Source organism: Microplitis demolitor, chromosome 8 (assembly GCF_026212275.2).
Source record: "Microplitis demolitor isolate Queensland-Clemson2020A chromosome 8, iyMicDemo2.1a, whole genome shotgun sequence".
Taxonomy (NCBI): Eukaryota; Metazoa; Arthropoda; class Insecta; order Hymenoptera; family Braconidae; genus Microplitis; species Microplitis demolitor.
Genome location: NC_068552.1, coordinates 12,372,340 through 12,613,509, shown reverse-complemented (window position 1 = coordinate 12,613,509; position 241,170 = coordinate 12,372,340). Strand labels below are relative to the sequence as shown.

The following is a 241,170-nucleotide window of genomic DNA, read 5'->3' as shown; positions in this document are numbered from 1 at the left end:
TATTTTTTAGTTTCGTATTCAGCTAACAAAATCTATGGAAAATAATGATATTAATAAAAATCAACAAAAAAAAACATTTTTGTAATGCATTGTAATTATAAGATGAAAGATAATGACGTTAAAAAATAACATAGTTTGATAGGAATATTAATGTATAAATATAAATATAATAAGAATATATATTAGGTAAAATAAATAATATGACAGTTGTATAATAGTTGAATGATAAATAGTTTTAAAGAGAATAATCCAAAAAACAAGAAAACTAATAACTAGAGCCAAGGCCATAGCAGCTAACAAAATAAATTTGACTTTGAAGTTATTCACTGACGCTCGAGGGTAATAACGGATTACACATAGCTTAACTGCACGAAGCCTCGGAATAAGTGAATTAAGGTATCTAAACCCGTGGAAAAAACGTTAAGCAACCACGGACAACGGATTTGTGGTGAGATAAAAGGTATAAAAGCTCGAGGGTGACTTGTCAGTAGATAAGGTGAGGGGCTGGGCACACGGTGAGACCGATAACATGTCGAACGACAGTATTCACTGGGAAGCAAGAATCCTTCCCGCAGGACCACCACGATTGCTGGGATGGAATATACCAGCTGAAGAATTAGTTCACATACCAGAACATTGGCTGGTCTATCCGGAGCCAAACCCCTCCCTTCATTATTTATTAGCATTATTATACATCTTATTTACTTTCGTTGCACTTTTGGGCAATGGACTTGTCTTGTGGATATTTTGTGCGTAAGTATTTTTTTTTAATTCTTTTTTACAATACTGTTTATTCAAAATATTGAGTTATTAAATTGTGACAAATGAAAAGTGAATATAATCCGAGTATCAGTGAAATAAAAATAGTTTTATAAACAATAATATATATATATTTTTTAAAACAGAGCTAAAGCGCTGCGGACGCCGTCAAATATGTTTGTAGTAAATTTGGCTCTCTGTGATTTCATGATGATGTTAAAGACGCCGATATTTATCTATAATTCTTTTAACACTGGATACGCACTTGGACATCTTGCTTGTCAGATATTTGCATTCATTGGAGCTCTCAGTGGGATTGGTGCTGCTATCACTAATGCAGCTATAGCATATGACAGATATCGGTAATTACTATCAACTAATGTGTCTATACAATTTTCATTTACTTTTATAAATAATTAGCAATACTCGCCCGCATTGCTATAACTTTTTTTACGGTGGTTAATGGTTTAAAGTTAAAACTTATTTTTAAAAAAAGGTACTCGTGTTTCAAGAAATGTTTTGACATTCTCTATTATATAATATCAACTTAAAATTTCATAGAAAATCTATTGATGAATAAAGAAACAAATTTTATTTCCCCCAGATCTTTAGTTTGTCGGAAAATATAAAAAAAATCCAGATTTTGTTTAAAAATCAGTTTTCTAACCCACTTTTTTTTTAAGTTCGTCTCAATTTGTCTTATCATTTTTTAATATAAATTTTTCTATAATACTTATAGAAAATGATTTTTTTTTATTAATTTAAAAAATAATTACGATAAACATCATACATTATCAAAAAATATGCATATTCAGGTTTAATAGAAACAAATACAGTCGAGTCGCGTTATAAGTCCGCTTAGTGTCTTTCTCATATTAACGCGAGTCTGGTTAAAAGAAAAAGATACAAGCCGGACTTATAACGCGATTCGAGTGTATTACGATTTATGTAAATAGCGCGAAAACTGATTGAAAATTTGAATTATAGTCGACTACCCGTCATCAGCCTCGTCCCTCGATCAGCAGTTATTGAGTCGTACTAAACAACCGGTTATAACCCTCCGTTAAAATTATCAAAATAATAAGCCAAGCATAGAAAAAAATATTTTAGTACTATAAGCACTAGAAAAATCAAGATAACGGCGTGTGACAAAACGTAAATATGACGTTTAAAATCAAATAATATAAAACAGGCTTATAACGAGCAGTCGAGGACAAAACTAAACGCACGGTAGTGTGAAGACTAAAATGCGAAGAAAAGTTTCCCTACGTCTCATAGCCCGGGCTTATGACGAATAGTCGATTGTATTTGATAATATAAAAGAAATATGTTACTGAAGAAATACTGATGATAAAATATATACTAAAACCATCTTGAAAGCTCACTTATTACTATAATTAGATTTTATAAAATATATATTTATTTAAAATCAGAACAATTGCAAGACCCTTGGACGGGAAATTATCAAGAGGCCAAGCAATGTTATTTATTGCATTAATTTGGATGTACGTATTACCTTGGGGACTGATGCCACTGATGGAAGTGTGGGGAAGATTTGTACCTGAAGGATTTTTAACGAGTTGTACATTTGACTATTTAACAGATACAAATGAAACTCGTATCTTTGTTGGATTTATATTTACATTTTCTTACGCAATACCAATGTCTCTAATAATTTATCACTACAGTCAGATAGTCAGTCATGTAGTAAATCACGAGAAGGCATTACGTGAACAAGCAAAAAAGATGAATGTAGAAAGTCTTCGTAGCAATGCTAATTCAAATGCCGAATCTGCTGAAATTCGTATCGCTAAAGTAACTATAACTTTTTAGTATTATTGATATTTTTATTTAATTGAGAATTAAAAATAATATATGTAATATTTTAGGCTGCCATAACAATTTGCTTCCTTTTCGTTGCTTCATGGACACCTTACGGAGTAATGTCACTAATTGGAGCATTTGGCAACAAATCATTATTGACTCCCGGCGTAACAATGATTCCAGCATGTACATGCAAATTTGTTGCTTGTTTGGATCCTTACGTGTACGCAATAAGTCATCCGAGATACAGAATGGAGCTACAAAAACGTTTACCGTGGCTCGAAATAAAAGAATCAACACCGGATACAACTAGCACCAACACCGAGGCCGTGAATGCACCGGCAGCAAGTTAAATATATACTATTTATATTAATTATAAATATATCCTGTTTATTATATTAATTGACAAATATATGCAGTTTTATATACAACTTAACTGCAGCTTTATTATCAACAGTTAATTATCATTGTTATACTATTCAATATTTCGCAACTGGAATAAAAAAAATATATCCTCGCAATTAAAAAGTGTATTTACAATTTTATTTAACTATTTCAATCATTATAAATCATAATTTTAATTTATCCAATGTGTCAACAGTATGAGACGTTTCTATTTGTGGTTTTGGTGATAATTTTTTTTGAATTTGTACTCGAGTTTCTTTTGGTTTAGCTTCAGAATTTATACAAGCACGTACATTAACCAATTGTTTATCTATTGCTTTTATTTTTTCGACATTTTTCTTCAACTGGTTCCGTTGATTCTGTAAACAAATAAATATTTATAAATAAATAATTATCTGAGCAGTCATACTTATATATAATAATTATTTATTTAATTTACAAAATTTATGTCTTATCCGAAAATATTTTAATTAATATTGAAATATATAAAAAATCTTAAGGAGGTTCAAGCGTTACTAAGAGACTCATAAAAGCAACCAAGCTTTTTTATTTTTTCAACTAACAAAAAAATGATTCAAATTATTTTTTTTTAATTATAAAAATTATTTGTAGTTTATTTGCACACATTTATGAATGTTTAATAAATTAAAACCTTTAAAATACTTCCGTAGTCAAAATTTTAAATAAGATATGGCGACAATGCTCTTTGATAGATGTGTGTGAACGTACATAAACGCTAAAGCCAGGTGTGTAGCAAAAATTCAAATAAATAATTTCCCTTTATTTAAGAATGGAACAAAAGATTTATCTCTAAAATTGTCTTATTATATTTTATGTTTACTTAAAAATTGGAGTTTCTACAGAGGAGACCAAAAAAAAAATTTTTTTATTTCTTATGTTTTTAAAATTGGCGCCACATAACAGCTGTCTCTGGCAACGTAACCAAGGCGTCTATCCTCTATGTCGCCTCAACTTATTAACCACTAAAATAATTATTTCAACTTAATTTTTCTCATTGTTTTTATTGATGACAATAAATTTTAAATATATAATTTAACTCTACACTTATTTAACTTTCTTATATCAGGTTTTGAGAGCTCATAGTTGGAAAGTTGACAGTGAAAAAAATTCATACTGCTAGGGGCACAGTGTTTCTGTCATAAGAGTCTATGTATAAGGATTTAAAAAGCACGGTTTTTAATCATTTTTTCTCAATAACTATACGGTAAATCCTCAAACAATTTTAGTGGTAGATGTATGATACATTTGTTTTAAAAAATGTAAAATTTCAAATCTTAAAGTTGGGATTTTCGATAACGATTAGAAACTCGTGAACCTCCTTAACAAAATTTAAACTGATAAATTTAAAAAATAAAAAAAAATAATAATTGAATATACTAAATATATACTTACTTTTGTTCCAATATTTTTTTTTAATTGACCTTTAGCCTTAAGAGAACGTTTTGAATCAACCTTGAAGACATTTTTGGTCTTTGATATTTTTTTGTTCTTCCCCATTATTTTCTGCAAATATTTCAACACAATCATTAGAATCCTGATCAAGTTTTATTTTTTTTTTCACTGGCTCCACAGATTTTAAAATTTCTTCAGTCAAATAAAATGATACCCTCATCATTTCTTTGTTTGGCGCAACGTTTCTTACATGATGAATATTTTTTAACGACTCAGACGTCAATTTAGTGCCCAAAGTTTCTTCAACCAAAGTCTGAGCGATAGGTTTTGGGTCAGTATTTTTACTTACTTTAACAAAACAATACAAATGAACAAGCGGAAATTTATTAGAAATTAATTTTATTTCATCATCATTCATCCAATTACGAAAAATATCACAAAATTCAATAGCAATAGCCGGTAAATTCATGGCAATATGTTCACAACCATCTTTATTATCTTTCCGTCTTTCTAATAAATGTTTTTTGACTTCATCACGTAGAAAATCGCGGCCGTCTTTATTGAAAGAAATTAAATTTTTAGCTTTATTGGCAGTTGCATTATACTGTAACCACTTGTAAGATTCAGGATTTAAATCATTAGCCAATACTTGGATACCTCTACGAGCTGCTGGTACTGAAAATGGACCAACACCAGCAAATACATCATAAAGTACATCATTTTTATTCATAAATTTTAATAAATTAGTATGCTCTGTACATAATCTTGAGTTCCAATATACTTTAGCAAAGTCAAATGTAAATTTACAATTATTTTCTTTAACTGTCGTAACTGTATCATCATCACCAGCAAGTATTTCCATTTCAAAATAACGAAACTTAGTTTCAATATTATTTAATTTATTGACAACTGTTTTAGTTTGTGGTATCGTGTCTAAATAAATCTGTCCAATAATACTTTTAAATGGTAATTGATCATTACGTAAATTTAAATGAAGTATATGACCAACTTTAGTATAAGAAGTTGGTACTTCAATATCTGCTGGCAATATAACACGTAATAATTCATCCGCATTCCAATTATTATAATTCAATGCTATTTCTGTCTTATCAAATTGTATTTTACCAATTTTATTTAAAATATGACGATCTGATTCTTCAATATCGTCGTATTTTTCTACTTTACATGGATCTAAATATATTATCAAATTATCATTGTCTTGATTGAATGATTTGAATTTTTTTAATTTAAGAAAATACTTCTTCGCTATATTCATTATAGTATTGTAATTATTTGTTGATATATTTAATTTTAAACATGGTATTTCAACAGTTTTATCAAATGATTTACGATTTAAAGTTGTCATACCACGAACAGAGTCAGGTGGAGCCAGTAAATCCATTTTTTTATATTTATTTATTATTTTAATGTAATTTTTATAATTCAATAACGGATTTAAATAGTAACTTAATCTTTGAGCCATAAAATTATTCAGACACTGTTAATTCATTTATTTTTATTAATTTGTAAATGATCCAGTTGTCAAATCATTTGCATCTGGAAAAAAAAGTTTTAAATTTTTTAAAATAAATTTTATAATAATCCTGAAGTTAGCAGACAATTAAAAATTTTCGGTTTTTTTTAAACGATAAATTATAAGAAAAAAAAAATATTTAAAAAAATTGCACCTGTAGTTTTTTAAATATCCTACCTGTGCATATTTATATTTATTATTTTTTTTTAATTGATTTGTTGAAAAAAAATCCGAAGATTGTTAATTGTCTGCTAACTTCAGAGGCATATTTTATAATCTGAATAATAAATAAATAAACTGACAATGTCTGAATTTTAATTAACAATTATTATTTAAAAAAAAAAAAAGAATAGTTACCACATGGACAATTGTTGTAATTAACCTCAAAATAAATTTAATTATTTAGCAAATAATTAATTTTTAAATAATTTATCAAATATAAATTTAAAAATCTTTTATATTATTACTTGAGTGCAAAGTACTTACAGTAGAATTTTTTTATAATAATTGAAAAATTGTGTTTTTGAAAACTTGATAATACACATGGGTTTTAAAAAGTCGGTATTAAAGAAACTTTTTATTTATTTTATCAGAAGCGCCAGTTAGAAGTAAAATAATTTAAATTTCGCGCAACAGATCGCGCTTTTTTGACTTTTTGAGACCAATCAGAATAAAGATATTTTAAAAACAAACGGTCATATTTACAGTTTCACAGAAAAGTTTAGCCCTTTCAAACCTGATTTTTTGTTTTTTGGAATTTTCATGAACCGATTTTTTTCCTGTTATAGTAGGTACTACTGAGTATGGAAATATTGAAAAAGCTTTTACGAAGTTTATAATGTTCGCAAACAGAAACAACCGTTTTTAGTTACGTAAATTTTTATTTTGCTATATTTATTTAACAAAACTTTAATGTCCTCAATTGTGCACGGTAGGTTTGAAAGGGTTAGCATAATATCAGCAGCATCAACAAGCTCAGACAAGTAAAAGCAAAAGCAAACAACGCAACACATTAGACAATACAAATATACTACGCCATACCAGTGAACAGAATAAATATATTTTTAATTTTATTAAATTACATTATTATTAAAATTGATTTATTTTATAATAAGTAATAAAAATGAGTGCTGCTGCATCAAAGTCTCGAACTGCACCCGTCGAGGAAGCCGAGGACATCGATGATGAAACTTCTCAAGCTAAGCTCATTTCATGCTTGGAGGTAAAATTCATTTTAATCTATTTTACTTTTTATCTCGTCAATATTTTCCTCATGTCGTGAAAATTGAATCATAGCTGTGATTTAAATAGTTCTGTAAATCAATCTAATTCATTGTTGATTTATTTCTAAGTGATTAATGTTGACGGCAGTGAAAGCACCGAACTACTGACAATTTTGTCAATTTTAAATAAATACGTTTAATATTAATAGAAACTAATTTTAAAAATACACAGCAAGGATTTTTCAAAATCTTTGCTCATGTATTTTTTTTTAATAATATGAAATTTGTTTATAAAAAAAAAAAAAAGAACTGACAAATGTCTGCTATTTTTAATATCAGTAATCATGTGTATATATATTTTTTATATTTAAAATAATCGGTTGATGATTAATCAGATGGAAAAATTATCAGGATAAAGGAAAAATATTTTTGAAATTTTTATGAATGAAATTGTAGGTAATAATTAATAATTTTTAAATTTAGGGCAATGGAATCACTGCTGGTGACATTGCTAAGCTGAAGGAAGCTGGTTATTATACAATTGAAGAAATAGCATTTACACCAAAGAAGAATTTACTAACAATAAAAGGTATCAGTGAAGCTAAAGCTGATAAAATTCTTCAAGAAGCATCAAAACTTATGGTAATGGGATTCAAAAGCGCCACCGAAATTCATCAGATCCGATCAAATATTATCTACATCTCAACTGGATCATCAGAGCTCGACAGATTGCTAGGAGGTGGCATAGAAACTGGATCAATAACTGAAATTTTTGGTGAATTTCGTACCGGTAAAACTCAATTGGCTCATACACTGGCAGTTAATTGTCAATTGCCCGTAGATATGGGTGGTGCTGAAGGTAAATGTTTGTACATCGATACTGAGGGAACCTTTAGAACATCTCGATTAATAGCAGTGGCCGAAAAATTTAAAATAGCGCCAGAAAATGTCCTCGACAATGTGGCTTGTGCTAGAGCTTACAATACTGATCATCAGACTCAACTTTTAGTGATGGCTAGTGCTATGATGACTGAATCAAGATACGCTTTACTTATTGTCGACAGTGCAACAGCATTATATCGTACAGACTATTCAGGTCGTGGTGAATTGTCTGCTCGGCAAATGCACTTGGCACGATTCCTCAGAATGTTACTGAGAATTGCTGATGTTCATGGTGTGGCTGTTGTTATTACCAATCAAGTGGTAGCTCAAGTTGACGGAGCAGCAAGTATGTTTGGTGGTGATCAAAAGAAACCTATTGGAGGTAATATTATTGCTCACGCCAGTACAACTCGACTTTATTTGAGAAAAGGTCGTGGAGAAACGAGAATATGTAAAATTTATGATTCACCTTGTCTTCCTGAAGCTGAAGCCATGTTTGCTATCAATGCTGATGGTATTGGAGACGTCAAAGAATAATAACATTATTTTATAACTTCATTATTTTGTTTAAATTATATTTTTGTTCAAGTGCCTTTTTTGTATTTATAATTCATTTTTATTATAGTAATAATTCAATATTTTAATTGATAAGACCAATCAATTTATCATAAATTATTGAAGTTATTATGATTCTGGATCTCATACAAATTTTACGTTATAATCTTCCGAAAATCCAGCAAAAGAGTCATCCTATGGAGGATACGTTTTGATAACTTTTAAAACAAAATCTCCAGAGCTGGTATTGAAGACTGACTTCTCTAAAGTATCAACTAGCATTCACTTTAAAACAATAATAATAGTGCTAATAATTTAATCTGTGTCTCATTCATTTGGAAAGACAATGATGCAATCTTTAAAAGTTAATTAACAAAAGCAATGTTCAGCAGAATAATTGGCAACAACCTTTTTATATTTATATTTTGTTTTCATATTTTCATTTACAATAAATTACTTATACATCATAGAAATTATTGACGGTATTTTGAAGTTAAATACAAATAATTAATTAAATTATTATAATAAGAGGCACTTGGTTAATAGTTATTTCTACTATTAATTATATATTTTTTAGATCATTCTTAATTATTACACAGAACAAACAATTTAGATGTTACAAAAATTTAATATTTATAATATAAATGTAAGAACTAAATATCAATATTATATTTACATATTTTTATAGAATAATTGTTATAAAAATAAATCTCAAATGTAATTTTTGTAATATAAGTTTTCACCTCAATGTTTTATTTATTATTTTTTTTTTTTTTTTATTTTATAAAAACTTAAACATGGTGACCACAAACCGGGAGTATCGGGAATTATCAGGGAATTTAATGCAACCAGGAAATGTCAGGGAATTTCGAAAAGTATCTGGGAATTCGATTTCGACAGTTCAAAATTTCAAAATTTTTTAATAGTACACTAGTCACAACAATTAAGAGATATTAAAAAAATTATAAATTTTTAACAGGATGTAACTCGAAGGGAAACGGTCGTACAACATAAACAAAAAAGGCAAATTGTAGCTTCAAGTGTCTAGTTTTTAGATCTGATCTTTAAATTTTTTATTATGAACGGTTCTGGAGTAATCCTAGAAAAACTATTGAAAAAAAAATTTTCAAAATCTTTGGTTGTCTTACAAACAGTCTATGGGCTTAAATAAATTTTTTTCGATAGTTATGATTAATTTTTTATTACTCTGGAACCATGCATAATAAAAAATTTTTACAACTAGACTAGAAAACTTAACATCTGGAGCTACAATTTGTCTTTTATGTTCTTGTACGACTATTCTCTTTGAGTTACAACCTGTTAAAAATTAAAAATTTTATTAATATCTCTTAATTTTTGTGACTAGTGTATTTTGAATTTATTTTCGTCATAAAATTTCTTATTAAATATTTTTAACATGGAATAATCAAAATTAGGGCATATCAATTTATTTTATTGACTATTTTTTGGTTTCTTGCATAAGCTAATCATCAGATTCAATTATTAACAATGAAAATACAATCAAAACTTTGAATATATTAACCATACAAATAAAATTTCTGAATCAGGGAAAAATGCGAAAAAGTTAACTGGAAAATCGGATAATATCAGGGAATTTTGATATCATTTCTTTGTGACCACCTTGTTAAATCATTTTTATATAATTTTACTTTTTTTTCATTTTAAAGCTCTCGGAAGCTTTCTTTTTTTCAAAATAATGTCCTACTATGTGTGTAAATGTTTCATAGTTTTTAAATTATCTCTATTAATTGACGCCAACTTTTTGAAAACTTCTTGTGTCAACTTAGTGATAAGTTCCAAGCAAAGTTGAAGGCAAATTGTATCCAACAGTTACAAAGTTTGAAGTAGTCGTCTTTTTGATATGATATCGAAGTTAGCCGACGTCTAATTATTTTGGGATTTTTTTCAAAACGATAAATTAGAAAAAAAATATTTTAAAAAATTGCACCTATAGTTTTTCAAATTTTCTACATGTGCATTTTTTTTTCTTCTTTGTTAAAAAAAAAAAATCCGATAATTGTTAAGTGACTGCTAACTTCATGATCATAAGCTAATGGCATCGCACCTAATTGACACCAATCTTTTTCTGATGAAAAATTCTTGTCATCAGAGTAGTTACATGGATTCAAATAAATTATTTAATTATAATTTGATGTTTTAATAATATCAACAACTGATAATTATAAATAATGATATTTTATTTAAAAATGGTGGGTAACGATTAATTTCTGGATTAAAAATTGGAAAAGTAAAAAACTAAAAAAAGTACTCGTCTAGATTTCCAAAAATTGTATAAGCATAAAAATCAAAAAGTAACAAGGTTTGTAAAAATTTTTAAATAAAAAATAAGTAATCTTGAAGTTTAATTTCGAATTATAACTCGAGTATTTATTTTTTGATCTGTTTAAAAAAAAACTCGTCTGGAAAATTAAAAAATCTACACGAGAATTTTTTTTAAATTTGAAACATTTTTTTTTTACTAAAGTTATAAGATTTTTTATTTTTAAAATGGCGGATGTCGGCTAACTTCAGGATCATAAACAATCTATGACATTTTGTTTTTTTTTATTTTACTGACAATTAATGACATCTAGTGAATATATTTGAAAACTACCCAAGGATGTCAGTTAGTCACAATGGCTGAAAGAAATTTTGGGATTTTCTATAACCTAAATTGAGTGTGCTGTCACTCAATCGCCAGTAAGTGAGTTTCCACTTTATTTTTATTCATTACTATACATAAATTTATTTACGACAATGTCAAATGTTCCAGTATAGTTGCAGCTGGGTATCATCAAGAATCAGTGAGGTAAATTAAAAAAAAAAATTTTTTTTTTCATTTTTTTTCCTTGTTAAATAAAACCAAATAGCAACAAAGGAATAATATAACCAGTTGTTTAAAAGTTATCAACAATACATTTAAACTATTCTTATTCTGAAGAAGAAATATTATATTAAATAAATATTATTTGTACAAAAATTATAAAACTGAATGGATGAGAGTAATTACGATTCTCCAGACGAATATACCAGCCTGATGGATGCCCATGTAGCTGAGACACGAACCGACACTTCAGGTTTGGTCGTCGAAAAAAGAAAGCGACGATTGAAAGCACCCGCCAATAATGAAGTAAGTTTTTCATTTAATTATTATTTCAAAAACGTAAAAAAAAAAAAAAATTATCAATTACCTTTATTGTTAAAAATATTTTTAATCAGGATGGAAATTTACCAGAAGTACGTATAGAAAATCCAAGTTCATCCGGATTTTTCGGTGGATCAAGATCTGCTCCACCTCTTGGTCCAGGTGATGATCCAGATAGTTATCAGCAAGAAGAATTAGAAGAAGGCTTAAAGTACGGAGCAACCCATGTCATTAAACTATTTGTTCCCGTATCACTCTGTATGCTGGTAGTTGTGGCAACAATAAGCTCCATAACATTTTATACAATGAAAGGAGAGTATTTAATTTATACACCATTTCATGACGATGGAGCAGATACAAGCACCAAAGTTTGGCAAGCAGTTGCCAATTCAATGATTTTATTGTTTGTCATTGTTTGTATGACTGTACTTTTAATAGTTTTATACAAGTACAAATTTTATAAATTCATTCATGCGTGGCTGATAATGAGCTCACTGATGTTACTATTTATTTTTACTGCATTATATTGTGAAGAAGTATTAAAAGCTTACAACATTCCAATGGATTTAATTACATTGGCAATTATTTTATGGAATTTTGGATTCGTTGGAATGATTTGTATCCATTGGCAAGGTCCACTGGCTCTTCAGCAAGCATATTTAATATTTATTGCTGCTCTGATGGCTTTAGTTTTTATTAAATACTTACCCGAGTGGACGGCATGGTTTGTATTAGCAGTTATTAGCATCTGGGGTAAGTGTTATTATTTTTATACTATTTTGTTATTAATTAATTTATACTTAATACTATTTAATTACTAATTTTTAGATTTAATTGCCGTTTTGACGCCCAATGGTCCACTGCGAGTTCTAGTAGAAATGGCTCAAGAACGTAATGAGCCCATTTTTCCAGCTCTTATTTATTCTTCAACAATAATGTACAGCTTTACTTTAAGTTATGTTGGTTATATTGGTGCAGCAACAATGGCTAATGATGAATCTGCAGCTGGAGAAGGTGTAAGATCTCCAGCAAGAGCTCAGACACAAAATAGTACTGTAGCAGCAAGTGGAGATGAAGCTGGATTCACCAGAGATTGGGTTGATCATCATGGTAAAAATTTTTTCATATTTACTATAATACTTATAGATTAGGGTGTGCCATTTTGGGACAACTTTTTTTTTCAACGCACTAACAGCTTCTAAACTTGCAGGAAGGTAAAATAAGATGCCTGTTAAAATTAGAGCCCTTAATATTAATATTAACAGGTATCGCATCACGATTTTCTATTTTTCATTTAAATAACATGGGAAAAAATAAATTTTATACCTTGGCGATGGCTCATTGTACCGATAAGTTCAGGATATAATTTTGTAGGAAATTAAACGCTTTACAAAAAAAGTCTCTTATCATTTTTTGATAAATCCATTTGTTCAAAAGTTATTGGAGCTTGAACTCAAATCTATAGTAAATTCTGAGATCTTTTTACTTTTGCGGCAAAAATATCAAACTTATCACAAAATGTCATGAGATCTTTATTGTCGACAATTATATTATCTACAAATTATCTCTAATAAAGTTTTTTCGAATTTCGTATAACTTCCTAGTTATATCCATTTGAATGTCAAACTCTTGAAATTCATGAGAACACTATTTTTTTTAAGAGCTAATATAATGACATTAAAATGTAAATAACTATGAAGTTATGCAAAATTTGAAAAAACTTTATTAGAGATAATTTTTAGGTAATAATATTGTCTACAATAAAAATCTCATGTCATTTTCCGATAAGTCTGATAGTTTTGCCGGAAAAGTAAAAAGATCTCAAAATTTACTATAAATTTGAGTTCAAGCTCCAATAACTTTTGAACAGACGAATTTATCAAAAAATGATAAGAGACTTTTTTTGTAGAGCGTTTAATTTCCTACAAAATTATATCATGAACTTATCGGTACAATGAGCCATTGCCAAGGTATAAAATTTATTTTTTCCCATGTTATTTAAATGGGAAATAAAAAATCGCAACGAGACACCTGTTAATATTAATATTCAGGTCTCTGATTTAGCAAGCGTCTTATTTTACCTTCCTGCAAGTATAGAAGCTGTTAATGCATTGAAAAAAAAGTTGCCCTAAAATGGCACACCCTATTTTAGATATAAATATTAATATTGTATATTAATTTAATAGAAGAACGTAGTACAAGAAGAGCTGAAGAAATACGTCATACTGGAGAATTAAGTGGTCAAGTTAATTCACAAGCTCAACAACAACAATATCAACGATCTGTTTCTGATGAAGAACGCGGCGTTAAATTAGGTCTTGGTGATTTTATATTTTACAGTGTTTTAGTCGGTAAAGCATCAAGTTACGGTGATTGGAATACAACATTAGCTTGTTTTGTTGCTATTTTAATAGGACTTTGTCTTACACTTCTATTACTCGCAATATTTCAAAAAGCTTTACCAGCACTTCCTATATCAATAACTTTTGGTTTAATATTTTATTTTGCTACACGTGTTATTGTCGCTCCATTTGCTGACAGTTTAGCAAGTGAACAAGTATTTATTTAGCTTTAATTTTTATATATACTTAAAGTATATATAGAAGAGACTCATTAATTCCAAGACTTATATAATTTATTAATTGATTAAGTAATTGATTAATTAATTATATATACATATAAATACTTTTATTTAAAGTTTCTTTTTAATTAATATCTATTAATTAATTAACATCAATTTAATTAAATTGCTCTAATAAATTATCGAACAAGGTGAATAATTTTTATAACATTAACATATTAATTTATTTAAATGATTAATGTCATTGATTTCGTTTATATACATATTATAGTATTGTAAAATTGTAAAAAAAAGAAGCAATTTAATGAACTTATTCTCGATACAGTGATATATGAAATTTGAAGTAAACATATATTTAAATTTACTTTTTTTCTTTTTTGTTATTTATGTACAATACACATTAGCGCCTTTATAACACTGGGAATTATAGATATCAATACATTGAGATTCCTACAAGTCCATTGCACAGCCATGGGAATGATTATAATAATGCACTTGGTAAAGTTAGACATTTTCACTATTGGAATATAATTAGATTTTTTTTCTTCTACTAATGCTCGCTTTTACTCATGAGAAGACAATGATGTAGGCAAGATACAAAATTAATAACCTTTTTAAATATAACTTTTTTTTTTTTCTTTAATATTAAAAGTAAATATTGCATTTTTTTAAACATAGATATTTGTATAATCTAGTAAACTTTGAATTTTGTGTTTTATTAATTCAACATTAAAATTTGTTATTGGAGCATTAGATAACAATTCATTTAGTTAAAAAAAAAGGGTTGTCTGATTTTTTTCAATGATTTTTTATCGAAAAATTTTAATTAATTAATTATTTATAATTAGCAAGAGCAAGATTAACAGCGGTAATTATTCTTTTATTATTTAATTATAATTAAGGAAAAGTATAATTTAATCTTATACACATTGAAATTTTATTTTTTATTATATAGATTTATTTAATGTTGACTTATTATTAGAAAAATTAAATTTTCTATCGGGATAACGATTTATTTATTACCGCATAAAAAGCTGTCAATCGACCCAAAAAATATCACTATTAATAAATGTTTTTATATATATTTGTATACATAGATCAGGTCAGTGATTATTATTAAATATTTATTTTTTATTATTTCAATTATTGGTTCATTTTGAGGAAAAATTAACAACTATCATTTATTTTAATTAATTCTTAATTAATAGTTTCAATACTGATAATTCGATCAAGTGATAATACATAAAAGACTGATATATATTATTAATATATAATGAGGCCATTGTTGCGTGTTTACGCCATTAAAAATCAAAAGATTGTGCTCACCGCGTAATACATGAATAAACTTGTTATATAAATAAAAAATTATCTAATTCAATTTGTCGTTAAATATTTATATAACAAGTCGCGATATTAACGTAAATTATTACGATATTTTTCATTCATACTAAAATATAACAATAAATAACGGGATTTTAAAATTGACAACTACTTATTAAATTCATCAGACATTAAAATAAATAAAATAATAAATAATATGAGCCAATACTGTGACCCAAATAATATTTCTTAGCTAGCATCTATCTTACTATTTTCAAATGGTTCACGACGAAAAAATGAACTAAATTCGATTAATGATTGCTTATCAATATTACTAAGATTGCCATGAAATTTGTAAAGAGCTTGACAGCTTGGTAATTCCGAGCAAACTTGAATAAGTCGTCGTAAGTATTCTTCAAGTCGTTTTCTACGTTGACGCGCAATTATTTCATACTTGAACATTTGTCTAGGTGGAAAGTGTATCGCAGATACCTAACAAATTAAATATCATTCATTATTTATTAATTTAAAACAGTATATATATATATATTAGGGTGTTTAAAAAAAATACAAATCTTTTTTTTTTTTCAAAAATACGTTCAAAAGTTTCACGTAGATATAAAAATACGCCTGTGAAAATTAGAGATCTTAATACTAACACTAAGAGGTTACGCATCGCACTTTTCTATTTTCCGTAATAATAACATGGAAAATTTTTTTTGTTAGTCTTCTGATTTTTATTACTAACTAATGATGCGTCGTAGGAAGAATCTGCAGATTTATTTTTGTTGCTAATTAAATGTTCTACAAAAAAGTCTCTTATCATTTTTTAATAAATCCATTTGTTCAAAAGTTATTTGAGCTTGAAGTTAAATTTATATTAAATTTTTAGATCTTTTTACTTTTCCGGCGAAGCTATCAGACTTATCACAAAATATCATGGAACCTTTTTTGAAGACAATTTTATTCCCTTTAAATTATTTTCCATAAAGTTTGTTCGGATTCCGCATTGTTTTCTAGTTATTTTCGTTTTAATGTCAAACTCAACATCGATTAAAACACTATTTTTTTTAAAATCTTGACATTAAAATGAAAATAACTAGAAAACAATGCGGAATTTGAAAAAACTTTATTAGAAATAATTTGTAGGGAATAAAATTGTTTATAAAAATGGTTCCATGACATTTTTTGATAAGTCTGATAGTCTCGCCGGAAAAGTAAAAAAATCTCAAAATTTAATATAAATTCGACTTCAAGCTCAAATAACTTTTGAACAAATGGATTTGACAAAAATTGATAAGAGACTTTTTGTAGAGCATTCGATTCCCTACAAAAATAAGTCTGAAAATTTTTTCTACGATGCATCGTTAGTTAGTTATAAAAATCAGAAGACGCAAAAAAAAATTATTCCATGTTATTCTTATGGAAAATAGAAAAGTATGATGCGTAATCTCTTAGTGTTAATATTAAAATCTCAAATTTTCACAAGCGGATTTTTATATCTAAATGAAACTTTCGAACCTATTTTTGAGAAAAAAAAAATTGTATTATTTTGAAACACCCTAATATATATGTTTATAAATGATAACAATTAAATTTGTACAACATACCTTGCCTTTATATTTTTGACGCATGTAGACACATAGTTCGCGAAATCGTCGAAAACGACGTAAAAGAGTCCAATTATCATCTCGTACGACAACTCGTACTTCGTACTCGTAATAACTGGACGATCCAGCACCTCGAATTACATATGATGGCACACTAACTATCATATTTATTATACTGTCTGCTGTACTATCGCTAGGTATTAAGGAAGGCAACGATCTGGTAATAGAAAGCGCGTAAGGACTTCCTAAACAATCTCCACGATTCAAACTCTGAAATAATTGAAAGTTATTATTATTCATCGAATAATTTTAATTTTATGTTAGAAAAATTTCCCGTTTTGGTAATTTTTTATTTTAAATCAAAAATTAAATATTTAAAAGTCATTAATTTTAAAATGACCCCCATTCATCTTCAATATATGTCCTTATAAGTACATAAATAAATTTCATCTTTTAACTTCTTCTGGGTTAATACTAATCTACTTTACTTGCTCTGATATTATGAGATTTAATTTTATAAAATTATTATACTCACTCTTAGATAAACAGAAGAATATCCGCGAGTTGTGGGCACCCCCGGAGTAATTGATCGACTGGGTGGTTCATCGACACGGTCACTCATTGTATCTCTATCAGACTCTTGTTGATTACTTCCTGATGGAAGATTCCAATTACTATCATCTTCAGACTCGGTTTCAACGTAATCAATCGGTGGTTTCATCATTGATATCTGAGATACTCCTTTTCCCAATTTAAACTGCTTCTCCCGTTTCAACAGCCATACTTCTAATTCAATTTGTTGTCTTTGAAGATCTTGTAGAATTAGTATCTGTCGGTTAACTTCATCTTTTGCGGGGCTACTTGTTTCGAGGCACTTCATTACTACCATTCTCTGTTGGTTTACCATTTCATTCAGTCTTTTCATCTCTTTATTCTCTTGGATTCTCTTATCTATATTAGCTACTTCTTGAGATTCTATATTATCATCTGTCATAAATTTATCATTATCTTCATTTAAATTTGAAATTATATGTTTTTCTAAAATTTTATCGTCTATTTTTTTTTCTATAACTACTTCTTCGTCTTTATCTTCCTTTTCTTCTTTACATTCTCTGCTATTCGGCGTAACTTCAGTACTATTAACCGAATAATTTAAACTAATACTAGATAATAAACTATTTTTAACTTCAGTCTTTTCAGCTGTTTGGTTATTCAATTCATCATTATTTTCTTTTTCTTTATTAATATTTTCGTCTACAATTTTATTCGATTTAATATCTATCATTTCCGCAATATTAATATCAGGAAAAAATGATCTTAACTCTGGAGAATCAGCTGCTGCGGTATGAAATGTCTCACTTGTATCTGTAGAACTAGCCAAATCTGATGGTAATAAACAAAGAGCTGAAGCTATTCTCAATTTACGATTACAAGCGTCTTGAAATGATTTTAAATCATGACTTGAATAAATATCACTGCTACTACTTGACCTTCCTGAAGAAGAAGCTGGTAATGATCGTTTTAAATTTAACGTTAAACTTTGTTTGCGTTTCAAAATTTCTTGAAGTTGATCTTGAGTTCTTTTAGCAAGTTGTAACTTTTTTTCTGTTATTTCTTGACCTTCATACTATAATTATAAGTTATAAATTTATTTTTAAAATAATAATAAATCAATTAATTATTTATTTATATATTGTTTTTTTACCTCCAAACAAAGCATTTGTTTTTGTTTTTCTGTCATTTCCGATAATTCTTCTTCCATTTTGTCAACTCTTGACTGATGTTCACTTAAAGATTTAACTTTACTTTGCAGTTCAGACTCTAGAGCAGCTAGTTCTTTTTTCTGTAAATGTAAAAAAAAAAAAAAAAAAAAACAAATGAGCACAATCAGATAGTTAAGGTCATTCTTAGGCAGTGCCCCCCTCCCCACTTTTTAAACATTTTCATTGACTTTGAATTGTCATAAGCCGAGATATAGATTAAAAAAAAAAAATTACTTACAGTTAATATCAATGAGGAGTTAAACAAAATTTTTTAAATAAATTCTAGTAAAATCTTCATGTCAATTTTATAATTTGAATTTTCAAATTTTTTAGGGTAAAATTTATTCGACAAATTTCGTTTACCTCCTAATTGATAACAACTGTGAGTTATTTTTTTTCACCTTCGGGCGGAAAGCGTCAACTTTCGTCCCGCTGTGCAAAACGAAGTTGCCGCTTTCCGCCTCCGTCGAGGAGAAAAATAGTATACACACCTCGGGAAGTAAATAAGAAAGCCTCAGATCACATGTAATTGTTGGCTGAGACGTAGCCCTAGATGTGTAATATACTATTTTCTCATGATAACAGCATCGAAACTTTAAATTTCAGTGTCTCTACAGCCAGTTGCAACAAGCTAATTTCAAGCCTATGCTGCCAACAACTACTAGCGAATTCGTAATTCACAAATACCTTCATACACCAGGCAGAAACATGCGCGTTTCTTCCCTTGGGAAGAACACACCGGTTTCTGCCCGGTGTTAGTTATATTTAATGTTAATTTGGAGCCTTATTAATCTCATTTGTTTATTTATCGCTTCAGTTTACTCATTTCATTTTTTAAGTGACAGTTTTAATTAAAACAAAGAAAATTAATAAAGAATGAGTGAAAATAATATTTTTGTCATATTTACTATTTAATTAGTGACAGTAAATCACAAATTTCTCATTCTCTAACTGTTTTCCGCATCATCGACTTTAAATTAATTTGTTTCTTACTGGCTGCTGACACTGAAACTTGAAGTTCCGATGCAGGTAATCATGAAAAATATAGTGTGTAACTCAGGATAAAACTTGATTTCAGACTGCGGGTAATGTCAGAAATCTTCATCCTAGTCTTAAATCGTCTTGTTTCATCCCTTGTCACACAATATATTTTTAAATTCTATATCTCGGCAAAAATACTACTATGTTGTTCTTTTTTCAATTGAGGTTTTAATTTTTTTTTAATTAATTAAATTAATTTGAATACGGTTATGATAGTTGAAAGTCATTGCATATTTTTAAAAAGTGAGGATACTATCTGAGGAATACCCTTAATTATTAAAAATATACATTTATATACAAATATTTACATGATGATTAACAAGTTCTTTCATAGCATCCAATGAATTTTGATCGTTCAAACTAGACCATGACTCAGGGTAACTATCTTCACTAATTGCATCGTCAGTCTGAAAAATGAAATATATATTACACATTTTCATGAGATTTTTATAAAAATATTAAACAATTAAAAAAAAATAATTATGAACATGGGTAATTTCTTTTTCTTTTTAAGACTGAAGTCGAAGAATTTTGTCGATCTGATATTAATGATGAATAATCAGAGAAATATCAGAGTCTGTGTCTTACCTTATTAAAAAAATGTTGTCGTTTCTGCAAATGATCGTGATTGTTCATGAATTCTTCAAATTGTCGTAGTTTGGTCTGTAGATTGGTACGTAGCGAGGTGACTTCCCTACACAAATTTTCTACCTAGCCACACATACATACCGTAGCGTTAACAAAATATAACGAATAAAATAATAAATAACAACGCTTGTACGACAGTTTTAAACTCAATAAACAAAAATAAATAATAGTTTATCAAAGCTCTTCTGTCACAACAAATAATTTATTTATATAATATTAAATAACTTAAATAATAATAATAATAATTATAACGATAAATAACTTGTTAAACTTTAAATAAATTTAAAAGTGATAAGAAGAAATACATGCAAACTACTGGGATCAGATCGAATTAGAATATCTTACCTGCTTTTACATTGCGAATTGTGTACTTATTTTTTCCAACTGAGATGCAGGTTCAAAAAAAAAAAAAAATATACGACTACTTATACCCCGAACATTTAGGCAAAGACTGGGTTTGTTAATGTGAAACTTTAAAATTTAATATTAATAATAATTAATAAATAAAGAAATTAATCAATTAATTAATTAATTAAAAGAAAAAAATTAAGTTTACAGGGAACGCGTTTATGCATAACACATAAAACATACGAAAAAAAAGTGTGTGCATTTTGTATAATACTTCAAGGCCAATATTTGTAAGAAAAATTTATTAATCAACAATTAGAGTAATATATATAACAATAATGTTTTTTTTTTTTTTTTTTAACTTATTATTTCTCTCTCTTCTCGCATAACAAACCCATTATTATTTTAATATCCTTTTTTAAATTTTTTAATATCAATCAACATGTAACTTGGATTTATATTTACACAATATATGTTGCATTGTTCTCTGTACAAATTTATCTACAATATAAAATAGAACATACCGCGTCTCATTTTTCCGGCAATATTCTCGTAAATTAATACTAGCACGTTATTTTATACACAATTGATGAGTATTTTTTTTTTGTAAATATCAGGCACAGCAAAAAAATTATTTCATAAAACAAATTTACAAACATTATAACGAGTGATCAAAAAAACTAAATGCATTATTAATATTATTTTTAATTGACCCTGGTAGCATTATTAAACGGTTAATTCTATAATTAATTTATTAAAAAATATATATTTTGGATTATAATTATAATTTTAATTCCCAAGTCCAGCTAAAGGAATAATAAAAATAAAATTTACAATTTCGATATCTCGTAGGTCGTAAGTAAGTGTCTGATAGATCCACAGTGATGGAATAAATTTTAATAAACTTTGATGTATATCCGCGCCGTCACATGTCCAAGGGACATACATGCGAGTAAATGATAATATTGCCGGATAAACATATGAGAACACCGAGTACAACAAGGACCAAGTATAATTGATACTTATTTGGTATTACAACTAAATCCGGAGACGGCGAATCCAAGTCACTTACTTGTGTCATCTCGTCGCGACGTTCTTGCTCCAAGGCTCGTCGTCTAGTACGTAAATCACGTTGTCGTGATTCTAAAGCAGCTATTGCATCAGCCCATTCTTTCCATTGTGCGCCCCATTCTCTCTCAAGTTCCTTTTGTGCGCCCTCAAGAGCTTCACGTCTTGCTGCCCATCTTTCTTCACGCTCCTCTTGTTCTTTCTATTTACAAAAACAAAAAAAAAATAATTACAGTAAACAATACCCTACTGTATTATGCTCATTTAAAATAATTAATTAAATAATAAATTTAATTACCTTAAAATCTTCTTTTTCTTTAATTAAAGCAGCTTTTTGTTGTTCTAATTCTTCAAATGCGCGTAAATCTTCATTTGAATTCAATAAATTATCACTGGAGGAAGATACATTAAGATCAGACACACTCCAACTGAGCAAAGATAAACGTGATAAATTAACAACTGTTGACTGAAGATTTCCATTTCCCGTTCCACCTTCTTTTCTAAGTTTCGCAGCCTCCGCTGGATCATTATAACGAAACATATTATTTCTACCAAGTAAAATAATACAACCCTGTGATAATCTCGTTGGTTTATCAACTTGAGTCATATTGATCCAGCAGTGAGAAGAAAGTGGATGAAGAGTTGCTACACCTGCATCGAGTTCCACGATACAATGTTCAGGTTCAACGTCTGCACCTGTCAGAACGATGTCCTGTAGTGTACTTGCTTCTTCAGTTCCTACTAATGTTTTTCCTTCTTTTAAATGATACAATGTAACTCCTGTACTCAATAAATCATCGTCTATACCAACTAAATGTGGCATTTCGGAATCTAAAACTACACCAACTCCACTTTTTCTTAATCCTAATGCCCGTTGTTCATGAAGTATCATTTGAGTTTCTCGCCACTTTTCGGTCCATTCTTCTGTAAGGACCTTTTCTTGTTCTTGTTTTTCATGAATTTGAGCTAGAAGTACTTTTTGTTGTGGCGGTCTTTCTATACTCTATTAAATTAACAAAAAAAAATCAAATTCATAAATAAATATGTTATGTAATTAATAATAATTATAAATACTTACCACATCTTTCCCAATCATTGATTTCAATTTCATAATCTCATCTCTGAGTTCTCTAATTAGTTTAACATTTGGATCTTCATTAATAGTCGGTTTATTTATAATATTTTTAGCTCTATTAGCATATCTAAGTGTACTTAATGTCTCGCCATAATTACAATCAGCTGGACTTATAGCGGCAATCATTATCGTTTTAGAATTACCGCCAAGTGAATCTTTGAGTAACCAAGTGAGTACACTATCACGATATGGAATGAAAACATTTTTTCTCGAGCTATTTGAGTCCGTAAAAGAACTTATATCGGCTAATGCTGATATCACAGAGCCGAGAGTTACTAGTGATTTATTTATGTGCGCACCTTCTTTTAATCTCTGGCCTGTTGCTCCTGTAGCATTTGCTCGTTCACTAAAAAACAATTACATTTAATAATATTGAATATATCTAAAAATATAAAAGTTTACACCATAACTTTTTACCTTCCAGCTAAATCTACAAGATGAACTTTTGATACAGTTTCAGATGGCATATTACCTTCTGAAAATCCAGCTTGTACAAAAGTTATAGTAAATATCGCGTGACTTCTGCTGCTTACATCATTCATATTTGTGCTAGCAGTAGTTCTGTGCGTGTTTCCTCTCACCATACATTCCTAGAAATAAACATAATATGTGTAATCAACCTAAGATCATAGCTTATTATTTTATAGACCTTGTCTTTAAATTATCCAGCAACAATAATTTGACTAAACGAAAAAAAAAAAAAAAATGAAAAAATTTATTGTTACAATGAATTTAAAATCACCTGAATATCAGAGTAATCGTAAACAAGATGACTCGAGAGATTTTGTACATAAGGGCCTCTCTTTGGATGTTCTCTAACTTTAAGAGAGTGAGATGGAGTTTGATCAGGCCGTAATAAATCTCTTACTCTTTCATTATGAATTTCTAAAAACGATACTTCAGTTCTATACGAAGCTCCAGTGTCTTTTCCAGCTGCCATTCTTGCAAATAATGTTTTACATATTCTCGGTATTAGGCCTTGTGACTCCTATTAAATAATATAAAATTATCATTTATATTATATATTTTTTTTGTTTTGCATATTCTTGGGCGTGAAAATAAACAAAGTAATTATAAGAATTAAAAAAAGAAAACATTTACCGGTGAACCCATCATCGTGAAGGTTTTGCCGGAGCCTGTTTGACCGTAGGCGAAGACACAGGCGTTGTAACCCGCAAAGGCACTTTCTATGACGTCTGTACCGAGATCGTAGAATACCTGAAACGGAAAGGGTAATAGTTTATAGAATCCTTAAACGGTATGATCGTCTTGTGACGTGTCATGATTATAATGCTGAACTTGGATTATGTATATATGCGGAAGCATGCCTTATTGCGCATATGCTTTACTCTTTTTAATGTTGAGAAACCGTAAGACACATTGCTCGTGCCTTTAAATTATTTTAACAATAATACATTCCAATCAATCATCACTACCACAATATCATCATTGATCAATATCATTTGCCAATGCTACATTTAAATTATAATACTTTACTAATTTACATTCAACATCTATAGATATTTAATTGTTGAGTAGTATATTTTAAGTATAATAAATTATATACCTCTTCTTGAGACGCGTAGTTTTCATCAGTAGGCTCATAAGACCAGTAAGAATGATCAAATGTAAAGTCTTTATATCTTTCTTTTTCATTATCTCTACAGCTTCCAGGGCTCTGTAAATATAATAACATAAATAATATAAAATATATTTGTAATTTAGTACAATATCAACCATTAATAGTAATTCTATTGAATTGAATATATTTATCTGATGACTAATGATAATAAGTAATGTGGTAATCGAATAAAACTAGTTTTTCCTTAACACTCTTGAAACTTTCTCCGCAGCAACAGCTGATTGAGTGCAAAATAAATTATTTTTTTTTAAACTCCATAACGGACAATACTGTAATTTATAAATTATTTAAAAATAAATAAATACTTTTTTTACTCTTCTACTCTTTTACACCTTAATTACTTATAATAACAAGTTATATATTAATTAACTCAACATTTTTCAATGTTTTGATATTATAAACTACAGGTTTTATATTACCGTTATTGATACTTCTTGAGGTCAATAATGCTCAGTATGTTACTTAGAGATAAATACATTTAACAAAAAGGCAATGCTTTATTTTGTTTTTATTTAAAGAGAAAGATAATAATAATGTATTTACAATTAAACTATTTAACCGGATAATGAAGAAAGTTAATCGTTTATGATTGATGGTCATTATTTTACGATAGATTTAAATCAATTCAAATTTTAAAAAAGTAGCCTTGATTTAAAACAGGTATAATATAAATATAGGCAAACTGCCACCTGCTGAATCTATTGATACATTATTGGATGACAAGTATATATATATATATATAGCCATTTATATACATATGTATGTTTATTATAAGTTAAATATAATATTTATACTTAAAACTTTGATTCTATTCAGTTATATTAGAGCAGCATTACCTTGTTATTATATATCCGTGTCCTTTTGCCATCCATCTGAACGATCAGTTTCGCATTCATGGCCAGTTCCCTACAATAAAAACATCTTGTTATGCATAAATCAACTAGCAATGTAGTAATAACAGATTTAATTTATACTTTGACCACGCGTTCTTTTTCTCTCTCATACCTCTGTCTCATTTTTACAAATATCTAATTTTATTTTAGTTTAAATTTAAATTTTACTATTAATTAAAAATAAACCTTGAACGTACTATTAATTTAAAATAACTTTATAAATCTGTTAATCGTAATTACAAAAATAGAAGGGATATTATTTAATCATTCATTCGTTAATCTATATATAAGTCAAAATTATTATTCAAATTTAAATTGTATGACAACAAAGGAAGTTAGTGAAAATTTTTGAATATAACTTTAAATGCTTTATTATTCAGCATTTAATTGTGTGTCAACAAAAAAAAATAAATATAATTTACTAAATAAATAGTCTGTAAAATATTTATTTAATAAAAAAAAAAAAAAATGGAGTCAATTATTACAAAGGATTTATGATAGAGAAATTTCTTACGGATTTATTAAAAGGGGTTAAGAGGACAAAAATAAATAAAAACAAAAGTGTAACAGCACAGAGTACGGATGATGACAGGTGGGAGTCCAGGAATGAGAGAATGAATTTTAAGTATACTCCGGGCTTGTAAAAAAAAACCAAAAAAAAAATTAAATGCATTAATTTGAATTAAAATGAAACCAATATGTTAACTATTTGTTATAAAATATATTAATTTAAATAATTTAAAATAATGATAAATAAAATATACCTTTTATTAAAGGGCCGGACCCTTACAGCCACCTTCACCGAAGCCATGGCTGACAATAATATGATGGCATGGACGTCTTATTGCACTGACAAACGTAGCCTGAGGCGAGCGTGTATGGTGATTTATTATTAATTATTCTTCTCCTCTCGGTTTGTTTTTTTAGTTACGCTTTGTAACTATGTGGTTTAACGTCACTACATAGTATACACACAGACATTTTTAGTACGGTTGTTAAAAAATTAATCTGATCACACTCAACCATTATCATCGTCCTCGTTTCTAGTATGTGCTCGTTATAAAACGACCAAGTAATATTCATCAGATCAGAGTATATTAAAAAAAATACAGACTACTCTGAATTGGACACTTGGTATAGACTGACTGACAAATGCAGCCACACTACCAGCTGCAAATGTATATTTTACAATACCTATACACAATGATACAATATGAAAACAGTCAAGAGTGGAGAGTAGAGTAGAGACAGAAAATCTGAGACAGATTAATACCAGCAGTAGGGTGACTTGGATGAGAGACAGAGAAAGGAGGAAGGAGAAAGGAAGGAGGTAAAATATAAAAAATGAAAGAAAAATCAGTGGCGCATGCGTTCATTTTTGCCGGTATTGTCGGATTTGATTTTAAACCGATGATTTAATTTTTGGCGGGAAAATAAAATTATTAATAAGTATAATGAAAGTTAATGAACTTTTTTTTTAGAGCAATCTTACTGATAATGATCATTGCATGACCTTGTAGGGTAAATTTAAAGAAGGTGAAAGCTTTAAATCCATAACGATTGAGATAAGAAAGTTGGATTATGTTCATGGTTTTGTAAGATAACATACGTCGGAAGTTTCAATTTTCTCTAGTATTTTAAATATCTTTAAATCTTTATCTTCGAATTTTAAACTTTGACGTATGCTGATAAAGGGAAAAAAAAAATTTATTATAGAACGGAAGTTTATGTGTTGATATAAATAAACAGAAATGTTTATATTTACTTATAGCAAAAAATTCTTGATGGCGATAAGAATTCAAAGAGATAAAGAATAAAACAGGTTCTCTTCTTGACAATTGCTGGAAGGGATTTCAATGAAAAATACACCTACGTTGAGGTAATCTATACTTTTATTATTTTGTCACAGATATGCTTATGTATCATACATTTACATATATATGTATAAGTTACTTATTGTTGTATACACTTAACTGCGGTGTTACTGCTTGTGTTGTAAAACCGCAAGCATTCACTCTTATGTTATTTCTATCGACTATTTTTATAGCCTCGATCAATTTTAAATTGTTACGTTTAAAATAAAAATAAATATGCATAAGTAATAAGAATATACGCTGAATTATAATAAAAAAAGAGATTTAAATAAAGAAAGAATAAGTATAAAACGTAAAATAATATAACAACTGTTGTTTATTTATATTATGAAGCTACGAAGTGTAACGGATTTGTTACAAGGGTCAAAAAACTTTTTGTCTTTAAAATTAGACTTGCTTTACTCTTAATCATAATATTAAAAACAAAACAAGTTTTTAAAGTTTACTTGAAATTAAACATCATGTTTGAAAATCAATGCTTATTAAGATAAGTTAAATTTAATTAAACGGATTTTTTATAATCAATATCTCTAATCACAAGACTATAAACGCGAAACCTTGAAGAAAGTATTAGCGGAAAAAATTCGTTATGATTCATAAACAATCACTGCTTGACGTAATCATGCCTGCAATATCTACATTTAATTCTACACATATACGTATATACTTTTATTTATATTAATGTCTATATACAAACATGACATCTGAAAGAGACAAGACATTTAGTTACATCCAATTTATATTCTACTCACAAAGTTACATTTCCTTAACTTCCGAATAAGTAACAAGTTTTACCAAAGAACTCATCTTTCACCGTATACTACTACTCTTTTTATATACTTCTTGTATTTGTATTAAAATAATATATATATTTACGTAGTTAACTCTCAGTATAGCTTTATAAATTGTTATACATTCACCAAGAAATTTAAGAAATTTATATTATTCCAAGAATGCTGCATGTCATAGTAAAGTGTCAGTGTAGGATCTGACACATCAATACATCATGCAATCAAAACGTCATGTTGTCTATGACTAGTCATATCTACTAATTTAAATGTTTTTTAATTGACATTTAATTAACTATACGTCATTGTGAAAAAATTCATTTTAAGATAAATATTAAGTCACTATTTAATTTTTTTTTAATTTTCAAATAAAAAAATTTGTAGCTGCCTTACATGAGTTTGTGTTACTTGCGATAATTTTTTTTTTTAATATATATTATATATATTATTAGGCCTCGGGTAATCCCATATCCGGCCACTTAGTCAAATTCAATTTTCAAATCACTAAAATTCCAAAATTCGCGATAAACTTTTTGTCTAGATGATAGTGCCACCTGTATTCGATAATAGTTTTTTAATAAAAAAACATTCTCTGTCGGTAAAAGCAAAAACCATGTGAGGAAACTGGTGGTGGTGGTGGGCAAATAATAACAACAATGGTGGGGTGATTGTTCCGGTAATAGAAGCAGTGGAAGTTGGTGGTGCAGAGGTAGGGGAGAAGTAGCAGCAGCAGTAGTCGTATACAGGACACAAAACGCCTTGAGCGTCAGTCGCAGTCAGTCGGGTGGCAACTGTCAAGCATGTGGGTTGTCTTTAATTCTTTTCGCTGTTTATACGCGATATTTACTACCCTTTAATATTTAAACACCCACTGTTATTTCTTATTTATTTATTTTTTTTTAAATTAAATTATATTCATTAACAGTAATTGATTATTGAATAATAATAATAATAATTATAATAATAACAATAAAAATTATTTATATTTATTTATTATTGTAATAATTTTTGGTGTAAAACATGTGAATTGTGTGATTGATCTGATCTAAAGGAGTTTATTGTCAGTCAAGTGCGATCGCTAAAACTTACCCCAAGTGCCAAACGGGGGTTGGGATATATACATGCTCCGAAACGTTGATCACTAACGCGCCATGGTTGCCAAGCATTTTACACAGGGTAAGTTCATTATTTAACATCCTCACTTTGATAAGATATATATTTAAATTACAAATAATTTATATTTTAATTAAACATCATTTATCTGCAGAAAAAAAATTCTTTTAATCAACTTTATTCTATACATTTATTCATTGTATAAATAATGAAATGTATTGTTAATAAAATTTTTGTTTTTCCGATAATGATAAATAATTATGAAAAAAACAAATGGGATGTCAAGTTTTTTTTTATATATACATTACTATCAGTAGAAATTTATGTATTATATTTCTTGATAGTTTGATCCCATCGGGGTGGAGTTTCAGCAACATTTTAAACGTGATTACATACATATATGTAGTATGTATGTATATATATACCATAGGATAAGAACGTTAAGTGTTCATATACATGGTAAAGGGTTATTTGCGCAGCAATATACTCATGGTAAATCCCAATATTATTTGATTACTTACAAACACAGCAATGTGTATAAAGTTTATTAACTATAGTAAACAATAATGAACTTCAGGAAGTCAGTTTCATTAATGAAGGCATATACATACTCGATTTTATAATTAATTGTAAATAAATTAGTCTGGTAATTTTTTTTTATAGACTAGACTTTGTATCTATTAGTGGAGGATGTCTGTCTATATATAAAGATATATATTTCTGATGAATCCTAACGTGCCTCTAATGGCGTTGACCTTTTAGAAGAGCAGACAAGAGGAGCAGAGTGCGAGTAGTGAGCGTGCCCAGACTTTGGCAAGTCGAAGGACGTTTTTTCGAGGATCCTCTCGAGTTAAAATAAGAAAGGGAGAGACAACTCAACTGTTCGCAGTTTTTTTTCTTTTATTTTTTACCTGCATTACGGTTCAATAATCTATTCTAGCTGTACGCAAGAAATAATTAATCTGCAACACTAGACGAAAGGATCCTTCATATTATTTTATTATTTATTGCTATGTCATGAAAAAGTGTTGATACCATTTTTAGGAGTCTTAGCCGTAATGAACTAGGATTTTTTTTTTTTTTTTTCATAAACGTGACATGCATGCTGAAATATTTATTGTACCATAATATATATATTTTTTTATTTTTACATATACATTTATCAATCTTACGCGAATTAATCTCAACTGTAATATATCAAAGTGTTTTAGTTTTTGATAAGCGCAAGATTATTTTCAGTTCAAACTTTTTTTTATCAAGTGGTTTATTATGATAAAAAGTCCCTATATATTTTCACACAGCTTATTTTTTATCGTTTTTCAAAATACACATGTGTGCAGTTTAATATAGTACGGTACATACTACTAATACTGCTACGAGTGTATTAAGTTGAATTTCATGCTTGACCTGTTATAATTTTTTGACAAAAAAGGGCGTTGATAAAAAAAATGTGTCAATGGGTCTCATATTTTTTTTTCGCCTTTGATCTATAAAAGAGTCCACAGTTATATTTAAAAAAAGATTTTTGTTTTAAACGACATTCAATAACCTTGAGTTTTGCTTCAACTAAGGGTGTATAACGATAGTATAGTTTATATTTATAAATACATATACAATATATATGTTCATGTTATCGTTTTCGATTAATTTTACGGTGATAATGTGGTCTTTCTACTTCACACTTTTTTCCTGCTCTTCTCTTTCTCCACCACATGTAAACCGAGTGAAGCACAAAGACCACAACAGAAAAACGTTTGACAGGAAGTTATTAAGTCGGAATTTCAAGTTCCTTAAATGTCGACAATATTTGCAGTGACAAGACTATTAATCATATAATAATAATAACAAAAACATCAACATCAAGTAACCTTGACTTAAATGACTTTTATATCACAAAGAAAAGTATCTTTTGTCGTTTAAAACTAATGACAGTGTTATCATGCACTTGAAAATATTTTTTAATATTACTACAAATATTTATAATCATTCAAAAATATATAAAATAAATGTGAGAAGGTATTTGACCTCGATTTTATATAATATTAAAGATGCGCGAGATCTGAGTCATCATTCAGCATCCTGGGCTTCCCTGGAATGTACTTTTCAGTTTCTATATGTGATATGAGTCACCAGATACATACACAGAGAATGAATTTGAACCGAGTATAGTGTCCGATATCAGGTCCTCCCTACTAACGAATATATACAACACCTTACACAAGAGCACTTTCATCAATATGATATATTCCTTCAAAGAATTTTATTTTTATATATCCTGATACAAATAATCTTTTAATGTTTCAATGACTCAGTGTAAATTTTTTAAAAATTTTTTATGTATGATTCAAAATTGAACTTTCACTAAATTTTTCCGTTAATTATTATTGTTTCCTGTAATTAGATAAAAAATTATTCACATTACATTATAACAATTTAGATAACGTTAATCATTACTGATATTATTAATAGCTTAAAGATTATTATTAGCTAAGTATAGAGAGCACGTGGCTACTGTGTATAAGTGTGAAATTTATCGTTACATTAGATTCTTGTCTATTCTAGTCATTACATTCACGTACGTGTATCTTTACTTTCATAAAAAGAAGAATTAAAAAAAAAAAAAAATGAAAAATAGGGGGTGAGGCCACACGTCGTGTGGTTTGCCCTGAAGGGTTGCGGGAACTCATTGCAGCAACTTTTATTCTGACATACGGGCGATTGTGTTGCATTTTCTATTCTTTTCAAGACACTAGAATATGTACATCATATACTACTTGATACTATTCTCGTATAGACAGTAGCTAGTACAGCTTCCAGCTTATCACAGCATCTCAAACACTCTCATATGTCATATAAATGCCACTAATGCTGCGAATTATTAAACATAAACTGCATTGCGGCGGATTTAATACGCTCTCAAGGTTCATCAAATAAACTCGGTTTTATTCATTTCCCATATAATCAACTTACGTTAGAATTTAACTGATAATTATATTTTTGATCTTGATAAATTTTTAAACAAAAATATAATTATAATAGTAATAAAATAGTAATTTTTGATTTTTTTATAAAAATGAATCAATTTTAGGGATGCATTAATATAAAATCATATATATCTAGTTTGCTTTATTCGTTATGTTTGTATTTTTACGGTGGCCTATGCTACTAGAAAAGTTTGACAGATGGTCATCCAATGAGCTGTATAAGTTTGAGATAGATTTTCTTTTTTAAATTCTGTATACCTGCGTTCCCTTTTTGGTTACGACACCTGAACATGCTAGGTCAGAGCTAGAACGCTAGAAATTTTACCCAAATCTCCATATAATACAATAAAGTATTATATATGTATGTTAAGCGTATAGAATAATAACGATTTGATAGAACATGCTTAGGCTCTTTTCAAGAAAACAAGTGTACGCTAGACTCACTAAAAATCATGATTTAAAAAAAAATATTTACTTCTTTGTAAGATATAATATTTTGGAAAGGAAATGATACAAAAAGGTTTAACATGTGTCATCTGTATATACTATCAGCTATTTTTATCTCCGTATTTTTATTCACTTCCCTAAGCCTTCAACGAAAATGTATACCACTATACATATGTATATATTTTTTCAAAGAAAATATATAAAAATTTTTAGTTTTGTTTAATGGCAACAGGAATGAAAATAATAAAATAAAAATTAATTGTCATAGACATACGATATTTGGTGATTAATTATGAAGTGATATAAAGAAAATTTTTAATTAGAGATTTTTACACTTGAATAAGCTTCGTAATTTATTTGCGATATTAATCTGTCGCTCCAAGCAATTGCTTTGTCAATTTTCCAATTCTCAAACCACATCTGTCGGTCCTTTACTTTAAAATCTTTTGTCCCCGTCGTTCCTTCTTCAATTTCTAATTCTTTTTTTTTCTTCACTCGCTTTTTCTTTTATATTCTACCAGACTGAATTTATCAATAACAAATAGTAGTCTCGAATATATTATTTGATGTTAAAAATGCGGGTGTATACATTATATAAATAATTTCAAATAAAAAAATAAAAATAAAATAAAAATCCGAATTTTTAAGGACGAATAAAAATAAGTAACGTACGTGAATAAAAAGTAGTAAGTCCCCAAGTTTTATGCAAAGTTTGCAGTGTCATGAAGTCATGATGGTAAAGAATTTCATTCTTTGAATAACGTAACCGTGAGAAACGGATAAGCTATAAAAAATTATTCGTGGGAAGTTCGTTAGTATTCGTATGTAATCCAGTTCGTGATCATGAAAGTAAGAGCAACAAAAAAAAGTAATTTGAATAAAGTACTCAAAAGCACAAATAAAAAACAAAATTTCATTATTGTTATTATTGTATATACTCCCTTGAATCCCGTTATAATTGTTTGGCTTTAAAATATACTTTATAACAGTACCAAGTGGTAGATAATTAGGATAAGAGTCTTACCCGAAAATAAATCGCGAAAAATTTTAAGGAAACCCCGTACGTCCTTGAAATTGAAGCAGCTGTCAAGCGAACGCAGGTGCATATTGAGACTTTTTAGTCGCACCTGCTTACTACAAAATCTTTTATTATATTTTTTTATTTCGTCAACAATAATTGCCGTATCCTCATCACAATGACACTTTGTCTGATGATCAGCAATACATATTTTTTAACCAACATATATATATATATATATATATATATATATCAGCATCGTTTTAATTTTTATTATTATTACAGGCTCTAGCCCAGAGGTAGGAGTACCGGACATGACAGTAATCAGCGACATTGATGAAAGTGGTATCAACCGAAACCTCCAAGTTCGGTATAAAAGAGACCAAATTTATGTATCCTTTGATAATTATACCATTTCATTTTATTTATTCATCAATCAATTACTCTGTTTTTTGGTTTATTTATCTTTGCAGCTGTATGTATTTACTTACCAGAAAAATTGCGCCGTAAAAAAAAAAGAAATTAAAAAAAAAAAAACATAAGAAAATCGGTAACTGAACTTACCCAGAAGTATATCTTTTTTTTTTTTTTTAATTTTTTTTTTTTTTTTTTTTTTGTGCAGAATAATTAAATAAACAAACAAAGCAAAATAGTAAAAACAAGTAGATAATGGTAGGAATAGAATGGTAACTATACCACCGACCACGAAACGGTATGAATTATATACAGTATAGGGGTGGGGCACCATCTCTCCCGGGGTTGGCGTGGGTTACCATGGCGACAATCCCCGTAGTCAGCTGGTTGAACTACCCTGGAGGTTAGCTCATTCATCTTGAGATCGAAAACATTGCGAACTAGGCTGGTTGCTCAAGTAAAAGTGACTGACTGAAAAGATACGACTTAGATAATAACAGTAATAAAGCTTTAAAGATTTCACTCTTCGTCGTCTTTCTATCGAGGATTATTGAATTTACGGTAATAATATGACGAAAATTGAATCCTCAGCATAAGATTTAGGCAAGTCTTTGAATCATGAAGAATGAAGAACATCATATTATGACATATATATGTGTCAAGGAAAAGGTTCAGTGATAGGGACAATTTAGTTTGCTTGCCTCATCAACTTCCTGGTCGCGATTACTTCATTTAGCACAATCAACGATAGCAATTGAAGCCTTTGAAGATTCTTTTCTATTGTTTCAATTAATTGATTTTTATTTTTACAGTTTTAATGACTTAAACTTTTATCTACATGTTCTTAAGAACATTTATTCTATAATTATCTAATTAAGTTATTGGATTACATCTGTTGATTTAAATAGTTAATTAGCTTCATTAATTTAGAAAATTGATTGTAAACTACTGAGAGTGGAAATTCTTAATTTTAATATTCTACGTTTAAGAAGAAAAAAAAAAGAAGTGAAAACATTTTCCGAGTAGAGATTTTAAAACACAAGTGTCTACATGAGTGACTTCAATAAATGCTGTCTTATGTAAAGTAGAATCTTTAAAAAACGAAGTCAAGTCCCTTCAAAATGAAGAGCATAAACTAAAAAATAGCATTAAACCCCTAACAACTTTTGAATAAAAAAAAAAAAAATTCAAAATGTTTTAAAAAAAAATAGAACATTCGCTTGCGTTTACTAGTATTTATTAAATATAAAATTTACAGTCCTGCTAAAAATTTTTTTTTTGTTTGTACCGAGATTATGTAATCTACAACGAGGTTTACACTATACGACCATGAGAAACTTCCGCCGTACATATTAGAGTCATTTATTATTTTAAACGATTTTACTTTCATTATTGAAGTATAGTTTTTATTTTAACTTGTTCTTTGTGTCTGTGTAGAATAATTCAATATCATATTTAAAACATATTTATCGTGAGAATGGAATAAAAGAGTAGACGATAAAGGATATTACAAGAATCTACGATAGCTAAACTGATTATTGCCAATATTCAATTATCCTCGTTATTCTCTTCTATTTCTCGCGGAAATTTCGAGATAACTGGATGGTTTAATATCTCCGGCAATGACATTATATCGCAATGTAATCTAATTCGACATCCAAACCAGCACAGATTATTTTTTAGCACACCAAAAATCAAGAGCAAAATTAAAATAAAACTAGAGTGTATAGATTAGAAGCAGATGAGGTTGGATGTCAACTAAAGCGAGCTAAATAGTAAGTGGGACAAGCTGTAGAGCGTTGAGGTGGACAATCCGGGACACTTTAAACCTCGTCGTCGCAAATGAGGGGTGGACTCTCATGCTCTCATTGAGCCCTCTTGCAGTTGAGTGAACGAGCAGGACAGAGATGGATATAAGAGACTAAGTCATGAGGCAAAAGCGCTCTTATCCAGCTTCAATTAGCTTCGTCGAAGAATCATGAGGCTCGAGAGTAACCTTTTAGCTACAATCCAAGTAGGAAAGAGGGTCGACATACTCCCGGAAGATTTCACAATAACTGTTTGAGAATCATATTCTCTCTGTTTGCGTGTTTGCAAAACTGTCTATGTGCGGAAATTAGACCATCCCTAGAGTATACATAAGAGTGTGCAAAAGAAACTTACATAAAAGATGGTAGTAAGTAAAATAGGTCAATACCAAGTATGTGGGTATCTGATGAAAATTGAAACTCTCCAAACGGCGTCTAAGAGTAAACAAAACTATCAGTTTGTTGTCCTAAGTGATTTTATGGCTGGGTTGATTTATCGATTAACGATTGATTGGATATTTAGAGACGCATATGTACGATAACAATTTTTTTTTTTTTCTGTTAGATCAAGTATGAAATCTCAAAGACTTGACATTAAATAAAGAAGACTTTTTAACACAAAGATATATATGAATGATATGAAAAGATGGATTAAGTATCAAATAATATTTTGGGCGGCGAATGGCCCGCCAGCATTTGGCAAACCCTCTTTTTTTTAGTATATATGTATATTCACGAAACAAACGACAGTTCCCCCGACAATCAATCCGCAGCGATGACGGTTATGGGTATATTACCCCCTTGGTACAATACACCAGTGACTCATCGTCCGGGCTGGGGTTGGCCCAGGGTGGTGAGTGAGTGACGTCACGCGTAACGAAACGACTACAAGACTATGATGACGACGACTACATACATATATATGCGTATATACATCCACATAAATAGTAAAACGTGGTATATTATTATGCAAGGGATAGAGAGTAAATGCGCAATTCTTACTAACAGGGTGTCCTGATACAAAACTTCCCCTATTGCGAGTAATGAAGAGAAAAAAATATTTCGTTTTGTCGTTTACAGCACAGTTTTTTATACTTGATTAAAGATATAGTATGAGTAGCATATGGAAATTTTTACTATTCAAAAATCTTTATATAAAACCATTTGAAAAAAACATATATATATTCTTTTTTTTTTTATCGTCAATATATTTTATTGTATTTAAATGATATGCTATTAGATATAGATTGATGATGTAAGTGATTTTAATATTTTATTGGTAATTGATTGATTCCTTGACTCAAATTTATCAATATACAGACATACACGGGTTCTATTCTTGTCGCAGTGAATCCATATAAAGAAGTCGACTATTATACGATGGTAAGAAATTTTATTTATTTTTTTTAAATTTATTGTTTTCTACGTCAGTTATTATTAATAGATATTATATGTTGATTATTATTTATTTTATGTTGCAATGTTACTTAAATAAATTTATTATAAATATCCGAGAATGATTGATGTCGGTACTAAAAGTTTGATAAAGTTAAGAAGGGAACCGGTTATATGACCGCCTGCAACGAACGGAAGTACCTACGTAGAATAGATAATTATTAACACACAGGGCGCGTGGCACACGTCGTGTTTTCTTTATTATATGAAGAGTTTAACACATGACTGGGCAACAAATGACTTATAGATTCTATTGGATATCTATGCCATACTTGTCTATTGATTGCATCGACTTTATCATTGCAACAATGACTACAACTACTTGAAAAATTATAAATATACCAGTTTACTGACTTTCTATTTCGTCATATTTGAAACATTATTATTGTTATTATTATTAATGAATTTATTGCACCTTCGTAACAAAGAATTTCAATGAACTGTAATAAATTATATACTTAAAATTTTTTAAATTAAAGAAAAATGAGAAAGTTATGAAATTCTATCAGTGATTGGATCGATAAATAGGTACAATAGGAAATAAAAGAATGAACGTGGAAACTATATAAAAGAGAAAAGATGAAAAGAGGAAAAAGAAAAAGAGCATCAAGCAAGTAGTAGCAGTTGTATGTTATATATATATATATATATATATATATATATATATATATATATATATATATATATATATATATATATATACAGGACGCTTTTATCGTGAAACTGCGTTTGCCATAAAAACAGGAAACAGGAAATGACGATGAGCTTTCGAGACGATACAGCAGTATAGCTTAGTGATCGCTTTGACGAAGCTTTCTAGGTCGAAAAATCTAAAGTTTTCAAATATGAATGCCTGGTACTTTTTCTTCTGTATATTATACGTGTGATGCAGAAAGATAAAGTCATTTTTTTTATGCAAGTAGTATTCATACTCATGGGAAAAAGTATCAGTATTAAGTTTTATAATACATCCTAGAAGATTTCAGTATTTTATATCCGCTCGGCAAGTGGGTCTTTTCCAACGAGAATCAAAGAAATATTAACCTGCACGGGAAAACTCTTGGATTTATTTTGAATGTTATTTCTATTCAGTCATTTTTTATTTTACCTTAACTTTTCTTATAATATACATATATTTATATATGCATTTATATTCATCTTTTTTCATATATTGCATTCATAAAATCAAAGATTACTCTGTTCAGACTTTACATTTTATCTTCACCTTGAATATTTACAATTTTATAAGAAATTCATCGACTTTCTGGTTACTAGTTGTATTGATTGAACTTTAAAAGATTCTAAAATTACAACAACAGATTATTTTAAGCTGTTAATTGATTTCTATAAATACTGATCCATTTAAATCTTAAAAACAACTTCTGTTTTTAATCTCATGTCACGTGCTATGCATCCGTCAAGACTATCGGCGTGTTTCCGCTGTATATTGCGTGCTCACATAACGTAATCATGAGAGCGAATGAACGAGCAAGGGCGAGGCAACGACATTCGAGGGTTGCAACAAACGTGCACTTTTGCTTTGAACCTTGGTAAGAATAAAAATTATTTAAAATGAGAAAATGAAAGAGAGAAGGTGTATAACAACATCTCGATGTAAACAGAGATGTTGACGAACTCTGTTTCTTGACACACAAATAATCTAAATGTTTTTCGTCTAAAAGTGAGAAGAAGAAAAAAAGAAGAGATGTTACATTAAGAGAAGAAGTGTTACTCCAAGATTTCACCCTCAGGGTCGTTTTAAAAGAGGATCAAAGGACGCCGTAAAGAATCTTAACTTCAAACAAACCGTGTCAGAGAGATAATGAATATCTGCACTGTTTATTTATTTAATATTGTATTTTTTTTTTCAACACTAAAGGGAATGAAAAATTAAAAGTTAGCCTCGCCTTTAATAAAATAACATTATAAAGTGATTGTAATATGTGTTCGAAGGAAATAAAAATAAATGAACTGTGAGATTTTATCAAGTTAAGTAATCATAAATTAATTTATTTTAGACGACTCATATAGAACAAGATGCGTCATAGAGATGCGAAGAGGTCAAGAGTCATGGTATCATCGAAGAAAAAGGGCAGTACGCAGAGCGGTGCACGCCCCTGCGTATTGATCCAGTCGAAGCACACATTAGATTCGGAGTCCCAACGTAGAAGCCAGCTCATTCGAACTGAAGCTTTCGCTTCATCCTTTATTTTCATTTAGCAGGAAGCTATTTTTCATATATACATATATACAAAAATACATAAGTGAATACATATATGTATGCATGTATATATGTATTCACATATGAATTTTTTTAAGCTTGTGGTTTCAATTAGTTAAATCCCAAGAGATATCCTCTGGCTAGATCGACGGAATCTCCACCACATCCTGACGTACATACTTCCTTTTTTATCACGATGAAACTGATGTAGAGGATGATATTAGTGATTTTGCGCACTTGTGGAACTTGCCACACCTTTATATTTTCGCCTCGACCCAGACCTTCATCAAGCTTCCAAGAATACATCAGCAGCTTCCCCTGGGACACTAACCCAAATGTGTTTATTCATATATAAAGACTTTTTTCTACTCTCATTTCGTACCAAATTTAAAAGTTTATACTAAACCAAAGAAGTAATTATGACAGTCTCCAAGAAGAACTCTTATCATCCAACGTTATCTCATCTATCCCTCTTTTTTATTTTTTAAGAGATCGCAAAATCTGGCATACAACTAACGACACTGTTGTGTAATCATACGTTTATAATCTTTTCATCCCCGACTATATGTTCTGCGAGGTAAATACTCTTCTGGATGTAGAGAGAATCTCTTATACATAGATGAATGACGAATAACAACGAGAATGACCTAGTAAAGAAGTGAGGCATTCTTGACTTCCCTAAGCCTTTCACAAGTACCACCACTCGCTTTTTCATGCGCTTAGACGACAATCTGTGGTGTTGCAAATCAGTCATTGGCCGCTTCAATCTCCCTATATGCGTTTTATAATGTAGTAAAGTACAAGTAAATCTACTCAACCATCATCTTGTGCTTTAATCACGATGATACTTGGTTGGGAGCACTGACGTGAATGAGGACGAGCCTCAGCTATTATCAGTATCATCGTAATTTTATATCAATTCTCTTTTATTTTTTCCCTCATTCCACTGCAATGATACTGCGATGTAACAATAACGGATGTTAAGATATTTTCATTGTCTCATTTTTTATCATAGAGAAATACACAGTTTATTAATCGCTGTGATAAATTTATTGAGGCTAACAGCTAAAGTGTCAGGAGTCAGGAGACACTTTATAGTTTAGTTCAATTTAGAACAACTGAATTGAGAACGCAAGTAAATGAAGAGAATCAGTGAGCAATTAAAAAAAAAAAAATACTTAAGCTTTATATGAGGGAAATGAAAATATCTCGGTCATGTTAAAACTGGAGAGTGTTGCCACGCCGACTGTGGTTGTCGTTGATGACGCAAAGGGTCGTTAATCTAAAGGTCACACCCTCAAGTTTTCAAAAGAAAAAAACTAGACTACGAATAAAAATGACTGGTGTAAGCTGCCACTAGTCTGTAATCGATGTAAAAAATTTTAAGAGTAAAGATATTATATATTCTGTTAGTTTAATTCAATCAACAAAAACAAAAATTGTCTGACGTTAAAACGGGTTACACTACTTTATATTTGACACTAAACCTATGAAAGTTATAGGGTTACACATTACTCTTGTATATATTAATGTATATGTATATGTATATATATCCTTTGGGAAATGATAGGTTTCCGGTGAAAATGGTTTATACCACGCAAGATATTGAATGACTACGATTAATCGGGTTAGTAAGGTCTCAAACGAGACCTTGATAAGGGGAAGGGTACTCAGTACTTGACACTTCCTTTTATATGAGCAACCGAGATAGGGAGAGCAAAGAAGGGTTGTTGTTCATTTACTCTTTGACATTTCAAAACCTCTTTTTTACAATTAAAATTATTTAATTTTTTATTACCACTTAAATGTAAAATTTTCAATTAACTATTGTAATTTAAATTTCTAGGATTATGTGAATCGTTATCATGGTCAAAAAATGGGTGCTTTGGAGCCGCATGTATTTGCACTTGCTGAGGCGGCTTATCGTTCACTAGAAGACAACGAGTGCAATCAATCGTGTGTAATATCGGGTGAAAGTGGAGCTGGAAAGACTGAAACAACAAAATTTATTTTACAATATTTATGTTCTGTAACAAGTAATGTTGATACTTGGGTTGAACAACAAATTCTTGAAGCAAATACTATTTTAGAAGCATTTGGTAATGCTAAAACAGTAAGAAATGACAACAGTTCAAGATTTGGTAAATTTATGCAAGTATGTTTTGATAATAAATGGATGATTAAAGGATGTATTATTCAAGACTATTTACTTGAACAGTCACGTATTACATTTCAAAGTCCTGGTGAACGCAACTATCACGTGTTTTATCAGTTAGTTGAGGGTGGAACACGAGACAAAGAATTTGCTGAACAATACAAGCTTGTACCAGCAAGCTGTTACAAATATTTAAATCAGTCTGGCTGTATTAAGATAGACGGTATATCGGATGGTAAAAAATTAGACGCATTAAGACTAGCATTTAATGTTCTTCAAGTACCAGGTGAAATGTGTGAAGGTATTTACAGGGTACTATCGGCAATACTGTGGCTGGGTAATTTGAACTTTGAAGATGTTGATGGAGAAAGATGTGAATTAACAACAGAGGATCTTGAAATTGTTGGCAAGGTGGCGCCATTATTAGGCCTACAAATAGAAGATCTTACTCGAGTTGTTTTAGTGAGACAGATCAATGTGCGAGGTAACATCACTGAGATACCACTTAAAGTACAAGAAGCACGAGAAAACAGACATGCAATGGCTAAAGCTCTTTACTCAAGAACTTTTGCTTGGTTAATAAATCACATTAACAATTGCACAAATCCAGGACAAGATAGTTCAAGATTTTTGGGTGTTCTTGATATTTTTGGATTTGAAAATTTTGCTGTTAATAGTTTTGAACAACTTTGTATTAATTATACCAATGAGAAACTTCATAAATTTTTTAATCACTATGTCTTCGCTATTGAACAAGAACTTTATCGTCAAGAAGAAATTCAATATTCTCATATTACGTTTACAGATAATACTTTGTGTTTAGAATTAATTGAAAAACCACCACGATGTGTACTTAAATTATTAACAGAACAATGTCATATGCCAAAAGGTTCTGATTTAGCTTACTTAACAAATTTACACGCTGAGTTTGATACTCACCCGTGTTATGTTAAAGGCGATGATCGTCGTAAATGGGAAACAGAATTTGGTGTTAAACATTACGCTGGTTGTGTTACTTATACAGTTGAAGGTTTCGTTGATAAAAATCGAGATGTACAGCAGGATGTATTTTTTGATTTTATGTCACGCAGTACAAACGAATTCGTGCAGGAAATAACAGTGTACCAAGACTTGTTGGGCTGTACGGTTGCTCGAGCGGCCGGATATTCAGCTACAATGTCACGTGGTACAACTAAAGGAAAACCAACACTTTGTGATTCTTTTCGACATCAATTACAAGCTCTTGTTGACGTATTACAAGCTACAACCCCTTGGTATGCCAGGTGTATTAAACCAAATATGAACAAAAGTGCAAATCATTATGATGAAAAATTGGTACTTGATCAGTTAAAGTATTTGGGTATGCTGGATATTATTAGAATACGTAAAGAAGGTTTTCCTGTACACATGCCTTTTCATGATTTTGTTGCGAGATATCGGTGTCTTGTGAAAGGACGTACAATGTTGCCAAGAGATGACAAAGAAGCCACAAGGTGTTTGATAAAGGCTCAAGGAATACCCGAGACTGAATGGCAACTTGGTAGAACTAAAGTTTTTTTGAGAAATTATGTGCACGAACCACTAGAAGATACTCGTAATAAAATGGTGACATGGAATGCTATTGTTATACAAAAAATTTGGCGAGGTTACACTGTACGAAAAGGTAAATAATATTTTTATTGTTATACTTTTATTAATTCTAGAGTTTTATTGTTATTATTATTTTTTTTTTTTTTTTTTACTACAATAGAGTATCGACGTGTAAGAGAAGCAGCACTGAAAGTCCAACATGCTTATCGTGGATGGAAACTCCGGATAATGTTTATAAGAAAGCGAAGAGCAGCAATTGTAATTCAATCTCATTTACGAGGAGTATTTGCACGAGAAGTAGCAACAGCTTTACGTGAAATGCGACGAGTAGACGAAGAAATGAGAAAACGGGAACGAATGGAAGAAGAGCGAAGACTGATGGAGGATAAGAAAGCTCTTGAGGACAGTCAAAGGTATTGAATTTTTTTATTTTTATCTATAAAATATTCTTTTGTAAATTTAAAATTATCAGATAAACGTAAAGTTAAGTTAGGTAGAAAAAGACTTAACGGTCGTTTCATTTGGGCTTTATAGCGCACAGTACAATGGTATTGCTGGGATGGAAGCTGGGTAAGTCCGCGAAAAAAAAAAAATTGAAAATTAAAGCTTCTGTATTGTATTTATTTAATGACAGATAATAATAAAATATAAATATATTTATAATTGACATTGAATGTTTATCACAATGAAGCTTTTTGTTTTTTTTGTTATACGTATTCGAGCATGATTTAATGCGTGCTTTTATTTTCTGGCAATAATAATTATTTAAAATAAAAGTTAATCTAAAAAAAAAAATGTATATATATATTGATTAATTTTTTATTAATTTATTTTTACAGAAAAGCACAAGAAGAAATAGCTGCATTGTCTCAAATGGCTGAGCAATTAAACTCAAAGATGGCAACGACAGAATTACAGTCCGTTGATCTAGATAATCTTTTTTCATTTTTATCTGATGTTCAGTCGACTAAGAGTAATCAAATAATCGAAGAAATTGGCGAGAGAATGGACGAATTAGTTGAGGATTTAGATGCTGAACTAGAAAGTGTGATACAAATGGAGATGGAAATGATCGCTAAATCAGAGTCAAAGATGTCTAATTTAAATTCACCAGATGACAAACATAATGGAACACCTAGTGCAGGAAAACTAGGACATCCAAGCTTACCAGAACCAACAGAACCACCTCCTCCACCACCACTTCCACATACGACTAACGGTGACTCGTCATCAGAAACTGGAGAACCAATTTACGAATCAGTGTTACCGAGAGATGAAAATGAATCAACTAGTCCTATTATTATAAACGGTAATGCTAATCCTCTAGTTAATGGTGATAGTTGTGGATCACCCCCACCGGTTCCAGCGAGCAAAATTATAAAGGAACCATCAATTGGTAGTCCACCGTCTCGACCGGAATCTAGAAATTCAAGTAATCATCCACATCAAAATCATCACCATCACCAGTTGACACCACAACAGAGTCACGATCAATTATCACAAGTGACGCAAGTCCCGCCAATTTCGCAAACTCAACAACCCGTTGAACGTGAGCAGCGCCGGAAATTCCGAGTTGAAAGAAAACTAATGGAGCTTGAAGAAAAAAAAGAACCAGTAGAAACTGAAGTAACGTATCATGATATTGTTGAGTTTGCTCAGAATTACTTCAATAGTCATGAACGTTCACCAGAAGGTACAATTATGGCGACTTTGACTAGAAAATCAAGGGGTAAAAGCATTGAATTTGTACCCAAATATGAAATGGTGACTTACTACAAAGGATCCAGTATTCCTAATTCTCATATCCACATGTATGATCCTGACAATGTCAATCTCGCATGCTCAATCTTTCGAGACCTCTGCAAATATCTTCGAGGTGAAATGAAATTAGAACAAGAGATTACGACTATTCAAACAATAATTGGCCATGGTATAGAACGAGAAGAACTTCGTGATGAAATATTAGTTCAATGCATGCGTCAAGCCACAAATAATCCCAACGCAGAGTGGTCTGAACGTGTATGGCTGTTGCTCTGTTTAGCTATAGTTGCATTTCAACCAAGTAAACTTTTGTACAAATATTTTGTTTCCTTTTTAAAGAAAAATCTTGCACTCGAAGGTAAACTCAGACAATATGTCCAATGGTGCGTAGACAATTGCAAGAATACAAAGGTCTCTTGTCGGCAGTATCCGCCATCAACAGTTGAAATTGCAGCAATGAGACGACTTGGTACAATTGTTTGTAGATTTTTCTTTCTTGATGGTAGAACTAAAGCTATCGATGTTCATCCCACAGACACTGCAGCTGATGCAGCAGCAAAACTTGCCGAAAAGCTGGGTCTTAGATCTCTCGAGGGTTGGGCAATTTACCAAAGCCGGCCAGATGGCGAGGAACACGTTCGTGCTCATGATTATCTTTATGACGTGATTGCAGCTTGGGAAATGAAACAATGTAAGCTCAACACATCTCAATCTTCATTCTCGACACTTAGAAGAGGCAGTAATCAAACTCTCGGTAGTGGTGACAATCGTTTTGTCTTTAAACGTCGATTGTTCCGTAATACTCGAGAATTATCTCAAGATCCAGTTGAAGTAAATATGTTATATGCTCAAGCAGTTTATAACGTCGTTAAATGTGACGATTTTCCAGTTTCTGAAAAAGTCGCACTTCAACTTGCTGGTCTTCAAGCTCAAGTTGCTCTCGGAGATCCTAAAGACAACGATCGTCTTGATTATTACAGTGAGGTAGACAGTTTCTTACCTTACCGTATCAGTCGTGCTCGTGGTGATGATGTCTGGGTACCAATTATTGCCCAAGCTCACAAACAATATGGTGCAGGTCGTTCTGAACTTACTGCTAAAGTTTTATATCTCTCATGTGTAATGCAGTATCCTCTTTATGGTACTACCATGTACAATGTTACTTACAGAGGATACTGGTCCTATGGTAATCAATTAATTCTTGGCATAAATTGTGATGGTCTTATGTTAATAAAACCCGAAGATAAATTTGTCCTTGCGGAATATCGTTATCAAGATGTCGAAAGTATTATGCTTGATCCAAGTGATTCTTTTATAACTTTATCATTACTAAGACACAATCCAGACAGTTCTCACAAATGTTTTGTCTTTGAAACACCACAAAAAAATGAAATTGGTAGTTTAATTGTAAGCTACTGTCCTGCACTTGCAGGATGGATTACTGAAAATGAAGCGCCAGCCAAAAAAGTTAAAGGTATGACAAATGAAGATCGAATAAGACTTTACCATAACTTAGTTAATTGTCGTCGAACTCTAGTCGATTCAGATATATTGAGAAAGCCTCAAGATACTGGTGGTGGTTTTATTCGTAATACATTACGTCGTTTATCAAAACACCGAATTGAAAAATTACGTCAAGAGCATGGAAGTAATACAGATCATGGTGAAACATATAAAGGATTTCCTCACGTTTATTGGGCATTTAGTAGACAAACAATACCACAGAGCTTAACTAAATTACCAGACTCTGAAGAACAAATATCTTTGAATGTCTTCCAATTGATTTTAACTTACGCCGGACTTGGACAAAACGGTGATACCGTTCGTAGTGTTGAAGATGAACATGTTAACCTTATTCAAACAGTTATGGAACGTTGTATGAGAAAAGAAAGTCTTTTAGGTGAAATGTATCTTCAATTAATAAAACAAACAACAGATCATCCAGATCCAAATAGTCGCGTTAATTTAAGACATTGGGCTCTATTGTCTCTTGCTTGTTCAGTTATTTTACCACCGCAAAAAATAATACGAAAATATTTAATCGCTCATTTAAAACGATGTGCAAGTGATTACGTAACTGAGGAAGGTAAATATGCAAGATTTGCTGAAAAATGTTTGTACAAAACTCAAGGAACTAGAAGAAGACAGTGGCCACCGAGTCGTGAAGAAATAATGTGTACTATTAATCGAAGACCAATTTATGCTCGTTTTCACTTTATGGATGGCCAATATCATGCTGTTGAATTTCATCCATCAGCTACTGCCCGTGATGTCATGGAAATAATTAAAGCTAAAATAGGACTTCATGAATCTGCTTTAGGATATGCTATTTATGAAGTTCTTGGAGTAACAGAACGAGCTCTAGTTCCTGAAGAAAAATTGGCTGATGTCATGTCAAAATGGGAGCGATATAGAACAGCAAGTGCTAATCAACAAGGACAACAAGTACCAAGGAAACATGGACATCATTTGTTCCTTTTCAAAAAACATTTGTTCCTTGATCAGTACATGAATCTCGATGATCCTGTAGAAAAAGAATTACTATACCATCAAGTTTTACATGATCTTCGTGCTGACAGATATCCAATTACTGAAATGGAAGCTGTAAGCTTATTTATTATAAGTTATTAATTATTAAATTAATATAATTTAATAATAAATTATTATTTTTTAATGTTACAGATAATGTTTACTGCCTTACAAGCACAAGTAGAACTGGGTGACTGTCAGGATATTCCAAATCATCCGGATTTACGTACCATAGCTAATCACTGCCTACCATCACGAATAGTGCCGAATGTTTCTATGGAAGCAGTCATACAACATCATCAATCATTACGTGGTATGACACCATTTGAAGCTAAAAAATCGTTCTTAAATCTTATACAATCTTGGCCACTTCATAAAGCAACAGTATTTGATGTAATGCAATCATTCACGTCAAATTGGCCTAGAGTTTTGTGGTTGGCCGTTGATCAACAAGGTCTTCATTTATTGGAGCATCGATCTAGGAATGCTTTGTGTACTTACGAGTACAACAGCATTTTAAGTTACAGTCCAGCACTTAATTGTCTTATGATTATTACCGGAACAGATAAGAAACAAAGTAAAGTAATTTTAACTACGTCACAGGTAATAATAATAATTCTTTGTTTTTTTTCTATTGAATTACTAGACTATAAGATTAATATTATGACAATTATTATTATTATAGGCTTTCCAAATTGCTAATTTAATACGTGAGTACATGGAAGTATTACAAATACCTCCAGAAGTTCCAAAGAGAGAATCAACAATGAATCAGCAAATAAATCAGCATCAGCCACCGGTGATGAATGTGACAGCATCAAGTGGGCGTAAATCTCGACCAGCCTCGATGTTGCACAGAGGTGCTCCAATAATTCATTCTCAAGCTAGTTAAATATAAGGTTACTAGTATCTGTGTGCTCTTGTCCAACTGAAAAATTCATAAGATATAAAAAAAAAAAATTAGTTTTTAGTTTGGACAATTGACAATTTTACCAACGAGGCCTATTTAATAACGGTGACTGTAGGGCGATTTAATTTAGATACTTTTTTCTTCCAATATTTATTATAAGTATAGCGTATTATTAAATTTATATAATATATAAATTAACGTTCATAAAAAAATGGTTAGCCGCGCGTTCAGGCCAACGGTACTGCGTTACATCGCACAAATATTATTATTAAAAAACTGCCATACAATTTTACTATCTTATAAAAAAAGGAAACAACATGGAACCAAAGCAAACTTTTTTTTTTATATGTACAATTATTATTATTATGATTATTTAAGTAATTTATAGGATACTGAGTGCTCTTTGTCAAGTAATTATTTTTACCAACATTAATTATACGTTGCTTTATATATAATTATAATAAATATATTAATTGTTGACTGTGACTTTTGTCTTGTCCAATTAAACGTTTTAATTAATCTACGTCATTGTACCATATCAATAAACTTTAGTATAAACAAATGAAAAATATTGAGCAAGTATTAAATTTCGACTTTAACAATTGAATCATAACAATATTAATTGCAAACAGAATTAATCCAGTCATCCTAAATAAAAATAAAAACTGAATAAATAAATAAATAAGAAGTAAATAATATTTGTAGTGGTATTGTCTAGAACGCTAGATTAATTATTATGTACAGCTTTTATTATGTCGCCTCTTTATAAGCGACTTGCGGTGTTATTATTCACGATTGTGTAGCTTCAAAATGAATATATTTATTCAAATCGTTGCAATTATAATAGAGAATTATAATGTGCGAGTTGTGAAAAAATATTTATTATTATTATTATTATTATTTTAGGACGGTCGCGGATTATTATAAATGCCTGTCAATTAATTAATTTATTTAAAATAAGTTGCTACGAGTAGCCCACAAAAATAACTTTATTAAATAATTAATTATTTTGATTTTAAATATTTGAATGACTATCAAATGAATTTATTATGACTTGATTTATAATAATAATAATAATAATAATAAGAAAAAAAAATATCTTTAAAAACTTTAAGTGATTATTAAAAAAAAGGACCATGGTTTCTTAAAAAATTTAAACAATTAATTGAAAATAAATTACAAATTTTTTTTACTGCTTTAAATGAATTTAGCGCTGAAAAATGATAAAGATAAAAATAAACAATTAGATAGATCTTGCAATTTGTTATTTATTTATTTAGTGCAAGACAATCTTTGGGCATACGTTAAATTTGATAAAATGAAACGACTGTAATTTTATTTTTATTAAAGTCGTTTAGGTTGTGAGAGATGAGCGTTGACTTGTCATCTGCCGTGTATACCTTAAGCCAGGTTGTGGAATGCCTCGCGATTACGTCCAGAGTATAATTATAAATTAATTAATTAAAGACTAAATTTATAAATTTATAATTTTAAGTTTACGTCCAAAGAGAGTATGTACATAAAGTTAAATTTTAGTTTTTTTAATATGTATCCATAGATGCACAATTACTATTATTTCAAGTAATTATTTTATCTGAACTGTCACTTTAATTAAATTAGTTTTCATATTTTAAATTAATTTTGTATTTTTTTTTTTAATTTGACTTGAAAAAAAAAAAATAATAAAATGTTTGGTCGATTCGACGAGTGCAGAGACAGACTGTGATCAGCATTTGAGTGTTATATTTAGTCTTCATTAGAGACAATAGACACAATTGATAAGTGAGATATATGTTTATGATATGAATGAATTGTATGAATTTAATTAATATAATTAAGATTATATTATATATATAATTAATAATTAAACATTTAAATATTTATTAAATAAATAAGAAAGTGCGTATAAATTTAATCTATAAATTGTTTGCGATTAGTTATTAGCTAGCTTATTGGTTGGCGATGTTATTAATTATATATATTAAAAAAATACTAAATTAAATAATCTGTATATATATGTATACATTTATTATTAAAACATACATTAAATATATAAATATATATGCTCGAGAATATGAGTTTAAATAATTTACTAAAGATTAAATAAAATAATAATTATTATTAATAAACACGCTCATAATGTATATCGTACACATTATGCATTTACAATTATATAAATATTTAAATAAATATTAACTAGTATTTTTATTTGATTTCATTATTTTACAATTTTTTTATTTTATATAGACTTCATTTAACGATTTATTACTAATACTCACAGACCTATCGACTGCCGTAATGCAGAAATGTATCAACAAGTATTTGTGTTGTTATAATTATAAAAAAATACTTGGCTTTTCATTACGGACATTCTCGGACACTGCCCCCAACTTTTTGAAAATATTCAATGACCTTGAACCGTCAACAGTATTAAAATTTTATTAATTAATTTCAAGAAAATTAAAGCATTAATTGAAAAAAAAACGCAGTTACAATTTCGCCGAGATATAGATTTTTTAAAAAATTACTCACAGTTGTTATCAATTGAGAGTTAAACGAAATTTGGTAAATAAATTTTAGCCTAAAATATTTGGCATTCCAAATTATAATATTGACATGACAATTTAACTGAAATTTATTTTCCAAATTGTTTAAATCCTAATTAATATCAAATGTAAATAAATTTTTTGAAAATCTATGTCTTGCCGGAATTGTAACTGCATTACCTTTTTTTCCATTAATTCTTTGAGTTTTTTTGATTAACTACCCTGATTCAGAAAAATTTATTTAAAATGATTTGAAACAATTCGAGATGATTTAAAAAAATTTGAATCGACTAATAATGCTAAGTGTATATCTATAAATTTATAGATATATACTAACATATGGATCAATTTATTTTCCTTAATCAGAGTATCAAGTTTTAATACGGCCATTAAAATTTAAAGTAATTTAAAGAATATTTCAAAAAAGTAGGGGGGGGGGGTGTCTGAAAATGGCCTTAATAAATCGACAATTTTTTTTTTTAATTATTAGTTTCAGGTTAGATTTATTTCTAATAAATTTTATTAATCTAAATTAATAATAAATAATTATATTAATATAAAAAATATATATATCTTTAATTAATTAAATTTATGAAATCAGTAAAAAATATCACCAGGTAAGTCTAGTTTTCTGAGAAATTTATTACTCGAGAATTTATTATTTTAAAAACCAAAATAAATTCTTGGGCGGGTAAATATTTATACTTTCTAATATTTCTTTGTCTGCTTAGTGTATTATGACAATTTATATGATAAATAATAACTGTAGGTATCAATTTTTCTACTATAGACCTTTTTCTTTTACTTTCAAAAACTATTAAATTCTTTCTATAGGATTTAAATTCAAAATAAATTAAATTCATAATATTGAAAGTAGCAGACATTAAAATTTTTTTTTTATTTTCAAACAAATAAGTTAAAATTTATCTTTGCTTATAATAAAATATTTCCTGCAAGATCTTTAATTCTAATAATAGTAATTATTTTTTAATGTCACGTTGAATAATTTTACGTCATATATTTTAATTTTAAAATACAGTAATAATTTCATATGAGGGTAAATGTAGTAGACATACGACAATTTTTTAATTACATATAAAAAAATTAAATAATTAAAATACTAAAATTTTAAAAAATGCATGTACTGAATTTTGAATTGTCGAAACATGTATTTTTTTATTTTTATTTTATAAACACTTTAATTTATCATTTAAAAATTTTTTAAATTGTCAGATGTCCGCTAAATTTACTATCGTTAACTTTATTTAGACAAAAGTAGTCAATTATTGTTTCTCACATTTTATTATTAAATTATTATAAACATTTTTAAATGTTGGTATTATTTTTTTTTTAATTTTTGTTGTTTTAAATATCGCGCCTTATTGATCATAATTAAAATGTCAATAATGAAAATTTCCATATTATCTACTGTACAGTAAAATTTTATTTCTCTCTAAATTAGAAAAAAAAGAAAAAAAAAGAAATTTATCCCACCAAGCTAAAAATTACATTGGATACATGCAGGTATATATATAACACATTTACGAATGTCCCCACTCTACAATTTATTCTTACAAGCATACCACTCATGGACTATTAAAAATGGGTAAAAAATAAGTATGTTGCGTGATTGAAAGTAGCGTATGCAAGTGAATTTTAGTTTTTAAATGACTACGTATAACGGAGTTATAATAAAGTATTTATTGGAATATATTTCTGTCAATTATTCATTAAATAGGCCTGGTTGAAAAAATTATATATATATATATATATTTATATATCATTAAAGATATTTTCAACCCGAACAAAATAAATAACAAAAAACCTTATATAGTATTTACGATATGATTATAAGTGGATACGTGTCACGACGAAGACGAAGACGATAATAAATAATTAAAGCATCATCATGGCACCTACTAAACGAAGACCTCTTCACAATTCTACGGGAACTGGATCACCTGGAGGTAGTTTTAGATCACGTGGAATGAATTTTCGTCCGAGCGCTGGAATCCAGGAAGACCGAGGTGGCACGAGACCAACTCCGCCACCAACCTCTGTAGGTCTTGTATTAATTAGTATGGTAATTCATCTATGTAAAAAATCATTGCTCTTTGATCCAAGACTTAAAATTGTTATCTACTGCGGGGCTATCTTTATTGTATCACTTATAGCGGACTTTGTAACAATGCCCAAAAGTTATTTTTCAAGATCTGACAATGTATTTAATCGTTACTTTGTAAAATGGGGCTGGGGATGGCTTCTGACAGTGACAGTACCATGGGTTGCATTGACAGCACATACTATAGGCTGTGGCAGACGTCCTGTTCTTATAAAACATTTAGCTAGACTTGCTTTAGCTACACTAGCCTGGTTACTGTGGACCAAACTCTTTCATTTTATTGAAACAAATCATGGAAGATGTTTAAATACTAAAGATTTACAATTACAAACTAAAACAAAATGCCTACAGGCTGGTAAATTTTGGAGTGGTTTTGATATTTCTGGTCATACATTTATACTAATATACTCGAGCTTAATTTTAGCTGAAGAAGCTGCTTCATTTCTTGGATGGGAAAGTATAAAAGATCATATTATGAAAGAAGAATACAGCCGTACTACCAATGAAGTTAGTAGTGGAATGCTACGAAATTTATCTGATACCGATATGGACTTTCTTAAAAGAGCACATAATATATTTACGCCATATTTACGAGGATTATTTATTGTAATGACTCTTCAACAACTGCTATGGGATATTATGCTTGTATCTACAATTCTTTACTATCATATAATGATTGAAAAATTTATTGGCGGTATTATTGCTATTTTAACTTGGTATGTAACTTATCGATGGTGGTTCAAGTTACCAAAAGGTGGTTTGATGGCACCTGGTGAAGGTGTCTTCAAATATTATGAGCCTAAAGTACATCAGAGTATACCTACGTCTAGACTAAGACGTACTACACTCAATGGAAACACTCCTACATTTATGGGAATGCCTATTCGTAAACCACAACAACAGCAGCCCCAGCAACAACAACAATCACAACCACAACAACAACAAGTTAATAGTGAATCTTGTACGACGAGACAGGAGTCTGAAACTATTACTATTCGATAATATAAGTAAATTTTTAATGATAATTGAGTACGTTTGTACAGTACGTTATAAATGTGATATTCATATTTATAAATAAATTCAATATGATTCAGAAATTAGCAGACAATTAGTAATTTTGGGATTTTTTTTCAACAAATTAATTACAAAAAATCAAAAACTAAAAATACGCACATGTAGAAAATTTAAAAAACTGCAGGTGAAATTTTTTCAACAATTTTTTTTTTTATAATTTATTGAAAAAAAAAAATCAAAAAATTATTAGACGTCGGCTAACTCCAGTATCATAAATTAACTAACTATTTTAAATAATTAAAATTTTAAACTCTTTAATACTATTGTATAAAAAAATAAATTACTATCGAACAAATCAAAATGAATTGCACGATTGTTTAATGACTTGATAAAATTAAATTTAATTTAAATGTTTATTATTTTTTTTTTGATACCGAACGTCCGTTTTTTATTACGTACTGTCTCAATTATCTTGTTTGGGTTTTATTAAAAAAAAACGAAATATATACGTATTTATTAATCATTTTTATATTATTGAATTTAATAAAAATGAGGTAGTTTATGATTTTTACAAAAGTAAAATAGTAAACAATTTAAAATTACTAATTAATAATTAATTTTGATATTTAAATTATACATCTTAAATAATTATTTAGCTCATTTAGTTATCAACGGATTGTTTATTAAATGTTAACATAAATGTTTTTTTTATTAATATTACTAATTTATTCACGCTGCACCTTACCTAAACACCAGAAAGTGTTGGTTTTTTGTTATTTATAAATATATATCTTACAATTAACTCAATATAAAAATGGATGAATGTTTAAATAATGATTGTAATGTTATGTGATTTTGTGATAATGAATGTTTTTGCAATCGTAAAATGAGTACAAATAAAAATGTAGCATTAATTTAAAATGTTTATGGGATTATAGTAATATATAATAATGAATTTGTACGAAAATTATGGGATAAATAAAAATTTAAACACGAATAATATTAAACTTTAATACTATGTAAATTTGTGGCCATTAAATGTCATACTGCAAAAGTATTTTGTATTATTAACTATATACTTAAAATGTTTAGTACTCAACATATATTTTCATTTAATTATGAACCATAAATGCTAAGATAAAAAAAAATACCATTAATTTACAATTATTATTTTACGAGTCATGTGATTTTCATAATAGCAAAGTCATCAAAAAAAAAAATATATTTTATTGACTTTTTGTTTGGCTCAAGTAGTTTGAAAGTAACCTTTGAACTCGGCTCATTGTGACTGACTGTCTGTTTGCATGTAAAATTGTTCACCGAACCATTCTCTATGTGGTTCCAAATAACTAAAAAATATTCAAGTAATAAAATAATTATTAATTTATATTTTTATAAATAAGTATAAGAGAAACAATAATAATAATAATAATAATAATAATAATAATAATAATAATAATAATAATAATAATAATAATAATAATAATAAAATACCTTAAAAACATATCAATATATTTTAATAGCACTTTTAATTTTTTTTCAGGCATGTCTGTATTTTGTAACAAATCTGGAAGTTTAACTGAAATATTAAAAAAAAAATAATAATTTTTAATGAGTACATTGATATATATTACGTTACAATGATTCAAAAAAATTGACTGTTTTTCTTTTTTATTTTTTCAAAAATTATACGGAAAATATTGTTTGAGATAACAAAAAAAAATACTGTCAGTTTGAGCCTTTAATATTAAAATTAAGAACTGCCTAATCGCAATTTTCGATTTCCCATTTAAATAACATGGGAAAAATTTTTTTTTAAGGTTTGGAATTTTATCACTCACCAAGAAATCAGTATATCGGAAAAAGCAATGAATATTTTTGTTAGAAATTGAACGCTCTACAAAAAAGGTCTGTTATCATTTTCAAATAAATTTAATTTTTCAAAAATTATTTGGGTCGAAGTTGGATTCATAGAAATTTTAATATTATTTTACTTTTTAGGCCAAACTATCAGACTTATCTTGAAACGTTATAGGTCTTTTTTTGTAGACCATTTCGTTTGCTATAAATTATCTCTTGCGAAGTTTCCGAAATTCTTGAAAGTTCTTTAGTTATTAGCATTTAAAAGTAAGTAAACACAATCGACCAGAATACAATTTCTTAGAACGAATTACTATTTAAATGCCAATAACTAAAGGGCTTTCAAAAATTTCGGAATTTCGATAATAGATAATTTTGTAGGGAATGAAATGGTCTACAAAAAAGGTTCTATAACATTTCAAGATAAATCTGATAGTTTCGCTGAAAAAGTCAAATAACACAAAAATTTACTATGAATCCAACTTTGACTTCAAATAATTTTTGAAAAATTAAATTGATCGAAAAATGATAAGACCTTTTTTGTAGGGCGTTAAATTTTATACAAAAATATCTATTGCTTTTTCTGATACACTGATTCTCTGGTGAGTGATAAAATTCCAAATTAAAAAAAAAAAATTTTCCAATGTTATTTATATGAGAAATCGAAAATTGCGATAAGGCGGTTGTTAATATTAATATTAAGAGCTCAAACTTTAACAGTGTTTTTTTTTCGTCACCTCGAACAATATTTTCCTTATAATTTTTGAAAAAAAAAAAAAAAAAAAAAGCCGATTTTTTTGAATCAGTCTAATATTACATGTATTTAAATAAATTTTATAAAAGACAAATAATAAATGAAATTTACCAAACAAACGAGCAAGATGAATAGCTCCAAAGTACGTCGAAGGACTCGGTGTCCCATCATTTTTAGTAGATTCTGGTATGAGTCTCCACTTATTGGCTTCATCAAGCAACGCAACAATCTGTGCTGGAGGTATTAGTGGATACCTTGAAGTAGCCCCTCGCGGACTAGAGCACCTGGAACTAGTGCTAGCGATACTGGAGACATTTCCAGCCTCTTGTTTGACTTCATCAAACGACCTGAGTTGTCTGGAATCATCAACAGAGCTAACACGGGAGGACCTCAATTTTCTTTTGACTGACGAGACAGGTTTGGTTGGCTGCTCAACTTCAGCATCTAGCTCTCTAAAGGGAGGTAAATGTGCATACTCAGAATCTTCAAGCTCCTCTTTGACAGTAACTTCTGGTGGTCTAACAATTGTTAACAATTATTAAATCAAGTTTGAAGTTAATATTATCATGCATTACAGAGAAAAATAAATTTTTTTTTGTTCTTATGTTGTTTTATTAATAAAAAATAAAAACTTACTCAATTATTTCTTCTTTTATATCTATTGGATGTTCACCAAGTAAAAATGATGATTTAAATGCATTGTACTGTTCTCTTTCTGTTCTATAAAGTAATAAATCTGGCAATGTAAAATCAAAATATATTCTCAAACCATCAGCAACTTCTCGGCAAATATTTATTTCATTAACAGTCTTTTCAATAGTATTACTAGATCTATTATTTCTTTGAGGTTTTTCAGGAATGTTTGTGAGCTGTGTTGTTGTAAAATGCTGAACCCAAGATTCAAGAATGCTACAAACAGTTGGCTGTGCTGGTAAAACAGCTAATTTATTTTTATGATTTATCAATTCATAATCTTGCTCCAAAATTCTTCTTAAAGTGCTACCTATGTCAAGATCAATACCAGGTTTCATACTGCCACTAGACTGATGGCTTCCTCCACCACCACTATCCTCGTCTTCACTAGACTCTTCTCCAAAATTAGAACTGGTCTCAGAGTCTTCCTCCGTGATAACTTCCTGGTAAAAAAAATTTAAAAAAAGTTAAAATAAAATATTTAAACAAATGTATTTATTATGACTATGATTATTGGATATCGTTGATGGTACTTCGGTATCATAATCGTCTTGTTGGCCTGAGCTACCATCTTCAGAGGTAGTGCCAGAAGTGGCACGACTTCCACCGCTTCTAGCACGTCGACGGGACTCGATGCCAGTACCGGACAGTCGATCAGCCAGCCTGTGAGTACGATTTTTTCGTTCTCGACGATATAAATATGCTCCTCTGTTTTTAGAAGCCATTTATTAAATTATTGTTTAACTATTTGTTATTTATTCACAATAAAATATATATTATTTGTAGGTTAACCACTTAAAAAATAATACGTACAGTTGTAACTGTGCTTTCTGAGCGAGATCCCGTTGCAACTGTCTGTTTTCCTCTGTATCTTTTAGAACGTATTCCTCTGTTACACACCGATCCCAAGATGAATTCCATCCCTAATTATAAATTATGTTACCATTAGACACCTTATCTTGTTTATAAACAACAACAATACCAATGACAACTACACAAATCTCAACTCCGGTATAATCTTATGGAGTAAATTTAAATTAAACATACCTGGAAGTGAATTAAATATTCAACTGCTTTTCGGCCACGTTGATCTTTATTTACAATTACATCTAAAACCTACAATTAATTCAATTTACGTTAATTAAAATCGTAAATCATAACAAAAACGCTTTGACGTTATTTAAGTTTAAGGTTACACTTGTGGCGCGAAATTATACGCCGGATATTTATAAAATTTTTTAAATTCATTGTATTATAAATTTATATCATTTTTAATAATTTACCTTAGAGTCATAAAGAACTTTGGCTTTTGTTGGGTCAGGTTCATAGCAAAGAACTTTTTCACCATCACAGAATTTGAATTTTGGACCCCGCGTTGAAACCATTTTCTCATCTATGTCATCTGGCAAAATTCACAGCAACATAATCTTACTGTGTTATACACTACACTTTTTTGTTATTATTATTATTGTTTGCTAAAAAAATGGCTCACGATAAGTCGGAAATTACCGATTGTATCCGACATTTGAATTTATTTTACTTTTTTATTTAAATCAACAATATTACGTGTTTTTTTTTTTTTGTTTCTATTAGTGACTATCAAATAATTAGTGATGACAGTGATATGGACAAGTCATGTGACCGGAAAAATCGTCATAAATGAATTTCAAAATAGTTATTGATAATAAAATTTTAAAGATAAAACAATATAGTTGAGATTAATAAATTAATAGTAATGTGAAGAAAGTGAAAGATGAAAATGATGAAAAAAAATCAAATTAAATGTGTACCAAGTTCATGTTAATTATAATTTATAAGAACGCATACAAAAAAATTAAAGAGACTCATATTCAATTGATTTTAATTTTAAAAAAATTTTAATCATGATACTAATAATAACAATTTGAATAATGGTGAAACGATTACTGTTAATAACTCTTTTCTAATGAATGGATTTAAATAATCATTTAAATTATTTTGCTCAGAAAAATAAAAATCAGGATATCCCATCTAGAATAACTGAAAAATTTGAGCATTAAGTGACTAGAAAATAAATACACTGAGAAAAAAAATAGTATATTTCCAAGTAAAATTTCTTAATTTAAGTATTAGTTTACTTAAATAGTGCCAAGAAAATATTTTCTTAATTTTAGTAAAAATGCATCGTCTGTAGAAATTTATTAATAGATTTAAACAATTGTTATAAAGATAAGAAATATTATACTTCGATGTAGTAAATTTTTTCTTGTTTTTAGTGTTATGAGTCCAGTAAGCATGTTTACTTGAATTTAATTTTTTTTTCTCAGTGCATATTCACATTACTTTACATATTGACTTTAATCCAGATAAAAAATCCAATTTACTCTGATTGAGTTTAATCAGAATGAATTCACAGGATTTAAATCGGAGAATAATACCATGAATAAAATAAATTGTGAATTTCCGATAGAATCTCGTAAAATTTGAATCGGATTTATAACCAGAAATTGTTATTCGAGAAATACATATTTAAATCTAAATTACAACAATATTATCATGCATTTAAGTATTCAAATATTACTCTATTATAATAATGAAAAAATTTTAATTTAATTGTTATCAATGTTAAATTTTATTCAGTATAATATTTATCTGTAATAAAAAAAGTTTTGCTTTAATAAACGATAAACACATCTATAAATAAAAAATCTAATTTTTTAGAGGATTCTTTATGTAACAGTTTGATAAATAATATTATTACTGCTTATATTATACTAAGTATATATGACAATATATATTTATATGTATATCTTATTTCACAATATTTTAGGGAGAAAAAATGTAAAAATATATTGTATTGAAAAGTAATAAAAAAACAGCATATATATTATTTGTATGTACACATGCGTACAAATATCAATCATGATTTCAGGGGTAATGTACATATATATGTATAAAAAATAATCAATATAAGTCTTGATGATAGTCTACTGCTCTGGCGCACGAGCCAAGACGTATAGTATGAAAAGATAAAGTTTGGAGCAAGGAAAGAAAATTAAATGGATTCTCAAGATGTAAAAATTAAATTTTTCTAAAGTTATGAGGTTTTTGTGAAATTAAATTTACCTGTCTACTGCCCTCAAGTATGACCAAGTGTTGTCAGAGTCGTACAAGCTTTATACAGGATATAAATAAAGTGACAAACGGTTGATTTATTTGATGTCAAAATAGTGTGTGTTTAATGTATGGTAAGAAGAAAGAGACAAGTAGTACTACACCTACATAGCAAATGAATGTATGCGATCGTTGTCACTGGGTCACTGGGTAATATTTTGTGAATTATTATTTATAATATAAATAAAAGAAGAACAATGTTTGAGGGGGCAGTGGCAGCATTTTTAAATCGTCTCCTAGGCAGATATGTCGAGGATCTCGATACTGAACAATTTAATGTGGGAATATTCTCAGGTGAAACGTACCTGACGGATCTCAAGCTGAAACCAGAGGCCTTGGTATGATTATCAATAATTATATAAATTAATATGATAATTAATTAATTTAATTATTTTTTTGATTAATTAATTTATTAATGACACGGTTAAAAAATTTTTTTTTACAGTATCAGCTTGGATTGCCGATTAGAATAGAGATTGGTATAATTGGAAAAGTATCTTTAAAAATACCATGGGCAGGTCTTTTTTCCCAGCCAATTATTTTATGTATAGAGGTAATTACTTTTTACTTTAATAATAACGAGCAAACTACAGTCACTACGTGATTCTCGAGTATCACTACCAAATTTATTAAATATAATTCAACTGTTTATTAAAATCTCTACTCTAAAATCAACTCTAGAATTCTTTGTTTATTTCTATTATTATTGAAATTTCATGAGGCTAATCTCATTACTAACTCATAAACTTATTGATTTCGATGACTGTATAATCATAGGATTCTTGAAAAAAATCTGAATACGGTCAAATTTTTTTTTATTAATCGCCTAATATATTTTTTTTTTCACTGATACCAAATAAATTTTTTGAATTTTTATTATCACAGAAGACATGGCATAGATTAAACTTTTTTTATTTTTTGTTAATTATATATATTCAGTCATATTCAGAGACAAAGTAATTAAATTATTAATTTATTTAACGTAAATAAATACGATGGTTTTTTCCCGCGTAATTTAAATGTAATTTGAATGTTATAGATAAATTGATTTATCTCGAAATTTGGCAATAAAAATAAATTCAAACCATGAAAAAGCACAAATTCAAGTCAACACCTTTTTAACGATACTAAATTTAATAACGTTAACTTATTCTATCATATAGATATGGCCGGAACAAAATTTCCCTTGTTCTCTTATTAATATAGATTATAACTACTTACTTAATATATTAATTTTAGGATATTTATATTGTTACTGTACCGTCAATGTCTGGGACTTACGACCCAGAAATACAAAAGAAATTGATGAGAGCCTCGAAAAGAAAAGTTTTAGAAGATTTGGAAGGTGATGGATTACTTCGTTCAGGTCAGTTAATAACTTAATATAAACTTTTCTCATTACTAAATTTCAGTTAATTAGAACAGACTTTTAGTTTCTAAATACAATATGTTACAATTATAACTTAGAACAAATTAAATGAAACATTTTGAATTCATTTCAGGATTACCCTCAGGCCTTTTTGATAATCTGATGGCATCAGTTGTAAAAAATTTTCAAATTACAGTGAACAACGTTCATGTAAGATATGAAGAAAAATTTTCAAATGGCTTTAGAATTGCTTGTGGATTATGCGTACAAAGTTTTTCTATGGCAACAACTAACAAGTAAGTTATGTTTTTTTTTTAAATAAATCATCCTTGTGTTGTAAATAGAACAGTAATAATAAATTGTAACAATGTATTGATTTTTTTTTTATAGTAAATGGAAACCTGGCGTTACTCCAGTTACATCTACATCAGTATACCAATTAATTCGTGTTGAATCTCTAAGTATATATTTAAATCCTAATGGAAATCCTTCATTGCCGTCTTATCCAAAAATCTGGGATTTTACAAATCTTTTGGCATGGAAAGCAGTTATGCATCGTTCCCTAAGAACTTTTGCAATAAATAGTGAAGAGTTTCAGTTTCGTAAGTTTAATATTTTTTATTTTTATTTAAATACATTACAGTCGAACCTCGTTATAAGACTACGCATTATAAGACTCTTTCCCTCAATTTGTTAAAACTCGCTCGGAACGCTTCCCCCACCAACAACTCAATTAAAATTTCGCGACAAAACCTCGCTATAAGACTAACGAACAGTGCGACTAAAATCAAGATAAAATGTGCAAACATAAAGATTGTAGATTAAATAATTTATCTTCATAAAGAATACTTAAAATTTCGTGGTTTCACACAATTAATTGAGAGAAAAAAACGACGAAATTCTGTTCATTTACAGTTATATATAAAATGGATTCACTGTATAATAGAGCAGAGTTTAACCGAATACACAAATAAAACGGCGATAGTCTTATAGCGAGGCTTGGGTGCAAACATTGTTAAGTACAATAGTGGGGAAATCTGCAATTCTAAGAACTTTTTCTCCTACAGCCCCAAACTAGTCTTATAACAAGGTCCAACTGTATTTTATTTTATTAAAAATTAATGCTTATAATTATTTTTAGTTATTAAACCTTTTACAACTAAAATCAAAGTAATTATGAATCAAAGTAACGCAGGACAAGCTGCTAGAATGTTAGTTGATATTGTCCTTCAAGATATTGCTATGCAAATATATAACAAACAATTTGCTGCATTTTGTTTACTGTGGGAATCACTTCAGCAGGGATCTGTAGAAAGGTATAATTAATTATTCATTTAAAGTAATTCTTTTAAGTAAAGTCAATAAATATAAATTTGAATATTTTATATTTTAGAACAAAATTAATTCAAAAATATCATCCAGTATCTAAAATATCCGAAGACTCAAAAGCTTGGTGGAAATATGCGTGCACAGCAATTCTTGAACAAAATATTAGGCCTTATACTTGGAAATATATAAAAACACATCGTAAAAATTATAAAATATATAAGGAAACATTTATACAGAGTCTATTGAAACCAAATGATACTGAATTAAAATTAGATCTACAAAAATATGAAGATTGTTTAACTATTTTAAATATTATTATTGCTAGAGAACATGCTAAAATAGAATTAAAAGAAAAGTATCCAGATTGTGTAATCGTTGAGTCGGGATCTTGTATAAAACTTGCTGTTAATTGTGAAAAAATTCAAGAAATTTGTGGAATACCAACTAGTCCAAAGCCAAATAATACAAATAATCATGATAATGAAACTAAATTTAAATTAGAACCATTGCCTAAGTACATAGAAAAAAAATATAATTTATCATTAAATAATTGGTCACTAAGTTTATTTAGTGATAATCGTGAAATTCTTGTAGCGACAATAACACAATTTTTAACAAGCATTGAAACACAACCAGAACGTTCAGCTTATAAAATATCTGCTCGTGCAGAAAGTTTTGTAATCGAAGGAGCGTCATCAGAAAACGATTTAATTCCTCTTGTTACAGCAGACAATATTTTAACAGGAAATGCAGCTGTTAATTTTTTGGCTATTGATTTTGAAAAAAATCCACCAAACTCCGATTTTAATTATGATATAAATGTTAGATTAGAATCATTTGAAGTAACTTATCATAAGTATGCAATTTTGGAAATATTTTATTTCTTTAAACGTAATAAATCTCACGTTCAGCATTTGGCGTGTAGTTTACAACGTGGATATAAGAGAAGCAAAAATAAATTTATTACGCTTATTAATTCAATAATTAATCGAAGATCAAGAATAAATTTAAAATTAGATATTAAAGGTCCGTACTTCGTTTTTCCGGATAATGGATCAATACAAGAAGGAGAACATATTCTTATAATTGACTTAGGTAGAATGACACTTAAAACAGAATTACAAGCTGTTGAAGTACAATTAGAAGATGCAACGCTAATGGAATTAGAAGAATTACTGTACGATCGTATTCATATAGTTTTAACAGATAGCCAAATGTTGATATGTCATACAGGTGATGATTGGCGCGAGTCACGTAGTTGGAAAGACTCTGAAAATCACGTAATACCTAAAATACAATCAAATGTTACCGTGTCTTTTAGTATTAAACCTGACTATCGTTTACTACCAAAATTAAAGCTCAACGTATCGATTTCTACATTAAAAATAAATTTATCAAAGCACAAATTACTTTGTTTTAATGAGTTTTTAAATCAACTATCAATACCAAATCTTAATGATATTGAAGAATTTCGTAAGAGTTTATTAAAAATTCAAGAAGAAACAAGTGAATTTATATCACTATCTTCTGAACAATTAATACGTGTAAGAACAATTGTGGCTCTTTCATCTTTTATTTTAGGTCGCGATATTTCAAATTATCCTGGTAATAATTTACCACCGACAATAATGACCGAATCTGAACGAAGTATTGTATCTTCTTCAGAGTTTAGTGAAGAAGATCTTGAACAATGGATTAAATCAGTTAATTATTCCGGATTTGATGACAATACGTCACCACACAATCACGTTAATTTATTACTAAGAATAGTTATCGGTGAATTATGTATTCATGCTTGTTGTACAAGCAATGGTAGAGAAAAAGCTTACTTAATTTTACGTCTCTGTACACTTTATTTGGAATCGGCTATTATGGAATATGGACCAGTGTTTCAATTGGGAGTCGGTACGATTGTTCTTGCTGACAAAACAAATGCCGGAATTACAGGGTCTTATCTCGAGCTTATATCAACCGACGGATCTTATGATATTATCGGTGTGTCTTATCGTAAAGTCCGTGCAAATTGTCCGGATTTTAAATCACATTTTAAGAGCATTGAACAATCATTAGTCTTCAATATACGTAATCTTAATGTTGTTTTCCATCGACAAGCTTTTATTAAAATAAAAGATTACTGTGAAGATTTAAAGACAATACCGTATCCCGGCCAAATACCAAATATCATTGAAATAATAAAATATATATTTAATTTCTTTAAGAAAAATGAAGACGATCCACCGGTACCACCTGGTGCAATTAAGTTAAGTTATTCAGCGAGACTTCATACATTTGTACTTCGACTTTGTACTAAAGATATGGATCTTATGGAAATACGAGTGTCGGGATTAGAAAGTGATTGTATTTATAATGCTAATGAAAGAATGATATTGACTGCATATCTTCGTGGTCTTGCTATTGAAGATCTCAGTGAAATTACTCTTTATCCTAAAATCCTTACGACTGAAGATGATAAAGTTTTCGACCTTAAATACGTAAGACATGCACCAAAACTTTATTCAGCATCTGAAATAAGCACAAGCGTCGATGATGTTAAAGCTGATGGAAGTTTTAAACTTTCATTTGGTAAAATAAATTGTATATTACTGTCTGATATATTTCGAGATTGTCGACATTTTATAGAACCTTTTATACATCTTATTAAACTATTTATGCCAGCTCAGGCATCGAAACTTTTTGTTTACTGGAGTGTACAAGAGTTGAGAAAAAGTGCTACCAAGTTACGGATTTTTATTGATTTTCAAGCTCCAACATTTTTATTTCCTCAAACCAGAGATATACCAAATCTCATGGTCTTGGATCTGGGTGTTTTAAATATTGAAAATTTTTTTAAAAAAAATGAAAAAATCCGAGTTACTGAAGAAAGCTCTCGTGATAATCATTCGTCTATTCTTGATAATATTTTAATCAAATTTTCATCTATAACTTTGTCGCGAGCTATTATGACACTCGCGGGTGTTTTAAAAATTCAAGTAAGTTTATTTAATTATAAATTTATTTACAAATAAAAGTTTTAAATAAATTAATATAATTAAATTTTTTTAAGGAACCAATTGTTGAGCCTGTTCAAATTCGTTTAGATGTAAAAAGAAATATTGAGTGTCGTAATAAAAATGGACTTCAAGTATACGGTCTTTGTGAGATAATTGGATCAGTTGATTTATTGATGATTAATTTAAGTCAGAAAGATCTTGCGTCAATTTTAAATATTTGGGAAGACAATGTATCAACAATAATAGCAATTCATCGAAATGATATAATAAATAACGAGTCATTTAATGAAAAAGTTAAAAATAAAGTTAATTTCGAAAATGAAGCGACAGTAAAAAAACTCGAGGTCTTTTTTGTACAAGATGAACATCCAATTTGTGAAGTTAACATGAAAATAACATTTGATGGATTACAATTTAATTTATTTACAGACTCAGACGAGGTGCTTTCTTATTTGTATATTTACTAAGTTTTTTTTTCTCACTATTTAAGTTTTATTTTATACTTTATTTATTTTTATTAGGATTTATTACAATTTATGTTAAACCATGATTTTACATCATACCATAGAGGCATTACAGTAATGTAAGATTTATTATTTTTTTTTCACTCAATAGCGTTTTTATACATTTTCATTTATTCCTTTGCAATTATTTTTATTTAGTACCAGTATTTATTGATAAATAAAATTATAAAATTTTATAATTTATTTATTTTGTAATTCCTTATTACAGGTATTGAGTTCACCAGTTCATGATCTTAACGATGGTTTAGGAAAACTTAATCTCGGTGAAATAATTATGACTTTTGAATTATACAGTAACAAAAGTATCAGTATGAAAGTTTCTTTGAGAACTTGTATTTTAGAAGACACAAGAAAAGAAGATGCTGTAATTCGCAAGTAAGAACAAATTTATATGCAGACTAATTAAATATATTAAAAATTTGGTTATAAATATTTTAGAATAATTCAGTCACCAGCAAAATCAGCAGGATTAAATTTTGAATCTTGCATATCGGTATCTGAACCACCGGTATTTGATTTCACATTTACTCAGGCTCCAGCGGGAGATCAATGTATAGACATGCTTATTGAAGAAACTCGATTTAATTTATCAATTCCATTTTTACTACAACTGACTCGTTATTTTGTTGATTCTCTGCCTACTGAACCAATTGATACAGGCGTTGTCAATGAAGCTTATGAAGGACACGCTGAAAATTCTGGTGATAAGAAAAAAGTATTACGCCGATTATCAACTCAAAACATTACAGATTTATCTGAACAACCAGGTATAAAATTTATTATAAATGAATTGATTGATTAAAAAGTAAATAAATAAAATAATAATTATTGAAAGGTACATCGGTGTCGATACGAGTACGTAAGCCAGAAATCTTGTTGTTTGGAGATTTAAAAGCAAGTAATGCTCATGCGATCCTGGTCCAAGCAGAATTAATAATTGAGTGTAGTCGTCACGCAGGAATATCATCAATAGTCTGTACATTATCGAACGTCTGTGCCAAAAGTAAAAGCCAGGAACAATACCGTCGTCAAGCGCCTCAGTGGGTTTTACATCCCTGTGACATTGAAATCAGCGCCAAAGAGAAGTCACCAGATGATAGGGCACAAATAAGTCTTGATATGAGCCCAGTCAATGTTCATCTGTCTGCTGGAGTTATCTGCACATTCAGCCAAGTGAGCATCATCGTTTGTCTGTGTCTCAGCTTTATCGTCGTTTAGAAACAAAAATTAATGTTTATTGTAACAGTGAACGGCACATTGTGTTGTGGTATTAATGCTTAATAAATAGATGATAATAATAATAATTATAATACTAAATAAATCATTTTGATGTAAATAAAAAAAAAATAATAATAATAATAAAATAAACAAATTATTTTATGTTCAGATATTGAATGATGCCGCTGGGATTTTTAAAATCCTCGATGCCAAATTTGATAACAAAAGTGGAAGCATGGAATCCAATTCACACATCGATCTTTGGTCACCGAAGAAAATTTTTTCGGTACCTTGTAAACGTAGCCGTGAACGTAAGTTACTTATTAACAATCTTATAATCAATCACTGCAGAGTTATATCTGGGAACTTACAGATTCGCTGGTAAATTCAACAGCTTTTGTTAATGAACACTCGACACAAGTGAGAATTTTTAATTTAAAACCTGTTGCTATTCATTTTGTATTTGAAATGGAAGAAACTATTGAACGTATTCCAATGATAAAAGCTGAAGTTGAAATTGGTGTTACTATTAATTCAATTGATGATAGATTTCAACTTGAATCTAATTTTAAAATTCATGCATTTTGTTACAATCATAATCGAGGTAATTGGGAACCTTTTATTGAACTATGTACACAAGATGACGTTGCTTATAATCCATGGGAATTGACAATACGAGTAAGTTATTCATTTTTTATAGGATCAAAAAATTTTTTAATTAAATTTTTTTTTTAATTTTTTGCAGGCTTATCAAGCAGAAGCACACGAGCTCAGTTCTTGTTGCCGTCACTCTTGGAATCAAATTAAAAAATCTACTCCAAAAAGACGAAGAACAGAAAATTATAACAGTGATGATGATCAAAGTAATGAAGATATGATTTTTATACGACCGAATTCTAATCTCGCATCAAAAATAAGCTGTAATAATTTTATTTATTTATTAAATTTTTTTATAAAAAATAATCTGAAAAACGGTTGACCCTGTGGGCAAACCCCAAAATTTCCCGCTGTTTTGAAAATGTTATTATCGATAAACTTTTAAGCTCTCCGAGCTCAATAAACGGCTGGACCGAAAATATATACATTTTGATTAAAAAAAGTAATTTTTGTCCGACGATCTCTTCGGAACAAATCAACCGATTTGCACATGCGTTGCGGCAATCGAAAGAGCTTGTTGAGAATTCGATTTGATCAAACTTAAAAACAAATTGGTCGAGCTATTTACGAGTTATGCAACAAAAACAAAAAAAAATTTTTTTTTATTTTTATTTATATTGTATAACTTGTAAATTATTTGATCGATCGTCTCCAAAATCTATTCAGTGCTAAGTCGTAGTGAGCCTTTTTGACTGACGCCAAGTACGTTCAAATCAGTTGATTCATTCTAAAGAAATCATCGGACAAAAAAAGTTTGCACACACGGACGGACGGACGTTTATTCGAGAATAGTCAGAATATCTTCCTAGGATCTCAAAACGTCGAGATCTGATGACAACTCAATTTTCAAAAATTAGATTAAAACCAATAACTTGCTTTTTTTTTAAATTTTCATTTTTCATTGCGGGAAGGTAAAAAATTAATTAAATTTTAGTGCCGGAATATACATTTGAACATGACGAAGATTCAGATTCGAATGAAGAAGAAGGCTCTGAAAAATTAGCAAGGAGTTTTAGTCATTTATTTACAAAAGATCAAAGTGACGAAGATGATGACAGTGATTCTGATCATTCAAGTAAATGTGAAGACGAAGGTCTTGAATTAACGCCTGAGCATGTGGCTGAAATAAGTATAATTCCATTTAAATATATAACATAATTATTATTATTATTGTAGACTAATTAAAAAATTTTAAATTCAAGATGATTGTCCGCATGACCATACGTCAATCGAGAGCGACTATTTGGCAAATTATATTATTATCAATGCAGAAGAACGACTTAATTTTACAGTAACTAAAAATACTATAGATATTTTTGATATTATTCTGGAAACATTTTCAAAAACCTCCACGGAAATTCCAATTGTTCCTACTAATGCTGGAAAATTAAATTTGCTTAATAAAATTGGGCATACAAGTAGAGTAGAGTTACGCGCTGAAGAAAAAGTAATTTTATTTTTAAATTTATTTTTTTTTATTATATAAATAAACAAATAATTAGTTATAATGATAAATATTATAATTTATAGGGAAATACAAATAATATAAGTCGATTGATAGCATTTAAAGAATATAAAACTAAAGATGACTCCCCTGTTAGTGCTCCTAGTAGTCCTGAGAGTGATAACAATATTTTTGGTGAACATTATATGGAATACGGGTTTATGGACCAAGAAGATAAAATTTATGATAATTCTCTTAATAATTTAGTTATTTTTCCCGATCAATCTCCAGTTAATATTTATAATAGTATGACTGAAGAAAGTTTAGGAATTTATATTGACGGTACGTTTTAAATAATAAAAATAATAATATATTTATGCAAATAAATTATAAAATTATTTATTTAGATTTCGAAGACTCAATAATATACTGTCCTAAATGGCAAGGATATAAATTAGTACCATTACGACCTGTTAAACACGATGTTCGATATCATTTAGTCGTTGAAGTAATGACAAATCATCATTTGCATCGAACAATAACCGTCCGATCACCACTTGAAATTCGTAATGAAACATCTTATGCAATGGGACTTTATTATAAAAAACAATTGGCCGAACAATTACAACTTGAACATATTGGTGAGACTTTAAATCCATTTGATGACAGTATGAGAATAGCTGTCATTGAGCCTCATGATATTTATAATGTCCCAATGTATATTACTTATCATTTTCCTATTCATATTATGCCAGTACATTTTGAGTAAGTTTTTAATTTAATTTTATAATTTATTATTAAATAAAAATAAATAAATAGTAGTAGATAATAATTATTTAATTTATAATTAATAGAAAATATCAAGTAAGTGAACGTGGAATATGTTGGAAAGATTTATGTGAACATTTAAATACTCCACGTGATATTTATTGTCTATCAAAAGACGGAAATTCAAATTTAATATTTGGAGTTAAAGTAATTTGTACCGAGCATCCTAAATTCGAGAGAATAAACTGTCAAGTGCCGCAGTATCTCATTAGCATTGTTCCACCGCTTCTATTTGACAATAAACTACCATTTGTAATTGATATTGATGTTCCGTCAATAAATTATCAAGTTAGAATAGAACCCGGAGAACGGATAAATGTCTATTCAATAAAATGTGATAATGATACTACAGTTAATTTTAAAATTAAAAATTATCTTGGCGCTCAATGGGCTGGAACTTTTAAATTAAATTCTGAATTAGAAAGAAAATTAGTAAAAATGTTTGCCGATGGTGATACAGATGCTGTTTGGAGACCATTTGTGCTGTGTGTTGAACTAAATAAAGTAAGCAGTTGGACAGTCGTTATTTATGCAGAGTATTGGATTATTAATAAAACAGGATTGCCTTTAAAAATTCAGGTAATTTAATCAAATTTAAAAAATTAAGTCAAGTCCCGATCTGATTTAATTTTTGACACGATTATTATCAGATTAAATCTAATATTAATTATGACTGATAATAAAAAAAATTATTATTGTAAAAAAATCAAGTTGAATTGGGACTTGGTTTAATTTTTCAATTGAGTAATACTGTTGTTTGTTTACCAAATAAAATAAAATAATTTACAGGAAACTTTGTCAAATATAGTAGAAATTCCTGGTGAAGATTTAATAGTTTTTTCACAGAAAAAAAATCGGCGTAAACTTGTAATGTTGAAAGTCCATCAGTCAGATTGGTCAATGTCATTTGGCCTTGATGCAATAAGTTCAATGTCCCTGATAGTATGCAAAGATGTAGAACGTAAACGAAAATATAGAATACTAGCAGAGATTGCTGATTCAACTTTATCACCGAGTTTCACTAAAATAGTAACTTTTCTTCCTTATTTTTATGTGAAAAATAATACTAAGCGAGCTCTAAGATTTATGGAAGAAAATGAAGATGCTGATTTGTGGAATGATTTACCATCAGGACAAGGTACTGCTTTTTGGCCTTACACTGAATCCATGAGAATGAGAGTTAAGTGGAAGAATAGCCAACTGGTCTCTCAACATTTTGATTTTACAAATATTGGAAAAATTGTTTTGAGAATGGAAAATGGATCAGCGTTATGCGTTCAAGTTAAAGGAGGAAATAATTCACCATTTCGTATAACGTTTGAAAAATATGAGAGTGGAGATGCACCAGTACGAGTCGATAATCTTTGCGATGATTTGTTCCTTAAATTAAATCAAGTTAATTTAGGCCAAGTAGCTTTACTTAGTCCTTTTCAAAGTGTCCTTTATACTTGGGACGACCCTACGGAAATAAGAGAACTCGTATGGAATGTTTATAATAGTAAAACTAAAAGTTATACGGCGCAATTTTATACTGATGGTTACGGACAAGAAACAGTGACATTCAGAACATTAAAACGATCACCAGTTATTCCTCACTCAAATTCTGTGACTAAAAAGTATCCACATGACCCTAAATTTGCTCATTCTGTTAATTCAACATCTATTTGTAGTAGTAGTGATGATGATTCTGACAGTGAAGCTGAGGCGAATGCACCAACAGTAGAAAAAGTTCAAAAAAATAAAACGATTGTTTATTGGATAAGTTACGCTGAAAAAAAACAACGAGTTTTGATGTTTACGCAGGACGAAAATACATTTATCAAAGCTAAAACTCTTGTAGACCCTGAGTGTAGTAAAAATGAAATATTTTTAGCTTTTACAGGAATTGGTTTAAGTATTATATCAGATTCCCAAATACCTAATATAAATGGACGTGAATTAGCTTACATTAGTATAACTGATTCAGCTGCTCACTGGGAAATAGATATTGGAAAACGTTGGAAAGCATTGACACTAGAACTTAACGCCTGGATGGAAGATAAATATAAAAATACATCAAATAATATACAATTTGATAATTACATAAACGTAAATTTTTCTAAAATGCACATGACTAAACCGTTCTTTGGTAAACTCCGTCGTACATATTCACCTGGTATTTGGATTCATATCAGAAAATCAAATACATTAACTTACGTGCAGGGAAATATTCATAGAATTCAAATTGATAATCAACTACATGATGCAATTTTTCCAATTATTTTACGACCTGGATCGAAAAAATGTTTCAGTAATAATTCAGGAGTACCGATATTGAAACACTGCATTGAATTTTTCTTTTTGAAACAAACCAAAACCACTCACGATGTATACAAAAAAATAAATATTATTATACGTGAATTTCATATTAATTTACAGGAAGAATTTTTTATTCGTTTGATAAAAGATTTGTTTATTAAAAAAAAAGATGACACGAAACACTCACTTGCATCGAGACTCAAAACAGACTTATCTAATGTCTATGTTCCTTTACCTTGCCTACCAGATAAACAAGATCGTAATCGTTGTAATATCATTGAACTTGTTTACATTGCACCGATAAAATTACACGTTAAATTTTTGGCATCGGCTGAAGCGAGAACTGTCAGTCAAGATCCAACAGATTATTGTAATATTGTAAGAATGATTTTTGCTTACGCAAGTAAAGGAACATTTTTAAAGCAAGCTGAGTTTAGGCTACCTCACTATGAACGTATTGACACAATAATGGACAATGAAGAATGGCTATTAGACGCATGGAAAAATTATAAATCGGAATTGAGACATCAGTTTAATGTATTGATATTATCAATGACAGTATTGGGTAATCCCTACAGCTATAATTTTAAATGTCCCGGAGATAGTTTTTATGATACTGATACTGTAGTTATGCAGGGCGATGAAACTGCTGAAAAACTCAGCTATAATGTCGCGTGCCTTTTAGGATATTCTTGCATGGACGGCCTAATTCCTCCAATTATCAATATTCATTTTTTAGAAACAGAATTATCTCGTAATAAGGTGAGTTATTTTATAAAAGTTAACTCAGATTTTATTTTAATACAATTTAAGATATTGTCAAAAAACCAGCATCGAAATTTAAAGTTTCGGTTCCGTCACTCGTAATCCGAAGACATTGAACCCGCGACTTTTGATCCGACATTTTGAAATCCGTAACAAAAAAATCCGCACGATATATTCGCTGTTATAATATTCACGATAATAATCTTATAAATATAATATTAACAAAGATACTTTGATGTACGATAATATTATTATTTATTGAACTGTTATTACAATATAGAAATGCAGACTATGTGTGTTGTAATTATAAAATATATAAACCGATATACTTTTAATAGCAGTGTATTATTTTCAAAGAAAATTAGACCAATACTTTTTGGAAAATTCTCGTCAATAATGAAAAAACTTTAAAAAAAAAATGCAATAGTATTTTGTCATAGGGATATTTTGTCTGGGTATATTTGGGCGGGAGATTTTAAGTTGTTGGATTTCATGTCACGGATTTTACGTCGCGGATCTATTGTCCACGGATTACAATTCGTGACACCAAAGTTTCAGTGTCTCTACAGCCAGTCTAAACAAGTTAATTTCAAGCCAATGCTGCAAACAGCTGCTAGCGAATTCGTAATTCACAAATACCTTCATATAGCAGGTAGAGAAACATGCGTGTTTCTTCCCTTGGGAAGAAACACAATTGTTTCTGCCCGGTTTCAGTTATATTTAATGTTCATTTGCAGCCTTATTAATTTTATTTGTTTACTTGTCACTACAGTTTACTCAATTCATTTTTTAAGTGACAGTTTTAATTAAAACAAAGAAAATTAATAAAGAATGAGTGAAAATAATATTTTTGTCATATTTACTATTCAATTAGTGACAGTAAATCACAAATTTCTCATTCTCTAACAGTTTTCCGCATCATCGGCTTGAAATTAACTTGTTTCTTACTGGTTGCTGACGCTGGAACTTGAAGTTCCGATACAGGTAATCATGAAAAATAAGGTGTGTGACTCAAGATGAAACACAACTTCAAACTGCGGGTGATGTCAGCCAACTTCACTCCAGTCTGAAATCGTCTTGTTTCATCCCTTGTCATATAATAAACTATTTTATAGGGTAAAATATCGCGATTTGAAAGTACAGACACTCCATTATCTGCATTGACATTGGATCGATCATATTCAATTGGAGTTGAACTAGAAATGTCCGGGTTGATAGTAAAGCCAACTGATAGTAAAATCTTTAATTTAAAAATCCGATTTTTTCATTTTTATTATCAACATTAATTAAAATGTAATAATTATATATATTTTAGATACTCATCAAGAAGAATTAAAATATTCTTTAAAAGCACTCAGTAAAGGAATTATTGGAATTGCTAAATTAGAAGATGGTAAATCTTCATTGAGAATCGAACCAGGTTTAATATTAGATACGATTAAAAGAGCTCAAGAAATGGGATATAATTTTGTATCGCGAATACGTTTTCCTCGTTATATTAATCCATATTCAGTAAGTTTTAATTATTACTTAAATTTATTGATTATTAAAATATTAAGGGTGATATTATTCATTCTATTTCAGGCGGTAGAATTATATTCGACTTATAAAGCTCGAGGGATGTATCTTTTGAATACAATAATAAAGAGTGAATATGCGAATGCTGAAATTTATTGGGCTCATGCTGCGCTTTCTAATGACGGAAAACACATTGCTCTTGTATCTTTACAGTAAATATTTATTTCCTCTATTATTATCAAATAATATATATATATATATATGTATATAATTAAAAATATTAATTTTATTTAAGGAAAATTTATCTTGTGGAAAAACGATGTAGCATATGGGCATCCTGGCATGTTGCATGGTCAGTTGAAACAAAAGAATTGATTGAACCACCTGTCGTTGATGGTAATAAACTTGTTCTTCATGTGAATAAAGTATCACAGGTAATTTATGACAAAATAAAATAATAATAATAATAATTTATAATATACTAGATAATAATAATATTTTAGAATAAAATTCTATCACAGTCAACTGCAGACTGGTATTTGGAGAGTAAAGATACCATGACACTGAATTGGCTCAGTCAAAAAATAAATACTGCCATGATATTAAATATGATAAATTCAAGATACAGATCAGCATGATAAATTAAATAATTTGTTGTCATTATAAAAAATATTTTTAAATGTTGTGTATATGTGAAATATTTATTCTATAATATTTAATATAAAATTCTGTAAATCGTGTTGTATAAAACACAAAAAAAAAGTGACAGAAAATTTTATAAACATTAATGATTTAAATGATAAAAAAAATCCAGTGATTAATAATAATAATTTGAATAACAATAACTTCTGGATAAAGTACATCTAGTTTATTTCATAATTTATTTACAAAAAGTCTTAGTAAATTACACTTACAGGCATCTCCACTCGAACTAAAGTAAATAATTTAAGAGCTACACGTATCAAGATGTCTATATAGTAGGATACTTTGGGGGGGCTGGGGAGTAAGCCAAGGTTCAGGGAAAGTATGTGTTGTGTTATTATTTACTTTTTCACTGATCGTTATTTATGGGCGAATATTGCCATATTATTTTGTTGTTAACTACTCGCAGTATTTTTTGTTTTTTTAATAAAAAATAAATCACATGTCCCCAATGATAAATTAATTAATATTCATCTCAACATTTAAATAATAATGAAGAGGCGGAGGGGGTCAGGTAAATAATTCAATGATTAGAAAAATTAAAATATGAATGTAACGACAAAAAAAGTAATTAATAATTGTTATTAAATGAGGCAAAAAATTAATGACATTGAATCAAAACATGAATAATAATAGTAATATATTGTGTGACTTTAAAAAAAAATAAAAATAAAACACTAATCTACGTACTTGATTGCTGGCCAAACTTTCTAATAAGATAGAGATCGTCAGATGTGTATTTGTGTATATAATATATATGTATATATATTTAAGTATGTGTTTATATACTTTACGTAATTATATACATATATGTAATAAATGTACATCTATATGTATACAATCATGACAATTAAATATGCAAATAAAAGCTAGCACTTGGCCCATTTTATATGTTTTTATCATTTTTCAATATTTTTATCTCTCTATCATATTTATATGTTCACAATTATTTAATTGTGTATCAAAGATTTAGTTTCTACAGCCCGCAAAGTCTTTCACTTTTTTTTGTCGTATAATTCACAAAAAAAAAAAAAATAAAAATAAAATAAAATGTAAGAAAATTTATAAATGATAGTTTTAGTCAATTATTTAAACAATTACGACAAAAAAAATATAACATGATTCTCTTTGTTATCATTATAGATTTCTACATACATATTTCACACATTCATACATTATTTAGTATTTTTTATTTATTTTACCTTTATTTATCTTCGCAAAAAAAATTTCTACTATTTTTTATTTATTTATATTTATTATTATTTAAATTCATTCAATAATAAAAATGTATCATTACATTCTCCCTATTTCATACATAAACAAATACATTCATTCACTTTCTCGTTTCCTCTTTAAATCTGTGTCTTAAATATAATCATTATGAGTCCTATTTTACAGAAGAAGAATAATAATAATTATTACCATAATAATAATAATAATAATAATAATAATAATAATAATAATAATAATAATAATAAACCAAAGACAAACGGAATTATACAATTAATTAATTAACAACAGTATTGAAAGAGAAAACGACAGGAACAGAAACAGAAAAAAATTAAAAGAAATATAATCAAAGTAAAAACAAAAAGTCACGACTAAACATTTTGCTTACAACTTCCCTGAATTACTTGAATAGTTTTTTTTTCTGTTAATTTTTATCATAAGTTGACAAAGCTGATTTTTTAAAAATTATGTCTTGTTTTTCTTGTTTTCATGTTTTTATTTATTTTTTTTTATTTTTCATTTTTTTCTTTATTTTTTTTTTTTTTTTTTTTTTTTTTTTTATTTTTATTTTTTTTACAAATACCATTTTATTCCCCATACCCCAATAGTTATACACCGATTTCCATTCGTCGCGTTAATTTATTTTCTCTTGCTCTCTTTTATTTTTCACTCTCGCTCTTTTATCTACGAATCAATTAAGCACGCGAGAATAGACATACACAGATGCGAGTTCCTTCTAAATAACCCATCTATTTTATTCCTTTTCCTTAATATTTTTTCTTTATTTTTATTTTTTTTTCTTCACCTTTACCTCCTCCTTCTCTTCATCATTAATATGCGTAACGCGTAAATTTAATTATTTGTGACTCTCAACACACAAACGCGTAACAATATGAATATTATTATTATTATTATTATTATTACCCATATGTGTTAACGACATATCACCCATTCGGATTTATTTTTCTAATATTTTATTTATGAAATCAGCATTTATCGAATCGTATTTGCTTTTTTTTTGTCCATAGTTATATATAAGCACAACACGCCGATCTTACACGCTTTCTATTATTTTTAATATCTCGTTTACATTTTTTTTTTTATAATTATTATTATATTTTTTTATTAAATCTCTACTATTACGCACTCTTGCTCTTGTTTACAATGTCAATGCTAACTTCTTTCTGCGATATTTCCTTTTTTTTTTTCTTGTTTTCGCTAAAGGTGAGACTTTTAGTAGATTCTTTGAGTGTGCCCACGTTTTTTATTTCTTCAGCTGCTGTATATTGCAGATGCAACAAAAAAAAATTTAATAAGATTCAATGGAAGTGTACGTTATCTACAAAATATCTTAATTACTTGCTAATTACAGCACAAAAACATGCAAATATAAAAATTTGCATTATATCATTGTAATATTTATAATAAATCGTCAGCTGACGTATATTGTATTTATTATTATTGTTATTATTATTATTATTATTATTATTATTATTATTATTTATTTTTTTTTTCGTCTTCTAGTCATTTAATCATCTTCTTTTTTTTTATTTATCTTTCTCATTCGCGTATCTCGTAATCCTTAGTCGTCATTATTAATCAGCATTATTTAATGTCGCACCATTTGTTGACAGTGGCGATTTATTGTTGGTAATATTTCTTACTTATTTGTGTAGGGTCTTTTTTTTTTTTTTTTTTTTCCACTTTTTTATAATTTTTTTCTTTTAATCATTTTCATCATTAATATATTATTATAATTATTATACTTATAATTATTATGCATACGCTGTTTTATACTTTTAAAGTCTCTTCATCAACTATGAAATATCTTACACTATCGATATTATTTAAATTTCACAATTGGAAGGTATATAAATGATGAACATGACACCAATTTTTATACCTAATATGCTAACACCAATAATTAGCATTTTATTTTTTATAATTATTGTTATAATTATAATTTTATTTACTTTTTTTTTATTAATGATTCATTATTAATTAATTTATTTATTTATTTAATATGTTCTTTAAACATTAGTTACTTTATTTTTTTTTTAATATCTCGATATAAAACTACAACTGCACTGTCAGACACAGATAAATTGTAGGAATTTTATTTAAAAATTATTATTTCATTACACAATTAGTTTTCACTTTAATTATTTTACCTTCAAGATATATATTATTAATAATTAATAAAAAGATTAATGTCTCTTTAATGATGAAGGTTCATCGATAATAGGGGCACGATATTCACTCACTTAATTAATTTACTTGACAGTTAATTGTCTTTCTTATAACATTACACGCGAATACACATTTATATGTCTTTTGTCCATAATAATAACCCGTTTAAAATGTAAACGCGTGTATTTAAAACAATCAATAAATATTTAATTAAAGTTTAATTAAATTTTAATTATATAAGTTACGTACCCCTGGAGCATTGGAACAACACACGCGCAACAATAGCAGCCACCTGCTGATCAAGTATTTGACTCATAACAAGTGCTAGAAGACGCGATTCATGTTGTAGTAATAATGTTCTATTATCTGGATGCCTCGCGAGGTTCAATAATGTACCAGCTGCACGTCTTAGCATATCAAGACTTGTACCCATTGATTCAGGATTATCTCTTAGAGCAGCTAATCCGTGTTGATTAGCAACTCCTAGAGCACTAGATTCAGCTTGTTCAATAAACGCGACGAGAAGTGCAACGCAAGGTGTTTGAAGAGCAATAGTTCGTGCTACTCCACTGTCAGCTGCCGATAAAAAGTGTAATAAATTAACACCAAATTCACGTAACACTTGTTCTTCACTTCGACAAAGCAACCTCGTTAGCACTGAACAGAGTCTTTGAAGTCTGGAGTAAGGTGGTGTAGCAACAACAAGATCGACATTACTCTCGGTGACACAAAGTTTACATAATGCCTCAAGGGCTAATCTTTGTGGTGACAGCGAGCTCGTAAAATTTACCGTTGGGAATGGATCTTGTCCATGTGCTGCAGGACATACAGCCCAATGAAGAAGTCCATCCAATACAGGTCGAGATATTTCTTCAGGATGTTGACTTAAATCTGTTTGACCAGCAATATTTGCTGCCATCACAAGAACATTTTCTCGTATGTGATAAAGAAAATCCCACCACCATTCATTCTCGCCTTGAAGACTACTACAAGAGTCTGCAAAATCAGCATCTTCTTCACGATCATAATTTCTAGTTTTTTGCGTTCTCACTGGATGTTCATGATGCAGCAAAAGAAGCTTACCAAGTATGCTGAGAAAAGTTACATTTTTAGCAAATTCAATTTCATTTCCAGGAATAAAAGTCAAATTACGGAGTATTGTTGAGAGACAAACACAACGTCGTGCAAGACTGTCTTGACTCTCGGTAACAAGATAAAGACTCGCTTCGTCTCTTGAATAACTTTCATCTTCATAATCACTTATCCGTTTTCGTTTGAGAGTACCAGCTGGATCTCGAACATTTAATCTTGGTCCCTCTTTATTTTCCTCTTCTTCTGCAGTAGTAGTAGTAGTAGTAGTTGTTGTTGTTGTTGCTGCTGTTACAGTACTGGAAGTTGTAGTTGTTGTTGTCGCAGTAGTAGTAGTAGTTGTTGTTGTTGTTGTAGTAATAGCAGGTGTTGTTTGTATTGTTGTTATCCTACTTGCATCATCCTCATTTTCTTGTTCTGGTTCTTCTACTTTTATTTCACGTTTTTCTGAGTCAAACGTACTCGCAGAATCACTGAGGCCATTGGGAGTAGGAAAAGACGAGTCTTCATCTGATTTTGAAAATACAATATGTTCACTCATGTTATTGTTTGGCTTACTCTCAGGATCACAATCTCTTTTGGTACCATCATTCTTTTTTTCAAAAAGTTCTCTTGTCAGATCATTCATCTCCACTGGTTCCTTTTTTATCCTCGAAAGAACATCACTTAACGTTTTCGTTTTTTTCTTTTTTTCCGTTTGGTGTTTACGTTCACCATTTTCCCTTAACTTATCAGTAGTTTCAACAGGTTTATTGTGGCATTCTAAAATTTCCGGTAACGCATCTAATTTACTTTCCTCTTTAATCTCCGTATGTTCAACTTCTTTTTGTAAAAGTGGTGGTTTTTCATCTCTTAAATGCCTTGCAAATGGTGCCATACCTATTTCAGATTGAAAACACGTTATAATATATTTTGTATCATTTGGATCAACTTGCCAGGGTTCACCCTCTGGTTCAACGTCTGTATGATCCCACGGTCGACGAGTATCTAATACAAATATATCATCATCACGAGGCACCATTTTAACTGGTCGACCACGTCGAGATAGGAAGGTATAATTAGAGGTAGTAAGTAACTTTGTACGATCTTCAGCATCAATTGGACGTGATACTGCACCAAGATCAACCTCAGGACTATCAGCATTTTTATCAAAACCACAACGATCTTCTTCAGTTGTTGATGAATCAAACATATCAGAAAGAGAACGTGAAAAATGCTCCAGTAATACATCCAATAATCCAGGAAGATTCGTCAAACCAAAGTAACTCACCTAAAGTAAATAACAAAATAAAAAAAAATTAATTTATTAATATAAATTATAAATATAATATTGTTGCAGGTTTGAGATTCGTGAAACTCAAAATTAACTAGAGCAACGCGAAGCAATACACTGCTGTACTTTTCCTCTGATTTCAACATAGCCATACAAATATCAAAGCTAAGTAATAGAAAAACGCCAGAGGATAAATAATGGATTGAGAAACTAGAATAAAATAAATAAATAAAAAAAAATGACTTACTGAGCTATCGTCAAATAGAAGTATATTGAGTACATCGAGAGCCCAACAGCTCTCGGCAAGCAGTCCAGACCGCAATGCCATCATAATTCGCCAAGCTTCAACGGGTGCGACATCAGCACGCGTGAGTTTACGTCTCTTGTACAATAATGGTGTAACAGCTTCCACGCTGTCAGGTGGGAATGTCATTTCTCTTTTAGGTGTCGGCTGTTGGTTAATCATTGGATTCATACTTAATTGACTCTGAAGTTTGAAATAAATCAATTTTATTTATATTTAAGTTCAAATTATAGTTATTAATAAACAAATAAAAGTATATATATTTAAATAAAAAGGAAAAAAATAAATAAAAAAATAACACGAACCAGTAACGTAGCCCTCACCTGATGCGAGCCAGGTGATGGGTAAAGAGAAGAGGGTTGATGTGAATAACGATTGTCCCATGGTGGTGGAGCATGAGGAATAGCATTTATACTTGGCTGAGAAGATGGTCTAGCTGGTTGTTGACTAGCCCATTGTGGAGTATTGTTGGTTATATTACCAACAACAACTGGACTGACCGTATTTGCTGAAACGGTTGGAGGTTGCGTAGGTGGTGGTTGTGGCTGTTGTGGTGATTGCGGGGGAGGTTGTTGATTTGGATAAGGTACCCTGTTGTTCGTACTGCCGGGATTATACTGATTAGTTGCGCCTGGCCATCCTGTGAAAAAAAACAATAATAATAATAATCATAAAATTTAATTACTAATTAGTTTTTGTACAAAATAAAAAAGTTAAAATTAATAGATTATTTTAAATAAATTTACCCGGATAAGGAGGCCGCGGCTGGTTATATTGAGGATACTGCTGATCTTTGGCAAAGTCGGGATGACGTCTAGGTTGCGTTGGACCCGGAGGTGGTGGTGGCATATTTTTGTTCGTTGCTCCGCCAGCGGGGTACATTTGGCTTCCAGCAGGTGCTCCATATCCACCCTAATAATAATTTATAGTTAAATTAAATCAATGTATGTTTTATTTAAATTGGCATTTAACGGTAATTATAATTACCTGCTCCTGTCTATAATAATCCTGTGGACACGAGTAAGTTGGATTGACAGGTGACTGAGAAGGTGAAGAGGTCTGACTTGTGGATGGTGGTTGTGGGGCATTAACACCATGACTTGGTGTTGAGGCGGGGTAACTGCTACTTCTGCCAACAGGAGTTGATCCAGCTGGATAACCCGTTGGTTGTTGTCCTCCACTATATCTATTATACATGTCTTGACCCCCAGCACTATTAGGTGGAATGTTACCGCCGGGGTAGCCCCTACAATTGAATCCAATTAGTTGGTATGACACATCTCACAATAACTTGACGAGTATTGGTAAACACTAAGACATGAGATAATACTATACCTGTCAGCATCCGGCACGTACGGAGGATAATGCGAGCGCGGTGTGTATGGTTGATTAAACTCCCCCTGTTGACCCATCGAAGGAGCTTGTGGTCGTATATATTGGTCTTGAGGATAATTCTGATACGATCCCGCACTCTGATAATTTCCCTGTTGCATCCCTAAGTTGGATAATAATTAAAAATATTTTAAGTCAATAAATATTTTTAATTTAATAAATAAATAAAAAATATAAACCTTGATGAGGTGAAGGCGCGCTGCTTTGGCTTGGTGGCCTGGGTGGCGGAGGTGTGTACTCAGATGGTGGACCACCTTGATTGCCACCCTGATAATTGCCTTGATAATTACCGTAGCCATCCATTGATGCACTACTCGATCCAGCTGCAGGGAAAGAGTCTTGGGAATTAGACGAGCCTGCGAGAAAAAGTAATGATGATTATGCGAATGACGATTGTGTAAATGATTAATGATACGGGTGAATTTAAAAATTTTAATAATTTACCTGGTGATGGTACAGATGCCGTGCTTTTAGCACCTTTTTTCTTTGAACCTGCTTCAACTTGATTGATAATTGGCTGTGGATCTACTCCACCACGATCAAAGTGACATTCAAAATGAAGTAGATGTTTCGTGTAGTGTTTACGCAACGTGTAAGCTGCACTACTGCTTGCACCAATTCCAAGTAAACCTGCTATATCCTTCCACGTTTTGTTTTTCGTAACCTATGAAAAATTTATTTAAATTTTTTCATAAGTAAAACATACTTTTTAAATTAATTACACAAAATCTCCAATCAAGACAATTAAAAATTGCAATCTCTAATTCATACGGATTATAATCAAAATTACATACGACTCATCGATTCATCAAATTTTTTTTCCGCATATATATATGTGTGTATATATATATTTTTTTAAACATCCTTTTCCCAATTAAAACGATGAGCCAACTTTTATTCTATGGAATATTCACGATTGTCAATACTTTAATTTTACCAATACATTTAGTGTGTAAAATGTTTAAAAATATTAATTTAAATTGTTGATTTTAAATTTATATTAAAGAATCAACAAATGATTGCTCCATAGAGTAAATACGGCATTATATTCTCCATGCAACATAGCTGAAGAAAATAAATGCTAGATATTATCTTAATAGATTACCGTAACCGTATTTGATATTATAATTTTCTATATCTCCTTTTCATTAATAGAATAATTCCATTTAGCACCCAGGGTTTGAGGTGTCACGGTGTTTCCAAACACCTTGAGCGACTACTTCAAGAAAAACATGTTAAGCAATTTGTTTTTTCTTAACTTGTCTTGATATCAAATTTAATTTTTATCTTTGATACTTTTGTATTTCTTTAAAATATGATCAACGTTAGATCCATTATTTTTTTTTTTTTTTTTTTTTTTTTTTTTTTTTCTAGCAATTCAAAAAATAAAAATTTAACAAAATGTGAAAACTAGTGATTATCATGCACAACAAACGTGCGACAAAAAATAAAAAAAACAAGCACGTTACCAAGACATCTATGCTAGTGACTCGCGTCAACAGAGATACCTTGGATAGTACATCGAGCAATAGAAAAAACAAAACAATCAAAAAAAAAAAAAAAAAAAAAAAAAAATAATAAATAAATAAATAAATAAAAAAACCACAACAATTTACAAAAAAAAAAATTATAAAAAACAAACACAAACATAAAACACAGATTAGAAAAACAAAAACATTAAGACACCGAGGGCTAGATGGAACTACACTGCACCTTGCATACCTCCACGAAGCCCCCCCTTTCCTTCACGTAGAGGTAAAGACGAAATAGATCGAGGGGGTTCTTGGAGATGGTAGGACAGCTTGTTATCGGTGTTCTTCTCTCTTCCATGAATGCCACTAGTTTATCTAACCAGTTTCTTCGCTCTATCGAATCATCCATTTCATATAGCTTCGCCAAACTGTCGGGTTTCTGCAATAGACAAACTAAGGTTATTATCTAATTCACAATAAATTAAAAAATTTTCCGTCAATTAATTTTTACTACAAATATAATCATTTACGATGAGATAGTAACCAATGAATAAATTAAAAAAAAAGGTGTCAGACAAAAATAATAAAATGTATAAATTAATAACTCATTGACCGTGTTTTTTTTTGAGGAAAAAAAAAAATATATGTTGACAGGATACGTGAGACAGGAAATGCAAGAAATAATAGTGAGACAAGTAAAACCACGTCATGCATATGATCCAAAGCAACATGTCATCGATTATGCGAGGTAAAACTCACATATATTGTCGTCAACTACTTATCGTATGCCAGTTGATTGTAATGTGAAACGAGTTTAATGTTAAAATAGAATTAAAAATAAAAGTACTGTCGTTGGTTGAATTTTTTTTGTTATAATTGTTGAATGAATGCTTGAGTTTTTTTTTTTTTTCTTCCAAACAATATTGTTTTAGTATTGTGTTAATAATTGATTGTTCTGTCACAGTTAGTAAATTATGCTTTACTTAAGCTTAAATTAAAAATACTATAGCAACACTCATGTCTATTCATATTTTATATTGATGTAAATAATAATAAAAAATAACCTTAGATCTGTACGGGTCTTGAGGCACATGGCTGTTAAACACCTGTAAAACACGAGAACGTTGAATCAACAGCTTCAATCATTTTGACATAGTTGACAAATTATTTTAGCTGATTGTTTAATTATTATTATTACTATTTAATTATCGTGAAAAATATAAACACATGCAAGAAATAATGTACTGAAAAAAAAAAAAAAAAAAAAAATTCGCGTGAAATAAAATGTAAAAACATACGGGACTGGCGGGTGTGCGAGGCCAGCTGGGACTGTTAATATCCGGGTACTCTTCATGGACAGAATTGATGCTGGCGGCTCCGGGCGATGGCACGGTGCTTTGCGGTGTTGTTGGATGACTGTGGTAGGCATTAAAAATTTCCTTACGGGTCTTTGGCGTAAACGCTGGATCCTCACCGGATGCTAAAGGCACTGATATATTAGTGTATATTCATTTAAATAAATAAAAACATGTATGCCATATATTACATATACCTTAAAATTTAACAATAAAATTTAAAAATTTTTTAATATATAAAAAAATAATAGTTGTTGACACTTTACCTGCTGAAGCGTTTGAGAGCGTAGATTGCTGAGAGCCCTCATCGATTGATGTGCCATCCGGGCCGGTCGTAATGACTGATGTAACGGTACCACTCGATGTTGATGTCACGTTGATTGCTGTGGTACCTGATGCTGTAGTAGTTATCCCACTATCATTTGAAGTTTCAGCCGCGAGATCGGCCGAACTCTGACTGGTGGGCGTGGGCGCTGGCGCCGGATGTGAATTAGGAGTCGTACTTGGTGGTGGCATTGGACTACCCTCGTGGTTAAGTGGTGGTGTAGCTGCGGGTGGGTGTGGATGACCCATAGGTCCGCTTGGTGGTCCAGGTGGTGGTGGTGGCGGTGGTGGTGGACCCGGTTGATTCCCAATATGATTTGGTGAAGGTGGTGGTGGACCCATTGAACTTGTCGGTGGACCCATATTGCCAATACTACCACCCATTCCTGGTGCATTTGGAGGTACTAAACCTCCACCACTTGCTGATCCATAACCTTGAGGAGGTCCTGGACTTGGTGGCATGCCCGGTGGTACGCTATTAAATCCCATTTTATGCTAGAAAATAAGTTTTATTATTGTTAATTTATTTTTAAAAATATATATGATTTATCGTATATCAAGTAAAAATTTAAAAATAGTTATAATAAATTTACCGGATAAGATGGATATTGCACCATGTTGTTCGGTCTGGCCGGTTGATACTGATTATTAGGAGGTGGCTGTGAATTCGTTGGTGGTGGATAATTCTGAGGAAATTGCATATGAGGCCGTGGAGGAGGATAACCTCCAGGGCCTTGTGATGGATAACCACCAGGTTGACCAGCACCACCTCCACCAGCAGCGTATCCCATACCACTGCCCATTGGTCCCATGCCACCTAATCCAGTAGGTCCAGGACCTGTTGGTACACCAGGACCACTACTGTTTAATTTATAACCATGCATGTGCGGCGACGGCCCTAAAGGCTGTTGATAACCTCCTACAAACAAAAACAAAAAAATCCATAAGTAACGAAACAAAAAAATAATTAAAATAACTTGATTATAAATTATATTTTTCTTATTAGTTATTTCTAATAACTATAAAGACATTACCTTGAGTAGCCATTGGAGAGTGACTCATTCGTGCTGGGCCGCTACCATCTGACTGGCTGCTCGAGGGACGAGGAGGCATCTGAACGTTTTGTTGGCCTACAAATATTTAACATTACAGTCAATGTTCGATTATGTCATTAGTGACAATTATCATTAGAATGACATTTTTTTAAATATCATAATTATTATTTATTAGTTACGTACCAACGGCGGGGGACATTGACCGAGAACCCGTGGATCCTGTAGGTGAAGGGGTAGGCCTCATCCCCTGGGAATTTGGAGTTCCTGGGCCGGCGGGTCCATTCGAACTGTCATTACTATTTTGACCAGAGAGTTCCTATAATAAATAAAATAAAAATTTTTTTTTTTCTGTTTTTTTTTAACGATTACTAATACTTTGTTGTAATAGTAATTTAAAAAAATTTATTGTCCTACTTAAAATGATATATAATTATGAAGTATTTAATTTAAAACAGAGTAAAATATAAAACTCATGTACAAAAATAAAAGTAGCAAGTGTGTGTCTCGTGACTAATATGAAAATTTTTAAGTAAACGCAATTCTACACACGTTATCTCTCACATACATCAGCTCATAAGAGCCCACATCGTCAGGTTAGGTTACGACAATCGCATTATGACCGACTCAGAGCGGCAAATAAACGATCCAATTGGAGCATACGTAAAAACACATAATCAAACACTTTAATTATTTTTTTTTTATATTAAAGTTATAATTATTATATATGAAAATATTAAAATAAATAAAAATGTATTTAAAAAATCTATAATAATTTATAAAATAAACTGTTAGATTTTATAAAGGCTCTTCGTAGAACTACAAAATGGCAACGACGTGTTGTCCTGTGCCAGAGGTACAGTCACAACCGTTGGCGCTCACTTCTATCGTCCCGATTCCATTTCAATTGCACTTTCTTTCTCTCAATTTATATTTTTATTATTTTTATTTTTCTCACTCTATTCGTCTCGATAACCCCGTTGAAAATTACCTCATCGATAATCGGCGCAATGTGTCTCCTTTCTGCGGCACTAACTCATGTCGTCGTCGCTTCAATATGTAATCTTCTTTCCTTCACTATCCTCTCTCTCTTCCTCTCGCGCTCCCTCAATTCTAGCATGGCGTATACACACACTTCTCTACTACTATCGTCTCTCACTCTCTAACACACACCTATGTTCTTTGTGTTACTCTGGCTTATACATTAACTTTTTTACTCTCTCATTTACTGCTCACACTCTGCTCTATCTCTACATATACATAATCATATACAAATATATACACACACAACTTCTTGACATACTCACTCACTAACTCATACATACTCTCTCTTTTTACTTCTCTAGGCCTAACTCAATTGACTCTACGACGACGGCGACGACGACGACTACAACGACGACGACGTGGGGACACGAAAGCACTAGTTCATAACGACGATCTATATAAGCTATAGAACCAACCACATCTTGACAATTATTTTAAAAAACTATATCATAAAAATATATATACGTAAGAAAACTAAGTCATATATAAATAAGAAGACAAGTAATCGTGTGCAGGCGACACTGACACAGGCCAATAATGCGCATCCTTCGTTACCTCGCCTCGTGAACGCGTGTCCTCGAATGACGCGATTCTATATATCTTGTGGAAAAACTTCTAGGTACAAAACAGAGACAGAGACAGATATAAAAAAAAATAAAATAAAATAAAAAGAGAAAGAGTAATAGAGAATGGGAGGAATATAAAAGGCACAGCCCACCGGTCGCGCACACGCGAAAACAAAAGTTTACCTTTATATCACTGCGTGTAACTCATATTTTTAAAATTTTTTTCTTTTCCTTTAAAAAATATTTTCACAAAGTTTTATTCTTGATTCACGTCGCTACGTCGACCACAACCGAGCCACGGGTGTGTTCTTCCTTGACATTCCGCTATCGTCGCAGTCACCGCCCGTTCTCTCATACAACACACACTTGTCTATATATCACTTTATTACAGTATTCACTCTTTAGTTCTTACTGCTGCTGCTGGTGCTGGTGCTGACTGGTGTAACACGCTCACTTCACTATGGAGCACACAATCACACAATTGAGATGAAGAATTATCCTCAGCTATTATAATATTGCTGCTGCTAAAACATTTATATATATATATACATATATATATCACAGAAATACTACACTAAAGTAACAGCGGCGGCACCACCACCAGGGAGCAGCCACGCATGGTAGTGCATCGATAGTTCGATATCCCAAGTGTACAGCGAACAAACATAATTATATTAAGATACACTGAACCAACGGTAATTCACTTTCTGTAAAATATAAATAAAAATGCTCACTTGTCTGTTTGGTTACGTGATTTTATTACCCTGTGAGATCAAGGATCGTTTGGAAAAATTTATGATGCGCAAACGTTTTTTCCTTGCTTCCTCTAGCTTTACGATTCACTCGTCTTTTTTTATATCTCACTTTTATTCATTACATCTCGCTCTATCAATTGCTATTTTCATTACAACTATCTTTCTCTTACTTATAACGAAAATGCTGCGATGGTGAGTTACAAAATTCACGGTGATCGCAGGAGGGCGTTTGTGTGCTTGTGGCGCGACAAGCGGTCGTGTAGCCTCGTTCGGCCCCGTATATTTACGTAATATCGCGGCCATATTTAAAAAACCCGCGAAAATTTGAAAAGTTGAAATTATGAAAATTTTACTTTAGTTATTAGACAAAATAAATTTTATAGTTTAAACTAAATTTTAAATAAAGTTTAAAATTAATTTTTAAATAATATTAGAGTGTGGCAAAAATACTATAAGCTGGTACAACAAAATCGAAATTAGCCAATTTTTCTATTGTCGAGTATAAAATTTATTATGGCATTAATTAAATAAATACGTCAAGATTTATATGGGTGTTTTAAGCTTGTACTCAATAAAATAAAAAGAAAATGAATCAATTAAAAGTTAACGTAGCGAAATATTTTAATTAAATAATTAATAATTATGTTAAAGTCTTGATATAAATAAAAAGTATTGCAATATTGGATAACTGAGAACGATTAATAGTTTATTTTTATTTTAAACTTTCAAGTGGATTATGGAATGTGTTATGAAAGTATGGATTTTTTTAGAGGTCAGGAAAAACTGAATGTTAAAAAATTAAAATAATAAAGATTTAAAAAAAAAAAGTTTAACATGACAAGGGTTCATTCTATAGAACTCGTGCTCCAAAAAATCGATATGAAAATCATTGTTGAAACGCGCGCGCTGGCAAGATTAAAGTGAGATAGAATGACAAGGCGGATAGGATAGAAAACGTGGTACTGAGTGCGCTTGAATAATGCCGCTCTACAGGCAAGCGATTTAAAGAGTAGGGACTGAGCGAGAGAAAAAAAGACGAAGCGAGTAAGAGTTAAAGATTGAGAGAGAGAGCACTCTCCCTCGAGCAACGAAATCCGACTCCCCTTCATCCTCTACAATTTTCAGTTAGTGCGAAGCACGCACTCATGTTTTGCCGGTCTCTCATTTCATCTCTCTCACTGGTTAAACCGCCATGTCTGTTATTCCCCTGCCGGCATATCCCTTCTCCATTATACCCTCTCCTAACCGGCTTTGCCGTCGATTCGCTCATGTGCAGCGAGAAGAACGGAGGGAAGGCGCTAATATCTGGGGCTCCAGCGGCCGCGCAGCTCGCGCCCTAATCGAACTATACAAGTCCCTTACATATATATACAGACGGAGGGGAGTATATATATATATATATATATATATATATACTCCCCTCCGTCTGTTTAAACGGCATGGTTGGTATCCCACCATCATCCCTAGACCAACCACTGCGTTGCCACAATCAGCCAAGTCCTCGTCGACGTCGTCGTCGTCATCACCACCTCCATAGCACTAAAACCACCTCCATTTCATCCCGTACCAATGTATATTATACCTCTTCTCATATTTACTCTCTCTCTCTCTCTCTTTCGTGCTCTCTCGGGATCTGTGTATGTACTATCCTCCACTGCAGACTTCTCACACTGACAATCGTTGTGCCGAGAGCTCTCGACGACCGCTCCCACCGATGCAGCGCCATTCGCTCTCTCGTCTAAAAATCACAATTTCTTCCTTGACTTCTTGCTGTTACTCTTCATCTTCATTTTCTTCTTTTTATTATTCTTCTTATTCTCGCTCATCATCATCATCATCATCTTCGTTTTCCTTGCCAGCATCTCATAAGCCTTACTATTCGCTCTAATGCTCTTTTTTATCTCCATCCATTCGTTTCACTCTTTTCTCTTTGCACATCATCGTCGTCCACGCGCGAAACAACGTGCCTCTGAACGGACGTTGGAATTGAGAGGATCAGACAGTGACGTGAAGCATGAAGAAGGTTTTTGCCAGAGAATATTTTTAAGATCTTGAACTATTTCAAGTACTTCAATGTTTTTTTGTTTTTTTTTTATTTTATTTTATTTTATTTATTTATTTATTTTTCTCAACATATTAATTGAATATTCTTTTTCTATAAATATCTATACATATGTATATACATTTATATGTGTATATACATATATTTTTTTTTCTTTACCTATTATCGAGAAAATACAAAATAAAAATAACTACACAACAAATAAATGACTTACCCCAGAATCAATTCCTTGAGTATTTGGAGTTGTTGATCGTTGTATATTGTGATAATTCTTGAATATAAAATATATGAACAGTTAATTTAATTTATTAATAAATATTTATTTTAACTATAATGGCATGATCAATCTGTTAATTATTACCTGCTGCTGTCCAGCCGGTTGTGGCTGCGGTGAGGCAGAAGGTGGTGGTGCAGGTGACTGCGAAAGTGTTCTTTGTGGTGATTGACTCGAAGAGTTTGCCTGATTAGGCGGTGGAGGTGGTGCATTAGGCGGTCCTGCTTGATTCCATCCACCACGTTGCTCTGGATACAGAGTTGGAGGGTGACCTGCTTGCGCGGCATACGAGTTTATCTGCAAGTCATTCAAGAATTTTATAACAAGAAAAAACAAAAATTAAATACAGTTGTTTTGCTTTCTACAAAACAAATTAAAGTCATTAGACTTTTTAAAAGTACAATTGCACCACTGGCAACGGGTGTTATTACAAAAACTTTTAAGGTATCAGTTAAGTTGGATTTAAATCCACATTAACTCACTTGATGGTGTCCATAAGGTGAATGAGATCGTGCTGGTGATGGATAACGTGCCGTATACGGTTGATATGGCATTGGAGTTGGTGAACTGGGACCACCAGGTCCTGGATGTAACCTCGGAGATCCCTACAGGTAGTATTAATGAATATTAATATTGTATGTATAAAATATGAAATAAATAAACAAATGAATAATAATAATAAATAAAAAATGATTTAAAACATGTGTTCACATAAATAAATTTAATAACACATTGTTTTTCATTAGTTATCATCAACAACAAAATGATGATGAATAAAAATAATTATGTTTACTGTTTGAGAAGGTCTCTGTCCAGGCTGTGGATACACAGGTGGCACAACTGGTGGTCTCTGCATTGGCCAGGGTTGTTGATAAGATTCTGGTCCAATCCCTGGGTAATTAGCATGAAACCTGTGCACTGTTGTTGCTTGAAGCAGTTGATTTAGTGTAGGAGTAGGCCCAGTGGCCTGTGATATACTTTGCCCAGAAAGAAATCTTGGTTGGCCAGGAAAACCACCAGGACCAGGTCCAATGTGAGCAAGCCGTGGCTCTATTTTAGAAGTCGAGTAATGATCCTCCATATCCGAATGGTGCGACCGTTCGCTCTCATTGAGCGGTGGTTTTGAATGATAATCCAATTGTTTTCCAGGATACTCGTTAGATGGTTTACCTGGATAATCTGTAGGTTTAACAGCATACTCATCAGAATAATCTCGCGGCACGTTGGGCCCAATGTAGGGATGACCCGGGTGCCCGGGATGACCAGGTGCCTCGTGGGGTTCTGGTTTACCACTTGATTCCTGGGGATTTTGTATTACCTCCCGGGGTGACTTTACTTCACCAGTGGTATGTCCACTAATGTCCTCACGATATTGACTCATCTCGAAACCTGAGTCGCCGTCCCCGCGATTCACATACTTGAGCAGCTGGGCCGCGCCCCGGGTTACCTTATCGGCCGGCTCCTGATCCAGCTGTTGTTTTGCACTAACACTTGAACTATTACCACTAAGTTGTGCTCTTTTCTGGGTGCATTTCACAGTATCGTTCAACTTTACATCGTTTTGTTGGCTCTCCGCTTGCGTCGCAGCCATGTTCTCCCATCACGGAGCCATCATCGTCTCTCGTAAGCTAGCCAATAGCGGGTCCTCGTGCCCCGCGTACGATTTACGTTTCTTATTATCGAAATTCTGATTGGTTGTCGATTGAGGTACTTTATAAACACTAACAACCGCATTATCCGTATTAAATTTATCGAAAATGGGCCGAAATTAATACGGCCCAAAATGCTTCATTAGTTATTATCGTTTATCCAAAAAACTCACTTACGAACGTCAAAAGTAGCGTCGCACGGTGTACGCCATCTTGTGGTTGGAATACTCCTTCAACTGTTTAAATCCTCTATGATGCGAAACCCTGTTATTCAATTTTACAAAGCGTCGTGCGCGTCTCATCAGAATTTACTTATACTGACATCTATTTTATAATATTTTTAATTTTTCGCCCGTTATTTATTCTTCTCTATTAAAATTTTTTTTTCAGTGATCTGATCATAACAAACAATCCCAACACATGTCACTTCAATTTAAATTGTTAAACAAATGTTTTTCTTCATTGTTTATTGTTATATATTTTCTTATATTTATGCTTAAAAATGCCTACAAGACATGATAAAATTCGACAAGTTTTGCGTGATTTTACGTTCGACACAGAACTACATAAAAAAATATCTGAGAAAGTAATTCCAGCTGATGATTCTCATAACAAATCTAAAGATGATTTAAATAATCATTTAAAAAGTTTGGCAATTAATACAGAGAGTGTTCAGCATGAAGCTCTCAATAAAATGATGGCCCTTTCTTTCTTTGCTGTAAGATTTAAATAATTAATTTTTTTTGTTTGTTGTATGACAGTTACAGTTGTAAATTTTTTTAGGCTGGCGAAGAGGCGAAGGGAATAAATCATTTAGTACAAGCTCATGCTGTCATTCATAGGCAACAAATAAATTTTAGACATATTAAATCTAAAATACGAGATCAAGTTTTCGCGTCATCAATAAATTATGGTATAAATCCAGATTACATTGAGTTTGATGTTGATTGTATTGATGGGCTTAATTCACTGAAAGCCAAACTGTCAGAACTTCCTAAAGGTAATTTTTATTTATTTTGCTGTTAACTTGAATAAATTATTTGTTCAAATATAATTTAACTTGTAGAATGGTACATGATACAAGTAACTGTTCAATATGAACCACCAAAAGCGTGTCAACCACCAGTAACTACGCATCCAATGCACGTAGTAATTTTACCTACTGGTGAAAATTCCTTCGAACCTTTTTGTATAACTATACCAAAACCTCCTACGAATATGTTCGATATCTGTAAAGAAATTACAGATTTATTACTTAAAAATAAAACTGATTTAAGAGGCAAATATACGAATCATAATATATATTGGAAAATGAGAGCTAAACAAAATAACACCATGGAGGTATGATTTTTGTTTATTTTTAACTATTTTTTTTGTATATAATAAAAATGTATGTTATATTTATTATTTTTTAGAGTGCAGTTAAAGAAATGGAAAATAATTGGCTACGAGAATGGAGAATATTATTTATAGCAGATCCACTGGTACCTTCAGATTTAATTAAAAGCCTGCATGATATGATTGATAAACTAATAGCTGATGATTCTACTCAGTACGTTATTAATTAATATATGAATATATTTTTATAATTAAATTTATTTTCAATATTTAAAAAAATTATTTTTTAGTGAACAAGTGTCTCCAAAAGTTGAATGGTTGTTGAAAAAAATTACCACATGCTCTTACTGTTTAACAAAGACAGAAATAATAAGAGCAGTTAATTATATACTTGCAGATAATAAAAAACTTGCTAAAAATATTATTTTATCAATCCATGGAAGGCAAAAAGAAATTAATCAACTTCAAAATGAAAAAAGAAAGACATTAGTTCTAGTTATCGATGAACATATGGATTACCTACCCTTTGAAGCAATGAGTCTGTTAAAAAAACAACCCGTTACTCGATTTTCATGTGTTCATTTAGCTTATGCAATGTTTAAAGAACATGAAGATACGATAGAAGAAGGCTGTAAAGTTATTGATTATCGTAAAGAACTGTGTACTTTTATTGTTAATCCGGAAAATAATTTACCAAGGATGGAAGCGCGTTTAAAACTATTTTTAAAATATTGGCTGTCAGATTGGAAAGGAATTTACAATAAAAGACCTGATCAAGGTGAATTTTCCGCAGCATTAACAGATCACAATATCCTTATGTATAATGGTCACGGCAACGGTGTTCAATTTTTTTCTGGAGAAGAAATAGAACGTTCACGAGTCAACTCAACAGTCCTTTTGTTTGGGTGCTCTAGTGTAAAACTTGTGCCTGTTGGAGGACGTTTTCCACCTTATGGGGTGTCAAATCAATATTTAACAGCTTCTAGCCCATGTATTGTAGGAATGCTTTGGGAAGTTACAGATGGAGATACTGATAAAATGACTGCTAGTTTCATAAGTAATTGGATACCTTCTACAGCACCAAGACCTTGGTCTCATGTTGATACTGAACGATGGATTAATGGTGAACTCAGTAAGCGCTTAAATAAAAATTAATTAAAACATATACATATACATAATTATAACAATCTAATTTACATATTTATAATTTATTAAATAATTTCTTTTATAGAGTTTAAAGGTGTCGTACAAACATGTGAGTTTAAACAACTGCAAGAGCCAGAATTGTTGCGAGCGTTTGCTGAAGCAAAAGAAGTTTGCTCGCAATATATGACTTCAGCAGCAGCTGTTGTCAGAGGATTGCCCATTAAACTTAAGTATTAGATAAAAATACGAAAAAAAATAATGTCCTTTTTTTACATAAAAGTAATTTGATTTATCGTAAAAATGGTATAAACTTCAGTCAAATGATTTTTGTATAAAACAATTAATCATCTTGCACAAAGGCTTGATTGTCTTTTGTAAATAATTTTTAAACCTTAAGAATTCACAAGCAATATATTGTCACATGATAATTTGTGGTTCAGGAACAGATGTGGCAATACTTTTATGTGGAAGTACTTGGCCACCATTAATATATAACTCGTCTTTGACAATAACATCCTCACCAAGTACTGTAATTCCTTCCATTCGTACCCATCGTCCGACAACACTTCTCCATCCGACGATACATCTAGTCGAACAAAGATAAAGTTAATTTTTTGAAATTATATAATTTAGGATAATAATTATATTTTATGTTTATTACTAAGCAATAAAGCTTTTTAAATCGATAAAAAACTTACCCATCAAGCCAAGCATGCTCTTTCACAGTTGAAGATTTTAAAAGAGTTGAACGTTTAATACAACAACCATCAGCTAAAGTAACACCAGGCCCAATTGTAACATTGGGACCTATTCTACAATCTTTACCAATCTTTGCTGTTGGGTCTACAAGGACGTTGCCGACTACGCCTTCGCCTGTGTAAAGTTTTTCTGGCGATTTTTCTCTCAGTGATGCAAGATACAAGCACATGCCTAAAAAAAAAAAATTGATTAGATGAAAGTCAAAGACTTAGATGTAGAATAATTTTGTACTTTTATATTTAAATATTAAAATTGATAAAATATATTATACCAGTTAAAAAGTCTTTTGGCTGTCCTACATCCATCCAAAATCCTGGTAGCTCCATAGCATACAGCTGTCCATCTTTAGCCATCCCCGGAAATACTTCTTTTTCAATACTCATAGGTCTTAATTCTATCCTATTAAGTACACTAGGATTTAGAATATAAATACCGGCATTAATTTTATTCGACACAAATTCTTGTGGTTTTTCAATGAAACTTTCTATTTTTCCATCTTCTTCATAAACAACAACTCCGTACTTGGACGGCTCTTCAACTTTAGTTACAACAATTGTTCCTTCTCTACGATGTTTTTTGTGAAATTCCAAAAGTTGTTTAAATGGAAAATCACAAATAATATCTGAATTTAATACATAAAATGGTTCGTCACTTGTCGTTAAAATCTGACGTGCCAGTGCAATTGGACCGGCCGTACCTAGAGGTTCACTTTCATGTGAAAATATCAAACTAACACCAAGTTTTTCAGCTTCTGCTGTAAGTTCTTTTTCCATCTCTTCAGCACGATATGACACAGCCAGAATTATTTCAGTGACATTTGATTCTACCTAGAGGTGCAAAATACGTTTTATAAATAAATTTATATAAAAAAATTACTATTATTTATAATTATTGATATTTAAATAAAAAAATATTAAATAATTTACCAAAGCCTCGATCTGATGCATCAACATCGGTTTGTTGGCAAACTCTACAAGTGGTTTAGGTCTACTAAGAGTTAAAGGCCTCAATCGTGTTCCATATCCACCGACAAGAATTAATGCACGTAGTGTGCCCATTTTTTTTCGTTTTTCTGGCATATCTTGATGTCCAATAATTCAAAAAAACATTTCTGTAAAAATAAATAAAATTAATTAACAGAAATAAATTAAACAACAAATTACTCAATCAATATATCTTATCAGCGGTATGTTTGTTTTTAAATTATTAAAAATAATTAACATTATATACAATAACAAACAATAACTTATGATGCAATTTATAGAGATTGTTAAAGTATTTTATTTATTAATACCTGGGTTATTCCAATTGTGCTTTTTTTTTTAAATCCTTACTATATGATAAGTAGTCTCTATAAAATTAAAAAGTTTATCTTGTGATTGTTGGCGATTGTCGCGTCAAAACTTGCCACGCACCGACACTCACACTATAAAATTAAATTGTTAATTACCTATATTCATCATATTTATCAATGTAGTGACTTGCCACGTAAGTATAGCTTGTCATTTGACATGTGTGTTTACAAAGGGTACTATTGCATACGTGGACTATAGTAAGTTTTTATTAAACTGTACTTGAATTCAATTTTTTGACAGAAAATAAATAATATTTAAAAAAAGTCACGTACTTATACTGATACTTTAGTCCATTAATAAAACGTTTTACGTGTACAGTGTATTTGTAAAAGTATTAAAGGCTCGTGAATTTTATTTTTATAAAAAGTACTAACATATAAATAAATTTATAAATAATTTTTTAACTTTACCAAAAATTTTATAAATATATAATTAAATCAAATAATTTATTGCTGAAGGAAATAAAATAATATTTGAAGAAATTTATACAAATAATTGTAGTCATTTAAAATAAAAAAATTTTGAAAATGACAGAAAATAATTTTACATTACCACCGGCTCCAAATGATTTATGTTTTACAACAGAAGATTTTATTGCGGTATGATTTTTAATTTAACCTAAAAAAAATATATGGTTTAATAAATTATATTAATTTATAATTATTAATTTTATTCTAGTTGGATTTTGATGTTGACAATTTTTTACATGAACACAGAAAAAATGCAAGTTTAGAAACAATGAGAGATGATCTTGGAGTTTACTTGAAAATACTGAGATCAGCGATGATTGAACTTATAAATAAAGATTATGCTGACTTTGTTAATCTATCTAAGGATTTAATTGGTCTTGATAAAGTTATAGATCACTTACGAGCACCTCTTGGTCAATTACGTGAAGAAGTTATGCAAATATGTCAAACATTAGATACGGCTACGAAGGATATGGAAAATGGATTACAGGAACATCAACGGATACGTGATTTAAAACAATCAATGCATAGCCTAGGACGCGTTTATAAATCAGTTTCAAAATTAAAATTAATACTAGAATCCCACATAATTAAATTGGATATTTTAGAACGTGCTGCTACTGAATATAATCAATTAAGATTTCATATGACAAGATGTAAAGAATATATATCGGAAGATTTAAATAATAATTTTTTGGAATTAGAAAAACAGTTAATGAACAGTCTTGATTCACAATTATTGTCTTGTATTAAAAATAATGATAAAAATACTGATAATCTTATTTGTTGTCTCAGAATTTACGTAACTATTGATAAAATTGATGAGGCAGAAAATTTAGTGAGAAAAAAAATAGTATCAGTATTAATAGAAGATATTATTTTAGAAAAAAATATAAACAATGAATTCCTTGGTCTTCAAGATCTTTACAAAAAATTATTGAATATATTGGATGTAGAATTAAAAAAATTATTGGAAGTTACTTCGCATTCTGACGTAACAACAGGACGTAATTTTAATTTTCTTGTTAATAGTTTTTGGCCAGAAGTTGAAGAAAAAATAGAATTACGTTTAAAACAAATTTTTGCACCTGGTAATCCTGATTTGTTTTATAAACGCTACACAGAATCATTAGAATTTGTTACTAAGCTGCAAGCTAAATGTAAAAATGACGATAATCTTGCTCAATTAAAGTCTCATCCACTTTTTATACAATTTCTTAAGAAATGGAATTTACCAGTTTACTTTCAAATTCGCTTCCAAGAGATTGCTGGATCAGTCGAACAAATTTTATGTCATCCTGTATCACCTGGATCAATTAAAATAAATGTTACTAATTTATATCCTACTGACACTGATAAATTTTCTCTTTATGTAAGTGAAACAACATGGGAATGTCTAATGAAAACTTGGTCCGATGGAATATTTCTTCCCCAATTACTTCATCAGTTTTGGAAACTAAATCTTCAAATATTTTCACGTTATCGAACATGGATAACTGATGCATTGAAACAATCTTGGAATACCGGAACAAGATCAGCAGCAATAAATAGTAATATTATTGAACCAGAGCCGCCAAATCGATTGGAATTTCTCGTCTGTCTTTATACTGATTTGGAAAAAATAATTAAAAAATTGTCAATTATTTTAGAAGTTGCGCTAATGAAACTAATCAATATTACACCAACGATTGCCAACTTGTTAAATGAATCTTTAGATGATATGAAATCAAATTTGATGTCAGATTTACCAAAAATAACTCACGAAATAGTTCAAGAATTATTAACAAAAAGTTCACCAAATTTAAAACAAGTTAGTGATATTCCAAGACTTTTTAGACGAACAATGAGAGAACGACCAACTCAACCTTGTGCTTATATAAAAAATGCTCTTGGTATACTGATTGAATTTCATTCAACTTATCAAAATATTGTTCCTCACGCTGTTATTCACTGGCTTAAATTAACGTTGTCTTCATTAAGTGAACAATATTATTCGTCAGTTAAAGATGTCCTTGAATCAGTTCAAAAGACGGAAGAAAGTCTTAGAAGGCTAAAAAAAATTCGTGACAAATCATCTGGAACGTCTTCATCAGAAATTCAAGGCATTAGTGATGATGATAAAATTAGAATACAGTTAGAAATAGATGTTTTAAATTTTGCTGATACTGTCAAGACACTTAATATTGATAGATCCGATATTCCGCATTTAGATAAATTGACAGAAGTTGTTGACTCTGCTGTCAAATATAAAAATGAATTAAAATGATAATAAAAAGTAATTAATTAAGCAAAATAGATTGTATATATTGTTAAATTTTTTTATATATTAATTAAATAAATAGGAGATTGAGTGAACAATTATTTTTTAATCAAATACTCTACATTTTCGAATTAGATTTATAAGTTTATTTTTTATCCTCGTATACATGTATACGTTTATCGGCTGTCTTGTATGCGAGTGTAATACATAATAATAATGAGTGGAATGTAATTATTCCACGTGGGTGTCAAACCTACGATTATTTTATTAATTTATTAATCCAATTAATATATTATTTAATAATTGATTATAGCCAGAAGATAAATTACCTTCATAAGAATAAAAATGTTTTTACTTAATGAAGTTAATGAATGATTCTTTACTCTTCCTCATTACTTTACGATACGCGATATTTCAATGACTGATATTTTTTTTTTTTTTTGTTACTAATTAATTTAATTGTTAATTGTTTAACTTTACTAATCAGAGCTTAATTGGAATTACATTCCCCTAATGTCTTACATACACAATAATAAATATTTATATAACGATGCATTGAGTAGTAATGAGTACACAAAAAAAATCAATTAAAGTCTTGCCAGCAATGTCACCAGTAAATTTATTCATCTACTTGTTAAATTGAATCTTATCAACAAACATAAATTTTTTTAAATCAAATAATGCCAATTATAGTTTTTTTTTTTTTTTTTTTTTTTTTAACTATCGTCTCATTGATATTAAATTACTTTTGTTTGCTGACATGATTAAGGAATATGACCTACAAAATATTACAATGAAATAATCATACAATTAATATACAATAAATAATATCCATTAACATTTTTTTAAAATCCATAGTAACATATTTATCTGAAGAAAAAAATATATATATATATATATATAATAAAAAAATAAAAACAAACAAATATCATATTCCTCTTCTTGTGATTTTAACCATTCATGATAATTACTTTACTTTTTTAGTTGCTTGATAATAATAGTTTTACTACTTACTTATTAATTTTTCAATATCAATATCAATTATAGTGAACCTAGCTAATTGATCAATGAATGAACTATACTATCAAGCGCGGTTTATAGTTTGCAGTCTGTTGAGAAGTTTGATAATTCAATGAGGTCTGAATTATTATCAGCAAAATATTGGATATTTAATGGATGGATGTGAACAAGATCATTAAGGCTTTAATGGAATTCAATTTCTAAATAATAAATTAATTAACAATTGATGAAAGCCGAATTTCAAATGGAAAAAAATACAAACATGGTAAAGAGAGGAAGAATACCGATGACATAATGCACTGAACAACTACAATCACTGATCAGCGGAGATCAGGGTTGTCATTTATTTGTTTCTTTATACGAAGTAGTATCGTCGTGTACCACTGATCTAGTCGTGAAATTGAATCGTATTCCTTAACTGTGTCTGTAAAACCTTCGATGTTTTGTTCTTCAAGGTGTTCAATCAATGTCTGAAAATATCATGAAAAATTTATATATAGAAAATTATTATTAAATTCTAAAAGAATATGTATATACATATATATATATATATATATTTTTTTTATACCTTTATGAGTTTATATTCTCTAGAATCTTGAAATGCTGGATACTGTTCATTGTATCTTTCAATAGCATGCTCAGCATTGAGTGCGTCGACACACAAGTTACAAAGTGCTGCCCTGAAAAAGTATTCTTTTGCACTATACTTGAGTAGCGGACTTTCAAGTGATGACATTGCAACCTGTTAAGAAAAATAAACCAAGAAATTTGTTATAATGTTCTTATTAATTTTTAAAAAATTTAAATAAATCTTTGAACTGTATGATCAAAAATACTATATAATACCTGTTCATAAATTTGAATAGCTTTTTCATAGTTTTTAAGCTGCGCAGCGTACTGAGCAACTTTTAAAAGGCATTTGTTGGCAGATGAGATACTCTCTTCGCCTTTGAAATAATCAGCGGCTTGTTCATAATGATGGACAGCACGTTCCAAGTCTACAGCTTCATTTTCATACATTTCAGCGATGGTTTGATGATGTTTAGCAGCCATCGTAAATCTTCCCATGTCTGTATAAATCTCAATGGCCTTTAGAAGACAACTAGAAGCCTCTGAAATAAAAAAAAAATTAGTGTTGCATTTATTTTTTCATGCTCACTAATAATAAAAATAATCAAACAGCTTTGGCTCACCATTTGCATCAGTCTTCTTGTAACAATTAGCAGCATCAACGTAATTTGTGGCTGCGTCATGTTTACTACCAGCTTTGGCGTGAAGTATTGCAGCTTCGCAGAAAGCATTTCCAGCATTTCCCCACTTCTTGGCCATTTTGAACAGATTTGCTGCTCGTTGATAACATTCTACTGCTTCGTCTACCTTTGAAGTACTGCTAAAAAATATAAATTTATGCCAATCGCTTCAACTGACATTGTTTTTTGATAAAAAAAACATGCGTTTATATTTAAAGTTAAAGGGCCAAGGGTAAAAAAATAAGCTGTCATCAAAAAAGAAAGCTCTAGTTCCACGTGTCATTATCAATAGTGACGACATGTCAATATTTTTTACTTCAACTATGTAAAGATATAATTGTTTACTAATGTATTGTCAGTCGCGCGTGCGTGTGTACTTAGCACATAAAATCTTTCTCACACCCTAAACACGAGGAAAAACTACACTCCTCTGTTGAGACGTAATTGTAAACCTTCAAAATTTGTTTTTTTCTTTTTTTATTGTTTCTCATTTCTGTAATCAATAAACTTGATAATAAAAAATATAAAATATAAAAAAAATATTGTCACGTCATCAATTGTATGAAGAAACAGATGATACAATAATGAAATGTCAGTAAATTCAATCGGCCGCGCACTTGAGTAAATCGATATAACTCGTTACTCACCCAAAGAGAGAGCTAAAAAGTCCTTTGGATGAATTAAGCTTTTTCTCAGCATCAGCCATAAGCTGTAATGCTTTTTGTTCGTTGTCTGCCATCCTTGATTTATTGTTTTAATAACAGAACAACAAATTTTATAAACGAACGCGATTAAACACGTCCGTACTAACTTTTATTTTACTGCTGGATCCTAGGACAATATTGATAATGCATTCACACAATGACACTAGAACGAGAGCGATTGGAGAATAGAGGGAGAGATGACACACGAGTCGACGTGTTCATGTTATGACCACCTGGTGGCACTGCTTGATAAAAATAAAAAAAACCATTTTTTTTAAAAGGTAATACGTTAAATTTTACTTCTTTTAAATAATCTATTTTTGTTATTTGTAATAAATTATTAATTGAATTACAAACAACTATCGATTATTGTGATACTCTGTTTGCTAATTCAGGATATTTAATCGAACATTACACGAATGTGAATGTAGCTGATAATTGTCAATTTTATAAATTTTGAAATATGTGAATTAAATAAAAATCGAATAAAATTAAAAAAATGCGCATTTATAGAATTTGAAAATCAATATGTGCATTTTTTTTTAATTTTTTTTTTTTTAATTGTTCAGTTTGTTTATATGTAATGTTAAATATGTCTCATATCTGCTATATTCACATGAATTTGAATGTTGTAAATTTTCGAGTACTTAAGTTAATAAAATGTAAGATGATCCCGAAGTTAACAGAAAATTAGTAATTTTCGGATTTTTTTTTTTCAATAAATAAATTACAAAAAAACAAAAACTAAAAATATGCACATGTAGAAAACTTAAAAAACTACAGGTGGATTTTTTTTTAATACTTTCTTTTTTTTTTTCATTTATTTTTTAAAAATAATCTAAAAATTATTAGACATCAGCTAACTTCAGTATCATAAATGTAAGTGGATTAGAAAAATAAAAATTCGTATTCAGATTAATGAAAAATTTTTACGCGCATTTTGTTAAATTTCATTATTTTAATTGGCTGATGCCTACTACATTCACACTTATAGTAAATAATTAAAAAAAAAATTCTATAAATGGGCATTTTTTAATTTTATTTGATTTACATTTTGTACACCTCAAGCGCGAAAGTGCTGAGGGTGCTTTATGATCGCTCTAAATTTTTTGACTCACTCACTCACATTAAATTTTCTCTATACTCTTTTGTTCATTTATTTCAAAATTATAATAATTGTCCAATGTCTGCTACATTCACAATTATGAAAATTATGAGTGTGAATGTAGCTGATGATTGTCAATTTTAAGAATTTTGAAATAAGTGAATTAAATGTAATTCAAATAAAATTTAAAAATGTGCGCATTCATATAATTTAAAAATCAGTATGCGCATTTTTTTTTTACTTTTATATTTTCAATTGTTTAATTCTTTTATTTGTAATTTAAAATTTCTCATATCTGCTACATTCACACCCATCGAAAATTTTTAACAACATTCCTAAAATTAATAATCTACTATTTATTTAAAGAATGAAGAAACTTTTGTCCGATATCTCTATGATAAAAATTGAACTGATTAATGAAATTTAATATCATTGAAAATGTCTTAGTTTCAATGTATCCACTTTTTGTGATACAAAACATGCAAACATTTAACTTTTGAAATTCGTTAATAATTTATTTATTATGAGAAAGAATAATTTTTCTTTTTAATTTTGAGTATCATTAATTTGTTTAAATTTTTTCTATTATGAAGTTCAATTAGACAATCAAAATAAATAAATATAAGTGTACATTAATTTTCTTCAAGTATTTCATGATTCTAGATCACAATAATAAAAATAAATAAGTTTAAGGAAGAATGAAAATGTTTGTCACATTAAACTTTTATGCTCTAATAAAAATAAAAAACAATGAATAATAAATGGATCGATAAATAATTAATTTAAAATTTCAGGTCTCTAGTTTATCCCAATAAACTCTTTCATTAATTATGTTGATGATTAATAACATATTTTCCAGTTGTTATAGAAATAAAATTTTATTTTCAATATATACCGTAGGGATGGTATTAAGAAAAAAAAAAAAAAAATATGAACACGCGAACTCGAAATGATTAAACAATAGGAGAGTCTAGTTTTGTATGACAGTCAATTTAAATAATAAATGAATATCAATGTTCCAGTACTAAATTTTTGATACTTTTTTTTATTAAATTATATACATAAGTTTGCTAAAGTTTAAAAAAAAATTGAATATAAATGCATTCAATGACGGAAAGTAGCATTGTAATATTTGCTTTTAATTGATATTTCATCATAATAAGTATTGAATCCTTTGTTTATGACACATGGTAGAGGTTCTTTGGTCTCTTGATTTATTATATTCATTAATCCAGCTCTAATAGCCATTTGTAACATTACATTAACTCGTTTGTGCTGAATTTTACAGAGATTTGTAACTGCTCGTGGCAACAAACGTCCATCCGATCCTACAAATTCCTTCAAAATTAGAACATCCTGTAATAATAACCATATTATTAAATAAAATTTATGCAAAATGTTTTAATTAAATTATCTCCAAAAATTAATCATCCATGAAAATGAAATATTTACAGTATGCTTAACATCCACACCAGCTGCACAAAGCGAACATGCTCCATTGTCGGTAGGCTTAAACAATTTATCTTGAAAAGGATCAGGAATAATCCTGGCTTCAATAGTTAATGTATTTCCTTCTTTTTTTTCAACGACTGACAAAAATAATAAAATAATTAAATACACAGTTATTCGCAAACAGAGTAGATACTTATTCAAAATGAGGTTAGATTACATTTTACGCATTTATAATTATAATAATAATTTTATGTAATTATTAATATCAATTAAGGACTTACATTCTTTTATACGATTAACTGAAGTAATTGATATTGATCGTCTTGACTGAGATAATAATAAACTTTTTCCATATTTAAAAAGCGGTCTGTTTATGGACGTCATGATTCAATAATGCGGTAAACTGTATTATCGACTACACACAAAAATAAAAAAAAATATATACATGCGAATATAAAAAGAATATATCCCAAGCGGCACAAAAAAAAAATAAATTGCTGAATTTATGTTAACAAATAATTGCACAATATCAAATTTTTGCCTGAAATCTAACAAATAGTCAACAATTTTTTTTTTAGTGCCGCTTGGGATACAGGTATATAAATTGGTCTTCAGTAAATAAATAAATTTATATATATATATATATATATAATCTTATTTTGTGAAATGAGAAATCTGTTTGCTTGTTTGATTTATAAAATAAATTGAATCAAAGAAATAATGTTTTCAGTTTACAATAAAATGTGCTAAGTAATTAATTTTTGTTTATTTGTGTATTTTAATTTCACCATTGTTTATTATATCGATAAAACGCTCAAAAAGTCCTTAACACACTTTGGTAGCAATAAGTAAACGTAAAAATATTTAATTTGTTAACATAAAGATACCATTTTGAACACGATATGTCACCATAAAAAAAGTTGTCAATTTGTTAACTTTTTGGTATAAAAAAACTAATTGCTCTTTGTGAATAAAATGTTACAAAGTGTAACTAAAATGTTATCAAAAACCTGACGAATTGTTACCATAAAGTAATCTTTTTTTGCAACATACAAATATTAACTTTTGATTGGACATTTGCTATAATTTTTGCTTTTAAAAACTTGACATTATGGAAAGTGAAATAAAATGTCAACACTTAAAATTTTACCGCTTTGTTAGCAATAAGTTGAGATTTGGCCACTTGGACACGTGGTAGCGCCACTATCGAATGCGCATCTACGTGGGTTTCTATACGTTTCAAAACGTTTACTTAGAGTTTCATTTTGGAAGGCGACTGACCGCATGGTGAACAAAGTTTATATTTATTATATTACATTCGACAAAATATATTTCTTAACTCAAACTTATTTCAGCAAGATAAAATACATTTCTATTTTCTTAGAACTTATTTTGTAAATTCGTAAGTACTATTTAATGTTTTCTAATAAAATTAACAAATTTCTTTTACGATTTGTACATTTGTGAATTATAATTGTTTCAGGCATCCGTATATCGTAAATAGTTGATCATTTAAAGAAAATCCAATAAGAGAAAGGTTAAATAAAAAAAAAAACAGGTGCAATCATCATTGACAATATACTGGTGAGTTCTGACACAAAATAATATTTCTTATACATTGGACACTCAAAATCAACTAATAATAATGTCTGTACAAAGCTTTGCTCTTGCTTCGATCACCACTGCTTACACTGATTCAGAGGATGAGATTGATGAATGTATAGACGATGGTCATCATCATCAGGAAAGCTCTATTACCTCACAGGTTATCATTCCACAAAATGTCCAAATGAATCAGCCGTCAACGCATGAACAGTTTAACGATATCAAAGACAGTTTAGTTTTGGATGATGAAACCGATGAAGACGACGTAATCATTCCCCCTGCACCTTCAGCTCAATATCCTCCTAATTTACAGGAAAAATTTAATCATTATTTTAAGCTTGCAGAATGCGGCAATCTAGATATGAATGAAGTTATCCAAAAACGAAAATCATTTAAAAATCCGTCAATCTACAATAAACTGATTCAGCATTGTAATATTGATGAATTGGGTACCAATTATCCACCAAGTTTATATGATCCACTCAAATGGAATAAAGAATCTTATTATGATCAACTTGATGTTGCTCAGCAAGATTTAATGACACAAAGAGAAAAATCAAAAACAAAAAATGCAAATGTTGAAATTATTTCTGGTGTAGTTAAACGTCCATCTCTAACAAATAATTCAGTTACTTGTACTACAATTAAAATCTCAGCTCCAACAAATTTTCCAATGGTTAATGATGTAACTTTAAGAAAAAGAAAATTGCAGTTTAATACTACAAATTTAAATTATAATAGACCAAGTCTATTACGTCTTTGTTAATATTTTTGTCTATGCTTATGTAAAAATTATGTATATTTGTAAATATATGTTTTCTATTTTCACAATGAACTTATTAACTTCTTTGAATTTTCCTTCCTTTTAACTTTTAAGTATTTTTTAAATTAATTAAAGCCAATTTCTATAAAAATTATTTTTTAGAATCTTAAAAGTATACGCGAAAATTAAATAAAATTAATCTGAGTTGGAATATAAAAGTTTCCAATACTCAATTGATGTTCTCAAATTGTGTACTTAACTTTTTGAATTAAATTGTTCCCGGTAAATCTCTCACTAAAAAATTAATTCAAATTTTTTGAAAAAGAGTATATTGTAACGCCATCAAATACTTACAAAATAAACGCATTCACTTATCATGATTTTATATTAAAATTTTTGTATGTATTTATTACAAATCTATATATATTCGGTATATTTACCAAAGACTAAATTATTTATTTGTATTTTTTGTATATTATTCGTTATGACACTGAAGTTAGCCGAAGTCTAATAATCTTTGGATTTTTTTAAAAATGATAAATTATTAAAAAAAAAATATTTAAAAAAATTGCACCTATAGTTTTTTTTGATTTTCTACATGTGCATATTTTTTTTTAGTTTTTTTTTTTTTTAATTAAATTATTGAAAATAAATTCGAAAATTTTTAATTGTCTACTGAATTCGATCATTATTTGTCTGCTTTTAACATTTTGGCTAGGTGTCACTGTCACTCATAGTCTATACGAGCCATTGTCATTGCTTCTGCTTCTGTTTCTTCCAAAAGATACCACGAACTCACTCTTTTGGTAACGCGCAAAATTAAAATTCGAAATTCGAAATAATCACATCTTTTACGGTGGCATCTCTACTATGATACTGAAATTAGTAGACGATTGTCAGTTTTTTAATTTTTTTTCAACGAATCATTTACAAGAAATAAAAAAAATAAAAAATATGCATGTATAAGAAATTTAAAAAACTCTAAGTGCATTTTTTTTTCTTAAATCCATCATTTTGATAAATATCAAAAAATTATAAGACGCCAGCTAACTTTAGTATCATATCTCTATTGTATTTTAATAGACATAAATAATTTCTTGTATTCCAATTTTTTGCTATGATAGTATAATATGTCTTTAAGCTATTTTTTAAACTTTAAAAAAGAAGTGTAACTGCAATCAGCTGTGACTGCTTTTTTTTCTTTTGGATATATATAATAGTCAACGCGTTATCATACAGAGGAAGGAATTCGAGATATTTTACGACATATTGGAAAGAGTCTGAGGTAATCTATAAAAAACTTGGTACACAAAATTTTTCTTGTCGTCATTTTTAATTTCTGCGCCATTGGATCTGTTGGTCGATTATAAAGGCGAACATCATTATAAAAATGACAAAATATAAAGTAAAAAAATTCTCGACATTGTTTTATTATTAAAATTGTATTATTTTTTTTTTTATTGTCAAAATAAAAAGTACATGGCTAAGCTAATAATTATACAAAAATACAATATTTACGAAGTAATAAAAGATGGAAAGGCAGTTATGTACAATAGAAAAAAATAATCATGCATACATATTATACGCAAATTAAATAATGCGTATATTATACTTTTATATGCTGTAATTATTACAGTAGTATGTATTTATACTTGTCTCTAATTAATTTTTTAACATGATTTTGTTAGTGTGGATTTTATTATTTAATTTTTGAAAATAGATATAAAAGTAGAAATAGTCTTTTTAAAAAATAGACAAACGTGTTGAAAATTCGTTGACACGTAGTTATTTCATGTTAATACATTAATTTTATAAAATATTCTTAGTTTAAATCCCTTTATTTTTACTCGCTCCCGAAGTAATAGAAAATTTTTTATTTTTATCATTTTAAATGTTTTTAATATAAATTATTACTGTTTGTTCACCCACAATTAATAATAATAGTAATAATAATGATTAATATGAGTCATAAGTTGCAACGTTGCACGGCTCCATTTATTTAAAAGTTTTTAAAATAAATAATACCTTTATTGTTATAAAATTTTGAACAATTATCTAACAGTCCCAGCCTATATATAATTAAATGTTAGTTTTGAAAATTCATGTAACGAAGCCGAGCAACATGGATACTCATAGTAAATCAATTAAACAAAACAAAAATAACAATAACAAATTCAATATAAATCTCTTTCTTCGATTTTATGAAACATATAATCGACCACATATATGTATATATAATTATATGATATTAAATATCAAAATCTAACAATGTAATTTAACAGTCAAATATAATTGAAAATTTATAATATTTTTTTGGCACGAGATATTTGTCTTTTATTTGACTTTTCATTTATTCATTTCTTTACTTTCTATTCTCAATAAATGTTTTTGAATAGTTACTTTTATTTATCGGTCGTACAATATATCTTAATATAAATGATATATCATATATGAAACAATAATATATATTTAAATAAATAGGTTGGCGTAGTGTGAAGACGATGAATTATATTGCCTTACATCAGACTTTTTCTACAAAGAACAAACGACAGAAACAGTGACTGGCACAATCACCTTCATAATATGGCCTGCACCTCAAACATTCACAGGTAATATATAAATGTATACTTAATATGTGTACGTACGAGGGCATATATATTTTAAACGTATAATAACAATAACATTGAAATTTTTTTTAAATATTATTTGGCAACAACGAATTTCACTTTTCAAGTCGATAATTAACTCTATAGTGAATCAAAGTTGGAATCACGATCGCTAGCCTGTAACATACAAAATTTTATATCATTGTTATGCGTATACATATAATCTTTATATATAATTATTAAGTTTATATTATACTGTATTCAAATTTATATGTGCACATGTACATAAAGTACTTACTGCTCGATCTGGATTATATAAAGGAGTATGCCGAAGTCGAAGCGTACTACCAAGATCTCTTTCAGCAGTGATAGGACCCTCACTAGCACTATCACGCGCGTCACGAGTATCTTTAGATCCTCGACTTGGTGACTGTTGTTTGATTGAAGTATCACCAGCGCACGATCGTCCAACGCTGGAATTTTCTTCAGCCGAATCTAAGGGAAGAAGTTTTGTTGTTGCTTGAATCGTTGTTGCATCACAGGAAGGTGCGCCTAGAGTCGATGTTCCGTCTTGAAAGTCCATCGTACTTCGCAGAGTTTTTAAAGTCGATGGTTCGAAGGTATCATCCAGTGTTGATTCGCCATCACCAGTTGTTTTTAATACCGTTGCTGATACCTATTGTTGAAAATTATTTATTTTATATTTTTTGCATCAATTATTTAAATAATTTAGTCATAGAAAATAAAAATTAATTTTTATTACTTGAAATCCAGCACTAACGAGCGCACCATTATTGGGAGCAGTTGGATTTTTAACTACTCTAATTCCAGTCTCTTCAATATACTCTCTTTTAACGTATTCTTTAGCTGTACTAGCAAGACTTGGTTTACGATTTCCAACTGGCGGACCACCTTCGAGATAATTGATGAGTTTATGTTCCTCAGCTGCAAAAGTACTCATAGGTGGCTTTGAATAATTCTGAGGTGATTGTGGTCCAGATCGGTATTTAGCTCGTGGAATCATTACACTTAGTGCGCGATCTGTATTTGCTGCTTCATTTATCGGGGCTAAAATTATCCATTTAAATTATAATTATTGTTATATTAATAATATTTTATAAATACTTAAAACTCTTTGAAAAAAATATGTATAAATTTACCTTGAGTTCCGGCAAAAGATGGTTTCTTTGGTGCTCGATATTGCTTAGTAGCTTTTCTGGGTCTTTTCGAACCTGGTGGAATAGGCGCAGTAGATCTTGGTGGTGGTGGAAGAACATGTGGAACATGATGAGGAATTGCAAGGTCTGCAACACTACCTTCACTGCTTGTGTCACCTCCTGTTCCTGTATTAATCATAGCTCTTCTATCTCCTGATTTTCTGGCTCTATTTGGATTGCGTAAACACGTTAAAGCTAAAAAGACACCCAGTAGACCGAGTAAAATAGCTCCAATTGTTACGACAAATATCAGCAGTACTGTAAAGATGTATTAAAATTCAAAATTAAATTCATTGAAAATTAATCTTTTACTTATTTATTTATTTATCATTAAAATAAAATTTTTTGTACCTTTCAAATTAACTTGGCAACGCTGGCCACTGTGCCAAGGGAAACATTCGCAAATCTCTTGACCATGGGAATTAGTAACACAGTGACCTTTGTTGTTACAACCAGCACAGCCCAGCGGTGCTTGAGAACATACTCTTCCAGGATATGCTGAATTTTCAGATAAATCAGCCCATCCTTCTTTGCACGAACACTGGTATGATCCACGTAAATTGAAACATGTTGCATGAGGTGAACAGTCATGGTGAGGTCCACCCTCTTCAGTTGAGCATTCATCAAAGTCCTTTGCATCAATAGTATCAATATTTCTTAGTGCAAATACTTCAGTTCCACCCAGACTATAATTACTGCTTATTAAATATTTCTTTAGTATATCTTTAAGCCGAGTTTCGCTGGTGTTGTCACTCAACTGAAGATGGAATTCTACTTGAGCTGGATGAGGATAGAATCCAGCGATATCAAGTCCTCTGTATATGTCCCTCAAGTCACTTTGCATCAGAGTTCTATCAAGAGCTTCTCGTGTTGGTCCAGCAAGTCTTCGGAATGGTGTTGATGAACTATCATTAATTGGCTGATCATATTGTATTGATTCTCTACCGATACGATCAAGACCCACACGAAGTGTGTATGTGTATGTCGGTTTGCAAGGACGATCTAAAAACATACGTGAAAATCCTGGGCGACATATACATCTAGCTTCACCACCAACTATAGCACACATTTCAGATTTTGCTCCCCGGCATTCTGGCTGACATTGATTGGTACTTGGACGATGTGGCACAACAGGAGCCCCAAGAATACTACCAGACAATACTCGATGTATTTCATTACCTGCTGGATCTTGTTCATCACGTAAAATTTCTTCTTCACCTCCATACTCTGCTTCAACTTCTTCAGCGTCAGCTGCTGGTGGATTTTGATCACTCATTACGACAAATATTGAGTCAACATTATCTGGTGAAGTTTCATAAGAGGGCAAGTGAGTCGCAGGTTGAAGAATTGTTGTAACTGATGTGATTACTACACTTGTAGGTCGTAGTAATGTTTCCGTTACAGTCTCTACGATCGTAGATGTCAAGGTATGGGTCAATAAAAGTGTTCTTGTTGTTGGTGGTGATCCTAAGACTGATGTTTCCGTTCTTGTAACCGTCAGAGTCTTAAAGTGAGTAACAGCTATTGGTTTCATCTCCATCGTAGTCATCATTGTTGTGGTTGTGACATTTCTAGCATTCTTATAGATTCTAGTATCAGAATGCTCTTTCATAGTTTTCGTTATTGAGTTACGGAATTTAGTAGAGGAGCTACCATACTTTCTCTTGGTTGTTGAAGTAAAGGTAACGTCACTTGGATTGATACTCTGTTTTATAGTGTATGGCCTGTGGCTCAAAGATTGTGTGGAGTTTACTCGACTAGATGAAATACTTTTACGGCTTGCTTCTAGAACAACGGATGGTTTTCTTGAAGTATCATAAGACGAAAGTCTGGTAATGTGTACTGGAGATCGTGTTGATGAACTAGATTCTACTTGTGGTAGTCGTAGACGTGTTGGCATTATTAAATTCGTTGAAAGTATTGCCGTAGGTTGCACAGATACTCTAAAAAAAATTAGAAAAAAAAAAAAATAATAATTATATACCTTAGTAACACGTGTTCAAGGAAGACTCTGGAGTAAGTATCTTTTGCAAGTCTCCTAGCTGCTAGTGTCTTTTTCTACGTATGTGTCTTTCACAAAATCATGGATCAAGAAACCTATGTCAAGATTTGTATATGGCTTGGTCATGGCATCTTACGCACGAATATTAAAGATATCTTGAACACCGTGCAATGAAAAAGTGTTTGACGCATTTCTTGTACCAGTATAACTTACAGTAGATACTTACGTATGGCTTGTTCAAGATCTGCTCAAGGCTCAAGGTCAATTTTGAGCTTTGAGCAGATCTTGAGCAAGCCATGTGCAACTATTTTCAACTATAATCTTGCTCCAGAATTAAGTTACAATTTGGCACAAATATCTTGTGTAAGGCTTGTACTAGGCTTGAAATTTAAATCTGGTCACAAGTATCTGCAGCAAGACACATACATAGAAAAAGACACTAGTACCTATCGACCTTGAGAGCGGACTTACTCAAGAGTTTAAAAAAATTGTTCTATGGTTGAATTATTATAAATTGAAGGAATAAAAAAGTTTTTAAATATAATAGTTTAAAATTTTAAATCTTACCTTGAAATTTGTTTTGTTTCAAACGGCCGAACTGTATAAACACTAACATGTTCAGGCTTTCTAGTCTCTACTGACTTAATAATATCTGACACATCCATCACGACAGGTAGATCAACAGTACCATGAATAATTGGAATTGTAGATTCGACAATATCCTGCATTACTGGTATATGACTTGTAGCAACTGCTGTTGCAATTTGTATAGACCCGGATACAGCAATAGCAGGTCTAACAGTAGCAATTTCAATTGGCCTAGAACTTTCAATAACAGGTGGACGCGGTGGTACCATATCTTGAGATAATAATTCCATTAAGAAAGGCCGAGATTTAGTTGGTCTTGGGATTGTTGGTGGTATCATACTAACACTTGGTACTGATGGTGAAGACGGTGGTGGCGGAGTTTCTCCAACAACTTTAGAAGAATCTAAAGAAACGTACTTTGGTGGTGGTGGTCTTAATCCAGAGTCGTTTATTGCCGTTGTCGAAGGTCTCGCAGTTGTAGTTGTGATAGTTACTGGAGGTGGTGACATTCCAACAACATCTGCAGGGATTGGAGGTGGTTTAAGGTCACCTTCAGCATTATCATTGTTTATATTGTCTTGCATTGTTGCTTTTGTTGTTGGTGGAGGCATCATTTCTTGAGAAGGAACTTTTAATTCATTAGAATTACTTGCTTTGTTTATTAACTGAGTTCTTTTATTGTTTGGTAAATTTTGTTCTTCTTCGTGAGCTGCGAAATTTGTTTGATAAGCGGTTTCAAGAGTTTCTCGATTTCTATCTTTAGCATGAATGATGATAGGCCGCATATGGATATTTGGTTTTTCAGAATGTAGTGTTGATTCTTCATTATTATGATTATTTTTATCCTTTTGTGTGTGTTTTGTTTTGGACGATGAACCAGAAGAAATAGTAATCGGAATTGGTAGCACAGGTCTTGGCTTAGTAAGTATATGTGGATATGCTGGATGAATTCTAGTACCTATAGATGGTGACGTAATTTCGGGATTACGAATTTTTTCCGTAGTAACGTATTTAGAGTCTGAATTACCGTGAGAATGATTTGTTCGGGTGAATGTCAAGTTTCTTCTGTTGGAATAATAATTCTCATTGTTTATCTTGTGAATAGTTTCCCAGTCTATGGGAGGCCGAGCATGACCACTGGGAGGTTTAGGATCATGAGTTATAGATATTTCTTTTTCGTGTTCAAAAACTGGACGTGATGTTGATACAACTTGGTGATGCTGGAATGGTTTCAATTTTGTTGGTTTTTCAGGAACAAAGTTAGGGATAATGGCAGGTGGTTTTAAATCAAATGTATCGTCCTGTTCAAATGGCTTGGAATTAGATGTTGTAACCTTATCACCAAATGGGACATTTTGAATCACATCATCGCCTAATTTGTCATCAGAAATTCTTTCATTTTCTTGATTTTCCGTTTCTGTGTTGTCTTCATAAATTTCATACGGCTTTAAGACATTTACAGAAGGATAATTATTGTTGTTATGATTTTCTGGTGGTGTTTCCGTTTCAGTTTGGTAGAAAACATTTTCTTCAATAGTTTCAACTTTTTTAGTTGATGATTCTACGTTATTGAACGGATTTTCTGTTTGATTGCTCGCATCTTGCACTTCCAATTCAAACTGGATCGGTTCAATTGGTTCATCATATTCATGTTCTTCAGCAAACTGATTTTCAAATTGTTGTTGCTGTTGTTCTTGTTGATTTTGTTGCTGCTGTTGTTCTTGGTGCTCTTGCTGTTGTTGTTGCAGCTGTTGTTGCAAATGATGTTGTTGTTGTTGATGCTGTTGCTGTTGATACTGGTGTTGTTGTTGTTGTTGATGAAGCTGCTGTTCATGTTGCTGTTGATGCTGCTGCAATTGATGCTGGTGTTGTTGTTGATGCTGCTGCAGCTGTATTTGTTGTTCTTCTTGTTGCTGCTTTTGTTGTTGTTGCTGTTTTTGCTGCTGATGTTGTTGCTGTTGTTGTTCTTCTTCTTGTTGTTTCTTTTGTTGTTGTTGTTGTTGTTGCTGTTTTTGCTGCTGCTGCTGCTGATGTTGTTGTTGTTGTTGTTGTTGTTGTTGTTGTTGTTGTTGTTGTTGTTGTTGTTGTTGTTGTTGTTGTTGTTGTTGTTGTTGTTGTTGTTGTTGTTGTTGCTGATGATGCTGCTGCTTATCAAGTTCAACATTTGAAATTTGATCATGATAATTAATACTTTCTTCAGATTCTTCAGCAGTTGAATCAGGACCAGCTTCAGTTTGTGTATCAGACCAAGGAACTTCAGGTTCATCTGGATGAGGAAGAATTTGTCCAAAGCTCTGAAGAACTGGAGGACTTATGTCAGGAGGCAGCTGGTGAACGTGATGATTTTGTGGAGGTGATGGCTGATAACTGGTTGGCTGAACAGGATGCTGTTGCATAGGCCTCTTAGCATTTCCAATCAATGGATTTCTGTAACCAGTTGCTCCAGTTGGAAGATTTTCCTGAGGCTCTTGATTTTTGTGTTGTTGATAGTTAACATTAGAAGATTGTTCATTTTTAGATTCCTCTTGCCAACTGACTGGAATTTGTGGTGGGTGAGGCGCCTGAGCAATATGTGATGGAGGTCGATAAGGATACTTTAATTTTGTTCCAAATCCTGAAGTCCTGTCCGGATTAGGATAATGAGTAGGTCTTGGTGGTCTTACTGCCGGCCTTGGTCGAACAACTGTAATTCTTGGTTTTGTTCTGTCATTCTTCCACTTTTGTTTTAAAATATCATTGGTAATTGTTCTGTTCGGCTTTTCATGTTGATAGCCATATCGATGATGATGATGATGAGAACCCTCAGTAGGTGGAGAAATGTCTGTAGTTCTTCGAGGTGGAAGTTCATTCAATGAAGGCACATGGTAATCTCTTCGTGGAGGTGAAAATCCTTGTTGGTGTTGGTTAGGTTGAGGTCTCAAATTAGCATTGAGATTTACTGAATCAGGTGAATGATGTACTAAAATTTCTGTGTGTACTTGACCTTGATTTGATTGTCCATAAGATTCAGGTCTTTGAATCAGTTGAACATCCGATGGTCTTTTTTCAGGTCGATTATTTGTATGTATCTCAATTTTGTCATGTGGCCGAGGAAATTTTGAATAAATTCGATTGTTAGAATTAGGAATAGTATGTGAATGAGGCTTTTGAGAAGGTGATTTATAATTATTTGATGGTGGTGCTGGTGGAATCATAAAATTTGATGGATTATTTTCATGTTTTTCAAATCCAGTGTAGCCAGGATATTCCTCAGGTTCTGGATAAGGTGAAGGATCATCAAAATACTGTCCACTAATATGTGGTTCATTAGTATCACCAAAAATAAGAGCCTGTGTCCCTCCTTGGGGAATAACAACATTTGCCACTTGACTTGGTTGAATATTTACAAGCAATGGTTGACCGGTTGATCGATCTATTACGTGAGGAACTTGGTGGATTATTGGCTCAGAAGCTATTAATTGTGTGGGTTCTGGTTTTAACTTAGAGCTTTCTAAGTTGGTACCAGTAATAATAGGATCTTTTTGAGCCCACGGTGAGTGATTATGGTGTTCATCTAAAGGGCGATTTTTCCAAGGTTGAGACTCTTGTGGTGGATACGGATTCAATTCTTGATCAATTCTGGAAGGAGTTGGTGGCGCTGGAGGAGGCATTAATGGATCTTTTGAGCTCCAAGGTCGTTTGAAGATATTAGAAATCCACTCAGGTTCTTTTGTATTGATATTTGGATTAGCATACTTTTCAATATTAGGTCTACCAGGGGGTTTAAGAAGTGGATCGTTCTCTAAAATATCATGTTTTAATCCGTTTCTCATCGGTTCTTTATTCAAGTGATGAGGAATTTTCGGTGGACGTTTAGAATTTAAAGAAATAGCGTGAGGACTATGACGACTAGGTTCGGGTCTATCATCTTTAATCACTTCCAAAACAGGATGAACTGGAATATTAGGTACAGATATTGGTGGAGGTTTCATCCCAAAGTTTTGATTTTCATTTCCACTTTGAAGATATGTTTGAGGTGGTCGGGGTGCCAGTATACCAGGTTTACCAATAATAACATCACTGTTTGCTGTAATAACTTCTCCAGGAGATATTGGAATACCATCAACAAGACTCGCTGCAACTTTATGTCTCGTTTCCGGTATAAAGTTTGGATTTGGATTAGCTAATTGAGCAGCAATATTTTGACTCTCCGCTGTTTCAATATCACCATCTGCAAACTCGGCAACAGGTATATAAATTGGTGACCGCTGAGTCGTGAGTTCTTGAGGCTCTTGATTAACAACTGGAGGATTCGAAGCCTGCGGTATAGTATCATTTCGGCGATTAGCTGATGGCTTGCCTTGAAGAAGTCCAGCCATAGCAGTAATAACTGGTCCCAAAGCAGACAACCCATTGATCCCAAGAGATCCAAGACTCAACAAACCACCTCCAACTGGCTTACTTGGAGATCCATTATTATTTTCAGCCGCATCATTGTCTTGAGTTAATGATTCGTCGTGAGTTATTGCTGAAGATGCGCTGGTATCCAAATCACTTGTATTTTGCTCACTCTGTTGTTTTTCTGGTTCATCTTTCTGAGGCTCTGTTTCAGCTTCAGAAGATTGGGATACTGGAACTTCAGAGTTTTCGATAACTGATTCAGATGACTCTAGAGAAGCTGTTGGTTGAACATGTGTACTAGTGCTGGATGAATCAATCTGGTCTTCTTCATCAAAAAAAATAATTGTTGAACCCGTAACAACATTTTTTACTGAATCTGAGTGATGAGCTGTCGTCAAAAGATTCATATAACCAGCATTAAGTAAACTTGGAGCTATAGATTCTGTCACAACGTTCTCTACTACATGAGATCTTGAGGAGATGGTCGTAGAAGTTTCGCCATCAGGGCCAGCCTATAGTTAAAAAAATAATCATTTATCATTATTAGTAATAATGAACATAATATTTTATAAAGATTATTATTAAAGTAATAAATATTAAAAATTACCTGAAGTAGTGTGGTGAAATATGTGAAAGTTGTCAAGTAAGTCTTGGTAGCAAATATCTTAATAGGTTCAATACTTGGCGTTGCAGTCACCTGTGTATCGATAACACCAGTCTTCTTCACCTTTTCTACAGCAACATCTGTTGAAGTAGCGACGTTTGTTCGGACAACGGTACTGCTACCTTTTTCAAGATAAGTATTATAGTAAGTATAAGTGATGTAATATGTTTTCATAATGTCCGTAAGAGTATCCTCAGGATTATCAAGAGCTGTAAGTGTTGTAGTGACACTAGTTGGACGAGGCGGAGGTGGTACTGATTCAGTGATAATAAGACGAGTAATGGTGTCACTCATAGTTGCTATTCTTGTCATTCCGTCTTCAATAAATGTCTTTTCAAGGACACGTGTACTAAGATAAGTATTTGTTTGAGGTGGTGGTGCTTCAGACGGCTCTAGAATCATATCTAAGTAATGCTGTGGTGCCGTCACTGTATTTGTTATTACTTTCTGGCTGCTTCCTAGAGCGTTGTCCTCATCCGGATGGTCTGCGTTCAATGTAAGATATGTGTAGGTTGTCTTGAATACCTCTGTTCTTAAAGTGGGCGAAGCAGCAAGAGTTACTGCTGCTGATTCTGATCCTGGCTTTCTATGGCGTTCTTCTGTTGCCGTATTTGCGACGACCTTGAAGCAAAATAACATTCATTGTTATAGTGTAACATTTATTATTAATCCTGTCACGTATATTACTTTACTTTCTTGAGGAATTCTCGGATTACTCTACGAGTATTTTATTGTATGCATTAATATAATAAATACTGTCTAGTATGTTGAATTTAAATTTAAAATAATTTAAATATATTTAAAAGAATGTATAAATAAAAATGAAAATAAAAACAAATTACCTGTTGGTCGGTTGAAACGATTGTCGTGCCATCCTTAGTAATGGTATTTAAATAAGTAAATGTCGTTGTGCAAGTCTTGGTAACAAATTCGTTAGGATCTTCTTGAGGCATAAGCATAACAACTGCGTCAGAGAGAGTGAGTGTGGGTTGTGGATTTGAATTTTCCCATCGCAATGCTGGCGTGGGACCAGCAACTATAACTTCTACCCCATTTGACATTACTCGTGTCGCCAAGTTGAGTCTTCTTCCTTCACCCTCCGCATCTTCATCCATCATCCTTGTTTCACGCCTTGATTCTTGTCCTGTTGTTTATTTCAATTTTTTATTAAATATAAAAATATAATTATATATCCTCTTAAAGCTCATACATAAAACATTAGATGTTTGTCTTTAATTATGATTTTTAATTTTTTTATTATTTTTTTAAATAGTTAAAATTTATAATAGACAACAGGAATTTATATACAGAACCTGAAGAATTTCGATAATGAATTTACAATATTTACATTAGAAAGTAATAAAATATGTAAAGAATAGATCAGATTAAATCGTCAAGTTTTTTTATAAACATAAAAATTGAAAAAAATTAATTAAGTAATTAATTAAACAATTAAATGAAGAATAAGAAATTTTTTGTACAGAAATTTTTTTTTTACATAAAGAATCAATTTTTAGAAATATTTTTGAAAGATATTTTTAGAGCAAAGAACTATATATATTAAATTATTGAATAAATAATTACGGCATGATGGGTTTTTAAGGATTTTATTTGGAGAAATCCTCGATGATTGAATAAATTCCTTGATATGAATTTTAAGGAACTGGGATAGTACTCACCATCGGGTTCTCGACGTGAGGCAGTCGTTACGGTGCTGAGACGTATAGATTCCACACTCTCGATTGAGGAGGGTATGATTGTAACAGGTACTGTCAGTGTCAGTGTCGTCACGCGAGGTCGAACAGTCGTTGAAGACGTCACCTGAGTTTCTAGTCCATTTAATTTAGTGACAACATAAGTATAAGTTCTTAATCGAGTTGAGGTAACAATAGTCTCGGTGAAAACAACAGTTGGAATTGGTTCGGGTTCCAAGGATACTGACGCAGGAAGCGAATAATTTTCATCATTCACCTTTGACTCCTGCTCATTTATAGGAAATTGAGATGGAAACATTTGTGGAAAATCTGGTCTTGATAAGGATAAGTAGAGTTCGTCAGAAAGACCAGCTTCAATTTCTTCAGGCGTTGGGGAAGTCACAAAAGTTGTTGTTGTTGTTGTTGTTGTTGTTTCTGTTGTTGAGCTTGAGCTTGAGATTGAGCTTGAAGATTCAGTTTGTAGAGTTTCAGTTGGTTCAAAAAGAGACTGATAATCCTCGCTATGGCTCATTGATGATTCCAATGGAATCACACTCGGTATATAACTCATTAAAAGCTGATCAGAGTCAAGACTTGACCATAATAAAGAAGAAGAAGTTTCAGTGTAAGGTTTTAGTGGTACAACACTTAGTTCTTCTTCTGAATTTTCATTAATATTTTCTGTAGTATTATAAATTTGTTCAGATTCGGGAGATGATGGTGAAGATGGTTCTAAAAGTATTTCTGTCGTACTTGATTGAGTAGTAGATTTTAAATCCTCTAAGTTAACATTTTCAATTGTTGTTGGAGAAGACTCTGTTGTTTCTATTTTTTCAGTTATTGGAATTTTTTCTGTTGTCATTAATTCTTCATTTTCATTATTCTGAGCATGATCGACTTTTTCATTCTCCAGTTCTTCGTATGTGTGCCTTTGTGAATCGTCTATGTCTTGAACAATTTCTTCGGTCGTAGAATTATTTTCATCTTCATCTATTTCTCCATTCTCTTCTTCATCATTATCTGACGATGCAGGAAAAAAGAAATTGTCGGTAATAATTACTGGTGTAATATCACTTATTGTACTAGGTTCTACAGGAACTTCTACCTCAAACTTATTTGAAAGTTCCTCATCTTTAGCATTCTCAATCTCTGGTTTTTCAATGTCATTAGCTGTACCTACAAGACTCGGTGGTAATTCAGCTGACTCTTCGATTTCACTTTGAGTATTTTTTACATGATCATCTTCTTCTACATTATCTTCAGTATCGCCTTCATCATCATTATTAACATCGTCATTCTCATCACCTTCTTCATCATCGTTATCAGGAATTCCATAAAAACCTGTCGTAATAATAGCAAATGTCGGAGTTGATGAAACAACAGGCCGTACTGTAACAAGTTTTTTTCTAGTTACTCGTGTTTTTGGTGTCTGAGTTAACTCAATATTTCCAGTTGGTCTCAATTTTCTCGTACGAGTAACCGTAACTTTATGACGTTTTGATAATGTACTGTCAGGGTAAATTGAATCTTCATAATCAAATTGTCTCGATCGAGCACCAAGACTTCTAACACGTGTTACAACAATTCGTCGCGGTGATGGTGGAATTATTTTTTCAGGTATTGAAGATTTTGTGTAAGGTACAAGTGGTCGTTTCCTTACTACAGTATATTTGTGTGCTCTTTCAGATTTTCTATTGTGAGATAAATGAGATGGTACCCGTACTCGTATCACTTTTCTTCGTTTAGTTTGAACATAATCATCAGGTTCATCATAATAATCATCGTAGTAACTTTGTTCATCAACTGAATATTTTTGTTCCTCAATAGCATAATCTGAAAAGACCATGTCTTGTCTTTTTTCTCTTTTTTTTTTTTTTAATTATTTAATTATTTATCAAAAACCACGTGCATCAATCACAAGCATAATAAAAATATTTTTTTTTTTTAAATATAAAAATATAAGCTTTTAGCGCAGCGTTAAAGCGTGTCATGGTTTATATTGTATACGTGAATCCAGTTGTCTTTAATAAATAATAATTTTTTTTTTTATATTTGGTCGCAAGTCATTTCTGAGAGATTTCGTTGAGTGTGTGGGCGCACGTGCGGCAATAAAGGATATCAAATTTATGGAATTGAGGATTTGAAATGTTCTGAGTGTATGTAAAATAGTGAGTTAAAATTTAAAGAAATAATAGAGAAGGAGAATTGGGAACGAGTTATCTTAGAGATGTATAAAAAATAGTTAAAGATGGATGAGAGAATCTTTGGAGGATTTGGAAGGGATTACTTCCGGCAGCTTGGTACTTTAAGCCGAATATCATGTATTTCAGACTCACGTCTATAATAAAATAAAGTGAGCAAAGAAAAATAAACGATAAGCTGAGATATAGGACGTTCGGCTTAAGGTACAAGACGTTGTTATATTGGGTATGGAAAGAAATAATAGTTATGTATAATTAAAAAAAATAATAATAATAAAAGAAATATAAATTAGGACAGGATTAGGCACGGATGGACGTGGAAATGTGCCGTCCGACGTCACCCACAACGCTCTCGAGACTCTGTGTTGGTGCATGTACACCCATAAATTCTTCACTGGGACTAAGACCAGATGTAGCGTCAGAATGGGCATAAAGTGATGGTGGAATAGACGGCCTTACTTCGTCATTCAAATTACGTCTTCTTCTTGAAATGGATGAAGCTGAAGAATCATCCATTGTTTTTTCAGAATTAACTTTTTTATTTTCTGATTTAACTTTATGTGCTACTGGTATATCAAATTCTTCAACTGACGCTGAAGAATCATCTTCAGGTCGATAATCAAGATCTGCTGGTTGATGTTTACGCTCAATTTCACCAGGGAGTGAATTACTTTGACTGGATATTGGCGCGACCGAAAATAGTGGGTCTTGAGGTTGCTGAAGTTGTTGCTGTAGTTGTTGCTGCTGCAGCTGTAGCTGAAGTTGTTGTTGCTGCTGAATTTGTGGGGATTGTTGAAGAAGAAGAAGAAGTGAATTGAGATTAGCAGCTGGTAATGCTGCTGTTGGAGTAACAAGAACTGTATCCGTAATAAATTCAGTAGCTGTAACAACGTCTGTTGATGAATCAACAAGAGTCGTTAGAATTTCTTTACCCCTAAATGTCAAAGGTATAATCGTACTTTTTTCTTTAGTAATTGTTGTGACATAAGTTGTTGTTCTGACGTTATACTGAGTTGTTGGTGTCGCTTGAACGTCAGGCGCTTGGACATTAGCAAAATTTGGATTTTTAGGACCCAATTGACCTAACAATTGTGACAATAGTATATTTGCAAGAGGATTATTTTGATTATTAAATGATGCTGGAATGGTTGATACAACATTCTCGACAGAATAAACAGTTGAAGGTACAATAAGAGACTGTGAAACACGTCGACCACCAACGGTAGTTAACGTATGCGATACTCTGGTAGTTGGTGTACTGTGTAATAGAAAACGTGTTACTTCAGTCTGACCAAGAGGATTTAATGAAGTCGATTCACTGACGAGGACAACAAGTTGTCGGCCATCACCACCGGTTACTGTATTATAAGCTTCTGGATTGAGTACTTCAATACTTGGACTAGCTGTAATGATACTACGAAATTCAGTAGTACCATGAGATACTACTGGAAGTGTTATTTCAGTTGGTACATAATGAGTAACCGTGATTGGACTGTCGTCTCTACTATAACCAATCAAATCTTCTCGTGATCCACCTCTGCCTCTTGGTTGTACTCTTCTATTAATATTTCGATTTCTTGAAATTGTCCATGGAGTAGTACCTCGTCGAGAATCGTAAGACTCTGTTGTACGTCTTCCATTCGTAGTTCTGACTCTTGAATTTGGTCTCCTCAAATTATCTTGTTTAGTAAAAGAAGTACGTTTATAAGAAGGATTCTTTTCTCGTAAAGTGAATTGTCTTCCTGTTGATGCTGTAGGACTAGGTTTTACTCGACTATTAGTTGGTCTTCTGTTTCTTGAGTTTGAAATTTCACCGGACTCACTGGAATATTTTTCTGTAGTACTTTTGGCAACATTTCGAGTCGATGAAAGAGATCTTCCTCTTGCGATGTATCGAGATCCAGGTTTTACAATTTCATCTTCATCATTAGAAGTATCGTCATCTGATCGATCTTCTGCTGACGTATAAATATTTCCAGGTCTGCGGTATCGATTAGCTGAGTATGAACGTAATTGAGGTGCTTGACGTTTTGATCTTCTTCTCTGAGAAATATATCTATTACCATATGTAGGTCTTGATGTTGTAGAGGACACATCAGCTTTATTGGGAATACGGCGACGTTTATTGTTTTCTGAACCTTCATAATCGTTATCGACTATTTCTTCAACTAATTTTTCATTTTCGAGATTAGTATCATCACTCTCTTCGGGATTTTCAATTTCTTCTACTGGGTCTGGTTGACGTTGGTTGATGAAATTTCGAGGTGGGAAGAGACGATTATTACCTCTGGAACGTGAAGAAAATGGTGGAAGCGTCGGAGAATTAAGTGATCGGGCGTTAGAAGATCTAGGAGCAACTGTTGGAGTTTTTGGGGTACTTGTTGTAGAAGTAGTAGTTCGTCGTGGTTGAGAAGTACTACGAGATACTGGAGATAGGTTTAATGGTCTTCTAAATCTAAGAAGCGGATTAGTAGATCTTCTTGAAGACTCAGTTGTTGTTCTGATAGGTATTGTGGTAGCAGTTTCTTCAAAATCATCAAATTCAGTTGGGAAAGGTGTCTCATCTGTTACAAAAGTTGTTGCAGTAAATTCATTTGCTTCATCTTCTTGATCATCAGATTTTGTGACTGGAGCTATTGTTGGACTAATTGTTTGAGACGGTTTAATCGAAGTTGAGGATGGTCTAATGCCATTTCTAAATCGTGAAGATGACCCCGCAAATGATGAACTTGATCCTCTGATAGCTGGTCTTGCTGAAGATCCGCGGATAACAGAACTGGATCCACGTCGAGCAGAAGAAGATGTTGACGAAGGAGAAAATCTGCCTGAACTTCTACTGCGTGCATTTGCTGGCCCGGTTGGTGATGAGCTAAGTGGTGTTTTCCTTCCAGAAAAACGTCTTGATGAATTAAGTGAAGCTGTTGCGGATGCTGAAATAACTGATCGACTTCGTGAAGAAGAAAAACGATTTCCTTTCGTTCCAGCTAAAGTCGCTGTTATTGTCGGTGTGATGTCAGTTCGTGTAATTGTTGTGGCCGCTTGAGCACCTTTTCTTTTTGGATTGAACGTCGGCCTGCTTCGTGACAAGAATGGTCTGATAGCAGGAGTAAATGTACTCTTCCGACCAGGATAAGTAAGACGTGACTTTTTCTTTGGCTTCTGATCATCTTCATTTTCTTCCTCGTCTTCTTCTTCTCCTCCTTCATTCTCTTCTTCATTAGTTCCATTGTCTTCTTGACTTCCTTCAGATAATGATGACTGAATTACTACTGGAGTAGGGGATGGAAGGCCTGGAGTTTGAGAAGCAAGAAAAGATACTGTTGCTGTCGGAGAAACTGTATTTGAGCCATGAAGATAACTAGAAGTACTTTCTATAATTTGCGCATATCGTCCTTCGATGCTTGTACCAATAACTTTAGACTGATAAACGATAGTTACACTATCAGATTCTATTTGCCCTTTAATAAGTCTTACTAATCCAGTTCTATGACGTTCTTCTGGATGTTTCAATGTAGCTTTTCTTTCGGCATCTATTTTTGTACTTGAAGTACTTTCAATAACTTTAGCATAGAGCCCATCGATAAGTGTGCCAATTTGACTGGTAGCAAAGTAAACAGTAGTTACTTTATCAGCATCAATAATACTACCTTTATTTAATGAAAGAATGCCAGTAGGAAGAGCTGGAGTGGCTAAAGTTGCTGTTGGTGAGACTGAAGTACTTGAAGTCAAAGATGGAGTTTCTAAGCTCGTACTACTCTGCACTAACTGCGCATATAAACCATCAATGTATGTACCATAAATATCCGTTGTAAAGTGAGTAGTTGTTCCATTAGCAACAGCACTAGACTTTAGTGTTGATATTAAACCTGTTTTAGGCTCTTCAGCTACTTTCGTAGGCGTCACCTCAACTGTACGTATTTTTTCTTCTGTCTCAAGATTCTGAAGTTTTGTTGGTACTGCCCCGATTGCTCTTCCTGTTGCTTTAGGAATTTCTCCTAGTGCTACACTGGTGATTGTCTCTAATCTAGAATTGAGAACTGTTTCATTTCCAATATAAGACGTAGTAAAGTACGTGAAAGTTGTATAATACGTTGTTGGTTCTGGATTAATTGTTGATACGTCAATTACTGGTTGATCTTCTGGAGCTGAGTAAACTATTTCTTTGGGTGAAGGAATAGGACTTGTACTTTTTTCTAATTCCATAACTTCATTATCAGCAATTGCTTTGTCTGTTGTTTCTTCTTCATCGCTGAGCAATGAGTCGGGTCGATAGGTCATGATAACTCCTAGTTGAACACTTGGAGTTGGTGATACACCAGGTGTGACTACATTGCTAACAGTTTCTTCACGGCTCGTTGTTATCGTATCTCCGGCACGATAAAATGTCGTCCAATAAGTAAAGGTGGTAAAGTAAGTTACAGGAAGAGTACTTGTTTCAGTTGCTGACATATCAATCGCCGGCGTGGGTCTTATCGTTTCTGTCACGACATTTGTAACTGTTTCTAACCGAGAAACAACATTGCTCGCGTCACCTTTATACATTGTTGTAAAGTATGTAAATGTCGTGTAACTTGTACGAAGAAGAAGTGTGGGCGCTGGTTCGACTTCATGATGATTTGATTCTGAGAGTTCTTGATCTTCGGGTGCAGCGCCAACATTTCTCTTTTCCATTGATGGCTCGAGTATTGGTCCATCACTAGAGCTGGATGAAGATATTACATCGGTTATCATAGAACCAAGTACTTCACCATCAACTAATACTTTTTCTGTTGAATCCTCTAACATCTCGAGAGTTGTTCGTTCGTTTTCGTCAGGCTTGATAGTTGTTTTACCTGTACCAGTTTCTTGAACTTTTTTAGCAGCTTTTAATGCTTCCTCTTGAGATTTTTGTTTTTTTATCGCTTCTAAGTATGCAAGAATATCTGGTGGAGGTGCAGGTGCGCTTTTTGGTGTTGTTGGAATTAAAGATGGTTCTTGTGGTGGTGGAACCACTGCTGTTGGTTCAATTTTTTCCGTTATAATATTACTGAAGACCTCAGTTCTTGTTTCTATTTCTGTTTCATCATCAACAAATATAGTTGTAAAATAAGTGTAGGTTGTGAAATAAGTTTTTGTTTCGAATTTCGGTAAATCAGTAACTACACTAGGTGTAGGACTTGGTTCAAGTATAGATAATTTATTGACACTGTCTTCAATTGTAGTCTTACCATCTTCTAGATCCTGCAATGTCGTTAAACCAGCTTCAGTTGTTGAATCTTCTAGAGTAGTAGAAGCTTCATAAGTTACCAAATCTTCTTCAGGCATCAAAATAGTTGAAGATTGAACAGTATCTTGAATTTTTGTTGGAGTAATTGTTATATCATCATTAAATAATCCAGCAACATCACCAAATATTCCATCAGGTCCAATAGTCTGAGTTACGACATTAGTCTCAACAACTTCACGACTAGAAACACTTGATGTACTTTCTTGGAAGAATGTCGTCAAATAAGTATAAGTCGTATAAAGAGTTTTGAAAATAAGTTCTATTTCTTCTCGTTTTGTTGTTGAATCCTCATCTTCTGTTTTAGGGCTTGCTTCTGAAGGTGTTGAAGGAGTTGTCGTTGTGGAAACTGATGAAAATGTTGTATCTACGGGAGGTACTGTTGTTGATGCCGTTGATATTGACGAAACATCATTAGTAGCACTTGGTAGAATTAATTCTGTAAGATAAGATACTTCAGAAGAAACAACTTCTCGTGATTTAACAGATGTCGTAGTTAAATCTTTATTTGTTTCATCAGGAATAAAGAAAGTTGTGAAATACGTAAATGTTTTATAAGCAGTAGAAGGTAGTAATCTTGTAGCAAATTCAAGTTTTTTACCATCATCATTGATATTATTTTTAGCTGATCCTCCTTTGACACTACGGCCTTGAGGATCATTAAGAATATCATTAGGAATATCTGGTTCCATTGGAGTAGTATGAGCAATATTCAATGTCGATGAATTCTCTGTTGTTTCTTCCAAAGGTGTGGTGAGTTCATTATTTTCAGAAGAAAGTGTTTCATCTTTTGTTGGTATTGATGATGTTGTTGTATCAATCCCCATTGTTGTTAAAGGTTCTTCAGTTTCTTCCTCAGGCTTTACTGTCGTATCATAAGTGACAGTTGCTTCATCAGGGAAGAAATATACATTTGAAGATGTATGAATAATCTGAGCATAATTAGTACCAACATAAGTACCATAAATAAGACTCTTATAATGAGTTGTCGTACCATCTAATGATGTTGTTGAGTCAACAACTTTGAGTAACCCAGTTGGTTTAAGACTTTCTGTTTCAGGAAGTAAAAGCAGGGGTGTAGATTTAGATGATGATAATTCTTCAGGTTCTTCAATCATACTAGGAGTTAAGACACTTGATTCTGATTGTTTACGTCCATTAATAGCATCCAAAAGAGGATCAGCTGTTTTATCATTTCGTATAATACTTGTAGGTTGAATCGATACAGCACTTCCATCACCAGGTCTTAAGGTCGCATCACCTGTAATCTTAGTTACAGGACGAGCAGAAGGTACTGGAGCTGTGCTGGGTGAAAATACAATAATTGTGTCACCAACAATCGTTGTAAAATCAGCAAAACCATAGTAAGTAACTGTACTGAAAGATCGTGAACTTTCTTTTTTAGCAATTAAACGAGATGGTTGTTTAAAAATTTTCGGTATCCTTGGTTTAAAACTTCTTGTTTCTTCTTCATTATCTTCATTTGAGCCAGGGTGCCCAATCAGCTCATGCTTAACTGTATAAGTTGGTAAATTAGGTGTGCGTACTTTAGCAGGTTTAAATCTTTGATTATCGGTATTAAATTCACGTCTCATTTCAAATATATCATTTTCTCGGTCATGAGGCTCATTAGAGCTACTTGATGATGATGACGATGATGATATTTCTTCTCGTATTATTGCTTCTTCACGTTTACCGGCATTCGATGACGAATCATCTTCTTCAATAACCCCACCAAAAAGTTTCCATTCATCTTGTGGTGATACTCGTGATGGGTAAACGAGAAATGGATTTATTTTTGATGATTCAGGTTTTGATGATAAACTACCACTACTACTACTGTCTTTATCATAAAAAACACGACTTGATGTCGATAAAATACGTGCATAAACACGTCCATCATCTAACGTTGTACCTACAACTTGAGTTGCATATTCAGTACTAGCGCCGTCTTGAACAAATGTTCGTGCTGTTTTGCCAATTAAACCAACAGGAGGAACTGATTTACCTGGACGAGCGGATACAAGAAGAACTGTTGTCATGTCTATTATTTTAATTATTAAATAAATGTAATGTTTTTTTTTTAATTTTAATCATAATAAATATAAAAATAAAATAATTATTGTCGTCAAGTCATTTGTACAATTGTTTTATAAATATTTTCATTGCGGAGATTTGTTTAGTAAGTCAATAAGAAATAATAATAAATTTTTTTTTGTACAAAAGTCATTGTTAGTAGTATATGTAATTACGTTTGATTATTTAAAATATAATATTTGTTTTAATATTGTTTATTTATAAATATGTAGAAGTAATATCGGAGAGACGGAGGTGGCGGGCGAACGTTGGAGACAGACGGCATCCACAGTTGTTGAGAAGAAGTTGAAGAGGCAGGGACATGGCAGGCGGGAGCAGTAACAGAAACAGAAAAAAAAGAGAGAGACGAACTTTAGTAGACGAGCCCAAAAAAAAATTTGTTTATTTATTTATATGCATGTGTATGTCAATGTAGAAATTATTTTTATGCTCCATCGAAGCTTTAAACCACCTCCCTCGTATAAATATATATATGTAATAATAAAATATGTTTATTGATTTATACATTTCATTATCAATTATTAAAAGTAATTAACAATTTTTATGAAAAGCTTATTAATCTATTAATCGTTAAATAGTTTACCTTTGAGGCGGATTTTATCTGTTTAATATATTTATTAGTCTTTTAGCAAAGAAGTAATTTTGTGAATAAGATTAATAGAGAAATAGTTCTTTTGAATATCTATAATACAATTTAAATATAAATGTATCTGTATATGTATATACATGTACAATTGAAGAAAGCTGGACCACATCGGTATTAATGTATTAATTTTAAGTAGTACAAAGTATATATATATATATTCATTTCAGTATTAAATTTACAGTTCGGCATCTTTAAATAATTGATTTGCATCGGATCAGTCAGTTGCAGAAAATTAGAATTAATAAAAATGTAATAATGATCATAGCAAAGTAAATTATTTATTAAATGAAATAAAAATGGAAATTAAATTAATTAAATAAGGATATATTCAGGTATATATAGATATTTATGTATATAGAAGTAAAGATAATGTTACAAAGAAGAAAAAAGATATATATAAATTGCCGCATCATGCGTCTATACGAACTTAAATCTTAAGAAAATGTATTGTATGACTTATTCTGTAATAAATCTAGATGATGATAGTGATGCAATAGAAGTAAAGAGAAATCTTGAGATTCACAAGAGATATTAAATGACGAAAATTAAGAGCAGAAACAGAAGAGTCGCTCGGTAGGAAAAGACTGTCCGATAACAAAACTTACTTTTTTTTATCCTTTATAACAATAGTTTAATTTAATTAACACTAGTTCAATGTTTTTTGAAAATGATTTTAATTATTTATATTTGAATCTTAATTATTTTGAGAATGCCTGCTTTGCAATGCGATTACGGCATAATCATGCAATTATAATTATTATTATTATTCGCTTTAATCATGCAGTAATTTTAAAAATTATCAACAAAATCAGCACTTACCATTTCTTCCATCTCGATCCAAACCGGAATTGTCTCTTTGTGAAACTGCATCGTCTATGAAATTTAAAAACACAATAATTTTACTTTTATTTTAGAAAAAAATAAACGTATTTATTAATAGGCTATATTACTTTGTATTGAAGCATAATATGAACATAAGCAATAATTGTTTTGATTGTTTCAACTTAACACTTCATTACCTAACAGACCATGAAGAGTATATTGAATATCATAGAAGTATAAAACAGGAAAAGAAATTCTAGAATCATCAGTGGTTTTAAATGACCTTGTACATATTATTTTTTTTTGTTTTACAAAAGTATTGGTGGCGATGCGAAGATCATTCACATCAGAAATAGAGTTGACGTGAGAATAAGATAATCTCGAGGTCAAATTGGTTTAGAGTAAATCTACATTTGAGATATATAAACAAAGTTGAAGAGTATGTTGATATAATGAACAAATATGGAAATCGGAGAAGGTCGAGAGGACGTTGAAGAGTCACGGGTATCGTTAGACAATGCCGAAGATGTCGCGCAGACCCTCTACTTGACATATACAGTTATTTGACCGACTCAGGTTGGCACGAGCAAAACTCGGTTGCGAGTCTCGTCGGCAAGCAATCTTTTTGCTTACCTCTCTCTTTCTTTCTTTACATATCATGTCTGATGTTTTCTTCATCCTTTTCTCAGATTTCTTCGGTAAATACTATTATGGATTTAAAATTGTCTGAGCTACTTGGGTTATTCAGTATGATATTAATTTTTCTACTTAAAATAGCGCAAAAGATTAAGTGTAGACATTAAAATTTTTTTCTTATCTCTTCTCAACTAGTAAATATTAAAATCGGAATAAACGTTAATGTGATTTTTTAGATTGAAACTTAGTTGCTGTATAATTATTTTACCGATATAGATTTATTTTAATTTTTCTCGTTGGCTGACTGATGAGTGAATGGAAGAATTTATTTGAAAAAAGTTGAAGCCAATTTTAGTCATGTTTAACATACATTTTAAACGCAAAAATATAAATTTAATTCATTGAAAAAATAAAAAATAATAATTATAAGTATGTATGTAAGTGTATAAAAAAATGTTGAAACAAGCTGAGTCTATTGTACGCCGTAAATCAAAAGAATTAATTAACATCATCAGTATCTAAATTTTTTATAGTAAACTTGAGGAATGCAATATGCAGTTCGAGGGCAAAAGAAAAGAAAAGGCTAATGTGTAGTAAATCAGTTATTGAACAGTTGGAGCCCAAGTGAGGTCAGTAGGTATACGGCGAGGTTGAAGAGATTCTCGGACACTAGACCATCATCATCATCATCAACATCAATAGCCGCTGGTTAATCTTTTACGTTCTACGACCGGGTGTGGCATGAAAAGGATAGAGGAGCGCCGGTAAACACAAGTTGGCATATATAGTAAAAGGAGACGTCCGTTGGTCAAGCGAACGATCAAGTCATAGAGTAGTCGAGAGTAGACCGGGGTACTGAGGCTACCGGGTCGAGTCTGGTTCATTCATCCGCACCGACCGATTAATCGTCGCTTGCACTGAAAGGACGGCTATTTGAGAATGTTAAGGGGCAAAAGAAACAAGAAGAGCACGTTTACTGAGAAATAACATCAAGTACCCATCTCCCTCGAGTCTCCCTGTGACCGCGACCTACCTGCTTCAGATATAACATCTTTGGTCAGACAGCTTGGCTACTAGTTGGGATTTTTTTTAAAATTAACATCAAAACGAATGTCTGGCAACTGTTTAAACATCATAATTGAATCGCTGTCCTTGCCCAAGGTTTTTTACAAGAATTTAAATAAGGTACGTAATGAATAATACAAGTCCTTGAACTACAATTTTTATTTTTAGGTATTTGGTGTATATATCAATGGAATATTATTTAATCTGCCAGTCACGAAATATTTATGAAAGTTTGTAATAGGATTCTGTCTAAAGAGTTATTGCAATTGAATAGCAAGCATATCTTTAGGGCAATGCGCTCATTTCCCGGTCAGCGACTCGGTGTCAGAACATATGCGAGCCGGCCAAGAATACACAACAATATAAATTGTAATAACAATAGAAGTATTATGCATTTTTAAATCTAGTTAGTCTTGTTTTATACGCATATATATGTATATACATAGAACAAGCATTTCTATTACGTTGCATATATCAACAGTGATTATGTGACATGGGCGAGCCGCAAAAGAGACACCTTTAAGAGAGATGACGAGAGAGAAATCGCCACGTTCGACGCCAAACGGTCGTCGAATTATTCAGCAATTTATTTTGCAATTTTCAATATACCAGATGCCGCTAACTTATAATTTTAAGTGTCAAGTGAATTTGAAGTTAATAATATACATATTGCAAAATAAAAATTTACAAATTGACTTATAAATTGGCCAACCAAAAAAGAGTAATAAAGAAGAATAATAATTGATGAAATTTTTTTTTTATAGCTCTTAATAAAATTAAATCGTTTATTCTTGTATAATTTATGTATATATTGATTTGTAGGTCAAGTGGTCCGGTAAATTTCGTATGGATTGTTTGAAGAAGAAAAATATATTTATTATATATGTTGGACATGTTAAAATAATGGAGACACCTGTACATTGGACCAATCGAGTTGTCGATTGGGCTACAACTTAACGTTGGCTGACTAGTGGAGAAAGTACCGGATCGTGAGAACTTGCATCGAGAGTATTCTCCACACTACCAAGACGATTTATCCATCGTCTATTTGTACATTTACGCAAAACACGTGTTCACGCAATAGCTTTGGTGGTCAAATAACTTTAAGTAATTTAATTAAGTACTCAGGCTCAAGGGTCTTACAAGTATCATCTTTGCAGTCTAACACTGACTTACGAGAATTTTTTTTTTCTTACATAGATACATATCATCACAGTAATAAACTTATGAGTATAGAATTTCTTATGCCAATAGCATTATGTGAATTAATTCTGTAATTATTTCAAAAGATCATGAATCTTACGCCTCTCTCTAGGTAGGGAATAATCCAGTCATATATTAACTACTTTGTATCGATTGTATGTGCTAATACGCTAAAACACTTTACATTTGAAATAAAGAAAAAAAATCATTATTGAAGGTCTATTATTAAATGGCAAATGTGAAAATAATTTTTTCAAATTCATAACTTAATTTTACTTATTTAATTCGTTAATAATGTATTTTTTTCCATTTATTCGTTTCATAGATCGTCAATCAATTGAAGTTTCTTCGATATGCTTTTCGAGCCAACAAAAAAAGTATTTTTTTCAAGTATAAATCATTCAATAGAAGAAAGACGGAAATATAATTTAATTATGTATAACATTAAATTCTCACTACTAAATCGTTCATTGTTGGTCGATTACGCGAATGCGGAATCATACAATTGTTTAAGTCATGTCATCATGAGAATGCGAGAATAAGAGAAAAAAGGAAGTGAAGTGATAATAAAAAAAAAAAAAAAATTACAATTAAAGTAACTTAATAGAGTTTGAGGTAAGTGCAAGTTAGTTATAAAATAACTTTATGATTTACATTTAAATATATTAATATATATTTACTGACTTTATATGCAATGCGGTTTGGTGTTGATTATATATGGAAAACAACATATATTGCATCGTGAGATTTAAATATAGTAAAGAACAAATAAAAATCAAGAGTTAAGTAAAAGTTGTAAACAAGTATGTTATTTATAAAAAATAAAAAAAAAAAAGATATTCAACATTGAATTAAATATCGATATTTAAACATCATGAGGTGAAAGTTCGTTGCAGATTAATCTATACAAATTTAAAATAATAAAAATTGCCGAAATTTTATCAATTGTAAAAAATAAGACAAGTAGAACTCACTTCGTACACTGGCGTCAGAAAATTTTAACCCGATACTTCTATAATATTTTTTATTTTTTTTTTTTAACTGGGGTTGTTTATCGTTTTTAAAGAACAGAATAATTTTTAACACAATTTTTTTTTATGTTTAAGACACTTGATACAAATCCCCAATGTTAACTCTACGGATATTAAATATAGACTGACTTGGGGTTAGTTAAGAAAAAATTCCCACCCCTAATTTTTTTTTCTGGCACTGCATAGGTGATGATTTTTCAACAAACTTTTTTATTATTCACACCTTTTTTTCAGTGATATAAAGATAGCATTCATACAAAGTAAACTTTATTCTTTTCACCACCTTTAAAAATATAATATACATCGTAAGTGTAATTTTTTTCAACCCCTATATAATTTTCGAATAAATAATATATAAACAGAAAAAAATACGTTGTGAAAACTGCAACAAAGAAAGAAAAGAAGTAGTTTATTTTAAAATATTTAATAATAAACGTTCTGTGGATACATTTTTCACCCCTTACTATTCACTTTGTAACAAAGAAATTATTTTTAGTTTGAGGAAACAAATTTTATTCATACTTCAGTAATGGAAGGAACGCTGACTTATACACATCGTAGATTTTTAAATATCTGTACTAAAACCTTAAGGTATAATGTAATAAAATTATAAAGACTTTAAAAAGTTATTCACAAAGAATATGTTCCTGCAATAATAATTACAGATATAGCGGTATTTGGCCTCTTTTACCATCAGTTAACATTTTCTGGAAAATTTTACATTTTATTTTCAGAATTTTTAATTATTCAGCTATAATCATTCAAATAGCAGGTATGAGTGCTATTGCTATAAATAATATTACAGATTTAACAGTTGCTGGGGAAATCGGAGGTTTTATTATTGGCCTTATTATGTGTCTATTAAAATTTTTAAAATTTACGTTATCTTACGATGAAATAATGAATCACGTTGATGTTGTGTTCAATCCAATCAATATATTACAACAATCATCTGGTAAATTTAATAAATTTATTATTTAAATAATGAATGCTAATGTTATTAAACTTTACTTTTAGATCAAGGAATAGTAATGTGTATTAAAAGTTGTGCATTTAAAGAAGAAGCACAAGTTACACTTTTTTTTGTGCCACCATCATTTCTTCCCATATTAATGTTATTTTTTGGTCATAAACAGAAAGTTGGATTACCTTTAAAAACTCAATATCCAATAAACACAGCTATGTCACCAAATCGTGAATTGGCTATTTTTTTTCAATCTTATTTAGTAGCGTACTGCATAACAATTTTACTTGCCTCCGATATGTTGGTAATTGGATTAATCAGATGGTCAACAATGCAATTTGCAGCTTTAACGTCAAATTACCAAAATTGTAACAGTAAACTTGTAAAACGAGCAACTATAGTATCGCCAAAAGAAACTTTTGATATTTTAAATAAATGTGATGCTATGAAAATAACTGATGAAGATATGGAAATTCATACATTTTTGTTATTTGACGAAAATGAAATTGAAAAAAATATTGATGACAGTTTCAGTTTAAGATTTATAACGTGTATTAAAAATCATCAAAGACTTATGAAAGTTATTCGTGACCTTAATGCAACATTTAGTGCGTTCATGTTACTTCAGTTTGCATCGAGTTTAACTGTTATCTGTCTTAATGGTTTTCAAATGATTTTAGTATGAATTATTCGTGCTTACTGAATCAAATAAATTGAATTAATGATTCATAGTAATAAACTGTCCTTTTTATTTTATTTCAGAACTTAGATGATGTCAAAAATTTAATGCAATTCGCTATATTCATCGCAGCTATGCTTGAAGAATTATTTATATTTTGCTGGTACGGCAACGAGTTTACTTGGATGGTAAAAAATTATCGTTTATTTTAAATTACGTTTTTATATACTACTAACTATAGATGTAATATATTTATTCTATCCTTTTTACTCAATTAAATAATATTTAGGCAAATAGTTTATCTTATAATCAATGGTTATCTGGTTGGGAGTATGTCAACGATAAAAATAATAATTCTGATCGTAGTAGTAACAATAATTATGACAATAATAAATTAAGTAATCTTATAACGATTTCTATGATCCAAACGATGCGACCTTTGGAATTCAAAGCAGTTGGTATCTTTATTTTATCTATGCCGACATTTCTCTCTGTATGCAATTTATTCAAAAATTTTTATTTATTTATTTTTTAAATTTGTAGAAAATTAAAAAAAAAAACAATCTATTTTTTTTCAGGTCGTTAAAAGTTCATATTCCGCTTTAGCTCTTTTAATTACTATAATGAATAAAACATAGTATCAAATTGCTTGTCTCGAATGAATATAAATAAATTGTTTAGTAAATGTATGAAAAAAATGCATTGTGTCAAAAATTATAAATCTTATCGATAGACATGGAAAAATAAATGTTATCACTAAAAAAAACATTAAAATTTTTTTTCATCTCATGATGCAGTACCAATAAATTTCACTACAGCCATGACGTCTAATATAATCGTGACTAAATCGTTTTTTTCGATCTCAATCAGGTTCTATTCTAAGATTTTATCAACGTAAATCGACCACAAACTACATTGGTCTTACATATCAAAATTTCTTTCATATCAGAACCAATTTATTATCTTTACTATTCATTTCAAATAAGTGTATCAGCAAAAATTTTTCAAACAAATGTAGAGCAGATCTGACGCTTTGCGTTTACGGATAAAAATAATATGAAAGTGAGCATTAATGACTTGCAAATATTTACTGATTTATAAAGTTTCAAGTTAGTTAAATTATAATTATTATATTTTGGTACCAATGGATTAATAATTAATAATGAATTTTTTTAATTAGTTTGACTCGACCCAAATATCGGTAAACTAATGGGAGACTTTCTAAGTACAGAGAAAGAAAGACACAGTATTATAGATAGATACAGAAGGTCGTTCTTTACTATGAATACATTAAGTACATTACAATATTTTCTACGAAGATCACGTACCTTTCTCCTCAATTTCTCAGATTAAAATTCATAAATAAAACATTATAATTTGATTTTAAATGTATATTTTATAATGTTAATATTATATACATATATACATAAGTCATCGATATCAATCGTCCCTGAGTTTGTGTGCTGATTGCCGATTGACATCATAATTATTCCTTTCTATTCAATTCACTTTATTAACATTTTTTCACCTGCCTAGCTGCTACTAAGTACAAAGATAGTATCAAGTTATCACATAATAATACAACAATTCATTGAAAAATAATTGTCATATTTTTTTTTTTAATTTAATACCGTGTTTTTCTGATAACGAGATATTTATCGTTATAAAAATATAAGTAAAGTCTTAAAATCGTTTGCATAATTTGTTCTTTCATTTTTTTTTTTATGATAATTGTCTCAGATTAATAAGCGATTGGTGTATTGAAATGAGTTCATATTATTTTGATGGTTTATGGAGGCAATAACGTTAACGAGAAGAAAAATAAATGACGATTAAAAAAAACCAAGGTTGCGAGATCTGAGAGGCAGACCCACTTTCAAAACTTTGGTTGGCTAATGAAAATAAAACGGGCGGTCATCGGTTTAATTACAACCCTCTCTACTTGGTTCCTGTTATTATTTTATTCTTTGTATACTGTTTGGCTATGATACCGGATGGGAACGTTTACTAGTAAATAAATATTCTGCAATGCAAAAGCCATTTCGAAAGAAGGAAGGAATTGGTAATTATGATACCGATGTTTCTAGCAACTTTCGTATACACATAAATATCACTGCATATTATTACTATTTAAATTTATTATATTTAATTTATTCAACTTAGATTTGAAATCATAAGAGAGAATAATATCTATTTATTTTTTATACTTATTCAAGGTCGACCAGACGGATATTTGACATACATTCAAAGACATATTGATCTACATATACATGATTGTGGTAATATCATTAAGTGAAAATACTTTCCATCAAGTTTATAATTTAACTTATAATATTTGTTTTATTAACTTCAGATTTTATTCGAATGAGCAGCATATTCTCTATATTAAATTAAACTTTCATAAATATTAATAGGAAAAAAAATAAAAAATAAAAATTGCGCAAAAGAGTGAAAATAAGAATGGTGATGAAAGAAAAGAATAAGAAACAGAGTAACAAAAACAAATGTATAACTTAAATTTACAGATGGTTCTCCGTCGTTGAGTTCGACGCATTAGATATGCGGATATCCATCCTCGCGGAAAACGTTCGCTTTTTTATCTTCTCCCCTGTGATGACGATAAAAGTTGCTATTAAGAGATCCGTAAATGATGATAAACATGGTCTATCGCTCTACTAACCAACGTTGAAATGGCTCCGACGCTAAGTAATTCGTTGTATAGCAATTAAAACGTTTATAGTTAAACGACTAGTATATTACGTCAATTTTCTTTAACTTTCTTTCATCTTCAAGAATACTTGATGCTTTTTATTTAAATGTGTGCTCATCAATTTATAAATTAATTTCCGTTTATTCATATCATCAATATAATAATCTTTTTACTTTCATTTTTTTTAAGCTTCATTAATTTTCATTCATCATTTTAAAAATAGTTTTTTAAAGAAATTTATTCTTTCTTATAATTAATTTTATGAATTTTAGTAATGAGCTGACTTTAAATTAAAAAATAATTTACTATTAATAAGTAATTAATCAAAGATTAATAAAAATTCAAAATTATAAAATAAAAATAGTCATGGAAGTTTGTAACGTTTTTATAAAAGTAATATAAAAAGTATGTGTATAAGTTTTTTACAGAAATAAACCAATGAGAAGTATTGGGGACAAATTCCAACTTAAGTTATCGTTGCCAAGCCGGTTAGGGAATCTAATATCCGGCAGGATTGATTGATCGCTTTTATAAACAACTTTGTTAATTTTTGAAGATATATTTTTACATTTTAGCTAATGTTTTTTTATTTTGCCGACAGAAGTATCTATTATAAATAATGACATAACGTAATGAGCATCTCGATTTGCCATTGATGATCAAGGTGTCCAACTGTAATTAAGATATGAAGTAAAAAATAAAATAAATAATTACATTCATTGCCTTTTACATCAAGGAATTACAATAGTTGATAATCATCAGTGCTTTTTTTTCTCTCGATGACCTGAATATCTTGATCTAAGACTTTACATCGCTGACTTGATTTGCGAGTGAATAACTGAAGCTGGGCTCAGATAAACTTGTAATAAACTAAAATAATATATATCCAAAGCAAAAAACGTTAAATCACGCGGAGGAGGTAAAGAAGATAAACATAAATGCGATGGGTACATACAGAAGAGACTTGTCGAATTAAAAGTAGCCTCAGGGCTTTTATAACGGTCCGCGACATACTGACCAGGTTTAGTGGCTGCCTTGGCTCTCCTTTACTTCATTCGTCGGTCATCAGTGTCGGCTGATGTAAATAAGAGGAATTGAACAAGTGCTTTGAACAAGTGAGGAATTACAAATAATAGCCAGCACGTGCGATTTCCCATTCATGTAAATATTCCTGGCAAACCAACAACTATTTATTTGTGGTCACTATCGCGCCAAAGGAATTGGAAAATAACAAGAAAAAAAAATCATATATATGTATATGAATGTAGTTTTTTTTTTTAATGAACCAAGAATTCCAGATGAAATCGAGCGAAAGTTTTACATGCGTTGAGGACTTATTAATCAAAGCAGCTTTTCTCCTTGATTAGATTTCGCTTGGAACCATCATAGAATAACTATTCCATGCTATAATAATTAAAATTAAAATAAGTTTCCAGTTTGTGATTAAAATATATATTATTTAATTATTTCAATGGTATTGTTATAACATGTATTCTTTTGTATTGTAACTAAAACGATTGCTAAATACGCATACAAGAATGGTAAAAGCATAATTTTATACTACACTTAACGCAGTTCTTAGTGATAATATTCTCTTTGCGTCATACGATAAATTGCATATATCATAACATTTTTTTTTAAGAGTCACGGAATGCAAAAAGAAAATCTGGTTGAGAGTGTTTATATAGTGAAATCAAGAACTTCCGTTACAATGTAACCAGTATCCGTTCTCATTTTCAACGAAATTCTGTGGTGGTCCATAGCTATTTGTATACATTTTAAATCTTTAAGATACCCGATAATTTTATTAATTTATGAGCCTAGCGTACATATATAGCTACGAAAATTTATTGTATTTTTATTTTTTAAAAAAATTCTAAACGAGGAGAAAATAATTGAGAATCGAATGTATGACAGTGGGTCGTGGCGCAATGGACCAAGCCCAGTGTTAAAAACACATTCTCTCCCTTTTATCTGGCACTAAAATATTATTGACGTCAATAAGACAGCGTCTGACGTAGTAGTCTCCAAATGCAGAAGCTGAAAATAAGAGAGAGTGCTGGACAACGCTGATGGTGGCAAATCAATGAGTTTATTGACACTAATTTAAAAAAGTCTATAGACGACGTTAAAGTTCAAAGGTAGAAATACAAATAAGAAACGATGTCGATGTGAAAATCATATAGTGGAATCTCGACTGACTAGCTGAAGATTCTCCTTGTGGATTCGCTACATAGGAGAATGTTTAACTCACAGGTGAAACTGCGAGGAGACTTTCTAACGAACTAACTTCTCCGCACGACAATTGAATTTTGAGGATGCTGTGTCTTGTAGATCGAATCACGTGGTTCTATATAAGGAGGATTATAAACATAAAATAAATTTTGTGACTTTCAAATTTACATGAATAAGTTAAACAATTTACATTAAATGGTAATAGTTTCTAAAAAAAAATCAAATATATATAAAAGTATTCATAACTTTATTTTTTTTATAGCTTCAAATTTCTTTTGCCAAAAATATATATATTTTTTGATAATTTCTTCCAATTAATGTTATCGCAAAATGACATACTAGTCTAATATTAATTAAGATTGTACTATATTACCGATTAGAAGAGGATAAATGACGCTTTATATATAATTTACATAAACGACAAATATTTCTCACAATCATCAAGATGTATGAGGGAGCGGTCGGCGTATTCTTGGGATAATCATGACTCAAGTAAAATGGCAGGTGAACGTCTCTACGTACCTTCTCTCTCGCAAGCCTCACCTCAATTCGTCTTTAATATGAACGAGATTGTAAAGTGAGCCAGACGTTAAGTCAACGGCCAAATGCTTTCCCATGTATTTAAAAGACATAGATAGACATTCTGCACGTATACAGTGCACTAATATCAATTCAATAAAAATACCAGATAGATTTTTATACTTGCGCTAAAGTATTTGTATTATACGTTGCAGTAGAGTGCGTAACGCGTCAGCAAAGTAAAGGATAAATCCGCAGTATCGGCGAAACCGCGAGCAATTCTGGAGAACTCTCCTGTGTGGCCTCAATACTTGAGCACAAGTATCCGGTCCCTTCAACACTGCTACCACAAATGACAGAGAGAAACAAATAGAAGTAATTATATACATGATAAACAAGGATATCTACCTATAAGTTTTGCAACAATTGTGAGCAACGTCACTTTTCATTAAGGATTTTGCTACCATAATAGAAATGAATATGAAGAAAAAAAAAAGAAATTATTTGCTATTCGCTAGATCATTATGTTTGCGTGATTCATTGGTCTTCATGTATTTTATCGACTTGAATACTGTACATAGATTAAAAAGAGAATACTTACAGTATACATAAAATATTATTAAATTAATGCATTCTGTAAAAACCTAAAATTATTTTTAAAATATTTTATATTCAAATTAATTCTTTTTACTATGATATTTATTTCAGCTTGATAATTAATTATTCAAGATTTATTCAACATTTTTATTTTGGAAAGGTAAGATAAAATTTCTCATGTTAAGTTTTTGAATAATTTCATAATCAATTAATGTAAAATAAAAAATAAAACAGCTATGCTGTATTCCAAACATTTTTTTATAAGCTTATTATAATATTTTTTTGTTGTTAGGAACAGAAGAAAACAAAGTAAAATAAAAATTTTGAACAATTTTTATTCTTTTTGAATTAATAATAGAGAAGTGAGAACATTTTTAATTAAAGTTAATGTCATTAAAAATTAAAACTTTGAAACAATCGTGAAAATTTAATTTCCATTTCAATAAAATGTATATATATTCTAAATGAGTATTGAAATAATGAAAGAATAGAATAAAAGTAAAAAAGGACAAGTATAAAGGAAAGTATATGTCAAGGCTTAGAAGTGTCTCAGGTATAGTATACTAAGACCATCAATTTGCGAGATACTTTAGACTACAAAAGTTGTTTCTTGTGGATGAACACGCGCTTCTTATGCTTCGTCAACACGATTGTATACCGCACCGCCTTCTTCCGCCGTCACTCGATTGCTATAGTATTTAAATGCTGTATTAAGTTGATTTCACTTTTAGAAAGCATCCAAAAGATTTTTGGTCCAATCCAAAATAGAAATAATTAGCGCAATATATTAAAAATTTTTCGAAAAAAAATACTTGGAATATTTAATTAAGATTAATCGGATAAAAAAAATAAAATAATTGAGAACAATATTCAATTAATCATCCATCTACATTCAATTAATTATTTTGATAGCAAAAATATATTTATCGATGATAACATCTTTTCAAGGATGGGAATATAATTCGAGTGAGAACTTGTACTTATAGAAGTTATTACTACAGAGAGAAATCGGTTGCGTTGAATCGCGCGAGAAATACCGATCGATCGACCGAGTCACGAGTCTCGTAGATTTTATTTTGCTATGTTTATGTAGTCTATGTATTTATAGTCGGTAAATATTTATATATATATATATATATATATATATATATATATATATATATATATATATATATAATAGAAAAAAAAATACCCGGGAAATGTCAGCTCTTGGAACCGGGACCATGCACTTGTACTCTTCTCGACAATCATTATTATTAGTCTGACCCTCTTTCAACCAACGACACTGAGTCAATATAATAGTTAACGATAAAATGTACTTTGTTCTGGTAACATTCTATTTAAAGAACAATGACAGTGATTAAAAACTTAACAAGTCTTAATTATTATTTTTAACTATTATTATATGTGTATTATTGTTATTAACTGTGTGATTTAAAACATTGAAAAATCATAAAAATGAAAGCATTAAGTTAATAATTCTGTGCGCTCCAAAAATTTTTCCTTATTAATAACGCACACCATACGATAGGTCGTGGGTTATTTGAGAGAGTTAACTCGACAAGATGATAATGACGACTTGCCTGGGGAAAGTGTACGCGTGTTACGTCAATCCTTTTAATAAATATCTAATGTCTTTTCTCAACGCTTTCCATTGGAAGAAGATTCTTTATTAACCGATTCGTTAATCCATAAGTCATCAATTATAAATTATTGAATTTTTTATTATAATAAATATATTTATGTGATGACTATAATTATTAAAATGGTTATCTATCATTAATTTTTATCATGATTTTAATCTATAGTCTCATTTAATTGGTAGGTTTTGCTCGAAAGATTACGTTAAATCGACAATTTTTTTTTTTAATCTATACTCGATTTAGACTTTTTCTTAAACAAGTAGGCATAAGTTTTTGTATTATAACAGAAACTTGTCGGAAAAAAGGCTAGACCAGGAATTCTGGCTTACTGCCAGTCACTATTTGCTCTACTTACTTAGTCAAATTACTTTACAAAATAAAAAAATTAAATTATTTAATTAATGACAAAATAATAAAAAAATATATATATATGTATATTTATTTTATCACCTATAAACAACCGTACTATATTTGACGACAAAATCTTGTATTTAATTTAACGAGCACATTAAACTGCCAATTGTAATACATACGTTTTTAACGAAGCTTGTAAAAATTGAATCGTAAAATCATGAAGAAACGGAAATACAACTCAATACACTATAATGTTAAAAATACCGTTTATAAGTTTACCATGACTTTGTTTTTAAATAAGTATTTAAAAATATAAAAGATGTCATGTAAAAATACATAAAGAAAATAATTAATTATTTTTATTATAAGGATAATAATAATAATTATAAATACTTATAAATATTGTCCTCGCAATTCGAGGACTTTCTTTCATTTATTAACACAAGCTTGTCATCTTGGTGAATCATAAAACTACCTCCAATTTTCTCTATTTTTAATATTCACATTCACAAGTATACTATTTAATTTATACATCAGCAAATAATAATAATAATAACAATAAAAATAAATAAACGTTGGCGAGATTTAATTATATGCAAGTATTATTGGTACCCATCAGTACAGTAGTTATACACAGACATCAATTGGAACCTGTCTTACATCCCACCTGAATTATTTCATGACTCTAAAGAAAGAATAGTAGAAAGATAAACGTGGGTACAGATGTATATTCTTATCTTCTTTTATTTATTATTATTTTTTTTTTTCATTACTTATTATGTTTCCACTTGAGTTATTATTTTTTTACCAATCCCATTAGCTGGTTTTGTTATTCTATTTGTGTTGTTTTTATTAATTATTAATTTTTTTTTATTTTATTCTAATCCCAAGTAACATCTTCAGCAGCAATTGTTTATTGTCGCAACAGTTATTATATTATATTATTTGCTCTGCAATGTGTTAAAAAACAACAAACGACATGTATACTTTCATCCTTGTGCAATAGTCCACGATGAATCTTCATTGTGGTAAACAGAGTACATCATGATATTTTCTCGTTCTTTCTTAACATTTTTTATCTCTCTCTCCCTTGAGCTCTAGTACTTTTACATTAGTTTTACGAGTGTAGTGAGCCATAGAGCTCGATGCTTTTGCGAAATCTTACAGCTTCTCCACGCTTCTATGCTCAATTCATCCATTAAGAACGTGCACTACACTACGTTGTGTCTTTCGCGCGGGAACCAGACCAAAGACACGTTCCCTTGATGGATATATCCTCTGATGATTCTTCTGTAATATAACTGATGCCCACGTACTCCCACATTATTTTTTAAATTATTACACAGTAATTATTTATTATACAACTGATACACTAATTATTTGTCCTTGATTTGTTTCTTAATTATTAATTATCAGTTTCTATGTTTCTATTTAAATAATTAAATATTAATTTATTTAAATATGTTTCAGTAATATAGTTTTAATATGTCATAGGTCATAAAACTAAAACTGTTTTATTTATAAAACTTTAATTTTTAAATTGATCATTAAAGTTTGAGTATGAATTGCAAAATATATAAAAATTAGTGATAATTTATTTATTTTATTTTTTACAGGAAATTCAATGATTTAAGCAATTACATAATCAATGTAATTGACCATAAGTTTTATTGGAACTCAAATAAATAAATAGAAATTTACAAAAATTGATGAAAAGAATCAGAAATTGTACATATAAATACGGTTACTCCTCAAACCGTTATCCGAAACTGGGATACGATCGCACATTATATCTATATATACATAAGAATGTATATCCCATGGCGAATTAAGTATGTGTTTACACGGTACTCACATTGAAATAGCGGCGATTTGCTTCTATTTTCTCACCAGAATTCTTAAAGTAAAAAAAAAACCAAGAACGAGAGCAACACTCGAAGTGTATCGGAAAAACCTAAATCATTTATTTTTTTAAATTTAAGTCGTTAAATCGTAACTTTGTTATATCTTTATAGATTTACAACAACATCTTAAAAACAATGGTATTGTTAAAAATTCAAAAAAATTATTTACTTAATTCAATGCGTATACATAGTAGTATTTTTATATCATTTTACATCGCGGTTAACTGAAAAAGTGTGAGATATGTATGTGAAGATAAGAGAATTTTTTTTAAATCTTTTTTTTTTTTGCAGATTATATCAAAAAGTATTCCTTGCGCAATGAGAACACAAAACGAGCGAAGAATAGGAAAGAGATTTTAATCGTTTACATAACGGCTTCCTCGAGTGTCAATGAAATGACAACGTTAACATCGTCTTAAACTTTCAAACGTTCTCAATTCATAAAGAACAAAAATGAACAATTAACATGAAATTTATTATCTAATGAAATTTATCAATTAACAAAAAAAAAGCTACAGTACTTTCATAACATCATTATTTATCAAATATTTTTAAAAAATTATTTTGTTTTTTCATACATCAGCATAAAAAAAGAAATTAAAAAAAACTAATTGTATAAATAGAAAAAAAAGTGTATACATATGACTTCATAGTAAAGAGGAAATGAAAAAGAATATATGTAACAAATAAACTCCCACCCTCGCTATCCTCGATTGAGCTACACCGGGACTATGAACAAATACATACACAGCACGTTGGCCGGATTCCTCAACGGTTCAGTGTGTCACTATATGTCGCGTATTTACACGTAGAGACGTCAGACATAAGATTCTCAACAGTAAACAGAGTAATAGTAATGTATTATACACGTCACATCAGTATACGCTACAAAGTGTTGAAAGCATTGTGCGATAGAGTCAAATGGGGGAGACGCGAAAGGTGAGCAACGACCACCAACTTCGTCACACTACGATTAATCCTTTTTCTACCGGTGTTTACAGTTAGATTAAACTCGACCGACCCGTTTCCGACATTAACGCCACAAATATCCGAGGGACATATTGTCAAACAAGGCGCGGACTACCATTCATACCATTTACTTCTTTCATCTATTGATAGATCCATACTTGTCTCCTAATTGTGGTCAATATATTTATGCATAAATCTTCAACAGTTTTTTTGGCTTGCTTCCTATCTAGATCATTCTATATTAAATCAAATATAAATTATTTAATTAATCTAAAAGTTATCAGTGATTTAATGATACGGTGCAATTATATTTAATGTATTTGAAAAAATATATTTCAAAGATATGATAGATCATATATTAATAGCTAATAGAAATATAAAACAGCAGTAAGGAAGAATAGTATCCGTTGATCCGGCAACAAATAACCGGAGTAATATGATTCGACTGTATATATATATATATAAAGCATACATATGTAATAAGTACATGAATGATAGTACCATAAAGATCAAAATAAATAATTTGTCTTACAGTTTCGTTCATGCATCAAATACGATTGCGATCGCGCGTAAAATCAATATGCTCTCGCGCAATACTTGCGGTCTTTGGCCTGTCGCGACCCGTTAAATCACTGAAGTAATGACGATCTTTATTTTCCACTAAATGTCATTCTGTCATGTATATTATTCACACGTTTGTAATAAATTGATCATGACAAATTTACATAACTATATTTATATAAAAAATCTCATTTATTATTGAGTAATTTTTTTTTTTTTTGCGTTTAAATAAAATATTAATAAAATAAATATAATTTACGTTCTAGGTAAAAGCTTATTTGATTGACAGGATCATCAATAATATATGTAATATTATTAAAACATGATACTTGATAGAATTAAATACCGTTATAATTCAGATGACTGTAACTAGTAGCGAGAAGTTTTAACAAATTATTAGAGAGTGTAAGACTGCGATAAATACACATACATCTATAAAACTATTTCAATTTATTTTTTTTTTGTTTGTTCATTTATTAATATACATGCATAACATATCTCGCGTGTAGATAATAATCAAGATAATAAATAACACGTGGTGAAATTTTATGTTACGAATTCTTGGACATAAAAATATTCATTTTTGTTTTTTTTGTTTTAAAATTTATTTGAGTTTTTATTGTGCACCTGACGTCACTTATTTAACGGTTGTTATTAATATACATATACAAATATGTACGACTAAAGATATAGTAAGTATAGTAACTTGTCTTACAGTAATAACTAATTCATTAATCTGTTTTCTTCAGAGGCGGAAGTTCTTTGGAAGAACTATAGCGAAATGTTTACGGCCTAAAGCGACACTTCGAAGTGCCTTCGTCGTTTAAAATCCTTTGGTGAATTGCAAAGCCATTAAATCGTCTGAATTAATCCAACGGTACATGCAGTAAAATGAGAGAGAAAAGATTAAGTGCAAGTAAGATAAGAAGAACATTGGTAAACATCTTAAAGTACAGTGACGACTGCCCAAGGTCATTTCGAATCCTCTCTCGTCACTCTTTGCTGCAAATTCTTAACTCTCATCTTACAGTAAAACTGTAGTATATCTTAGTTTCTACAATAAGTCGCAACGGTATTTAGATTGTTGAGGGGTTGAGTTAATGATGATGAGACAATTGCTATTTACATCAGCAGCACGAGATGCAATCTTACTTGATGAAGTTTATTGCAAGATATACAGACTATGAGGAAATGATAAAGAATTTAATTTAAAATGGATATCTGACATTGTATACAAGAATAAAAGTAAATTTTTTTTATTTTTTCAATAAATCTTGAAATTAATTTTAAATCATCGGCATGATGTAAATGACACAAAGAACCACAAGAACCGCAATTGACTATGAGTAATGTATATACACAAAAGTACTAATAGTGATGATGATGATGATGATGATTATTGTAAAGTGAAAAAGGCACGCGCGACCGATCATCGGAATCGCATCATGAGACCTCTTTTCCACTTGTTCTTCTTCGTCTGTTATTTCTCATTTTTTGTCTCATTCACTCACTCAGCGTCGGAACTAAACCAACAACTATAAGTCGGGCTAACGGTTAAATTACTCAGTTCAACTGACGTCTACACGTGTTAATACTTGGATTGTATGAACCTACAACCATCTAGCACACATTATGAGTCCAACTTTAGTCTCCAACAGATTTAATACTATACCTACTAAATTCCTTATTGGACTAGGTTTTAAAAGTTGTAAAACAAATACGAAGAGATTGATTCTATTGTATCTAATTGATTCATCAATGAAATGCGATTCAGTTCATTCATGTAAAACAATGAACGACCATTTCCCACTCTTGCGTTATTATTTATTATATTAATTGTTATTGTATGCATACATATATAAATTAATAAATTAATTTTGATAGTACAGTTGTTTAACATAATTAAATAATGTACATAGTATTGAAGAATCATAAATAAATAAAAAAAAAAAGTATTTAAAAAATTAGATTTTACGATAAATTTATGTAGTGCAAAACTATGTAACGGGCTACTAGCGAATGAACGACGAACCAATTTCCGTGATCGAGAAACGAGGCTGCAACACCAGGCGACTCTCTTTCTTCTCTTTTCTGTACTTCTTCGGTTGCTGAGTGCGAGTCACGTAATCACAAGTAATCCGCCGGGTCTCGGGGATCGAACGGGGCCAAGCTTGTTCCTTATATTTTTTTTATTTTGCTCCGTCTTTAACACAGTTGCATAACATTACGCGAACTGGCACAGTCTTAGTAGTCTGTCATTGGATTGTATAAAGGATGGAGTTGAGCTTATCGGGATTTTTTTCTTTACTGTACCTTTTATTGTCCTAGTCTACATTTATCAATAAATATCATCTTCCTATTAATAAATATTCTATTGTATTGTATACAAACTTTTTTTTTACCCTAATAGTTTCATTATTGTTTCACAATAATATTTATTACACAATACTATTTGTAAATACATAATTTTATTTATATTTATTTTTTTTTTTACTTAATGCTGTTATTAAACTGTTAGAGTAAACTGAGTACATGGTTCAATAATGGTTTTTAACAAGTGGAGAGACGTATTATTATACTCAAGTAAACAGAGCGATTATTCATCTCAAGCTTAATAGCTCTGTCATCATCAGGTATTAGAAGTTAAATTTTTTTTTAAATTAAATTATTTACGTATAATAACAAAAAAAATAAAATATTTATAAAAGTAGTAATTAGTAAGTAGTATTTTGTTTATTTGTCTGACAGGTTTGATTTAAAAAAATTTATTAATCAACGAAAAAAAAGAGAAAACTGATGTGATCAAAAAAGGAGCAAAGAATGAACGAGTATAAAAGTTAGTTGGTCTGATGTTGAGACGAATCACAACAACTGCCTATAAGCCTTTGGCCATATCCGAGCAATTACTCGAAAGTAGCTCCTTATTACCTCATCATAACCCACAGGAGCGTCTGCGAGTGTAAACGTTTTTTACTTCTAATGACATTTTATTCCATACTCGGAAATTTGATAAATCTACGCGTAAAGTCATTAACATTTGAGTCGGTAAAAAAATATGTCAAAATTGAAAAAATTATCTCCTATATTCATTTCTTCATCGGTCTGTACTAATAAGTCGAGAAAAACACCCAAGTAAAAAATTCCATAAGTTGTTTTTTTCTTTTTATTTTTTATTCACAAGTAAAACGCGATCGGCGAGTCAATCGTAAGCTTTCACGGTCGATCGTTTTGGCGCATGCACGACTTTCCCCGATGGAGAAACGTATCTCGCAACTTATATTTAAGTAGGCAGAGACCTTGAGAAACACTACAAAAAAAGAGTATATATTATTTTATTGAGGACCAAAGTCACCAGTGTGGGGAATCAGAAAGGGTGAAAAAAAATTAAATGCATTACAAAAAGAATTATATAGATTGCACATACAACATATAGGAGTGGCATGATTTAAAGAATGTCACCTGCCAATTGGATGTAAAGACATGACGTTATTGCTCCCGGTAATCGTCAAACGCTCCTGGAATTCTACCTGATATATAAATACGTATACACGCAAAAGTGAATGTGTCGCATGCGAGTTATAAACAGACTCCTATGTATCAATACCTTAATATGCTATATAATTTACTTCTAATTCAATCATCAATAATCTTTAATTTATCATTATTATTTTTATTATTATTATTGTAAAATACATAAGTAACATCTTGAACGAAAAGTATAAAATTAAACTCGGCCTATCAAAGACTCGGTTAAACAAAATGTTAGAATTATCCACTAGTGATTTTGTCACCACCAAGTCGCACAAGCAATGTCTCTTGGCTATATATATATAGATATATATTGAGTGTACATATAGCAACGGATAATAGCCGCTATCTATTTGTCCCCCCTGGATTATTTTTATGTCTCTGAGTGAATGTGAAAGATCCCGCGATTTAAAATAAAAAAAGCAACGTCTAGCAAGGCCAACCGCCTCGTCAACAATTTAAATGTCTCCCTCGTTTTGTCACTCACATTTTTTTTTACGCACATTACAATTTATTAATTTTCTATTATAACATATATTTAGTTTTTTTATTAGATTTTTATCTTTTATTATTTATTTTTTCTCATAGATTTTCTCAAGTATATTAATAACAACTCATACATCAATACTACTTTCGCGAATAACTTTACATAAGATAAGTATAAAAAATTATAATATATTTTTTTTCTTTCAATGACATTGTATATTTATGAATTAATGTTTTAATCGATTAGTAATTATAAATTTTTCTAACGAACATCGATTAATGCCATGTAAGTCTAGTTAAATCAACCGACAATCACCGGAAGTTACTTAGTAGTAGCGGCGGTTCAGATATCAAGACAAAGATAGACATTACTTTTCACACTGGAGTATCGGTTGCCTTGTTAATATGTCGTTGAGAAAACAGCTGTCGCGATTGAAAGTGTCTTTACCTCTATCTCTCTCGCCAACTCTTATTCCTCAAATATTTTTATTTTATTATACCTTGACTAACTGGATTGCATTTTATCATACATATTAATCTGATCGGTTCAGTGAGTTTTCCTATAAGTAAATATGTTTTTTCTAATTGGTAATATTACCAAATCATCTATTATTTAAATTATTATAGTACTTATACGGTATTTTTAATTATTTATTTTTACTTTTATTTCATTAGACTTACCTTGTGTCCTAACTAAAGATGTTGGACCAATAAGTAAAAAGGCAGCAATAAAAATAAACTTGAAGAGTCCATCAGGTCTGCGACCTGGTGGCCGCATGTCACGACCCATACCACTAGCTCTTCTCTCTTCTTTTATTGGATTTATTTGTTTTCTCTCAATAGTAAATAACCCTGGCACTTATCCTTAATGTTACACACTCACGAAAAAATCCAAATATTTATTTTTTTTTTAATTTACTGTAATAAATATTTTTTTTTTAATTCTTAATTAAATTATAATTGATTAAAGAAAAAAAAAACATCCGTTTTCTCTTCTCACATGGACACTGTCCTTCACGAATCACTCACCCTTAATGATTTTAAAATAAATATTTTTTTAAATTAATTTCCAAAAATTTGTCATTTAAATGATAAATAAAAATGAAGTTTTTTTTTTTACTTCTATTACTTCGTGTAACTTCTTTAGACGCGTATAAATGACTTCCTCAGTCTGTGTCCCGGTGAGGACTGACTTATCCGCGATTCTTCGTCTTCGCGGTAAGCAGCAGCAACAGCAGCAACAACCGGAGAAAGGTGTACCCTGTGGTGGTCGCCGTAGCTTCGTTACTGCTTTTCTCTCTCTCCTTCTCTCACCTTCTTTCACCTCATGACCTCTTTCTCTTTCTTTTCCATATGATATATATTATAACTTCTCGTATATACAAGTGTAAAGAGTAGGAGAGTGTAAAGATATATACCCAGGAGAGGAGAGAAGAGATGTACATACTAGGTAGGTATGGGTCGAGTAGGACTACTTCAAGTACCGTATTTCTTTACATGTATACACACTTTTATATATGCCAATGTGTAAACATTTAAAACTGTCTCGTTGAGACACATGTGTATATGTGTTGACAAGGTATAACGTACCTAAGTACACCATCATCCGTTACAGTGCGGAGACCAAATTTAAAAAATTTCAAGTCTGACAATCTTGGAGTTGTTGTAGAACAATTTCAAAAAAGCCCTCATGGAATGGATCGAGATGATAAAAAAAATCTAACAAATGAAGAAACGAGTCAAGTGCTTGGCGCAACGCCAATAAAGCAGGTGGGAGCGACCCAAGGACCTACATTTGAGGACACGGAAGAGGTGGTGCTCGATACTCTTCAGTGACTACACAGCAGACGCTCTGATGCCCATCAGAATAAACTATTCTATAGAACATTATGTTTACTATGGTTATTGTCAAAAATATAGGATTTTAATACTCAATATAGTTTCATATCTATCCCAATAAATGGATAGGAATAGATTCGAATATAAAATTACAGTTATTTAAAAATTTCAGGAATATATAGAACTGTAGACTTTCGTCATCCTATTGAATAAGTTTTCTATATTATTAAAAATTTTTTATACTATGTTTTCGTGGACTGTTGTACCAGTTAAAAAATTATAAATAATAAAAAATTTCCACACTAAAAATTATATTAATAATTATAAAAATTAAATTTTCAGTAAATTAAAATGTATAGTAATTTAAAAATTACGATATTAACAATTGTAAAAAAAATTAAAAAACCTATAATTGTTTTGACTGTAAAAGGACAGATACTATTTTTGTTCGAAATTTTTAATATATTTTGTATTTCGTAATTCTAACTTGCATTTTAATTGTATGTAAGTTTATTATCACAGGTCTAAATCAACAGGACCGTCGATCTTTTTTTTACTCAAAACTATTAGGTGCGTAGTGAAGCAAGCATCCAATACCTGTATTTTAAACGAGAATTTGAAAAAAAAAAAAAATAATAATTAAATCGAGTCAATTTAATTTATTCAGTTTTAATTAATTTTTCTGTAATCATCATTTTTTTCTCGTATATTTTTCTTATTTGCAATACAGACAAAACTAATAATAGTAAATTTTTAGTTTTATATATACTTATATTACAAAACATAATCATAAATTTTAGACTAATTTCTATTATTGTGTATAAGAATAGTTCCATCAATGTCAAAAGAATATTAAATACAAAATTTATAAATCTAAGATGAACGTATCTCAAAATATAATTTTATAAAACAACAAGTCACGGTTTTTATCATAAAAAAAAGTCAAAACTAACGAAATAGTATACTATTTAAATTATAATTTTATTTAAGGAGCCGGTGGCATTATTTCATGAAAATAATATATTTGATTCAAATTAAAAATTTTATTTATACTGTTACGGATATATCTTCTATATTATTGACTATTACTTATTTTAATAATAAACATGCAAACGTAAATTGAACAATGTTATATTGTATAAGATATTTAATTATATATATATATATATATATATATATATATATATATATATATATATATATATATATATATATATATATATATATATATATATAACAGTTTGACGGTCAATTATTTCGAATGATCAACAAAATCGATCAAAATAATAATGGCAAAATAAATGAGCAATCCTTTACAATAATATATATTTTTAGTTAAACAAGATTCTCATTTTGCTCGTTATGCTGCATTATATACATGCATATCATTATACAATATCCTGTCCCCACTTAGTATGTTAACCATCTGAGTGTCTATAAAAATTATAAAAGCCTACGCATTTTCTATAATTCCGACAAGTTAGTGATTTTATATTTTTTCATGATGTGGCTAATAAATCTGATTGTATTTTGTCTCATATTTGAGTTTTCTACCCAAGAAGAAGTTCTTTTGAATATTCCTCAAGGAACATTAAAGGGTTTAAAATCTACAACGGTATATCATGGAATGCCCATGTATAGTTTTAAGGGTATACCTTATGCCAAACCCAATATTGGACCAAATAAATTCCAAGTATGTATTTTTTTTTAATATTGCATAAAAATTCCAAAACTTTTGAATGATAAATGAAAATAACTCGATTTAAAGATTTCACAGCCAGCAGATGGCTGGAATGAAGTAAGAGATGCTACAAGTCATGGTGCAACTTGTGTTTTTTATTGTATGGTTCGTCGAGAGCTAGTTGGTGATGATGATTGTCTTTTTATAAACGTTTATACACCGGATTTAAATAAAGATGCTAAACGAGCAGTTATGGTATGGTTTCATCCCGGTGGTTTTAATGCTGGATCTGGTGATGATGATCTTTTTGGGCCAGATTTTTTAATTGAAAAAGATGTTATACTTGTTACGATGAACTTTCGTTTAGGCGCTGTTGGTAATTAATTAAATTACTTTTGTAAATCAGACTGTAATTTTCAAAAATACATCAAAATTAATTATTCAATATTCCTATACAAAGGATTTCTCAATACTCTCGATGATAATGCACCTGGAAATGCCGGTTTGAAAGACCAGGTATTAGCTCTGAAGTGGGTGAGAGATAACATCGTTAACTTTGGTGGTTGTCCTGATAGAGTGACTATATTTGGTACAAGTTCTGGTGGTGCTTCGGTCCAGTACCATATAATATCCCCTATGTCACAAGGTTTATTCAAACGTGCAATTATGCAAAGTGGATCAGCAACCAGCCCTTGGGCTTTGTCTTATACTCCTAAAGAAGATTCTATGCTACTTGCTGATAAATTTGGAATCAAAGCTACTTCTACGGCAGAATTGGTGCAAAAATTAGCAGAAATTCCGACAAAAGATTTAGCAATAGCTTCCAGTCAACTTGCTCAAGACAAAGTACGAAAAATACTTAAATATTTATGGCTTATGATTACGATAATGCAATTAAGAAAATACAATTTATTTCAGAATTTTTTTAGTGGTGATTTGCATGTTTTCGTACCATCAGTTGAAGCTAATCATGGACAAAACAAATTTTTACCAGCTGATCCATGGGAATTACTGAAATCTGGAAAAATAGCTGATATTCCTGCAATAACGGGCCTTACTGCTGATGAAGCAGGCCTTTTTACACCTTGTAATTTATTATTTATTTAATTGAATATACTTTATTTATGAGATAAATATAAAAAATTATTCTAGTCGTGCTATCAGTTGCTGATGACTTTGCCAATCATTTCGATCTATTTATACCTAAAGATCTAAATATTACTGATCCAGCTAAAAGACAAGTGATTGGTGATTCCATTAAAAAGTTTTACTTCAATGGAAAAGCTATTGGTAGTGAAGCTGCGATGGAACTCACTAGTTTATTGTCTGATGTATACTTCATTTATGGATCTGCACTGAGTGGAAAAATTATGAGTTCAAGAAACTCGGCACCTGTTTATGAATATTTTTTTACCTTTCAATCACCTTTTGGGTTAATGAAAACATTTTTCGAAATAAAAGATGGTGAGATTTCATAAACTTTAATAAACACTTGATAAAACTATTCATTCGATATAAAAATTTTTTAGGAGCTATGCATGGTGATGAAATGACATATGAATTTTACTCAAATGCCCTTAAATATAAACCACAACCTGAGTCTAGAGAAGAACAAAAAACAAATGAAATTCTCGAAATGTGGACAAATTTCGCTAAAGAAGGGCAAGGATAAATAGTTTGGGTAATTTTGAATAAATCATAAATTTAAATGCTTTTTTTTTGTTTTAGAAATCCTTCAATCACTATGGACGCAGCAAAAGTTAAATGGGAACCTATGGGTGCAGATGGAAACTACTTGGATATTGGCAATGATCTTACAATGAAAAAATCAATTCTGAAAGAACGTGTTGATTTCTGGGCTGACATTTACAAAGACGTTTTAGGCGATTATGTTAAACTTTTCAATTGAATTTGTGTCTTATACATTCATATAAATTTTCAATGTTTAATTGTAAACTCATAAAAGACAATCAATCAAACTTTAATAAAAGTATAAATGACCTCCGCATATTTGAGTCTTCGCCATTTTTAATTTGATCTCATATTTCTATTTTAGTAGAAAATATATATAATGAATGCAAGATAAATTTTTTGGGCCAACAAATTCAAAATTCAGCGAGTTATTCACAATCTCTCAACGCTCGAAAAAAAAAGTCCCCCCACTGCTGCAGTGATAGTGACCTTCACGTGTGCATGAAATCAAAAAAACCAAAAAGCTTATTAAACTAGAAGGTATTTCTTGTACCATGACCGTTGGGCTAAAAAAAAATTAAAATTTAACCAAATAGCGCAGTTTAAAAAAAAAATTTCAAATTTTGCGCGAAAATTTGATGATTTTTGGCCTGTCAAAATGACATTTTTAATTCGATCGAAAAATTGGAGGTTCATAGTATGTAGAAGCATATTTTTATATAAAAAAAACTGGAATTCAAATCGAATCGATCGGATGATTTGTCTTCGAGTTATAGCTGCAGGAATTTTTAAAAATGTATTTTCTAAAACCGATAAGCGGCAGCTCTTCAGATGGCAGTAACTCAAAAAAACTATTCTTGCACTAGAAGTTGCAGTATGTTATCTTTGAAGATAGAAACTATCGAAATATATTTAAAAAAAAAACTGATTTTTGAGAATTTCACATTAGTGGTCCCCCGTAAGAAACAAATCTCGCAATAAAACTCTATACAAATTCCAATTACATTTAAACTTTGAATAGCCATGAACATTTTCCTACTGACCTATTTCGTGTATGATATAAAATAATAATATATTTTTTAAATATATGAAATGTTGAAAGACTAAAAATAAAAAAGTATATGTTTTTATTAATACTATAAGTATACATATAATTACAACTTGATGTCATTAGAGACATATCTGGCTCTTGCACTTTCTAACCCACGTATAATCATCCACGACGATTTTCCTTCAAATACATCTATAGACATCAACTTTTACGATTTCACACGACTCTTTATAACTTACACTGATCCATGCACTAGTTCTACGAAAATTTTCACTCAACTTGTGGGCGATCTCATTTTTTCTTTTTTTTTTTCTTTCATTTTATAATAATTAGAATACTATTTTAATAAAAACAGATACAAAATTAATGCTTTGACCCACAAATAGTTAAAGAATTTTATTTTGTTGTTTTAATTTAAATAACAGAAGAAAAAGAAAGGAAATTAATAAATTTTATGACGCAAGAAGGCGTAACCATGATACTCGAGCGCTTCCGGTTTTCCCACTCAACGCGTTCAAATGCTTTCTTTATACTGTAGCTCATAACTACCGGTCACATCGTGCACGCATTTATGAAAATTTACATTTTCACGCTCGATATTTCATGATGTTAAATATAATGCAATATAATAAGCTACTACTTTCTTCCATCAAAAAGTTTTTTTTTAAACTTTCGTGTTCTCTCGCCGTATTCAATCATCAAAATCGCATAACATCCATGAATATAATATCCATGAACATGAAAGTTATCATAAAAACATCATAGACCAGTAGTTTCAACAAACATTTTATTTGCTTACTGATTGTTTATAGCTTTCTTCCATCATAGTTATTTTTCATCTAACACCTTGACAAGTGAGCAATCCAATAAACAAGTAATCATCATTTAAAAAGATATAAAATTCGTCAAATCACCACCACAATACTATTATCTCAATGCACGAAACAGCTTCCAACTCAATAATATCCCATATTTTATACCAGCAAGCTAAGCTACGTCTACTGGAGACCCATAGTATCATCGTGAATTACAGAAAACCGCAAGGTTATATAGCAAAAGAGATTCCCCCATAGGCAAAGGTAATTGCAATCGTGCAAGACTATACCAACTGGTCCATCATAGCTATACACCTGGTGATGTACTTATGGCACGCGACGTTTGAGACTCCGTATACTATACAGTTTCCGTTGCTCCGTATACAATATAATATTTTATTTATATAATTAGCAACACTAATATAAAGTTAGACGTAATACTCATGACTTCCGAGCAAATAGTTGCTCGAACTTTTGCCCTCTTCACGTTTTTATTGTCTCGCGACAATACGTGAGTACTGTAACAATCTAACATGCTCACGCAAGACAAATTATTACGGTTAAGGTATATAATAACTATATAATAAAATCCCACGCGACATACACTTTTTTTTTTAAATTATAAAACGGAATACGACAGTAAGGTGAGACATTGTATTTGTTTTTTATCTATATTATATAAAAAAATTTTGATCCCTCGACTATATTCTAACGAGATATAAGTTGAATTACGGTCAATTTAAAATAAGTATATGTATATATTCATGTATATAAATATATATTTTTTTATCTTTTTCTTTCTTTCTCACTCAGCATCGCTAACTTTCACTATTCGATATCCTCCCCTCCGGCTCTCACTCCTTATTCTCATATACATATATTTATCGTGCTCTCCTGGTGCACAGAGAAATTCTTACACGACCTATACGTCATCGATAGGTCGTTACTGCCATTAGTGCGCCCTAGATTAACAGTAAACTATTTTAACACTTGTTAATGCGATTATCGTGTTTTATTACTGCTTATCCTTTCTTGATAATATATTTATAACATTTTTATTAATAATTTTCTGTTAAAGCTTTTTATTATTTTCATTACTTACATAGATGTACTAATCACTAAAATATACTATGAAAAAATATAAGAAAAGAAAAAATAATAAGATATAAAAGACATAAAAAAATAATAATTGAAGTTGAACAAAACTCGGTAATAAGTATTGTAAATATTTCGATAGGAACCAGTGCCGAAAAAATTACACTTATTACCAGCACGACACTGAGGAATCTTAAAGAAAATTTAAATGTATATATTTATTATACAATAAGCTTAAGGCTGAGGCAAGGTAAAAACCTCATTGCTGTATAAATGTGAAAGGGAAAACCTTAGTATATGGGAACTCTTGTACAAAGTCATGATTTGGGGATTTGGGTCAGTGGAACGTACGGGTTACATTTAGCCCCCGGCTTCTTCATCTCCCACCGCAAAATCTCTTCGTCTTCAATAAGAGTCGTATAGTTACTACTTGTGATCATTTGCCGACAGGTATTTCAAATTTCTTCTCAGATATATCATGAGTTTCACTTGAGGACCCAACGACCTGTTCTATCTTTTTTCTTATATTCGTCAATCTTCTCTTCATATTAAAAAATAACCATGTCGTCAGGCCACGTTTATCCATTTAATTATTTAATTTTCTCCTGTAATCAAACTTTTTTTTGTCGTAAAATAATTTTTTTTTCCCTAATTACGGATTATATAAATATATTATTATGTTTTTGATATAATTATTTTTATTTTTAAAAAAAATATTTAATCAATATCCATTTCTGTTTTTTCTTTAACATCATTTTTGGTTTGATTATTTTCTTTGTCCTTTTGAATCGGTAATTTTTCATCAACAGATGCATTAGTCATTAAAATTTTTTTGTATTGCTCGACATGTCGTCTGCCAAATCGCCGAAATACAAAGTTTGGAAGGTAACGCACGTCTCCGTCCCACTTGCGCAACATTTCGCACTGAGTTGAATTCAGGATATTGGGTATTTCTGTAAGTGAAATTAAATTTAATTCAATCAAATTAAAATATTAACAAATAATAATAATTTCATAAATTTATAGAAAAAAATTTTGTTAAACTTTTTTATTTTCTACAAGTGATGATTTACCTATTCCACAACCGTTATATTCATCTAAATCTCTTTCTTTACTCATTCGTAAAATGTCTTCACGACTTGCATTGCTTCGATTCTTCTTATTACGAACTTTATTCTTCTCTGCTATTCCTTTAAGTTGTTCGTCATGTCTTGCAATATACCTACAATTAAATATAACAATTACTTAATGAATAGAATTTATAAGTTTGTTGATTTAATATTGTAAATAAAATTTCACATACTTTTCAAGTAATTCGCCTGTTAATTCAGATGTATATGGACATATTTGAGGTTTCATGTGTTCTTTTAACCATAACATTTTTTCTCTAATTAAATTTTGTTTCATTAAACCTGTTTGTTTTGATTGTTCTCTCTTCTCTATTCTTTAAATAATTCAAAATAAAACAAAGTTAATTTATCTTATTAATAAGAGTTGTTAAATATAATAAAAAATAAAAACAATAATTTAAAATAAAACAAACTTTTTGCTTTTCTTAACAATAGCTGTTACTTTTCTACTGTTTGGATGAAGCATTTTCTTTTGCTTTGATAATCCTTTTTTTAAAACAACCGACTAAAACAATAAATATATATTTTAAATTTAATATAAAAAAATTTAATGATTATTTATTATTAGTAATCTGATTACTTACCATTTTGATAAGTGCGTAATAACGATTTTGTATAGAAAAAAAATTTTACAAATAACCTCAATAAAACTACTCCAACTGATTGACAATAGATAAAAATATGTCAATTAAAGATTAGAAATATATTTTCTTTATGATTATGTTACATAAATTTATTTAATGATCAAACATGACAATGACAATGCCTTAAAAATATTTAAATAGATTTTTGGAGCACGTGGAATTCACACAATGTAAAAGTAGAACAGAAATAAATCTAATGTTCAAAAATAGGATTCTAGTGTCATCTTGTGGTAAAAATAGAATACTTTGATGTCGATAAGTAGAATTTAAAGTCAATTATTGAAGGATGTAGGATCGACCCCATCCCACTATACGGATAGGATAATTTTACAAAAACACGTGGTTTTGTGATTACTGTCAGACTTCCCCAAGCATTTGGAGTATTACATATTGAGTTTTAAAAATAATATATACATATATATTTAATTTATTGTAATTAATTAATAATTTAATTTTTAAAAAATGAATACTGAAATTGTTGAAGGGCAGTTCAGTGATGCTGAAGAGGACACGATAATGTAAGTTGTATATTTAAAAATTAATGATTTTGGTTATGTCTTATGATGCAATCGAACAATAAATAATATTTATTAAATATATTTTTGCTTAGATTGGATAATATGAATGGAAAGCTATTCAATGTGAATGCTAATATATCGAAATTAGACATCACAGAAAAAGATCTAGAAGTGTTCGATGAGGTTGACGATATAAGTGACGATGATTGGGATATTGATTATGATGAAGACGGTCAAAAAGGTCAAATAAAGAATTCAAATCAAAGTAGAAATAGTCAAGGAGTCTCGAATAAAATAACAAGCTATCAGCCAATGGATAAATTACTTCGTCGGTACGCAAATAAAATAAATGTTGAAAAATATGAAGGACTATCATTACCACATGGTGCAGCAAATGTTCTCAATGAAACAAATAGAAAAATAGAAAATCAACGTATCAGAAATAAGGATAAACATGATCGTGCTACAGTTGAACAAGTGTTAGATCCCAGAACTCGATTGATTTTATTCAAAATGTTGAATCATGGCTTTATAAATTTAATTGATGGTTGTATTTCTACGGGAAAAGAAGCTAATGTTTATTGGGGTCAATCAAAAACAGGCATTGAATTAGCTATTAAAATTTACAAAACGTCTATTCTTCAATTTAAAGATCGAGATAAATATGTTACTGGTGAATTTAGATTTCGTCATGGATATTGTCGTCGAAATCCACGAAAAATGGTACAAATGTGGGCAGAAAAAGAATTTAGAAACTTAACGAGATTAATTAAAAATGGAATATCAGCACCAAATCCTATTTATTTACGTGGCAATGTACTTCTTATGGACTTTATTGGGGTTGATCGTTGGCCAGCACCAAAACTTAAAGATGCTGTTTTAAAATCATCAAAACCAAGAAAACTTTATAGAGAATGCATTGAAATGATGTGGCGAATTTACAATAAATCTCGACTTGTTCATGCTGATTTAAGTGAATATAATTTATTATATTTCAATGATTCAATTGTTGTAATTGATGTTTCTCAAGCAGTTGAACACGATCATCCTATGGCTTTGGAGTTTTTGAGAAAGGATTGTACAAACATCACAGAATTCTTCCGTAAAAGTGACGTAGCTGTAATGACTGTTAAACAATTATTTGAATTTATAACTGATCCTACAGTTACTGAAGATAATATGGATGATTATTTAGATGCCGTATCCGAAAGCGTTTTAAATAATCAAGAATTTGTTGATCCTACTAAAATTATTGAGGATGAAGTTTTTAAACAAGCCTATATTCCCCAAAATCTTAACCAAGTCGTTGATATTGAACGTGATATTGACCTTGCGAAATCCGGAAAAGATGATTTGATTTATAAAACATTAGTTGGATTAAAAGCCGATCTTCAAACTGCCAAAATTCCAAAAATTCTTGAAGATAAAAACAAAAATGAGGAATTAAGTAATGGTAAAATTTCTGATTGTAACGAAGAATCAGATAATTCAGAAGAAACTTCTGATGATGATAGTTCTAATGATGATGATAATAATGATGATGACAATGCTGATGCGAATGATGAATTCAAAAGACGAAAAGATGAAACACCTGAAGAGAAAAAGGTAAAGTAAAATTGGCTATCTTAACAATTTATTAAATATTAATAAAATATGGAAAATTTCTATTATTAAAGTAATATTTTATTTTTTATTTTTATTCTAGGCTCGAAAGAAAAAAGTAAAAGACATGCAAGCAGAAAAGCGAAAAGTTAAAGTAAAAAAACATATTAAAAAAAGGAAAGAACGTTTGGCGAAGAAAAAATAAATTATAATAACAATCTGCAATTGTATGAATGTATATTATTATTTAATTTTAAATAAACAGATCACAGTTTTATTGGATAAAAATTTTTCATGTTATTATTTAATGTTTGTTGTTATTTTTTGTATAAATAACAAACTTATTCTATAAAAATAATTCTTTCGACAGTTCATCTTTTATTGGAAAACTAGGCTGGGTACCAGCTTTCATAACACTTTTTTTAGCAACTTGACAAGCTCGCTCAATTTGTTTTTTTAATGTTAACTTCGAATGATAGGCAATAAAATATGCTAAGGCACCTAAAAATGCGTCTCCAGCGCCCTAATAATTAAAAATATAATTTTTTGTATTAAAAATTTTAAAAAATAAAAACAAAAAATTAAAACTCACTGTTGTATCAACAGGTTTAACTTTTTCAACAGGAACATGCGTCATTTCTGGTTCATCGCGAGATGCAAAAACAGCACCTTCAGCACCTAGAGTAATTATTACAGTATTACAACCTAATTTGAATAATTTATTTAAAGCTTCTTGTGCATTATCCAGCGTCAGTGGCTCAATTCCTGTCATAATCTCAGTCTATTGGAAAAAAAAATCTATTATTAATTAGTTTTTTTTGTAAAATAATAATTAATAAACCTGATCATCATTAAATATTACCTCAGTCTCATTAACACAAAATATGTCACAATTTTTTAAAACATTCAAGTCCGGATTAGCCACAGCTGGAGCTCCATTAACTATTGAAACTCCTGATATAAGATTTAAATATATAAAATAATGATTGAAGAGTTTATATATAATTTAAAAGTGAAGAAATACCACGGCCTTTATGAAGTTTTAAAGCATGAAGAGTAGTATCTAAAGAAGTTTCGAACTGAGTCAAGAGAACGGCAGCATTTTTAATAACACCTTCAGCTTCATCGACGTCTGCAGGACAAAGTAATGCATTTGCACCGAGAACTATTACAATACTATTCTCTCCTAAAAAATTAAAATAAATAATTAATTTCCAAGGTCTCTTTCCTTCGGTTTTATTAAATTTTTTTGTCCCACGACCCGACCTCTTTTGCCAGCATTAAATTATTGACTTAAGAAAAAAAATTTTTATTAAAACATGTTTCATAAATAATATTAATACATGTATATATTTAATACATGTATAATATATATATTAATATAATAATATATATATATTAATATAATAATATTAATACATGTATATATATTTTATTACGCATGATTGCGTAATTACATATAAAAATTAAGTAAATTACCGTTATCAGCAACCATAATTTGAGCAACTCCACTACTGACATCCTTTCTGATTTTAATAAAATTTGTATTGATTTTAAAAGATTTAAGTATCTGAAGATATTCTTCTCCAAAGATATCTGAACCCAGCTATTGGTCAAAAATATCATTATAATGATTAATGAAAGTTTATTAAAATAATAAATTGTTATATTAATAAATATATATTAAAGTAATATACAGAAGCGATTAAAGTGGTTGAGGCTCCAAGTTTGGCAGCGGAAACACACTGATTAGCTCCTTTTCCTCCAACAGTTCTTTTGAACTCCATGCCGACCAAAGTTTCTCCAGGTTTAGGAAGACGTGGAACATAACTATAAAAATTATATATAATTATTATCAAAATTTTTATTCGAATTATAATTATTTTATGACTCTAAAGTTAGCAGACAATTAAAAATTGAACAATTTTTTTTCAACAAGAAAAAAAAACTAAAAATATGCGCACGTAGAAAATTAAAAAAACTATAAGTGCCATTTTTTCGAATATTTTTTTTTTTTTATAATTTATTGTTTTGAAAAAAAAAATTCAAACATTATTAGACGTCAGCTAACTTTAGTATAATATTATTTTTGATAATTGTATTATTTAATAAGTGTGAATGTCTGCTACATCAGACAAATTTAAAATTATAAATAAATTAAGTAAATAATTAATAAAATAAAACGTTAAAAAAATGCTCTTTTTTTAAGTATGTATTCTATTTATTTATAATTTTAAATTTGTCTGATGTCTGCTACATTGACACTCATACTTATTTACCTAGTAAAATCTATCATGCAAGATCCAACAACAACAATTCCTTCAGACATATTGTTTATTGAAATTTTCAAGAATGTTGCTTTGAATAAAAAAATTTAATGTATACCGTCTGAATTATTAAACACAACTGTCATCATCATATTTTTCAAATACATTCAAATATAAATTATTATCTTATATAACAAAACAAGTTCCCGCTTATCGTATTTATCTTGTTTAATTTAATAAAAACTACAATTTTTACAATACAAGTTAATCGCTAAGTACTATTTGCATTATCAATTATCATTGTTATTGTTTTTCCTTTATTATTTTTATTTTTTTCTTTATAAAATAAACAAAAACTTTTATGTGTGTGAATGTAGCAGACAACAGAAAAATTTTAAATTATAGATAAATAGAGTAAATATTTAATAAAACTAAATTTTTAAAAATGCGCATTTAAAAAATTTTGAAATTAATAAGTGTATTTTTTATAAACATTATTTTTTTATTATTTATAATTTTAAATTTGTCTGATGTCTGCTAAATTCACACTGATAAAATTTTGCTGTGTTGAACAATACGGCATACAAAACTGGCGATGTCTTAAGATATTTAAATAAACTAAATTTGTTTCATTTAAAATAAAAATATTAGTATTACCAACAGATCCTCAATAAAGTGAAATTCAATTTTATCAACAGCAGATTGAACAGACACCGTGAAAAAACAAATGAAAAATATCAGTGTACGCCATGTATTTTAGTGATTACTTTGTTATTAATAAATATTATCACAATTAACTATCAAATAATATCGATTGTTAGTTAATTTATATAAATAAAACAAGTGTTATTTAACAATAAATAACAATAAAAATATAAAGTTAATTTTTCAATTACCTTTGATTCACATAAATACGCAGCTGCAACATGGCCGAACAAAGCAAAATCGCGAGATAGTTGTGAGTGTTACGCATTGCAGCCTAAGTACTTTTATCACCAAGTGTATATATTTAAAAAATATTATTGTTATACTTACATTAATAAATGTTTATATGTAATTTATGATTGACAGATTACGATTAAAGCTGCTTACTAAAAAATAAAAAGTTCAAAAGGCCCATCTGACTTGAAGAAGCAAATAATCCTTGATTATCATCATGTTTTTATTTTTCGCTATGCTTGATACAAAATTAACGGGCTATCAAAAAGAGTAGGATCATCATTAATTGTATTGAGTAATCGGAGCAATGATGTTAGAGTACGACTGATTTGTCATAAACATCGTCAAGTACTTCCTCGATGACTGGTTTAGATTATAGAATAGTATTTCTTTCAATCGAGATGATCTTGACGATGTATGAATTATTTAAAATATGATGATGATATGAATTATAAATATTGCTAAATGCATACTATGGATATCGAGGTGGAGACGAGTAAAGCCGATGGGATTAGTGAAACAAATCCCGGTTGCTCCGGGTATTCTGGAATGGTTCATAGTAAAAAAGTTATTAAACATGCCTTGCGTCAGCAAGCAAAGAGGCGACGAAAAAATACAACAATTGCATCTGGTAATTCACGAACACTTCCTCGTATTGTTGTTAAACCTCTTGCACCTCCACCGGCTCCGTCGCCACCTCCACCGTCTAATGATCCACCACCTCCAATGCCCAATATGCAACATTCTACGATGGGTAATTAATTTTATTTTAATAAACAATTATTATTTTTTTAAGTTTATTTAGTTATATTGATTTATTGTTGTTGTAGTGGAAGAGCCAGCTGCAACAATGAGAGAAGTCTTAGCAAGTTTACCAGGATTCAGTTTGAAATCTAGCAGAAGACGTTCCACAAAAAGACTTTCAGCGGCCGCTCAGTTGGAAGCTGGTTTAGTAGATCTTGAATCTCCGGCTAGTATCCTCGCGAATACAAGTCTTCGGGCATTGTTAAATAGGCATACCTTCCAAGGACTTCCTCCTTTATATCAGAGGAAGCTCGCTCAATTATTGCCTGCTGTCGATAGACAAGTAATTTGAAATGATGTTATTAATTATTAATTTTAAATTAATATTTGAAAAAAAAATCTTAATATAACATTTATTTAAAATGTATTTACCTTTCTAGGATGCTGCTACTTCTGGATTAAATAACGAATTTTTTGCTCGCGCTTGTCTAGAATGGCGAAAACGGCTAGCTGAAGGTGAATTCACACCCGAGAACCAGCAGAGACTGAAGATGGAGGCAGAGAAGGATAAAAATAAACTTGATCCTTGGAAACTAAAACACTTTGAGCCTATTTGGGGTGAAAAGCGAGAACCTAAATTCAGACTTGGTTTGCATTGTATGAATGAACCAAGAACTGGTGGAGCAGTTACAAGGTCAAGTTTACGTCTTAGATTAGAATCTACTCATGAGCAATATACACCTGAATTATATCAACGACCTGTTATAACCACCGATAAAATTGAAGAGACTGATGTTCCGACGAGAATAAATCCACCGGTCCCTGAGACATCAAGTATTATTTCTGATACATCACACGATCCTTTGATAAAAGATATTACGACGTCTGAAGTAGAAAATAGACTAGAGCAACCATCTAGTAATAATATTGTAGAAACAGTGATAACTAATGGAATAATTGAGAAAGAGAGTAATGAAGAAGAAGAAGAATGTCATAAAGAAGAATTGGAGAAAGCTGAAAGTCCTGTAGAAACTGAAACCCCAATGGAAATTAATCAAACAAATATTTCTGAGGTACTCGAAGTAGAAATTCAACCTGATGAAGAATCGAAAGAACCGGAAGTAATAGCATCACCAAGTACTGAGGAAAAAATTCATTTAGAAGAACAAATAATTGAAGTACTAGCACCAGTTGTCGAAGAAATAACAACAGTAGTTACGAGTGTTACACCAACAATGATTGTAACAACATCTGATTTAGAACATTCTCAAGAATTTACTGTTAGCGAACAAATTGAATGTCAATCTCAAGATGACTGTGACACAATAACTGAACTTACAATGAGTTTATCTGAAGTATCAGAGATCCAAGTACTCCAGGATACTGATGATCATTTTGATGCACAATTTGATTCTTCGAGAACTGATAGTGATAAAATGTTTGAGATATCTGAATGTGAAAATGCTGCTGCAGTTGAGAGTATATCCGCTCATGATTCTGTTAAATCTGATAGTATTATTCTTGAAGAACACGATGTTATTAATGTTCAGATTAATGCTGACGCTATTAGCGCCACTTCAGCAGACTCAGAGCCTATTCCTGATGCTATGGAAATTGATAGTGAAACACTTCAACGTATTCACGAACTTGAGGTGAGTATTGCTTATTTTTTTTTCTTTTTGTCATATTCATAGGAATAAAAATAATTTTATCGTTAATTTTAATTTCTAGGTACGAGGAGAAATGAGAGAAGCTTATGAAGAGATTTCAGGTTGTACGGAAGAAATAATTTATCCGATATTGGAAGGCATGGAAATGGGTTCAAGTGGGTCGGAAGAAACTGACACTCAAGAAGTAACAGAAACAACAGAAGATATTAGAGAACAGTCTGATATTGTAGAAATTAATGAAGATGAAGAACTTCGTGATGCTAATAATTATGTATGTTCAGAAATGTTAGAATGTAGCTGGCCTGTAGATGCGACAGTAACCAATAATAATACAACTATTGATGATAATTCAGTAAGTGAAAAATTATCTTGATATTAAATATTATCGGCTAGTTTATTTATAATTTGTGTTATTTTCGTTTTCAGTCTCAAGAAGATCTACAGGTACCCTGGCCTTTGGTCGCAGCTGCGTTGGATGGCTCTGTTGCCGCAAACATCACAGTAACAACACAAGATGAGTGCAATGATACTTCGACAACAACGGACTCAACGACATCAAATCAACAAGCTCAAGTTCAACAACAACAGCAATCACCATTTGTTAATGAGACGTCCACTGAGTCTGTAAACTGTATAGCGTTACCGGTTGTCCAGAGTACACCCTTCCAATCAGATGGTATGACAATAAGTACTCCAGCAACAAGTTGTCTCTTAAAAAATGTTCAAACATCACAAAGCCCACCCATTATTACTTTTCCAACTCTACAACCGATACGATTTGTTCCAACGCGTTTACACACAAGTCACACCACTACTCCAACAACAGCATTAACAAGTACATTGCCAACACGCATCTCAACTCAACAACATAATCAGACAACGCATCAGGTTAATGTTGCTCGCTCGACTGAAGAAATTGTCCAATTGGCTCAGAGTAATATGACTCGTGTTAATACTCCGAATAATATCAGTATCAGAAGTAATTCACTTCAACCCCATCAGCATGTTCAAGCAACAGTTGGAGTAACGACTGCGGGACATCCACAAAGTGCAATAGTTGTCCAACATCAAACACCTATTCCGGTAACTCAATCTCGGCCAATTGTTGCAAACATGCAACCGCAGCAATTTGTAAATACAAATGTCACTGCTAGATCGGCACGTTCCTCGGGCCCTGGAAGTTATCGTGGATCAAGGAATGGCAATAAAGAACAAAGCAGTGGTAGATCGAGAAGCTCAACTAAAGAACCACCTGGAGCTGTTAATTTAGAACGAAGTTATCAAATTTGTCAAGCGGTTAGTTGTCAATTATTATTATTATTTTATAATTTATTCATTACAATTATAAATAGCTTTTACATCAGTTATAATTTATTATTATTTTATTATTTATTCAGGTTATCCAAAGTTCACCGAATAGAGATCAATTGAAAGCTCATTTGAAGCCACCACCCAGTCTTCTTGCCCGTGGAGATGGTGCATTTACAACAAGTAAATCTGGTGGTCGTACAATTACGACAGTTAAAACACAAAAGCCACATCAGACATCACATCAACATCAAAAAAATAATCAAAATAAAACTCAAGCAGTAATGCTGAGACAAGTTTTTGCTACAGCACGTCAACCATCGGCCGTTGAGGTTTGTATAAATTAATATGAATAAAATAATTATTTATAATTTTCTTAACAATGTGATTTATCTTAAAGATGAACTCAGGTAACTAGTGAGAGTTTATTGCACTAATAACTTATTGTTTTTATATTTTTCAACAACTTAAATATTATTAATTTTCAGGTGACAGAGAATAGCAATACTTCAGTTGCACAGCTTGGTACTAATGGGGCGGGTAATTTTGGCCAATACATTTTGGTACAAAGAACCGGAGTAAGCGATGGGGCACCACGTGCATCGTCAGCTCCACCATTGCCACCTCAAATAGCAGGAATCGGTGTTGGAGTACATCTAGTACGAGGACGACCTGCAAGTGCTGGGGAAGGATCACATCAGGCTGTTACACTAAAAGCAAGAGGGACATCTGACGGTCGAGGTAGTGGAGGCGCTGAACCTGGTGCACCAGGTGTTATAATGGGTGGTGATCCTCCACCTCCTTGTGAGTGTAGTATCCGCGGTGCCATGGTTATTTGTCGTCAGTGCGGGGCATTTTGTCATGACGATTGTATCGGACCTCAACGTATTTGCGCGACTTGTCTTATACGCTGACGTTAAAAAAAATTGCAAGTAAAGATGAACTTGATACTTGTTAGAAAAAAAAAAAAAAAAAAAAAAAACTTAAAATCATGTGAAGTCATGAGATTTCGTGTTATATCCATGACGTGATACTAAAAGTCTTTATTTACGATATAAAGCGAGAATGAAAAAACTTGAAAGAATGGAGTTTAAAAATAAGCTCATGTATCGTCGCATTTGCTATTAAGTTATTTTTCTTACTCATCAAAAGTCTTATCTATATTTTTTTTAATAATTCGTATAGTGTACTTGTTTCGTCAATCTTGCTATAAAAAAAAAAAATAAGAAACGCGGCATCTTCCTTTTGCATGAATTATTATTATATATTTAAAAAAAAACAAGTGTAGGTTTAATATTGTCTTTAATTTTTGAAATTGTATAAAAAGAAACCGCTCATTTTTCTAATTATCAGCAAAATAACACTTGATCTAGTGTTTGTCTATGAATTAAAGCATTAAATGAATTATTGGTATAAGAAAATATAAATTTTGATGTACATCATTTGTTTATACAGTATGAACGTCCACGATAAAGCTTGCTTTTGATCTATACTGTTTAATAAATGGCCGAGTTTAAGATACAGGTATATAAATAATAAAAAAATTAATAAATTATCTGTTTTCTTCTTACACGCTTAAGGCGCGTGAAAGCTCAACATTTAAAAAAAAAGAAAAATAAAAGAAATAAAAAAAATAATTAATAAAAACAACTAACAAAAATGTTCTCATCACAAAATAATGAAATTCAATAGCGAGATTTGAAGGCACAGTGTAAATAATTCTCATCTCGTTTTTTGATATTTCATTCGTTTAAAAAAATCTATGCAAGATTGTTCATGGAAATAATTTTTAACAAAAATTACGCAAGCATACACATACAGCAAAAAACGGTGAATAGTACAACACAAAATGTATGCATAGAAATCAACAAATTAAATACTTAGATAAAACAGATTTTAGTGTTTTAATCTTATTGAATATAATTAATGTAGTCTATACATTTTTTTATTTTATTTTCATTTTTTATTTTTTTTTATTGTTTATGATATTTATATTTTTTGTTATTATAATACTTTTGTTATTGTATTATTAAGGAGAATTATTTAGCTGGATATACATATTTTTATTTATTTTCACTATTAATCAATTATTTTTTTTTTTAGTTTAATTAATTTATTGTTTTTTTTATTTTTTTATTTTAGTTTTTTTTTTTTTTTTTAGATTTTATTTAACAACGTTTTATTACTTACTCACAGACCTACTAATTTATTGTTTATTATAAATCCTAGTTTGTGAGTAAATGATTATTAATTCGTTGATATATATTGTTTTATTAACTTAAATTAATGTTTAATAATTTATAAATGCACCATTGTGGAAGTATATTTTGCTGTTATGATGGAGCTTTTATAATTTTTTGTCACAAAGTAAAGACTTCGACTATTAACATTTTTTTTTCAGCTCATGCGATACTTTTTTTTTTTATATAAAAAAATTAATTATAAAACAGTTGAATATTAATGATTAATACAATCTTTTTTATCGAGTACATAATTATTTGAAAGTTGTAATTTAAATATATATTAAATCTTGACAATTTTCGTCAGTTATCAAGATTAAAAATAACTTGATAATAAGTTTGTATAATTTAGTTTTGATAAATGCAGTTTAAAATAAGCTTTTGAAACAGAATTTGAATTAATAAGACAAGTAAATAATTATCGGTAATTTTTTCGTCGTAATGAGCATGAGCAATAATAATAAATAAGTAATAATATATATAAAGAATAAACAATAAATTGACAGAGTATAATTTTTTTGATGTTAAATGGAATTTTTTGTTAACTACAACTAAATTACTTTTAACGTCGTTTGCTTTTTTTTTCATCAATCAAAAATTTACAAATATATATAACAAATAAAAAATAATTCATACAAACTCATAATTAAAATTAAAATTACGACTTAATTAACATTTTAAATCTATTTGTGACAATGTTTTATATTGGCCTCAGACAGCGAGGAAAATTTCAATTACACTTTACCATGCATCATACGCGGTAATTATACCTATTCACTAATTTTTTTAAATATTCATACATCTCTTTTCCTATAGTTATTTATTTTTTTCTTATTTACTAATATATTAAATTTATTTTCATATATTTATTTATTTATATATATATTTATATATTATTAATATGAATTTATCTTTGATGTCCCGCTTTTATTTGTTACTTAACTTTTTTTCAGTCAACGGCGATATAAATTAATAAATAATATGTAGAGGGGGCCTGCCCATATTTTCAGATCAACAAAAAATAATTACAGTACCATGCAAAATAATAAGTTTATTAACAATTAAATCGTAAATAAATTTGACAATTGTTATGTTTTATTTCATCCATTGGACAAAACAATCTCGACGTCTTAAAGACGAAATAATAGTTTCCATTGCGTGAAACTAAGTCATTGTATGATAATGCTCACTTAAGTTTATTTATGTGTACTTTAATGATCAACATTAAATACTTGGATACAGATATCGAGTCAACGGAATACTGCGACAAGAATCAAGCATTTATGATCAACACATTTTTATTTTCTCTATTATAACAAAAGATTAAAGCAACAATATACTTTTTCTTTTTACTGTTAAACTATTTTCTCAGAATTAATGTTGATTTAAATTAATCACTATTATTTATTCAGCATTTATGTACATGCATGCAATAATAATTTTTTTTTATTTTTCTTTATTCAATTGTTTATTATAAATTATCAACGATTTTTTTTTGGAAAATGAATGAAGAAAAATATACCAAATAGTAATAGCATATGTCATGAGAATTGACTTATTTAATTAAATTGTACTCTATCCGTCGTTAATTATTATTATTATTATTTTTTTTTTTTTAATGACACTTTCATTACATACCAATTAGGCCACGAGTTTACCGCCGTTTTAATACAGCGATATTAATTATCCATTTTATTAAATATACAATAATCCTTCTTTGTCAATTTTTTTTTAAGAAAAAATACTACACGCTGATTAATACCTGGTACTTTGGGCCCCAGTAAATATATCTACAATAATATCGCCATCATTCGTTTTATTTTATCTCTCTCTCTGTTATTTTTTAATTCTTTTTCGAACCACATTAAAACAACTATCTAATCTACAGCAATGGGTTCAATATATAATGATTTAATATGAATTTAAACATATGCCGGTGAAAGATTGAGAGTGAGACGTGATATAACATTGTTGCGTATTGTCGCCCGAGTACTACGGGAACTTTTAATAATTTGAATGACCATAATACGACAATCATGACAAACAACCATCGATACACCTCGAAGTCGTTCTGCTGCAAGAGGCTCACTTCCAGCCCCCGGTCCAAGACTACCAATAGCACTATTAGACATACGACTTGGACTGCCGCCAACTTTCGGATACCTACTGCTTGGGGAAAAATTTCATTAATAAAAACATTTGGCATAAATATTCTAGAGTTTATATAATAAATATAACAGACCTCCGGTCTAAAAGATCGTCTCTGCGACCTAAAGACGTAGGTGTTGAACCAGGAGTAAGATTGTCAGCTGGGGTTGCAGGATTAGGTGTTGATAATGGTGTTCCATTATTTAATGCTGGATCACGACGTCGATGAGCCGGTGATGCTGGAGCCGAGCCAACTGCTCCACCAGGTCTTGGCCATGGATTTCTTATTGAATCTGGTTCGGAATTTGATGGAGAAAGAAGTAAACCAGGTGACAATAATACCACAGGTACATGAGCGAAATGTTCCGTTGGAATACGCATCTAAAATGTGAATGAAAAAATCAATATAATAACTAAAGATTCGAGATAAGATATTTTTTTATTTAATCTGATATTAGCTATAGAGTTACAATTTACCTTTGAGTAACATTTGACACAGACAGTTCTTTCACAAAGTCTACAGCGTTGTCCCCAGGGACCAAGGATACCAAAACGTGTTTTTAAGCATAAGAAACACACACGACGTTTCTCTACATCTTCTTTTACTCTACCCTCAACCGGCAATGATTCTAACTCGGCTTTTGTTAAAACACTACGGATATGAACTATTTCTTCGAGTGTTAATGAGAGTCTTTCATCAAGAAACATGTCACCAAGAGATGGTTTCTGTAATTTAAAAAAATTGTCACAACAGATTATTATTATTAAGACGATAATATTTAAAATTATTACTCACTCTATCATTGTCAGACTGATTTGTATGTTGATTGTTATCAGGTTCAACAGTGGTGTGTGATTTCATGAGAATTCTTTCTCTGGCACGAGGACTAATACTTGGACTTACATTCGGACTGGGATTTAAACTCATTCGCATATCATTTCCCATGACTCCAGCATGTTGGCGGCTTTGAGGCCTTGAATGCGGTACTGAACAAGTCCCAGAGAATGCAATCAACGGTTTTGTGCTACAGCGACCCGTGTGCTTTCGTGCTGATGCTCGTCTCGATGGACATTGTGTTGCTAAATCATATGATTCTAATTGAGCGTCACAAAATCGATGATATTCATTTTGAGTCAAACGAAGTTTTCCTGTTTTTCTCCAAGGATTTGCTGAGCTTTTGTCATCATCATCTTCAATGTCACCACCAACGTGAGGTCTACCTCCAAACCATTTAGATTTTTGATACATTTCATTATCATTATCTGCTGGTTCGTCATCATCTTCAAATCTAGTCACCGCATATTCATCATCTTCATCATCATCATCTTCATCATCTTCTTCGATGTCAAGCTATAAAATTACGAAAAAAAAAAATACAAAAATATATGTCAAGATTATATAAAATAATTGTTTAGATATTTACTTTAAAATCAACTGGGATAAGTTTTCTCTGTTGCTTCTTGATAACTTGACCCCCAGTTTCAGATTCTACTGCCTCTTGTCCATCATCTATATTAACAAATAAATTAAATAATTTAATGAAAGACATGAAAAATTTAAACCATCAATATAAAACCCACATTTCTCATTAATATAAAACTATAGATTGATCATGATGTGACATGTCAAGAAGGTTCATGTGCCAACTGTCTCACAATAGCCAACTACCTTGCATAAAAAAAAACAAAAATAATAGATGATACATGAGATGACGATGATGATGATTACCTGATGCCCTAATTCGTCTCCTACACTTACGATTCCGAGCCTTAGTCTCAGCAGGTTTGCTAAGACGTTGACGGGGCTTTGGCACCGGATGCGACCCTTGACCTTCTGAATGACGCCACTGTGCTGCAACATCTTGAGCTGGTTCCTGCTCTTGTACCTGTTCAGCTTGAGCTGGAGGCACTTCACCTAATACAATACGACGTGATTCACCACCAACTGCCAGAAGCATTGCGTATTTTTACACTCAATCCTCATGGAAGGACACACAAAAACTTTTAGCTCAAACTTGAGTTCATTTTGTTCGTCTTAATGACGGTAAACATTTGTTACATTTCAGTTGTGATCCATAATAAAATATCGCTACTAGATTTTTTGTATTCATACTAGAATTTTTTTAAACTAAGTTCAACTATTAAAAAAAAAGGAGTAAACAAAATATGGGAATGACGTGATACGCTTTTTAACTTATGATAATGACTAACTCTTGGTTAAAGGTTTTCGCGGTGACTATTTACAGCACACGAGGAAATTTATCGGATAATTTAAGGTCTATATACACGCGCAGGCGCACCTCTGCTTTTATTCCCTCTTTATACGACCATGCGATTATTGATCGTCTTTAACTGACTGGAGGGTAGCTCTCCCTTTTCGTGGTCACCCGGAATTTACTAAGTTAAGATGTCAGAAAAAGAAAGATAGAGAAGCCCAACATATGCGCAAGGTAAGAAACACCTGTTTCGAGTCAACATCTTGAGAAATACAATTATATACATATATATTTAAAAAAAAAAAAAAAACATTTAATATAATTAGCAAACTTACTAATTACTTTTCTAAACATTAAATTTTATTTATAAATCCTTTTTTAATTATTACGTCAAGTCGTAAAACTTTTTTGTATCTTTTATTTACATTAAAAAATAACATATATTCATGTCATAATTAATATCACATGTTAGATAAAAAATAATTTATTATATAGAACCGATAAAAAATCGACAGGATTTACGAATGAGTGCGCACGAGCCAATTATGACGCATGTCAGCAAAATGACAATCATGATTGTGACTCATTACCAGAAAGTAATTGAAAGGTCACAAGGTTAAAGGTAAAGGATAATTCAATTCTAATATAACATGTAATTTTACTCTATATATTAAACTTTACTGAATACTTCGAGTTACTAGGGTCAAATCCAATAAACTACTTTCCCCAGTGAGCAAAAGGTTAATTTAATAATAATCTAATGGAAGACTTACCTTTTTTCTCATTGAGCTGACGTTCTCGACAAGATCTCAAAGGTCTAGGAGGTTTTTTGATACTTTCCATCAATAACTCACGCATTGTAGACTGTTTTCTTCTAGGTGGTAGTTGTCTTTCCGATGCCTATTAATATTTAATTCAATTATTATATATTATAATATATTTAATCGTGACAAATTGAATTTAAAAATTTGTTTAAAATAATAAAAGACATACTTTTTTCAGTGGAGGTCTACTGCGAATAAATTCTAAGACTACGGCACGTGCATCTTTTGTCACACGTGGAGAAGGTGCTGGTGTTTTTTTGAGATTATATCTACGTTCTCTAATGTCATTCATGAGAATCTCGTAAGGAGTCAATTCAAACTCAGTCCCACGTCCTTTACTGTGAGCACGACCACGTTTTCCCAAGTTTTCTTCAACTTTTTTTAGTTTTATTCCACGACGCAGCTCACCGATTACTTGTACCCAGAATCGTGCCTGAGGATTTAAAATATTATTGACAAAAAATATATGATTGCACTTAATTCGGTTATTACAAAATGTTAAAATAAATTTATGTTAAAGAAAATAATAATCATCTAAACCATGCCAGTGTCTAATAAATATTTTAAACACATTTAAGCTAGTATTAGATGACATACTTGTATCGCTCGCCAAATCCTAATGTCAGTCTAGGAGAATAAATTAATTTTTATATTATGAAATAGACTTGATTTGACATTTAAATCAATTGATTTAAAGTCAATGTGTTATTGTAAATTATTTGAGTTTCATTTTACAATCTCGTTCTGTTGTTTTATCTATATATATATTTTTTTTTTTTTTTTTTTTTTTTTTTTAATAAATAATATCTTACCCAGTCATCATAGCCAAGAGTATCCAACTGTTGACAAGACGCTACAGCGTGTTTTGGCTCAGAATGTTTAGAAAAATGTGTAGGACTATCTTGAAATCGTTCAACTGCAACTTTTTCAAGAAACTGCGTTAATTCAAGTGCTTCATGGACAAATGCACGGATTACTGCTCGGTAATGAACATCTGCTTGCTCTTCAGTTCCCTGCACATGTTTAACGCATACCTAAATAAAATCAAAAATATTTAATTAATATTTTGTTTATCATTAATCTTTATAAATTATTTTAATTTTTACTTGAATAATGTTCTTCAAACTATAATAATCAGGATTGCTAATGTATGAACCATTCTCATGTGGCTCATCCATTTCTGCTTCAGAGTCGCGTCCAATACCTTCATCATCAGTTTCATGTCGTTCTTCAGGTTCATATTCTAATTGATAAAAAATAAATATTCAATGATAAATTTTCAAAGCTTAAAAATATAAAAATCTCTTATCTATATCAATACCTTCATCACAGCTTGTCATCAAATTAATCAAATCTTTTAAATCCAAGGACAATCGTCTCTCTTCTTTTTGATCCAACCGGAAGTCTAGAGCCTTGAAAATTAAAACTCCCAAAGAAAAAACGACCTATAAAAAATAATTAAAATATAAGACCGGTTTAGAATAAATTATGATTTTTTATGAGTGTGAATGTATCAGACATCAAACAAATTTAAAATTATAAATAAATAGAGTAAATAATTTAAAAAATAATGTGCCCATTTTTAAAAAATTTTATTTTATTAATTATTTACTCTATTTATTGATAATTTGAAATTTGTCTGATATCTGCTACATTCACACTTATGATTTTTTTTTATAGTTGGTTGTTAATTTGCTTACCTTCCTTTCTGATGAATGCATAGCATGCGAGTCTGAAAAACAAATAAATATTTTAAATTAATATCAACTGGAATATTTATTTTCAATGTTGACTAAACTAATATAATAACCTGTAGGTAAATCCAGCAAGACATAACCTTCTTTATGCAATAAAATTTGAGTAAGACGAGTCAATTCTTGTAATTTATTTGGTCCAAGTGCAGCGAGACATTTAGCAGTTTGATGACAAACTGCCCAAGCTTGCTCCTGTCCAATTGGTCCATTAAATGATAACAAAGTGTCTTCAAGATTTAACGTATCGTCACAATTTAATCTACAATTCAAACGACGAGTTCTAGGTTTCGGTATTGGCTTATCCATATTTATTAACTTTTCACTCATATTTTTGTCATATAAATATAATAAATATTATGTTCCACTACTATGAGATATATAAATCTCTCAGCTTAACCCATCGGTGCAGATTTGGATGGTAGTTTCGGATGGAATAAAATATTTATAATTATAAATAATAAAAGTTACAAAAAAAAAATTATCCAACACCAAATAAGTAAAATTAATTTGAATACTCTTAAAAATGTCTATTGAAAAAATAAATCAGTATAAGTTGTTTGTATGAATAATTAATTTTGTTGGTATTTTATTATTAGAAAAAATAATAAAATCGTTTAGTTCTTAATTCTCTTTGAAAATCACTACGCTACTGCTACTGTATGCGACTACTGCGTTATTTTTTCCAGGTGAATACAGCTGATTGTGAAGATTTTTTTTTGTAAACATTTGCTTGAAGTTAGTCACGTATTTGTATCAATGATTAAGAATATTTTTTAGAAGTTCAGTGAAAATAACCTTAGAATATTATAGCTATAATACAATTATTAACAAATCAAGTGTTTTTACGTTAATTATTTAGTTTGTTATAAGCTATGTCAATAGTAATTCAAATGAAATTTTTATCAACTTTATTAATCCATTTAAAATATTATAATATGTGTTGAGTTGTCACGTACTTATAAATTTTTTATCTTTTACCGACTACATAACTTGAAATTATTGCGAGTGGAAAGTGAAGACAGCTTCATGGCATTTATGAGCTCCAGAAAAGTCTGACAAAGTTTGACGTTTGTCATCTGTATGTACTCTACCTGTAAACATTTATTTTGAATAATTTTATTATTAATTGATATTTACAATTATTATTATTATTATAGATCATCTGTAATTTTATTTCATCACTGACTTGATGATAAATTATATTATTTAATTGCTTAGTTAAATCTATTATCAAATAAAAAAAATGGAAGCAGTACCAAGGTTACCTATGATATCGTTTCAATTAAAAGTAAGTCCTGAACCTACGGTTTTTGGACCAAAACTAAAACAAGTAAGTACGCTTTTATTTAGTTTTATTTTTACTATGTCCACAGAATGATTAATAATTACTCATATTAATTATACTATGGTCAGTTTATTTTATCCATTGCATCATTTATTTACTTTAATTTTTATTATTACAGTATATTCGAGATTTTTATAATGAAGATCCAGAGTCATACACAAATGAAATTCATCAGTTAGAAAATCTTCGAGCTACTGCAGTTCGTCCACCAATAGCAGTAGCAGGCTGTTCATTACTTAAAAGATATTATTGCCAGTTGCATTTTGTACAAAGTCGATTTCCCATGGGAATTGATGAACCTGCAGCAGTTTCCTTTTCATGGTAATAAAATAAACATTTTATAAGTTTATTTAGTAACTAATTATTGATTTTTATTAAAAATTATTATTTTTTTTTATTTCAGGCGAGATACATATGCGAATATGGTATTTAGTTTATCAAACATACGTTTTGAAATAATATCAATTTTATACAATATTGGTGCGATACATACACAATTGGGAGCTAGAACAGAACGTACATCAGCTGATGGTATGAAAATGGCATGCTCTCATTTTCAATGTGCTGCTTGGGCATTTGAACACTTGCAAAATAGTTATCCACAACCACCAGGAGTTGATATGGCACCGGAGTTAATGAAATTTATGCATCAGCTTTGCCTTGCTCAAGCTCAAGAGTGTATACTTGAAAAGAGTATGCTAGACAACCGTAAACCAACAATTGTTGCTAAAGTTGCTAAACAAATAGTCGATTACTATGCTTTAGCTTTATGGACATTGGAACCAAGTAATAGCGAAGAAAGTACTATTGCTGATACAGTTGGGTCAAAAACATATAAAAGTTGGAAAACTTATGTTAAATTTAAACGTTCTTATCATATGGCTGTTACTCTATTGTATCAAGGATTAACCTCGGAAGAGCAACAAAAAATGGGAGAACGTGTAGCATTTTATAACGCTGCATTAACATCTTTAAACAGTGCACGAGCTCTTCATGCTGGCGCCAAAGGATCCACAGGTATTACAGGAGTTGCTGGTGAAAAGGAAGCAATTGAAGAAGCTCTTGTATTTACTAATGACGTAATTGAGGGTAAAAGAAAGGCTGCAAAAAATGAAAATGAATTTATTTATCACGAGGAAGTACCTGAGAAGGATGCTTTGCCTACGGTAAATGGTGCATCATTAGTCAAAGGTATTTCTTTCAATGTCAATGATCCTGAAGTATCTGGACCTGACATTTTCGCTAGATTAGTTCCCATGAAAGTTCATGAAGCGAGTTCACTTTATTCTGAGGAAAAAGCTAAAAAACTTCGAGCAGTAGGCTCAAAGATTGAAGAAAAAGATCAAGCACTTGAAATGTTTCTTGCATCATTAAAATTACAGCATTTGAGTCTTTGGGATCCTGATCGTACAATAGACGCTGACACTTTGCCATTTCCAGAAGGATTAGCAGAAAGATGTGCAGCATTAAATGCTAAACCAACTGCTATTCAAGATCTTGAAGATATTACAGCAAAATTATCAGCAACATACGGTGATGTTGAGACAATGTTAAAGAATATTGATAAATTACTCACAGAAGAAGATCAAAAGGAAAAATTATACCAGGAAGCAATGGGTAAAAGACCTCCATCAATTGTAGCAACAGATTTAACCAGAGAAGCAAAAAAATATGACGAAGCCCATGCCAAAGCATCAGAAAGTAATCAAGCTCTTCACCGAGCAATGTCACTCCATTTAAATAATCTTCAAAAGCTGTCGCAGCCATTAGATCAACTGATGGCAAGCATTCCTTCAATTGACCATAATGTCAAAGGTGGAAGTGAAACAGAAAAACAAAATGTTCGAGAATTAAAGAGGATACTTGGAAAAGTAGAAGAAATGCAAAAACAAAGAAGTGAACTTTATTCAAAATTAAGGGAGTCTATATCATCCGATAATCTCACCCGTATTTTAGTAACAGCAACAGCTGAATCAGCGCCATTGGACACTCTATTTTCTGAGCAGCTTGAAAAGCATCAATCTTTAATTAACTTAATTGATCAAAATCTCGCTGCTCAAGATAATATACTGACAGCTTTGACGGATGCTTATGCACGAACAGTTGAGACTCGTAAGTCTGTAGAAGAAGTCATGAAAAAACGCGAATCAATGATATCAGCATTAATTAATTCTTATGATGCTTATGAAGATTTGTTAGCCAAAGCATCAAAAGGTTTAGAATTTTATCGTAAATTAGAAATGAATGTTACAAAACTTTTGCAAAGAGTTAAAAGTACATGTAGAGTCCAAGAAGAAGAACGTGAACAAATTCTTGCGAGAAATGGTAAAACTAGTTCGAGTGAATCTACAGTATCAATGACACCTGAGAAAAAAACAGGCTCGGGAATGAAGTTAAGAGATCACTTGGCAAATAGACTAAAAAATAATCCGTCTTATCAAAATACTTATGGAGATAAACAAACAATTCCTGTTGCTCCAGTACAACCAAATACTCATACTCCTATAAAACCTTATTCCACTGAATCTCCTATTGGTTCTGATAGTATTCCGATTCATGCAGTCCCTCCTATGACAACAGATCCAGCACTTCAAGATCCTCAGCAAATGTATCAATACTACGGTTATAATAATTACTATATGAATCAAGGGAATTCTTATATTCCTCAACATTATAATTATACTTCAACAAGTCAAAGTACGTCTGTTCAAGGTTTCGCTAAATCAAATACGACCAACAGTGAAAATATGTACCACCAAGCAGGTAATATTACAAATACGGAAGTTGCGAGTAATAGTAATCAATACGCGGGATACAATAATATAAGAAACGATTCAATATCTTTACCACAAAATCAAACTCAATATACTGATCAAGGATATGAAGATGCAAATGCATATTCTCAATACTCAGATTATCGTACAAATCAAGGGTACACAATTGCTAATACAGGATACCAAGCTGTTCAAGGACAACAGTCAAACTACAATCAATCGTATCAGACTTTGCCACCAAATCAATCACCATCGCATGTTTCTGCTGGACAACTTCAGCCAGCAAATATAGGCCAAGATCAAAATTCTCAAAATTCTAGTACTGGGACCCAGCAGTATGAGTTTCAAAATGTAAACCGTGAAGTTTACGTTAATCCTTATCAACCAACAATCCAGCAGCAACAGCAAATCCAACCAACAATTTCTGAAAATTTACCTAATTATTCAGTAAGTCATGATACCCCTTCCTTACCATCCTCTTTACCACACACAAGTCTTTCTCAACAGATTTATCCACAAGAGACTTCGAATCTACAGTATCCAGTTGCTCAAAATCTTCAGCAACCATCCGTCCATACTGCAAATCCAGGATATAATGTACCAGAACAGTATTTAACTAATCAGACAACAGGAATCACTTCTAATGATACTTCTCCTTTGCCATCTACATACTCCGGTACTCCTTCAAACGTTTCCGGTGCAAATCCAATTAACCAACAGTACTATCATACAAATAATAATACTTCAATTCAAACTGTAACTGCTTACGTCCTTCCATCTCAACAGGGTTACGTTGAAGGCGGGCAACCAAGTGTACCAACTTCCCAAGTCCCAGTGAATCCACCTATCCAAACCTATCCTAACACTTATGGTCAAGCTTATTCTATTGACGCTAATGGACATCAGTATCAAATGCCACCAAATTCCATTGCTGCTCAAGGAATTTCTGTCAACTATGCTAATGATCCCGAAATAATTCAAAGCCATGCAAAACCTTCAAATGTTCAGGGATTAATTCAAAATTATCAGTATTCTCTTCAAGGTCATTCAGGTGCTATGCAGTATTCAACATACCCACAAGGTTATACAAATTCATGGGATGGGCAACAGGTTCACACTTCATCAAGTGATTCTTATCAAGGACATCCTGGATACTCATATAATCCTACTTTAGGTGGATATGAGTACAGTTCTGGTTATCAAAACTCACAAAGTACTCAACAAGTGACTATTTCTAATCAAACATCTCAGTCTAATGATCACTCTAATTCACACTATACAAATGCCAATAATGATTCTACAACAAATATTACAACATCGACGCAGTATTCTAATGGGTCTTTTCAGTCTGAAGTTGGTAAGCAAAATTATTAAATGACCCTTTATTAGGGTGACCCAAAAAACCGACTATTTTTTTTTTTTTTTTTTTTTTTTTCTTTCTCCCGAGTCTTTTATGAAAATTTGTTGGTTTAAGATCTCGGGAAAAAATGATCAGACCTGATCATGGCTGTTCATGTCTGCTCATAGATATAAAATTTTGTTGACCAAGAATTTATCACATATAAGACTTTTATTACTTAAAGTTCATATCAAACTTACATTTCATCTAAATCTCTTAGGTCAGTAGGTAGCGTATTTAAACTTTCGACCTCAGAGTCCACGGTTCAACTCCTGCACACGTCCGAGTTTTTAATTTTTTTTTATTTTTATAGCAATCATTATATATAATATAATATAATTATACATAATTATATAGAGCCATTTTTTATATATAATTTTTTTCCCGGATAGGCATAAACAGACATGAACATACCTGAACATGCTTGGTCATGCATGGCCATTTTTCATGTTTAATCAGGCCTGAAGACTCATGCCTGTTCATGTCTGATCAGGTCTGATCATTTTTTCCCGGGATGTTTTACGAAGCTTCTCCAAAAATCAGCTTGATAAAAGATTTTCAAGAGGTCGCTCACGAATTCGAAAATATAGAAAATGATCGAAATTTTGATTTTTTTGTTTTAAATTTCTTCTTTCTCGTGCAGCTATAGTTTATATTTATGAAATTATGACTACGCTGGAAATTTAAGCTCAAAATTTTAATATTTAAACGTCGCTCAAGAATTTCGAATGTTCCCAAGTACTTAAATATTAATAATAAAGCTTCTCGATTTTTTCACCATCAATTTGTATCATAATTAATAAAAATATAACCTGAAAAATAGAAATAATAAAAAGAGGCAAACTTAATTTTTCGATCGTAAAGCACGCTCTAATGCTTCGCATTAAGAGTCGTGCAAAAATTATTTACATACTTTTTTATTTTTTAATTCAATTTTTAGGTTTTTTTGCTTATTCAAAACTTACCCAATTTTATTGTTTAAGATTGTCCTGCATATTTTCGATTATGCAAAGGTTATATTTAAGTAAAATGACAATAATTGAGTTATAAAAAAATACAAAAACTAATTCAAAGTATTAGTTACATATTATCAGTTAATATTCAAAATTCTTGAGCCCGTTTAAATATTTAAATATTGAGCTGAAATTTTTCAGCATAGTCATGACTTTACAAATTTAAACTATTGCTACCACGAAAAAAAAAATTTGGAACAAAAAATCCGAATTTCACTCATTTTTTATAATTTCAAACCTTTTCGACCTTTTCTAAATTTTGTATCAAGCTGATTTTTGAAGAGACTTCTTAAAACATCTTGAACCAACGATTTCATAAGAAGCTCGAAAAAAAAAAAAAAGTCGGTTTTTTTGGGTCACCCTATTCTTTATACAAAATACTTTTTTTATAAACTGATTTAATAAGATTTAAAAATATAATTATTCATTTTTAGGTTCTACAGCTATCAATAGTCAACCAAACACTAGCTATGTTCAAACATATACCCAGTCATCAAATAACAGCAAAACAACAACATCAACAACAAATTCGGATATTAAAAAATCAGATGTTTCATCAACACCAAAGTCTAACTTAGATTTACTCGCAGATTTAGATATTACAATAAATCATGCACCTTTAGTCCCGGAAGTTCATCCAATAGATAAAGAAATAAAATTTGAACCAACATCTTCAATACATGAGATTGATAAAATCATTGAGAAAAAAGAAGAAGACGCAATGAGTTTATCGCAAATTGATGACAAACTTGAGAACCTTCAGATTGTCTGGGATACTTGGTACAATGATGTACAACCAAAAAAAGATCCTCTAGGTGATCCAATAATCCTTCAAAAGTTCATCAATGACATCGAAAAATATGAAAAATTTGTGGATAGTCTAACAGTAAAAACTTTAAGTGGTTCAACAAATCTTGACATTAAATGGAAAGAGGTACAGGATTTTGAAGAACGTGAATTAAAAAAACAAACGACTAATGTGGCTCAGGCACATTCAAACGAAAATAGAACTAGTGATTGGATACCATATGACTCAACACGAGTAATAATTACAACAGCAGATCGTTCATCAGATTATATTAATGCTTCCCATGTAAAAGACTTGACTCAATGGACTCCAACGTTTATTGTTGCTCAATCGCCTATACCTCAAAGTTTTGAAGCTTTTTGGTCAATGATTTGGGAACAAGGAAGCGAAGTAATTGCTTGTCTGTGTTCTGATACTCAGCTTAATGACATTTACTGGCCTACAAATAAAGAAACAAACTTAACTATAGGTAGATTTACATTATCTTTAAAAAATTCAATGAATAACACAACGCACGTTCAGAGAATTATTGGAATAATTCATTCAGAGTATAAAATTGAAAGAGTTGTAGTTCATATGCAGTATCTCACATGGCCTGCTACAGGATTACCAAGCAGTCCTAGACCTCTGTTATCATTTGCTACAGATATTATGTCTGAACAAGCACTGAGACACTGTCCAAAACCAATAGTCGTACATTGTCTTGTTGGTGGACCTCTCAGTGGTCTCTTTCTTCTTGCAGCCGCAACTGTATGCCATGTCCGTGCCGGTAACGGAGTCGTTGATGTGCCTCTTGTTTTTTCAACACTCGTCAAGTACCGCAGGTGCCTGATTAGCAAAGAATTTCTTTTATTTGGCTATCGAATGGTCTTGTATCATGCCCAGGATACACTTATGAAACGTAATTAAATTTTTGCTTAATATCTATGTTGTAATTATATTTATTTAATAATGAATAACTTATATATTTAATTGACGATCTATATATTTAAGGTGGAATTTTGTCGTCAACAAAATCAACTTTCGATGGATTTGATAATAGAAAGGGTAACAAAGGAAGATTAGTTAAAAAAAATCAACATGCTCATCCTTCTGATGATTTTCTTCATAATTTAGGAGTTGGTATGCAACATGGCCTTGTACGACAACAAGGTAATTATTATTAATATTATTTTTTATCAATAATAATATTAATAAAGTAATTGTTTAATTAATTAATAATATATTTTACAGTTAAAGATGACAAGGTAGGCCAATCAGCAAGCCAAATAACTGTAGATCCTGAAGAAAAGACTGATAGAGCTCAACCGGTAGACCCTTTAAGTCAGCTAGATCCTCTGTGGTCGATTCGAAAATAATTTTACGAATCCAAGTTATTGAATGAGAAATTTTTTAAAAATAATACATAATTATTACATTTTTATCAATGATTTTATAATGAAGCATTCTAAATTTGATTAGCAAGCTTATAAAAAAAAAAAAAACTTTATGACGACAAAGCAACATTTAATTGATTGCTATATGTACTCGTGCTCGTGATAAATATTTGTACAGATACTGAAATAGTTACATATAAGGGACATTATTATATTAACATAAAATGTTAATTTCTTAATTGAATAATATACCTGTGTAAAAAAATTTAATTCTTTAATTTTATTTCTATTTATTCTTAATAATTTTTTTTTCATCTACAAGATAATAAGGTTAAAATAGAATTTAAAGTTTAAAAATTATTTGATAAAGTTTGTTGCAGTCTTATAAACTCATTAATATATTAATTGTTATAAATTAATAAGTTTTACACTTTACTTTTAAAGAACTTAAAAATACCCGCTAATAATTGTTGCCACAGTTACAAAAATATTGTTTTGGCGGGAACAAATGTTGGCAACATTTGTCGATTCAATAATCTTCAGTCCAGGCCAGTAGTATTATCATTGGACATGTAAACAAAGGATTATAACCTTTAGTGTATTCATAAAAGCTATTGTTAAAAGTTAAAATGTGATCGAATTTCCAAGAAGGATTTTAGGATTAAATAAAATTTAATCACCTGGCAACCAAGCCAGTGATGAATATTAGTTCGGTTAGTAACTTTAGTTCAATCGAGACTGTCCTGGCGAACGGATCTGTCAAGACTACTGAATTAAAAATTATCAAAGATGCAGTTAAACTTTGGAAGATCGATTGAACTTTCTGTTCTGGGTTTTTTCATTTTTATAAAATTACTTTCTATTTATCTTGTGAGAACTTTTTACGTCGCTGACGAATATTGGCAGTCTTTGGAAGTTGCTCATCATAAAGTATTTGGATATGGTTATCTCACGTGGGAATGGGACTACAATATTCGCAGCTACATATATCCATTCATCATCTCCAACATCTACAAAGTGCTTGCCATCATAAAATTGGACTATCCGTCAATGATAATCTATTCACCGAGAGTATTTCAAGCTATTTTGAGTGGATATGCTGAATACCGATTTTACTTATGGCATAAGAATGATGCTACAATGTTATATCTATTTATGAATCCATTCTGGATTTATTGTGCTTCCAGGACACTTACCAATACCATGGAAACTTGTTTGACGATGATAACTTTATCAGTATTCCCGTGGGACAATGAACGGAAATATGGATCACAGTATCTCTGGTTAGTTGGATTCATGTGTTTCATCAGACCTACAGCAGCTATTATGTGGGCTCCTTTGTGCTTATATCATATCTACACCAGCAACAAGACCATTTTACAGCTCATAAGAGATTATGTACTCATCGGATTGTGTACTTTTACCATTGCAACTGCAATAGACAGCTACTACTATGGCAAATTTGTGATAACTCCGTGGGAATTTTTCAAAATTAATGTCTTGACCGAAGTCGCCAGTCACTACGGAGTGGAACCCAGTTATTGGTATTTATTAAATGCATTGCCAGTCTTTTTACTCGTTAAAATATTTATTTTACCTATTTCAATATACCAAATTATTAAGACTCAAAAGATAAATTCAAAGCCCGTAATAACTCTAGGAATTGTCTTATGGACAATCACAATATATTCAATGTTACCGCATAAAGAGCACCGTTTTATTTTACCATTGTTACCATTGTTAATCTACATATGCACATGTTTCGAATATCCAAAGAGTGTTAGCATAACAATGAAGAAAGTTGTTAATGTAATTATGTACCTCATGAATTTAAGTGTGCTAATTTATATTGCTATGATTCATCAATATGCATCGTTACAAATTATGAGTTATTTGGGAGATGAAATAAGTAACAGTACAGCAAATGTCGACGTGATGTTTTTAACTCCTTGTCATTCAACGCCATTCTACAGTCATGTTCATGAGAACATTCCAATGGAATTTTTAACATGTGAGCCAAATTTGAATAATCAAGAAAATTATCAAGACCAAGCTGATATATTCTTCAGTAACCCCATGGATTGGATTGAAAATCGTTATTCAAACTCGTCGTTACCTAAATTATTGGTAATGTATGATAATCTGGTTCCTCAAATTGGAAAATTTTTGGATGATAATTACCGTCTTGTCGTTGAATTATTTGATACGTACCACCCTTCACCTAATCGTGGTAATTTCCTTTTTTTGTATAAACTAAAGTGAAAAATTACAGTTGATTGTATAAAAATGACGATACTTTTTAAATTGTTAATTTTTAATTTTATATACATACAAATCAATTTAAAAACATTTTGTACAAACTCGAGTAAAAGAATTTTAAATGCTTGCAAAAATATACATTTTTTTTTTTTTTTTTTTTTTTTTTAAGTTATTAATTTATCAATATTTTGTATCAACTCGTAACATACACTATAAATTTTTTGTAAAAAATAAATATCATTTTTCAACTATTTTACAAGTTCATAAATATGTTTCTAATAAACATACGTAAAAATTCTGTTATTTAAAAAAAACTTTCATTTTTTTGTAAATAAAAGATATTTTTATAAGACTAAATAAAATTTCCTAATCAAATAATATTTTTGAAAGTATGTTTTATAATTCAATTAATTACCTTATATTATTATTTAAGTCTAGAAATTAAATTAGAATTAATAGTAATTTATTAAATTGAATAGTAATGAAAAAAAGAAACAAATAAAATAAAATACTAAAAGAAAAGTAGAAAGCGCTTTGTAATAACATATAATAGAAATTTTACAATTATAAAAAGAAATTTCATAAAGACCACAGCTTGATTTTAAACAGATAATTATTTCTCAAATAAATATTTCAGAATAAATAAATCTCAATTATAAAACTTGATTTAATATAAATTACTGAAAAAAAAAATTTTTAAGAAACGATTTGTCATTTGAATTTTAATACCAATAGCATATTCATTTTAATAATAAAAGAAAAATTTTCAGGATAATATCTGCATTTAAAATCGAATAAAGAATACAAAACAAGCTTAAAGTATTTATTTTTCACATAAATAAATATCATAAAAACATATTTCAAGTAAACAAGATATTGTATACTTATATAAATGACAAATGAATTAGAAATTTCAAAATAAAACTACTTTTTTTTTTTTTTTTTTTTTTTTTTTAATAAGACTAGAAATGATTTGAAATTTGCGTTCAATAATTTTATGAAAAAAAAAAAAAAAATATATGTTTCAAATAATGTTTATTACTATCAAAAAAGAAGAAAAAAAAATTATAATCTATGTTCATAATTTAACATTAATAAAATATTTTAATAATTTTCCCCGCAATAACAGATCCATTGTTCATCAGAATTGAATTATGATATTTTTTCTATATAATAAACGATGAATAAATTAGTCAATGTAAATATGCATTTTATCATTTATAATATATTTTAAGTTTCCTGAAATCATTAATTACATTTACAATACTATAAGTCGAAGAATTTTGTGGTAAGTAAAGAAAGCTCACAGTGGTCGAATGTTTAGTAAATTATATAAATAAGCAATTAAAAGAAAATGAAGAATAATAATCGATAGAAGTAATTAAAATTAATCTGCTTATTATTTGTAGTGCAAACACAACTGGCAGCTGGTACAGATAATAGATTATCATTAGGATTGTGTCAGTTTGTTCGTTTGTTTGAATGACCAAGTACGTGGTGCCACAAGTAACTTTTTCTTGGTATTTTAATACTCGACAAAGATAATAAATATATATGGGTACTTATTTTCACACGTACTATAAATGTAATTATTTAAGTTTATTTAAATAATAAAGTATTAACAGTAATTTGAGGCCTTCAAATAAAAGTAAAGACAAAAATAATAAATGAAAATATAACATAATTTATAAATATTCTTCCGAGAAATAATGCGATTAAAGAATTAAAACTGACAATTTTCAAGTTTTTATAAATAACTATAATTGAATTATTTAAAAATAAGCTACCAGACTTTAAAAAATATAAATTTTTTAAAAAATTTGATATGAATATTCAACTTGTTTATTTAAAAATAAACAAATTTTAGTCATCTGATAATGCTGTCACTATTCTTTCATATAATTTATTTTATTACTTTAGCTTATTAGAATTTACTTTTCCAGTAAATATTTTAGATAGATAATTCGGTAAGGTACACATCTGTACATTGAGTATTTTTTAGTGACGTACTTTAGACAATTTTTGAATGCTCTTTCCATCCCCGATATTTTCGCGCAATAACATCACGTGTTTTATCAATATACATTTCTCAGAAAGTATATAACGCAGTAAACAAAAACATGTATCTTATATATTATTTATTAACATAAATAATTAACAGGTACTTCTAAAAAAAGTTAGATCAATTATCCTACATTGTCTGTTAATCAATACACAAAAAAAAGATATTTATAATTACCACAAAACAGGAAAACTATCATCCGCGAGATTGGAATTATTGAATACGTGAGTTTTATATTTATTTCATTAATAATATAATAACTCTAGACAGTCAATTTCTAGCTTTTTTAAATATTTCTATAAATACAATAACTTCCTCAAAACATTTTGGACTAAATTAACAATTAACATAAAGCATGTCAGAAATTTTATTTATCAAACTTGATAGCTCTTTGATCAGTGTGGCTTTGAAATTAATATTATCTAACTAATTTTCTTTCTTCAAATAAATTAATGTAGTCATCTGTATATTTTTTTTTTTACATCCATGATAAATTTCTCCACTCTAAAATTATTACTCACAATTATCTATATTACTAAGAGAATATGGAAAATTTTGTTTCCGGCATATCTATATGATAGAATTGGTTAATGTTATTAAATTTCATATCGTTAAAAAGGGCTTAACTTGCTCGTTAGTTATTAAACTATTTACAGTTAGTTAAAAATGAACATTTTTTACAACTAATTTAGAGAATTAAGCAAGTATTCATTATATAAGCAAAAAAATTTTTTTAAATCGTTCATGTTAATTATAAAGCAAAAGAAAATGATAGATGTTGATGATGTAATTTTAACTGAATTAAAATTTCAGAAGTAAAATATCATCGCAAACATGTCAGGATATGATCCATCTGGTTATAGTCTAATTTCTGCAATTCGTCTGGGTGAAATCGAACGAGTAAGAGAAATAATCAACTCCGTTGGCTTGTCTAATCCACCATCATGGCCTTATTGGTATATTTTACTTCGTGATACTATAAAAAAAAATAAAGTTGAAATTGCTAAATTGTTACTATCAAAAGATATAATAGTAAGCTATAAATGCCCCAAACAACAGTGGTCATTTTCACCACTACATTTTGCTATTGAAAATGGGAATGAAGAACTAGTTAAATTACTTCTTGAAAAAGGAGTAAATATTATTACTGAAAATCGATTCGGTGATACTCCACTTCATACAGCAGTCAAACATGGTAAAAGTAAAATATCGGAAATGCTTTTAGAAAAAAAAGCTCCTATTAATGTTAGAAATAACAGTTATTTAACTCCACTTCATATTGCATCAAAAGAAGGACATTTGAATATTGTTGAACAACTTTTAAATAAAGGAGCTGACGTAAATATTATTGGAATGAATGACGAAACTCCTATTCATCTAGCCATTGATAATGGACACACTGCTATTGTAAAACAGCTATTAAACCATTCAGCTGATGTAAATGCTGTATATACTTATATTACAGATCCTGATTTAGAAATATTCACAAGCGGTTTTACACCTTTGCATCTAGCATGTGAACAAGGCAATGAAGATGTTGTTAAAATGCTTTTGAATAAAGGTGCTAAGATTAACGTTAAAGATGGCGATCATTCTTTACCAATTTTTTATGCTACTCAATCAGGGCATATCAACTTGATTAAAGCAATACTAGAGCATCAGATTTTTACTGACTATGCATCGAGTGTTGATAATATGTTACGCGAGGCTGTTAAAAATGGAGACTTGATTACAGTTCATTATACTTTAAAACATTACACAGAGTTTAGTAAACTTGTAAATCCTAAAACTAATTATTTTAATTTTTTAAACAATAATCCGTCTGATTTGGTTGATGAATTAGGTCAATCTTTACTTCACCTTTCCGCACAATTTGGTAATTTTGAAATTATGGAAGCTATATTAGATTTTGGTGCAGATATTGACATCAAAGACAAAGTTGGGAGGACTCCACTTCACATTGCTTGCCAAGAAAGATTTGGTCCTGTTATTGGAATATTGTTACGTTATGGCCCAGATTTGAATGTAAGGTGCGACGAAGGATATTTACCACAAGATTATTTGTTTAGTTCGAAGCTTTACAGTCAACGATTCAATCGTCATATTAATTATGACAATGATCCTGATTGTCTCGTTGGTAACCCTAAAGACCTTATTAAATTATTTGTAGAACATATAATTAAATTAAAAACTGCTAAAATTTTTGTAAGTGACATAAATTTACAATTAGTTAAAAACAATTCCAGGTTTAAAAAAATCGAAAATGAATTTAATATTGAGAGCGAAAAATTAAAAGTAAAAAAAATTAGTAAAAATTTATATTTTTATGATATTTTATATAAAAATATTGATGAATTAACACCTTATACTAAAAATAAAACGGTAATAAAAGTTTTAGAATCACGTAAATATACAATTTTATTTCCCCACTATGGGTTTATTATAAAAAGTAAATTTAAGAAGAGTCGGCAAAGAAAATTATTATTAGATGAAAGTATTAAATCTGTTTCAAATATTTTTTCAAAATTACCTATTTTGTGTATCGAAAAAATTCTCATGGATTTGAGTAATTATGATTTGAAAATTTTAATAGATAATTAAAAAAAAATTCATAATATTTGTAATTCATTCGCATATTTATATAAAATTTAATTAAATTATTTCTATTTATTGTTATCTCAAAGGTGAATTCGATTTTTTCCTTAGCTTGAAACAAATTAAGTTACTCGTAAGTTTTAAATATAATTAGATGGTCACACAATAAATTTAAAACTAATTTTTTCAAGCCATCATAAAACAAACGGGCCAGAGCCATTATCCAAAAGACATTCGTTTAATGCAAGATATTCGATATTCGACAAGTTGTCGAGTAGACAATCTCGTTGAAAAAAATATCGATGAATAAACTAAAAGTATAAAACTAAAAGTTTGTAACAGTACAAATTAACGAAACGAAATATTATCGAAAAGAATAATAAAATGTAAAACACATCAAAATACCATTTAAAGAAAATAATTAGTTACAGAATAATAAATAATTTAAATAAAATGAATACAAATAATCATTGTTATCGAAACATATAGTTCTATTACCTACAGATTATTTATATTGTGCATTACCAATTACCGTTGGATAAATAGGTAGTAGAACAATATAAACTTCATGTTTCGATGATAATGATTGTTTTTATTTATTTCAGTTCAAATATTTATTATTCTATAATAATTATTTTCTATAAATGGTGTTTCGATGTATTTTACATTTTATAATTTTTTTGATACTGAAGTTAGACGACGTCTAATAATTTTTTTATTTTTTTTTTTAATGATAAATTATAAAAAAAAAAAACACATAAAAGAATTGCATCTGTAGCTTTTCAAATTTTCTACATGTGCATATTTTTAGTTTTTATTTTTTTTAATCGATTTGTTGAATAAAAAATTCCAAAATTGTTAATTGTCTGATAACTTTAAGACCATTTTTTTTCGATAATATTTTGTTTCGTGAATTTGTACTATTACAAACTTCAAGTTTTATACATTGTTTATTCATCGATATTTTTTTTTAACGAGATTGTCGCAGATCGAATATTTTGCATTGAAATCGAACGAATGTCATATTTGAACAAATGACTCTGAAGTTAGCAGACAATTAAAAACTTTTTAATTTTTTTTCAACATATTGTTTACAAGAAAAAAAAAAAAAAAAAAAAAAAAAATTTGCACATGTGGAAAATTAAACAAACTATAAGTGAAATTTTTTCAAATATTTTTTTTTTTTTTATGATTTACCGTTTTGAAAAAAAATTATTTAGACGTCGGCTAAGTTTAGTATCATTTTGAACAATGACTCTGGGCCCCAAACAAACAAGATGTATATTTCAACACCATCTGTTAATTCATTATGAACTAAAAACGTCAATTACAAAAAAAAATCATTAAAAAATGGCAGTAAATATGTGATTCATACTTAATTATGGAATAATTAAGACTAAATTTCTTTATGATTTAATAATTATCTCATTAATTTATATTATAAAGTAAAGTTGATAAAATATTTAAGTATTTGCATGACGTCATTGACTATGGATAAATTTAATAGTAATAATTATAGTATTGTTTCGGCTTTACGAAAAGGTAATTTGGAGAAAGTAGAAGAGCTTATTAATTCCATTGATTTTTATAATCCATCATTATCGTTATCTGGATATTTCTTACTTTGTCATGCCATCAACAGTCAACATGAAGCTATAATAAAATTATTGATAAACAAAAACGTTATGGTTAATTGCAGTTGCAATTATAAAAAACTTCACAACACTCCACTTCATTTAGCTATTTTATATGATAACTACGATTTAATTGAAATTCTTTTGGCTAAAAAAGTAAATATTGATATCAAGAATCAATGTGGTAAAACACCCCTTGAATTGGCTATTATGAAAAGAAACATGGAAATAATCGAATTAATTCTTAATAATACCATCGAGGTAAATATCAGTAATAATGATTACACCATGTTACTATATTATACAATAAATGGAGGATTTATTAAAATAGCCATACAACTTTTATCTAAATGTTTTAATAATGTGATTGAAAAAGTATTTGGTTACAATGATCTATTGTACTCAGCAATCGATAAAAGATACTACCAAATTGTAAAGATTCTTGTCGATCGAGGAGTAGACATTAATTCAACGTATTCGTCTAGTTGGTTAATCAGTCATCAAACGCCATTACATCATGCTTGTAAAAATGGTGATTACATAATGGTTCAATTATTATTAAATAAAGGTGCTGATGTCGATATAAAAGATGAATTTAATAAAACTCCTCTTCATGTCGCTGTCCAAGAAGGACATGTACATACCGTCGTTACTCTTCTGAATCATGGAGCTGATGTTAATTCTTTCTTTTACACATTTGATGATAATTATTACACGGCATTGCTATTAGCTTGTGAAAAGGGTAATGAAGAAATAGCAAAGTTACTGTTAAATAGAGGAGCGGATGTTAATATTGAAAATAAATTTGGTTTAACTGCATTTTCTCTCGCTGTACGAAATGGGCACAGTAATATTGCTAAAATTTTATTAGATTTAGAGAACACTATTTTTAAGATAAATGATATTAAATTTTTATTAAATGAAACTAATAAATGTAAAATTCCATAAATATTTCATTAGATTTTTTAAAGATAAGTTATGAGCTTTTGTAAAGATAAGCTACTTAGTGTAACTTTCAAAATACTATTGTATCGCAGACATTATTGTAATTTTTTAAAAATAAATATTATTATAATCACAAATTATGAGTTTGCATGGATCATTTCGTGTTTTTATAAAATTATGGTAAAGAATATAATCATTCACTTGTAACTATATGTTGCGCAGTAATTTATTATTGGAAGTATTGTTAAATCAATAATATTGTTAAGTTTTGAAGGTCATGATAATCACCTGCGCAAAAATAATCGGATATTACCTTGGCAACCAGTAAAATAAAATATCGTTACAAATGTATTCTTCATTCTGTTTTTAAAAAGATAAGTTTAAAACGTCAAGTATTGGCTTTGTAAACAAAAATTAAAAAATGGATGAAAAAGTTATAGATTCAATTTTTTCTGGTTCACTTAAAAGTTTACCGCCTGTGAGTTCTAAAATAGTACGTATTTTTACGAGCTCTACATTTACAGGTAGGTATTTTTAATTTTAATAACTTAAATAAATATGTAAAAAAATTAAAAATTTTATATTTATTATATTTCATATTCAATAGATACAACAATGGAGAGAAATACATTGATGGCTCAATGTTATCCTAAATTAAAAGATTATTGCCGTGAAAAACATGGACTTGAATTTCAGGTATTTATGCGGCATTACGATAAGGCGCATTGTTATTTGAAAGAGGGAAAAGTATCTGATTGCTATTCATACCAGTATTGAGCCCTTTTGTTAATTTTATATTAATTAAAAAATAGAGAAATATAAAAAATACATTTTTCGATGTAAGGTAAAAGATATACTATCCGATCATTCCATGTATTTGTATATATATTTAGTAAATATAGATATAAAAATGCATGAATGATCGGGTACTAGTTCCTTGATCAGGTACTGGGTCTTTTACCTTATATCTATGATTACTAATGAAATATTTTTACATATTAAGGTAGTTGATATGAGATGGGGTGTCCGTGATGAAGCAACTGATGACCACATGACCACAGAACTCTGTATGAGAGAAATTGAAAATTGCCAACGGCTTTCAATGGGCCCAAACTTTGTTGTCAATATCTTTAATTTAGTATAAATATTATAATTATAAAATATAAATTTATAATTTTTTATGTATGTACGTCTAGGTTTTTTTAGGACAAAAGTATGGGTATCGTCCGATTCCAACATACGTTTTGAGTTCAGAATTAGATATGATAAAAGCTGATTTGGAAAGTCAAGGTACGGATGTCGAAGTTTTTGAAACGTGGTACAAGAAAGATAGTAATGCAGTACCGCCTACTAGTATTTTGCAACCTATTTCTTCGATTCTTAAAAATTTTAATAATAAAGTATACACAAAAATATTATAAACTTATAAATATCTGAGTGGATTTTGAAGTACAGCATAATAGTAATCATCATTTTTTTTTATAAATTTTTAGAGAATTCCAAAACTTCAGCAAGAAGATCAAGCAGCATGGTGGGATACGATGGTCAAAATGCAAAAGTTATTTCGAAAAGGTGCTCAATCGCTTTATAACTCAGGAAAATTTGATAAAGATACAATGCATAATTATTTTATGTCTGGTAATATCTATTAATAACAAAAAAAATCATAAAATATTATTCATTTATAATTAATAATAATTTTTACTAAAATAATTTTATTAATTTTCGTAGTTACTGAAAGAGAAGTAATCAACGGAATTTTAAATGTTAAAAATACTAAAAATCATTGTTTGGCCTACGTTCGTTATATAAACAATATAAATTTACAAAATTTGCGTAAAGCAGGTCTTTTTATTGATATATTAAACAGAAGCTTAGATAATGAAGCATCAAAATTACTCGCTGATTTGCGAGATGAAAGGCTACCAAATAAAATCGAGAGTTGTAATTTGCAGAGGTAAGTTATAAATGTTTTTCTTTTTATCTTTTAAAGATAATTTTTTATATATTATTAAACACAATTAAATTTAACAATTATATAGATACACGGTAGAGTGGATCGGTCGAGAAGGATTAGATCCCGAAACTCATTCAGAGTATCTTCAACATTTTATTACTCACTTTTATCGGAACATGATTAAACTCGTAGATCGAGCAATGAGAAAAGAAGATAGCTCTGCACAAGGACAAATAATAACAGAACTATTGCAGCATTTACATGCTTGTAATAATTCCGTTAGAGTGTTTTACGGCCGAGAAGATTCACTTGAAAAAATAAAAGATTACATGTTAGGAGAAAGTGATAAGCCTTTAGTACTTTATGGTGAAGGAGGTTGTGGAAAGACTTCATTGTTAGCAAAAGCAGCAGGGTTGAGCAGTACTGTTTGGCTTATGGGTAAAAAATCTATCAATATCATCAGATATTTAGGCACTACTCCTGATAGTAGTGCTCTTACTCCAACTCTTATTTCAATTTGTCAACAGGTAACATTACCCGCATACTTTTATAATAACAATTAAGGGGGAAAGGGGTCTGAGATATAAAAAAAAAGCATACTTTCGTGATTTTTTTTTCAGAGTATCTTTTTTTTTAATATTCTTAAAATTTGAGACATTATTAAGCAACATTTCCAGAATATTTTGCTAAATTTTTATAAAAAAATATTCAAAAATGTGCCAGTGGTAATGGGGAGAACCGAGCCACTTAAAAAAAAAGTCTCTATGCCGTAGGCAGGATAAATCATGACAGCCTCATCTGAAATCAAAAAACCAAAAAGATTTTTTTAGTACATAACTTTATCTTGGATTTGAACGAAGGAATAAATAAATATTAATTTTTGAATTTTTGGTAAAGGTGCAATCAAAAAACTCTGATTTTTGCCAAAAATTAATCCGTTTGTTTAATTAAAAATAAGTAGTTATTGAAAAAAAAATCCTTTGTTCAAATCTAAGATAAAATTATGTACTAAAGAAATCTTTTTGGTTTTTTTATTTCAGATGAAGCAGTCATTTCATCTCAACTCATTGAGTTATCCTGCCTACAGCATGGCGGCTTTTTTTTTTTGAGGTGATTCGGTTCTTCTCACTACCACTGGCTTCTTTTCCAATATTTTTTATGAAAATTTGGCAGAATAATCTTGGAATGATGCTTATAATAATGTCACAAATTTTAAGAATTTTAATAAAGAAAGTACTCTGAAAAAAGAAAAAAAAATCACAAAAATATCCTCTTTTTTTTGTATTTCGGACTCCCTTCCCCCCTTTATGGAAATTTAAAATATATTTTTTGTTATATTTTTTTTTATCTAATGTTATGCATATTTGTAGATATCATATAATTTTATGCTACCTTTTGATGAAATACCTGATGATCTGGTTCCACTGACCGCACACTTTAAGCATTTATTGACTTTTGCTTCAACCAATCAACCGATACTTTTATTTCTTGACAGTGTAGATCAATTGACAGGAATGCAGGGAAATAAATTATCGTGGCTTCCCACTCGGTTACCTCATTATTGCAAGGTACAACTATATATTTCCAATTTATGTTTTACATTTAAATAAATAAATAAATTTATGAATAGATACTTAGGTATAAATTAGTTATAAGTTTAGTAATTTATTTTAAACACGCTAGATGATTCTTTCATGTGCATCAGAGGAATCAAATCCAATAATTTCACGAGATTATCATCTTTTACGTCGCATGATAGATACTGAAGAAAGTTTTATTGAAGTTACTGCACTTGGCGAAGAATTAGCAATGGATGTTATTAAGTATGTATATACATATTATTTATTATTTTTAAAAACTAGTAAAAATTTTTGATGTTTTTAAAATAAATAGAATGTGGATGAAAAAAGCTCATAGAGACTTAAATAACTACCAATGGCGACTTGTGGCAAATGCAATTTCAAATTGTTCTTTGCCGATATTTGTAAAACTTGTATTTGCTGAAATATGCCGATGGCGTAGTTACACTAAACCGGCGGATACTCATCTAGCAAATACTGTAATGGACAGTATTATGATGCTGTTTGAGAGAATTGAAAAACAGCATGGAAAAATTTTAGTTTTTCATGCTTTAGCATACATTACAGCCGCAAAATCTGGTTTATCTGAATCAGAATTAGAAGATTTAATTTCACTTGATGATAAAGTACTTGATGATGTTTATCAGTATCATCTACCACCAGTACGTAGAATACCACCACTTTTATGGACACGTATACGTAATGATTTACCGAACTATCTAAGTGAACGTGAAGCTGATGGTGTAAGTGTATTAAATTGGTATCACAGACAATTCCGTGATGCTGCAAAAGAAAGATATTTTAAAAATATGAATATGGCTATGTATTTTCATTCAATGATTGCTGATTATTATCTTGGAATTTGGGGTGGTGGTATACCAAAACCTTTTAAGTATACAGAAATTCAACGTCATCGATTTAATTTACAAGACAAAGAGGGTGTAGCTGATAGAAAAGTACCAGAACAACCATTAGCTTTTTATTCAAAAGAAGGAAAATTATCACGTTACAATTTACGTAAATTTGGTGAATTGCCATATCATCTTGTTCGTGCGAGACGTTTTAAAGATTTATTTGAAAATGTTTTATTTAATTATGAATGGTTGCATGCTAAACTTAGTTCTTGTCCTCTTCAATCAGTACTGTCAGATTTTGAAGATGCTTGTAATAATATAGAAGATCAAAATTTAGTGAGGTAACTATCACATTATAGACATTAATTATAATTGTAATTATTATTATTGATACTATTTTTATTTCTATTCAGGGAATTGATGCTCGTAGCAGATGCATTGCGATTAGGAGGAGCTATTTTGGGTAATCATCCCAATATGCTAGCACCTCAATTAGTAGGTAGATTACTTCCAGAAATAGAAAATAATAATAATGTACGCATGTTATTACGTGCCTGTGATAATGACGGTATAAAAGATTGTTCTCTTATGCCTCTTTATCACTGCCTCCATACACCTGGTGGTCCCCTAAAAGTATATTATATTATATTTAATTATTTTACTTAATAATGCTCGTTACATTTATAAAATATTTTTACGTAAAAAAATTCTAGTATTCTCTGGAAGGTCATCAATTTGCCGTATTCGGATTTTGTCTAACGTCCGATTATCGTTACGTGGTATCAATATCAAATAGATTTATAACATGGGATTTAAGTACAAGTGATATGACTCGAGATGTAAATCCAGGTATTGAAGGAGTAATGCAACAGCTTGTTCTTAGTCCAGATAATCGATACGCTGCAGCTTTTACAAGTAACAATCAAATTGTTATTTTAAACACACTCACTAGTGAATTTGTTATTGTAAATAACCCACTGGTAAATGATGAAAGTGATGATAATGCAGTATGTGGAGTTTATTTAATGAATCAGTATGCTTTTATTTATGGTACACATGAATGGTGTAGATTTGATTTACGTGGAAATTTACTTTCAAGACACACTACTACTACACCACAAATAGACTATAATAAATGGAAAATTTTACGTAAGTTTACCCTTCAAAATGATGCTTTCCAATTAATAAAAATGTGAATTATAAATTTTTATTTGTACAGTTGTTGAGTACACCGACTTGACGGATTATAGGATTGTATTTTGGTCCGGCAAGTTAGATGAACCATCAATGCTAATTTTTTATAATAATGAGAAAAACAATGGCAATAATAACTGTGATAATCATCAACAGCATTTTGAATCCGATAAAAATGAATCTGAAGTGATTGCGAATCCTCTTGAATTTCACAGTGCGATGGTATTAACAAAAGACAAAAAAACATTTTATGCATGTACTACGAAAGATGATTATCGTGTAACTAAATACACTATCGAAATTACCGATAATTCATGCAGTTGCTGTTGGAAACGACAGTATGATTTACCACGAGCTTATAACGATAATACAGAATATATATTGCAATTAAAAATTGACCGAGATGAAGAAACATTATTGGCAACTACCGGTAATGGTTTTATTGTTTGGTGGCTGTCATTAATATCATCTGACATGGATGATAAAACTTGTGCAACAAAACATAATCCTGCTGTACTTACATTACCTCATGGTATCAGAAATATTAGTACTCGAATGCTTTGTTCAAATTCTGTAATGGTAAGTGGTAGCAGTGGTGATAGTAATATTGAAAATGGTAGTAGTGAGAGAAATTATGCAGTTGCTGGTGTAAGAAAAAATCTTTATGTTTGGAGTTTAAAAACATGTGAACTTTTGAAAACACTTGATGCTCATTTTGCACGAATAATTCAACTAGAGGCTTTAACTATTGGGAATTGGAATTGTGTTATAACTTCTAGTATTGATAGAACTGTTAAAGTTTGGAATATTGATAATATTTTTGAACAAGTTCACGTTATTGATAGACACGAATTACAAATTGATTCAATATGTTTAGCAGAAAATTGTAATTTAGCTGTAACTGTAACACGAAGTTGTGTTGGTGTATGGAATATACAATCAGGTAAATTAGTATCTAAATTAGCAGACAGTCCACTTGGTGCAATTGTTACTCACGCTGCAATAACACACGATGGAAAATATATTATATCTATTGAATCGGGTAATGTACTTGTGTGGAATAGAGTTACTGAACAAGTTCTATATAAAAAAGAACAATTAGATGTTCGTCAACTATCATTAATTCAACAACAAACGTTAGATTCCAATAGTGGTATTAAATTTATTGCTATTTCTAGACCTAATAATCCAGTTGGTATTGAATGTATGAAAACTACTGCAACGCTTATTATGCGAAGTATTCCAGGTATTTAATGTCTTCCACAATAAATTTTATTTTTAAATAATAATTATAGATTTTATAAAAAAATTATAGATAAATCGCAGGAAGAAGGACAGACAAACATTAGAATTTCAATTAATAAATGTTGAAAGTTTCGTCACTTTCATAGTAACTTCACCAGCAACTTAATTATTCAAATTTTATCGCCTATTTAATAATATGATAAAAATATGTTTGTCTGTCCTTCTTTCTGCAATTTATCTATAATTATAATTATTATTCGGACACGATAAGTTTTCCATATAAAATTTATAAAATATATATTACTGCAGATGGAACTATTTTATTTACTTTTGAGTATCCTGTTCGGTGTCATACTGGAACACCTTTTCGAAAAGTAGCAACAACATCAGATGGTGCAAATTTTATTGTACCAGCTGCTGAAAAATCAACAAGAGATTGTATATTAGTTTATAATGCAAATGTAGGAACTTTAATAAATAGAATTCCTATTAAATTACCAGGTTTTAAGGATATTAATAATGTTGTACCAATGCCAAATAAAGCACAATTTATTGGTATTATTGGTTCTGACAAAGGTATAATTATGGATATAAATAAAAAAAAAGTTATTCGATCTATTCCACGATGGAGTGGTAACATTAGTAAAGATGGAAAGTATACTCTTTATGCTCCTAGCAGGTAATAATATCAATTAAATGAGTATTAATATATTAATTAGTTACATAATTAATTATTACATTTTTTTTCAATCACTCCAATGAATAAAAGAGGTGGTTTGGAGCTTGTTGAGTTAAAAAAAGGAACAACAGTTAAAACATATATACCAAAAGTAGCCGAAGGTGTTTTTACAGTAATATCAATGTTCAATAGAACAGATGAATATGTATTCTACTATCATAGTGGTAGAAAAACAATTAGAGTCTTCCGGTAAGTCGATCAAATTGTTAATTTTTAAACTGCGCATACACTATTATATAAATTATTTAATTGTTATTTAGATCATCTGATTGTGAAATGATTGCCAATTATCGTGTGCCAGCTGAATTAAGCGCCGTTGATAGTACGTATGATGGCAAAAGTATTGTATTGGGTACAGTAGATGGATGTTTATCTGTTTTGGCTATTGCTGATCCACAAAAATCCGATATGAAACATTATCTCGGAGAATTGCCATCTAGAGATGAAAAGGTATGTATTAATTTTATTGTCATACAGATAATTATAATTATAATTATTTTATTACAGTGGAAGTCAAAAATGGAAAAACAAAAAATGACTATAAAATTTAAAGCAGCGACGAGAATCGCAAGAATTACATATGATTTACAAAATCGTATAGCGCGAAAAAATAGTAGTAATTTAGAAGAGGAAGAAGATAATTCTGATGATGAAGAAACAAGAAAAAATGGTCCCAGAGATTGAGAAGATATTTAAAATACCTTATTATTAATTAATCTAAGCTTCATTCTTCATAGTGAAGAGAAAAGTTACCACAGCATGTTTATTTATATTGAAATATGTAAACTTTTAAATATTTTTTAAGCTTATAAGCTACTTCCTATTCAAATACTCTCATTCAATTTATTTTATTTTATAACAATTCGAAGTTTTGTTGTTTTCATAAAATTAAATCAGAATTTTTAATTAGTTGGAGCTGAGATATGAAATTTATTGATGACTGTTAGGTAAGCAATCAGTGGTTTTCTATTCATCATTGCTGATTACGGCAGACGATTTATATCCTTCTTCTCCATGGTCCTGACGAGTATTCTCTCCCATAATATTTATTATGATCCTGAAGTAAGCCGACGTCTAATAATTTTTGGATTATCTTTCAAAACGATAAACTATAAAAAAACAAAATATTTGAAAAAATTGCACCTATAGTTTTTTTAATTTTCCTGTCTGTCAATTTCAGGATCATTATTTATTTCTAAGGCAATCAATGTTTACTTATGAAAATGATCGATTTATTTAGTCTGCTTAGTCATTTGCATCTTCTATTTTTTATATTTGTTGAAATTTTTGGGGTGAATTTCTATAAATAAAAATATTTTATCAGCTTATTTTGACAAATTTCTTACATGATTATTTTCAAAATAAAATTAACTTAGTTATTTTTATTCAATGTACTTTCGTAAGCGAAAATTAATTCATCAATAATTTTTGAATTATGAAGAAAAAAGGAATCTACATCATTGACGCAGCGCTATATGAATATTTTTGATAATTTATGAAAACCAATCAGAGTCTATGTTTACTTATAAAAATGATCGCTTATTTTAGTTTGATTAGTGATTCATTACTTCTTGGTGGCAACGAGTCATAGTAAAAGTTAGAAAGTCAATTCTTCTTCAAGATCACGACCGACTTGCAAACTTACGATCAATTATTAATTAATATTAATTAACACAAGCACATTTTTTAACGAAATTATTTATAAAAATTTTTATCGAATATCTCAAATATGAATAATAAAGAAAATAAAGAAAACAAAGTGAAGATAAAAGGTAAGTAATGTGATACATTCTTTTATTGTTGAAATAAATTAATAATTCAAAAAAATTAAATGATATATTAAAAATTTTTTAGCATCAGTTCGTAAAGATTTAAATGCTGCAAGTATTTTAAAAGAATCACTTTTATTAAACTCAAATGAATCAAATAATAGAATTACTTTAGATTTTACAATCGATCATTCAATAGTAGAAAAAAGTCTTGAGCAGAAAATATTGAGTATTGACGAAGTTATCAAACTTCTAACTGCTGCATCACGTGATGATTTTAAATGTATCCAAATGTATTTGATGAGTCATGGTATTCATATGAATACACTACAAAATGAAAAAGGTGATACTTTACTACATATTGCTGTTCAAAGTAGGAGTATTAAAGTTATCGAGTTATTATTGAGATGTAACTTTAATCTAAATATTTTAAATAATCGCTACAAAATACCACTGGATATTGCCATCGAAAATGGATATTTAGATATCGTAAGAATGTTTTTAAATAAAAATATTGATGTTAATTACCATTTAAAAGAAAAACAATCACTTCTTTATGCAGCTATTGAAGATAATAAGTTAGAAATTGTTGAGATTCTTTGCCAGTACGGCGCCAATATTGAATACAAGTGTACTTTCGGAATAGACGAAGGATTGACGCCATTCATGCTTGCATGTAAATTGGGTCTTATCGAAATTCTATTTTTTCTTAAACGAAACCAAGCGAATATACATGCCAAAGATACAAATCAAAGAAATGCACTTTATCATGCAGTCGAAGCAAACCATTTTGAGATTGTTCAACAGCTTATAAATTGGGGTGCTGATATCAATGTTACCAATAATTCAGGAAGCGCAAAGGGATACACTCCGTTACATGTAGCTTGTCGAAATGGTTATACCAATATGGCTAATTTACTTTTAGCTCGCACAGCTAATTTAAATGTTATATCGAAATTGGGTCAAACGCCTCTTCATCTGGCCATTAAATATCAGCATCAGTGCATAGTTGATACTCTTCTAGGACATGGCGCGGATTTCGAGGCTACATGTTTGACATCACATGAATATGGATATACTCCATTACAATTAGCTTGTAAAACTGGTAATATCAATATAGTTACATTGCTTCTCAATGCAGGTGCGAATATTCACAAAAAATCTGGATCTTCTCACGAATTTACTGCGCTTTCTGTAGCTATTCTTCATTACAATCCATTAGTTGCTGAACTTCTTCTAACTCAAGGAGCTCGTGTTGATAATAAGAAAAATATCATATACTCTCTTACTTTATTATGGAGGTACCCATTACTTAAGTTAGCTATTGCAAAGAACACTGAAGCTTTACTTAAATTACTGCTAGGTAATGTCGTTGATGGAAATAAAAATTATTCGGAGCTAGTACCGGAAAAGGTCGTTCCAATACCATTAGATAATAGTATAATCTTTTTAGCTCGAGATCCTGTCAGCCAAGAATTTTATGAACGTGAATATATAGAGGAATTCATTGACATAGCTATGAAAAATGGGCATACATCTATTGTTAACTATTTGACAAAATATTCACGTGCATTAATAGTCAGCAAATTTCACCTACGATCAATAGTTCGTAAATAATAATTATACACATAACAATTTTTCATCAAATATAAGTAATATATAGATAAAAAATTTATAAAACAAATCATATGAATTATGATTCATCTTTAACTAATTATTATTATTGATTAAAACGATCGACGAAAAAATTAATAGTTACGATTATAGTTCTTCGATAGGAAAATTTCTTTCTCTTCATGTTTATATTGTTAACAATGACAAAAAGAAAAAAAATAATAATTATCATTGTGAAAAATTTCGAATCTAAAGAAATTAATTGTATAATTTATATTTCATTTGTAATACAATTTTCATAATTCTTGTTTTTTTCTTTTTTTTTTAAATGTAATCAACATTAGCCGGTTTTTTACAAGTTTTATTTTTTTAGCTATATATCTTCATTTTGTATATATATTTTCATGTTGTAGAAATAAAAAAATAAAATTGTATAAAATTAATTAAACCTCGTATCAATTTATTCGAAATATTGTTGCTTATAAAATAAAACTTCTTCATGTTTTTTAAAATATCATTTCTTTTAAATTTATGCGGTATTGACTTTTCTCCTCTTCAGTATCAGCTGATATTTTCAAAGCATGCGCTCTTAAAAATGCTGTACATTATTTTTTTTATGACATTAATAGATCGTTGTTAAACAAAATAAAGTTGGTCATTGCTTATTATTTTTTAATTATCCTAAATTTACTCAAGTTTCTTAAAAATAAGTAAGTAATCAAAACGCATTTAAAGTATATAGATATTTACTATATTTAATTAATTAAATAATTATTCAAATAAATATTTATTGTAAATAAAATAATTCATTTAATAGTAGTTGATGGTATGACGTCAGGATACAATTTAATATCAGCGATTCGATTGGGACAATTTGACAGAATTAATGAAATGATTGACAGTGTCGATCTAACTCACTGTCAAGCTTATCCATTTCAATATATATTGCTTCTTAATGCTGTTAAAAATAATCAAACAAATATAGTCAAATTACTGTTATCAAAAAATTTTCAAGTTAATTATTCATCTAAAAAATTAACTAATTCGCCACTTCATTGGGCGGTTACAAATACTAATTATGAAATAATTGAAATGCTTTTGAATAAAGAAGCTGATGTAAATGCTAAAAATCAATACGGTAAAACATCACTTCATATAGCAATTGAAAAGAAAAATCTAAAAATAACTGAATTGCTTATAAATTTCGGAGCCGATATAAATGCTCTTACAAATCATCAAGAAACACCTCTTTACATTGCAACTAATAAATTATGTTTAAAAATGATTAAATTACTGTTAAACAAACAAGCTAATGTTAATGCTGAAGCAATGAATGGTGTACCCCCTCTCTTTCGAGCCATTGATTTACAGTCTACAGAAATTGTTAAATATTTACTAGAAAATGGATCTAACATAAATTTTGTATGTAAATCATTTTGGTATGATGGTTACACGCCTCTTCATTTAGCTGCTGAATTAGGAAATGAAGAAATTGTTAAAATTTTACTTGATCGAGATGCTAATATAAATGCTAAAACTAAAAATGAATTAATACCAATTTTTATAGCTGCTGAAAAAAATCATGGGAATATTGTAAAAGTATTATTAGATCACAGAGCTAAATTGTCTTCTAAAAATGAAAATGGTCAAACAATTTTGAATTATTCTGTTAAGTATGGGTATTTGATAATTGTCGAACAGATTTTAACACATGAAAAATATTACTTAGATCCTGATTCAACAGACAATTGGGGTACACCTCTTTTACATTTGGCTGCTCGCTATAATTATGCTGAAATTATTTTAAGTTTACTCAAACATGGTGCAGACATTAATTTAAAAGATCAATACGGAAGAACAGCTCTCCATATCGCTACTCAAGCAAGACAAATAATAGCGACAGAAACTTTATTAGATATGGGTGCTGGTATTAATATTGAGTGGGAAAACGGTCATACACCACTTGATGACGCCAATTTTCCGGCTCTTTGTAGTCAATTTGTAAGTTATAATAACTATGATAGTTTTGATAGTTATGATTCAACTAAAGACGCATTTATAAATGAAGAAATTATTGAAGTTTTGAATCAACACATTTTAAAAATGAAACTTGCTGGTTTTTATGTAAGTGAAAAAAATTATCAATCAGCTATTGATTATTACGATAATAATAATATTGATAATTACGAAAGTGAATGTAAACTAGAAATAGAAAATTTGAAGTCTGAAAAAATATGTGGTAGTATTTCTTTGTATGACATCTTCACAAAGAATAATAGATATTTAGCATTGTATGCGAAAAATAAAACTATTGTAAATTTTTTTGAATCAAATGAATATGAGTTAAAGTTTCCAATATATGGCGGTATTATTTATGGAAATTTTTCTAGAGGAGTAAGAAGGAATATATTTATTGATAAAATTGATGAGTATGGTTTTGATGAAATTTTTTATCAATTACCAATAGCTTGTATTGAGGAAATAATAAGTTTTCTCAATGAAAATGATTTAAAGGTATTAGTTGCTGCTTGCTATCAGCGCATTCTCAATTAACACATTTTTGTTTTACGGCAGACTATCTATGGTTATAACCATTTACACGAACGGTTTGCAACAAGTCTATGACTAGTCCGGAAGAGTTCGTACAGAGACTTACTAGCGATATGATTATTGGGCTGATAAACCCATAGCCATTGGATTTCGGTAGATCCTACATCTTCCCTCGAGTAACATAAACACCCTCGGTTCAAGGTGAACATCCACTACAGACATCAAGAACATCTGTACACAGAATTTTTTCATTCTGCTTTTGGTATAATATATAGATTAACTATAAACCGAAGGCTCTATGAGTTGGTCTGCCCAGCTCGACCACTCCTTAAGCCTAGAACTCGGTTACACAGTTTGAAGCCTAACCGGTTGTCAAGCTTCTAACTGTGTAACAACAGTTAGTAGCCCAAGGACAATATATTTCGATTACAGTTAACGAATATAACAAAAAACAGCGAGTTTATGGTATGATTCTTATCTGCTTATCGTAATTGTTTAAATATATAAAAAAAAGACTATTATAATTTTTGTCGTTGATAATTATAAAGATAACGCAGCAGGAGTACGCGATGATGGTGTACTTGGTGCCCATTTTTATGAATTTCTATTAACCAGTAGTTGATACCTCTACTCTTCATAGACGTGTATTCCAGGTGCTCTCAGTTGATACTGTATTTTTTACTTTTCTGCTTTCACATCATGATCAATAAGCTGTCATGTAAATTTAAATATTATGATTGTTATTATTTTTTATAATGAGACAATAAATTCCAAAAATGTATTAAACTTTTACTGATATGAGAATGAGAAAAACATATCCGAGTGATCTTATGTGTTCTATTATGGACAAACACAAAAAATAATTTTATATGCGCGCGCAAAGTTATATATATGTCAAGTAAATATGTCACATGATTTTTTTGTACATATTTGTAAACACACTGATAATTGTAAAACTATTTTATAAATTTAATAATATTTAAATTAATAAATATTAATAAAGAAAATCTAAATCACGAAATTGAAAAATAAATGAAAGAGATATTATTTACTTTGCATTTGAATTGAACATTTTTAATATTTAAATAGATGTAAGTATAACCTAATATTAATGATAGAATAGTTTAATTGTATTATTTAAATGTTAATAAAAATTATAAAATAATTAATTATTAAATAATAAACTTAGAAAATGACGACAACTATTGATGATGTTTGTGAAAAATTGGATAGTCTTTTTCTACGTTCATTAGAATTGATGGACGAAAAAATCGTATTGACACTACAATTAGAAAATCAAATGCGAGATGGACATATAGAATTAGCAAAAGCTCGATATATACGTGGGAAAGAAAGTGTAGGAATACTTCAAGTACCTCAGGACTCTACGATAAATTCATTATTTAATTTGGAAACAATATTCAATGAGGAGAATACGAATCAATCAATTGCAACTCCGCACTTTGATATCAGTATGAAAAGTAACGAGAATGGTAATGATAATTATGATCCTATTCGATGGTTTGGTGTTTTAGTGCCCCAAAGCTTGAAGACTGCACAAAAAAGATTTCAAGAATCAATTTATCTTTCTACGAAAATAGCAAATATTGATTCAGAACTAGAGAGTATTCCAAAAGAATTTGAAGATTCTAAAAATTTGAAAAGTAGTTTAATAAATGTTGAAGAATAATTTGTTATAATAAATATTTATTTTTAAAATATAATATATATAAAAAATATTTTTTTACTGTCTATTATTTATTTTTAACATGAGTGTGAATGTATCAGACATCAAACAAATTTTTAATTATTGATAAATAGAGTAAATAATTTATAAAGAAAATTTTTTTTAAAATGCGCATCTAAAAAATTTTTAAATTAACAAGTGCATTTTCTATAAATATTATTTTATAAATTATTTACTCTATTTATTAATATTTAAAAATTTGTCTGATGTCTGATAAATTCGCACTCATTTTTTAACAATATCGTGAAATTACATGTAAGGTAAAAAAAAAAAAATTTTAATTAATATTTTTTTCCTTAATTGTGGTACTTGTCACGAATTCGACAAGACAACCAACCTAACAAAACACGTGTGTTGCGTATATTACATCACCTGTCTATTTTTTTTTTTGACGTATGCACTTCTAAAAATAAAAAAAAGTTTGAAAGTGTTTTTTATGTTTTTTCATTTTTACTTGTAATTAAAACTAAAGAAAAAAATCCATGGTCTGGATTGAAATGAAACTTCTTCAAAGTATATTAATTTATACCAAAGATATAGTTTATTATCGATAATAAATGATTAAAAGAATTATGATTCGAAAATACAGGTAATTTTGAACCAAATACTAATTAATAAAAATGAACTTATACAGTTTGATTTAAATTTAAAGTTAATGAATATGCTGTCATAGGATATGAAAATTGCTAAGAATTAAAAAAAAAACTGATATATATTTACTTGGTAATACAATTGTTGGTTGGTTTGTTAGTCTGATTAAAAATATTTATAGCTTATTTTAAATATTAATAATTATTTGCATAACTCAATTATCAAAAAACTTTTTGAGACAATAAAGTAAGCAGACATCTGACAATTTTTTAAAACTTTATAGTAATAAATTAAAATGTTTATAAAGTAAATATAAAAAAATACACGTTTAGACAATTTAAAAATCAGTGCATGTATTTTTTAAAATTTTATTATTTTAATTGTTTAATTTTTTTTTATTTATAGTTAAAAAATTAACGTATATTTGGCACATTTACACTCATAACTTTTTTATGCACTTTAATAATGAATTATTTTATGAATAAAATTTTTTAAAATCTTTATTTCAGAGCCAACCAAAAATTTATTATTATTGCCATTATTTTAGGCATTACAATATTTTATAATGATTATTTTGCATACGAAATTCAGAAATTTAAATGGGCAACTAAAGACTGCAATCAATGTGTCAAAGTATTATTTGTCGCAGACCCACAAATAATAGGTGAAGTAAATGAAAATTATTTTGGCTCATGGTTCGCACGGTGGGATAGTGATAGGTAAAAAAATCAACATTAATTTAAAATTATAAAAATATTTATTACAATTAATAATTTTTAATTTTTAATTTATTAGATATTTAGCAAATACATTCTCAAGAGCTTTAAAACATTCTCAACCTGATGTGATAGTTTTTCTTGGTGACTTAATGGATGAAGGTCACATTGCTAATTTGGAAGATTTTACAAAGTATAAAAATAGATTAGATAAAATATTTGAAACCCCAGAGCATATTATGGTACAATACTTATATTTTTTTTTAATTTATTAAACTTTTTGTACTAATGTTAATTAATTTGGTTTAGAAAATTTATTTACCGGGTGATAATGATATAGGAGGTGAAGAAGATCATGTTAAACCTCGTATTCATGATAGATTTAAATTTGCATACTCGCAACCAGATACTTTAACTCATAAAGACGTAATTTTTTTTAAGGTAAAGTCAATCATTGGCAAAAATTATTTCTATTTTTAGTATTTAATCATTGAATCATTCATTTCAGGTAAATAGATTGACTCGTTATATGCCAAATGCACCAAAAGATGCTTTTTTAAATAATTATAGAGATAGAAATGTTACTAATGTTGTTCTTAGTCATATACCACTTTTATTTACACCAGGAATTTTTGTTAAAAATGTTTGTATTTTTATCAAATTTTAAAATATTTATAAACGCATTTTTTTAAAAAGATAATTAATTTTCTGAAATAATATTTATAGGTAATGAAAGAGCTTTCACCACAATTAATGTTCACAGCTCATGAGCATAAAGCTTTACACTTAAGTTTTGATTCAACAATTGACCAACTCAGTGTTGTTTGGGCTTTTCCACCTCATGAAAATCAATTTTATAATTTTAGAATGGAATTAAATGATATACACGAGATTCAAGTACCCACATGTTCTTATAGAATGGGTACACGTTCTATGGGCTATGGATTAGCTCACATTGGTATTGTTTTTTTTTCTTCAAATAAAAATAAACAATTATAATATTAATTTTTTTTTTCCAGATACTCAAGATAAATCTTTAGAATTTACAGTTTTATGGTTACCAGAACGTTTTCCTAAATTATTAGGATATCTTTTAGTGGTAACAATAATAATTGTTCTTGTTAAATGTACATTAATATGCAGTTGCTGCACGTCGCCTAATCATGTGGCCTACTCTCCAATACCCAGAGTATAATCATTTCTGATTACGGCAGACGATTTATATCTTTCTTATTTATATATGAAAGTACACATATATTTATTAGTATTAATATATATGTAGAATTAATAATTCTACTACACAGAATCCGTTCATTATTTCTAGCCAATGCTATTGCATATATATATATATATATATATATATATATATATATATATATATATATACGATTGTATACTATTAAACAAGCAAGCTGACATAAAATTTTAAATTACCAAAAATAATATTGACAATAAGTATTATATTGTTTTTTTTTATAGTTTAATAATTTATAATAAAAGAAGCAGTTAATCAAATAACAAAATACTGTATTTGTTTTCAATCAATTTTAACAACACTAATATTTTTTACGTATATTTATAAACTAATCTTAATTTAATTAAATAATTTTTTAAAAAATAATTTCTTACTCAAATACATTTAAATTTCACAAAAACTATCACAATGTGTCTTTGGCACAAATGTCAAAGACTTAATATTATTATAATTGTAAAGTGTAATTTTACAGATAACAAAGAAAAAATATATATTGTTATAAATAATAGCATCCGGGGGAAGCGATAATTTATAAACAATAATTATTATGAAAAATGATAATTAGATAGTTATTATTATATCTTTCTGATAAAGTCCGTAAGCGATTAATGACCAGAGTACTGTGGTCCATAAATTCATAGCAAGAAGTGAGGCATGAGTAGGATTGTCTATTTTCCATGCCCACGGGAAACTTTTCATTGTAAAGTAGTGACCCACATACAAGAAAATCGCATTTGCACCGGCATATGTAAATGGTGCTCCATTCCAAACTCGATGATGATCAATTAAGAAATATAAAATAGCAAAAAGTATAAATGCAAAACAAGAAGTTATTAGTACGAATGATATTGTCATCATATTTTTGCTAACTGGGATCATTCCATCTTTACTCCAATCACACAAAAAACCTGCAATCACTCCCTGCAAAACCATTAATAAATTATATTTAATACATTTTAATAATTTTTACTAATCATAAATTATTTACTTACAAGTACGACTGCCCAAACAAACCATCGAATAATTTTAGAAAAATTATGTAAATAGTAGCAAAATAATATTCTTCCTGCTTGTACTCCTAATGCAACAATTAAAACAGCTGACAAAGTATTCATTATTCCTTCTGGATCATGAGGTAAAACATGACCATAAATTAAATTGTTTGTTTTATTGTATACATGACTTCCCAAAATTAATCGATCAATATAACCAGCAGCTCCACCAGTACAATTACTATATTTTCCGTGATATACATTACCACCTGGACCAAGATATCCAGTCGGACATCCTGGTACAGGTAATAAAAATGTCAATAGCAAATGCGTTGCAGTAAGTGCCAAGATTACCAACCACTGTATCCAAGCATCCAGAATATCTTGAAGAAATGCAAATCTTCCATAATGAAAATTTCTTTGAGCTTGCATAGTTAAGGTTTCAATACTAGCGCAAATGAAATAAGTTATTCCAAGTAACTGAAGGACGCCAGAAAAACGTAAATCACTTAATCGTGTACCCCGTTGGCCATTTATTATTAAACCCAAAAAAATGAGAATCATGGCACGCTTCAGACATTTAATAATTATTCGTGATCGTGGAATTGAGAGTCTCAATTGAGAACGTACGGATAATACTATGGTCAAACCCATAATCCAAGCAAACCAGGGTAATACGAGATCAGCTACTGTTAATCCATACCATGGAGAGTGATTGAAAAATGTATATTTTCCTCCTCCATTGTTTACAAATATCATCAATAGAACAGCGATACTAAAATCAATATCAATTTAATTGTTTAGTTACAAATGATTAATTATGAATGATTAAAAAATATATAATTTTATTCATACCCTCTAAAAGCATCAATAGAACGAACTCTTATGCTTGCTTTGGTTATTCTAACTAATTGTTGAGATGGGGGGTCAGAATCTTGCAAAGGTCCCAGGTCCTGAGAAAAATTAATAAATTTATATACATAAAAATATATATCTTTCAATATAATGAATTTTAAAAATAAATATCTACGCTTTGATCGTCTGGAGAGTTTCGCATCCGGAATTTTTTAATCATCCGTATCAAAAAACGTGTCGTTCCAATCAATATCGCTCCAATTGTAAAAATCATAAATGCCGCTAAAAGAGCTAAAAATAGAAAAATGTAATTAATTTTTTATTAATATTAATTATTAGCATTTATATGCACAATATTCATAAGCGTGAATGTAACTGAGAAGTGGCAATTTTTAAAATTTTTGAATAAATAAATAAAATGTAAGTAGAATAAAAATTTAAAAATGCGTATAGATCAATGAAAAATTAGTACGCGCATTTTTTTAAATTTAATTATTTTAATTAATTCATTTGAAATTTATAAATTGTCTGATGCTGCTACATTAACACTCATATGATATTCTACTTACGAAGGTACTGATTTTTTGGTTCAATTATAGTGTAGACATTGGAGCATAAATGTTCTTCCGTTAAATTCCAACCATAGTAGCCATACTCTTCAAACTTAAATGTATCACTGAACAAAATATTTAATTTTTTATCAATGATATACAATTTTTCATATAAATTATTTTTATAAATTATACTTACTGACACCACTGGTATTTCCCTTTAACAAAATAAAAATGTAATGGGTATTCTGTAGGTACTACTAATGTAGTATTGCTGTGTGCTGATACATTAGCCCATGGTAAACAATCACACTAAAAAACAATTAGTATAACAAATATATATTATTCATTAGTATTAAGTAATAAATTTATAAATATAAATAAATAAATATGTAAATACTATACCAATTTATAATAACATTCTTCATTTGTAGCGAATAGTGAAAGAGGTTCATTATTATCATTGATAACTGTGAAGCAAGCTTCATCCATTCCAAGACTTTTATTAACATCCGGACAAGGATTAACGTCACTCATAGTAAACATTATGACAGGATTAATGATTCTATTTAAAACAATAACATCTATATCCAAAAATTATGCAGTTTCAAAGCTTTGTTTGTTAAAAATTTGTGCGCGGTCTTACTATAGACAAAAATATAATTAAAAAAAAAATGATATTTCAATTGATGTGTGAATGTAGCAGACATCAGACAAATTTAAAACTATAAATAAATAGAGTAAGTAATTAAAAAAAATTATATCTATAAAAAAAGTGCACTTATTAATTTCAAAAATTTTTAATGCCCATTTTTAAAAAATTTTATTTTATTAATTATTTACTCTGTTTATTAATAATTTTAAATTTGTCTGATGTAGCAGACATTCACACATTTCAATTAGTATAAAGTATAAATAATATAAATAAATAAATAAAATACATTGGTACCATGAACAAAGAGAGTGATAATATCTTGACCATAGCAATAATGCTAATTATAAATTATAATTACGACGTAATTACAATAATTAATATTCAATCAATTATATATTTTTATTAATCCAGTTACTGGATTAATTGTGTATACTCATTCGTCCGGCAATCAAATTAATTTAAAAATTAAATTTGTACCTAAATTACGACGATCTTAATAGAATAAGGTGGATAGGATAAGCTGCGTACTAAAGTGTAGATGAAATAATAATAATAATAATAATAAAAGGTTGTAAACACGGTATATACATATGTTTAGTATGAAAATTCACACTTCTTGTGGATATATGAATGAGAACAAAGCTTCGGAAAGTAATCAATAGATGTCTTTACTGCAATTTTTTTATTATTATAAATTTTATCCGTTTCTATTAATAGTCTAAGAGCCGGTGGGAGATCGACCTTCACCCATCGGATAACCAGATGAGACATATTTTGTATCAAATATAATTTATTAACAAACATGCCTATGATGGCTTGGCTATCAAAAAGTTTTCATGGCTATTTTTAATTAAATTAATTTTGATCAATTTTTTTTCATCACCTTCAGACTTTTGATAATCAAATGAATTTCATTTCAACTGATAGTTTTTAATACACAGAATATGCCTTCGTAGGCTTGTCTATTTATTTCTGTGCATGGCTACTTGCCAAGCAGATGTAAACAGGTAAGTCAATATAGGAAACTCTAGTGTTCTGATAACCAATCGAAATTGGTATCATAAGTAAGATATTTTAATTACAAAACTAATCGTATAGGCTTGTCTGCAAAAAATCGTTCATGAAATATTATTGTCAGGCTATAAAATTTTAAAATTGGAGCTATTTGATAGGTGCGAGAGAGAAAGTAGAGTGACCGAGGTCCGTGTAATAGATGAAGACACAACATAGCAGCTGCACGCTACCTGACTGTTGAATGTATCCGAGTGCGCATGCTCGTGTACAGTCGAAAATAATTTATTAGTGACAAAACAACACGTGCTAAATAATATTTATTAAGATGTCAAAAATTAGTAAAAAGTGTTTTTTGTGTGAAACGAAAGAGGAAAAATTGACTTTAAAGAAAATTCTTTTAAAATATGTCATTTAAAGTCATGTTCCGATATTGTACTGCGAGCACTGTTCAGTGCTCTTAATGCATGTCGGAGGTCACACCTTACAGTGGTCACAGTGTATATCGGAACATAGCCTAAAATTGGCTTTCTGTAACGAGCAACCTGCTGTCACTACGTGACTACCCAAATATCGGTAGGAAATTTATAAAGTACACAGAAAAAAAAGATTCCTTGCCGGAAAATTAAAATATTAATTTAAATAAAGAAAATAAATACGACCGTCTTTTTTTCCCGAGTAATTTTAATGTAATTCGAATGATATAGATAAATCGCTTTATCTCAATATTTGTCAATAAAAAAGAGTTTAAACTATGAAAAGACACAAATTCAAGTCAAGATCTTTTTAACGATAGAAAATTTAATAACATTAACTAATTTTAGCATGTAAATATGGCGGGACCAAAATCTTCCTTATTCTCTTAATAATATACATTATTCTTTATAATATATTTTAAATAATGAATATAAATTTTTTTATAATTTTAAAATTTTATAATTTAGCTGAAAAATGAAAAAAAATTTAGTTGAATTAATTTTTTTTTATTATTAATATATTTAATAATTTATTTTTCATTATTTTACAGCCGTAAGTATTTCTAATATAATTAAATTAGAGTTATAATAAATTAGAGTTTAAAATTACTGTTGACTGTGATAAATAAATGCTGTCTCTGTCACTCACATGTATGCGAGCATGCGCACTCGGATACATTCAACAGTCAGGTAGCGTGCAGCTGCTATGTTGTGTCTTGATCTATTACACGGACCTCGGTCGCTCTACTTTCTCTCTCGCACCTATCAAATAGCTCCAATTTTAAAATTTTATAGCCTGACAATAATATTTCATGAACGATTTTTTGCAGACAAGCCTATACGATTAGTTTTGTAATTAAAATATCTTACTTATGATACCAATTTCGATTGGTTATCAGAACACTAGAGTTTCCTATATTGACTTACCTGTTTACATCTGCTTGGCAAGTAGCCATGCACAGAAATAAATAGACAAGCCTACGAAGGCATATTCTGTGTATTAAAAACTATCAGTTGAAATGAAATTCATTTGGTTATCAAAAGTCTGAAGGTGATGAAAAAAAATTGATCAAAATTAATTTAATTAAAAATAGCCATGAAAACTTTTTGATAGCCAAGCCATCATAGGCATGTTTGTTAATAAATTATATTTGATACAAAATATGTCTCATCTGGTTATCCGATGGGTGAAGGTCGATCTCCCACGGTCTCCTCTACTATAACGTATAATGATTTATTTCCACAACTACAATTTTAAATTCAATTAACTGCAAATGTCTACATAAGGAACTGTCAACAACATAAATTATAATCTTTATTATAAACTATATAAGTACAGGTGTGGTCTGAAATGCCTGGTACACGAAAGTATAGCAGTGCTACGTTTAGAGTACGAGACATTAATGACAACATATGTAAACAAAAAAATTAGAAATAAATTAGAAATTATTTTTCGTAATGTTTCCAGTACTTATATTATTATTAATCTTAATAATTTTTTTATAATCTTATTTAATATTTTTATTTCTCTTAATTTCTGACTTACTTTGTTACGTTAGGTACTCTATTTATCTTTACATTTTGCGAGGAAAATACCCTGTTGTTGTTTTCATCGCAGCTTTGGGTCTTCCTCTCAATCTCACAACTGGTGGTAATGCGATATTCGACAAGTCAACATTATCGTTTGTATTATCTATTTGTTTTTTTTTTTATGGCTAGTCAACTTTAACGTTTCCAAGTTTTGACACAATTGACGGAATTCAGGCTCTGATACTTGTAGAGCGGTTTCCATTATTTTATCAAAGAGACCAAGTAAAATTCGCCGTTTTTCATCTTCATATTTTGTAATAATATATTCTGCAACACTAGAATCCTTATTCAATAATTCATGATGTGTCTTATCTGATTCGGAGACTCCTTTAGTTTCTGATATGGCAATAAACGGATTGGTAATTAAGGATATATCTAAATCGTCTTCTAAGCTTTCACGAAAAGTGGAACCTACATTTTTCAAATTTACAACCTTCGACCATTTGGGGTCGCATAATTGAGAACAAAAAAGATTTAGCTGAAAGTATTTCAGTACACTCAAAATATGAACACATGGTAATTTCGAGCTTACACGAAAGTGGCAAGTACAATCTGTTGTAGAAGCCGTAAATCGGTAGCCATTGATAATCATACTACACATTTTTGTTGCATTACAACTTTCAGTTATGATTATACTATTATATTTTTTTAACTCATCTGCAAGTTTGCTGAAGGCTACTTTAGTTAAAAATTCAGCATATTCATTAACGAAAGAACCGAGCTCATGCTCGATATTCAATCGTTTTAAGCCGTCTATAGCCGTTAATAAATTTGTTTCTTACTTGCTGGTATTTAACAATTTAAAGAAGTTAATAGCAAACTCACAGAGGGTACTATGATAGTTACAAATAGTTTTAATTTGTTTATTTGTAGTTTCAACAATATTATTTGTATCATTTCCATCATTAAATACTGCCATTGAAAACTTCGTCCATTCATCACGAATGCTATGCCAGTTATTATTAAAATAATTTACAACGCATTTTGGTGTTTTTGAAACTAATTCTTGGTATAAATTATCGTAATTTTTTTTCGATTTAGTGTAGGCTAAGTTTCTGAGTAATCTAAAACTCAATACTCTTTCTTCCTTGTTAAGTTTCATTAATTTAAGTTGTCTATCGAAAGTCTTCAAAGTATGGAAAAGACATAACAAAAATCGAGCATCAGGAAAAATTTCCGCGAAAGCATTCCTTTCAGTCAGATCTTTATCTGTCATTATGCAAGTTGTTTTTTTACAAGCTTCTTCATTCAATTCACGGAAATTTTTGGCGACCCATTTTATATTATCAGCTGTTTCAATTTTAAGTACTGCTACTCCGACAATTTTACCTCTTCCACTGCCAGTTTGAATCATTATTAAATATAGGGTAAATCCTAAATTAAACAATTTTATAAGTACCATCAATGAATAGCATTTCTGGCCAATTGCTCATTGATGTTTGCATGGATGCGTTGGTAAATATTTATTGCTCAAAATATTCTACGAACCGATAACGAAGAATATCTCCAGATTCATTGGCTTTTAAATTTAAATATACTGGCAGCTCACGTAATTTACACATTCGACCTTCTGTTTCCCCATGTTTTCTTACATCAAGCTATATATATATATATATATATATATATATATATATATATATATATATATATAAATTGGGCGTTCTCTTAGATAGTTTTTTATTGTTGCGACAATGTGCACATCGCATATATTATAAATAATACTTTGAAAATCTAATGCTTTCTCTCTTCTTAAAAAATCTCATAAGATCCGATAGCTTCTTATAAATTCTCATAGGAATGTTATGAGAATCAATGAGTTCTATAGGAAGCGGGAGTCCTCTTCTGATAGAACTTACTGAATATTATGAGATTGTATAGGAAGTATTTAAAAAAATTATTTTCTCATAGATTCTGATAAGGGATTCTTTATAAGAATTTATCGGAAAATACAAATGTTTATAAAAAATGAGTTTTTATACGATTGGATGAGATAAAATATTCACGAGATGTATAGGGATCTATAAGAAAATAATAAAATTTACAAAATTTCTATTTGGATGAGAATGTATAAGGAAATGATATTGTCACTTACAACTGGAATCTATGGGAAAATAATAAAACTAGCAAAATTTTTGTTTCAATGAGAACGTATGAGGAAATCATTCCGTCAGTAATGATGGGATTCTATGAGAAAATAATAAAATTTACAAAATTTCTATTTGGATGAGAATGTATAGGGAAATGATCTCGTCACTTACAACTGGAAGCTATGAGAAAATAATAAAATTAGCAAAATTTTTGTTTCAATGAGAACGTATGAGGAAATGATCCTGTCACTAATAATGAGATCCTATGAGAATATGAAATTAATAAGCTTCCCGTTTGTATGAGAACGTATCCGAAAATATTTGTATCAGTCACAATTGGATTCTAAAAAAAAATAATAAAATTTTCAAAATTTCTGTTTTAATAAGAACGCATGAGAAAATAATCCTGTCATTAATAATGGAATTTTATGAGAAAGTAATAAAACTTATCATATTCCCGTTTGTATGTTCAATGACTTGTTGTCTCATGTAAGTTATGGTATTTACGCATATTAACATATTAGTCTAGCAAACGAGTGCCTTTTTGACGAAAACCTGTCCAAGACGCACCACCGAATATTATGATTAAGGTCTGATTTAATTCGAAATGGCATCTATAAAAAAAAATTAAAGTGGAAATTTGGGGCTGAAAAAAATTGTAAGTTATTAACAATTTAGTAAAAATAAAAAAAAGTGATTTGGTTTTTTACAAATAGTTCAAAAACTATTTGAGATATCCAAAATCTGTAAAAAGATCCTCAAAGAGCAGGAAATTTCCAAAAAAAAGTCCAGTCTCCCCTATCTGTACCAACAATATTTATAATTTTTATTGAGCGGTGAAAATGGGACTAAAAACGGGTAGCAGCGCATGCACGCGCGTTAATAGAATGAATAGCATAATCGAAAAAATTTATTTTAACCGATTAAATATAAATATTAAGAAACAAAAAAAATTTGGTTCTTTCTTACCACATGGATTAATAATAATCCACCGAAAAAAAATTTTACCCCAATTTTTCAATTAACTATGCTTTTGTTATTTAGTTCATTTTTACTCATTGAAAGTTTCTATAAAAACCCTGATTATTTCTAAACTAAGAATCCAGGATTTTTTTCACTTCATAGAGCTATTCTTGAAAGGGTTTAGAAAAAATCGCCGTTGGAAAAATTAAAAAATTTCGACTTTTCACTTTTTTATTTCCGATCTAAGGATGAAAGGAATTGAAAAATTAAAAATGTAAATACAGCAATCAAGAAATTTTATTTTTTTAATGATTTTGTTTTTTTATTGCTAAAAGCTACTTAACAATAATTTTAAAAAAATTGTACTTACATCGTTCGAATAATTGTTATAAACAAATGCATTGTTAATAAGATTTAAAAAATTTTTTTGTTTGGAAATAAGATGCTTGATGAAAATAATGATTTTTAAGAAAAAAATCGCCCCTTAAAAAAATTTTTTTATTGCTAAAAAGCGCATTTGCTACCCTGATTAAACAAAACGATTTGTGACGATTAAAAACGATTAAAAAATTAATCATCTTTAATCGTCATAATCGTCATGGTTTTTCAGATTTAATCGTCAATAATCGTCAAAAGACGACTTAGTATTTTACAATTAAAAACGATTAATGACAATTAAAAATTTCAAATCGTCATGAATCGTCTTTAATCGTAAAATAATATATAGCAATTTCTGGTCCTGCATGACGATTAAGAACGATTTATGACGATTTGAAATGTTAATCGTTTTTTATCCTCTTTAATCATTAACTGACGATTCATGATGATTTAAAACGATTAAAACAGGTTTAATCGTCACAAATCGTTTCGTTTAATCAGGGTAATCAATAATTTTTGTTTTTTGCTTAGTATTAATATTAAGGAACTATTTTTTTTTTAAATCGTAATTTATCATGTTTTCTTGTTTTATAAAAAAATAATTTTTTATTTGCTGTTTATCAAACAAACAATTTGTTGTAAACAAATGAATTTTTACGCTATATTTTTTTTCAAATACTAAAAACAACCATGTGTTTTTTTTTTTATCGGAAAACATTTTAAGAATATCCGAGTCGAATTTAATCTATTTTTTCTTGTGATTTAATCAATTCAATAAAGTTTAAAACTGACACTTTTCAAGATTATGAAAAAAAAAGATACAATCGAATAACTTTTTTAAAAAAAATGCATTAAGAACGGTTTTCAGATAATTGTGTCCCAGCTTTTCTCTGAAATAAAAGCTCTAAACGCAAAATAAAGACACAGACCCGATGCTTTACTCTATGAACTAGCGAAGTGCACTTGAATTTTTTGATAACTTCCATTTGTTTACGAGAATAGCTTGGACAAAGTTCCTATTTAATGTACAAGTGCAACAGAGATAGTACCGTTTATCCAGTTGAGTGCGAATAGAGAAACAAATGAAAACGCGTCTTAACTGAATTTAAAACTATTAAAAAAAAATAAAGAGAACATCATATTATCAAAATTTCAATAATAAATAAAAATAATTTTTTTTAAGCTTAGTCTTGGGCATATATAGTACTGGATAGCTTTAAGTAAAAGAATAAGTTTTAATTTCCAAATGCATATGGTGGCCGAGCGGGCTAAAGCACTTGACTTGGACTGTTTTCAGAGATTCAATCGAAGGGTCAGCAGTTCGAATCCCATCAGATGTCGGAAAAAATTAAAGATTTCTTCTCTACCGAAGTTGAAAAATGATATATTAACCCCCAGTGGGTTAAAATGAGTTGTTACTAGTAATTAAATTATTTTTTAAACAAAGAAATAAATGATTTTATTTTCTTATTTAATTCAACTGAAAATAATTTCAAAATTTAAATTATTCCAAATAATTTTTAATTATTTCAGGAAACAGAAATATACGATATTTCTCTCATTTTTTTTTATTATTATCTCATAGAATCCCATAAGTATGTCGCCTACGAATTAACGTAATAATAATAAAACTATTTTCTCATTCATTCTTATACAACGGTAAGAGTGGTATAAACTTGTACCCATAGAAGCTTATAAGAAATCGACGCATTGCAAATTATTATCTCATAGATTCCCATAAGAATGTCACTTACGAATTCACGTGAAAAAAAAAAACTATTTTCCCATTCATTCTTTTACAACAAGAAGAAACAAGACGTCTATATTTCCAATTGATTCTTTTACGAAATGTAAGTATGACGCATTCCTACTCATTCCGATAAAAATGTGAACATGTACAACAAATTTTATATAAGAATGAATGAGACATAAGTTTAAGGATTTGGTAAGTTTCTATCGGATTATGCTCGGGTTTGAATATTCTCATAGGTTCTAATATGGACTATCATTTTTCGATGGGACACTGCCGATTCATTCTCATAAAAATTTTTTTATGAGAATCTATCGGATTTTTTGAGCAGGGCTCTAGCGCGCTAAAGCCACTTCGGATGATTGGTAAATAATTTATCGATAAAGTTGATACATTTCTATCATTATTATTATTGATGCAATTTGGAGTTGAGCAAAAATTTCTTTCAAGAACACTCGGTTCATTAGCAAAAAGCCGAGCCCATAAAGCACTAATATTATCTTCACAAGTAATTACTCGTCATAAAGGTACAACTACATGATTTTCTTTCTCAATTTTTTGTTGAATTTTTTCAGTTTCTTTATAAAGTGGATATAAGATCTCCAACCTTTTTTTATAAATATTATTAGTTAGGCCTTGATTTATAAAGTCATTTACAAAATTTAGTGTAGGATTTTTCGAACTTTTATAAAATTCTTGAAAGTCGGTAACTTCTAAAGCACAGTTGAAAAGTAGCTGTATTATGGTATCGAAAGGGCATGTGTTGCGAACGATCCAATCACTAGTCTTGAAAGCATAGCATAGTATCACTAGCATAGGCTTACAAGAATTGCCGTTTTTTAATAAGTGTACCTTGAATTTTTTAGAATTAACAAAATTATTCACCAATTTTATTTCTGGACAATCTTGAAAATATTTACCGGCATTAATATTTGATCTAGTAACTTGTTTAATAGCAAAAGATAAAGTTTTTTTCTTTTTTTTTTTAAATATTTTTTGGAGTCTTACTTGCTAAATTGTAATCATGATCTCCGGAACTATTTATTTTTATGTCATTCAAAGGATTACAATTTAAGCTGTTGTAATCTTGTAAACGGTTCATTTCGATATCACTCGAAAAACTACAATTCAAATTGTTATGATATTTTAATCTATTCATTTCGGTATCACTTATAAGATTATGATCAATATCACAATAAGTTCCAACTTTAAGGCCCTGATCATAATTTCGAATGTCATGAGAGTTATCTTCAACATGATAATCGAAGAGCTTAATTTCATCATTCCCTTACGACTTTCAACCCAGTCTAAAAACACTCTGGAAATATTCTGGTAACACGATGCAACCATACGGACTCCAGAGTATTTCCAGAACGGACATGGAGCAAACCCAAAGTGTTTCCAGAAAGTATCCAGAGTGGATACATACTGACACCGTTATGCATCCACATTGAATACAAACTGATACCAGAGTGTTTCCAGAATATTTCCAGAGTGAGATCAGAGTGAATACATACTCAAACCAGAGAATATTCAGAGTAAGTAAATACTGAAAAAAAAAAAAATAATAAAATTTGCCGAAATATATTATTTTTAAAATATTGAACAGAATTTATTGGGTACAAAAATCAATTTTTGTCATTATCTAAAATATATTTTATGTTTCTGGATTGTAAAAACAATTTTTTCAAGATAACAAAAATATTTGACATTGCTGTCACAATGTTATACAGCATCTACTATATGACCATCGAAACAGGCACTTGTCATTCTGTCAAATAACAGAGAAGTACCCGTGCCAGAATTGTTTTCAAGTATAAAGTGTAATAACTCTGAAATACTTATATAACCAGGGACAGGACAATAATAGGTTGGGCGCGATCTAGTGGCGAACACTGAACTACTTCCACTACTGCTTAGCACCGGTGACTTTCTCCTCCTCCACATATATCTTGTCCCAGCAAATTTTTCTCTTAAGTCCTTCACATTAAAACCCGGGTCAGAAAGTTAGATCTGTTTTAAAATAAATGATAAATTCAAATACTTTTTCTTTAATTTAAGTTTATAAATCGTATTTTTTTTTATATAAGAATTTAATCTGTTTTTGCCCATACTATTCCTTATCCAGGCCAATATCAGACTTATTTTCGTATAATATTTAGTCTGTTTTAAATCAGGTTTAGACTAAAAACAGACTTTTTTAATAGAATTCATGGTCTGTGTTCAATTGTTTTTAAAAACAAAAACAGACTTTATTGACTATAATTTTTAGTCTGTTTTTAATAGCTTTTAGATCAAAAACAGGACTTTTTACAAATATAAATAATAATAATAATAATAATAATAATAATAATAATAATAATAATTATTATTATTATTATTATTATTTCTTTACGGAACATTGGCTAGACTGGTCGGTTCCATTAAGGAACATTTATTTCGAACTTAGTCTAAGTATTTTTTTGTTACATGTGGATTAGTCCTCTAGCCTAATACGCACTGTAATATCATACTTTAGTTCATAGATGATAATTTTATTATAATCGGTTTCGCCCCGAATATACTTGCTGGGCTCATCAGTAAAGTTGATGCAAGTATATTCTACTTTAGACCGATAAAAGGATGTTGAATAAATGATAGTGAATTCTTAGATGATGATGGTGGTGTAGCAAGTGTTCCAATCTTGCTATCATCTTTTGGTAGAATTCTCTTTAATTTTAAGCCATGTTTTTATTTTTAGATGTTTAAATTTTTGACCAGGGTATTTTTATTTATTTACGGAACATTGGCTAGACTGGTCGGTTCCATTAAGGACGATTATAATAAAATTATCATCTATGAACTAAAGTATGACATTACAGTGCGTATTAGGCTAGAGGACTAATCCACATGTAACAAAAAAATACTTAGACTAAGTTCGAAATAAATGTTCCTTAATGGAACCGACCAGTCTAGCCAATGTTCCGTAAATAAATAAAAATACCCTGGTCAAAAATTTAAACATCTAAAAATAATAATAATAATAATATAGATGCATAAATTTATTTTAATTTTCTTGATAATTAAAACATGCTACCCTGTTTAGAAAATTTTATAGAATCCAATAGTTTCTTATAAATTCCCATAGACATTTTATAAAAATGAATAAGTTCTATGAGAAGTGCTATAGTTAAGTATAGGGCCTTATACCTTGGCTATAAGAATCTATCGGATTTTTTAAGCAGGGTAATGCGCTTCCGTAATAAGATGTCACAAATATTTTGATAATTTCTAATGCCATAATATTTTCGATTTTGTTCAGTAAATAAGGAAAATTTCTTAATATTTTAAGAGTTATTTTATTACTTCTATTCAATGCTATGAATATTCAGTTAATAAGACAGCTAAAACATAAAGCTGTAAAAACTTTCATCAACTGTCGACATTTTTAAACAAAAGACACTAAATAAATTGTAAGTAAAACATAATCGATTTTGTAACGTAATATATTTTTTATAAATATTAACAATAAATAAAAATATTACAAGTCCATGATATAATCTAGTTCAATCCTTACAAATTTTCAGGACTAAAATTTTTTAAAGATCAAGAATTAATCTGGTTTTGTCTACCCGTAACGCAATTGTTTTTTAAAACAACAGATCAAAAACAGATTAAATAATTAACTAATTGAATAATTAATAATTAATTTTTACTTGTTGAAAGCTTACATAAAAACGCTGATTATTTCTAAACAAAAAACCCCGGGTTTTTTTTTACTGCTCGGAGCTATTCTTGAAAGGGTTTAGAAAATATCGCCATTAGAAAAATTAAAAAATTTCGATTTTATACTTCTTTATTAAAAATCTAGAGCATTGAAAAATAATAAACGTAAATAAAGCAATCAAGAAATTTTATTTTTTTGATTATTTTGTTTTTTTGTTGCTAAAAGCTACACAACAATAATTTCTAAAAAAATTTTACTTGCATTGTTTAAATAATTGTTATAAACAAATGCATTGTTAATAAGATTTAATACAATTTTTTTTGAGAAAAAAATTCTTAACGAAAATAACGATTTTTGAAAAAAATCGTTTCATACACTGAGAGAAAAAACAATTTTTTTCAAGTATTTTTAATTTCTCGCTAAGAAAATTAGTAATTTTCGAAAATTCGGGAAGTTATTGTTTTCATCTCGATTTTCAAAAATCGAGTTTTTATCAGATGTCGACTTTTGAGGTCCTTAGGAAGCTATTCTGACTATTTTCAGAATGATGTGTGTGTGTGTGTGTGTGTAAACTCTTTGTAACTTTTTAACTAATGAATTGATTTGGATGGTTGAGGTGGCAATCGAAAGAGCTTGAGTCACAACATTTACATTTATAAAAAAAAAAAAAAAATTATTAAAAAAAAAAAAAACAAATAAACACAAAAAATATAATCCGTGTAAGAAACAAAAAATAAAAAATTTTAATAAATAAAGAGAGAGAAAAAATAAGGTGAGTGAAAATAACAAAGTGCAGAGACGCAGAGTGCAACAGAAAAAATTAGTACCAAGAATCACCGCTAGGCGCAGAAGAGCGCTGCAACATTTTCCTAATTGGACAGTTAGAATAGAAGTAATAAGCTCCGCTCAAAGAAGTAAAAAGTCGCGTTGTCAACTACTCACCTCAGGATAATATCCTAGTTAAAGAGTACAAGTACCCTAGGGGAAAATACCCGCGAGTACATTTTTGGAATGATTCCCAGACATATCCAACAGCGCAGAGGATTCCGAAGAAGCATCTATACGGACTATTTTTAAGTACTAAATATACATGTTTACCTTTTGAATTTGGATATTTTACATACTGAATGAGAATAGTCAATTATTATACTTAAGTATTTTAATTACAAAATATGAATTTTGAATTATTGAACTTGAGTTGTTCAAATACTAAATGAAAATTTTTTATTATTTTACTTCACTGTTCTAAGTAATAAATGAAAACTTATAATTATTAAATTTAAGTATTTTAAATGCTAAATTAAAATATTTAAATACTAATCACGATTATTTTAAATACTAATCTTCAATTTTTAATTATTGAACTTGAGTATTTTAACTACTAGATCTGAATTTTTATTATTTAATTGGACTATTTCAATTACTAAATTAAATGTTTTTAATCATTTCTTTCAAGTATTTTAAATTCTAAATTTTAATTTTTTATTATTTAACATTAGTATTTTTTTAACTAAGCATAAGTTTTTAGTATTAATAGATTTAACAAGTATTTTACTAGAATTAAGAAATTATTTACTTGACACTATTTAAGTATTTAAAATACTTGGATCAAGTATTTTTACTTGAAAATATGCACTTTTTTCTTTCAGTATAAAAAATTTTTTTTATTGCCAAAAAGCACATTTGCTAATTTACAATTTTTTTATATTTATAACAAAGTATTTATAAAAATTACTTTTATTCATAATTCATTAAGCAATTAACTCAGAGCTTTAATTAAAAGTTCAATTTGTTAAATGATTAACGGAGAATAAAAAAGACTTGAAGTGTTGTAGTCGTATCTTCAATAAGTTATTTTAATAACAATGAAGAAAAACAGGAAGATAGCGACAAGTCCAAGTGTACAATAATTTAAAAACTCATATCAAAAATAAAAAAATAAATTTTTCCACAAAAAAAAACGCATAGTTGTTTTTAGTATTTAAAAAAACATATTGCGTAAAAATTTATTTGTTTACAACAAATTGTTTGCGTACGAAACAAATAGTAAATGAATGAAGAAATTTTTTTTTCTAATATAAGAGAACATGATAAATGATGATTTTAAAAAAAATTATGGTTGCTTAATATTAATATTGAGTATAAAAAAGAAATTGTTAGTTAGCAAATGCACTGTTTAGCAATAAAAAAATTTTTTTAAGAAACAATTTTTTTCTTAATAATCGTTATTTTCATTAAGCGTTTTTTTTTTTTTTTTTTTTTTTTTTTTTTAATTATTGTTATGTAGCTTTTAATAATAAAAAAAAAAAAAAAAAAAAATAAATAAATGTTACTGATTCCTCTATTTACGTTTTTTATTTTTCAATTTTTTAGATTGTTAATAAAGAAGTAAAAAATCGAAATTTTTTAATTTTTCTAACGGCGATCTTTTCTAAAGCCTTTCAAGAATAGTTCCAAGAAGTATAAAAAAAATCCGGAGTTTTTAATTTAGAAAAAATCAGGGTTTTTATGTAAACTATCAACAAGTAAAATTAACTAATTAACAAAAGCATAGTTGATTAAAAAATCAGGACAAAAATATTTGTTCTCTAGATTATTATTGATTTATGTGTTTAGAAAGTACTAACTTTTTTTTATTCCTTAATATTTGAATTTCATCGACTCTGGGTTCATTCTGAAAACACTCTGATTTCATCCTGCACTCATTTTGAGCCCATTTTGAAAAAAATTTGATATCATTCTGGACTCACTTTGGGTCCATTCTGAAAACACTTCGATTTCATTCTGGATTCACGTTGGTTCCATTCTGAAAACACTTTGATCTACTCTGGATTAATTCTGAAACCACTTTGGTTTCACTCTGAAAAAAGGGCACAAAACCACTTTGGAAACATACTGGATTTAGAATGTTCACATTCTGACTATGATTTCAGAGTGTTTCCAGAGTGGGTTGAAGGTCGTAAGGGTTATAATTATCGGCATTATTATTGGTATCAATATCACTGGAATGTTTATGCTTATTAGTTAAAAGGGTACTATGAAAATCTTGAATATCAAAAGTATTGTTTAAATCAAATTTAGTGCTATCTTCGCGATGTATCCCTTTGCATCCAATCATATTTATCTATTTCGGTTTCTTGTCCCATCCAGTTATCAAATCCATCATCTTTATTTTTTTGTTCGGTAACATCACTCAAGTTATAAGCAAGATCAAGACTTGTTTTTGAAACCAATTTCGCTTCATCGTAATTAGACTTTAGTATCATATCATCATTCAAATCACAATTAGATACATCAGCCTGGCTTTCTTCGGGATTATTGAGATGTTGACTGATGAATTTAATTTTAATTTTAAAAATGTATAAACATCAGTTGGTAATTTAACTTTATTTTTTAAAACCATTCTAAGATCTTTAAAATCCTCCTCGATGTAACTTGACGTTGCTCTTAAGTCAGAATCGGGAATACATACGTTACTCCACAAAGGGAATTCTACAGCAGTCTTCACTAAAGGCTTTTCTAATGTAGGCATGAAGTAACAATTTAAATTATTACCCTTCTTGATAGCATTTTTCGATATCTTCACTAAGTTACTAAGCAACGTTGAAATAGATAAATCATCCTCATCAAGATTTGATAAAACATCTTTGACTTCAATTTCTTTAGGAAAAACTTCAATTTTATCAATCTGCTCAGTTACATCTAATACAAATTTTTCAATCTTTCTGCATGCAATCAAATTTTCCAACGTTGATTTTACTTTATTAAGAGATATGTTTTCCCCGGTGGCGTCAACAATACTGTCATCGTGTGCAACATTACAAATTATTAAAATTTATAGTAAGATGCGTTGAAAATCACCCAAGTTTTTACAGTCAATTAGAAGACATATACACCGAGTGTAGAATTGCTTTATTGATGGATGTAATATGGACTTAAAACACTTCCAACCGGTAACTGAGTGCACGAAAAGAGCTGTATCTAATCTAATATAAGTGTTGATTTTGGTTTTTTTTTTACTGTGTAGATTTTCAAAGCATACACTGATATATCTTTTTAGAGGCATTGAATTAAATGCGCTGGACATAGCGTTTAATTGAGCACATGATCCATCAGTAACGGCTTCATGTGGATGTTTAGCTCCCAAAGTAAGCCATTTAACTAACCATAGTCTAATTGTTTCAGCATCATGAGCAGCTGATAACATCTGCCACACAGATTGTGAATTTTTATCAAAATTTATAACGATTTGGGAAAGAAATATATAGGGACTTTTTTCATTACCCGGAAAAATTATTTTACGAACAAATTTCCTCGTGGCATCAATGGAGATCAAAGAAAAATTTTTATGAGTACGATAATATTCTTTATAGCAATGCATCTGAGTTAAGCTACCATAAAAAATAAAAAATGGTGACCTGCATATAGTATGTATTGAATCTTTATAGTTCGGGAGAGCCTTGAGTCGATCAATAACTTCGAAAACATTTTTTCTATCAATTGGCTTTACACCTAATTCATCGTTTATAAATTGTTGTTTAGCTTGTCATAAATAAAGTCAGTCATTATAAGTCATAAATTAAGTCAGTTCTCAATTTGCATTGTGGGGCAATTTGCCAAATATCTTTCCGGATTTTGCTGAGTTTCGTATCAACTGCTGTCCAAATTGAGTTCCATTTTCCTACTATGTGTTTATTTACAGCTCTTTTGAAATCTATTGCTGGAATTTTTAATTGCGTAGAGAGGTCTTCACCGTCGATGATGGCCTGTTTTGCGTTCCGGTCGGCCTCGAATACCTTGGTGTGAGGGGATCCAAGCTATTGTGATGTTCTTTTTGACATTGTTAAGCTTAAGTTGGCATTCCTAGATTAATTCATCGGAGTTTTTGGGATTGTTGAGGGCATCGATTACTGATTAGGAGTCGGAACAGATGAGGAAGTTATCAAGATCTAGATGTTCTATGAGGTTGATACATTGGAGAATCGCAAATGCTTCGCAGGAGAAGATTGAAAAGTAAGATGGAAGTTTATACCGGAAGACGTCGTTACCAATGACTACAGCACATCCACGGGAGTTATTGCAGCAACAACCGTCGGTGAAGATCTTGGTATGATTAGGAAAATTGTGGATCATTTCAGCGTATAGGTTTTGATAGATTATCGGGAGAGTGTCGTCTTTTTTGTGACTGAAGGTGAAGACGATGTTATTGCTGTGGGGTTAATTAATTTCATTTTGGTGGTGAAGTTTAGTGTAAGTTCAATCCTCCTTAGTTTCAAGGGAATCTCTTGAGCTTCAGCTAGGAGACTAAGTGTGGGGCTAGTTCTGAAAGCTCCTACGCATATTCTAAGTGCCGTTGTTTGAACCGAGTTGATTTTATTCAAGCGTCTTTCAGTAGTCATATTGTAAATGATAGATCCGTAGTCAAGCTTAGAGCGAATAATGGCTTTGTAGGTGTTTAAGAGAGTCTGAGAGTCTGAACCTCATTTATTTGATCCTATTGACTTTAGGATGCCTAATTTACGGTTGCATTGACCTTTTAGGACTAGGTGATGGTTCCAGCATAGATTTTTATCGAAGGTCATCCCAAGAATTTCTAGGTGGGAGACTTGGCGAAGGGCATTACCGTTCAATGTGAGGTATGGTAGGAAATTTCGAAGCTTATGGCTTCTAGAGAAGATCATGTATTCGGTTTTCGTCTCGGAGAATATGAAGCCAGTACTTGCACACCATGTAGTTAGCGAATTTAAGGCATCCTGGAGTAGGTCACATATGTTTTTTAAGTCTTTACCCTGACAGAAGATGGTGAGGTCATCGACGTATAGTAGAGATTTGACTGGAGCTGGGATGGACTGTATTATGTCGTTGATAGCTATAAGGAATAAGGTGACACTAATGACTGAACCCTGTGGCACACCGTTGGCTATTTTTCTTGGTGAAAAGATGTCATTTCTACTTTAACTTCGAAAGACCTATTATGTAGGAAATTTTTAATGTATTTGAGCATATTGTCATTGATGTCTAGTCCAGTGAGAATGTCAATTATTCGTTTTTGCCAGGCCATCTCATATGCCTTTTGTAGGTCTAGTTGGACTACTATGACATGTCGGTTGTTTTCAAATACTTCACTGATGTAGTTTTAAAGTTGCGATAAGTGTAAATTTGTTGAGTGGAACTTCCTGAATCCATTTTGGGCAGGTGTGAACCAAACTAGTCTTTTATTGACCACTTTTTCCAGGATCTTGCTCAGATTGCAGGTTAGGGAAATTCGACGGTAGTTTGCTGGGATAGAATGATCTTTTGTAGGTTTAGGAATCGGGATTATTGTGGCTAGTCTCCAGGCTTTTAGAAAGAGGTTGTTGGACCATATGTGGTTATATAGTTTTAGTAGAAATTTTAAACTATATTCCGATAGATTCTTGACTAGAATTACTGAGACACCGTCTGGGCCAGGGCTAGAATTTTTACTGTTTTTTATTGCTTCTTTTAGTTTATCCATTGTGAATAGTAAATCCAATATGTTCATTTGTTTCATTGCTGGGTGCTGGTTTAGGAAGTTGGTGGTGTGGAAGTTGGTCTTCTGCTTGTTTTTTGAGTTGGAGAAACGATTCCAGATAGTTATTATCGCTAGAGTTAGATGCGAACGTATCGGCAAGCAATTCGGCTTTTTCTCTAGAAGAAGTGGCTGGTTGGTTGTTATCGTTAAATAAAGTAAAGGACATGGGTAGTGAGTTATTTTCATTGATTTTTTAAATTT

At 29.9% G+C, this 241,170-nt stretch overlaps 33 protein-coding genes and 1 long non-coding RNA gene across 67 annotated transcripts; 22 read left to right on the top strand and 12 right to left on the bottom strand.

The window, feature by feature from the left end:
- The first annotated feature begins 517 nt into the window (after nucleotides 1-517).
- Nucleotides 518-2,936, top strand: LOC103573954 (opsin, ultraviolet-sensitive). Its single transcript, XM_008553262.1, has 4 exons — nucleotides 518-753; nucleotides 906-1,121; nucleotides 2,193-2,574; nucleotides 2,649-2,936. The coding sequence occupies exons 1-4, from the start codon at nucleotides 530-532 to the stop codon at nucleotides 2,934-2,936; spliced, it is 1,110 nt and encodes a 369-aa protein (XP_008551484.1). The 5' UTR covers nucleotides 518-529.
- A 168-nt stretch (nucleotides 2,937-3,104) lies between these two features.
- On the bottom strand, nucleotides 3,105-6,497 carry LOC103573952 (tRNA (guanine(37)-N1)-methyltransferase). Of its 4 annotated transcripts, XM_008553260.3 has the most exons (4): nucleotides 6,422-6,483; nucleotides 6,293-6,317; nucleotides 4,402-5,958; nucleotides 3,105-3,347 (listed from the first exon to the last, which is right to left on the bottom strand). In XM_008553260.3, exon 3 carries the CDS (start codon nucleotides 5,882-5,884, stop codon nucleotides 4,457-4,459), a length of 1,428 nt encoding a protein of 475 aa, XP_008551482.1. In that variant the 5' UTR covers nucleotides 5,885-5,958; nucleotides 6,293-6,317; nucleotides 6,422-6,483; the 3' UTR covers nucleotides 3,105-3,347; nucleotides 4,402-4,456. The 4 variants fall into 4 exon arrangements, with proteins under 4 accessions (XP_008551482.1, XP_008551481.1, XP_053597261.1 ...); XM_008553259.1 differs by lacking the exon at nucleotides 6,293-6,317 and having other exon boundaries at nucleotides 6,422-6,497; XM_053741286.1 differs by lacking the exon at nucleotides 6,422-6,483 and having other exon boundaries at nucleotides 6,293-6,414.
- A 113-nt stretch (nucleotides 6,498-6,610) lies between these two features.
- Nucleotides 6,611-9,219, top strand: LOC103573951 (DNA repair protein RAD51 homolog A). The gene is made up of 2 exons (XM_008553257.3): nucleotides 6,611-7,157; nucleotides 7,642-9,219. Exons 1-2 carry the CDS (start codon nucleotides 7,059-7,061, stop codon nucleotides 8,575-8,577), a joined length of 1,035 nt encoding a protein of 344 aa, XP_008551479.1. The 5' UTR covers nucleotides 6,611-7,058; the 3' UTR covers nucleotides 8,578-9,219.
- A 1,482-nt stretch (nucleotides 9,220-10,701) lies between these two features.
- LOC103573950 (presenilin-1) lies at nucleotides 10,702-15,103 on the top strand. Of its 9 annotated transcripts, none has more exons than XM_053741118.1 (7): nucleotides 10,703-10,936; nucleotides 11,149-11,316; nucleotides 11,395-11,425; nucleotides 11,637-11,746; nucleotides 11,836-12,514; nucleotides 12,590-12,871; nucleotides 13,948-15,103. In XM_053741118.1, exons 4-7 carry the CDS (start codon nucleotides 11,654-11,656, stop codon nucleotides 14,328-14,330), a joined length of 1,437 nt encoding a protein of 478 aa, XP_053597093.1. In that variant the 5' UTR covers nucleotides 10,703-10,936; nucleotides 11,149-11,316; nucleotides 11,395-11,425; nucleotides 11,637-11,653; the 3' UTR covers nucleotides 14,331-15,103. The 9 variants fall into 9 exon arrangements, with proteins under 9 accessions (XP_053597090.1, XP_014299114.1, XP_008551476.1 ...); XM_053741116.1 differs by having other exon boundaries at nucleotides 11,390-11,425; XM_008553256.3 differs by having other exon boundaries at nucleotides 11,149-11,320.
- Nucleotides 15,104-15,270: 167 nt separating this feature from the next.
- Nucleotides 15,271-27,086, bottom strand: LOC103573949 (kinesin-like protein Klp98A). The gene is made up of 15 exons (XM_008553249.3): nucleotides 26,575-27,086; nucleotides 25,754-25,823; nucleotides 24,843-24,953; nucleotides 24,377-24,493; nucleotides 24,018-24,263; nucleotides 23,693-23,865; nucleotides 23,219-23,621; nucleotides 22,439-23,143; nucleotides 22,145-22,342; nucleotides 20,665-20,787; nucleotides 20,385-20,483; nucleotides 18,978-19,115; nucleotides 17,808-18,899; nucleotides 17,273-17,542; nucleotides 15,271-16,154 (listed from the first exon to the last, which is right to left on the bottom strand). The coding sequence occupies exons 1-15, from the start codon at nucleotides 26,619-26,621 to the stop codon at nucleotides 15,912-15,914; spliced, it is 4,035 nt and encodes a 1,344-aa protein (XP_008551471.1). The 5' UTR covers nucleotides 26,622-27,086; the 3' UTR covers nucleotides 15,271-15,911.
- Nucleotides 27,087-29,236: 2,150 nt separating this feature from the next.
- Nucleotides 29,237-50,834, top strand: LOC103573948 (myosin-I heavy chain). 2 transcript variants are annotated; one of them, XM_014443618.2, is made up of 10 exons: nucleotides 29,257-29,274; nucleotides 29,524-29,648; nucleotides 34,320-34,426; nucleotides 37,577-37,639; nucleotides 41,779-43,750; nucleotides 43,838-44,090; nucleotides 44,212-44,247; nucleotides 44,517-48,042; nucleotides 48,121-48,570; nucleotides 48,653-50,834. In XM_014443618.2, exons 2-10 carry the CDS (start codon nucleotides 29,624-29,626, stop codon nucleotides 48,857-48,859), a joined length of 6,639 nt encoding a protein of 2,212 aa, XP_014299104.1. In that variant the 5' UTR covers nucleotides 29,257-29,274; nucleotides 29,524-29,623; the 3' UTR covers nucleotides 48,860-50,834. The 2 variants fall into 2 exon arrangements, with proteins under 2 accessions (XP_014299105.1, XP_014299104.1); XM_014443619.2 differs by lacking the exon at nucleotides 44,212-44,247 and having other exon boundaries at nucleotides 29,237-29,648.
- Nucleotides 50,835-52,965: 2,131 nt separating this feature from the next.
- Nucleotides 52,966-54,728, top strand: LOC103573945 (acyl-coenzyme A diphosphatase FITM2). The gene has a single exon (XM_008553246.3). It carries the CDS (start codon nucleotides 53,333-53,335, stop codon nucleotides 54,545-54,547), a length of 1,215 nt encoding a protein of 404 aa, XP_008551468.1. The 5' UTR covers nucleotides 52,966-53,332; the 3' UTR covers nucleotides 54,548-54,728.
- Nucleotides 54,729-55,050: 322 nt separating this feature from the next.
- LOC103573946 (male-specific lethal 3 homolog) lies at nucleotides 55,051-59,454 on the bottom strand. 2 transcript variants are annotated; one of them, XM_014443626.2, is made up of 8 exons: nucleotides 59,150-59,454; nucleotides 58,914-58,982; nucleotides 58,680-58,789; nucleotides 58,400-58,574; nucleotides 57,810-58,309; nucleotides 57,285-57,625; nucleotides 56,054-56,138; nucleotides 55,051-55,908 (listed from the first exon to the last, which is right to left on the bottom strand). In XM_014443626.2, exons 1-8 carry the CDS (start codon nucleotides 59,249-59,251, stop codon nucleotides 55,839-55,841), a joined length of 1,452 nt encoding a protein of 483 aa, XP_014299112.1. In that variant the 5' UTR covers nucleotides 59,252-59,454; the 3' UTR covers nucleotides 55,051-55,838. The 2 variants fall into 2 exon arrangements, with proteins under 2 accessions (XP_014299112.1, XP_008551469.1); XM_008553247.3 differs by having other exon boundaries at nucleotides 57,285-57,691; nucleotides 59,150-59,453.
- A 1,504-nt stretch (nucleotides 59,455-60,958) lies between these two features.
- LOC103573965 (intermembrane lipid transfer protein VPS13A) lies at nucleotides 60,959-77,359 on the top strand. Its single transcript, XM_053741452.1, has 25 exons — nucleotides 60,959-61,357; nucleotides 61,465-61,572; nucleotides 62,259-62,385; nucleotides 62,522-62,684; nucleotides 62,779-62,990; nucleotides 63,530-63,704; nucleotides 63,782-66,707; nucleotides 66,782-67,168; nucleotides 67,461-67,627; nucleotides 67,691-68,019; nucleotides 68,088-68,425; nucleotides 68,640-68,781; nucleotides 68,844-69,148; nucleotides 69,216-69,390; nucleotides 70,062-70,256; nucleotides 70,330-70,574; nucleotides 70,658-70,913; nucleotides 70,979-71,336; nucleotides 71,426-71,978; nucleotides 72,189-74,459; nucleotides 75,578-75,695; nucleotides 75,778-75,974; nucleotides 76,047-76,192; nucleotides 76,276-76,414; nucleotides 76,484-77,359. The coding sequence occupies exons 1-25, from the start codon at nucleotides 61,217-61,219 to the stop codon at nucleotides 76,616-76,618; spliced, it is 10,308 nt and encodes a 3,435-aa protein (XP_053597427.1). The 5' UTR covers nucleotides 60,959-61,216; the 3' UTR covers nucleotides 76,619-77,359.
- Nucleotides 76,827-94,930, bottom strand: LOC103573944 (trithorax group protein osa). Of its 7 annotated transcripts, none has more exons than XM_008553235.2 (20): nucleotides 93,858-94,930; nucleotides 93,547-93,669; nucleotides 93,152-93,361; nucleotides 93,005-93,061; nucleotides 88,550-88,682; nucleotides 88,346-88,441; nucleotides 87,905-88,230; nucleotides 87,254-87,806; nucleotides 86,931-87,112; nucleotides 86,697-86,738; nucleotides 85,874-86,071; nucleotides 84,605-84,824; nucleotides 84,340-84,516; nucleotides 84,104-84,263; nucleotides 83,756-84,014; nucleotides 83,515-83,680; nucleotides 83,074-83,408; nucleotides 82,712-82,951; nucleotides 80,352-82,461; nucleotides 76,827-79,191 (listed from the first exon to the last, which is right to left on the bottom strand). In XM_008553235.2, the coding sequence occupies exons 1-20, from the start codon at nucleotides 94,653-94,655 to the stop codon at nucleotides 79,052-79,054; spliced, it is 6,525 nt and encodes a 2,174-aa protein (XP_008551457.1). In that variant the 5' UTR covers nucleotides 94,656-94,930; the 3' UTR covers nucleotides 76,827-79,051. The 7 variants fall into 7 exon arrangements, with proteins under 7 accessions (XP_008551457.1, XP_008551459.1, XP_008551458.1 ...); XM_008553237.2 differs by having other exon boundaries at nucleotides 83,092-83,408; XM_008553236.2 differs by having other exon boundaries at nucleotides 85,883-86,071.
- A 168-nt stretch (nucleotides 94,931-95,098) lies between these two features.
- On the top strand, nucleotides 95,099-97,558 carry LOC103573942 (separin). Its single transcript, XM_008553233.1, has 6 exons — nucleotides 95,099-95,431; nucleotides 95,497-95,713; nucleotides 95,780-96,054; nucleotides 96,129-96,265; nucleotides 96,342-97,183; nucleotides 97,283-97,558. The coding sequence occupies exons 1-6, from the start codon at nucleotides 95,216-95,218 to the stop codon at nucleotides 97,432-97,434; spliced, it is 1,839 nt and encodes a 612-aa protein (XP_008551455.1). The 5' UTR covers nucleotides 95,099-95,215; the 3' UTR covers nucleotides 97,435-97,558.
- Nucleotides 97,459-99,377, bottom strand: LOC103573943 (mannose-1-phosphate guanyltransferase beta). Its single transcript, XM_008553234.3, has 5 exons — nucleotides 99,251-99,377; nucleotides 98,883-99,067; nucleotides 98,228-98,783; nucleotides 97,896-98,127; nucleotides 97,459-97,783 (listed from the first exon to the last, which is right to left on the bottom strand). The coding sequence occupies exons 2-5, from the start codon at nucleotides 99,033-99,035 to the stop codon at nucleotides 97,615-97,617; spliced, it is 1,110 nt and encodes a 369-aa protein (XP_008551456.1). The 5' UTR covers nucleotides 99,036-99,067; nucleotides 99,251-99,377; the 3' UTR covers nucleotides 97,459-97,614.
- Nucleotides 99,122-102,139, top strand: LOC103573941 (conserved oligomeric Golgi complex subunit 2). 2 transcript variants are annotated; one of them, XM_053741143.1, is made up of 3 exons: nucleotides 99,122-99,142; nucleotides 99,770-99,910; nucleotides 99,990-102,139. In XM_053741143.1, the coding sequence occupies exons 2-3, from the start codon at nucleotides 99,839-99,841 to the stop codon at nucleotides 102,045-102,047; spliced, it is 2,130 nt and encodes a 709-aa protein (XP_053597118.1). In that variant the 5' UTR covers nucleotides 99,122-99,142; nucleotides 99,770-99,838; the 3' UTR covers nucleotides 102,048-102,139. The 2 variants fall into 2 exon arrangements, with proteins under 2 accessions (XP_053597118.1, XP_053597117.1); XM_053741142.1 differs by lacking the exon at nucleotides 99,122-99,142 and adding an exon at nucleotides 99,462-99,508.
- LOC103573940 (alpha-soluble NSF attachment protein) lies at nucleotides 102,128-105,219 on the bottom strand. Of its 2 annotated transcripts, none has more exons than XM_008553231.2 (5): nucleotides 104,959-105,219; nucleotides 104,255-104,451; nucleotides 103,908-104,173; nucleotides 103,630-103,803; nucleotides 102,128-103,531 (listed from the first exon to the last, which is right to left on the bottom strand). In XM_008553231.2, exons 1-5 carry the CDS (start codon nucleotides 105,048-105,050, stop codon nucleotides 103,382-103,384), a joined length of 879 nt encoding a protein of 292 aa, XP_008551453.1. In that variant the 5' UTR covers nucleotides 105,051-105,219; the 3' UTR covers nucleotides 102,128-103,381. The 2 variants fall into 2 exon arrangements, with proteins under 2 accessions (XP_008551453.1, XP_053597120.1); XM_053741145.1 differs by having other exon boundaries at nucleotides 104,255-104,448.
- Nucleotides 105,220-107,145: 1,926 nt separating this feature from the next.
- LOC103573964 (39S ribosomal protein S18a, mitochondrial) lies at nucleotides 107,146-107,987 on the bottom strand. The gene is made up of 3 exons (XM_014443603.1): nucleotides 107,854-107,987; nucleotides 107,573-107,709; nucleotides 107,146-107,476 (listed from the first exon to the last, which is right to left on the bottom strand). Exons 1-3 carry the CDS (start codon nucleotides 107,954-107,956, stop codon nucleotides 107,225-107,227), a joined length of 492 nt encoding a protein of 163 aa, XP_014299089.1. The 5' UTR covers nucleotides 107,957-107,987; the 3' UTR covers nucleotides 107,146-107,224.
- A 1,092-nt stretch (nucleotides 107,988-109,079) lies between these two features.
- On the top strand, nucleotides 109,080-109,943 carry LOC103573963 (SAP30-binding protein). Its single transcript, XM_008553272.2, has 2 exons — nucleotides 109,080-109,156; nucleotides 109,232-109,943. Exon 2 carries the CDS (start codon nucleotides 109,362-109,364, stop codon nucleotides 109,941-109,943), a length of 582 nt encoding a protein of 193 aa, XP_008551494.2. The 5' UTR covers nucleotides 109,080-109,156; nucleotides 109,232-109,361.
- Nucleotides 109,944-111,506: 1,563 nt separating this feature from the next.
- LOC103573962 (mucin-17) lies at nucleotides 111,507-156,378 on the bottom strand. Its single transcript, XM_053741565.1, has 12 exons — nucleotides 155,886-156,378; nucleotides 134,118-134,171; nucleotides 125,609-132,599; nucleotides 123,077-124,953; nucleotides 122,240-122,541; nucleotides 121,341-122,018; nucleotides 116,333-121,245; nucleotides 114,115-115,706; nucleotides 113,707-114,021; nucleotides 113,310-113,614; nucleotides 112,845-113,222; nucleotides 111,507-112,723 (listed from the first exon to the last, which is right to left on the bottom strand). The coding sequence occupies exons 1-12, from the start codon at nucleotides 155,992-155,994 to the stop codon at nucleotides 112,688-112,690; spliced, it is 17,550 nt and encodes a 5,849-aa protein (XP_053597540.1). The 5' UTR covers nucleotides 155,995-156,378; the 3' UTR covers nucleotides 111,507-112,687.
- A 2,169-nt stretch (nucleotides 156,379-158,547) lies between these two features.
- Nucleotides 158,548-160,633, top strand: LOC103573961 (esterase FE4-like). Its single transcript, XM_053741564.1, has 7 exons — nucleotides 158,548-158,736; nucleotides 158,812-159,100; nucleotides 159,185-159,570; nucleotides 159,643-159,811; nucleotides 159,877-160,188; nucleotides 160,257-160,386; nucleotides 160,453-160,633. Exons 1-7 carry the CDS (start codon nucleotides 158,548-158,550, stop codon nucleotides 160,631-160,633), a joined length of 1,656 nt encoding a protein of 551 aa, XP_053597539.1.
- A 2,724-nt stretch (nucleotides 160,634-163,357) lies between these two features.
- Nucleotides 163,358-165,322, bottom strand: LOC106693057 (translation machinery-associated protein 16). The gene is made up of 5 exons (XM_008553229.3): nucleotides 165,092-165,322; nucleotides 164,921-165,012; nucleotides 164,681-164,821; nucleotides 164,451-164,599; nucleotides 163,358-164,330 (listed from the first exon to the last, which is right to left on the bottom strand). Exons 1-5 carry the CDS (start codon nucleotides 165,092-165,094, stop codon nucleotides 164,095-164,097), a joined length of 621 nt encoding a protein of 206 aa, XP_008551451.3. The 5' UTR covers nucleotides 165,095-165,322; the 3' UTR covers nucleotides 163,358-164,094.
- Nucleotides 165,323-165,481: 159 nt separating this feature from the next.
- LOC103573937 (serine/threonine-protein kinase RIO1) lies at nucleotides 165,482-167,553 on the top strand. The gene is made up of 3 exons (XM_008553228.3): nucleotides 165,482-165,669; nucleotides 165,762-167,274; nucleotides 167,375-167,553. Exons 1-3 carry the CDS (start codon nucleotides 165,614-165,616, stop codon nucleotides 167,474-167,476), a joined length of 1,671 nt encoding a protein of 556 aa, XP_008551450.1. The 5' UTR covers nucleotides 165,482-165,613; the 3' UTR covers nucleotides 167,477-167,553.
- Nucleotides 167,521-170,501, bottom strand: LOC103573938 (ribokinase). 3 transcript variants are annotated; one of them, XM_008553224.3, is made up of 8 exons: nucleotides 170,086-170,107; nucleotides 169,551-169,781; nucleotides 168,969-169,101; nucleotides 168,751-168,877; nucleotides 168,296-168,457; nucleotides 168,134-168,225; nucleotides 167,864-168,052; nucleotides 167,521-167,794 (listed from the first exon to the last, which is right to left on the bottom strand). In XM_008553224.3, the coding sequence occupies exons 2-8, from the start codon at nucleotides 169,598-169,600 to the stop codon at nucleotides 167,618-167,620; spliced, it is 930 nt and encodes a 309-aa protein (XP_008551446.1). In that variant the 5' UTR covers nucleotides 169,601-169,781; nucleotides 170,086-170,107; the 3' UTR covers nucleotides 167,521-167,617. The 3 variants fall into 3 exon arrangements, with proteins under 3 accessions (XP_008551446.1, XP_008551447.1, XP_008551445.1); XM_008553225.2 differs by lacking the exons at nucleotides 169,551-169,781; nucleotides 170,086-170,107 and adding an exon at nucleotides 170,435-170,501; XM_008553223.2 differs by lacking the exon at nucleotides 170,086-170,107 and having other exon boundaries at nucleotides 169,551-169,887.
- On the top strand, nucleotides 170,263-176,251 carry LOC103573936 (polycomb protein Asx). Of its 2 annotated transcripts, none has more exons than XM_008553226.3 (8): nucleotides 170,263-170,496; nucleotides 170,610-171,231; nucleotides 171,308-171,564; nucleotides 171,662-172,873; nucleotides 172,953-173,243; nucleotides 173,318-174,187; nucleotides 174,289-174,531; nucleotides 174,688-176,251. In XM_008553226.3, exons 2-8 carry the CDS (start codon nucleotides 170,943-170,945, stop codon nucleotides 175,111-175,113), a joined length of 3,588 nt encoding a protein of 1,195 aa, XP_008551448.1. In that variant the 5' UTR covers nucleotides 170,263-170,496; nucleotides 170,610-170,942; the 3' UTR covers nucleotides 175,114-176,251. The 2 variants fall into 2 exon arrangements, with proteins under 2 accessions (XP_008551448.1, XP_008551449.1); XM_008553227.3 differs by having other exon boundaries at nucleotides 170,263-170,539.
- Nucleotides 176,252-176,368: 117 nt separating this feature from the next.
- Nucleotides 176,369-183,708, bottom strand: LOC103573933 (protein spire). 3 transcript variants are annotated; one of them, XM_008553220.2, is made up of 13 exons: nucleotides 183,438-183,708; nucleotides 183,328-183,359; nucleotides 182,949-183,072; nucleotides 182,734-182,870; nucleotides 182,440-182,661; nucleotides 181,797-182,060; nucleotides 181,577-181,703; nucleotides 180,317-180,502; nucleotides 180,012-180,097; nucleotides 179,384-179,938; nucleotides 179,065-179,313; nucleotides 178,682-178,968; nucleotides 176,369-178,605 (listed from the first exon to the last, which is right to left on the bottom strand). In XM_008553220.2, the coding sequence occupies exons 1-13, from the start codon at nucleotides 183,706-183,708 to the stop codon at nucleotides 178,362-178,364; spliced, it is 2,784 nt and encodes a 927-aa protein (XP_008551442.1). In that variant the 3' UTR covers nucleotides 176,369-178,361. The 3 variants fall into 3 exon arrangements, with proteins under 3 accessions (XP_008551442.1, XP_008551443.1, XP_008551444.1); XM_008553221.2 differs by having other exon boundaries at nucleotides 180,347-180,502; XM_008553222.2 differs by lacking the exon at nucleotides 180,317-180,502 and having other exon boundaries at nucleotides 176,370-178,605.
- On the top strand, nucleotides 180,509-181,886 carry LOC103573932 (uncharacterized). Its single transcript, XR_549193.1, has 3 exons — nucleotides 180,509-181,037; nucleotides 181,299-181,425; nucleotides 181,806-181,886. It is a non-coding gene; the product is annotated as an uncharacterized LOC103573932 (long non-coding RNA).
- A 659-nt stretch (nucleotides 183,709-184,367) lies between the features above and the next one.
- On the top strand, nucleotides 184,368-192,348 carry LOC103573931 (tyrosine-protein phosphatase non-receptor type 23). The gene is made up of 7 exons (XM_008553219.2): nucleotides 184,368-184,459; nucleotides 184,539-184,711; nucleotides 184,845-185,047; nucleotides 185,130-188,857; nucleotides 190,347-191,621; nucleotides 191,714-191,872; nucleotides 191,954-192,348. The coding sequence occupies exons 2-7, from the start codon at nucleotides 184,625-184,627 to the stop codon at nucleotides 192,076-192,078; spliced, it is 5,577 nt and encodes a 1,858-aa protein (XP_008551441.1). The 5' UTR covers nucleotides 184,368-184,459; nucleotides 184,539-184,624; the 3' UTR covers nucleotides 192,079-192,348.
- Nucleotides 192,349-192,666: 318 nt separating this feature from the next.
- Nucleotides 192,667-194,737, top strand: LOC103573930 (GPI mannosyltransferase 3). The gene has a single exon (XM_008553217.3). The coding sequence runs from the start codon at nucleotides 192,886-192,888 to the stop codon at nucleotides 194,356-194,358; it is 1,473 nt and encodes a 490-aa protein (XP_008551439.1). The 5' UTR covers nucleotides 192,667-192,885; the 3' UTR covers nucleotides 194,359-194,737.
- Nucleotides 194,738-195,770: 1,033 nt separating this feature from the next.
- On the top strand, nucleotides 195,771-198,691 carry LOC103573960 (putative ankyrin repeat protein RF_0381; the record flags this gene model as incomplete). The annotated part of the gene is made up of 2 exons (XM_053741195.1): nucleotides 195,771-195,845; nucleotides 197,231-198,691. A coding segment is annotated over exon 2 (1,440 nt), but the record flags the coding sequence as incomplete, so codon positions are not given.
- A 1,811-nt stretch (nucleotides 198,692-200,502) lies between these two features.
- On the top strand, nucleotides 200,503-201,638 carry LOC128668480 (putative ankyrin repeat protein RF_0381). Its single transcript, XM_053741563.1, has 2 exons — nucleotides 200,503-201,493; nucleotides 201,607-201,638. The coding sequence occupies exons 1-2, from the start codon at nucleotides 200,503-200,505 to the stop codon at nucleotides 201,636-201,638; spliced, it is 1,023 nt and encodes a 340-aa protein (XP_053597538.1).
- LOC103573929 (NACHT and WD repeat domain-containing protein 2) lies at nucleotides 201,615-209,977 on the top strand. The gene is made up of 18 exons (XM_008553216.2): nucleotides 201,615-201,771; nucleotides 201,858-202,115; nucleotides 202,199-202,287; nucleotides 202,595-202,711; nucleotides 202,788-202,991; nucleotides 203,085-203,229; nucleotides 203,323-203,548; nucleotides 203,634-204,075; nucleotides 204,919-205,116; nucleotides 205,232-205,371; nucleotides 205,442-206,323; nucleotides 206,396-206,615; nucleotides 206,696-207,131; nucleotides 207,202-208,422; nucleotides 208,731-209,100; nucleotides 209,191-209,349; nucleotides 209,421-209,610; nucleotides 209,668-209,977. Exons 2-18 carry the CDS (start codon nucleotides 202,013-202,015, stop codon nucleotides 209,842-209,844), a joined length of 5,319 nt encoding a protein of 1,772 aa, XP_008551438.1. The 5' UTR covers nucleotides 201,615-201,771; nucleotides 201,858-202,012; the 3' UTR covers nucleotides 209,845-209,977.
- A 725-nt stretch (nucleotides 209,978-210,702) lies between these two features.
- Nucleotides 210,703-212,885, top strand: LOC103573959 (putative ankyrin repeat protein RF_0381). The gene is made up of 2 exons (XM_014443581.2): nucleotides 210,703-210,932; nucleotides 211,015-212,885. The coding sequence occupies exons 1-2, from the start codon at nucleotides 210,890-210,892 to the stop codon at nucleotides 212,544-212,546; spliced, it is 1,575 nt and encodes a 524-aa protein (XP_014299067.2). The 5' UTR covers nucleotides 210,703-210,889; the 3' UTR covers nucleotides 212,547-212,885.
- Nucleotides 212,886-213,168: 283 nt separating this feature from the next.
- On the top strand, nucleotides 213,169-215,324 carry LOC128668377 (putative ankyrin repeat protein RF_0381). The gene is made up of 2 exons (XM_053741194.1): nucleotides 213,169-213,253; nucleotides 213,361-215,324. The coding sequence occupies exon 2, from the start codon at nucleotides 213,372-213,374 to the stop codon at nucleotides 215,094-215,096; it is 1,725 nt and encodes a 574-aa protein (XP_053597169.1). The 5' UTR covers nucleotides 213,169-213,253; nucleotides 213,361-213,371; the 3' UTR covers nucleotides 215,097-215,324.
- Nucleotides 215,325-215,485: 161 nt separating this feature from the next.
- LOC103573926 (coiled-coil domain-containing protein 115) lies at nucleotides 215,486-216,832 on the top strand. 2 transcript variants are annotated; one of them, XM_053741192.1, is made up of 3 exons: nucleotides 215,486-215,558; nucleotides 215,642-216,184; nucleotides 216,283-216,832. In XM_053741192.1, exon 3 carries the CDS (start codon nucleotides 216,286-216,288, stop codon nucleotides 216,781-216,783), a length of 498 nt encoding a protein of 165 aa, XP_053597167.1. In that variant the 5' UTR covers nucleotides 215,486-215,558; nucleotides 215,642-216,184; nucleotides 216,283-216,285; the 3' UTR covers nucleotides 216,784-216,832. The 2 variants fall into 2 exon arrangements, with proteins under 2 accessions (XP_053597167.1, XP_008551436.1); XM_008553214.3 differs by having other exon boundaries at nucleotides 215,501-216,184.
- A 410-nt stretch (nucleotides 216,833-217,242) lies between these two features.
- On the top strand, nucleotides 217,243-219,482 carry LOC103573928 (metallophosphoesterase 1 homolog). The gene is made up of 7 exons (XM_008553215.2): nucleotides 217,243-217,429; nucleotides 217,941-218,150; nucleotides 218,227-218,389; nucleotides 218,457-218,588; nucleotides 218,656-218,790; nucleotides 218,874-219,105; nucleotides 219,167-219,482. The coding sequence occupies exons 1-7, from the start codon at nucleotides 217,398-217,400 to the stop codon at nucleotides 219,340-219,342; spliced, it is 1,080 nt and encodes a 359-aa protein (XP_008551437.1). The 5' UTR covers nucleotides 217,243-217,397; the 3' UTR covers nucleotides 219,343-219,482.
- A 171-nt stretch (nucleotides 219,483-219,653) lies between these two features.
- Nucleotides 219,654-223,028, bottom strand: LOC103573925 (heparan-alpha-glucosaminide N-acetyltransferase). 7 transcript variants are annotated; one of them, XM_008553210.3, is made up of 8 exons: nucleotides 222,750-223,028; nucleotides 222,206-222,384; nucleotides 222,000-222,112; nucleotides 221,819-221,925; nucleotides 221,425-221,540; nucleotides 221,250-221,347; nucleotides 220,395-221,169; nucleotides 219,654-220,323 (listed from the first exon to the last, which is right to left on the bottom strand). In XM_008553210.3, the coding sequence occupies exons 2-8, from the start codon at nucleotides 222,344-222,346 to the stop codon at nucleotides 219,964-219,966; spliced, it is 1,710 nt and encodes a 569-aa protein (XP_008551432.1). In that variant the 5' UTR covers nucleotides 222,347-222,384; nucleotides 222,750-223,028; the 3' UTR covers nucleotides 219,654-219,963. The 7 variants fall into 7 exon arrangements, with proteins under 7 accessions (XP_008551432.1, XP_008551433.1, XP_008551431.1 ...); XM_008553211.3 differs by having other exon boundaries at nucleotides 222,206-222,365; XM_008553209.3 differs by having other exon boundaries at nucleotides 222,206-222,445; nucleotides 222,742-223,027.
- Between the last annotated feature and the right edge of the window lie 18,142 nt (nucleotides 223,029-241,170).

Excerpts from the sequence above, each read along its gene's own strand:
- LOC103573944 (XM_008553235.2), bottom strand. The coding sequence starts at position 94,655 with ATGGCTGCGACGCAAGCGGAGAGCCAACAAAACGATGTAAAGTTGAAC. Across the intron at positions 84,825-85,873 it reads GCTTCGTGGAGGTATGCAAG|GTTACGAAAAACAAAACGTG; the intron begins GTGCAGTGTAGT and ends AATTTTTCATAG. Across the intron at positions 84,517-84,604 it reads GGCATCTGTACCATCACCAG|GCTCGTCTAATTCCCAAGAC; the intron begins GTAAATTATTAA and ends TTTTTCTCGCAG.
- LOC103573949 (XM_008553249.3), bottom strand. The coding sequence starts at position 26,621 with ATGGCTTCGGTGAAGGTGGCTGTAAGGGTCCGGCCCTTTAATAAAAG. Across the intron at positions 23,622-23,692 it reads CTTGTAGATTTAGCTGGAAG|TGAACGAGCAAATGCTACAG; the intron begins GTAAAAAGTTAT and ends ATTGTTTTTTAG. Across the intron at positions 17,543-17,807 it reads ATTCTTCTGTTTATCTAAGA|AGTTTGAATCGTGGAGATTG; the intron begins GTGAGTATAATA and ends CAATTATTTCAG.
- LOC103573931 (XM_008553219.2), top strand. The coding sequence starts at position 184,625 with ATGGAAGCAGTACCAAGGTTACCTATGATATCGTTTCAATTAAAAGTA. Across the intron at positions 185,048-185,129 it reads GCAGCAGTTTCCTTTTCATG|GCGAGATACATATGCGAATA; the intron begins GTAATAAAATAA and ends TTTTTATTTCAG. Across the intron at positions 191,873-191,953 it reads TGGCCTTGTACGACAACAAG|TTAAAGATGACAAGGTAGGC; the intron begins GTAATTATTATT and ends TATATTTTACAG.
- LOC103573962 (XM_053741565.1), bottom strand. The coding sequence starts at position 155,994 with ATGGGTCGTGACATGCGGCCACCAGGTCGCAGACCTGATGGACTCTTC. Across the intron at positions 134,172-155,885 it reads ATCTTTAGTTAGGACACAAG|ACGATGCAGTTTCACAAAGA; the intron begins GTAAGTCTAATG and ends TAAATTTCATAG. Across the intron at positions 115,707-116,332 it reads GAAACAAAACAAATTTCAAG|AGTATCTGTGCAACCTACGG; the intron begins GTAAGATTTAAA and ends AATTTTTTTTAG.
- LOC103573952 (XM_008553259.1), bottom strand. The coding sequence starts at position 5,884 with ATGGCTCAAAGATTAAGTTACTATTTAAATCCGTTATTGAATTATAAA.
- LOC103573937 (XM_008553228.3), top strand. The coding sequence starts at position 165,614 with ATGAATACTGAAATTGTTGAAGGGCAGTTCAGTGATGCTGAAGAGGAC. Across the intron at positions 165,670-165,761 it reads GCTGAAGAGGACACGATAAT|ATTGGATAATATGAATGGAA; the intron begins GTAAGTTGTATA and ends ATTTTTGCTTAG. Across the intron at positions 167,275-167,374 it reads AAACACCTGAAGAGAAAAAG|GCTCGAAAGAAAAAAGTAAA; the intron begins GTAAAGTAAAAT and ends TTTTTATTCTAG.
- LOC103573963 (XM_008553272.2), top strand. The coding sequence starts at position 109,362 with ATGAATCAGCCGTCAACGCATGAACAGTTTAACGATATCAAAGACAGT.
- LOC103573925 (XM_008553210.3), bottom strand. The coding sequence starts at position 222,346 with ATGTTTACTATGAGTGACGTTAATCCTTGTCCGGATGTTAATAAAAGT. Across the intron at positions 221,170-221,249 it reads TCTATTGATGCTTTTAGAGG|TATCGCTGTTCTATTGATGA; the intron begins GTATGAATAAAA and ends TATTGATTTTAG. Across the intron at positions 220,324-220,394 it reads TTGTTTGGGCAGTCGTACTT|GGAGTGATTGCAGGTTTTTT; the intron begins GTAAGTAAATAA and ends ATGGTTTTGCAG.
- LOC106693057 (XM_008553229.3), bottom strand. Across the intron at positions 164,600-164,680 it reads ACAGGCGAATTACTTGAAAA|GTATATTGCAAGACATGACG; the intron begins GTATGTGAAATT and ends ATTTAATTGTAG. Across the intron at positions 164,331-164,450 it reads ATATAACGGTTGTGGAATAG|AAATACCCAATATCCTGAAT; the intron begins GTAAATCATCAC and ends TTTCACTTACAG.
- LOC103573930 (XM_008553217.3), top strand. The coding sequence starts at position 192,886 with ATGCAGTTAAACTTTGGAAGATCGATTGAACTTTCTGTTCTGGGTTTT.
- LOC103573961 (XM_053741564.1), top strand. The coding sequence starts at position 158,548 with ATGTGGCTAATAAATCTGATTGTATTTTGTCTCATATTTGAGTTTTCT. Across the intron at positions 158,737-158,811 it reads TTGGACCAAATAAATTCCAA|ATTTCACAGCCAGCAGATGG; the intron begins GTATGTATTTTT and ends CTCGATTTAAAG. Across the intron at positions 160,189-160,256 it reads ATTTTTCGAAATAAAAGATG|CTATGCATGGTGATGAAATG; the intron begins GTGAGATTTCAT and ends ATTTTTTAGGAG.
- LOC103573936 (XM_008553226.3), top strand. The coding sequence starts at position 170,943 with ATGCATACTATGGATATCGAGGTGGAGACGAGTAAAGCCGATGGGATT. Across the intron at positions 171,232-171,307 it reads TATGCAACATTCTACGATGG|TGGAAGAGCCAGCTGCAACA; the intron begins GTAATTAATTTT and ends TTGTTGTTGTAG. Across the intron at positions 174,532-174,687 it reads GTCAACCATCGGCCGTTGAG|GTGACAGAGAATAGCAATAC; the intron begins GTTTGTATAAAT and ends ATTAATTTTCAG.
- LOC103573964 (XM_014443603.1), bottom strand. The coding sequence starts at position 107,956 with ATGACGTCCATAAACAGACCGCTTTTTAAATATGGAAAAAGTTTATTA. Across the intron at positions 107,710-107,853 it reads AGTTAATCGTATAAAAGAAT|TCGTTGAAAAAAAAGAAGGA; the intron begins GTAAGTCCTTAA and ends TATTTTTGTCAG. Across the intron at positions 107,477-107,572 it reads GTGTGGATGTTAAGCATACT|GATGTTCTAATTTTGAAGGA; the intron begins GTAAATATTTCA and ends TTATTATTACAG.
- LOC103573941 (XM_053741143.1), top strand. The coding sequence starts at position 99,839 with ATGACAGAAAATAATTTTACATTACCACCGGCTCCAAATGATTTATGT. Across the intron at positions 99,911-99,989 it reads CAACAGAAGATTTTATTGCG|TTGGATTTTGATGTTGACAA; the intron begins GTATGATTTTTA and ends ATTTTATTCTAG.
- LOC103573950 (XM_053741115.1), top strand. The coding sequence starts at position 11,609 with ATGGATGAGAGTAATTACGATTCTCCAGACGAATATACCAGCCTGATG. Across the intron at positions 11,747-11,835 it reads AAGCACCCGCCAATAATGAA|GATGGAAATTTACCAGAAGT; the intron begins GTAAGTTTTTCA and ends ATTTTTAATCAG. Across the intron at positions 12,515-12,589 it reads AGCAGTTATTAGCATCTGGG|ATTTAATTGCCGTTTTGACG; the intron begins GTAAGTGTTATT and ends ACTAATTTTTAG.
- LOC103573929 (XM_008553216.2), top strand. The coding sequence starts at position 202,013 with ATGGATGAAAAAGTTATAGATTCAATTTTTTCTGGTTCACTTAAAAGT. Across the intron at positions 205,117-205,231 it reads GGTTACCTCATTATTGCAAG|ATGATTCTTTCATGTGCATC; the intron begins GTACAACTATAT and ends TAAACACGCTAG. Across the intron at positions 209,611-209,667 it reads TGCCATCTAGAGATGAAAAG|TGGAAGTCAAAAATGGAAAA; the intron begins GTATGTATTAAT and ends ATTTTATTACAG.
- LOC103573954 (XM_008553262.1), top strand. The coding sequence starts at position 530 with ATGTCGAACGACAGTATTCACTGGGAAGCAAGAATCCTTCCCGCAGGA. Across the intron at positions 754-905 it reads GTCTTGTGGATATTTTGTGC|AGCTAAAGCGCTGCGGACGC; the intron begins GTAAGTATTTTT and ends TTTTTAAAACAG. Across the intron at positions 1,122-2,192 it reads ATAGCATATGACAGATATCG|AACAATTGCAAGACCCTTGG; the intron begins GTAATTACTATC and ends ATTTAAAATCAG.
- LOC103573940 (XM_008553231.2), bottom strand. The coding sequence starts at position 105,050 with ATGGCAGACAACGAACAAAAAGCATTACAGCTTATGGCTGATGCTGAG. Across the intron at positions 104,452-104,958 it reads CTTTTTAGCTCTCTCTTTGG|CAGTACTTCAAAGGTAGACG; the intron begins GTGAGTAACGAG and ends TATATTTTTTAG. Across the intron at positions 103,532-103,629 it reads GAGAATATAAACTCATAAAG|ACATTGATTGAACACCTTGA; the intron begins GTATAAAAAAAA and ends TGATATTTTCAG.
- LOC103573951 (XM_008553257.3), top strand. The coding sequence starts at position 7,059 with ATGAGTGCTGCTGCATCAAAGTCTCGAACTGCACCCGTCGAGGAAGCC. Across the intron at positions 7,158-7,641 it reads AGCTCATTTCATGCTTGGAG|GGCAATGGAATCACTGCTGG; the intron begins GTAAAATTCATT and ends TTTTAAATTTAG.
- LOC103573943 (XM_008553234.3), bottom strand. The coding sequence starts at position 99,035 with ATGCCAGAAAAACGAAAAAAAATGGGCACACTACGTGCATTAATTCTT. Across the intron at positions 98,784-98,882 it reads TGCATCAGATCGAGGCTTTG|GTAGAATCAAATGTCACTGA; the intron begins GTAAATTATTTA and ends TTGCACCTCTAG. Across the intron at positions 97,784-97,895 it reads GAGCATGCTTGGCTTGATGG|ATGTATCGTCGGATGGAGAA; the intron begins GTAAGTTTTTTA and ends TTGTTCGACTAG.
- LOC103573946 (XM_008553247.3), bottom strand. The coding sequence starts at position 59,251 with ATGGTTTCAACGCGGGGTCCAAAATTCAAATTCTGTGATGGTGAAAAA. Across the intron at positions 58,983-59,149 it reads AAGTTCTTTATGACTCTAAG|GTTTTAGATGTAATTGTAAA; the intron begins GTAAATTATTAA and ends AATTAATTGTAG. Across the intron at positions 56,139-57,284 it reads TCATCTTGCTCGTTTGTTTG|TTAAACTTCCAGATTTGTTA; the intron begins GTAAATTTCATT and ends TTAATATTTCAG.
- LOC128668480 (XM_053741563.1), top strand. The coding sequence starts at position 200,503 with ATGGATAAATTTAATAGTAATAATTATAGTATTGTTTCGGCTTTACGA. Across the intron at positions 201,494-201,606 it reads CGCTGTACGAAATGGGCACA|ATTTTTTAAAGATAAGTTAT; the intron begins GTAATATTGCTA and ends ATATTTCATTAG.
- LOC103573959 (XM_014443581.2), top strand. The coding sequence starts at position 210,890 with ATGAATAATAAAGAAAATAAAGAAAACAAAGTGAAGATAAAAG. Across the intron at positions 210,933-211,014 it reads AAACAAAGTGAAGATAAAAG|CATCAGTTCGTAAAGATTTA; the intron begins GTAAGTAATGTG and ends AAAATTTTTTAG.
- LOC128668377 (XM_053741194.1), top strand. The coding sequence starts at position 213,372 with ATGACGTCAGGATACAATTTAATATCAGCGATTCGATTGGGACAATTT.
- LOC103573948 (XM_014443618.2), top strand. The coding sequence starts at position 29,624 with ATGGTTGCCAAGCATTTTACACAGG. Across the intron at positions 34,427-37,576 it reads ATAAAAGAGACCAAATTTAT|ACATACACGGGTTCTATTCT; the intron begins GTATCCTTTGAT and ends ATCAATATACAG. Across the intron at positions 44,091-44,211 it reads GCTCTTGAGGACAGTCAAAG|CGCACAGTACAATGGTATTG; the intron begins GTATTGAATTTT and ends TGGGCTTTATAG.
- LOC103573928 (XM_008553215.2), top strand. The coding sequence starts at position 217,398 with ATGATTAAAAGAATTATGATTCGAAAATACAG. Across the intron at positions 217,430-217,940 it reads ATTATGATTCGAAAATACAG|AGCCAACCAAAAATTTATTA; the intron begins GTAATTTTGAAC and ends TCTTTATTTCAG. Across the intron at positions 218,390-218,456 it reads AAACCCCAGAGCATATTATG|AAAATTTATTTACCGGGTGA; the intron begins GTACAATACTTA and ends AATTTGGTTTAG.
- LOC103573965 (XM_053741452.1), top strand. The coding sequence starts at position 61,217 with ATGTTTGAGGGGGCAGTGGCAGCATTTTTAAATCGTCTCCTAGGCAGA. Across the intron at positions 61,573-62,258 it reads CAATTATTTTATGTATAGAG|GATATTTATATTGTTACTGT; the intron begins GTAATTACTTTT and ends TATTAATTTTAG. Across the intron at positions 63,705-63,781 it reads CAGCAGGGATCTGTAGAAAG|AACAAAATTAATTCAAAAAT; the intron begins GTATAATTAATT and ends TTTATATTTTAG.
- LOC103573926 (XM_053741192.1), top strand. The coding sequence starts at position 216,286 with ATGACGACAACTATTGATGATGTTTGTGAAAAATTGGATAGTCTTTTT.
- LOC103573942 (XM_008553233.1), top strand. The coding sequence starts at position 95,216 with ATGCCTACAAGACATGATAAAATTCGACAAGTTTTGCGTGATTTTACG. Across the intron at positions 95,714-95,779 it reads ACTGTCAGAACTTCCTAAAG|AATGGTACATGATACAAGTA; the intron begins GTAATTTTTATT and ends TTTAACTTGTAG. Across the intron at positions 96,055-96,128 it reads AACAAAATAACACCATGGAG|AGTGCAGTTAAAGAAATGGA; the intron begins GTATGATTTTTG and ends ATTATTTTTTAG.
- LOC103573938 (XM_008553224.3), bottom strand. The coding sequence starts at position 169,600 with ATGTCTGAAGGAATTGTTGTTGTTGGATCTTGCATGATAGATTTTACT. Across the intron at positions 168,226-168,295 it reads AAAACTTCATAAAGGCCGTG|GAGTTTCAATAGTTAATGGA; the intron begins GTATTTCTTCAC and ends ATCTTATATCAG. Across the intron at positions 168,053-168,133 it reads TTTGTGTTAATGAGACTGAG|ACTGAGATTATGACAGGAAT; the intron begins GTAATATTTAAT and ends TTTTTCCAATAG.
- LOC103573945 (XM_008553246.3), top strand. The coding sequence starts at position 53,333 with ATGGCACCTACTAAACGAAGACCTCTTCACAATTCTACGGGAACTGGA.
- LOC103573933 (XM_008553220.2), bottom strand. The coding sequence starts at position 183,708 with ATGAGTGAAAAGTTAATAAATATGGATAAGCCAATACCGAAACCTAGA. Across the intron at positions 182,061-182,439 it reads CTCTTGGCTATGATGACTGG|GCACGATTCTGGGTACAAGT; the intron begins GTAAGATATTAT and ends TTAAATCCTCAG. Across the intron at positions 181,704-181,796 it reads GTAGACCTCCACTGAAAAAA|GCATCGGAAAGACAACTACC; the intron begins GTATGTCTTTTA and ends AAATATTAATAG.